The sequence below is a fragment of the Colossoma macropomum genome, unplaced genomic scaffold, assembly GCF_904425465.1.
Source record: "Colossoma macropomum unplaced genomic scaffold, Colossoma_macropomum, whole genome shotgun sequence".
In the NCBI taxonomy this organism is placed as follows: domain Eukaryota; kingdom Metazoa; phylum Chordata; class Actinopteri; order Characiformes; family Serrasalmidae; genus Colossoma; species Colossoma macropomum.
This window is the reverse complement of record NW_023494792.1, coordinates 49498212-49786569: the sequence shown is the minus strand read 5'-3', so window position 1 is coordinate 49786569 and position 288358 is coordinate 49498212. Positions and strand designations below refer to the sequence as shown.

Genomic DNA, 288358 nt, shown 5'->3' with positions numbered 1-288358 from the left:
CTGTAGCGGCTGTGCTGTTGTGTGTGTTTGGTCACCTTTCACTGCTCCCCAGAGTGAGACACACTTACCTGTCTGTCAAATTCCAGCCATTGTAATGCAGGTCCACACGTTCTTAATCTATCTGAGAAATTAAACAATGTTTACTTTGGCTTAAAACACTAACTGGGTAATTTTCATTTTCCATTCATTAGGGGTGGCAATTTCTTTTGCTGAGGCGCGGGAGAGGGACTTGATTGAATTTCGAATTAAAAATGAATGGTACACACACAAAAAAAAAGAAAAAGAAAAAAACAGAACAAGTGAACAGTCCATTTATTCAGCCGATAAAGGCATGTGTTTTTTTAAACATGGGTGACAATTCTAGCAGTCAATAAATACCGACAAAATTAAAACCATTTTACATGTAGGTTTCTATTAATTTTACCTTAAAGCCCCCAGCAGGAATTGCCAAAACAGTTTCCAGGCCCCCTGAGGCTTTTTGTCTTTTGAAAGCCTTTGTTGTTGCAGTATTAAAACACCAGTTCTGACAATCAGTTTCTGTTGTGCATCTAATACAGGAACTGAGATTGATGTATTCAATTTTCCATTTAAGCGAAAGTCAATCTTCTTGTCTGTGATTATCCATCTTTTGAACTTAACTATGTGCATGCTCTGCTGGATAGTGTACTGTTTATCAGGCAGTCATTGAGCCTGCAATGTACAATGTCTTATAGATGAGAAATGTTACTTTTATTTTGCTATGCTGTCCAAATGTAATTATATGATAATTACTTTTTAAGTACAGTACAGAAGTGAATAGTGAGTTATGCAAGGGATTACATTTACATTACACTTTGTATTGACAGGTTCAGGTCAATACTAGTTGACTGTGGTGTCAGTTCTTTAACCAGCATTTTATTGTTTCTATCTCTGAAGCAATTACCAACAACATTTAGGCATGATGGAACATTAGCAAGACTTCTGGCAGTAATATTTTATTATTTATTATTGTTAACTTCAGACATCTCTCACTGGTTAACGTTGGTTATCATACCTGTTTTTCTTTTTAAAGATAATCCACTTATCTTCCTGTGATTTTAGCATTCTATGTGGAGAGCAGGGTTTCCAGGTCCCTTAAAAATCTTCAACCCAAACTTTGCCTAAAATCCGCCCACCAGAAGCTAAAACTTTGAGTTTTCTCCCATGACAGCATTTTCAAACTAACCCACTTTGGCAGAAAAAAAACACAAACCTGGTAGCGGCAGGTGCACATACTGTACCAAACACTCCACAGCATAACCAATGAAAAGCTAGAGTGCAAGATTCTATGTAATTATCTCTGTACATATGTGTGCTCTGCTCTGATCAAAGCTCGTTTGTGTTGCATGAAAAACTCCCATAGTGTGCAAATCTCATATATGGATGGAAAGAAAGTCTTGATAACAGAAATCTTACATAATATTACATTAATCTAAAGGGAATAGAAAGAGGAATGTTTTTTGTCTTTTGACCTGGGGATTGTTATTACCTCATATTCCCCTTTAAATCAAGCCCTGGATAACAATGAATATTAAAGCATTAGGTGTAGAAAACAAGATTTGAACTTTACCAGAAGCTTTATATAATCAGTTATACTTACTAGCTCTGTTTTTAAATGTAGAACATCTTCAAACATGTTGTTTATATTTACATTTAGTCTTGTAGCAGATGTTCTGATCCAGAACGACTTACAAATTATGCAAACAGTGGAAGCCAAAGTGATACAAGGTACCTGAAGATACTGTAAGAATCTATAACTTAAGAGATAAAAGTTCTATTAAAGATCATCTAGATAGATAAATAAATGAATAGACAGTGGGGTCAATATCAACATCATAGGCCATTTGTGTCCCCAGCAGTCATTTAAATTTCATACCACTGTTGTGAAACAGTTTTTCAAATTGTACTCACTTTTTATACCATTTTCTTTCATGTGGAGATTTTGACATGTACAAGGTGCTGCATGGGTGAGTTGAATGACCTTTTTAAGTACATAAATAACAACTTTTTCAAAATTTCTACCCTTTCTTAAAGATTTAAAGAGGTTTGTTAGTAATTTAGGCATTTTGATCATTCATTTTGCCATTTTCATAAAAATATCAAGCTATTTAAACATGTCCAAGAGTTGCTGTCCACCCTGTCATCTTGGGATAACTGCCCCTTTAAGAAAGAGGTTACCTTTGACATCAGTGACATCACAACCTTCATATTGTTTTATCATCAGTGCTGAAGACATCTGCTGCATGTTTAGTAACTGGGTAAGTTAATTTAATATTTCTCACAATGTCTCAGTCCTGTTTTTAAGGGGTTAAGCTGAGGTCGAGCTTAAGCCCTTAAAATCCCAGACTTATTACATACTGAGGCTTATTATTCAGTAACTACAGGGCCTTCAATGCAAAATGGTTGAGCTATTTTTAGGTTATAGAAGTGTGTAATAAAACTTTCGGCCTTCTGGCAGGCCATGTAGGGGTTTAACATGTCCACTCTGTTGTGGTGAAATATTGAGTTAATTAAAATAATTTGTGAATATCAAAATATATCTTTGATATCAAACAAGGTCATCTCAACATCTCAACATATCAACATGTCTGTAACTGTAGGTCAATCATATGTTCATCAAAGGCTAACTTTAGCTCAAACTGTCCACCTTCTCACTGTCCACCTCTGCCTTGCCATGACAGAGTGGAAGCATGAACAGTTGGTTGGACATAATGCCTTTTCAATGCCTTTTCTTTGTTTTTTTGTTTTTTTTTATAAATTAGTAGATCCTATTAACTGATGGACTATTGATGTTAAAGAGGCCATTTGTTTTTACAGGATTTTAAAACCGATTCATTTTACCTTCTGTCACTCATTACCCTGCAACAAGGGCACGTAAACAGTAAGCATGACCAAAACACAAGCCCATTCAGTCACCCACTCGCACACCCAGAGCCACTCTCCACTGTCAAATATAAGATTAGCTGTTCATTAGGGACACACTGTTAAAGAAACCACTGCCTTTTTGTGTAAATATGAAATGTTCTTGCCCACTCTGTTGTATCCTTGTCCACTCAGTCTTCTTTATGTTTTAGTAAAATAAATCAGTAATTCATTTCAAGTAAATAAACTACAGTGATTTATTGTATAAAAGTGGGTCAGGTTTTTTTTTCTTTTTTTTGTTCGAATATGTTTACTGTTGCTATCGTTTGGGGGGAAAAAAGGAAGTCTGATGTGGATACGGTGGCAAAAGAAACTTATTTTATGACAAAATCCGTAACTCCAAAAGATTTTGAGGGGCTATAAAAATGACTGTTGAAAAGGGGGCACAATTCCTCTCTGAAAATGACTCAATAGTTTCTACACTACTTCAGAAACAATTCATATATGTTGTGTTTGTCCATGACAGGGTGGACACCATTTGTGGTTATGACATGTGGATATATCTGTGGTATAAATAACAACTTTTTCCAAATTTCTATGTTTTCTTATAGATTTGAAGAGGTTTGTTAATAATTTAGGCATTTTGATGATTCATTTTGCCATTTTCATAAAAATATCAAGCTATTTCATATGTCATAACCATTTGTGGTTATGACATAAAATGTTGGCATGCCATTGCAAAATAAAAGTGTTCAAGCTTGACACAGATGTTTTCTGGCTTGTCTATAGTCTTATAAATATGATGAATATTCAAAGGAATTAAAAATGCAAAGTCATGAGGTCCCAAAGGCGCAGTTTACTGATAATGACCCACTGAGTAAAATGAATTAAGTGCAGCTTTTTTAAGTTAGTGGACAATAAAACACAGATGTAAAATGCAGCAAATTGAAAAGAAGTGACGCTCTTAACAATAAACATCCCTGTAAGCTTCTTTCTTGGATTGGATGTACAGTTCTAGCAAAAATCTTTAATTGATACAGAACATTTACATTATGTGGAGGTTCTTTAAACTTTAAAATAGTTCTTTACTCTCATCCATCATATTTACACCCCTATTTTTCCCTAAAGATTACTTGGTTTAAATTGTTATGGGTATTAGCATATCTGTGGTGAGGTTTGTCTCTGGAGAACACCAGGACATCATGACATTTGTGGAGCTCCTTTCTAGAGTGATGAATGATCTCTCACCACGTCAAGCCTTTAGAAGAATGTGACTCATTGTCTCACTGATGTGTCATGTCTGTTCTAACAGAGTCAGAGTAATTATGTGCTCTGGAGAATGTAATATATCAGGAATGGGAGTTTTGATTTAGAGGGGGGCACAAATGCACTTCTGCGTATCGAATGCATATTTCTGGATGTCAGGCCTGGAGAGCCCTGAGTAAATATTTAAGACAGGACTCAAAATTATGTGCTGCAGCTGATTAATGCAAAAGGAATGGCTGAGTGTGGGACTGGGTGGCAAGCTAATTAGAGCGGGTGCATTGGGGTCAAAGTCTACATTTATAGGAGATGCTAAAAGCGTTTTTGTCCAAGACCTGCTCTCCCTTCATTGCTCCCTTGAGATTTAAATGAGATTTAACACTGCTTCCTTTCATCTCGGCCCTACAGTTTATTTTTGAAAAATAGAGGGAATTTCATATCTTAGTGGTATATGTCTAAGATTAGATTAGCTATATTGTTAGAAATAAAAGTGTGATGCCATAGAAGAGCCTCTTTTGGACCCTCAAAGAACCTTTCAGTGGATAAAGTAAATGAGATGTGAGATGAACTTAAAGTTTAAAGAACCTCTGCATAATCTAAAGATTTTATACCAACCATTAATTTAAGCTGAGAACCATATAAGGAACCTTTCCTTATATGTGAATATGTGAGATGTGAATCTCTCCTAACACATATACATAAAGATTCTACTCAAGTTATCATCACCTCTTGTTTTTCAAGACTTTAAAAAGAAAAAAGTACATTATGATCCCAGCCAAAAGCCCCCTAAGGTAGAGTTGTTTTCAGTGGAACGTCCAAGCAGGCTCATGGGCAGTTAGGTCTCAACCGGCCATTGGAAAAGCCATTAGGAGAAGCACTTAATCAGTGCAACCTCATTCTGCCCCCCTCATAAAGGTTGTGTCAGATAGGACTCAGAGGGTTGGCCACTTTGTGGCCAGTGATGGCCTGCCTGAAGCCATAGTCTCTCTGAAATGCAGCTGGAAAGGTGGTCTTTGAACCTAGAATCTATGGAGGCCCAGTCTTTAAGCATCCCTCAGGAAGACCCACTGCAAAAGCCCTGAAAAGGGTAATGATGGTTCATTCCAAAGCCTCATACAGCAGCATTACTCACCTGTGGCGGCCTGCTTTCAGGACTGGCAATTCATTTTACTTAAATGATTTTAATTAGCCCTGCTGACGTGTGGTTAATTGGTAGCGGATTCTTAGTAAGAAGCATTCGGTGCCTTGGGCGAGGTGCTTGGACTTTAAGACTGAATGATGGACACTTCGTTATTATAAATCTTGTTTAAGTAATAAGCATTTGCAAAGGGCAAATGTAGCAATCAAAGCAAGGTATGTGGTCTGTGACCTTTCAAAGGCGGCCGTGAAAACATGGAAATGGCACAACGAAGTGTGTCTTTGCAACCATGCACCACTAATCTCACACCTGTGTCTTTGGTATTGTATGAATTCACACAAAGCTAGATTTAGATCTTTTTTATGGTGGGTACAGAACCTAAATAAGGAATGAATAAAAAATAAAGCTAGTGATCAGATGTGAGGCGCCTTGACAGTTTTTTGAAAGGAAGTCATTTGCTAGCATCTTATCAGAAACTGTCACTTCAGATCTATTGCGTGACTTTATCTGTGACATATTACACACAAACACACACACACACACATAGACACACATAGAACATGCGTGGGAGTGTAACGGAGGGGCGGTCTCACACTTTTTCTGACAAACTTGACGGCCTCAATCACTGCGTACTGTGCACTCTCACGCGGAGCCGCTGGCATGTTTGCGTGACAACGGGGCTGTCTTACACTCCCACTGTACAGACAGACCTGACTGCTTCAGTCATGTACAGTACACATCAACAGACACAGCAGATACACCTTAGGGATTCTATCACATGGGGGAATGTCGCTAGCTTGCCAGGTTTGTGTGGAAACATAGCAGCACTACTAAATTTCCTTTGCCATAACACTTCAAGCCATTACTCATGACCCCGCATTCAGATTAACAGCACTGCTCTAGAAAAGCACCATGCAAAACCTCCCTGCTATAACACAGCTTGCTAAAATCAGCCGGGATATCCATCCTCAATGTCCAAACGCAAGCAGACTAGCTTTCCAACCTAACTATGTAAAAATATGTACATCAAAATCAATGTGATTAGTGAAAAGATGTTTGTCAAATGTGGCAAATTTAGGTTTGACCACAAACTCAATTTCAAAAAAGTTTGTGACAGCATGTGAAAAACAGAAAATAACAACTCATAAATCTACTTTGACCTGTATTTGAACAAAAATAGCGCAAAGACAACTTTCTGAAGTTGGGATGGAATACTTTGAAAAACTGTTGTCAATAAACCCTGTCCATCACTGCATCCACAAATGCAAGGTAAGATTGTGCTATGTACAGTGGAAGCTGTATGTCAACACTATCCAGAAACGCCGCCAACTTCTCTGGGCTTGAGCTCATCTGAATTGGACTGATGCACAGTGGAAACGTGTTTTGTGGAATAAAAAGTCAGCCTTTAAAACTGTTCATAGAAATACTGGATGTCATGCTTTCCAGGCTGAAGAAAAGAAGGACCAACCAGATTGTTACCAGAGTAAAGTTCAAAAGAAAGGGTCTGAATGATATGTGAGTGTATTAGTGGGTAACTTGCACATTAATACACTGTGTTAACACCCCTAACAACACCCAAGCCACATCCTGCATAGGCTAAAACAGCTTGGCTGCATAATCAGACAATGCAGGTGCTAGACTGGAAATGTCTCCCATTGTTGGGCAAGGTTGCGCAGCTGAAGATTTGTATAACAGAAGAATGGCAAAAAATCTGCTTTCAAAACTGAATCAGTTTGTGTCTTCAGCCCTTAAATGATTAATTGTTGTTAAAAGGAAAAGTGAAGTAACATAGTGGTAAACATGATCCAGACATGTTTCAGGCATCAAATTTGGAATGAGCATAAATTTACAAAAAACAATGAAATTCATATGGTAAAACATAAAATATTGTATTTTTGTATAATTGTCAATTTTGTAAAAATTTACTTATCACTGTTTTCTGTTTTCATTGGCTTTTCACATGCTGTCCCAACTTTTTTGGAACTGGGTTTGTAGTAGAGCTAATATCAGTGCAATAAAATCAGTGCAATAAAACTGAAATACATTTTATTAACATGACATCCATAGTAAAGTTTTGATGAATCTACTCAGTAATTGGCAAAAAAAGTTACTTTTATTGTGTCTTTAGTGTGAATTTTGAGAAATATCAGCCAGATTGCTGTCAGAGTTCACAGATGATGTTGTTCTGTGAATACAAGAGCATGACTAAAGGCATGTTCTGCTCGAACCTGTTTAACTATATAAAATATCCATGTTACATTTGACTCTGCATTAGTTTGTGCCCCTTTCTCCTGTACAGGGAGTTACACATTTCAAACCAACAAAGTTACTGTTGGGGCCTGTATTTTGCACTGTATGAATAAATGCAGTGTCTAATTACAGTATTAGACAAGGGATGTCTAATTATAGTATGAGACAAGGGAAAAACCTTTTCTATATTTAAAAACATTTGAATCTACCATCCCCAGTAATGTAAATATAGGGGAAAGGGTTTTTAGAGCCCATATGTAGAAATTTTAAAGGAAGCAGTAGAGGTTTCTCTCATAATTGACTGTTCTCCAATCTCTTCATTCTACTTTCTTGTGTTCTATTTCTGTTAAATATTTCCCAGTTACATGTAATTATTTTAGAACAGTGCTTTTGTAAATCTACAACATATACATTAGAAATACTATGCATTAAAGCCTGTTACAAATGTCAATGTTACAAAATGTGTTCATGCTAGAGCTTTGAATAAATTGCATAAAATGTAAATATACACTACCGCTAGCCTGGTCTTATCATAATTGGGAAAGTCATAAAATGTGAATGTACGCCACCACTAGCTTGGTGTTAATGTAACAGGGAATCTCATAGGAAGCATGGAAATTAGCATTATGCTAGCAATGGTAATTTGCTAAAAAGAGATAGTCATGAAGCCAATTGTGAGGTTATGGCATTAAATATAGCTATTTAATGACATGTGACCGTAATGACGTGTGAGCAAAATTATTTGGTTCTCACTGAAAACAAAATTAAAGAAACGAAAAACATACTTCAAGCTCTTTGCTCAAACCAAATTGCAGCACTGACCATTCGCCTTGATGTTTAAATGTTTAACAGTTCAATTTGGAAAGAGTACCCTACTTAATAAGGTAGTACACATCAACAATATGCACCTACAATAACTACTGTTTCACTTAAGCACTAGAATATGTCTTAATGAACAAAATCACCCAAGTAATCATAAAAACATTGTTTGCAGAAAAACTACTTTAGCAATTACTTTAAGTGATGTTTAGTTATGTTACTATTACAGAAAGAAGGTGCAAGGCTCAAAGCTAGCTCCAAAAAGAAGCTGCAATGACCATTAGCATATACATTATAGCTCTATAGCTATAGTTTTTGTTATTCTAAAACATTAAAAATAAAACAGGAAAAGAAGGAGTAGCAATTTAACTAAGATTAGTTAGCCAGCTATTTGAAACCAAAAGCCAGATTTGAACATGTCAATGTCTTGAGCTGTTTTTTACAATAGTGTTGGTCAGCTTGTTCTCATTAATGGGATCATGAACTCAGAAGACATTTTGGATGCAAACCTTTAGAGATCTGCAAAGAAGCTGCTTGAACAATAATGATAACGGTCTTAAACACAGCAGCCACCTGTTGAAACAACACTGCCAAGAAGGAAATGTTTTTTGGCAAGTAGGTTTGACAATTTCCTACAACAGTAAACCGAATACATTGGCTGAGTCTCAAATGGCTCCCTACTCCCTACATAGTGCACTGCATAGGTCATGAAACTTTGACATATAATGCACCCTTTGGGTGTAGAAGCCATTATTTTATGACCTACACAATGCACTACAAAATATAGCTTAATGAGAGTAGCTGCAATTCGTTACTTCCCACCTCTGGGTATCATGTCTGCGTGAAGCAACATTTACATAAGAATTTCACTGGTAGTATTTTAAAGGAAAGCAGCATCTGAAATTGGCAGATGTCCTTGGCATTTGATCTGCCATGTGTCAAAACAAGACCATGGCTGGGAGAATGGTGAGGATCTCTGGCTTTGTGGCTGTTTCCCCTCTTGCGAAGGCCAGCAAAACGGCAGGCAGAGTAAATTGAACTGATCTGTGTTGATTAAGAATGGACTGCGGGCAGAAGAGGGGGGATGTTAAGGTCATCCTCCTTATCTTCTATCGCATCCCAGTGCTTGGCTGCTGGTGGTGCTTCAGCCACTATTAATTGCTCATTATTCATGGGTCAGTCCCAGAGAGAGACACGGAACAGTTGTCCACCGAGCAGTAGCGTTTTCAGTAAAGTGAAAGGGTCGCTCCGTCAGCTGGACACTTCATGCTGTGAAGCTTTTCCCATTGACTCGGGGCCATTCCGGTTCACTGAGGTAAAGCGAGGCTGCGGTGTTCAGCCTGCTTAATCAGTGGTCGGCAGCAGCCAGTTATTTAACTTTAAATGCAGCCTCCACTCAAGGTCTCACATTCAACCAGTGGCCTTTCGCTATGTGAAAGTGATTGCTGCTGAATCTCAAATGGGCCTTGTGGTTTTAGGGGATCCCTGGCCTGTTAAAAGAATTTCTGTCTGCCAGCAGTGTCAGAAATTCTGACCTCGCTCTTACGCTTGTGTATTCTGAGCCATTATTGATCAAAAGAGGATTCCAAGCCTAAAAGAGTCCATGGGGAGCTGGAGATCAAAGTAGGGAGAGATATTTTGCTCAAAAAATTGTAGGCTAAGAGCTCACGATTCATTCAAGGCAGCACTAATAATCACTAGATCTGACAACTAATCAATTGCAGAGAGCCTTAGATTTTAGCTGTATGGCCTTTAAGATGGGGGGAGGGGTTAGAGAAAATATTGAAAAAAGCTTCTGTTCTGTTCTGTCTTTTCTTGCTTTTTGCTTTGGTTATCTCTTTTCTTGCGCTTGCATAATGAGTGTTATCATTGTATCAGTCCTCTGAATGCTTGTCTTGTTTAGAGGAGGGGGAAAGAGTTCCTTGAATGGGCTTTTAATCTGTGCGAAAATGGCCCCAAGGACATTCCTGTCTGCTGAAGTGATTTCATCAGTATGCAATCTCTTTAGCAAGCCATCTCTCCCCTATTAAACATGACAATCACATTACACAAATAGCAATAAGGACAAACCCAGCCAACTCAATGAATATCACACTCTTTAAAATGGCGAATGGAGAACGAATACAAATGGCGCACAAAGAACAATGAATGTTACCCTCCAGAATCGTTGGAATGCCTTGAAAAGATGAGCAAAAACATTTTTGTTGTTTATTAGCTGGATCCTACATGGAAAATGTCAGTGATCTAACCTGTCAGAGAAGTCAAATTATTGAATATGATTCAATGAGTATGTCACAATTATTCACACCCAACATTTTGTACATATACAGTTGTCTGAGCCAACCCTTCAAGCATAGTCTGGTAATGCTTTCGTGCATTAAACCAGTAAGACGGAGGGACAAACTCCAAAGTACTGTGTAGCTATTTTGATTAATAAGGAGTAAGTCATGATAGTCTAACTGAATTATGTTGAAATACCTAACAGGATCTAGCTGTTGAGCAGACAAAGAGCATAAGAAATAAGAAAATAGTGTAATAATGGTATAATAACATGAACAAGTACAAACACATCCAACTATCTTCCAAGCCGCTTATCCTTCTGGGTCACGGAAAGTGCTAGAGCCTGTCCCAGCATTCATCAGGTAGGAGGGTTGAAACACCCTGGACAGGTCGCCAGTCCATCACAGGGCAGACAAGTACAAACACACTGATACTAAATTTTACTGTAATGTTACATGTTTAAGCAAAATTAACTGGGAGAATCTCTTAGTAAATGATAAAGACCCAGTAAAGTACAAACTATTAATCATTGCTTTCTTTCACACATTTGCTTTCATTTCTAGGTAATACAGGGGTACATACTTCAGAAGACTCTTATGTGTTACTTCCACCTTTTATTCCATATCACTACCTGCTACTTGGAGGTGTTTGTGTTGAACTTTCCTGGTTAAACATGCAACTTTACACTGAAAAGTGTCAGGTTGTTTGCATGTGCCACCATGCTCCTCTGAGTATGTATCCAATTATTAGACATTTTGCCATGACTTTTATATCTTTAATAGCTAAAATGTAGTTACTAAGCATAACATAACTTTGCAAAATTATTTTGGTACTTACCTTCATAATTACACAGCACTTTGGAGTTTGTACAAGCACTTACCCAGTTAACACTTACAATCTATTAGGCATTTAGGTATAATTTAGCTAGACTCTCTTGGAACTTTTTTACCCAGAATAATTACCTAGAACTTTGAGGTTTGAACCTCACATTTACCTGGTTAGCACCTAGAAGTTAAAAGACCATAAAAGAAAACATTACTCACACAACACCATTACTTTCATTACATCTCTCCAAATCTTCGGTCCTCGCTTGATAGATGCTCACCTTCAGTTCACCCCACAGGTTTTCAACAAGGCTTAGGTTAGAGGACAGGTATGGTCACTGCTTGAAAAATAACATGATTCTGTGGTCAGAAAACTTATATTTGTTTAGATATTGATCCAACAACATCCAAACAAGATCTTGATACAAAAGCAAGATTTTCATGATCTTTAGACATAAACAGACTCCCAACATCACAGATCCACCACCATGCGTCACAGTGGAGAGATCTGTCCTGTAAATGACCTTGACTCTTTTAATGCCTGAACCATCTCTGGTGTTTGTTGCCAAAAAGCTCATTTTTTTATTTGTCTGACCATAGAACCCTCTGCTCAAAGCTTCAGTGATGTTTGTGGTTTGATTATAGCAGAGACTTTCTTCTGATGAACCTTCCAAACGTGGAGCTGATATCTAATATACCTAATACCTAATATTTGTCTAATGTCTAATAATATAATATTTCTACCCCAGTGAAACAAGAAGTCATGGACAGCCATTTAACAATTCCTAAAGACTCAGTTAAACGTTGAAAAAGTCTATATGTCCATATTTTGTAGACATTCATTCTAATAGTGAACTCAGCTACTTTTAGGTGGACCCATTGCTGACACAGTAGTTCAACTGCACACACCTTGCACATAGTTTATATAATCTTCATAGACAAGCACTGACAATAAAATGGGATGCTCTGGAGAAAATGTACATGGGTCACCACACCCAATGCCAAGTACAAAACCCCTCCGCATTAGGCTGTGGAGCAGAGGAACCATGTTCTCTGGAGTGATGGAGCATCATGTAGTACTGTTGGGATGAGTTGGAGTGGAGTTTGTGATCCAGAACTAATCATCCAACATGGTGCATGATGTGCCTGACCTCACTAATGCTCTTGTGGCTGAATGCAATCAAATTCTCACGGTTATGTTGCTTGATTTCAGAAGAAATGATGGATTTTCAAAACTTTCAGGTTGCAAACTTCTAGACATATAATATACATGAACAGAAATATGTCAGTTAAATTTGATAAGAATTGCAAGAGCTTTTTCATTTTTTTTGAAAGCTTCGAAAAGCTTTTGAAAGCTTAGATTTCTCTTATTTTTTTTATTTTATCTCTTATTATTGATTTACAGTGCAAGGTCAAGCTGATGTAGAGCAAATGTTTTTTTTTTTTCTTTTTTTTGTCTTTTTTTGCAGATGTCTATCAAAGGTTTTAATAATTCTGGAAGGTGCTGTAATTGGCAAATACATAATAGAAAGTCTTTTTTTGTGAATTGTTTGGTTTCCGTCTTGTTATAATTTATCTTATTTAATATCCATGCTTCATAAATTTATCTGAAGAAAGCACGCTATGAAAATGAAGTTCACTGAAATTACTCTGATGTTTAAATGAAACTCAGATGTGCTGTTTTAGAAGCTGAGCTGTTTGGCATAAGAAGATCTTTTTTTTTAGAGATTATTATTGTTATAGAGATGTGTGTACTGCAGGCAGGTATGATTTGATAAGAATCCTAATCATCATTCTAATGAAGAACGGAGTATGAACCCGGATTCCTGGCACTCCTTCACTCTCCTCTGAGAACAGATGTAGTGGGCATCTGATGAAGAGAGACCAAAAACAGAGGGAGATGAAAGGGCCTGTAAAGATGCACATCTGTGCGATAAAAAAGTTAAGGCTTGTGCTCCTCAAACGCGTTTCTTTTGGCACCATGGACTCAGCTGTGGAGCCAAAACAGTCATTCTGAATGAAAAATTGTCCCGACTCAGCTCTCTGACTTTTATTGGACCTGCTGGTAGGTGCTAGTATGTCATACTTCTCTCATTCTAAGGCGCATTATTTACTGAGGTAAAATAAGTGCATAGAAGCTTTAAAAAGTAGAATGGCCATAAACATACAAATGGGTTAAATCTCTGGAAATGCAACATGTTTAACTGCAGTCATCACTGGACAGGCATTGCAGAAACAAATCTGCATATCACTGTTGTTTCATGACTGGCTATGTGATGAGTCTGTGAAATGGAAGCAGTAGGACAGAACTCCATTTGCATGAGTACCTAACAGGGCATACGACTTTTGTCGCTGTCATAGGCAAACCTCATATCTCCAAAATGGTCACTTTACAGGAGAAGGAAAAAAAACTTTGATTGGCAGTTCATGGAACAATATTTTTGTTAAGCAATTATGGACTATTTCTATTTATGAATTCATCATGAAATTTTCACACATTTTGAAGGGCAACTGGCATTTAATTCTTCTAAATCGTCAGCGGCTATATAGTATCTTTGGAAGAATACTATATAAGAACCACTTTTCATTGCAAGTATTATTATGTAGTATTATTTTTCCCCACTCGTTGGTACACAGTGAGGTAAGGACATTTTAGAAAATTGGGGCACATGCTTCCTCCGGGTCACATGAAGCACCACTGCATTTTCTGAACAGCTGCTAACACAATGTCCTTGGACACTTCAGCATGCTTGGAGGAGAACACTAACTGCTAATTCTATCAGCTAACAGATGCTCACATTGGTTAGTGATGGGAGGCATGAAAAATGGCACAGTGAAAAATATTCAACACCTATCTTTTAATACACAACATACCTTGCACATATATATGTAAGAAAATATATGTACATATGTTTTCCTGGGCAATTATGCTCTCTTGGACTCCCGGCCAGTGGCATTTCTGGGTCTTTTCATTTTTTGACGTAGAAGTCACTTTTTCAAACCCCAGTACGAGGGCCTTCACAGACCAAGACAACTGTCAGTCAGGCCATTGAAGAGCATCAATGACTGACCATCACCCGTAGTTTGTGCAACGTGTCCAGTGCCGATAGCTCAAGTTGGCTCTTGTCAACTCTGGCTGACTAAGCATTGTGAATCAGCACACGAGAAGAGAAACAAAAGAAAGCAAAGCAAGCAAATTGTGCTCTCAAGAGAACCCAGAAATTAGTCTGATTTTTCCTGGAATAGGCTCCAGAGACTGGAGGCAGCTCCTGCTATAGGGAATTGTCCCCTTCACACAGGGGCAGATTGTACACGCGTGTCAGCCATCAGCTGTAATTTTTATGGCAGTGATCTCCAACCCTGGTCCTGTAGAGCTACCTTCCTGCAGAGTTTAGTTCCAACCTGTACCCAGTTAAGCCACCCTGCCCCTTACTTAACTTAATACATCTGATCCAGCCAATCAGGGACCTGGGAAGAGGTTGATTAGCTGGAGCAGATGTGGCAAATTGTGGTTGTTGTGCAGAAAGGTAGCTCTCCGGGACCAGGGCTGGAGACCACTGCTTAACGGTGTGTTCAAGTGCAGATTTTTACAGGGAACTGGAGGCGATTGTGACCCGACGGAAGGCAATCAGCTGGCAATAGTTCTTCTTCATTGGCTTGGTGCAAAGCTGCTTTACTAGCCTTGAGATGGCTCACGTGATGAAGCACTCCGCAAAAGATGTTTTTCCTGCACTCACCCATTTGCTCTTAGATCATGTTGATTTGGTGATGCATTAGCAGATATAGTGCTTTTACCCTTTCTTCTGGCCTCTTTTATGTGAGCACACATTTCCCAGTAAATCCTGGGCCTCTCTGAACAGCTGTGGTTTGCACCATCTATAATGACTCCAGGTATAGAAAATAGTTGAAGGACCAATCTTGGATTAGGCTTCCTCTGAGACGAAAAAGGGATTTTGTTTTTCAACCGTGTGCTGAACCAATTTAGCCACAGTTAATTCCTAACTAACAAAGTTAAGACCTAAACTTTTTTAAGTCCTTTTTGACACCTCTGTTGTGTACCTTGTACTCACTCTGACACATAAATACTTCTCAACTTGCAGCCTCTGATCTTGCAGATTGCACAATAAAATAAAATAAAAAACTCAACCTATGCATGCATCTCTGCACATATTGTGGCCTCGGCAGAAGCAGAAAGACACAGTGGTGGCTATGAACTGCTGCAAGAAAGTGCTCTTCAATGATACACCATCAGAAAAGGCACATACAGATCACTTTATTAGCAGGGAGGTCACTTCTGCTCCTGTCTCCTGTCTCCTGTACACTCCTACTACACCAACCCCACACCCTGACACATTATAACACAAACACGTACACATGACTTAAACTAACAAAAAACAATAAACAACACAAATATTCTCTTTGTCAGAGGGTCTGCACATACTATGAACTTAAGTGCATGGCCGTCTGCATAGCCATACCCCCGAGTCTCTCAGAGCCAGTGCCAGCCAGTAGCAAGTCACTACAAGTAGTTGTTGTTTTGGTTCTGTACTGCAGCACACTGGGTTTGGAAAAAAACAATCACTATAAGGTAAAAGTGCAGAATGTCAGGTTTAACTCTATACTGGGTCGACCATAACCATAACAATTCTACACATAGTACATCCATTCCAATTCATTTTAAGCAATTCACGCTAAGTTAACTTGGTAGCAAGTCCTTTGCATTCAGTGGCTTCAATTCTAAACTGCATGAACATCACCAAATGCTTGGTATCTTTTACAATGGAACAGAACCAAGGCTGATGCTAATTATGATTGATAAACTTTGATATAGTGACATTTACTGTCACTACAGCACTGTTTACCAATCATAATTTGCACCAGTCTTGATTGTATGGCAATAAAGATTCTACTCTATTGTAAATCAGCCCAAATGTACATAAACAAAAACCAAGATAATGTGATGGTACACAACTGTTATGCTGTTAAGCTGAACTGACCATAATTTCCACAGGTCTATATTATATTATACTATATTATACTATACTATACTATACTATACTATACTATTTTACTCTATCCTATTCTATTCTGTTCTATTCTACTGTTCTCTGGTGGTTTTCTACCAAGCTTGTAAAACAGTCATACACTGCAAAAAAATGATATATTTTCATATTAAATCGTCTTAAATCTTGTCAGCATATCCATTATTTCTCATTACGCACTCTTAAAAAATGATGGTTCTTCAACAGTTTTTTAGCGAAGAAAAAATGATTAAAGGGTTCTTTGCATGGTGAAAGGGTTCGTCAGATTGATGGAGAATGTGTTGTAAATGGTTCTATATTAAACCTTTTTGTAAAAGGTTCTATACAACACCAAAAATGGTTCTGCTATTGTTACAATGCCAAGCTTGCAACAATAAAAAAAACCTTTTTGGTGCTGTATAGAACTCTTTTCAAAAAGGTTCTATATAGAACCATCTACAGCACATTCTCCATCAATCTGCATAATCTTTTCACCATGTAAGGAACCCTTTAATCATGCAAAGCATTCTTTGATTGTTGATAGTTCTACATGGAACCATTTTCTTTACTAAAGTACCCTTGAAGAACCATTATTTTTAAGTGTGGGATTGTTGTAAGAATATTATACAACAGAGATGGTGACCTGAGACAGCAACTCGGGTTGTACTCATGTTGTCTGCCCTGTGATTTGGACTCGAAACTTGTGAAATTTCAGCGGTTTCTAGACATTTTCAGTTAAAGAGTCTGTCAATATATAAAAACCTCCCATCTAAATAGAACAAAGCACTATGTGCAGTAAATGTAATGTTTAAAAGCTAACATAGTTTGGATAGCATGTATGCTTGGTAGCGCCATAGCTAGTTTAACTGAAGTTGTCAGCAAATCTAGCTGCAGCTTTAATAAGTTACAGATCAACTTTAAAACTTAATGAAACTTCAGCTGGGCTAGTTATTACACTAGCTAGCTGGCATACTTGCTAATACAAACTGCACATAATTAACTTTCCTTTCAACACTGCTTATAGGGCTTGAGTTCTGTCCTTCAGACTGTATTGAGAGGCTTGTTGTTTGAAGCTGTGTTAAACCTGACAGGTTTTTAGTAACAATTTTCTTTTGAACAATGCAGTGCCTGCAGCTAAAAACAAAACCAACTAAAATTCTCTATTTAAGGCTTAAATCTCGACTCAGACTCACATGAAGTGGCTTGTTAACATCTGTGTTATACAGTTATTCAGCTTTTTTCTAGACATTTGTACTTGTAAGCAATGTAAGGAAAAATTCTTATTCTATTGGCAGATGTCTGCAACTAGACATAATGTTTTGCAGTGTATAGGCTATATTTTTAGCCACATGATGATTACATGTTCAATCTATCTGGTAGATGTAAATGGATGTGAGATCTCTGGCCATTATGTCAGGTCTTTGATCAGTGGAGACTGAAGAGATGTGCTGCAAAGCCAAATATAGTGTCCCTTCTGCTGTGTCATGATAAATTGTAGTCTTTAAAAATTGTAGTTAAATACGATTCAAACATTGTGATATTGGTTTGTTTTGTTTGCATGTTTTCATGTCATCTGTCAGTTCATTCTGGTTTGCTTGAATAGACTTATTCCTGTTTGTTGTCCCCAAAAAGGGACATGAACCATCAAGTTCCCGTATTTGTCACAGTGGTCTGTTCCTCGCACTAATGCTCTAATATCAGAGCAGAGCACAGCATGCAGCTCCAACACAAACTGTATTCTGCTGTCGCTCATCAGTGTGCCGAGTGCAAAGCAGGGCTTGAACCTCTAGTAAGACCCTGAGTTGTCCCATGAATCATAAGAAATGGCTTATCATCTGAAATCATCAAATTTACAAGAGAAGCCAGCACCTTCTGTCCAGTCTTCTGTCAAAACTTTGCTTTGAATGGAATGTGTACATGGGGCCTCCCTGCTCTGTAATAAAGCAGAGTTTAAAGCTTGTGCTCTGACACATTCAGGCTGACAAATGAGGAGTCTCCTGACTCAACTGAAGCCCAGGAGGGTGGCAGCTAAGCAGGCAGACCAGCGGAGGCCGCAGTGCAGCCCCCACTAATGATCACACTCCTCCATGACTGGCATCTGCCGCCTAGCTCTTTATTAGTATATCATCATGAGCTGTAGCCCAGAGAGAAAAGCCCACAGCACCAGTCTGAGGCTGTGCTATACTGTTATGCCTAACTATACCTGCTGGGTATGGCTGAGTCTGTGCTTCTCCCAGGTAGAATAAGCTTCAAACAGCCTTATTTCAGCCAAATGGAACTGGTGCATTTGGTCTGATAAGGTCCAGACCTAGCTGTTTTTATGTCATGTTGCGTTTTACCATCTTTATACTAAATGCATTTGGCCTTTCACTTTATCTGCCTGATCAGTGAAGACAAAAAGCAATTTATTCAGGGTTAAAAGCTAATTACCCCATGCATTTTGTTCCCTCTCTTACGGAAATAATTTTAGCATTGTACTTTTTTTTCTTTTTTGTTTTATCAGCTTTTGTGTACGAGGTCTGAGATGGAGTGAGCTTGAATAATGAATCTTGTCACAACATGCCCTCAAAACCTAATCTCATTTAACAAAACGAAACTTTTTTTTTTTCTTAGAGCAATGTACTGCTTCATTTCACTTAATATCCATTTTGGCTGAATTAAGCATCAAATACCTTTAGGTAACCCCAAGCCTGGGTTCTTTGGGTTCAATATTAAGAATTAGAGCTTTAGGATGACATAAAATGGTGAATCATACACCTAATGCACTGAATTTGCTTGATTCAAAGGTGTACATCATTTCTATGTGAATAAATAGCATTGCTACTGTAGAAAATCTCTCTTAAATAGCAATGAAGTATAAAACATTGTTAAATTGTAATGTGAGTTTGTAACATTTAATGTAAGTAATGTAATTTAATAAGATTAATAAGAAGTAGTGAGGTTATGGACCTTTATTCTGGGCTATTTGAAATTCATATAATGTAAAGGATAATTTCAATCTAAAATAAACATATTATTTCCACTTTGTATACATTAGCATTCTGCACTGCTACATGGAGGAACACCATCAGAAACTGTATTCTTCATTCATAATGTTAATTTAATGTTTTGTCATCATGATAGCTTTTCGAGTTGAATTTTACAGATGAAAAAAGCAGATGTGATTTTTAACGCACTGCAACTTTCACTCTGTGTTTTTTATTAATCACGAGATGATGGATTTATTGAGCAGTAATGGGGGTGAAGTTATGATATTTCTTTTACTCAGTGTGACTAAAAGACGCAGACACTGGGTAACAGCCCATTCTGCTAAAAAACTCCTCATTGACTCTTTGTGATGGGAGTCTGGGGCTCTTTTTCAGCTCAGACCTCTGAGCATTAAAAGGAGCAAACAAACTACAGCAACCAAGATGAGTACTAATGTTAAAAAACAACTCCTAAAACATGGATTTGGTGTGAAAAGGCCTTGGGCTTTGTTACCCCCACTCTGGTGCAAACAGGAACTACCCTAGATATACTAAATATGTCACTGTAAAATACACATGGTTTCAAATGATAAAATTATACAATTTGTCCTAGGCGTCAACCTGCAGGGACAGCAATCTTTATATTCTATATATTTATATAGAATATGGTTCTAAATAACCTTTATATAGAACATGTCTAGCTTCAGTTTTATTAGCAGCAGTTTATCCAGTTTCGATTTTCTTTACTGTGATATTTTTCTCTGATAATCACACTTATTACTTCATACAAGATCAGAAATGGTATTTTTACCGTACTTCAAAGTAAAACAGCTTAGCAATCTCTCTCATAGTTAAATACACATACAAGCAGTATCAAAGCAGTCAGACAATCAAGCTGTGTTCTGTAATGAGCTGACAGAATAAACATCTCTTACTTTTTGTAGCATAATCTGCAAGGTGAGATTGAGGGGCAAATGTTTCTAATGGGCAAATTTTTGCTAATGCGTCTTCATGTGTTGGTCATTGTGCTTTGTGCTCAAGTGTGTATATTTAAGGGACACAGAAAGTACATTTTTGTACCTCTAAAGATGACCTGAGTGTTAAAACATACTTTTTTCAGTTTTAGCCTGTGAGTCTTGTTTCTCATGTGTGTTGACATCTGTTGTTTTGTCTGTGTACAGTGTGCCTACGACAGCGTATCACATAACGCCATACATCCATATTGTGAGCACTTCACTAAGACTAACAAATCTGAATGTGACAGAATTGCTGATGTTAACTGGTTTATGAGGAAAACTGTAGTAGGCTAGATTTCCTGTATCATAAATACAAACCTCCAGAATTCAGAGACAAATGTGTTTTATATGGGTAAAACCTTTGCGATTTTACTGTTTCTTTTTAATTCCTTATGCCACCAACCCTAGTTTTGAGCGACAGCTTTTGAAATGACAGAGACAACATATCATCACACACATCAACACAGTTATTGCCTAAAGTAAGTCAAATCAAAGACAAACTTGTCAATGTAGTGTACCTTACTTATCTGCAAACAATGTACACAGATGCAAAGTGTGTATTCTTTATTTCAGTGTATAACAATGAACAGCTTATTTGTCTAAATACTTCTTCTTCATTCTCTCCACATTCCTAATCTCTGTCAGTATCTCTTTATTCCTCCTGCCGCTGCGTGGTTGGTATGTGTTGTGGGAGGTGGTAGTCGTGTTGTGGGAGTCAGGTGGAGTGTGATGGGCCGTCTGCGGAGCGGCTGCCCCTTGGCGACCCCGTCCACGCTGAGGCGTCTGCGGCGCAGCGGAGCATCTCCCGGCCGTCTCACGCTCCATCAATCCCAATGACAGGACACAGGGGTGGAGCGGACGCGCAGGGCCCAAGGAGGCAGCTCTGGGTTATTTTATCTGGATGACCTCTCCTTCCCAGAGTCACTTCAGGGTCAGGAAAGGGATCATATGGAGCCAGAATCTGACTTCTGTGGTCTCCAGAGGACGTACAGTACCACGCGAAAGTTTGGACACACCTACAGGATGGAGCTTCCACATTTTAAAATAAAAGTGAAGGCATCAAACTATGAAATGACTCATATGGAACTATACAGGAAAACTGTACATAAAAATAAAACTTTATATTTTGGATTGTTTGAAGTAGCCCCTTTTTTCTTGATGAAACCTCACACTCTAGGCATTCTCACCAACAGCTTCATGGAACGCTTGTCCAACAGGTCAAAAGATTTTGGCTTTGTTGACTACTGAGGACTTCTTGTGGGGGGCTTGTTTTAACAGTATGGTTTGTGTTGGAAATAAATTTCCAAATAGTACATAAACAAAAAACAATACAGAGCAATAAAGAGTATCATAAAATATACAAAATTTTAAAATCACCGTTCATTGAAATAATTAGAATCGGTATTTCAATAATAAAAAAAACCTGTTTTAAATGCAGATATGCATATAAAAGGATTCTAAAATTTCTGTCTCAAATAATTAGAATAATTACACTAATGAATGAAGCTGTAGGTGATTTTAAACTGACTAAGAAAGCTATATTTCTGGGAAGAATGAGTCATGCTATCATCTATAATGATAATAACTTACTGTGCTGTATAATATTTCTGTAATAATCTATAATGTTTGTGCCTATTTCAGTATAACTGCAACAGCTTCTTTAATAGAGGCTGTAATTTTCTCTACCAGACACCATGACTTTGTTTACATCTTAAAGGGCCCATATTCTACATTTTGCTTGTATTTTATCACCTTTCCTGAGGTCCACTAATAAAGTATGCATGATTATTTGTGCATAAATCAGTCATAATTCATTTTCACATGAGAATTTTTAAATCTCTCTTTATCCTTTAGAAGTAAACACACTGTTTTAGCTCCTGTGTCTTTAAGACATATGTATAAATAAGCTCAGTTCTGATTGGCTGCCCTGTATTGTGATTTAAAATGGAAAATGAAATACTCCTTATAACTTCAGTGTAAAAGGGTGGGGCCAAACTGCCATAGGCTGAATAGGGGTATGTAAGGAAAATATTGGTTTTCATTAAACAATACATTTTGAAAGCTGTTTACATAATACAAGAATGTCTTTTATGTAAAAAAGTGAAGAAAATTTGTTTTTCCATAATACAGGCCACCTTAACAACTGAATTATGCAAATATTTAGAAAAAGTCTGTGAAATGTGCTTTACATTAAAAATGATAACACATCCAGAATGCCACATAAGTCAGACCTCACTATTCCCAGTATTTAAGCATACTGTAGCAACCTGCTACTGACTGGTGCTGGCCTCAAGACGCTGGTGAGGTATGTCCATGCTGATGGCCTTGCCAGGAGGCTCATGGGAGGCACGCACCCTACGGAAAAGGGACTTACATGTTGTTTTTGTTGTTCGTCGGTTAAAAGTGGCAGGTGGTATGTGTTTATTGTGTTGTTCTGTGTAGGGGAGTGGGTTTAATTAGTGTGGGTTGGTGGTCATCATGAGGGAGATGTGCTCTTTATTAAACACCATGGTAGAAAGACACATACACAGCATTGACCTTCCCCACAACTTCACTGCTCTGTATCTGCCCTTCTGCCATAGAGTTTAATAAAGAGAACTTCTCTTGGTGGAATCTTGGCCTCCCCTGTGTTTTACTGTACTCCACACTATAGTAGCCTACATTTTTTAATTCAAAAGTTTTGAATATTATGAAAAACATTCAATCAGCTGTGTCCACTTTTGACCGTTGCTGTATAGGAGAGAGTTCATAAATATGATCTGCTCAGGATCAGTGACTTCATGCTTTTCTGAAGAAAGCATGTATGAGGAGCTGGTGCGCCAAAGTACAGATTAGTGTTAGCCTATAGCCCGTGTGCTGCTTTGTTACAGCCTGGGCAGACGTTTCCTGTGACACTCATTGTTTATTTTAAAGCTTGGGGCTGCGAAAGAAGCATCCCACTATAACTGCGCAAGTGTCAGCCCCCGCCAGTCATGTCAGTAAAGCCTCCCTCACCCGCCTAGTGCCGTGGAAAACAGGTGTCAATCCACCCACAGCGTCTGGCTTAAGCCTGTGAATAGCGGCGCAGTGACAAGGCAGCGGCCTCTTTCTGTTGCCATAGAAATTCAAGCTAACGGACCGTATGCAAGCAAGGGCCAACAGTGCTGGAGAAAAACCCTCCTTTCAGTCGGTGCAACTATTTTTACCAGCAGACAGGACATGCGAGTCAGCTGCTATCTAATGCAGCCCAAATCTGTTTCTGCTCTGATCTTTTTTTCCTCCTTGTAAATGAAGCAGGGACATCTTGGACATTGGTGTCATCTACCTACCCTTATGTAGCACACCTAGAAATGGTTTACAGGCGGAAAGCTCATTGCTAATCATTGCACCACTGACGTTTCCTATGTTTGCTGCTGTCCAAAGTACTCTGTAAATACATTAGGCCCTGCCCCCTAGTGGACAACAGTCAAAGTGCATCCTCTGTCTCCCGAGGAGAAGAAGCAGTGGCCAGAGCAAAGAAACACATTCATATCTGTACATGAGATAAGGTCACAGGGTCAATCTGTACAAGGCGTGGGGCTGCACTGTGACAATTTATCTTCAGCACTCAAGGACTGAGCATTATGGGTGTTTTTTTCAGAGTACTCTGTGCAGTGTGCAGTGTAAGTGTGCACACTGGAGAAATGCCTTACGCTGTGGCTGCTCGGGGTGTGGGCTCATTGGTTTTCTTTTCTACCACCCACGCCTCCGGTGCTATTCGCACTCAGCGTGTGGGCAGATAGTGACTGGGTGTCAGAGGGATTTCATTATTTCAGCCCAAGAAAGTCAAGGCTTTCCACGTCTCAAGCCTTTCAGAAGTTTTCAATGTGTGTTGGTGTCTATGAGAAGAAAACATTACTCCTCTGCGCCTGGTCCACATTTTCCCCTATCAGAGAACCTAAAGGTGTCCACGGATGGACCACAGAAGGCTTTCTGAATACCACTCCATTTTTTTCTTTTCTGCTATGCATGACCTTAAAGGGGAATTCCACTGATATTTCAAAATTCCTATATAATTGTATGGTTAAGATGTAAACAAAATCATGCATTGGTTTGATGTGAAATGGTCCATTTTAGAGTCAATTGTTCAGGGTAGTGGTGATAGAAACCAGACTTCAGAAGCACGTAAAGCCCCCTCACAGAAAGTTATTACATGAAATAGTTATGAATACACTGCCTGATGTCTGATGATATTGTTTTACGATAGTTTGGAGCCTAAAAACACATTTTTTTAATGGTGGAGAGATACTTGTACTGCAAAAAATAGTATCTTGTCAAGTAAAATTATCATAAATCCAGTTGATATATCCAATATTTCTCCTGTTGAGATTGTTGTAAGCTTATTTTAAGATCACTTAATTTATTTCCAAACATTTTTTACTTGTTTTAAGGAAAATGATCTAATTATATTGGCAGATAGTTTTGTTTAAAAAATGTGCTTGAAACAAGTTAAATTGTCTGCCAGTATAGTGAAATAATTTTACTTAATAAAATTACTTGAAACAGGTAAAACATGTCTAGAAATAATCGAAATAATCTTATAATAAGTGCATAACCATCTCAAAATAAGAAATATTAGATATATCGACTAGAACTAAGATAATTTCACTTGATAAGATGCTGTTTTTTGCAGTGTGCAGGGCACTGTAAGGCAAAATAGTACTGAAAGAAAATATATTTTTAGATTTGCCACTACATTATAAATAAAACCTCAGAAGACATGTGTAGGTTCTTTTGTGGTGTTGAATATATTGCATTGTAGACATCACAACCCCTGGTTCCTGTCACCACCCGTGTAAGGAAATCTGAGTTTCTCTACAATAAACCATTTGACATCAAACCACTCTGGATGAATTTATTTACATCTCAATCACTGAATTGTGCAGAAAATTTGAAAATCAAGTGGAATTCTCCTTTAATGTGATGACCAAGTGTTTCTTTTGTTAAATATTTGATAGCCAGGCCTTTTGACTGTATGTATATAGACTTACATGCACATGAGTATTTGTGGTCCTGTCCTAGTGAAAATACTTTGAAGTCAGACAGAGACTACTCCAGTTTCAAAAAAAAAGTAAGAAAGAAAAAAAAGGCTGCCGCTCAGTAGCAGACATGATAGGTTATGAGATCACTAGAAATTGCCCTAGCTCAAAGAAACACTGCTTGTAAGCCAGGAAGGGATGGTAGGGGGAAAAAAGCATGTAAAAAAAAAGCACGACAAGCCCTTTGCCTCTGTCTCTATTCCCGAAAAGGCCGCTCTCTCATCCGTGTTAAACAGTCGGCTCCCTCCTGGGAGTGCAGCGGACAGAGAAAGGGAGAACGTGCCCCACAGGCTAACCGCTCTCTACATGCCGCACTCCACCCAGCAGAGTACACTGTAGCACATAACACCGCAAACCGTACAGTAACACCACCGTCTCAGATCTGCTGCAATCTGTAAGGCCACTCTATTAAAAATAAAGGTGCCAAAAAGGGTTCTTTAGAGAAATGCCATAGAAGAACCATTTTTGTTCCCCTAAATAACTTTTCAATGGAGAGTTCTTTAAAGAGCCATTGTGCATGAGATGTGCATGTGTGAAGAATATTTTTTAAGTTTTTATAAGTTACAAGTAAAGTTTCTATATTTTGGTACTTTTTTGGTACTGTTTTTTCATTAATGAGTACGACCAAGCCAAGAGCCTTTTAGTGACCTTTATTGTTGAGTGTGCATACTGTGGCCTGGATGAACCCTCTCTACCCTCAGAATCTCTTTAGTGGTCAAATACAGTTGCCCAAGGAATTTGTCTGGATAAAATTGGCACTTAAATAAATGGAACATATGCAATATGCATAGGTTTACAAAATATATGGTACAGTTCAAAGTTGGAATCATAAATATGAAAGCAGGGTGTTTGCAGATAAACGAATAAAATGATTCTTATATGCTAGTCTTGTTTAATTTCACATTTCAAATGATTAGTATTAAGTTAAAGGGACATTTCGGCCTAAAACTAGAGTATACACCATTATTTTGTTATGTTATGCAGTTTTCTGTAGCACAGCATTATATCTTATAGACTCTTCATTTTAACAGAATTCATGCTTTTATGCATTATCACAGCATCATCACAGCATTATATACCACAGCGTCTTCATTTTACCAGATTTCACAATTTTATGTAGTTTTCATGTTTTTACTCTTTAGTGTTCTCTCTCTCTACAGAACCACAAATACGTCACACAACCATTAGGAATCCCTGTGATGTCAACCAATCCTGACTGCTAGCCTACCCACAGAGCTATTGGCTAATGAATTCAACAAGCCAGTATTAGTGTTAATCTTACCTCAAACAAACTAATAAAATAAACAGTGATTGTTTTTATTCTGCACAAAATGAACAATAGAGTCATTTTTTACCTTTTAACACAGCTATCTGCACCAGCTATTGAAAAAAACATTCACCAGCTATTGAAAAAAAAATCTAAATAGCCCGTCCCTTAAAATCCACCCTAAAGCTTTTCAAAATTTCATCCTTGCTTCAAGATACATCATCACAAGGGGGATTTCCTTGTCTTGAAACTGGAACATCTCACACTAGAGATCACTGTGCCAACCCAGAAGGCAAGTAGGCATGTTTATAAGAAGATGGAGCGATAAGAAGTAGACATGTTTATAAGAAGATGAAGCGATTATTATGAAGCGACACTATTTAAGATTTGGGGATCTGGAGACCTCTCTGGTGGAAATATGTAATAGCGCACAATGTGCAGAAGAACATTTTGTAACGTGGGTAGTACTTCAGACCTCCACAAGCAGATCTATCTGACTTTTGTTCACTGAAAGAGTATTCAAAGAGAACTTGGTGAAGGACGTGTCTTCAGAGCATGTGAGTGAATTATCTACTATTGTCATCATATCTTCATCAGTATAATCTTATGTGTGCATTTGAGACCTAAACATCGAGTCTGACCTTCTTTTTGAGCCTGTGCGCGTGACGTCAATACATAAAGCAGTATGACGTGATCCAAAATACTCCCCTCAAATCTATCCCAGTACCTCTGACTTTTAAATGAGTATTTCAGGCTTTACAGGGCGACTCACAGCAGTGCACATGCACCATATTTTAGTGTGTTCTTTTCTCTCCATACTCAGTAATGCTGCTTCTTTCAGTTTTAACAAGAACTATTACATAGTGCTGCTTTAAGAAGGCACTGGATATTAAGAAATAAGAATCCAGTATAATTTACAGAGCTAGACTGTAAACTGACTGAGAAAACTTTATAACATCAAGAATGAAGTTAGAATAACATTGATATTCAGGATACCTCATATTTCAAAAATGCTGAGCAAATCCTGAGGCAGATAACAGATAATTAAATTATCATTTAATACCTTCTTGTTGTTCCCACAATAAATTAATATATTTTGGTGCTGTTTCAGTGATATTTAAATCTAGACTGTATAAGTTAATATTGTATTTAAAATTGCAAAACATATTAATATGAGAAGTGATTCCAAACTTTTGAACGGCCGTGTGTGAACTGAATGTACTGGCTATTTACAACAGCCACAACACACAGCTCTGCACAGCACTTTGCAAAGCAAACAGTCCAGTGTTGAATGATGGCGCAGGGTGCCATCTCCTTGGCTGCGTGCCCAGGCCGGGTTTTGATATGCAAGGCTGCTGACTGAATCATAGCTGACAGAGCATCTCACCTTGCATGACTTATGAGCTATTCATGACATTGCGGTGATTTGTCACGACACATATTTTAGTTGTTAATTCCCCTGGGGTTCAGCAAAGAACCTTTATAATTTCGTAGAGCAGTTTTGAGAGTGAAAGCAATGCAGCCGATTCAGCAGAGGGGGCATTTCCAGCAGGATTTCCCAGTAAGCTTGATAATTCAGCATTTTCCAAGCTAATCTCAAGGTTAAAACAACCCACTGGTTTCTATTATAAATAATTTTCATGTCAACAGATTTACGTGTCACAGGGAGACGTGTCAAAACTGTTGTTTGTGGTATTTGACCATGTGCTCCAGATGCAGCAGAGAGAGATTAGGTTGAAAAATGGAGGAGCATTTCAAAAGTAAAGGTTGTCCAGTGCCCCTGATCTCTTCTCCTTTCGGACAGGCTTGAGCCTGGACTTATGCAGGTAAGAGCCTCAAGTTATGCAGATAAGATAACAGATCTTGCTGTGTGAAACAGCTTCCCAGGTCCCCACAGTTTCTAATCTAACCCATCTTGCTTACTAGTAATTAAAGACTACATTACCCATGGGCACTCTGTCATTTTCAGCTAGCCCTCACTCAGTGTGTGTGGCTGTGTTGCCCACGGCTATGTTGTACTTTACAGAGAGTGACGTCAGGCCCAACACTAATGAGGTGGGCATAGGAGACCAATTCCCCCTATCTGGACAGGGCCGCCTGGGACCCACTTAATGGGAAATCGTTATGCAAATCCAACGTAATTAGAATTAGAGCCAAACAACTCAAATCCTGGGTATGTGTGCCTGTATCTGGGTGCGTTAATGTACATCATTAGGTCTGCAAATTAGCAGGGGCTATTATTAGCAGTTGATTAGTGTTTTATTTTATGTCCATTATGTGGAATAGGGTGCTGGAGAAAAGCAATGAAAATTCCAATACATTTAGACTGGAACTTTCTGTGCTCACTACTTTGCTTGTGTTTAACTATCCACACGTGGCCCTGGCACATCATTAGTGGCATTCCCTGAACTGCTTAAAACAGCAGGACCATTATTGCCATCATGCTGTAAAAGCGTCTAAAATCGCCTTGGTTTGTTGTACTAAGGGACTCTGGAGCATGACTCTGCTCCAGACTCAATCAGTGTGGTATTATAAAAGAGAGCTCTGGCAATAAAATCTTATTGGTCGAGCCATATTAGAAAGTCACTGTAAAATACTTAATATACTTACACATATGACCTCATACATCAATTGTATTAAAGTAAAAATATTAAAGGACCGTTGTCATGGAAATGCCAATTTTCAGCCTTTTTTGTTAATACAAGATTTTAAAATAGTATAAAAGTAGCTAAATTCTTTATCAGCCCATACTGCTCCATACTCCAATTAACCTGCAAAAACAGGCTGTTTGGAATGTGTGATGTCACAAAATCCAATTTACATTTATATATATCCACCTTCTCAGCCTACTGCAGTTTAGATAAGGCACAATTCACAACAGCCAATCAGAACAGAGATCATTTACATATATCAGTCTTAAAGAAACACGAACAAAAACAGCCTGTTTAATTTAAAGAGATAAAGAAAAGATGGAAAATGATCACGTAAAAACGAATTATGTATGTTCTAAGTACATAAACCCACTCATATCATACTGGATTTTGTCCATTCTTAAAATTTGTTGATAGCTCCTTAAACTCATGTAAATTTGCCACCAAAGGAGTTACAGCATGTGCACGTTAAGGTTGGGCAGAGTAAAATAGATCAGTATGTAGCTTCTTCTTTTGGGTTTCTCCTGGTTTTGTGCAACCATGTTTTCTATCACTGTAGCAAATATGCATGAGGCTTTCTTTATAGCTAAGATGTATTGTGATTCTTTTCAAGTTACCAAGCATATCTATTCTGAATGCAATTCGAGTCAGAATTGAGTTTATTATTGTTTTGTTTAATCACAATGAATAAAAAGTGACTGATGTGCGACTTATATTCCTATTCATGTGTTTTGTTGTTCAAAACTACAAACGCAGAGCTCTGGGCTTCTCTTCAACTTCATCTGAAATGGACTGATGCACAGTGGAAATGTGTATTGTGGTCTGATGAGCCAACCTCTCAGATTGTTTATAGAAATAATGTATATCTTTACTTCTTCTGGGCTAAAGAAGTAAAGGACCATCCAAATTGTTACCAGTGTAAAGTTCAAAAGGCAGGGTCTGTCATGGTATGGGGGTGCACTGGTGTCCATGGTATAGGTAACCATTAATACTGAAATATATATACATACATATATATATATATATATATATATATATATATATATATATATATATATATATATATATATATACACATCTCAGAGCAACAAACCTTTTAGACACCGTTTTTAAGGGACATCCATGCCTATTTCAACATGACAATGCCAAGAAACATTCTGCATGTGTTACAAGAGCGTGGCTGCATAATCTGAGAGTTTGGGTGCTGTACTGACTTGCCTGTCTCCTATTGAAAACATGTTATGCATTATGAAGTGCAAACTACATCAACGAAGGAGCCGTGTAGTTGTGCGGCTGAAGAATAGCAAAACATTCTTCTGTTCATATCTTTTTGTAATTAGGTTTGGTTTCATTGAGACAACGTAAAAAAAATCCGGAACAACAACACTAAGAATTCATGTTATTAAAGGAGAAAAGCAGATTTACTGGAGGAAAACATCTACATTTTTGCATCAGTGATTTTACTATGAGTAATGGATATCATTCAACATCAAACTGGAGAGGTTAAAAGCATTTTAAAAAAGCTAATGAAAGTCAGGCATTAATTAATGACCTTTAGCAGTAGAGAATGTCCTCAAAAACAACAGAGTCACCCTTTCTGTCCTGCTTGAAAAGCATGAGCCGTATGGTCTACCTGCAGTGCTCAGTGCGAGTTTACACTAATAAAACTGGAGGGTATGACAGCTTGCTCCGCCATTAATAGAGAGTGACCTCTAGAATGAGGCATGTGATACAGGGCACGCACAGAGGTTTCCACCTTCACCCGAACGCCTGCTGGACTGAGTGAGAATGCATCCTGGGGTGGCTTCAATTACTCTACATCACTGGAGCTGCTGACAGCTGCCGCATTCATTTTGGTTCTCTGCATGTGGCCGAAGGCGGGTCCTCATCTCCGCTTGTGCAAGAGAGAGAGCTTTGAATACCAGGCCAAACAATAGCAGTGTTCTAAGAGTGGACAGTACACTCGAGAAAGAATCCTGGTTAATGTAAACCTGTCAGACCACCAGTACTCAGTACAGTTAAACTAGTTTTTTGTAGACTGGAAGATACACTGTATACTGGCTAGTACGACGAGGGGTAGTGTAAAACTACATGATCAGTCCTCCAGGACTCTTTTTATGGACAGGTGCAAACCAATTTTGGCCACTACAGCCACACATTTAGGACTGTAATGTATAGCAAATCATTGAAGGCATTTCCATTAGTATTTTCACGCTTAAGAAATGCTAAAATATTGATATGTCACTGTGACATATCAATATTTTAAGAAACAAGATGCCTAGAAATTGATCCAAAAATGTAGAAGAGAAATCTTTGTAAATTCACAGCTGGTGTTTGGCAGTCAATAATATGGTAACACTTCACTTGAACCCTGCTACATAATATTGACATAACCATGTCATCAACATGTCATAGCAGATATCATATATTGTCATTTCATCTGCTGTCATGACAGATTTTCTCCAGTAATATAACCAGTAATATAACAGTATCATGTTAAAGATAATTTTCTTTTAAACTATCTTTAAAATAAACACCATCAATGCTTATTTATTTTAATAGCAGCACACAATGTGTATAGACATCCTCTAAAGAGGAACTTACCAGCTTCTTTGCAAACACTCAAGTTCCCGCTAAAGCCTGAGTATACTGATAAACCAGTGTGATGGTCAGTTAATAATCTCAGTGTTACCTAAGTTACCAAGCCAGTAGTGGCTGTGTGATATCATGAGTGATAAGCTTAGCATCAGTGTTGTACTGAACTCTTGCATGCGTTTCACGGGTTGCACACATGTAATTAACTAAAAATCACAGCTAACCACATTATAGTCAAATTTGTAGAATTTTGTTATTGAAATATACAAAGTGTTGCCATGTCCAGCAGAGGCAAAAACCCCAGACTCTGAAACTTTGTTATTTTTCTCCTGCAACTGCATTTTCAAAATGTGATATGTGATAAAATGCGATAGATAAACAGCTAAACTGGCAACCCTAAAAAAACAGTGGGCACATCTACACTTCAAAGCAGAGCTAATGGTTCTACATAACCACCTCTTCTGTAGGTGTGCATATGCTCCACCCTGATCAAACCTTGTTTAATATAAGAACCAACCATACTTAAGAAGAAATTTCTTTTAAAACACACGCAGTTTTCACAAAGATTATGACATTCATCAATGTTTTCTTATTTGGTATTTGTACTTAAGTAAGAAAAGAATCTACACACACTCAAGAGCACAAAGGTACAACTCATTCTGTGGTTTAAGAGCACTTTTTCTCAGGACTCTTCTCAAAAACAAATTTAAGAAAAAAATATGGAAGATACTGGTGAATGAGGTACATAGTGTGTAAATCTCACATATGGATGGAATAAAAATATTGATAGTCAGAATCAGAATCTTTATTCGCCAAGTGATATCACATTAGTCCATGGATGGAAAGGGGAATAGCTTTTTTTTATGAGAGAGATGTTCTTTTGGCTACATTCACATTACCAGGCTGAAGTGGACACACAAATCCGGTCTTTTCAAAGTCACTTTTCCAGTGTGGTCCGAGATCAGATACAAATCTGATTCTTGGCCATGCGACCTTTATGAGAATGCTCAGATCAGAATTCATCTTTTGTTTTTTATCAATCACTGTTAATGTGGTAGCAGCACCGAACCTGAAGCTGGAGCCAGTAAATGGTGTAAAACCAAAGCACCTGACCATGTCTCACCTTCATTCTGCTCTAATAATGAATAGCTGAGAGCTGCTCAGAGTGAATTATCTGTAGGAAAAAGATCTGTTCTGCTGGTTAGTATGTTTGTCATGCACGATTGTTGGTTAATTCAGTGATGTCCCTGATTGGGTTATTTCAGGACACAGTTTCATTTACATTAATGACAGATTTGAGTCACTTACATGGTCACCTACATGTCACCTAGAATAAGTGTGAACCATCAGGTTAGAAAGTTTGGATCTGAGCAAAAATTCAGAATTAAGCAATGAGACTTATAATGTAAACCTTGCCAAACTGGCTCAGGTCTGATATGAGAAGAACAGATTTTTGTGTCTACACAGCTCTGAAAAAAAAACAGATCTTTGTCACATTAAGGCAAAATATTGGATTTGTGCCACTTCAGCCTGGTAATGTAAATGTGGCCTTTTGTCTTATTTTTTTGCACCTTCTCACATGCCCACTTAAATTGAACCCTGGGTACCCCACCATGACATGTGAGGGTCATAGATGCATTTGTTAGCATAGAGCATGTTTTTTTTAAGGCATGGATTCAAACAAGGATTTATGTGCATATGTTAAATAGTCCTAACATAACCACAGTGTGAGCCATGCCTGGTGAAGTAAGCTTTCATCATGAACAAAATTGGGAACACACCAAGTAACGTTGTGCCTTGTTTGAAATCTTTAACTTTAAGCACCTTTAAAAAGGCACTGAATCATCTTATTCAGTAGTCAGGTGAATCTGACATGCCTCGGAAAGGACGGCCTAAAAGCATCATCCTTTAATATCCATCAGTGTTAATAAATATATTAGAACGTCTAAATGCTTAGCTACCTTGTTAAGGTCTTATTTTTGGACAGCTGTAAAGATTGAGTGGGGCTTTGAGTCAGTTGGATAACATGCATTAGATAGGACAGCCTCAAAATCATCCTATATGATGCATTGTCATTAAGAGATATATTAGAATTACTCTCTTAGCTTTGTTGTGAGTGCTAAATGCTTAGCTAGCTCACAACAGTGGATTAAAGGCTGGACATGGCTTTCTGATGACAGACAAGCTATGGAGGCCATCATCTCCAAGCAGATATCTCTGTGTTCCATTCCAAAGAAAAAGCTTCCAGTATCCAGACATCCAGAAAGAAGTGAAAGTATCTTTTGTCTGAGGCTGTGGTAGAGAGTACTGAGCTAGCCTACTTCTAACTTACATCTTGTTTGCTAGATTAGCCTGTTGTTAGTCCAGCAAACAAAAAGTCTTATCTGAGATTAGTGCAACACTGAACAACCCTTTTACTGTACCTCTTCTCTGTGGGTTAACTATTTATCGATTCAGCAAGAAATGGGCTCTGTTTCCAAGGCGAAATAGAGACGCGTGCTTCTGTAGACTGGCCCCCTCTTCACTGTGAAATGTAGCTAAGAGCAGTGCGGGTGATATTCACCTGTAATTAAAGCCTTGCTTGGTTGAATTCAGGGCTCTACTTTTGAAAGCAGACTCCTGAGTGCTGCTGAATTATAGTGTCACACTGCACCATAAAATGCTCTATTAAACAATTATGTGCTGCCTATATGTCTGCAGCACCTGACTGCAAAGACTCTGACGCTTTGTTGTCTTTGGAGTGGCCATGGGAGAACTAGACGTGATTATAAGATTAAATTAATGGAAAATTGCCTCATTTCCTTTAAAAACCTTTTTCTGGTTGAGGTATGTTTTTGTGTGTGCTTGCATGTATGTGTGTGTATGTGTGCGTGTGTGTGTGTGTGTGTGTGTGTGCCCTTATATTAAGCCTTTTGTATTTCGTTACTTGGCAATACTTAAGTATTATTTTGGAAAATTTGTACTACATGTTTTAAAAAGTACCACTTACATTTAAATTTAGACCTTCAAAGTACTCCATACAATCTGAAAGACCATGAATTTCTCCACTTTTTTCTCCTGTCAATCATTTCCCATGCATTTAAATTAAATGAAAACAAATGAAAAACAATTAACATGAAAAATAAATTCATATCATTGTAAAATAAAACATCACTAAATAAAACTTTCTATTTGTGCTAAAATATTTAGTTTTTCTATATGTTTATGTTTAAATTTCAGTAGTCTGTTTAAATGTTGATACTTTTTTACTTTCATTACAGTATAATTTAGGCTCTCCATTTCTAAAATAGTTCTCAAAATCTTCACTTAATTTGTCAAAATCATGTTATTACATTTTAAGAGAAAATGATGATGAAAATGTCATATCTAGACACTAAGTCAATATTTAAAAAAATGTTATTAACTAGAAAAAATATTTTCATTATTTGAAGATACTAAATCAATATTCTGAGAAAATAAGTCATCCTTTAAAGACATTCAGTCAATATTTTGTGAAAATAAGTCATAATTTAAGATATTCAGTCGAAACTTTGAAAATGTCATTATTTTGAGATACTAAGTCATTGTTTCAAAAGAAATAAGTTGTTGTAAGATATTCAGTCAGTATGTTGAGAAAATCAGTTATTGTTTTGAGATACCAAGTCATTGTTTCAAAAAATAAGTAATTGTTTTAAGATACCAAGTCAGTATTTTGAGAAAATTGCATTGTTTAAAGAAATTCAGTCAATGTTTTGAGATAACAAGTCAAAGATATTCTGTGAATATTTTGAGAAAGTCATTATTTAAAGATACTAAGTCAATATTTTGAGAAAATTGCATTAATTAAAGATATTCAGTCAATATTCTGAGATAACAAGTCAAAGATATTCAATATTTTGAGAAAGTAAGTCATTATTTGAAGATAATAAGTTGATATTTTGGGAAAATGTCATTATTTAAAGATACTAAGTCAATATTTTGAGGATATTGCATTAATTAAAGATATTCCGTCAATATTTTGAGATAACAAGTCAAAGATATTCAATATTTTGAGAAAGTAAGTCATTATTTGCAGACAATAAGTCAATATTTTGGGAAAATGTCATTATTTAAAGATACTAAGTCAATATTTTGAAAAAATAAGTCATTATTTAAGGATATTCAGTCAATATGTTGAGAAAATAAGTAATTTAAAGATATTCAGTCAACACTTTGAGAAAATGTAATTTGAGATACTAAGTCAAATTTCCTCTGACACGCTGCTGTCAGAAACAGAAATGGAGAAAAAGAAGGCATTTTTGTCTCCTCTATCAGGTGGGAATTGGCCTCAATACTCCCTCACACAATGAAAAACATGAAACTCGTAACTCTGGAATTCACTACCATTTAATCACACACAGTCTCCATACAGACTTTCTTACTTCAGTACAAAATGCAGCAGCAATAATGCTGACATAGTTTCAGTCAGTAAGTCAAACAGCCCCCTCGGCTCAGTTTCTGAGTGTGGTTTCTGGGAGGAAAATGCTTCTATTTGAAAAGTGAAGAAATTGCTTCTGTTTTCTCAGAAATTGCTTCCATTTTCCTGCCGTTAATTGCTTCCTAATATCTGCTATTCACTGTTACCCACTTCAGCATGTTTGCCTGAGCTGTTTGTTTGAATGTGGGCAGAGCGTTATTTATCTACAGTAATACAGGAGTGAATGGAAATGACTCACAACGACAGGAATACAGACTCACATGTGCGTGATTGTGTGGACATGCACATGTGAGGGGAAAAACCTGTAGCTGTCCTCACGTCTGGCGTGTGGTTGCAGCAGGTCTAGGGCGGTGTAGGTCAGAAAGGTACTGGACTGTACAGCAGGAGGCGTAACTGGGGAGCTATTTTAGTGAGCCATTCACATGTGGGAGGAGAGGGCATAAATCAGTCATCAAAAATCCACTACACTGTCTTCCTCTGCCCCATTCCTCTGATCTTCTGATCACTCGCCACCACTTCTCTGTACAGGTAAGAGCACTGTGTCATTGCCTGTTTATTTTAGCTAACAGACCAGAAGTGCAGATTAAGTCAGAGAGTGAAGAGTGACTGGAGTGAACATTTTTCATCTCACTAAAAAAGTCCTTTTTATCACTTTTTGCTTTAGAACGAATTTACTTATTCTGTAACAACATGAAGGTCAAAAGGTTATGTAAGCTATAACTAAAGTATTTTAAGGGAAGACATTGCATTTAAAAGCATGAAGGGAATGAAATTCTTCACAGCGCTGGTCATAAACATATCACTGCTGTCGTAACAAGACCTCATAACCCTGAACTGGCATTTTTACAGGAGGTGGAAAAAAAGGTTAATTTTTACTGCTAGTTAATATAACAAGATTTTATTCCTAGTCATTTTGGTCCTTTAGTCTCACAGATATGAGGTTATGAGGTCTTGATATGACAGCGATGATATGATATTTCAGGTGCTGCTAGTTCACTGTCCCATCTCTGTCTGTCTGGGCGGTACTGAAGACCCTGTTGTTTAATGCTAAGCACATTCTGTATCATGCTTATTTACAAAGTGGATTTCTTGCAATAAAAGGCACTGGGTGTTTTATTGGAGCTGTTGAACTCTGTCGTAAAGCAGGGCAGCACTTGGCCTTCACTCACTAGAGTTTCCTGGCAAGAGAGACAACAGCAGGGTGAGGGAGGGAGGTAGGGGAGAGAGAGCAATAGATAGAGATGAATACATGGGGAGGCATGAGTGACAGGTGTGCGAGTGCAAGCACTTCTGCAGTACTGGTGTTGATCTTTTTTTTGGCTCTAACTGGGATGCAGATCTCATGCATCATAAAGAACATTAAACTTAAACTGCTGATCTCATAACAAGAAGAACGCATGTCTGGGGACAGCTTGTTAGACTTTTGCGCCACAAATAAGGGTACACTCCCAGTAAAACCCCCCTCGAAATTCATGTAGCCCGCTCTCTTTAAATATTCGCAATACAACTGATAATGCTAGCGAAACACACTAGCTAGCAGCATGTATCTTTAGCTAACGGTTTATTTGTATTACATTCTCCACACATGCGACACACATCAACATGTGCATTTGAAGTTTTTTGGAGGAACTTTTCAGCCATGCTAACTTGCATTACATCCATGGGCCAACAACAGGCTTGCTGTTCATTGAACAGTATTAACAAGCACACCATCGCCCTCTACCTTGTGCTCTGCCTTCATAAAGCATTGGAAATTTCAAACTCAGATTGTTTTCCACCCACATTTAACCAAAAAATTCTTATGGTTGTCCCCAGACATCTTCGTTATAAGATTATGTCGGGACTAAAACACTATATAAAATACCCCACATCACCATTCACTCACAGTGGTGCTTCAATGTGGGTATGAAGGTCAGCAGTTAGGTTTCCATCCATCTATTGTTATGCATATTTTGACATACCGAATGAAAAAGGCTTGAAGGAAACGGCAAATATTGAACAAAATGATCAAACTTTGCATAAAAGTTTGTACACTAGCTGCAGATTTTGAGTCATTATTTTCCAGTATGTTTTGTCTCCATGCTCATACTGTGTGAAATTCAGCAATAACATGAAGCAAAATGGCAATGAGAACCTGCTCAACATTAAAGATTTGTCTCTAAGATGTCTCCATAAATATGACTGATTATCTCGTAAAGAGCTGATGGAAAATTAGCATTTTTTGTACCTTTTATTTCTGCAACATTTCAGTTATACATTTGCATTTAACTCAACAACTGGATGGAAATGTGGCTACTGACTTCATCAGCACTTAAGTCATATCAGAAACCTCAAAGACCTAATAAGAGTCTCTGCAGGCCATTTTTTAGAAATGCAACAACAGAGACTTTGAAACAACTGTAGTCACCGAAATCTGCAGTACATGTTTGCTTTTCTGACAAATTAGTTTGGTAATGCAAATTTGTTAAGTGTGGTAATGCGATAATTAGCTTTAGTTAATTAGTTCTCTCAGTTTTTAGTCTCGACTGAATCCTTGAGTAACTTTTTACAAACTGCAAGTTTGTAAAAGGTTATGGTGGCTTTTACCTTCTATAGACTGAACTGCAGAAATAACCCAAGCTTAAAATTCCATAAGCATAAAAATTCCATCATATCCTGTGTTAAAGGAGTTTTTGCATTGTTGTTTAGTGTGGAGACATTTACGTGTATTCTCTGTGGCCTAAATCAAGCTGACATCTACTGGTCTACCGCTAGTGTACAATGGCGAACATCAAAACCTATAATACATCAGGAAATTTCCTGGGAATTTTTGCTAATTGGCTCTAAACCCCCTAGCTAATGACAGTGCTAACTGTATGACACATTGCATTTGCTAAAGGCAACTAGCTAAATGGTTAAGATGAGAACATAAGAATATGTTTTCTTCTTGTGAATAGCAGAAGCTATTACACATTCAAGGTTTCAGGTAAAACGTAAATTGCATAAACAAATGCTAAAGTCGATTAGACAATCGCTCTCAAAATACATCAATTAATGTGTTATTTTTTAGTTAACCATTTAATCCACTCAGTTCTGTTGATCATGTAATTGCTCAGTGCTGTTACAATGATTTTATATGTAAAGAATGTGACCTAACAATAAGGGAAATCCAAGATTTGTTTTAGTTTGTCTCACAAAGTACCCTTTTGAACAAGGAACCACATATGTGTCACACATCAGTCATGTTTTCATCATTACCTTTATTAAACTAGTCAATAATAAGCACTTTTCGATCTGAACTGAGCTCTGAATGAGCTTGAATGATCACGCAGAAAAACAGCACAGTGCTTCCAGCTATGAATGAAGTCTCATGCATATTTTAGACAGTGATAGAAAACACAGTAGTTCACAGTATGTTGTGATTGTCCACACAATACATTTTACTAGGACCAACATGAAAACGCACATACTGTAACTCCTCTGGCTGTAGATTTTCATAAGTTTATGGGGCCAAATTCTAAGAATGGATTGCAAGTGAGATGCTTATTGTTACAACATATTTTGTGCTACTTTTAACACACATTTAATACAGTATGTGTCAAAATGTAGAGGTTCCAAAAAGTATCTTAACACTTTAATCAGTTGAAGTGTTTTAGGTTAACTAAATGATATTTATTTTAGAGAAAAACACTTTTAGCACAACATGAAAAGACTCTTTTTGTGGTAAAATCCTGAAGCAGAATTCCGACCAGATTGTACTAAGGCTACTGTAAAGTACAGAGGAGGAAACATTAAAGTCTGGGGCTGTTTTTCTAAACTATAGTTTTGGTTATTTTTATTGATGGGATCATGAATTCAAGGACAAAGAGAAGAGTACAAATAGTACATAGACATTTTTGAATATGAACCTGCAGAACATTGAAAAAAACTGCTCAAACCATAAAGATCTTAAACACATCAGCCATCTTTTGAAGGTATACTTTGCCTGAAAAAGACAGGCTTGGACAGTCATGGTCTGTTTTAAATAAATGATACTTGGGTTGACATTTTTTCCAACACAATGAACTCTTGAACATTTTATGTATAGTACAAATGTGCACATACTTTTTGGGCCCACTGTAGATGCTCTTTTTTTGTTTTGAGAGGGCTCCAATATAAATGTTTTTAACAAACCTTATACATGCAACTTGGTTATAAATATCAAATATGTCCTCTGGTAACACTGCATTATGTACATATGTCCAGATAGTACTTCTGCTCTAGGCAGATGTTTAGAGGGGACCCCTAGGCATATATCTAGGCAGATAAGACTGCTAGGACCTTTTTGTACACAGAGAGTTGGATAGACTCAACTTTACCAGCCTTTTACCACTAACACCCCAGCAGCCCTGACGGTCACATGGCAGACGCTGCTCGTTTCACATAACCCTCTCTGACACTGGCCTATCTCACAATCTCCCACTGCACGATTGACCCACACTAGGATGCTCTGAGATGCGCAGAGACTTTTTCTCTCGATTTCTCTGTCCTCTTGTATTTCATCGCCTCATTTCAGCCAAAGACCCCATTAACCCCTGCTGTGAGACAGCAGTCCCCTCTGCTCTGAAGAGAAGAAGGGGTGAGTTCTTGCTGTCTGGGGCCACAGTGCCAAAACTGTGACCTCTACACCACTCACTGTAATGGATCATTTCTTTTGGATTCCAGGAGAACACAGCAGACTGTGTGTGATGCAGACAGATGTCATTGTTCATTTACTTTCTCTTAGAAAATTAAGGCCAAGCATAGTTCTTTGGAGGAATGCCACAGAAGAACCACTTTTGCTCCTTAAAGAACCTCTCATTGAATAATTCTTTGAAGAATCATTTTTGCAAATGATATACACAAGTGTAACGAGCCTTTTTAAAGTTAAAAGAAACGTATATAATGAAAGGGCAGAATAACTGACCTATCCATGCCCTGCCCTAAAAATACATCCTTTCATAGCTAGCGTTGCAAGGTTGGAAAAGCTAGAATTCTGGCAAAATCTCATTCGACTCGATGAGAAATGAGAAATGTTGGTAAAGATCAGGTGTAGTTTTAGTCCAGGTGGCAAATTTGTTTATTTCCAAACTGTCTAGTTTAAACAGAGACATTATAAAGGAGGAGGAGACTGTTCACTGGTTGAAAAATGAATGGGAAAGCTTGCAATGCTCAAAATAGCAGTTTATTTATGGGAAAGGTCCTACCCTTCAATGAAAACAGCCAATTAACTGGCTGGTAAAGCTGCAAGCGGGAAAAAGAGTTCCATCATTGTGGAGATATGCATATGTGCAGTGGCCAGAACAAACTGAAAAAATGTGTGTATTTGTGCATCATTTAAGCCAAACACTACAAACAATTTATGCCATTTTGTCAGATTTTACCAGTGACTGCAAATATGTTTTTGAAACATTAATTTGGCTTTCATATCTCTCCTTATTTAAAGAAATAGAAAACTGGTCTTGTATGAGTGGCCGGTGTTGCCAAGATGGCTGCCGAGTGCACAGAATTTTCTATAGACCAGGCATATCAAACTGGGGACCTTCCATACCAAAGTGCTATGGTTTACATTTACCCTCATCTAATTCAGTTCATGAAGGCCTTGGTACATAGCTGATGAGCTGAATCAGGTGTGTTAAATGAGGCAGTGTGCTGAAGTGTTTTGGCCTGCGAGGACTGGAACTTGACACATGAGCTATAGACCAAATCAATTCAATAAATTCAAATGTAACAGACAAAACATTGACAATACTGGTAAAATCTTGTTGTGTTAAGGCTGTAATGTCAAATGTAACCAAGCATGAAATGGATTTTACGTACGTTTTCACATGTTCCAGCTTGCAAACACACGTAGTGCTGCTATCCCAGTGAGGGATCCTCTGTCTTTGATAGCACTTGCAGCTGAAGCCAATGGCAATGTAGTAAATCCTCTATTGTTCCAGATGAAGATAACTAGGATAGTAGCTAATTTTAGAGTCATTACTATGTAGAGAGTTGGATATAAAGTGACATAAGATATAAGAAGATAATATTATTAGCATTTTTGCTAGTGGCTACAGAATGAGGATTTTGCTCATATTTTCACCCTCAACAGAGATGAATTGAAGCTTAAGTTGATGCTGTTGATTGTTAGAAACAGTTCCAGTTATCTCTTAGGCAGTTGGAAAATAAACAAATTTTGAACCATATGTTCAGTTGGATCATGTTTGGGTCAGTTTTGTTTATGAGTGTGTTTGAATAAGTTCTTTGTTGTTGTGACATAATGCTGATTTGTCTTATAAGGACTTTGGTTCAAATCTACTGCAATATCGTAGTCCAGCTCAGTAGTGAAGCGTTTTAGACTGAAAACTATACGATATGTAGAGAATCTAAAGTCCATCCGTAATGCATTAGGCTGAACAAGTTTTGTGCCATCATTTCATAAAGCTCATCCGACCTAGCAATAGCTCCTATAAAAGAACACATTTGTGGGCAGAGCAGGGATAGGTCAGTTAAAGGTTTTTCCAAGAACCATTCATTGAAGCCAAGAACCATTACTTCCTTTTATTTTTAAATGTCTATATCTGAGTCATTGTGAGGCCTAGTCTAAAAGTGATTCATGCTTGTTCTCCTCTGGGTCCTTCAGGGCCCACCTGTCTCACGTGTATTAACACATGTTATCTTTTGATCCCTTCCAGTGCAGAGCTTTGTTTAATGCATTGTAGTGCTTTCGTCAGTGTGATCTCTCTTTCCATGGCGTCTTCAGATAATCCGTGGCAGAAGAGGCTGGCATTTGACTGACTATGTGATGTTGCACGATATGAATGTGCTGCCTCGCACGCTGCTGAAATCTGACCACAAACACTTTGGCTTTTTTTCAGGACACGTAGCACAGGGTGACCATGTCTGAAGGGTAAGGGTCATCTCACCTGGCATAATGACTCTATCAACACCACATTCACTCAACACATCTGATTTACAGCGAGTGATGATGAATGTGTCAGTAACATGTTTGTTCATTGTGTTCATTGTGCATGTTTACATGTGACTCCATCCTTCAACAGCCCGGTAAGAAAGTATTTTGTCAAACTCATAACCAATTTTTTTCTGTTTTATGATCCCCTATTTTAATGCACATTAAAGGGCCCGTGTCATCTTTCCTTTTTAATTAAAGGGTTTGAATCAGTATGTAAACATCGTTCAAGTTTCAAAACATGTCATTGACAAAACATGCCATTCACTTCCCAGTCCGTACACTCCATATATATAAAACTAAGCTGTAAAAATAGCCAGTTTTTGAATTCATTGTTTTTTTGATGTCACAAGAAGCAACACATAAATATATCTGCTTTTTTCAGTGTACAACAGTTTAGCCCATTCATGTTAAATTTATATGGAGTGTTTTAATCTATACTGCTTTCAAATAGAGCAGCCAATCACAACAGAGCTCATTTACATATACCAGTCTTAAAGGCACAGTAACAAAAACAGCCTGTTTAATTAAAGTTAGAAAATGGTCCTGTAAAAATGGATTGCATTTTTGGTACATTATCCCACATAAATGTCATATGTGGCTTCTTACATATGAAATGTGTAAGATATGAAGAAAGACATGAAGAAAAATGTAAGATATGGGCCCTTTAAATCTAGGGACATTTTTCCCTTCTTCTATAAAGTTTGCATTTCTGAGATACAAGGTTTTGTTACAGCAGCAGTGCCTTGTCTTCTAAAGCTCCCATTACATTCAAGTGCTAAAGCATTGAAATATCCCATGAAAAGAAGCTTTTTGTCTTCCCTCTAATGATCCTACAAATTGTTTGCATGCAAAACCCATTGATTGGAATTTGGCTGACATTTACCGAGCTCTCATATTTGACAGTGAGCAATTAGCACGAATATCAGGAGAACTCAGTGAGTTGAATTGAATCACTTGGGCTAATCCAGCGGTAAATGGTCTTGTCTTATAGAATTTTGTATGAGGACATGCGGCAGCATGCTGTAAAGAAAGCTCCTCTGTAGGTTTGCTGTGCTCCACTTAGACCCGTGTTGGGTGACTGAGTCTTCACGTTGGAAATTCCGGCAGTAATCAGCTCAGGCAGTTAATGCATGCTCCATGGCGTCTGCAGATTAGGCAGTGTTCAAGTCCTAATGTGACTGCAGATTGGAATGAGAATGACTCAACTCTTTTCTCGCAGAGAAAGTCCAGATCCAGGTCTAAGCCCAAGTCCAATTATTCAGCAACACGCAGGCTGATGCTGAAGGTAGGTAGGAACACACAGATACAGACAAATCATCATATATATCCATTAGGCTGTCATTCCTGTAATACTTACAAACTAGATTAGTTGGCCTGTTTAGGTCCTCCATCAGTTTCATAGCTCATGTTTCATTTTCTAATGGTATGCTTATTGAGTAACAGTGTTATGGATGTGCTGTGAAGGAGCTGGGTCTCAGAGTGCCTGTGAACAACAACAACAAACCCCTTTAACCCTATAAAGTTCATAGTAACAACAACCTGGGGTGTGTTTCCCAAAGCGTTGTTGAACAACTACTATAGTAGAGTAATATTATATAATAGAGTCTATCATTTTGAACACTCTGTCTCAATGGTTTCTATAGTGGTTGCTCAACAGCGCCTTTGGGAAGCACAGTCCTGATTGGATAGATTGTGAACATTGGGTGAAAAAATGTTAATATGTATAAATTACGTTCACAAGCACTCCATAATCCGATCACAATTGCAGTTATCTGATTATTTAAAAGGTCATGTAAACAGCGTACTCCAATTTCTTAAAGGTCTAGAAATCCAATTACGAAATCTGATAAAGAGAGCTGGATTGTAGCTCAGTAATCAGATTTCTCATTGCACGTAAACTGTTACTCTGATTTCTTTCACATTTCTCAGTTTGCGCATGTGCAAAAACAGACCACAGTACCAGAAATAAGCAAAATGCCAGCAAAACACTTTTGGAACAACACTGGAACCAAATACATACTTGAAATGAAGGATTTAAATTTGCTTCATCTTATAGATGATGTATGTTCATATTTTCAAGTGGCGCGATGTTTATGTAAACGCATTGATCAGATTATTGCCAAAGTCTGATTTTCTGTAGTTACTGTTAAGTGCATGTAAATGCACTCATTGTTTGCAGCCAAGATGATCAGCTGCCATTTCGTTTTGGTGGAAATTTATTTGGTTGATTTCTGTGGACTGCCATTTACTGCTATGAGAGCATAGCAGCTGTCTACAAATTTCATCACCAATAGCAATGATTGGGGTCCAAGCATCTTGCTCTATACACATATATATGTGTGTGGGTGTGTGTATGTGTGTGTAAAACTGCATTTTATTCATTTCATCTTCATTACATGTTTTTTGGTTATTGGTTTAAGTGAAAATAGGTTAACACATCCTCTATAGGGAACAAACTTAAAGATGGCATTTTTCTGCAAATTTTAGTGCAACATTTCTATTTTTGGGTGAGTTTACATAAAATATAAAATATAAAATGTGCTGTAACATTGTAACATTTTTTGCAAATATTTTTTTCCCCAATATGTTAAATTCAGCAAATGAACAATGCATTAAAATGTGCAAACGTGTTCTCTGTAGAAGGTGTTTTAATTTATTATCACTTAGACAATAAAAAAACCATAGAACTTGACCAGGGGTGGTCAAACTTTTGCAAACGACTGTATGTCATGATATCATATATATATATATACCATGTCACCCACTCTTACTTTCACAGACCAAACTTCTGAGGAAGGCAGAGAGCTTGCTGGAGAAGGAGAAAGAGCAGAAGCGAATAGAGCGAGAGAACACTCTGAACGAGAGAGCGCCTCCTCTAAAGCTCTCTGGTCTCTCAGTACAGGAGCTGCAGGTACTGCTGATTAGAATTACAATTAGCAGCGGTCATTGCCAAACACATTGCTACACTTCACTTTAAAAGCTCCAGTACTTTGCCTGCTAATGCTTATGTTAGGGTTGTACAATATATTATTTGTTAAGCATAATCTCAGTGTTGGCCTTTGTATTACTGACAGACAAGAAGGCTACATTACACAGCTGTAAGTGTGTGATATGAATATCTTGCCCAGCACGGTTCACAGTTCCAGATGAGTGTCTCTGGGGGTGTTTTCAGTGAATGAAGATATTCATATAATTCAATACAATTAAATTGTTTTGGTCAAAATAATGAAGGCTAATCATTAATGAGTTGTCGACATATTGGCAGCAATGTTGCAATCACAATATGTAACGGTATAATCATTATACCAGTACAGTCCTGCACTCATAGCAAAAGCTTTCTATATAGTACCACAAATATGTTCTATGACACTAACTGAGCACTTTGTTAGGAACACCTGTACACCTACTCATTCATGCAATTATCTAATCGGCCAATCATGTGGCAGCAGTGCAGATATGGGCCAGCAGCTTCAGATAATGTTCAGATCAGCCATCAGAAGGGCAATAAGTATGATCTCAGTGATTTTGGCTGTGACATGATTGTTGCTTCTAAACAGGCTGGTTTGAGTATTTCTATTGGTCTCCTGGGATTTTCTCGCAAAACAGTCTCTAGAGTTTATTTAGACTGGTACAGTAAAGGAAAACATCCAGTGGGCAGCAGATCTGAGGACAGAAATAGCCCGTTGATGAGAGAGGTCAACAGAGAATGGCCAGATTTGGTTTGAGCTGATAGACAGGCTATGGTGACTCACAAAACCACTCTGTACAACTGTGGTGAGCAGAAAACCATGCTGGAGGTGGTGTAATGGTGTGGGGAACTTTTTCTTTGCACACTTTGGGGCCATTAATATCAATCAATCATTGCTTAAATTCCACAACCCATTTGAGTATTGTTGCTGACCATGTGCATCCCTTCAAGCTTAGCCTCTCCTAATGGCTACTTCCAGCATGATAATGTAACATGTCACAAAGCAAAAATCTCAAACTGGTTTCATGAACATAACAATGAGTTCAGTGTTCTTCAGAGGCCTTCCCAGCCACAGGATCTGAATCCAATAGAATACCTTTGGGATGTGGTAGATCAGGAGATTCTCAGTGTGAAAGTGCATCTGAAACATTTGCAGGAAATGTGTGATGCAGTCATGTCAACATGGACTAGAATCTGTCCTCAAAGGAATCTCAAAGAAATGTTTCCAACATTTTATGGAATCCATGCCACAAAGAACTGGCAAGGCCTGTATTAGTACAGTGTTCCTAATAAAGTGCTCAGTAAGCGTATATTTGTAAAAAGAAGAGGTTTGAAAAGAATAATAGCTGATGTTTAACGTACTTTGTCCAAAAATACTCTAATAAAAGTTGTGTTAATTATAATATACATATACCATGAAAAAAGAAAAATTAAAGTTCATAGTAGCATTTCAGAACAAAAGCCTTCATATATAACCATTACTTTTACTGAAGAACCATCAAAGAGCCCCATTTTAAGGCTGTAGCTTATGTGATAAACCACCTTAATTTCATAAAGAACCTTTCAATGGATGGTTCTTCAGAGAACTATTTTTTGTAAAAGAGATGTGTGAATATGAAGAACCTTCTAAACCTTTTTAATGTTTAGATGAGCATCCACATAAAGGTTCCATGAAGAACTCTTAAATTGCTATAGAACTTTTACATCCTTTAAACATTCTGTAAACCTTAAAAGGATTTTTGAGATCACAGATCTCTTTTAAGCAGTGTTCTTTCAGGAACCAAAGATGGTACAGTTTGGGCGTTCAACTATGAGTAATGTCTTAAATTTCTATTGCAGGAACTTTGTAAAGATTTGCACCACAAGATCGACATTGTGGATGAGGCACGTTATGACCTTTCAATAAAAGTGGCCAGAAATGATATGGAGGTATTATTTTCTATATTCAGATATTTGTTATTAATTTATCAAGGCTTAAGACAGTTTAGCACAGAATATTTTTTGATACATTGTATTTTTTGCTGCAGCTCCTCGAAACAGCACAACATAATGTGCTGACTCTCATAGTGATTATGTAGAAATGCTACAAATATTATTGCGTTTCTGTTATAAATCTTGAGGAAAAGAATTTTGCCATATTGCATCTAACGACGGCAGTCCATGATTGCCTCATAATTGTTAGATTTGTTTCACACACATGGCAGCATATGGTCTAAAGCTGAACATTTTTTGCGTCAGATTCAGTCACTGCACCAGAAAATCTACGAGCTGAAGGGAAAAATGAAGAGACCCAAACTGAAGAGAGTGAAGAAGTCGGCGGATGACGTGTTGGGAGCAATGACGGACAACAAACTCATGAAGACTGACTTCAAAGCCAACCTCAAGACTGTGAAAAAGGAGGAAGAAAAGGTGACGTAAATGCCAGCAAAGCAGTGCTTCATCTCTTTCCTACTGAAGTTACAGCAGCCTCTGTACAGTCTCCTATCAAACCTTTACTTCATTTACTCAGGCTGTTGCAGAATGTGTTTTTTGAGCATTTAGTACACCAGTTTTATAAATGAGATGTGATTATGAAGACCATTTTTAAAGTTTGACAAACCTCCCCGTACACACACGTATTCTTTCACACATGTTCTTTCACAGCAAGCTTACAGAACAAAGATAATTCAGATTAATCAAGAATGAACCATTTGACCAATGTGAAGTCCCACCTCCCTTAGTTATTGTTACAATGTCTGCTAAACTTTCAGGCCATCTGGTAGCATCTGAAGCACTTAAGCTAACAGACAACAGTTCAGTGCTACAAAGAAGCAGACAGAGAAGTGTCTCTGAAAATGTTCCACCACCAGCACACTTGATATAGCATGATGAAGTACTGATTAGCCAAACTAGCTATTGGTATATATATATATATATATATATAATATATATATATATATATATATATATATATACTATCACGCTTACTTATTGTATTAATATTATTTGTATTTGGTCTAATCATAGTGTTTTAGTGTTTTTCTGAGCAAACAAATGCTTATTGACCAAGTAAATAGCTTTTTAATCCTATTTTTTTAAGGTGCCTAAAGCTTTTTGCACTACACTGTATATATTTGAGTATAGACTGAGAAAATATGAATGTAAGCCAGTTTAAGTCATGATAAAGGATTCTAAGAACCATGTTTACATAAATCAAATCAGGAAAATCCTGTACTTTTTCATGTCTAATAAGAAGCTAATGAGCTAACACAAGAGTTAATGCTAAAGCTAACTGTGGTGCTAAGAAGACTCATCTAAACATTGTTCTTAATTTTATTTGAACATTATTTATTTTTAAATATTATGTTGATGTGTGTATTAGCAAGTACAGTTTTGACACTGAGCAGTGAGTGTGGTCTTCCCAGGAGTGGCACCAGAATTAAATCAAAGAATCATGGAGGGTCCAGGGGTGAAGTGAAATACAACTGCTACAGAGTTATGAATTCAAACCCTTTTGTGTTAATCTATGCAGCATTTTATATTGAATGCAGTTGCAGCACGCATAACGTTTACTTTATTTTTTGCTGCCTGCCACTTCAGAAACGTGCAAAATTTTGTGTTTAGTGGGGCACAATGATTGGATGGTGGAGCATTGCCCCACTAAACGACCGCTTGACACCAGCCTACTACAAAGATTATTCTAAAACCTTGTCAGCTGCAGGAATGTAATAAAAACACCAACCTCCCATTTATCATGATGAATTACATGTTTCTCTGTAACACCTCTTCATATTTAATGATTCTGATAAATTTACTGCTACCACTGTTCTCACTACAGATTTGTTCTGCATAGTTGTGTTTTGGCTGTAACTGTCTGAGACGTGTGTCAATCATTATTTTGCAAACAGTCAATTGTGGTGCACAACTGTGTGTGTTTATGCATTAAAATAAAGAAATTTAGAATGCATAATCTCAAACAGTCACAGTGTGAGGATCACGTTACATCAGGTGTAGTTTTTATGTCATGTAATTGAGCGAACACTAGCATGATAGCGAATTTGCTGTTTCCAGCCTGTCTAGTTTTGATTAACTACAACAACATATACACAAATAAAGGTGCCAGTAAGGGTTTTTGGACTGATGCTGTAGAAGAACCACATTTGATTCCCTAAGGAACCTTTCAGTGGGTAGTTCTTAAAGATTCATTGTTGTAAATGAGATGTGTGAGTGTGGCAAACCTTTTTAAAGCTTAAAGCACCTCCACATAATGTAAAGGTTCTATACAACCAAGAAAGTCCAAACCAAGAACTATTTATGTGGACTATGGTATAGTCCAGCTGTGTAGCATAGCGGATTTAAATGGAAACTCTTGAACGTTGATGTGAGAGCTATATGCTGCCTGTCTCTGGCATATTCACACAAACAATCCACTGCCATTAGGGATAATTGTACACTCAGGCTATAGCTCCATTTTTGCTGCTCTCCTGCTGTTTGTGTCTTAGTCCTGCTGAAAGTGCTTCTGTCTGTCTCTCTCGCCACAGAAAGAGGAGGTGACAGACTGGAGGAAGAATGTGGAAGCCATGTCTGGGATGGAGGGCAGAAAGAAGATATTTGACGCTGGCCAGTGAACCAGAGACAAAGCCATTTATAGGCTTTTTAAAAAAGAACAAGATGGTTTTGCAGAAAGGATAGGTTTGACTGGTCAGTTATTTCTGCAGCAAGGACAGTTTAAGGACAACAAGGGGCTACCTTGATATGAAGGCATTTTACTGTTTGGGTTTTTATGCTTGTTTGTTTTTGTCGTGTGATTGTTTGAACTTTCCAGAAACGTTAACAGATCAGCCATACATATTTTCTAACACAACACTGACTCGCTTAGAATATTGACTCCCGATTTGCTGCTGAAATATGTGTGCGTACTGTCAGGAGAGAAGGATTAGTCAGCCGAACAACCTAATATCCCTATCATGCCAACTGTGTAAATATTTAAATCATATTCTGTGTGATTAAGATGAATAAATTTACTCTGTATCCTGACACAAAATGTGCCGGTTTTATCATCTGCCTGCATCTTTGAAAACAGGATATCTGAATTAAAAGTGACACTAAGCGCAACGAGAAGTTTGAGTTTGTTCAGAATTTGAAGTTTGGTTTGACCATCTGATGTGAAGTTCAGGACAGTTTGAGGCTGTAGCTTCTATATTTAGCTAGTTTTCTTCTAAAGTACCATCACTCTTTCAAACATGCTTCAGAAATGATGTTCCAAGCTGGATTACTTCCTTATTCAAGAAAATTACAAAATAGCTAGAGAAGATATTTAATTTATAACTCCAACTCAAATTTCCAGTTGCGAGGGCAAATTGACCCTATTTCAGTTTCCTTTCCTTTTCTCCTCCAACCACAGATGGTTTCTTCAGAGGTGAACACAAGAAAAACCTCAGCGTTAAACTGATTCTGCAGTGTTCGTTTTTCATTTAAACCCACTCTGCACAGCACCTAATGCAAATAGACACAGGAATTTTTCAATCACTTCAGTAGGTTTATTTGCTTCTGTCAACGCATGGCGCAAAAGTAGGAGACCACCCTTCATTTTATTTCATTTCCAGTCAAAACTGCCATCAGATATTCATATTTTAGCATATTTGTCAGAGGGGAAAAAAGGCAGAAAAACATACATTTAACAGAACATTTCACAGAAGCCACAACAAATAAAAATGAGGTGACACTTCATTTTAAGTGGTCCTTTTTTAGATGAAACAAATGCTCAACGGACTTACAGTAGCATGTCAAAAACTTATGAGGGTTAGGTTTTGGGTTGAGGTTGAGTAAGGTTAGGTTTTGTGTAATGAAGTTAACAATGTAATGTATCAACAGTACATCTACAAGATATTTACTTCAACGTATTCAGATGCTTCACAACTGCTACTTCACTGATATGTTGTTGATGTGTTACTGATAATTTGTTAAGAGTTTGTTAATCATCTACAAAGGACCATTCCAAATAATGTGTTACCAAAAATAGTTTTCTGTATTTAGTGTGTCCACCTTTTAGCTTTATTACATTACTACACTGTTTGTCTTCCATTATTTTCATGAGCGTCAGTTTTATGTAAGTGGAATATCTTCTGTTTAATCTCCTCTGAAATATGTCCTGAAAAATAAGTTGTAATAGCTGTTTTGACTGCAAATTCAACGTCCTCTGAATTTTTCAAAGCACTGTATATATATCACACACTATATACCAGATTACATCACCTCTCCAAATAATATTATTTCAACATGTAGTGGTATTTTATGTTTATTATTCTATTACAGGGTATTGCAGTAATATACATATATTATGTATACATATATCTCAGAATGCATCACCTCTCCCAAAAGTGTAAAATTTCAACTTATACACTATGCACTATAATGAAGGAGCTTTCTTTCTTTCTTTTTCTTTCTTTCTTTCTTTCTTTCTTATTGACTGATTCGTTCATTCATTTTTAGCAGCAGATCAATAGTTATGACATATTGTATGGACTGTGTTAAGTGTAATATCTCTCCTTCCCTGATTAGTGAGAGTTTACAGCCACTCACAGTAGGTCATGGGTTCAATCCAGCTGATGGCTACTGCAGCTGTGCCCTCAAGTAAGGCCTTTGACCCCAGCTGCACCTAGGGGCCTGATCTTAGGCTTGACTTATGCATGTACTTTTTAGATGTGCTACAATGTCACAAAACAGCTGACCCAAGCAGGAAAATTAGGGTCAGGACCTGCCTGTTTTTGCTCTGTGGTAAAGAATTTTATAGTAGTAGCAGTTCTGTTGTACTAGAGTATAGCCATACATGAACCCATACAAAGCGAATGATTTAACAGTCTCAGGGGAAAAGACGTCTCAAAGAAAACGCTCAATAAGTATTATGTATTATAATTTTTGTGGTGCATTTCACTTCTAAGGCTTAAATTCCCGTAACACGTTTTGGTTCATCTGCATATTTGCATAATATGGAGCTTTTTACTCATTTAATTTAGTCCAAAAGCTACTCAAGCGCCAGAAGCACACAATGCAAGCGAATAAATAAACACTTCTTTTAAAGAACTCTGCTTCTGATTAAAAAAAAGGAAAAAGCAATTTATTGAAAGTTTATGGGCAACATAACCTCTTTTGAGCCTTACAGCACAAATAAACATGTCCCAAACCATTTTATAATGCACTTGAACTGAAAAGTGGTGCTGACCTATTGATCCCAATATATATATATATATATATATATATATATATATTATATGTATATATTATATATATATATATATGTGTGTGTGTGTGTGTGTGTATATATATATATATAATATATATATATACACACACACACACACACATACATATACTTAATTCAATATGAAACATCCTGTAAGCAAAAGGTTAATCCAGGATGAGTGTTACTTTCATCTGCAGATGGTGCTCTAGCTACATCTGTTCTGTTGTACTTTATCTTCTTCACCAGTAGGAGGCGACAAAGCTTTGCTTTCAGTCTTGGTCTGCCCTATGCTTCTTGATGGCTTTTTTACACAGGCTCACGACCAGCTCCAGCTTTATAGATCTCTATCTTGAGCCTTATAATAGAAAGTTCTGGATTAGCGTAGATAAATTCCACTGAACGTGTACATACCCCACAGATGCAGAAGATACTTCTGGTACATGACCATTCCTGTTTATCTGCCTTTGTACATGAACAGGCTGCAGCACTGTTTTTTGAGAGAATAAAGAGACAATTTCAGTATCACTGGTGATTGAATGAGCTAGCCCAAGGGTCCACAAAGGGCCAGTGTGGCTGCAGGATAACAGTTCAACCAAGCAAAAGCACCCTTGATTAAACTTATTTAATCAGCTGGTCTCAGTCGTCAAACAGTTACATGAGGTGTGCTCCTGCTTGACCAGAATGAAAATCTGCAGCCACATAGGCCCTTTATGGATAAGATTGGTGATCTGTTGAGCTCTGCTTTGCTGCTGACCATAGCAAAGGGCATAGCAGAAACAATATGAGGCTAAGGTAAAAAAAAAAACAGATGCAATAGAACTTCTTAGTAATCCAGCATCTATCAGCACTGGAACTCAAGGTGCTATTCTTCTCTTATTGGTTTAAAATAAAATGCTAAATCTTTAAAAAGATAGGTGTGAGGAACAGCAAAGCAATCCAGGAGCTGAACCAACAGAAGAGAATGAAATAAAACCGAAAACAGTTAGTAAGTGCTGATGGCTAAAGTAGAACTGAGTTGAAAATAGGTAGCAGAGATGACACGATACCATGTTTTTTGATACCAATACCAATATTAAAACTTTGAATATCATCCACTACCGATCTGGATCCAATCCTTTTTTTTCTTAAAAACTGCTAAACTTTAAAACGAGCCATTATTAATTGAGGTACTTCACTTAAGATGAACATGTGAAAGTAGACTATGGGGCTCAAACTATACAATTACCCCGCTACCCAACAGGAAGAACTACAACAGCTAACAACAGCTTATTTATTCCTGATATTCCTGATATATTTGTTTTCCCTCTGATATCCAATCCATTACTGCTGATATTGGCCCAATGCCTGGTCTTCCAGGCTGTATGTAAACTTTTTCAGCATTTAGCACTGGTGCTATCAAGATTGCAAGTGTTGTAACACAAATGAATTATTTTTAGCTCTTAGCTCTTAGTATTAACCCCTTAAAAGGCCAGGGTCTGCCTATAACCTGAGAAAAGCTCAACCAGTTTGCAGTGGAGTGCTTGTAGTTACTAAACAATAAGCCTCAGTATGTAGTAAGCTTGAGATTTTAAGGGGTTAATCTCAGGAAGTAGAACTTCTATGGAAAAACAGAAGCAGCATGAAAAATGTTTGAAATTTAATGTTCATACTTTGAAGCATACAGATAGTTCTTTTTCTTCATAATAATTCATGTTCCCCAGAAGGGGTCGCTATTAGCACTCAAGTAGCATTTTTCTGCATCTTTTAGTGCGAGGACACCCACACCAGCAGCGCTACTTGTATGTTTGAAATCAAAATGTTATTTAATGTGTTTTCTTTTAGTCAGTTGATTTAAAAAAGGCTAAGATAGTATATAGGCTAAAGATAGATTTATTGTTTTTCAGCTGGCAAACAGTAAAATCTTAAATCAATGCAAGCTTTAAGTACAACATTACAGCTCCAAACTAAACAACTTCTGGGGATTCTGTACTTCGCAGAGGCCCTTTGTTTACAAACATCTGGATTTGTTCTCCTGTGTTCACATTAACTGATGAAATACGACTATTTTAACCTGCGTCGCAGGCCTTACGACTGCGCTCGAGGAGATGACAGTTGGGAAATGTTGTTGAATATTGCATGCACCACATAGTGAGAATAGTTCACGAGTTAACTAGGAAAAACTGACCACAACTTCCAGTGCATGTGAGTAAGTACATGTAAGTACTTAAAGCCACCTCTGCCAGAGACTTTGTGATGTGTTGTCTTATAGAGGAAACAGAAGGTGGGTAAAGGAAGGGAGTCAGAGCGGTACGGTATCCTCTGTGAGTCGGCTCGTGCAGATGGCCTGCAAACACACAGATGGGCGTCATCATCACTGACATGTGCGCCAGGCCCTGTCTGTGCCAGAAAGGTGAATTTAACTTAAGTGCCATGCAAACAGAGCGAGTGAATCAAATGGGTGAGGCCTACATAAAGATATATGTATGTGATTACTACATGCGACCCGCATTTGGCCTCTGCTGTTATTACATTGACCAGTCATGGGCAGCATTATAGGATAAGTCCTCATTATCTTGGTATTTGGCCTCCTACGTGTGCCACATCTTCCTGTGGCCCCTTCTTTTAAAAGACCATGCTATTAATCCAGATTTTGCATTTTTATGATGAGCAGATGGTTCGGTTTTGATTGGACGCAGATGCAGTCTCTGTGGTAACGTTAAACATCCCACACATTGTTCTGTGTGACCTTTGCTGAGAAGCTGCTTCCAAAGGTTTATTGTCTCTTGCTGAACTGTTCTGCATGTCAGAGCAGTTTAGACTGAGGGGGCTCACGAAATGAAGGGGGGATCAGATCAAATCATAAGAAGACTGTGTCGCGGTCAGCGGGAACTATCTATGTCAGCAAGGTTCATACGCTATAGCCGTTGCATGTCTACCTCTATGGGAACTGCTGCTGAGCTTTAAGCTTGCATTTTGCGATTGTGCTGAATCAGCGAGATCACAATTGCAGAAGCTCAGTAGGTGTTTCGATTATGTCTTAAAACTTATTTAGTATTCTCTGCTGGGCTTAATCTGTCTGTTTCCTATAATTATTTAACCTGTTTCTCCTCCTATTCTTCATGGGACCTTTTAAAGGGGAATTCCACCATTTTTTCAGAAATTCAACATAATTCAACAGGTGAGATGTGAAGAAAGTCATCCAGAGTGTTTTGATGTCAAATGGTTCATTTTAGAGAAACTTACCAACTCAGATTTCTTTACAGTGGTGGTGATAGGAACCAGGTGTCACAATGTGTACAACATAAATATAACCAATTTCTTTACTATCCAAGTGAGTACTGGACCTACACATGCCTTCTGAGTTTTTAATGTATAATGTTGATGATGGAAAAATACTGGTAATCTGAAAAAATACGTTTTCTTTCGGCGCTGTTTTGCCTTACACCCTGCTTATACCTTTCCACATGAATGGGTTTTAAAAACTATGTTTTAATCGATAACCTTATTGCAAAACTCTCGTAAAACAAGCATTCCGACATCAGGCACTATTCATAACCATTTTATGCAATAACTTTCTGTGATGTAGCTTTAAAGGCATTAAATGCTTCATATGTCTGGCTTCCATCATAACCACTGTGAACAATTCTGACTGGTCAAATTTCTCTAGAATGGAGCACTCTGAATAACTTTGTTTACATCTTAATGATTTAATCATGTGGAGAGTTTTTGAATTTTGATGATAATGAGGATGATATTGGAGTTGTAAAAATCTATCAATGCATCGTGATGTATTGAACTGTAGGTGGTGATTCAACTGCATTAATTCTGGTATGTTAGAAATGCATATAATCGATTATAATAATATTATATTATAATATTATATAAAAATAATATATAAATTTGCATATTCAGTGTAATATATTTTTTCAAATAATTCTGAATTGTGTCAAATTGTATCAGAATCTTTGTTCTAAGTATGTGTTGACACAAATTCAAATAAAAATATTGGTGCCACTTTACAATAAGACTACCCTTACAAAGGATTTATTCATGGTTTGAAATTAGTTTTGTTAATGGCTATTTATTCAAAAACTCTCAATCATGAACGTAACAATAAGTGGTTATAACACATAAATAAAAAGATCAACAGTGACCTACTGCTTGCCAAATACTGAGCGCACATACATCTACACTGTTGAACCTCAGATCTTGCTGGTTACTTATCTTACTTTGCATTATACACCTATCAGCTTCATCAGATATTCATATCCATTAGATATAACAATTCAGTGTTGCCCTTTTTACTCATGTTATAACTGCTTATTAATGAGTTTTGAAGTGTTTATGACCTAATTAATGACCATCAGTAAACTAATTTTAAACCATAAACCCTTCATAAGAGTAGTCCTATTGTAAAGTAGTACAAAAATATTCATGATTGATTGAATAATTTCCTAAAAAATCATAAACAAATTGAATCACAGTGAGGTCAGAGGTTTACACCCCTATCGAGTAAGCGTAGGGGCATCCTGTCTTAAAACTACCATGTAATATGTTATTTGTCATGTTATGTAATATTCCGCAGTGTTTGCATCCCTCAGACTCATCAGTTTGACAGGATTCATGATTTTGTGTCCTTTTTTGTGTTTTCATCCATCAAAGTCCTCTCACTACGATACCCAGCATGCATTAAGCAAATGGAGACTGCTAGCATAGCCTCTGATGTTGAAGCTAACAAATATAGAAGTCAAATTTAGCTTCCTAGCAGTACCATTAATGATCTGGCATCCTTCTGTATTAGCCAGAAATAAACGGCTCAAGTAGTTCCTCCTACCTTCAAGATACGTCATCAAAAGGGGGTTTTCCAATCATTAAACTGGAAAATCCCGCTCCTAAAAGATTCCTGTGGCACTACTGTGGGAGGAGAGTAGGCTTGTTTACAACAGATGTAGTAATACTTGCATTTTCCATTTTGGCCAGAGTGCCCCTTTAACACTGTCCTCTTCTAGTACAGTTTGATGAGAGCATTTGTGAAAGATTTGTGCTTAGAGAAGATGAATAGGAAAGGCCTCAAAGCCACTCTGACATGTTAAGAGACAAGATCCAGCTCAGACGAGACTCTGCTAGGCTCCTCCAGTGGCCTTTGCAGTGCATTATAGGCAACTGATCATAATAAATCAGTTTCCATGATGGCAGAAGGAAATTAGCCATGGAGAAGCTGGTAGGGACAAGCACAGGGGAAAGTTCAAGTCCTCAGTCATCTCTCATGGAGCTTCAAAACCCAAGTTTCCACACGAGAGTGTAGTGTTTCAGCACAGCAAGATTTATTCCAGCCTCTAAGGCAGGCCATGCAGAAATGAAATAACCACATGGCACTGCTCTCCTTTTATTGCCAGCTCCCATTCTGGCCACTGTCTTACAATGGAGCGCATGCAGGAAGTCGGTAGATATGAGCATCTGGTCCATTTGCTTTATCACATAGTCAGACTATGACATGCGCTTGTACATTAGTAGCGCAGCATACTCAGTAGAGTTCATCACTCAGTGTTCAGATCGAGCTGAATTTATCCCCTCAGCAGACTATATGAGATCACATCCTCTTTGTTAATGGTATCTTTGTCTGCAGGATGGTCATGATCCGCGCTTTAACCCTGAGAAGTTGCGGTCAATGCCAGCGATAACAAAGGCAGGGTGTAATTTGATATTGTTTATTTCTCGTAACTCTTTGGAACAAGCAGAGAAATGTTCAAAAACAAATATGAATCCATAAGCAGAAGAAGAGACATTGTTTTATGATTTGAATGTAATGAAAACATATTTTTGTGGTTATGCTTATTACACATTTTTATCAGTGCGAAACAGTGACACAAATAGAAACAGCTGCAAGCACAGACTCAGAGCTATAGATACAGAATGTAAGTAAATGTAAATGTAACTAACAATGTCATTACTTATTGTTGTCCGAGATGCAAACCTTTCATCTTAAACTTTTAAATAAATGTAAACAATTTGGCCTGGAAAACCAAATTTCTATATTTCATGACTTTTTCCAATATTTTTATGATGGCACAAACCCAGGAAATATGAGATTTTAGGTTAAAATTGAATCCTAAGGACCTGGTGCCTATGAATGTTGTAGCTACTAAGGCAGCTCTCTCCTAAATGAACCTGATAACTTTGTAACCTGTATAAAAATAGGCAGATGTCTTGAACCCACAACAGTGAGTGTAAATGTGTGTGTGAGAGGATAAACCTGAAGGTGAATAGGGTGTCCACGTCAAGCTGAGACAGAAGCTCAGCCTTGGATTTGGGGTAGGACAGCCAGTAATGCACCATCTCAAATGCAGGCACCACCAGAGCCTCTGTATTGTTTGACATGTCCAGCTGCACCTCTGACTTCCTGCAAGATAGACATCATATATGTTTCAGGCACTAATAGAGACCAATAATTTAGCCAGTCAATAGCAAAAGGCAAAGCAAAAGGCTCTGAGAAGAGCATGCCACATGTCTACTATAAGACATATGATGAGCAGGAAATTAAAGAAAAAGGAAGTTAAATACCACAGAGAACAGAATCTTTTATTATGTGTTCCAATTATGCTGTAATTCTGTCAAATTATGCTAAAATGTAAAAATATTTTTCAACTGTGTGCTTTTAAGGTTACATCATATCATTGCTTTGCAAAATAAAACCTCTCCAAAACGGTAAATTTACAATCGAAGGAAAAAACATTCTTAACTTGTAATGAAAGTTAATGTAACAAGATTTCTTTCTATTTTATTCATTTTGGTCCATTTCTATTGGTTCATCATGATATCTTAACAGAATGCAAAGCTTATCTTGAGCAAAAATATTATGCAAAGATAAAAAAAGATAAAAACTGAGATACAAAGAAATACAGCAGCAACAATATGCTAGTCATAAACTAGCCTTGGCATGATAAAAGAATCTGTTATTTTTATCTCAAAAAACTGTTTTAATGTCATTTCCACCACAGAATGAATGGTGGTACTGACAGAATGTAGTGAAATTGGCAAAAAAGCTCATTTAAGCTTTAATGAACCAATTTGGAAAAGTGATAGCAGATTAAATTTAGCTAATCTAATTAAGTTGGATCAGCAAAATTGACTTATTTTGAATGAAGGCCATTTATTTGTGTAAAATACTTTCCATAAGTCAAGTACGTTGAGTTAAAGAATGATTCTTTGAGTGTAGTAATAATTATTTCATTCTAAAAACTTTAGCTGTGTTTGAGTGCACTTGACTGATTTGTGGTAATGCCAATTAGTTCCAACTCAGCGAAATCCTGAGAAAGAGACAGTGTTGTGAATTTACTATACTCCTGCTGGTGTTAAGATAGAAGACGACAAGTCTTTGAAACTGGGCCTGCTTTAATCTCTTAGTGTCCACAGCTTTGAGGTCAGTGTTGAGTGGACCATGTCCAGGCAGCTGGGCTGCTGGCCTGAGCTGGGTTTACAGCTGGCTGTGACCCCTACACACTGTAATGAGAAAGGGGGCCTCTTTGATGTTCAGTGCTAACTGGAAGGAGCTATTTTTCCTTCTGGCTCAGAATTGCTACTGTCTGCTTTCGGGAGACCTCACACCTAAATACTCGAAGAAGGATCAACGTCATCCAAAATGACCAAAAGCAGGAGCTGCCCTGACACTAGACACTCAAAAAAATGAACCAAATGAGCTTATTTGATTTACAAAGTTAAAAGATGTTGATATTAAATAAATCACATTTTAGAATACCATGCAAATGTCTTCATTTGTTTTAGAGACCACTCTTCATTTGTTTAATTTCCTGCAGCCATTTAATACAAGTTATTCATTTGTCAGGAGACATTTCTGAGAAGATTAGATACAAGACTGCATAGGGAAAGGCAAAGTCAAATATAATAGGTGAAGTTTTTAAATATACAGAAAAATCGGGGCTCCTACCATGCAGGACCTGGTAGACCAACAAAACTGTCGCCATCAGATGAACAGTAGAGAGAAAAGAGAAAATCAAGCTCCACTCTTTCTTCAGACCTGAAAAAATACACAGGTGTTTCTGACCGTCCTACCCAGGGACGGATCTAGGGGAAGGGCCATGGGGCACTGACCCCAGAAGAAATCTGATTGGACCCATAAGTGCCCCTTACTGACACTCGCCACCTTCAGTCACGTCATTGACAAACTTATTGCCCTTCAGGAAAATCCCTTTCTTTGAATGGTGAATATGCTACTTACATGAATTGTGTTGATTGAAAGAGTTTCAGAAGCTGCTGAATAATATTAATGCTAGCTAAAGTTACTGGAAGTAAGTGGTTTAATGGTGCTGCTAAATTAAACCTCTTCTGTGCAACAGAAGTTTCTTGAGCAGTTGGTTTCATTTTCACAAATATGATATCTCTCAACAATAGCATTAGAATGGTGAGTGCAAAGAAGGCTAGTAAGAGTAAATGATCATTGTTTGCAACCAAGACAGTCAGGTACCACTTCGTTTTTGTCTGAAATTGATGTGGAACACATTGATTTCTGGGGACTGTACTGTCTTTGAAAGCTAAGCCACCGTCTGCAAATTACATCGCAAGTGACGACCATAGGGGTCCAAGCACCTCGGGCCTTTTGGCGCCAGTATAGGCCTTTAAGCAGATAGAACACAAATGAAGTGAACTTTTAGAATGACCTCTATTTATAATAACTGTTGAGGAGGGATCTTAAAAGGAGATGTTTACCCAATCCTGGTCCTGGAGATCTATGTGAGAAGATCATTTCTACGCTATGAGTCTGAAAGGATGTGTAGCTGGCAAGAAGCTGTCACTGAGAAAAGGAGACAATGAAAAATATATTTGCAAATCAAACAAAGAAGGTGCTGGTGTTCTCAGAACAATGGACTGACCATCCCAGAGTCCAGACCTCAACAGCACTGAATGTGTTAGGAATTACTTGGATCAAGAGAAGCAGGAAATGACTTCTGAGACTGAACTTTGGAGGTGTGGAAAAATATTCCAGCAGATTTCTCTGTAAAACTGAAAGCAAGTCGCCTGAAAAGAATGGCAGCTGTGGTCTCTTACTTTTGCACAATACTGCATATTAAAGTACACAAGTAGTGACACTACTTTATTTGACTAAATGGAAATATGGAATAATTAAAAGTATGTTTTTTAATGGTTGCTCTTAGTTGATATGTTGTGAAAATGCTTTTGCAGTAGAGACTGGTGACAGGTGCCATTTTTCTCAAGAACTCCGGCCTGTCCAGAAACATTGATGAATGCAGGCTGTTGAACAGTGCCAACAAAGTAATTGGGCTCAGTTTACGTCTTGTGTGTGTTATGCGTGCAACACAGCATTGTTTAAAAGTACCTACCATCACAAAGCCATTTGTGATTGACGATCATGTGAAAACCCGCCTGGCAAGAAATAAAATAAGGCCTTGTGCTTTGGGCAAAGAGAGATGTTGGCATGCCACAGCCCTCGCTGTTAATGCCTCTGTGATGTCGAACTCTTCATGATTCAAACGATGTGTTTAAAAACAAGCTCATACACAGACAGTCTGGATAGAAGCATTCTTGTTGCAATGCTGAGCACAAAGAATAACTTCTTTGGAAGCTTAGCCAATTGCCTAATATGTCCAAAACCCCATATTGATCACTGAACACACATGAGGTCATACTTAGATTGAGTTGCTATAAACGTCAGCTTATTTCTGAGGTAAACGTGGAGTCATGGAGGTAAATATAGACCAAGCAAAAGCTCAAGGGACTATAAAATGCTTGGCAGTATCTCCCTTGTTACCAAATTATGGATAAGTAGAGAGATTTTTAACTGTTTACTGCTTCCAAACTGTGGGAAAATACTCCATTTTATCTTTACTTTGTGACAAAGTATGGTACGGCTCCTACTTCATCAAAGGCGTTTGAGCAAAGCAAATAAATTATGATTTCCCTTCAGTGGCGTTCGCTTGATTTATTCGCAACAGTTTGAATATTGGGTGTTTCTCCATTCTTTCTAATGCTGCCAAGACACACACACACACACACACACATTCCCACACACACACACACACACACTGGAGAGAATAACTCCATACGATTAACACCCAAATACACATGCACATAGACTCCCCTCCCAATCCCACTAACACTCTTATCTCTTTGAGAAACTAGGCTGGGGATTTCTGTCTGAAAAGATGGAGAGATTGAATTCTTTGAAGGCCCATATCATGGAAATCTGACTTTTCATTTTCCTTTTAAAAAAAAAAACATTTTCTATGTAAACACTGCTAAAGTTTCCATAGTCCATAAACAAAATGTAAGCCACAAACACAGCCCATTTTGAATTCATTGTTTTTGTGATGTCACAAAATCCAGTTAATCTACATGCAAACTCCTATGAGGTCCACAGCCGTTTAGCCCCACCCATTAATGCTGAAATTATAAGGAGTGCTTCAGCTCAGACGCACAATACAGGTGGCCAATCAGAAGTGAACTTTACAAAGGCGCAGTAACAAAAGGCAGCCTGTTTAATTCTAAGGGGATAAAGAGAGGTTGTAAAGTTATTTATGGCTGTATTTCTTTCATAAACCCAGACAAGTGTTATAAGTGGACCTCAGTGGGAAATATAAGATGCAAGGAAAATGTAGGATATGGGCTCTTCAAATGATGTGTGATGTTTGGAAAGTGGCCTACATGATCCAGCACTTTAAACTGTTCAAGCCTGAAGCAAGCCCTGACAACCAAAACAAGAAAGGCCAGAATTAGGAAGAGTACTGAATGAGTGTGTATTTTTGGTTTATAATTACAGAACCACTTTGGACAAACTGGTTTTCAAGATCATTCCAGACTTATTACACCCTAAGCCTTGTTATTAAGTAACTACATGGACTTCAATGTGAACTGACTAAGTAATTCTTAAGTCTAGATCAAAATAAGGGCCATTTAAGGGGTTAAATCTAACGAGTTACTTCAAAAAGCTTAGCTCAGCATCTAATGTGTCTCATGCTGGATTATTATATGAGACCAAGCTCATCAGAGTGACTTACTACTGAGCCCCTAAAGCACCACTGCAACAAAATATACATTTTGCAAACAACATTGCATTCCCTTGCGAACTTTTGGCATTTCCTCTCAAACATTTTGCATTCCCTCACAAATACAATGGATTTTGCAAGGGAATGCAAAATCATTGCAAGGAATGAAAAATTATTGAAAGTGAACACAAAATTATTGTGAGAGAATGCAATATCATTGCGGGGAATGCAAAATTATTGCAAGTGAACACAAAATCATTGTGAGTGAACGCAAAGTCATTGCGAGTGAATTCAAAATCGTTGCAAAGGAATGCAAAATCATTACGAAGGAATGCAAAATTATTGTGAAGGAATGCAAAATTATTGCAAGTGAACAAAAGTTATTGTGAGGGAACACAAAATCATTGTGAGAGAACGCAAAATTATTGCGAGGGAATGCAATATTATTGCGGGGAATGCAAAATTTTTGCAGGTGAACACAAAATCATTGAGAGTCAACGCAAAGTAATTGCGAGTGAATGCAAAATCATTGAGAGTGAACACAAAATCATTGCTAGCAAGCGCAAAATCATTGCAAGGGCATGCATTGCCATTACCTTTTATTTTTAAAGCATGGCCCCTGAGAGGCTCCGTAGCTTCCAGTGTGATCAGTTAGGTGGGCAGTTTTAGGGCACTTTGTTTGATTTCTAAATCCATCGTGAATCAGAAAAGGTGCAGAGTTCCCATTTATTTCCCAAAAGATATTATAGTGTTTAAAGTGCTTAACCAGACCGCCGACCTCCTTTTCTCTCCAAGACTAACATTTTCTATGATCACTACTGACAGTGTGGCCTTTTCTTTCTGAGGCCTCATGAAGAATAACCAAAAAAGGGCATTCAGCAAGTCAGCCTGGCTGCTTCCTACAGCTCCCCAAAGCTTTTAATGCGTTGGTATTTGAACTTTTTCTCTATTTTCTGTGCCAGCCTGACGCATTGGTACTTTAATTGCTCCCAAAAAAATTCTGGCCTGTTTTTTCCTTCGGCAAAAAAGAGGTGAGCCCACCGAAATCTTAGCGTCGTGAAGCCAGCTGCGTGTGAACGGTGCTGTAAACACAAGAGATGGAGCAGTTCGAGTGGGAGGAGCTTGTGTTGAAGGCTGAACACTGAAGACTCGTTTCCAGCGAAGAGCCAGTCCAAGTCCAAATCTGAGCCGAGTCCACTCGGAAACTCTGGCGATTTCCAGCCCGTCCACACTTCCACGCTAAGTGCAGGTAAGTGTCCAGCCTAACGTGTGAGCAGCTTCACGGTTTTCGCCACCCAGTGTGTAAAACTGGCTGACCGGCAGGCATCGTTAGGCTGCTAAAGTTCCCTCCTCAGCTTTGAACGGCTCCGTATGTCGCAGGCTGTTAATGAGTGTGTTTACGTTACGGTCAGTTTTATGAGCTTTAGGTGCTGCTGCTCAGTCTGTGATGCTGAAGTGAGCAGCCTTCTGTGCGGCGAGCCACTTTGTTAAGTAGTGCTACAGTTCGGCTTTATTTTGAACCTGAACGAAATGAAAGCGTCTTTTTCTGTTCTTTTTTTCTTTTTCACCCAGCTAGTCGTTTTCTGAAATGCTCGAATGGAAGTGAATGGTTCTGTTATGGTTTTCCCCTTAGAGAGCTGTAGTTGTGTTTATGAACGAGGCAGCAACTTGAAGATTTCACAAAACCCCCTCAGAAGCCGAACTAAACAGTAATTTCTGTCCCAGGCCAAAATAAGTCATTTTTAAGTTTTTTTTTTTTCTGCTCAAATACAGTATGTTTGATATGCCTTCGGACCCACAGTCTTTATGCTGGTTCTGTCAGTTTTTTCTCTTTGTCATATAGGTGCAGCTAACATGCCACGTTGTGGTGGATTTTAATAGCCTTTGTTTTTATCTCTCTAGTTAAACTCTTATCCCCATGGATGCTGCAACACTTAGTAAGAATCTCGGTAGCATCGTCTATGGTGTTTTTACTGGCTGCCTGGCTCTCTTCTTTCTCTTCCCAAAATATTTGTGGTGTGCTGTTGCCAGTCACGAACATTCTTGCATTGTTTCATCTGTTTCTGTTGTGGGATTGTGGACAGGCAGGGGGTGGAAGACAGAGGGGGGTTGCTTTGCTAAATGAATTCTCTCTCTACTGAACAGAGGAACCAGTGGATTTCAGTAAGATCACTGACCGTCCCAGGATGTGCCATAAGTGTTGGCCTTTGTCCAGACCATAAAGCAGTATAGTCACCAGGTGCATGGTATTGTCCCTTTCTTGAACTGTCTGTGCTTTTTGCCATCTCTTTTAAACCACTTGGTGAAGAGCAAGGTCAGCATGAATCGATGCACAGCGCTGATGACATCCGTTTGAATCACTATAATGTTCAGAAGGCCCTTAAGTTTTTGATCTTGCAGTGGTTTTGCTGTTTTGCCCAGTGATGGTTTTTGCCCCAGGCTTGGCCAGTCTCAGCTGGCCCCAGAACATGTTGATGTAGTATGAAGGTAGCTGTACAGGCTTTAGAGCTTTGAGCAATGAGGCAGGCCGGTAATTGGCCACGAAACTGGATCTGATAACAGTGTGGTGTTTGGAAAATATGAGGGGAATGCCCTCGCCTTATAAGGAACAGATTGAACCTGGTGACAGACGATTGGAATAGCCTCTGGAATGCATAACAGCACCATTTTCTTTCTCTTTGACCCTTTCTCTCTAGCTCTCTCTCTCTTGCTCTCTCTCGCTCGTTCGCGGTCACTCGCTGTAATGTGAGGGCGAGTGGAGCCCAGAGGAATCTGGAGGTAATTCTGCACAGTGATAACAAGGCTTTGGCATGGGCCTGACCAGAGCAGGATGTAGAGAACACTGCCCTGCGTTTCCGGAGCGCAGCGGCCCCTGTGCCCGGACTGGAAAACAGGCCTGCAGCACTAAGATTGACCTAGGAGCAGAGCAGAGGGGTGGACTTCACCATGCTGATGGATAGATTGTTTGCCTGACAGCTGGGCCAGTCCCAGAACCAGCCCATGCTATTCTCCTCTGCCTGATCTGGTTTAGTTTGCTTTAACAAATATTTCCAACTGTGCAGAATCTATTGGAGTGTTATGTTTGCCGCAACTCCGTTTTGATTCTGTAAATACCTTAAAACATGTAATTACAGTGTCGGTCAATGACAGTGTAATAAGCGAGTTCATATTAGATAGGTTCTCATTAAATGTGCAAAACACTTTTCCTAATTTCAGGCTCTCGCACAGAGCTGGAACTCTGCATGGTGATCTTGAAAATATCCTTGAAAGGGAGACCCAGATGTATGCATATGAGAAGAGCCCAAATGCACAAGCTAAACTGCCCTTATATATTATTGGCTTGCATTTCCTGAGCCCAAGACAGCATTTTCAAATGTATCCTTGTAAAATAAGACTGAAAAAATGTTTACTTTGGACGAGTGTCGTGAAATGTTCAATTAACTTTCAGTTACAGTGATTGACGGAGGGGAGAAACCTCAAGAGATGCGGCCCTGCGACTCAGAACCACATCATGTTCCAAACCAGCCCTCCTCCGCTTTGAATCTGATAGCATGTAATTTGAATGCGCTAGGCCCAGAACCACACGGCCAGTTGTGTAACCCAGTGAATTTTCAGCTGCTTTCAAGACTTGAGATACGTTTAACTCCTAACCAGTTGTGACGATTGGAGAAAAAGCGACAAAACAGGGACATTCCTCGATTGTGAGGTCAGAGCCATCTGAAACTTTAGTCCGTGTTTATTTAGGTCCTTGCAAATATGCAATAAGTGCCTTGCAGATGTTTTGGTAGTAATATATAAATCTGACTCGCCCCCATTTGAAATCCGTCCTCGCATGGCAGGCCTTTCTCTTTTTTTGCAGAAATTTGATGTTGCGGTCCGTTTGTTGTTCTTCGTCGCGGTGGCAGATTTCAGTGGAAAAGTTGGATCCTGGAAGCCAGAGTTGGACCCAGGTTGCATAGCTCCTAAAAGGGGAGGCTTGCAGAGGGCCGGGGCTGCTGATGTGTGAGGATTTCTCTGGGGTGATGGATATCGCTGACGGATGCGTTCTCCTCGCTCCATTGCCCAAGGGCGCAGGCATGTTAGATCAGCTACTGAAATAAATCCTGTCTGCAATGGACGAACCATCGAAGCTCAAGTTTTAACCATCTTTTTCATCTGCACGCTGGCATTATTCATTCTTTTCTGTAGCCTCAGAATGTTGGTAGTTCACTTGTGAAGAAAAATGTTGGATTCCTTTAATGCATTCCCCTCGGTCCCCTGAGACCCATATGGTCAAACCTGACACTCCTGTCGTTATGTTAACATTTATAAGCCAATATAATGGCTGCCCTTCTAAGATTTGTCCAGAAACCTTATAGCATGTCTTCGCCCAGAGATGCTTGATGTCAGGTTCCCAAATTGACTGACCGATAAAGTAACATACCACTGAGGAACAGTACTTTTTTCCCCCTCTTGTAGGCTTCTTCTCATCTGATAAAACAAGCACAGGAAATATCTGAGTTGAGTCCATTTTCCCTGGTCTCTCTGTTCCAGCCTCTTCCCCATGGGGATCACATGCTCAGCCCAAGGGCTCTCTGCTTCACACACCACCCCTCTCCGAGCCCAAACTAAACAAACACGCCTAATCAAGACATGACCAACATGTCCGCTTGCCCAGCCAGTGGAAATCACATTAAAGGTCTCATTTGAATAGCGTGATTTGAGGAATTAAGGGACACATATAGATTGAGTTATGATGTAAGACTAAAAGCATGCTTGAAAAACGTAATCAAATGCAGTGTGAGATCATTCAATTCAGTTTAATATAGTTTTATGAGTGCTTTTTACAACAGGGGCAAGTCTACACTTAAAATGAACCTTTTCAACTCCTTGGGACTACCGGTGGTTCCAGAACGCACTTCGTCATATTCTTCATAACTTTCATATTTCATAAGCTACATTCAAAAGGTGGGTGTCATATGAGAGCTGTAACTGTCTTCTTTCCAGTTAAATAGAGGGGTAATGTAATTTTAAACCCTTATAATAGAAGAAGCTGAAAGCTTTTTTTGTCTACTGAAAGTTGACCCATTTTTCCACAAATCTGGGCTATAAACTATAAACAGATGGTGTCTCTTCAGTGATATACTCTGTAAAAATTATTTTTATAAAGTAATACAAAGAGCGTTTAAGATTTTTGGCTTTCAGCAGTAAATTGTAAGCATGTAGCAATATGTGTATGATCATAAAAAACATGTTCTGTTAATCTGAGGGGAGCTTTTAAAAAAAAAAAAAAATTACATTTATTTCATGCAGTTACTGAACAATTTGGTCATGTAAATTCAGATGGAAAAACCAAAATATACCCTGGTCAATAAAGGGTTAAAGGTGCTAAAAAGGGTTCTTGGAGCGATCCCTTAAAAGAAACACTTTCAGTTCCTTAAAGAAATGTTCAGTGGATGGTTCTTAAAGGAGAGATTTCCAAAGACCTGGCCATGGAGCAGTACTGGGCCAAGGATTGCTTGATATTGGGCCATAACAAAGAAGCTGTAAACAAAGGGAGTTATAGTCTAACTGCTGAAATTCAAAATACAAATTGAAAATTCTATTACTATAGTTAATGTATTTAGTTTTATTATAGTAGGTTTTTATTATCCAAGGCTTAATTGTTACTATTAAAACGTTCATAATCTGATTTTATGTCATTTTAAAGATGTACATGTCCATGTCTGTCTGCGTTATTTGTTGCTTTTACCTGATGGCTCCCCTCAGAAAAAGCATTGAATCTAGAGACTGAAGGTATGAAGCCGTCCAGTTTCTTTGCCAAAACATTCTTCAAAAATGGCAAAACATAGGCTAATCATATGTACTAACAGCATCACCCCTGTCTTGGAGGGGTTTGTCAAAAGCATTATGGGCTGTAGTTCAGTCTGTGCTGTCAAAATAACCACTTTGGTAAATGAGATGTGTGCATGTGATGTGCATGTAGAAAATCTATTAAAATTGAAAGTTTTACCTAAAACTGAACAGTCAGGCCGGGAACAACCTAGGAACCTTTTATTATTAAGACTATAGGGTGATAGTACCAAGAAAAAACTCATTAAGAACATGAGTCAAGTACCAAGACTCAAAAAGGGGAGCCCAGTCCTTATTTTGTTGGAGCAGCAATGCAGGGAACAGAGAATTTAGTCTATGCTAGTGTGTATATATGTGTGTGTGTCTGGTAAGTGTTTTAATTTGAAGCGTTATTATGCCACACAGTTTGGCATGTAACTTTAGCTCTTCCAGTGTGTGCACAATTGCTTTAATAGAGCCAGTCTGGCTCAGGCAGCCTGCAGTCTGCTAATGGGGAGCAGTAGTAATTGTTTAGGAGTGACTTTATGAAGTGAACTCGCTCCTCCTAATCAGAAGCATATTTATGCGTTAATATATGAGCCTCGGAGGACTCTTCAGAAATGTGCTGTAGGCACAGCACATATGCCCCCCACCCCACCTCACCTCACCCCCATTCCACTTCACATGTCATTGCTCCATTTGGAACAAGGCAGTTAAATTTGATCAAGATCGAAGTCTAGCATGGCAAGTCACACAGGATTCCCCCATAACCTGTGTCTGTTGTGTGTTAAATATGTCGTGATGCCCTTATATAAGTGCTGTTCAACATAGCTTTTTAGGCTTGTGACTTGTAAACACAGTAAATCTGGCAGCTTGTATTTGCATCATTGATACAGGATACAAAGTAATTTATTGCTATATAGCAAGCTGCATACAAACGAAGTGACAGACTGTGGAAAAAAAATGGAGCACTGTTTGGTTGGGATTTGGGATTTACATAGGGGAATGGGGTAATGTAATTGTATCACAGGACATCTTTAAAGTTAATGACCAGTTCATATAGGATAAAAATATTGGTGCAAATTAGAGAGATGGGAATGGCTACTTGATTTATGTCAACCCAAAAAAGTTTCGTACACAATATGTCCAGCTGCCCACAAGTAGAAAACACAGCCAGACATTTAGACATTTAGCAATGACATTAGCTTGGGAATTTACCGCCACAGTCAGGATTGCATTTTAAAATCAGCCTTTTTCTGTCATTTTAGGTGCTCAGAGTCATACATTTGATGTAGGATAACACATATGAGCTTGAGTGTCTCCGTACTTAAGAAAAAACACAAAAACTTATTTTCCCAGAACATGGTGGAATATTTATCAACACAACAATTTGCACAGGATTAATATAACCTGGGTTTACTTCTACAGTTTGTTTAATAGTAGGCAAAAGCCGTGGGAATGTTTACTGATTTGGGAGATTCGGACAAGACTAAAATAACTAAAACAGTGGTAATAATTACATTACCCCAGCTCCCCATGTTAAATTAATCTTGCCTAAGTAGTACTTTTAGACAGGAGCAGCAGATGCAAAGCAAGGTGAACATCGTTTACAATTTACAATTTACAATGACATACAAAGACAATCCCAACTCACCTATCCATCCTCTGTCCAAAGAGGTTGGAGTAGTTTTACAGAATGTTAGTCAAAATTTCTTTGGAAATTTTTTCTAGGAAAATTCATTGTCATTTCCAGCTTGCCTAGTTTTGATTAACTACAATAGTGAAGACCAGCTCAGTAGCACAGCATTGTAAACAGGAAACTCAATGTCATGCAGCAAATCTGAACTCCAACCTGCATTTATTAGGTTGGATAAGATTCTTCTTCTGGAAAACTTGTCTGAACAGTTGCTATGGAAGAAAGCATTTGTGGGCGGAGCATAGATAGACCAAGTACTAACTGTCTGCAAAGATGAGTTATAAAAATTGTCGCTGTAGGGAACAAAACCTTGTATCTATACAATGTTAACTTTACAGAAGAAGAAACAACATTCTTTACTTTTAATGTAAGTCAATGTAACAAAGTAATTTTGGACAATTTCTGTTGATCCGTTCTTCATGAAATTTTGACGCAATGCAAAGAGCAGCTGGCATTTTCAAGTTATTAAAAAAAAGGACAAAAATAACGATATGTTATGTACTTGTTGGTCCTACAATGGAAATTTATCATTTTGTTGCCTAACTATGCCCAATCTGGGAGCAGCACAGCATCGCCAGCAGAGCAGCGCCACCTGGGGCAGTGGGGGGTGTTAAGTGCCTTGCCCAAGGGCACAACCAGGTATATCTAGTCAGTCATGGGATTTGAACACGGAACCTTCCGTTTGATGGCTCACCTTCCCTACCACTAGGCTACCAGCCAAGGTCTTGTTTTAACACTGACAATGTATATCTAGGCACTGTAATTCATCAGTTTGTGTTTTCCTATGCAGTTCCAGGCAGCTAGCAGAAAATCAGTGGTAGAAATGGATTCTCTGAGCGTGCTGTGTAATCAGGAGAGCTCTTCTGGGAGAACGACTGGCATAGAGAGCTTCTTACCTCATAAGAAACGTGCTAGAAATGACTCTGTTACAATCACTCAGGCTGTTATTAAACAGCTCAGGTCTGGCTTTCTTAAAGGGGATTTTATTGGCCTTCAGCTGCAGTTCAAACACAGGCTGACTCAGGCTGCTCACTACACATCACAGGCGCAACCACTCACAAGTAGCAAGCAGCTATTCAGGGTATTTATTTTGCTACTGATGCCATCAGTCAGCGAAGACATTCATGGGCTAAACTGAATCTGCTCCTCAGTCGTACTTAAGCTGACAGAATGAGGATAATCAGACGGCAGATTTTCAGCTTTTTCAGCCGGTTACAAGATTACCTCACAAATATGCAGGCGCTAGAATTGTGTCAACGGCTGAGTAGAACCCAGAAGCCGCTTTGCTGACGCATGGATCAAAACAATAGCGAGGTCATCATGGCCTCTGTTTGTTTATCCTGGTCTTGGCATGGTAAACAGCAATTTGGCTAATGGAGACAGAATTCACTCTATGTTCTTATTAATGACTGAAGCACTTGCGTGCCATCAAGAGATGGCAAAGACCAGTAGAATGTGTGTCTTTATGGAGAAATGGTGTGAATATATGTGTGTGTGTGTCAGTGTTTGTTTTCTTATGTTTTCGGGACATTTTCTTGACTTTGAATTAGGAGAACCAGAGAAATGTGGGACTTACCTTGATCTTGACTTTGTAAACTGTGCTGATCATGATTTTTTATGGCCAGTTCTGGTGTCTCTAGAGCTGGGTAGCATCATGCTCAGAGATTGGGATGAAGAAAGCACCATCGTGCCCATTCATAGAGAGCAAAGATAGTGAAGTTCTGTGGCATCACAGTGATGGTTTGGTATAGGTGTAGTAGCAGCATTCAAATACAGAGTACACTTATCTAACTCCTGTTATTTGTGTCATAAAATTGCATCACTGATTGGCCATAATCAACATTATGAATTGGCAATTCCAATTTGCATGATTGGAGCAAAAATCTGCTGACGAAGTCGTTCATTCCTAGTTTTTTTCTGCTTTTTTAGAAAAACTACATATTTACAGATAAATTAAGGGTTGGACTTTGAAATCTATACATATGGAGTTTTTATTACATATTGGTATTTACATAATCTGTCACATAAAAACCTTGGATCTAAATTGTTCTACTTTTTTGCATAATTTGGAAGCCGATATCTGATATTTTTCATGCACGTATCTTTATAAAATGCAGAAATTGGGACTAGGTACACCAGCATTAGCATATTCATATATATATGTAGAAATTTTAGCACTGTAGGTCAGTGTCGTCTAAACATTCTGCAAATCTAGACATCTCTTTTGATTTTATTTCTCAGCAAATATCTGCTGATACTGATATATATCAGTCACATTATTATGACATATATATTTACACTTATATAAAAATATATATTGATGTATGACCATAAATCCTAACACTGTAGAAAAACAAACCTAATGTCTGTGTGTGTGTGTGAGGAGGGGGGGCTATGTCGCGCAGCCTGGCTGGCCTCATTAAAGTCTGATTTAATGAATATAGCAGCGCCATAGAGAACAATGGACTCTTGTTACAATAACGTCTGCTGTGCTGCTCTGTGTGTATATGAGAGAGAGAGAGAGACAGAGTGAGAAACGGTGAGAGAGAGAGTGCCGTGCCACTCAAGCCTATGACACATGTCTTCGAGACCACCTTGGATAATAATAGCCTTCCATTAGTTCAGGTTCAACTTAATGATCAGTAATAGCGTCCCAGCCGCCCAGACCTGCCTGAAATGCAATAGTCAGTCAGTCAAGCTCTCTGTCAACAGAGCCACACACAGCACTTTAAATGGCTGATTGTGTGTGTGTGTGTGTCTGTGTGTGTGTGTGTGTGTGTGTGTGTGTGTAGGTGTGTATATCAGGGGGGAGGAGCAGGTGTATAACTGGAAGGAAGATGGTGGGGTAAATGGCAGACAGCAGAAAGCAGTGTGGCTTTCATGATGCTCCCCTGGTAGTGGGTTTCATATACTAAACTCAGTTCCAGTTTGGCCATTAACTGTAATCAGAGAAATGTATACATATACTCAGCCGATATTAAATTAGCGTACAGTTTCATGCTTGTCTGAGGATTATGTTATTTTAGTCAGACTAAGGATTACATAATATTAGGATCCTTTATGAAATTCATAAGAAACATTCTTGCTGGCTTTTTTTCTTAGTAAATGATTATATTGCATGAATGGTAAATTTAAAAGGATTAGATTTAAAGGAATGCATAGAAAAACTGTTCAAGTAAAGCAAGAGACCCAAAATTAATCCATCGTAGGAAGAGCATCCAGTGCATAATAAGTGTGTATGTGTGTGTGTGTGTGTGAGAGAGAGAGAGGGAGAGAGAAAGACACACAAAGAGGTATTTTTATGGAACCACAGGCAGTCACAGCTCCACTGAAAGAAAGACAGCAAGCTTTCATGAATTACAACCAACCTCACAGCAATACATTGCTAAATAGGCAGTTATTGGGACATAGAACAAGATGCGGAAATTGTTAGTCGTTGTCGGTAGATAATATAAAACTTCTGGGCCATTACTAACATCAGTATGTAATAAAAATAAATATAAAGCAATAAATTTTGGGAGGCTGTGCATTACAGTGATTTTCCTACAGTTAAAGGAAGTTGTATTATTGTACCAATGGATTATTTGTTGATTATTAGTTATGATTATTGGTCATAAAAGTGTAGCAAAACCAAAAATTATAAAGTACATCCTCATGCTTATTATTCAGTAATGACATAGAGTACAGTGCAAACTGCCTGAGTTGTTCTTAAAGGGGAATTCCACCAATTTTTAATTAGTTTAATGTTAAATGGTTCATTGTAGAGAAACTTACTGACTCTTTACAGTGGTAGTGGTAGGAGGTCATGATCTCTGCAACACAAATATAGTCATTTAATTTACCATCTAAAATCACATTCTATTGTCTGGTCAGTGAACATACATGCGTCTTCTGAGTTTAGCATTAAATGCTACAGACATCTGATTCCTATCACCACTACTGTGAACAGTTCTGACTCTGTAGGTTTCTCTAGAATGGAGCACTTCACATCAAACCACACTGAATCACTTCTCTTACATCTTAATGATGGACTGGAATTTTGAAAAAAAATTCCCTTTAAGTTATAGCTATGTCTAGTGCAGGTTTGGTCCTGCAGGTTTGGCAGGATCTGGCCATTTAAGGGGTTAAATCTGTTAATGTTAGAAATAATCACTATAAACAGTTTTTCCACCCAGTGCTGCAACTTATTAACAGTAGACTAAATTGCCAACCAACATCCCACAGATTATATAGTAAACAACACAGTGATTTTAATAGTACATTATTACAGAATTCACTTGATATATGTGTATATTGGTTATTTTACAACAGCTTCTAATGTGGCTTAGCTAATCAGATCTTAGAACTGTAATTGTCTGTTTTGTAATAAACAGTTTATTACATTTAGACATAATGGTGGGTTGATAACAGATCCAACAGTGGCTTTGCTGTGAAAATAAACGTTAGTTTCCCTTTCCAGTTTGTCCCCTGTAGCTACAGGGGTTCAGAACATGGATAAAGTCTAGCTTTATCTTGGGCACATGCTACAATAAAACCACAATGCTGATTTCATAGCAGTTACCAAAGATCCCTATCACCTTTATGTATGTGATGCAGTAAATACAGTATGTACGCCCACATTTCTGCCTCGACAGCAGCCTCCTTTGTGCCTCAGAGGGGGTCACACTGTAAGCAGTGCCCATAAACACTGGCCCACTGCCTTGCTAATAATAATGGCCAGCATAAATATGAGCAAAAGAGCAGGGCTGTGCTAGCATAACGGGAGGAGCGGAGAGAGAGGCACGAGAAAGGGTTTTCCATTTACGCAGGAATGTGTGGTCTGAAGGGCCACACAGCACAGCAGCGCTGCATATCCTCTGCAGCTGACGCACACACGTTTCATGCAGAGGTTTCATGCAAACATTCCTGAACTTGTGAGAGCTTTCCTACATTGTGTACATGCCTTGGAGACATGATTAATGTGAGGCATGTTAGCCGTGTTTGTTTTAGACTACACGATAGAAAACTGGAATGCTTCTTTTGTGGTTCTCCAGAGCCATGCTTGTCCACTTCATGCTAGAATTTGGGAAGGAATAATGGTAGGAAGTGGTCGCGTAGCAGGATGGGGCTCTTAAAAAGCCTCTTTCTGGTCACACTCCCCAGTGCTGTCATCAGTCTGATTGTTTTAAGTTGTTCCGGCCCATCACTGACTGAAGCTGTGAGCGGTGATCCTGATCAGTGGATTTCCCAGCCTGCTTTGAATCATGGTTTGCACTCTTTTTCCACTGTCTGTCACTCAGTAAAGGAAGCTCCTCAGTGGTGTTCCTAAGATAAAACTAGAATCAGGTCACAGTTCAATAGAGGTATTAGCATTGGTAAAAGTGCTGGCATTGCTTATCACAAATGAAAGCTGAGGGCCAGTTTGTACTTCATCATGTCGCATCGTGTCACTGTATTATGACTGGCAGGTTAAATTAGCTTGTGCAGTTTACAAAGTACGTTAGATTGGGACAACCTTTGAATCAAATATTGTACATTCGTAATGTTGAAGGTGCTAATAAACTGAAAATGGAAACATGATCATAATAATGTAAGGCATATTTTTAGCCACTCCTTATTTTTACTATATCAACAAAAATTGTTGAATTGAGACACCACTGTATCATATATTGAACCGAATAATAAATTTTGTGAATCATTACACCCTGACCATTTAGCATGAACTTGTTAGCAGAATGCTAACGGTTAACACTTGTCTAAAGCTAACTACCACTGCTATCTTTCAGTTAGCATTTTGTGAAGGAATAGGCTACTTCCCTGATAAGCAGTTAGCATTTTGTGAAAAGGTACTCATATAACAAGTAGGCTTGTAAAATGCTATCAATCCTTTAGACAGATGTCAGTCAACTCTCATAGACTGTGGTCTGTGTGTTTACTCAGAAAAGAATGACACAGTTTCTTCTCCTGAAGGGTTCGAAAATGTGGTGGCCCAGCGTTCTCCTCCACTCTGCACAATGTCCACACACTGAGGTCATCAAGCTTGAGGCCTAATCTCCTTTTGCCTGTCTCTCCTGGGGAATGTGCTCCCCCTCTTTTCTTCTTAGAGATCTCTTGTCACGTAATACCCTTGAAATCCTCTCGCATGCTTCGACACAAAAACACATTCCATTGTCTGATTTACAGAGCTCTGTTGCACTAAATAGATATGCTGATGATGATTAATATCCATGCTAGAAGAAAAAGGAGGGGGGTGTCACTCAAGAATGAGGTAGCCATGGCATTAATTCTCTTTGGGGAGCAAATGTTTTCTCACAGTTCGGGGTTTTGTGAGGCGTAAACGAAAGATGTGATAGAAGCGTGTGCCTGAGGGCCGGAGTTTCGGAGCACATGCTCCACACATGTGCTGTGGATGTACGAAACGGAGTGGCGGCCATGCTTCTGGCTAGTGTGTTTCCATGTACGGTATGACGGAAGATGCGCACCCTGCTGTGATCCAGAGCGGGGTCTTAAATCACTCTGCCGTTTTTAGCTCCATCTTTCGCTGTTCGATTATTGCTGCTTGGAGGCCATGTATGTATGGTGTAGCTAAAGGATGCCTGTCAGAGGTAGGCCTATTAATCAGGCCCATTTTACAGGGCATCAGGAACTTCTCAGGTTTATGTTGAAAACATTTTTATGTGCCATTAAATGTTCCAGCAGGGGATGTCATATATAGCATGCACTGCTGGCTAATGTTAATTACGAGAGAGGGAAATCGAGCAGCTGAAAGAGGGACTGCTGAGCTCACTCTGTCTGGACTGAATGAGACTCTGTTCAGATGCTAGACTTCAAACTGCATGTGAAAGAAGTGGAAATTCTTAAGAACTGCTGGGTTTCTGAAATCGTAGGCCAACTGTTGTGTGTATAGTCTTAAGTGGTTATTTCTATAATCAATTAATCTATCAACTATTATTTGGTGAATCAGCTAATACCCGCGTTGCCTGGTGAAACGTTAATGCAGCAAGTTACAGGTTGCAAGTTGAAGCAATTTAAAAATGATCAAAGTTGCATGCAACACATTCTATTGTTCCACTAGTTAATTATATGAGAGAAAAGAGAGAAAAATGAATAACCTAGCTTGCTAGAACACAAGCAGCAATTTATAGATAAACTAATTCATTTCTAGCAAATAAGCCACATTATTCCAAGAAACTATTCTTCGTTGTGTATAATTGTCTGTGATGTATCGATTGAAACCAATCAGTAGAAATTATATTGTTCAATATAATCACATAATATATTATCATTAATTCCGCACTTGTTTATGCTACTGGTCACCCAACATGGCCATGCTGGTTGGCCAGCATGCCAGCATGCAAACCAGCATTTGGCTTGGCTGCTTCATGCAGTTGAGACTTTTTTTTTTAGTTTCAGGTGAGTTGCAGAAGGCTTTACATTGTAAACTCATAAATTTTGCTTCGTATTAGTTTTGAGCACCTGAAGTTGCATGAAAATCTCACAGTGTAAAGCCAGCTTTATTTAGCTCTGCTTCCTTTGCCCCGTCACTGCATTGTTACTTAATGTTCTGTGCTACAAGTGACTTTTTCTTTTTAATGGGGCAACAAAACAGTACAAGCTATATCGCCCCCAATATTTACTGTAGTGTACTGCAATCTGTCAAAATGACTGCATATGTCATGTAAACATTACACTGCATGGTAGTGTGTTTTCTTCATTTAAACATTAAAAAAATACACATTAGGATTGATAGAATGATTTTACCAACTTTGTTAACTAATTGTTGCAGTATGGAGGAACTACATCTGAATAATTACCAAAAGAACTCAGCGCCACAATCCTGTCCTCAGTGAATTGGTTTCACTGCTGTAAGTATCTGTAAATACTAAAGTGAAAGTGAACATGTTATGAAAGGTCAGTACATGTGTTTTCATGTCATGATTAGCCTGCTGCTTCAGTGCCTTCTCGCCTCATCTGTCACCAGTAAGCATGCTGAGTAGGCCCATTGATCAGATAGCTGGTGCCTGCAAGGTTGCGCGGTTGTTAGTTTCCCCTCAAGGCCATGCTGCCTGACAGGTTGAATATTTGGACAAGTGTGTCTTTTTTCCTTGAGTGTTTTTCAGTTGCATAATAGACCGAAGTAGCTGAAAGCTAAAACCACTCCATCTTGAGCAAAAATGTCGGGAGGGAGAAAAAAGTGGCTTTTTTCTGTTTTTCCAAAGATCTCATATTTCTCTTGGTGTGGAGAGCATATTTCGAATGGTAGAGTGAAGGCTTTTTGCTCAGTTTGGGACGACTAGGACACAGTGTGCTCTTTATGTGTGCCATTGTGACAGTGCTGTCGTTTGCCCAATGGGCTGCAGATAGAGCCTTCCCTCTCCCACTCGCTGTGGTCAGTGTGTTTGAGTGTGAGGGCTCTATCTTTCTGCACAGCATGTTATAAACCCTCTTTTTTTTCTGAACTTACGGGAAAGGGAGCTTTTTTTCTTACCATATTTGGTCATGTGGAGCGACGCCAATAGGCAGCAGACGTTTGATGCCGTACTCGCATCATTTTTTTTTCTCCTCCTCGTTCCTTTTTGCGAGGATCTTGCATGCCAGTACTGGCTGATAGAGGTGCAATCTCTGGAAGCGCATGAGAGGACCATTTAAAACAAGTGTTTGAAAAAAAGCACATAGCGTAAGCCTCATTACATTCGGAGCACTTACACCAACGGCAGGCTTGCAAAGGAATGCACAGATCATGCCTTATGTATCTATTTTTGTCACGAAGAAGGGGAATATGAGAAACATACAAAAAAAGTACATTCTTCACTGGCGTTCTGCTCCAGGGAATTATGTGGCTTCAGATCATTTTTTATCTTGTGTGGCAGATTCAGCAGCTCAAATTTTCAGAACAACTGTAGAATAGGCTTTTAGTGTTGTTTGTTTGGTAGTTTCCAGATTAGCAGCCCTCTAATCTTCCTAGGGCAGCAAAATACCATACTGTAATAGTATTACTACATGTTGTTGTTGGTATATGCAGTATATTAAAAATACCTTGATATAACGGGGTAAGATTGGCCTGAAACTATTTTTAACTATAAAAGTACTGCAAAGTATTAAAAAAATTCTCTGTTATTCTATTAATGGGCGGTTTATCACGGTATAACTAACCTTTGTGATGGTTTTGGTATATATCACAGTGTAGTGTAATTATATGTATTTTTTAATAAAACCATTTTAGATGCTTAAGAAAGCCTGCTTTTGTAGGCTAACAGTGATGTATTATTCTGGGATATCACTTCACTTTTAATAAGAACCACTTTAAATACTAGAATCAAATTTGAATTCTTTTTATTTTCCAGAAAGCAGGAACTGAACATTAGATTTATAATGCAATAGCTTCTCTGGACCTGGCAAAATTTTGGCCCACTCTTCTTTGCAGAATCTTTTTAATGTCCTATACGTTGGAGAGTTTTTTCAATCCAGAACTGCCCATTTAAGATCTTGCAACAACATCTCAATGTGATTCAAGTCAGGACTTTAACTCAGCCACTCCAAAACCTTAATTTTGTTTCTTTTGAGCCATTCAGAGGTGGACTTGCTTGGGTGCTTCAGATCTTTGTCCTGCACTTGAGGTTTAGGTCACAAACTGACAGGCGGACATTTTCCTTCAGGATTTTCTGATTGAGAGCAGAACTCATGGTTCCATTTGTTATGACAAGTTGTCCAGGTCCTGCAGCGGCAAAGCAGCCCCAAACCATCATACTACCACCACCATGTTTGAGTGTTGGTATGATGTTCTTTTGGTGGAATGCATTGTTAGCTTTACACCCAATGTAATGGGACCCATTTCTTCCAAAACGTTCCACCTTTGATTCATCAGTCCACAGAATTATCCCAAAAGTCTTGGGGTCCTCTAGATGTTTTTTGGCAAATGCGAGACAAGCCTTTGTGTTCTTTTTGGTCAGCAGTGGTTTGCGCCTTGCAACTCTCCCAGAGCTGCCATTTTTGCCCAGTGTCTTTCTTATTGTGGAATCATGTACATTGACCTTAACTGAGGCAAGTGAGGCCTGTAGTTCTTCAGATGTTCATCTGAGTTGTTGATGCACTCTTGGTGAAATTTTGGTAGGCAGGCCAATGCTGTGAAGCTTCACCACTGTTCCAAGTTTTTTCCTTTTATGGATAATTGCTCTCACTGTGGTTCACTGGACTCCCAGAGCCTTGGCAATGGCTTTATAACCTTTTTCAGGCTGGTAAATTTAGTGACTTTGTTTCACATCTGTATTTGAATCTCTTTAGAAACATTTACTTGTGACAAATATGCAAAAGAGAAGAAGAAATTGGGAAATACTTTTTCACACCACTGTATCTCGCACTAATATGTCATTTAGTACCAATTTTTAGTAGTCGGTCTTGCTGTGAGCCAATAAGAATGCTTGTACCAAAATCTAGAGTTTGGATTGGCTTGTATAAATTACATTCTGGGTGCGTTTTATCAGCACTGCATCTCTTGATTAGTCTGCTATCATTTACAGACAGTAAATGTATCCACTTCCAGTAATTTGTTTAAGCCACACCCACTTCAGGTCTGTGATTAAAAAGAAAGGTTAAAAAAAATAAAAATTCAGGAATCGGTAACAAAATCAAGATAATGTTATCAAAAAAACATTTACAGCACGCTATCGAGTTTTTATAATTTACAAAAAGCTTGTTTGTATCAATCTTTTTGCAATATCATGATCAAAACTGCGATAACAGTTAACAAACGCACAGCTCTAAATCTTACTAATGAATTGAGTTCAAACAACTGCTTCTTTTAACATTGTATCATCAGGTACTCTATCCATTCTGGAATGCCAGAGGTCTGGAAACTCATGACACGATTACTTACTTATTACAGTGTCCAGATTGTTGCAGTTGCAGGACATTTTGCATACTGAAACATCTGAGGCTTATTTGATGTGCATGCAGGTAACAGTCAGAAAGTGATTCACTGGAAGAGCCTGTGCGGTGAGGAATGTGATCCATTGTCTGGGAATGCGGGAGTCTAAATTTTCACTCTCAGAAGGAAACGCAATGGCCACGACTCTTTGAATTTCCTCCATTCAGTAAACTTGTGGTTTGGATTAAGGTAAAGAACTGATTAATGGTATTGATTTATCTGTTGATGCTGTTGACAGGTATGCCCATTCTAAAGACAGTTGAATAATAATGATGATGAATTATGGTGTTATCATCTTAATGTTTTTATTTCAAGCAAGTTTACATGTCCAAAGATTGTGCAATTATGACATAACAAAACACTCAGTGAGCCTGAAGGCCTGTCATGGTGAAATAGAGATTTGTTTCCATGTGAATATACTTGGAAAGAAAAGCTAGACAGCTGGAGTCATTTTAGGACTTTGTAAAAAAAACTGACTGCTTGATCATGTGTTACTATCTGAAAGACATTTCTTATCCAAATTTCTTAGTTCATAAAATGCACAGTAAACGGTTCAACAAAATTCATTTTTCTGATTGAACAAACTCATTTTAATTTGTGAATTACTCAAGATCAAAATCTCATTCAGAAAAACAAAGCAGTGAAGCAAACAGACTTGGCAGTTCCTTTCCTCCTTTCCCTTCCACTCTTCTCTTTTTCTCTTTGCTCTACTCCTCTCCTCTTCTCCTTTCTTCTACTCTACGCTTCTCCTCTTCTCTCCTGTGCTGCTTTGTGGAGCCAATTTGTTCAGTGACACCAGTGGAAAGCAGTCACTGCTCTGCCTGCCAAAAACTCCACTGGATTTATGGCTGTACATCCTGCTCTCTTTCTCTGTCTCTCTCTCTCTCGCTTTTCCCCTCTCTTGCTCTACTCTGATGCCCCAGGGCTGTAAATGTGCTGATGCATCATCAGTGGGAGCAGCGCATGAGCCGAGCTGTCTCTTGTGTGGAATCATATGAGTCTCCGGCCAAATGACCACCGCCAAACAAATCCCTCTGTAATGACAGATGGTACAGCCCTCCTCATTATCAGCAGGCATGACATGAAGGGTGAGATGACCAGATATAGGGGTTGCCATCAGACACGTTATCAAAGTAGGAGACATGTGACGTATTATGTCTTGTATGACTGAAATTATCTATACTGAGATGTTACCAGAATAGCTGTAAGAATTTTGGTTCCGATTTAACCAAACCAAATTGCCAAGCAGCTGTAACATGCATCAGCGCTGGTGGATGCAGGGTGTCTCTCTCCCCTCTTTTTTATGTCTCTGCTGCTCCAATAAGCCTTTGAGACTCAGCAGGTCCCATTACGTCCTGCATATAAACACAGCTGGGAGATAATGATGGCTGTAGGCCTGTCACACGCTGTGTAGTTTTACTGCTCATGGACCAGGCCTTTGCATTGGAGCTCTGCCACCGCCACTGCCGAGACGCCACTGGCCTGAGATCTGCGTTACTGGCTCTCTTAAATCTTTCATCCAAGCTGATAAAAAAAACACGCCAAGGCAGCTGTTCTGAGTTCAGCCTCAATGAAGTGCTAAATGGCTCACAAAGCATCTCACCTATATCTATAATATTGCATTCGCGTTACAAGCCTTACTGCTCAGTTCTGATTTCTTTGCTCAGATCTCTCTGTCTGTTCACATAATCTGTCATTAGTAAGAACAGACCGCTGCGCTGAGAAGATGTGCAATTCTGACTATTTTCATCACAGTCACATGGCCATGAATCTGATCTAGGACCACTTATGAAGATGACTCAAATCTGATATGAAAAGGTCAGATTTTTGTGTTCACACAACAAGAAATCAAATCTGTCACATTTAGGCAAAAAATTGGATTAGTGCCACTTCAGCCCTGTAATGTAAACGCTGATGTGAGCAGTGACACAGCTCTGAAGTAGAGCTTGAAATATTTGTCTGACATCACTTCTCAAATATTTGCCGGACTTGGGACGGGTTCCAATTCCATTGGACGGGTTCCAGTTTTATACCTTGAACAGATTTTGGCCCATGCGTATTCCTGCTTTAGTTTGTTTCTCTGCTTTACTCTTCCTCCCTGCTTTTATTACTTTAATCCCTTGAACCCTAGACTTATTTGAGCAGTTATTAATCTTAAAACTTAATAAATAGTAACTAAAATATGTAAGTTATGAGAGTGTGGGCTTCTGAATTTAAAGGGTTAAATAGTATTTAATCTGGCATGCTAGAGTCACTTGTGTTGTCAACACTGAGACCTATGAGGCCAGTGCTCAGGAAAGAATGCTGTGAATAAAACAGCAGGATAAGGTCAGGTTCAGGCAAACTTTAGTTGGGCTGCGGTCAGGTTTGGATGCTAGGGATGTACATTCCAACTAATTCTGATATTTAAGTATCTGTTAATTGGCTAAGAAAAAAAAGAACAAAACAAATAGACTTTGGCTGAAATTAATGTAGGGCTGCAGGCTTAATGAATTAGGTAAAAACACTGGTGTTGCACGAAGTAGCCAAGGGAAATCAGTAAGTTTCATGTAAGATGAGTAACCGAGGCTTCCACTTCGGATGAGCTAATGCAGGCATGTCATTCTGGGGACATTCCAGGCCAAAGTGCTGTGGAGATCAGCGTTTACCCTATTCTAATGCTCTGAATTCAGTTTATGACGGGCTTGTTAATTAGCTGATGAGCTGAATCAGTGTGCTTACTGAGGCAGTGGGCTGAAGTCTGCAGTGTTTTGGTCTGCAAGGACTGGAACCTGGCACATGGGAGCTAATGAGTTAAAATTACAGCTATCTAATAAAACACTGGATGCTAATGAGGACTTGTTGTCTGCTTACAGGTGAAGTGTGCCAACATGAAAATTTGTTTCTGGACCAAGCCAACATTAGAGTAGTTAGCCTACACTATAGAAAATGGTTAAAAAAAAACATTAAAAAAATCTGACAGTGGTGCCAGGCAAAACCCATTAATACAGTAAAAGTGTTTTCCCAATGATAGTAAAATCAGCAAAATTTCAATCATTTAATTTCTTAGAAATACTGCCTTTTACTCTAATTTCAGCAGTTTCACTAGCTTAGCTAGTTGATCTGACATGCAGCATTTTAGCATATAAACAATAAAGGCAAATGTCTGTGAAGTAAAGGTGATAATTTGTTTTAGTGGATTTACGTTCTGTTTCTGTAAATTGACAACAACAGTGTTCAAATACAGTACATGTACATGTTTTTACATACATTTTTCTTTTTCAAAAAAATTTTAAAGTATTACATTTAACAATACTTCGATGGTGAAAATACTGACGTGACTGAATTGTTGGTTTGTGTATTTGCATGTTTCTCCATCTTTCTGTGATGAAATGCAACAAATGCATGAGTAGTAATTTCAGTATTCAAATAATGACATCTCAGACAGTTAGCCAAAAACTTCCTGTGCACATGCCTCATGGATTCTCATGTGCTGTGGATCAGATTGGGAATGTTCTCAGGCTGTATTTGGGTTCAGATCAGAATTTCAGGTCTGGTTCATTTGCTGCTCTGAAGCAGGCTGAGTTGTGGGCTGTGCAGTGCTTTGACCCAGTGGATGTGCTAGACTGTGCAGCAGAGTGGATTTCACTAGCTTGGCTCAGGCTCAGCCCTGAGGGAGCCCCGTTCCCAGCTTCGGCTCTTTGATCTCTTTATTTCATTGGAGTTCATTGAGCGAATAGCACTCAGGGGGAAAGCTTTAGTCTGAGATGCTCTTCCCCCTGCCTGATTGACAGGCCACTGTGCTCTCTGACTCGCTCTGCAGGTGAGACCGCGCCTCCGCTTCCTTCCCTCAGGGCTTGGCTCTTCATCCCCATATGGCCCTATGTCAGCGTCGGCTTGATTCATGAACACTGATACGCTGCACCCGCCGTGGGCAGCTGCGAGGGCTACTGTATCCACCTCCAGAGCTTGTGCTTGATGGATGTGTGTGCTGCTTTGTGGAAGTGGAGAAAGGAAACTTCTTCAGTCTTCAGGGGTTAATGAAAGCTTTGATTGGCAGGCCTATTGAGTGATGGGTGATGGTGAGTGATTGAAATCCAGAGAAAGGACAAAGTCTGCATAGCTGGCGTAGCTGCTGCATTTTGAGCTAGTGGTTGAGCAAAGTGAGGTGTGTGTGTGTGTGTGTGTGTGTGTGTGTGTGTGTGTTTGAGGCCTTGTTAGGCTGCTGACAGTGCAGATTGTTGGGATGCTTTCTGCACCTGGCTGGCAGCACACCTGCTCATGCAGGCTTGAAGACACTGTAGTATCAACTCTGTTGAGCTGTACAAGATGTACGTGTGGTTCCAGAGAAAGCAGATTCCTTTAAAAAAAGTATGCTAGACATATTTTGTCCAATGAAATGTTATATTGCACGTTCATAGCTACTTTGATGGTCCACTGTAGACTAAATATTTATTTAAATTCACCTGAGAAGAGTACTTCAGCGTTTTTCAACCTAATCTTAATCTGTCACATCTGTAGCATACAGTCCAGTCCCATGCACAGCCATTTTGAGGCGTTTTCCTGTACTTAGTAAAAGAATAGCAAACCCGTTGACTCAGCACACTTATAATAGAAACCACTGGACACAATGGTTTCAGCATGTGTTCCTTAAATTTTTCCATTACCTTAAAACTAAACCTAACCCTAACCATAGTCCAAATCCGGACATTAACACTGTTGATAGTTAGCTGATGTTCACCAGATAGTTTGGCATTTATATAGTTGAGTTAGCAACTGTAGCATTTGGAGATATACAGGGGACCACAAAATAAAATGTGACCTGGTTTTCAACCTGTGGTGTGTTTGAAAATCTGAAAATCTGGGATTATTTTTGTTTAAACCTGGATAACAATGACTTTTGAAGAACTTTAAATACTTTAAAACAAATAAAATGAAGAAATATTAGATGCATGAAAAATGAGAGTCTTATCCCTTTTGATCCCCTATTGAAGCTTGTGTTAAGATAACTCTCAGGTGGGTTTGATCTACTCATCAGAGGATATTGCACCAATTAGCTCAAGTGCATGCTATCTTAAAAGGGAGCTTACCAAATACTATGAAAATCTGAAATATAAATATTTTAAAATTCTACTTTTCACTCAAATAGTTATGTTGATAGTTTAATTTGTAATAAAAAACTTTGTATGAAATTAGAAAAGCATGCAAAATAGAAACATTTTCACTAGTCGTCTCAGACTTCTGGACTGTATAAGGCTGTGAAATCCACTGAGTTGCATGGCTTTGCATTTATGGCTGTTTCATTTTGGCCATTTCTGTTTAGACTGAATAACATTCAGCGAGACACAGTTACAGTACCGTGAAATTTACATTACAGCAAAACGGCTTTTAATGCTGCGCCCCTCTGTTTCATGGCCATTTATGAACTCCTTGGCGAGAGATAAAGCAGGCCAATAACACGCCTGATGCCAGACGCCCTGCTGCATGTGCAGAGAGAGCGTTAGCTACGTCTCCGATAGCGAAGCCGTTTGGTGTTAATGGACCTTTATTGACAGACATGCAAATAAGGGCAGCGGTTTATGTTGGCAGTGCTGCGCTTTTTTCTGGGGAAGTAAATTTAGCCTCTTGCTCGAGTGGTCCAGAAAGTCCTCGCTCCAGAAAGCAGTGGGTGGTAGGTCCAAACATTTAGTTATTTAATCTGTTTGGCGGTAGGGGTTGTGTATCACATCAGACTTGGCTGTGTCTGTGGAGAGTACTTCTGCCTCACTATCCGTCTCAGCAGGCTGCAGACAAATTGCTAATGGCTAATTGTGCAGACTGAGTTTGTTGACATTAACATTTCCAATTATCTAATGGGTATGAGGAAATGTTCCCCGCACGAAGGCTGCTTTTTGTTCTGCAGGGAGGCAAGGAAATCTCACCTCAATGTCACTGCACTGCGACCACGGCTGGAGCGAAGCCACATTCTTTAAATAGTTGAGGATGCATGCCCTAGAGATAAATGTGTTTAGCTAACTGTGTGGTAGGACTGCTTGATATAGGCAAAATACCAGTATTATGTTGCAGCATATTGCGACATCCTTCGCAATCTTGTATAAAGACATTGGTAAATCAGCAGTGACACAGTGAAAGATTGGCCTACATGACTTTGATCAGAATAATTAACTTTTGTTGGGTTACATGAGCATATTGATTGATAGAAACATGCCTAAAACATATAATAAAAGACATTGTGATTGGTTGGGGGGCCCATTTGCATGTTGTCTGTGTGTCTTATAAGGGTGCAAAATATGTATTGTGATAAATAACATCACAATATACTTCTCTGAGCGTATCTTGGATACTTTCACTACTTAAAGAACATTGATGGACTGCATTTTGTTATTAAAAAGGGAGCATAATTAGTCCTGTTTAATTGGATTTGGTGCAGCTCACTGTGCGAAACACTGAACAAAATTCATTGTACTCATGTAATAGTTAATCATAGGAGCATATGATAATACGTTTTAAACATGGCACTACAGGTGGTACATTCTGTCTGTTTCTTATCAAACCTCAGAAAAGCTATCATGATTCATATCATGTATCAGGTGTCTTCAAGTATTGTGATGTTGTATTTTTGCAATATCGCCCACCCTTAGATCATTATTGAAAAGGCCAATATCATGACAATAATAACAAACAGTATGTTATACAGCCATACTGTTAGGTGAACATACTTGTATGCATGTGTGGGACACATAACCGCAGCTCAGGAAGTGCCCCGACTGTGTGGCTTAAAACAGCCATCAGTTTAATCCTGTCTAGACTTGAACTGCTTTGCTGTTTGCAAGCACATTTGACAAACACACAGTTTCTCGCCCCTTGGTGCATTAGTTATGATTTCTTGCAGCGAAGAGCAAGGGCCTAGTTGTTAAGTGCGGTTCTTCTGAGGTTAACATCACACCGTTGCAGTTCAAATTTGTGACCTAGAATGGCACAGACAGATGCAAGCTTTCTTTATGATAGCCTTGTCATGAGTCGTGCTGCAGAGGGCTTAAGAACGGGTTGAGTGGAGTGCTCCTGACGGAGGTAGTAATTTGCTAGGTAAATGTGTGATTACGGCCATTCTAATCCTCGCTCTCTGGAGGAACGGTGGCGGTCGGCACGTCGAGGCCAGCAGCAGAAGGTGGCCGCCCCCATTAACAAACACCCTTCAAGAGCGGTGCGGAGAGATGTAATTCTAGGAAATTCTAGGCCTTCCATTATCCTGCTGCATGTATGCTAGCTCAGGCTGCATATGGGTGGTCCAGTGGAGGAAGAGGCACAACAGTTCTATTTCTACTTTCTTTTTTTCCCTCTCTCTTTCTTTTTTCTTTTCTTGATTGAAGGCTGAGGAAGGAATGTTTGGAAAGGGACGTGGCCTCATACAGAGAGCACTGCCTCATACAGAGAACACAGTGACACATAAGCCAAGACACTACAAGGCATCAGGACACTTAAATACACTAAGACCAGGGGTGTGAAACTCAACCACTAAAAGGGCCATATTAAAAAAATCTCAGCAAATCCGTGGGTTAACTTTGATTTAATTTCATTTTTACTCAATATTTTGCCATGACCCAAATGGGCCATTGTTTATTCAAAATATGCCAAAACTGCAACAGCAAAATAGGTACTGAATACTTATTTAATTAATTCTAATTCTAAATAAAAATAAATAGTTTTAGGTAGTTTTTTTTTAAAACTGCCTCTTTGCTTGAACTAGACACCAGGCATCTTTTCTTTTTGTGCAACCGCTGGCCCATAGATTGTTGTTGGGGGAAGGGGGTGAGAACGCTCACTGTGTTGCAGTGCATGCTGGGGACTGTAGTGCGTCTCAGGGGGAAAGGGGCCAATAAGAATAGAAAATTAGAGTAATTTTGCGGGTTGAATAGGAGTGTGTCACAGGCCTGACTTGTGTTTGACACATGGGACTTAGACCATCTAACTAGTGTTGCATGATGTAAAATTCAATGCTTTTTTCCAAAACTACAGCAACAATTCAGTAATCTAACCTTATATACTTTCCATTCATTACCTAAATAAGCTAACGCCAAATTAACATTGCCCTGGCAATACAAACAACTCCAAGTCTATGTTTTGTTTTTAAGCTTTTATTTTCTGACAGAGGTCGAATTTTGAATCTGTGTAGAAAGTCAAATTAAAGGTAAAGATAAACTTTTGTACAACTGGGGAAGACTAGGAATGTGAACAGTTATTCAAACGGCATTAGCATTTGCTAAAATATATTACTATCGCTATGTGGCTGCAGTAGGTGACATCATTCAAGCAACACAAGCATTTGTCGGCACTTGATATGGGACTCAAAGTCAAGATGGTATTGTGACAACCGTAACTCTAACAGTCCCATTTCATCATTTCTAACACTGACACTCATAGACACTCACAGAGCTACAAATTACTAACAAAATATGTTAAGCAGTGCATGGTGGTACTCTGTTGTTGATTTAACAACTGTCGTCTGCATCAACAGTGTGATTTGATTAAGCCGTTTATGGAACGTGACAATTTTATAGAGCTGAGTGAGTGGTGTTTGCGCAGCAGTGACACTAAGGGTCCAAATATGAGGCTCAGTCATGCTGCAAAACAGCCGATCTGGCCAAAGATAGGAAGGAATTCCTGCGGTGTGTGAATGCGGGTCCAGATGAGCCAGCGGTTCAGAGCGATATGGAAGCTTCTCTCTCTCTCTTTCTTTCTTTCTGCAGCAGTGGAGAGCAGTCCAGACAGGCCTTCACAATGCTGAACAGGAAACCCTGAGCAAGAGTTTTGCATTTTAAATACACATTACGTCCAGGCTGAGGCCCGGCTAACCCAGGACAGCTCTGTAAACACAAAATAGAGAGAGAGGAAGAGGCAGAGAGAGAGAGAGGGAGAGGGAAAGAGAGAGAGAGAGAGAGAAACAGACAGCAATAGAGAAAATCAGAGAGAGACAGGGAGAGTGTGTGAGAGAGCAACAAAAAAAGAGAGTGAGGGAAGAGGACGAATGAAAGGGAAGGAGAGCAGGAGGCATAGGAAGAAGAGAAAGCAAGAGAGAGAAAGAGCAAGAGAGAAAAAAGAAGACTGAAAAAGAGTGAGAGACGACAGAGTAAGAGAGAGCAGAGAGTAAGAAGAGCGAGAAAGAGAGTGAGAGAGAGAGAACAGAGAAAGAGAGCAAGAAGTAGAGAGAGAGAACAGAGAGAAAGAGAGAGAGACAAAGACAAAGAGAGCAGGAGGTAGAGAGAGAATAGACAGAAAGAGAGCGACAGACAGAGACCCATACAATATATTATATTTATGTATTGGAATATACTGACAACACATTCAAATATATTTCACTTTCACAGGGGCAGAAAGGGACAGCACAAAGCCTCGGGGAATCGCAAAAGGAAAGAGAGAGAGAGAGAAATGGAAGGAGAATAAGCGGGGAAGGGAGGAGTGAAGGGAGAATTAGAGAGCGAGAAAAAGAAGGAAAGGGAGGGTTAGAAGGGAGGCCCGTACTGTCTGCGCCCAGAGAGGGAGGGATAGAGAAAGAGAGAGAGAGAGAGAGAGAGAGAGATAAAGAGAGGAAGAGAGGGAGGGCGAACGGAGGGGAACGGAAGAGGCTGGCTTTTTTGCCTTTTCTGGTGGAGCTGCAGCTGGAGAGAAAGGCTGAGCCAGAGGAGCTCTTTGTGTTGGAGTGGTGCTGAGACAGAAAGCATAGTGCAGAGGGAAAGAAAAGGAATGGTGTGAGAGCAAAGCAAACCGGACCGCTCCAAGGCTTTTTCGTCGCTATTGCTAAGGTATGGCAGCCTCTACACACACCGACTGCAGCCCCTCAGGACCAAAAGCCCACTCCAGAAGCTCTTGGGTGGTCCAGCGCTTTGGTCACGTACCCAGAAGTATATTTAGTGAGGGTCTTTCTGCCTGGCTGAGTGAACATCCTGTGCTAACATCCTCTCCTTAGCCTTTCTCACTTTCTCTCTAGCTCTAGCGCTCTCGCTCTCTTTTCTCTCCTTCTTTCTTCCCCCGCCTCCCCAGTTTTCCATTTTAAAGCACTAGTGTGAAAATAAACTGTGATCTGTTTGATGTCAAGCCAGCAAGAAAAAGTGGCTGGAAATGTCTTGCATATGTGAATGTGTGACTCTGTTAAAGGGGTTAAGCTAATACGTTCACTGGGAGGGAAGCTGCGGAATGCAGAAGCCTCCTTCAGCACCATATGGCAAAATGTGTGGCATAATATGTGGTTTTGACATAATCGAGCACGGTCGTGTTTGCATCATTGTCTACGGTAAGCTGACAGACCGTTGCTGTTTTCGCAGGGCCGCACCTCTAGGACTGAACCATGGATGACGACTTTGAGCGGCGCAGGGAGCTGAGGAGGCAGAAGCGAGAGGAGATGCGGCTGGAAGCAGAGAGGTAACATCATTTTTGCCCAGGCTAGCCGCATCACCCTTTCACACTGCTGCCACAGTAGAGCCAGAACAAGCATTTTTGGAACATCTTGTGCTTTATGCAGCACTGATTCAGCCATAAGACAGCATAGTTACATGGTTTCGTTAACATAAAACTAGTACTTTGGGCTGTTTCTGGATGTTTGAGGGGACCTAATCGACATCCTACTTTGGGGATCTTCATCCATACAAATATACAAAATATAGATAAAATAGGGCTGGGCAGTATGACAATAGATATTGTTATCGTGATATGTCACAATACAATACAGTATGCTTTTCTGAACATATTGTGGATATAGTCAACTGGATTTAACTGGATTTAGTGCAACACTGTATGCGGAATATTGAATAAAAATCATTGCATTTGCAGTTTTTGATAGTATTTTTAAAATGTAACACTCCTGTTTTTTCTCATTTCAACTGATAAGATGCCTGAAAAAATATATATTGTGAGAAACTGTGCATCGTAAAAAATTCTTGAAGCATCGCAATATTTTTTCCATTTGCCAGCCTCTAAGATAAAATTCACATCCCAATGTATGATCAAATGATGCATGAATTATGTGAAGAGTTATGCAAGAAACAGCCCCACTTTGATTATATTTTGAGTCTTCATTTAGAGGCTTCATGTTCTCCAAAGCGTCTCCTTACTGTGGTTAAAAGCAAAGATGAAAATGTACTCTTTTGCTTTGAACACCTGAAAGGCTTGAGTGCCGATGAGCGCTAGACATCAGTAGTGCCAATGCAGCACTGTCACATATATTTTCACAAATATTTTATTGTTTTCCTCAAAATAAACCTGAGTAGTCTTTCATATCTTCAAGGAGCATACAAAAACTCATTGTACTGTACTGTACTGACATAGTATGGATATGAAGTTTTACAATGTACCATTCACTCTCCAATCCATACTGTCCATATAAGGAAACCATGATGGAAAAACATCCTGTTTTTAATACACTGTTTTCATGATGTCACAAAGACATATACATGCCTCCTGTGGTTTAGTCCCACCCATTCACAGTGAAGTTGTAAGAAGTGTTTCAGCCTGGACTGCTTTTTGATTGAGTCACAATGTAGAGTAGCCAAACAGAACAGAGTTCATTTACATATGTCAGGCATAATAACGGCAACAGCCTATTTAATTCTGAGAGATACAGAGGTTTGAAAATGGTCATGTTAAAATGAGGTATGACTGTTTCTGGTTCATAAGTTCACACAAACGTCATAAGTGGACCTCAGGGAGAAAAATCAAATATAAGAAAAATGTAGGATATGGGCCCTTTAAGTTATTGCGAACTGACCAAAACATGCTCATTTGTATTAAAACCATTTTGAAAAGCTAGGTGTCCCACAGACAGTGACTTGCTGTTGAAGCCTGATCACTTTAAGCTTTCCTTTACTGCATTCCAGATGAGACCTTTAAACAGACATTCATGCCATCAAAGCTAACAGTTATGCCAGATTTGTTCCGTGCATGTTCACTGTTTGATCTAGCATATGTTTAATACAAAAGCCCATATTCACATTTCTTCAGTTATGATGGTATGTAAATTCTGCATGTTCATGTATAATCTTTACATGTCTCCCTTTGCTGGGTGGGCTGTGTTCACAGATGTTAGCCTTTTGTTTTTTTCTCTCAGCTCTAACATTGTTACTGTACATCTGGTGGCCTTTACAACCCAGCCCATTCTTAAAACGCTGGAAACAGCCCTCATGAGTTCTACTTTATGCAGCACAGGTTTTGTGTGTCATAGGCTTTTCATGAAGTCATTTCATGCTTGTTGCACTTGACTGTGTGCGGTTTGGTATTTTGCCCCTATTGAAGTAATACTTACTATACTGATATATAAACGCGTGTTCATAGTATAGGTGTCATGCATCTGTTAATGTTTCTTATGGAGGAATGATACACTGGCTTTGTCAGTGACGAGTCAAATGATAAAAGTCGGTCTGTATTTAAGGTGTCCATTTGGTTTTGGATATTAAATAGTAAAGGGCTAAAGGGCTGTCAAGATTAATGGATTCAAGGGCCCATATCTTTTTTTGATTTTTCTTACATGGCTTACATGTAAGGTCCACTTATATGTACGGGCTTCTGTACCAAACATAGCCCTAATTAATTTGTATATGACCATTGTTGACCTCTTTTTATCCCATAGAATTAAACAGGCTGTTTTTGTTACTGTATGTTTAAGACTTATGTATATAAATGACCTCTTTTTTGATTGGCTGCCCTGTTTTGTGCCTCATTCAACAAGTAATCTGGGTTGAAATACTCCTTATAACTTTAGCATGAAAGGGTGGGGGTAAACTGCAATAGGCAAATATATTTAAATGTGCTGGTTTTATGACATCACAAAAACAATGAATTTGGACTAATTTTGCAGCTTTATTTTTTATGTCTGGGGAATGAAGCATACATTTTGAAACGGTGTTTACATCAATACATCAAACTCTTTTATTTAAAAAAGCAGGGAAACAAAATATATGGTTTTTAATTAAAAATAACTCTTTGAAAGTATATGTAATTATTTACTTGCTATGTCATAATTCAGTTGAATTGTTTGACCTTTTTTTAAAACTCTGGTCCCTCAAAAAAATCCTTGAAATAGTCAGTAGATAGTAGATTGCTAATATGATCAGTGTCAGCCCCAGACTGCAGCTAAGCACAAATCTAGCAAAACAAGGCTTCATTGTAATGAGTGCTGATACTTGGACAGACATTTTTTCAGAAAGAAATTTTGTATTTATTCGGTTAACCTGACATTTTATTATGGCTCATGTGCAGCAGTTAACTATGTAACTGACAGATGTTCATAAACTGTGCAAATGTAGTGAAACAGCCACCCATACAGTTCTGTTTAATGTCTCTACTGTAATACCTGTTTCTTTACTGACACCATCATATATTGTAATACTTGATCAGTAAGAGACAGTTTAGAGCCGGTTTTTCAGCTGCACTGAATATGAGTACAATATTCGAGGGGCCTTTACGAGCTTATAGCCGCCTGCTGTTGACAGCTGCTTTTGCTCCTGTTCTCAGCTCGTTCTTGACAGGCTTTAGATCCCGTGGAGTTAGTCAGTGGGATAGCTTACTCTGCTCGGAGACGGCAGTGTGTGGGAAGCGCTCTGAACTCCAGCTCTCTCTGCAGCCTTGTGCCCATTTAAGGAAAAGAGGCACTCCCATAAACACTGATGGCAGGAACTCAAATAGCGATTTTGCATCAGCGTTCCTCATTGAATGCTGCATTTTTTAAACCGTTTCACAAACATGGACAGCAGCTGCTGAGGAGTGATTGATGCGGCTGTCACAAAGCACCATGGGTAATGAATAAGCAAGCCCGACTCGCTGCTATTCCCAGCATATTCACTGCTATAAGTCCTGCGTATTCTTTTCAATAGCTAACGCCCATGTTATCATTGGCCAGAATACTGGACCTTGGTTAATTGTGTGCATTGTTAGGGTTACATGTCAGGTTCCTGCCCGGTATGTATTTTCTTTTTTTTCCTGAAAGTGGGTGCCATGCAGAAAAGAAGTCGGTTTACAGTACATGGTATTATTTCCCAAAATCCTGGGCCTGTGTTTGATGAAATAATTAGGCACCATTTTATTATGTTAATGTAGCATAAGCCTACAACAGTTTTGCTGCATGTTTTTACAAGAGGAACTATGTTTTTCTGCCAAGTGTCACATTTATCAGAAACTTTAATATAAATTAAATCTATTATGTTTTTACACAATAAAAACTTCAGGAGCAATTTCGTGTACTGCTTCGGTTCTGCCTTTGATCGTTGAGGAAATCACAATCTGACCATGGGAAATTGCTTATTTTATGCAAACACTGTTTTAATTCATATTTGTGTTCATAATCGAGCTAGTCAAACCACACACCGTTTCATTAGCCACCTCCATTCAACCATCAACATGGAGAGAGGGTATGAAATATGTACCCAAACCTGAGTTTTGAGGATATGTAATAAGTGTTGTCCTTTGGCCAAGTGCTTCTACATGACTAGTGCTTGCTGGCACTGCTGCTGCGTCTCGGCGGAAGTGCTGGAGTGGGTGTCTGGAACAGCAGACAGGCAGATGTTGGCGTTGCTTGGGTCGCTAGTGCAGAGAGGTTAGTGAGAGAGGAACGATAAGGCCTGTGCATGCAGGAGCGACTTGGCACCCGAGCCTGGCTGGAACTCCATCAGGCGATGAAGGTTTGACGAGTGCCATTTCACTCCTCCATCTCAGCCAGCCAAGATTAACTCCACTTTAGAGCGAGCAAGCAAGAGAGAGAGACTGATCCTGTGTTCTGTCTTATGTCAGTCTGGTTGGCTAGTCTGGTTGGGCTCTCTGACTGAGCATTTGATACCTACTCGTATATAGCCTTATTTACTGTAGTAGTAGTATTGTGCTGCAGATTATTGCATGAATGTCTATAAATAGGGCTGTAATGATACACTTAGCCCACAATTTGATTTGGTTCATAATGCTGAATCAAATATTTTCTCATGATATTTTGAATAAAAACAATGAGAAATGATGACTGTGATCATGTTTCTAAGGACACTACAGCTGGGAGGCAGGAGGAGGGTTGGAGTGGGGTGTTGATTGGTGCTGGTTGTTGCAAACAATGCAGCTGCATTAGACAGCATAATTAACAGACTGTCCATTCTCCACAATGCCTATTGTTTTGCATTGTTATATCATGATGTCATAATGTCACAATGCATAGGTACACCCATAACTCTAAATGATTATATCAACCACTTATATTAGTCCTCTTATTACTAAGGTTTCTCTCTCCCTCTCTCCTGTCTTCCTCTCTCTCTCTCTCTCTCTCTCTCTCTCTCTCTCTCTCCTTGCTATTCTCTCCCTCACTCATTTTCTCTCTTCTTTGTCCCTTTCTAACTGCTTCTCTGCTTCTTTCTGTCCTGTCCTCTTTCTTATTCTGTCTTTCTCTCTTTTGCATCTATCCTTCTCTCTCCCTATAATTATTTTTCCCTTCATTCTTCTCTCTTTCTCGCCATTCTTCTGTCTCTCTCCCTTTTGTCCTTTTTTTGTGTCTGCATCTATACCTCTCACCTCTCTTTGCCTCTCCCTATCTCTCCCATTACATTTCTTGTTTTTCTCTCTTCCTTTCCCTTTTTCTGTCTTGCCCCTTTCTCTCTCTCTGTCTCTTGCTTTTTCTTTTTTTTTTTACTGGAAACCTCTTTCATTCTTTTTTTATCGCCCACTCTCTCTTATCCTATCTGTCTTTCTCAATTTTTTCCTTTTCTCTCTATCTCTCTCCCTCTCTCCCTTTCTCTCTCTCTCTCTCTCTCTCTCTCTCTCTCTCTGTGTCTGTGTTTCTCTGCTCTGTGAGCGTCGTGGCCTTTCCCGTGATAGAGCAGTGTGATCCAGAGTGGACTTGGGTCAGCGACACTCAACATACACACACTCTGGAATGTTTTGACTGCTGTTTCTGCATCTCCGCTGACTGTTCTAATGGAATGTTCTGGACAGTTTTAGAGCGTCTGAAAGACGACGTGTTCTGTTCAGTTCAGTTCTGAGAATTTTACCAGTTTAGTCTTTATTGCTCATAACTCCATCACTGCGTTTAGGTGTGAAGATGGTTTGATGTCTTGTGCAGTTCCTGCTGTAGTTCAAGTGTAACTCCATCTCTCACCCTGCAACCATTTTGGCACCACACATCTGTGCTGTGTTCCCATGAGAGGTCAGGAAGAGCTCAGGAAATAACACCCATCCTCAGTGAATGGGCCGTTCCAAACCCACTCTGCACTCCGTAGCCACCATTACAGCCAGGCTTATATGAGAGAGAGGGGGGGGGAGAGAGAGTGAGAGAGAGAGTTGGGAGTAAAGAAAAGAAAGAGGAGAGAATAGAGAAAAGAAGAGAGAATGGATAAAAAGGAGGAGAGAGAGTAGAAAAAGGAGGAGAGAAGGTAGAGAGGAGAGAAAAAGAGAAGAGTGAGAGTAAAGAGGATAGAAAGAGTAGAGAAAAAGGAGGCAAGATTAAAGAAAAGGGGAGAAAGTAGAGAAAAGAGAGAAGAGACAGAGGAGAAAGGAGTAGACAAAAAAGGAGAAAGTGTATGGAAAGAGCAGAGAGGAGAGAGAACAGAGAAAAAGGAGAGAATAGAGAAAGAAGAGAGAGTAGAGAAAATAGGAGGAGAGAGTACAGAAAAAGGAGAAGGGAGAGGAGAGAGTAGAGAAAAAGGAAGAGAGAGACGAGAGAGTACTGTAAAAGGGGAGAGGTAGTAGAGAAAAAAGAGGAGACAGAGAGAGAGAGAGAGAAAAGAGAAGAGAGAAAAAAGGAAAAAAGAGAAGAAAGACAGTAGAGGAAAGAGAAACTAGAGAAAAGAGAAGAGAGAGTCATGGAAAGAGAGAGTAAGGTGGAGAGAAAGAGAGAGAGTAGAAAGAAGAGAAAAGATATTGTAGAGAAAAGAGTGTGAGAAAGCATAAAAATGAGACAGAGAGACAGTAGAGAAAAGAGAGGAGATAACAAAAAAACAACATAATTACACAGTCATGTAATGAATTATATTTACATTCAGTTTAAATTCTGTTAAAAAAAAAAAAATGTAATTTTTTTTCATAATCCTCTTCTACATATAAACACAGTGTTGCCTATTAACAGTTTAGAATCCACACTTCCAGCAGAATCTCTGTTGTGGCTCTGGCTTTGTGTCAATAAGATATGAGCAAGAAATAATTAAACAAGGTGTAAGAAGAAGTGTTTCAAGGCATGTAGGCCATAGGAGGTTCTTTGTTTATACATACAACTTAGGCAGCTAAACAAATAGTTTACAACCGTGTAGTTTAGCAGTATGTGTGTTTATAACTACAGATTAAATACAATAAATAAATACAATAAAAAGTAAAAAGAATTTCTTGTTTTCAAAAAGTGTGAGATGTAAGCTAGTCCGAAGATTCCAGATTTCCAGATTTCTCACTTGAGTCAACTTAATGAAGCATTGATTAGCCAAGCTAGCTATTGGATGGCAGCTAATGGTTAATACTAGGCTTCCAAAAGGTTAGAAACAGTTAGACGAATACATTGACAGACATAAAATCACCACTTATTGTATTAATATTATTTGTAATTTTTCTAATATTAGTGATCTTCTGAGCAAATAAACATGTACTGCCAAATTATATAGCTTTTTAAAGGTCCCATTTTTAAAATAAAAGAGTTTGATGAGTATGTAAACACTGTTTCAAAATATACTGTTTGCTCCCTGGTCCAAACAGTCCAATTACGGAAAACAAGCTGTAAAAACAGGCCACTATTTTTGTGAGGTTACAAAAACCAGCATATTTACATATATCTCCCTTTTCAGCCTGCAGGAATTTTAGCCCCAACCATTTAGACTGACGTTAAAGGAGTGTTTAACTCTAGACCAGTGTTTGAAGGTAGCACAATACAGAGCAATTCAGAAAAGAGCTCATATACATATATGAGTCTTAAAGGCACAGTAACAGAAATAGTCTGTTTAGCTGTAAGGGATAAAGAGAGGTTGGAAAATGGACATGTAGAAATGAAATATTGAAAAATATAAAGAAAATTTCATAGAATACATAAACTAATGCATAAAACTGCCATAACTGGACAAACTTTGCTTTTTGGACGACCAGAAATGTGTATAATGTTAAATATGGCCACACACACACACAAACACACACATCATCTAAACCACTTATCCTTCTGGGTTGCGGTGGGGTGCTGGAGCCTATCCCAGCTGTCATTGGGCGGAAGGCAGGATACACCCTGGACAGGTCGCCAGTCCATCGCAGGGCAGACAGACAGACATACACACACAATCACACACACATTCATACCTAGGGGCAATTTAGCATGTCCAATTGACCTGGCATGTCTTTGGACTATGGGAGGAAACCGGAGTACCCAGAGGAAACTCACGCAGACACGGGGAGAACATGCAAACTCCACACAGAAAGGACCCTGGTCACCCGGCCGGGAATCAAACCCAGGCCCTCCTTGCTGTGAGGCGACAGCGCTACCTTTGTACAGTACTGTATATACATACAAGACTCAGATCAACCTTCAGTCTTAAAAGAATCTTAAAATGATCACTTAAATACATTATGTTCAGGTATAGTACAGCAATGGAAGCAAAAAAGGATAAGCAAATAATAGAGGAGTGTTGTGTCAGCGGGTGTGAGGGAGGAGGAGGGTGGAAGGGTGGGTGAGTGTGGGAATAGGGCAGCCTTGTAGCAGAGTTTGTCCCTCTCTCTCTCTCTCTCTCTCTCTCTCTCTCTTTCTCAGTGTCAGACCCTGCTCTCAGGGGTCTTTCCCAAACTGTTTTCAGTGACATTTCTGAGATGTTTGGACGAAAGGAAAGTATTTGGGAGCACTAATGTGTTGGCTGTTTGGATGTGTCCGTATGTTCCCTCCATGTTGCTGTTCACACTGTTGCTTAATGAAGTGCAAAATCAGCTTCATATCAGCATCATCTCCCACACCAGAGCCATTTCTCCCTCCACAGATTTTATGAATTCAATAAAACAAGCCTCCTACTGTCTGGCGTTCACCACAGAAGCTATTTAACAATTAATGTTATACTCAACCACATGATGTGTTCCATATGGAATACATGCTTGGCTAACCTAAATAACTATGTGTGCTGAAGACATGCGGGGATCCGCGAAGCTCCAAAAAGGCGTCGGCCGCACGGCTTAGACAAACTACCGAACATGTTTCAGGCAGAGACCCACCTGAAAGCTATTGCAGCGTCCAGGCGGTGTTGTTTCTGTCTGGTGGAGATTTATTATTGTGGCGGTGAAGCCGAGGGAGCCGAGCGTTGCTGGACACCTGGAGACGGGCAGTGTGCTGCGGAGAGGATATTAGATTGGGCTTGGTGGAACTGTGGGTCCAGAAGAAAGCTGGGGATGGATGGCCAGGAATGTTCCCTCAGAATTGTGTTCTGATACCATCTTTATGTTTGGAATTTACAGACCCTCCCAAACGCAGGCAGCGCATTGTAAACACAGAAGCTTTTTCATTATTTTTGCTGTCTTCCATAGAAGTGACAATGATATTCTTCAAAGTGGCCTCCTTTGCCTTAATTCTTTGTGTTTTAAAGTAAGTTTATACATAAGCATTAAATGCACTATTTATATTAAGCATTTTAGCATAAGCCTTTAGATCAAATCATCTTTAAGATTATGAAAATGATATATTGTTTCTTTTGACTGTACATGCAATAAAGAGAGAGAAAGGGAGGCAGAACAAAGAACTTATATAAAGGGAGAAGCGAGTTCTCTAATGATGTCACTCTCCCTCTGGCCTTCCTTGGGCGTTAGCACTGTGCTGTTGTTCTGCAGTTACAGCAGAATTCTTGACCACAGCAGGGTCCAACAACAGTGTGGACTGCAGTTCTCGAGGCACGCACAGTCCTCATACACTGACATTGCATTTTGAATGTTTGTAATGATCTGTCATGTGTGTTTTCCTGGCGAATTTGAATTAAATTACCGTCTCTGTGAAACACTTAGCATATACAGCTACCAGTTAAGGCTACTGTTAATCTAAATTAGCAACTGTTTTCTTGCTAATACTAAAGCTTCAGCCTTAAGGCACTTATGGACATTGTATGTAAAATCTGAATATGCTTTGGGTTCTATAATTTATTTTTATTTTTAAATATGAACTGAATATTCCTTCATTTTAATTATAATGTAATTCAGTTTTCAAAAATGATAAGCACAGAGATGTGGTATTATCAGAATCATATTAGTATCGACAGACAGATGTTTAGATTTGATTGGTATTTCAGATTGATGTTTGATGATACTGTACTTGAATGTTTACCCAATGCTAAATTATTGTGTTAAAATGTCTGCAATTCTTTAATTTTATTGCATTTGTAATCCTATAGATGTTTTATGTGTAATGTTAACTTTTTCCCAAACTTGCCTGATCGGGGGGGAGTTGCATCTCTGTATTGAATTGAATTGTACCTACAAATTAAAATTACCACCGTGAAATATATATTGGATATCAGATATTGGCCACTATTCCCATATCAATGCACCCCTATTGATTCCGCAAGAATGTTGATCATATGTCTTGGGTACCAAAATGCATGCCTGTGTGTGGATCACTGGACAAGGGGATGATCATAACCAGAAAAATAGTGAAGAGAAAGAGAGAGAGAGAGAAAAATCAAAAGCTTGTTCAAGTTACACAGAAGAAAAGTCTTCCTCCATAAGCTCTGAATGTGTTCTGTCTAAGTTGTATGGGCTCTTAGCCACACTGGTGTCCAGCTCCTCTCATCACCTGCCAAGCTTCCTCTGCACACACACACACACACAGCTGACATCCAGCGACCGCTCACCCCCAATAGCAGCAGCAGTAATAACAGTGATGGCTGTGAGGAACATGCTGTCTGCCAGCAAGACTTCAGCCCTGGCTCCTACCTTCTCTCACTAGAGTCATATGACTGTCACTGAGGGTGTGTGTTTGTGTGTGTGTTTCCAGGATGGCCTATCGGCGGAATGAAGAGGATGAGGAGGAGGCAGCTCGTGAACGCAGACGAAGAGCGCGTCAGGAGCGTATGCGCAGCAAAGAGAGCGAGGATGCACCAAACCCGCCCGAGAGTGTGGAGCTAAACAACAGCCACAGGTATCTTAGACATGCACAGTCATATGCAAAAGTTTATATACATTGTCAGAACAAGGAGTTATATATATAGTTTTATATATATATATATATATATATATATATATATATATATATATATATGAAATATTTATGATCCACATTACTTAAGAAGTTTGAAATCCCTGTTCAGAAGTTTTTTTGATAGTCAATTTTATTACATACTGTACTAAACATACTGTATAAAGTAATTCTAATATGCTAATCCTACACAACTTTACATTTCAAGTTGTGAAGAAAATGAAGAAATTTTGCTTCCAGAATGATGAAAGACATCTAGATATTTCTAAAATAGCTGAGAAGGCTGTATAGCTTTGAAAATAAATTTAGAGTAAACTAATATGTAGTTATATAAGTAATATCCAGAATATTTCAAAAGTGACAAAATGAGACAGAACATTAGAAAAAAAAATTTTGTAGATAGATAAGTACAGTATGAGATTTATCATCTGCTGTTCATATATATTTATTTGTTTCTGTAGCCTTTTTAGAAAAAGCTGTTGAGGTAATGCTGTTTCTCAGCCTTTCTGTACACAAAAAATGTGCTTGCAGTTCTGATGTAAGCACCTGTTGGTGTTTCGTTTCAGCCCTTTCAGTTTTAAAAACATGTACACTTGATATATTGTGGTTGGGATGAAAATGGTGCCATAAATCCATCTATGGCCTTAATGCACAGGCCAGGCAGAACACACTCTGGAACGAATCTAGGGGTGAACCTGAACACTAGGGGTCACTCGATGTCCTCCATGGAGTGCCAAACTTTCCCCAAGTGCTGCTACAGTGGGATGACTGAGAGAATTAGGATTGGTAATTGGTTACAAATACACTGAGTGAAAGGGAAAAAGATCAAAAAATTGTAGGTGTTTTCTGTTTTTCGGCATTTCTCTGCAGCAGGGATCGATTACTGACTGGGCAAGTTAGGCCACTGCCCAGGGCCTCTGACCTCCAGGGGTTTCAGGGGCCCTCAGACCACAAGGCCCGGGGTGGCTCAAAGACTGTCCACTGCAGATGCAAAAATTCGATGAACGAATAACCCTTGCATATGTGATGACTTTACAAATGAAATAAAGGCCTCTCAGCCCGTAAACTGCCACTATATTCAAAATAAATAACCTTCTAATGCCAAAGATGTGCACAAATATAACTGGGCAGGAAATAATATGCCATTGTAAATGATCTCCAAAGATGCTTGTGTCCAGGGAGTCCGTGAGTCCGTGATCTGCCCCTGTTCTGCAGCTGTGTGTGTCCAAATGTGACCCACAAACAGGTGGACTCTGGGTCCTCTGCATATTTCAGAACTCTCTCTTAATAATGCATGTGTGAAACTCTAGCTTTCTTTGATACACGTGCACACTGAAACAGTCAGTATGTGTGTAAATCTCCTCTCTGTCTCTTAGTCTAACCCTCAGCCCTGCTCTGTGTGAGTTATAAATAACTTCCTGTAGCAGGTCAGTGATGTGGAAGCAGTGGGTCGTACTGACGTACACTGACACTGTGCCATTGTAGTCCAGAATGCTTTCGCACACAAGAGAGTCTATCGCAGCAGCCTGCAAGTATCCCCTCCGTGTGAGCGGGTGTAGCTGCCTCTATTGTGAATTGTGCTGATGCTGGGGGAAACCTGTGCCAAGTGGTGCGCTCAGACTACATTAACCTACAGTGGCATGCATGTGGCAGCCAGGCTGGGACTGCGACAGTCCAGTGAGGGCCAGTTAGGCTGCCTAACAAAGGTAGGGGGGAAGAGGAAAGAGCGGGCCTGTTCCAAATCGCTAGCAGACTCTTCACTAAGCAAAGGGACTCAATGGTCTATTGTGTGTGTGAAGTAGAAGACTGCAATAATATGGAATAAATTGGCTGGTACAGAGATTTCAGTGTACTGCTACATATGCACAAAATACACAGATGTAGGTTTTTATACCTACATATATATGTCCACAGGTTAAATTGTACATATATAGCAATAGTAATAATAATAATAATATTGCTGCAATAATAGTAGCTGTAATAATAATAACAACACTTTTTTGTCTTACACTTTTGAGGCAGTTCCTAACACTGAAGTAGGCAAGGAACCAAACACATTGTGATCGTGTGAGTTGGAGCTTAATCTTTGACAAATAAAAGAACATAATAAAAGCACTGTTCAGCAAAACTGTTTTAGTATATTTTCATCTTTAAATTGTCCACAAAACTGTAATCTAGTAAGAAAAGATGTATTTGTGAATGTCACGCAAACTTTATCATCTGAGAGCTTAACCTGATGCCACATTCTCTGAAGCCATTTCGCTTGAAGTCGTTTCACCTGATAAACGAGAGCTGAGACATTTTATACTCGTGTTTGTCCCGAGACCGAACTCATTTTCTGGTGTGTTAAACTCAGCTCAGTGGTCTGAGGATGACTTAAAATGTACACCGCACTATATATGTAATTTTTTAGGTATAATTTTGGCTTGCTGCACCAAGCACATTTCATCTGTGCTAGGTATAATAAATGTGTTGTAAATGTAGAATATCATATCTACCAACATGTTTAGAAGTTATGTTATGTTCACTTGTGGGAATACTAGTGTCTTCTTATTATTTGATGAACTGAATCCATGAATGAACAGAGCTTTTCAAATTGACAGTAAATTAGATTTTACTGTCACTAGGGACTGTTTATAGTCTTGCTTCTGTGATTGTTGGTACTTGCTTTGCTGGTTTCTGGTAATGTTAGCATTTATTATTAGCTATTAACCAAAAACACTAGAAGCAGCTACCTTGAAGCCTGAATGTTGCCTGTACTTTTATAGATAGCAGTATGTCATATAGTGTCAGAAACTACATAAGCAAGTCTATTTGAGATTGAGACTTAACAACTCAACATGGTTTGGGGCAAGGATGCTATGATTCAGGCATGCAGTGCTTATTAGTGTACGTAAGCTTCCATTACTTGTTAGCTGCAATAGCCTCATAGCTTCAGTGCAGGACTAAATAAGCAAGCTTTAGATCCCAAACATGTGCAACATGATTCTTGCAAATGATCTACTATGTTTGCAGTGAGGAGAGAGCTGGGTAAATTTGATTTTTCTCTGAACTTTCACTGTAGTATGCGTTTCATCTCCATATCTCCTTTAATCTCCCTGTTTCTGTTTCTGTCTCGCTCTCAGTGTGACTGTCACGGAGACAGTGTCCAGCTCAGTGGTCAGCTCAAGCCAGGCTGGTGAAGGAGACGATGAGGAGCAGGCCCTGCTGGAGCGTCTGGCCAAGCGGGAAGAGCGCAGGCAGAAGAGGATGAAAGAGGCGCTAGACAGACAGAAGGAGCTGGAGTCCACTGACTCCTCCCACTACAGCATTGAGGAGCACTCCAGCACCCGCCACACCCTCCACCACGGCCTGGAGGAGGAGCCAGCACTCAACAGCAAGGAGCAGGAGAAAGAGAAGGCGAAGGAGGAGGAGGAGGAGGAGGAGGAGGCTGCACAAGAGGAGGAGGAAGAGCAGAAAGAAGAGGAGGTGGTGGAGGAGAAGCCACGGAGGTCTTACCTGAGGGAGCAGGTGTATTTTTTTTTCGTCATTCCCTCTCAGGGTTTCATCTGTGTGGTTTAATGCAGTCTTTTGCTGCCATACGTTTGGTTTACTTTTGATGAACGTTGTTCACTTTTAGGAATCCACTGAGGAAAAACCTAAAATAGAAGATGAGGTATGGCTACCCTGAGTTCCTCTGGTTTTCGCTCACTTAAAGCAATAGTATGGTGAAAAATCAAATTCACACAATTTGGTTCTTACTTCAAATGTAGTTTATCAGCCAAGACATGTTTAGTGTTTGCAGTTTGCATAATTTTGTTTTTAAAGGACAGGGATGCTTGTAATGCAGCTAGCTAGCTGACCTGCTAGTGTAATTAGTAATGTAAAACTTCTTAGGCTCCATCATGCTGAATAGTCACATTTGCTTATTAAACTGTTATCAAGTAGCACTGGTCAGAAAGAAAATGTGTTAGATATTCGTTACATTCCATTAAAGGAAGACAAAGTAAATATACAGACCAAAAGTTCAGTAAAAAGCTGATTTTGTGTTTTAACTGAGCTGTAATATGTGGTAGTTTTGCTTGTATTTGCGAAAAAGAATGTTATGTTATACTTTGCTACTACTAGAGGTAGCGTGGTTTTCATTGCAAAATAGGCTAGGCTGATGTAAGATCTAGAAACAGTTCAAATTTATTTCTGTGACAAACTAAAAAGTTGACACTTGATCCACTGAAGATGGAAAAAACACCTGTAGAAGACAACGAGACTCCATCTATTCATCTACGAACATTTATGGATACTCAAAATTAGTCAGAATGCACCTCCTTGAATTTAGCTACTGGCGTATGGTAGGGCTATGCGATGTGGACATAAAATGTGTTATTCGACAAAGCTGTTAAATATCATGTGTGGGCTCCTGAGTGGCGCAACCGTCTAAGCGTTGGCGAGTTCGATCCCTGGTGATGCTACAGCCAACCGTAGCCGGGAGTCCGAGAGAGCACAATTGGCCTCGCTCTCTCTGGGTGGGTGGGATGGCTAGATAATGACAGAACAGTCATACAGTGTCAGAAGCTACATAAACAAATTTGTAGATTATTTAACAACTCAACACATTTCAAGCAAGAATGCAGTGACTTAGCCATGTAGGTTACATGATACTGACTGGTGTGCATAAGTTTCCATTCTTTAACTACATTAAACTCTTTGAGATTACTCAACAATTCAACATGGTTTGATGATTTAGACATGTAGTTTGCACAGTGCTAACTAGTGACTGTAAGCTTCCATTACAAAGTGATTAACTAAAGACACCAAACATGTCTTGACTGATCAACTAGATTTGGGTTAAGGAAACATTTGTGTACATTTGATCATCAAACTATCGCTGTAATTCTATGCAACATAAACCATGTGCATCCCAATTCCTTTCATAGGGCAGTACTGAGCAGGACGCTGTAAGTGAAAAGTTTGAGACTTTAAATGAAGACACAACTGATTCCACAGTCATTTCAAAGCAAGAAGTGGAGGAGGACACTGCAAAAGTCATAGAGGATGTAGAGGAAACAGAGGAGAATGAGTTAGAGGCGCTTACGCAGAACGCAGCTGATGAAATGCAGACAGCTGACTCTGAGAAACCAGAGAGAGAGTTTGCAAACAATGATTTAGGTTTGGTAAGCATCCAGATGCTCATAGAAGATGGATAATTAAAGCCTTGGGGGTTTAGTCCCAGAGAACAACTGATTGCGCTTAAATATTTAGAGGATGAGTTCTCTGACTTCAAAGTTAATTGAAAATATGTTGTAAATCATTTTGATTCTCCCTCTTAATGTGAAACCATCAGACCAACTGGGGCTGCACAGTATGAACAAAATGTCTTAGTTATACTGAGATTGATTTGTCTTGCAATTTATTCAATTATATGCATTGAAAATATAGTAAAACCATATTGGATGACCATTAATGTGACATGGTTGAAGACCGACCAGCATTATTTTTACCAAAATTATTTACACATGTGAAATGACTTGATTCATCAAAGCACCCTCATAATCTTATCTGGAACATGTGACTGTGATGCTTACAGTAAACATTTAGTAAGTATTTAAGGGAAATGTATGTCAGCAATTAACTACGTTCTTGCGTTTGGGATTATTTGGATCAAATGAAGCAGAATATGCAACCAACTTCTAAAACTGGACCTCAGAGGTGTGGAAAAATATACCTGCAAATTTCTTTGAAAAACTAAAAGCAAAATGGCCATCTTGCCTGGAAATTAAATAAATGGTAGGTGTTCTCTGAATATGTATATATCATGAAAACATATATCTGAATATGTATATATCATGAAAACATATATATGAATATGTATATATCATGAAAACATATATCTGAATATGTATATATCACAAAAACAAATAATTTATTGTGCAGCCCAACACTAACCCTTTCTAAAGGAGAATACAGTGTTTATGGAAAGCTAGAGGCTTTGCCCCCAAACCTGAGTTATCCAGACACCAGTCTGAGCACAGTGTGAGTGCAGTGACCCCACTGACGTGTACACTACATACCTTCCTTGATCTTCCCACAGTGTTCAGTAAGGTCATGATCTCTGTGGTCATCTCACTTGTGAAATGTGGTTTAGCACACACTGTTTTTGCATGACAAGAGAGTGTGTGTTCTCGCCTGCTCTTTGTCTCTGAGTGCTGTTCTGCCTACTGTTTCACCCTCTTTCCCTCATTCTCTTCCTGAGTGATTCGCCTGCCCCTGCTGTAAGTGATGTAATAGTGCCTTATTTTCAGTTCTGTTCACTCTCCACTGACAGATGGAGGATGAAGATGTGGGAAGGAAGAGCAAGCAGCAGAACGGAGGGGTGTATGAAGACAGCAAGCACAAGAAGGTGGAGAGAACCCAGAGGTGTGAGAAATAAGATAATAATAATTCACGCACCACACAGTTAACGACTGTGCTCGGCAGGTTTAATATTGACCGCCATACCATTGATTAAAACTTAAGCCATGCACAGGGAACAGTTTAAATGTAAGTCCTACAGTTAAGGAACAGAGAAAAGAAAGCATGACTTTTCGCTGTATATCTTAATATGAGTGATTTGACCCCTTAAACTGCAGACTTAAGTGGTATTTGAACTGGATTAGATGTACTAGAGGATTCTGTGATGTAATCTGTAAGGAATTTGACTAGCCGATTCGTATAGGATAAAGTATATGTGTAATTTCCTCGCAGATCGTAATCCACATGTACATGTCAGCATTATGCATGAGACACCACATTTCACTCAAAATGATTACTTGTCACTAGAGATGGCGCAGTGGCACTCCTTTTCTGATACTGATAGCGATATTGAAACCTTGAGCATTGGCTGATACAATCCAATGTTTTCTCTTCAAAAACGACTAAGATTTCAAAAGAGCTATTTTTAGTTGAAGCACTTCACTTCAGATGAGCATTTAAAAGTAGGCTATCACGCTTAAACTGCTCAAACACTGTACTACCCCACAGAAAGAAATACACAGCTAACAACACAATGTAAGTGTGATATTTTAGGATCAGTTGAGTAAGACTCATTCTTTTTTTCCCTCCGATGGCCCACCCAGCATTTTCTGCTGCTATATTTTCTGAAACTGAAACCCATATACAGTCTCTGCTTATCATATAGTAAAGACATTTCAGAATTGTACTTGATTACAATCCCAGGTCTCAACAGTAATCACTTCAATCACAGTACCAACAAATAAATATGACATCAGATTCAGTATTTAGTGCGTGCACCCTTTGCCTTTATTACAGCCTCTATTCTCTTCTTTAGACTTGCTTTCAGTTTTTCAAGGAAATATGCAGGGAGGTTTTTTCCACACCTCCAGTGTTCAGTCTTAGAAGTTGGTTGCATTTTCTGCTTCTTACAGTCAAAGTACCCACCATATTCTATCAATGTACCCTAACATATTCAATAATGTTGAGGCCTGGGCTCTGGTGTGACAAGTCTATTGTTGTGAGGGCACCCGGATCTCTCAAAGATGAAAGCTTTAAGTGATGTTTATCTGATGGTGATAGTTTTGGTGGCCTACTAGGTCCTGCACAGTTGTTAGGAGACCTGTATTCTTAACAAATTTAAATAATTTTTTTGGAAACACCTTATTTTTTATTATATTCCTTTGACTCTCCCCTTCTTTATGCAAGTGGATTATTTTATATCTAATCTGAAAAATTAATTAATTTCAGTTAATGGTTTTGACTGAGAATTAAATAAATGAAGGGCAGTCTGTGACTTTTGCACAGTACAGTAACCATGTAGTGAAGAACTGAAATGTGTGCCCACATACAGGCCCTTGTAAGTTAAACATAGGGTATTCAAGCAAATGTGTCAACTGCAAAGAATATTAGTAGTTTACTAGTTCTGTGTGATTGACACTCACACATAAAGCAGTTTTTTTCATGTATTATGAAGCTGTATTTGACCCCAGTTATCTAATCCTAGCTGTGCTGAGTCCTGATCACTGTAACTGGAGACTCACTCTGTCACCTTAGACAGGAGCGAGCTGATTCCCAGAGTGTGTGTGTGTGTGTCTCTAAAACCATGTTATGTGTGTGTTTGTGTCTATATGAATCTTCTTGCCTTTTTAATCTGTGTTAATGCGGGTGTATCTCTACATGTTTTCCATTTGTGTGCCTCAGCCGTGGCAGCTTGCGCTCTCCCGAAGTTCCAGCAGCGGAGGATCTGGACGGTGAGGGAGCGCGTCTGGAGGCCGAGAGGAAGCTTGAGGAGCTGAAGAGGAGGAGAGACGAGACAGAGAGTGAGGAGTTTGAGAGGATGAGGCAGAAGCAGCAGGAAGCTGAGGCTGAGCTGGAGGAGCTGAAGAGGAAGAGGGAGGAAAGGAGGAAGATACTGGAGGAAGAGGAGAAGCAGAAGAAGCAAGAGGAGGCTGAGAGGAAGGCTAGAGAGGAGGTACGTTAGCTCAGTTTTACTCATGTCGTTCATTCTGCAACACTGTTTGGTAGATTTCCACCCAAGATGATGCTTTTTATACATTGGCCCCAAAAAGTGCTTGGACATTTGTGCCATACTTAATGTGTTATGTTCATTTTGTTAGGAAACAAAATGTCAAACCAAGCAGCATTTGTTTAAAACAGACCATCTTTTTTTTTAAAGTATTTTTTGAAAGGCGGTTGGTGTGTTTCAGTTTGAGCAGTTTTCTTTGCAAGTTTCTGTATGTCTGAAACCAAAATGCCTTAGTACACTTCTGAGTTCATGATCCCAGTGAACACAAGCTCACCAACACCACTGTAGGAAAAACAGCTTACTGACATTTCCACCTCTGTGCTTTACAGAACCCTTAGGGCAGTCTAGTTGGAATTCTTCTCAAATTTTTCTCTGCACAAAAAATCTCTATCAGTTTGATGTCATGTCCAAAGTGTTTTTTTCTGAAAAAATATCATTTTGTTCAGTGTTTTATGACAAAGCCTAAAAAACCTGGTTGAAGTATCCAAATACTTTTGGGGCTAATGTATTTAAATGAGTAGTTTGGCAAAAAAAATACAATCACAGTTGACGCCTTGCCACAAATGTAGCCAATCAGCCAATGTTTGGTGTCTGAATTTTACTTTGCTAATGTAACTAATCAGTAACAGGAGCTTGTATGTCAGCAATCAGCATTCTGCTGAATCCCTAAATCATCTTGCATTCACCTCTAACCAAGTTGATAAGTCATCTCAAATAGACTTTGTTCTGACAATGTATGACATACTGTTATCTATAAATGGACAAAACCACATTGCATAGCTAAAAATAGCAATAGTAGCCATCTTGAAGCCTGGACGCCAAATATGACTTGGCTGACCATCTACATTAGGGACTTTTTTGTTGAACTTTCGCTTTAATCATTCAGAATGTTTTTCTACAGCACATCGGTATTTGTATATCTTATTTTCCTGGCTTGGACTCTGACAGAAATACTCTGCTATATTTGTTTGAGAATGTAACCTTTGTGAAAGAGGAAGACATTCTCTGCATATTTTATTGCTCCAAGCTTCAGTGTCCTTAAGTTCTCTATTTTCCCAGCCATGTGTTGATAAGATGTCGTTTGTCAGGAGGCTGTGTCTTACACAGAATATATGAGGACGTGTGAGTCAAGTTCCTTTTTGAATGTGTCTTATGTGACTGTGATGACTGTGTATTACAGGGTCATAACTCCCCTTTATTACATGCTATCACCGTCAGTAGGCTGCCATGTGAACCTGAGTCCAAATTCAAATGAATGTCTCCATTGTGTGCGCTTCAGATTACGGTACAACATCATTTAAATGTTCACCCCACACGCGATAGCCAGGCCGTATTTCTCAATGGCATTATGCAAATTTCCCACCGCTTTACATGGGCTATCAGCGTTGAGCAGGCTTTCCCTGAGCCTGGGCCACGCTCGCCGGTCAGCTCGCCTCGTCCAGTGCTGTTCCGCCATTGTGATGCTAATGCCTTCCTTGTTCCCAATTAAAAGGCAGAATAAATTTAAAAAGGGACTAATTAGATGGTACAAGGTCCCGTGCTGATGGCAGAGAGGCTTGCCAAGAGCTGTTGTGGGCTCAAAAAAGGCATTTTGGTGATTCCCCAGCTGAGAAGGCACTCACATTAGCATGTTGGTGTCAGGCCATTTTGTCAGTGTGAATACATGACTGTTGATAAGTCTAGAATTATTTGTAATGTTGTCAATTTTTGTTATTGAATTAATCAGTAAACAATGTAGATTGAAATATTGAACTCTGAGTATTAATTTTATTAAAACTTTCTTTTTTGATGCTCTTTAGCTTTCTCTGTTATAATGTAGTTATCTACAGCTCTGTTTATTGTCCTGGACACCTCTAAATGTCCTAATTTTTTACAGACCTCCAGGTTATGTGAAACATATGAAATAGCTGAGTACTATCATCACATACAGTCATATGAAAAAGTTTGAACACCCCTGGTCAAATTACATGTTTTGTTGATTTTCTAAGTAGAAAAAGTGACACATCCTCTACAGAGAACACACTTAAACATGGCTTTTTTGTCTTTATAATATCTATATTTATTTGTGGAGTTTTAACAAAAAAAAATCAAACATAAAATATAGAACTGATTTATTTGATTGAAAATAGTGTTTCCAAAGTTCTAAATGCAGTGATGGAGGGTGATGGATGTATTGCTGCTTGTGCAGGAGGAGAAGAGGAGGATGAAGGAGGAGATAGAGAGGAGGAGAGCAGAGGCGGCAGAGCGGAGGCACAAGGTTGAGGAGGGCGTGGATGGAGACACCAGGAAGCCCTTTGTGTGTGTGAGCCCCAGAGGATCCTCCCTGAAGGTCAGTCCCACCTGGTTTTAGGGGAGGTCAGTCAGCTGAATGTAGATAACTTAACATTAGATAGAAATTTGTTTAGATCTTGCTATTTTTCTTTGGCAACAAAAGGAAAACTGACAAAAAGCTCTACCTTGCGAAAAATGACATATGCGGCGACGTCAGTACTCTTCAGCTATTCAAACCTTTTTGACTTTAGGACAAAAGATGTTCAATATGTCATTTTAAAAATAGTCTGGGAAACCATTATTTAGGCAAGAACTTCAAAGTCCTCATAGTTTTTTCACTGTAAATAAAGAAAAAATAGTGAATTTTTTCTTGTATTAGGAATTTTAACTAATGACTTGTTACCAAATTGAGACTTCTGGTAACATAATCTACTAAATTAAATGTTTTAAGACTATTTTCTCCAAAATGACTGAATAATCAGGGATGGAACCTGGGTGGCGTGGTTGAAGCAAGTAACAGGGTTGAACACAGAGATTCCCATTCCCCATATTCCCCATTAAGTTGATATTAATGCAGTAAAAAACATATGAAGTACACAACATTAAGCAGAGAGGAAAGCTAAAAAAAAGTAATTAAAGTCTTTGTTTCACACCATGTTCAGTGAGGTGGAACAGCCCCAAAATCACCATTTTAAAGGTAGATACAGATATTTTGTATGTTTTTGTGATCACTGAAATAATTTTATTTTAACAGAAATAAAAAGGCACAATTTTTTTTTTAAAAGCTAACCGGACATAAGTTTAAATCTATTCATGGAAAGTTCCAAAAATCAAACATTTCTCTGAAGATTTTAAAAGAAGACAAGCTGTCTCCGAACTTCTAATGACCAGTGTGCTACGCTTCATACATTTAGTTCATGAACTCCCTAATTCAAAGAGATTTAGGAGAATCTCTTTTGTATGTTTGCGTGTGTCTGTTTCAGGCCATTTGTGGTGGATGTGTTTGCTCCAGTGTGGTAATCTTGTTATAGGTTATGTTGTGGTCAGTGTCTGGGCTGGTTTTCCACAAACAGAGAGCAATTGAATTACAGTTAGCGTGTGTTTAGCGAACCGCATCTCCTCTCCAATCTTCCACACTCTCGCTAGCGTGACAATTCCACGTGTTGTTTGGTCTGAGAGGGTTTGTGATTTTGGTAAATGCTAACAGTGTCTCTGTTCTGTCCACAGCTTTACTTTGTCATCATGTTCACTGTATGTAATGCATGCTGTGTGATCTTTATGTGTGCAGTTTGATTTCTTTTCATAATGCTAATAGATCTCATTTATAACTGCCCTTTACCGGATTCAGGCTCTTTCAGATATTCTATTGTTCCATGTTCAGAGCATACCTAATTCCTATTATCTCATTTGACGTTTTTGCATGCTTGGGCTGCACAGTTCCATTTGTTATCGTTTGATATTGACCTTTGCAGTATTGATAGAGAAGACTGCCATATGCAAATGAGATTTCTAACAAATTACATTTTTTTGTGATATGAACTTTCTGAACAACCACATTTGTTCCAGTGCTTGGATCCAGAGCTCTGTCAGCTTGGATCAAACTAAGCATTGTAGAGATTCAGTATTTTTTTTATATTCCATATATTTTAGCATTCAGAGGTTTGGAATTACAGTTTAAAAGTTTGGGATTATTATTGTATTTAGATGATGCTACTTTACAATGTTACAGATTTCACCTAATGAGTATAACTCTTCGAAAAATGAAGAAATATTAGATGCATCCAGAGTGATGAACAAAAGTTATAATAAAATTGACATCCACAATGCCTCATATTTTAAACATGGTGATCAAATCTCAGGCAAATAACTTGTCAAGAAATTAATCTAAAGAAATAACTGCAGTATATTATTAATTAGTTAATAAAAATTTGTTGATGTTCCCCAAAGAAATGTAAAAATTTGATTAAACATATTGAAATACCTTTTGGCATCTAACTTACAGAAGTTTAATCAACACTCTAACAACTTATGAATTCTACTGTATATAGTTTTGTTCAAAAGTAATAGATCTTTAACCATTTCAATATGTAACAGTATAATAGCAGTGTGATGTTTTGTTCATATTGTGCAGCCCTATGGTTTGCCCTTCTGTTTTTCTGATTAAGATGCCCATGGTTTGCCTGTGTCTTGCTTTTAGAACTCAGTGTTCCAAAAGTACCGAATAAGATAAAATGGAGTTGCTCCCTTCAGAGTGTGGGCTCGGAGAGAATGCAGGAAGGCCATTAGCCTAATAGGATTACTGTAACCACATTCGAAAGGAGCTGTTTCAAACATGCCAGAGAATGGGGAATTTCCTGAACAGAGTATTTTAGGAACTCCCACATTCAGTAGCGTTGGGGGTAGGGAGGGTAGATGGGGTTGGAGGGTCTGAGGAAGAGTGGGGGGAATGGTTGTGTGTGTATATGTGTGTGTTTGTGTTTTTTTTTGTTGCGTCGCGGGAACACTTGCCCCCCTCTTAGCCCTGTTGTCGTATATCATAAACACAGGCCGCGTTCCCACAGAGCTCTCGGCCTGAAAAAGGCCCTGCTTTTCCTGGCCCACTGACAGCTTCAGCCTGAGCAGAACAGACTAGTCTCTTGGCCACTCAGAATAGCCAACTCCAACAGCAAGCTAGTGCGTACATGTGTGCTTGTGTACTTCCACATGACCAACGCAATAACCTGTCTTAAGTCTGTCTAATACAGTCTGATCTGTCTTCCCAGATTGGTGAAAGGGCAGAATTTCTCAACAAGTCAGCACAGAAGAGGTACCTTTTCTACTTTTTTGTCCTTGCAGACTTCACTTGAAAGCACATGACTCCATTTATTGCACATTTCCATTCAAATTATATTACTTTGTCAGTACAACTTTATTCAAATTGTGTGGTATGTGGTATTTTTTTCATACATGCATCACTGATAAAGATTCAGGGTATGGTTTAAACTAACTTTTGTGTATGTTTGCCTTCCTGTGGTGCCAGTGCTGTCAAGACATCTCACTCTCCCGTGGTGTCAAAGATCGATAATCGATTGGAGCAGTACACCAGTGCTGTGCAGGTCAGGTCTAACCTGCATTTCACTGACAGCTTTCAGAAACTATACAGAGCAACAGGAGTAGCCAAAAAAGCATTTTAATATGCTGTATGTAAAAATTATATAATATTTAATATAATACAACATATTTGTATTATATTAAATATTATATTATTTAATATATATAATATATATATAATATATTATATTATATATTTAATATAATACAACAACTGCATTTTGCACTAATACATATTTTGTCATTTTGACATATTGCATTGCTCTCTTTTTAAAGCAACAATGAAAAGAAAATTACACTCACATACAGTACTGTGCAAATGTCTGTGCATAAGAGACTACCTTTCATTTATTTAATTTGCTATCAAAGTGGCCTTTAAGACCAAGTGGAAGAAGGAAGCAAAAAAAAAAACATATATTTAACAGAAAATGTCACAAGAGCCCCTACACTAAGTATAATATCAATTCCATTCATATTAAATTTGTCCACTCTTTAGTTTTGTGCACCCACTGCTGCTTTAACTCCTCCATTTTTCCTGTCTTAAAACCAGTTAGAGTTGCCAGAGTTAACGCTGTCCTCCCAGCAAAAGCTAATCCCAATGGAGTTTATGTTCATTATATTCCCCTTCAAAGAAACACTAACATTCACACAAGCAACTACTCAAACTCACCTCAGCTGCCTTGCAGACTTCTCATGTATATGTAAAATGGCTAAAGGAGATATTTATGAGGAGATTAGATATGAACATAATGAAGAGGAAAATAAATGACAAAACTGAAGTCAATTTTTTAAAAAAGGTATAGACTTCTAACAACCATGCAAGACCTGGTAGACCATTAGATAAATCGTATCTAAAGCTTTTTTTATAAGAGAAGAGAATTTGCTCTATGACTGAATCCAGATATCTGTGATGTGCAGTAAGCTTTTATGAGAAACATAAATCATGAGGATCATGAGAAACAGATAGATATATAGCTGTTGAGTTAGTTGCTTTATAAATGAGCAAATGAAGGGGTGGTCTCTGACTTTTACACATCACTGTACTTTGTTCTTTTTTATTTAGAAAAAAATGTGCCATACAATGTCAGAAACCACATAAACAAATGTGTTTGAGATTTCTTAACAACCCAACATAGTTAAGACAAGTGTTTGATGACTATTGGCACAATACTTATTCATGGTCGTAATGTTTCATTATTTGTTGGCTACATTAGCCTCATAGCTCCAGAAACAAACTTCAGACACTGAAAATATCTTGGCTGATCAGCTACATTTGGGGTAAGGGGAAAACTGTTTTCATTTGTCTCCAAACCATGGCTTTAATTCTGTCCCTTCTGTTTTTTTCCTCTGCCTTTTTCCAGACTAATAAGGATGCACGTTCGCCGCGGTCAGCTGCCATAGACCTGCCCACGGTTTCTGATGGCATTCGGAACATTAAAAGTATGTGGGAGAAGGGCAATGTCTTCAGCTCCGGCACCAGCACACCTTCCAGCAACAAGGTCAGTAACATCCATTCACATATCTGGGCAGGAGGACCACTTTTCCTCTCACACCAACTTCCTGTCCAGCCTGGCACTTTGACTTTTGACTTTCTGTTCTCTTCTGCACAGGATGCAGCTGGGATAAAGGTGGGCGTGGCTGGCCGCATCAACGATTGGCTGAATAAAACTCCGGAGACAGGCAAAACATCGGGAGGGAGACCTGCGGTAGGCCCCAAGCACTGTCACACCCTACCCCCTTTCAACATGATTCAGCACTTCATGACCTCATTGCACTGTTCACTAGATTAGGGCAGGAGCAGACACCCCTGTTACGACAGGCTGTCTAGCTGGTGCCATCTAGTGGTATTGGTTTGACCCTCAAAGTAATATAAAGGTTAGATTATTTTTATAAACAAGATATTTGTGTGTGTGTGAGAGAGATATAGTTCGACTCTACAATAAACGCTCTTAAAAATAAAGTTACCAAAAGGGTTTTTGGAGTGATGCCAGAGAATAACCACTTTTAGTATTCTAAAAACCTTTTGAGTAGTTTCAATAAAGTAAAACCATCAAATTGAAAGGTTTTATGGATTAAAAAATGTTTTTTCTATGATGTCACTCCAAAGAATCCTTTATTTTTAAGAATTTAGCATTTCTTCATACTCCATCACTCTCACTCCACCCCTATAGGTCACTTTAGACTTTCTGTTTACTTTAAATCTCTGGCCCTGAGCTTCCATCAGGTGCACAACAAAAGGGCAACAAGATATAAAGAGAAACTTCTGATATACAGCAAGGACATGTCCAGTGGCTATAGATCACAGCGACACTGTGGTGTAGTTTGACCATCAGAAGGCAGTCACTGTATTAGTGTCCAGTCCTATCCATCAAGGGCCGGCGTGGCTCCAGGTTTTAATTCCAACCAAGCAGGAGCATACCTGATAAACTTTTTGAAGACAGAGGTCAGTTGATTACAGAAGTAGAATCAGGTGTGCTTCTGCTCAGTTAGAATGACCCTTTGTGGGTAAGACCAGATACTCCTGCTCTAGAGAAGCTCAGAAGAGAAGCTTGAAGTTTTGTTTCTGGAGCTGGCATATGTACATGATTTTTTCTGTGTAGCTGTCTTCAGTGAAAGCAGTTAAAGCCTACATTACACTGCTGGACAAGAAATGTTCATGTTGTACTGTAGGTTTGTGTGTTATGTCCTACTGGTAGGACTGAACAATTTAGAGTGAAAATCTATTTGATCTAACTAAAATTGCAATTGCAATTTAAATGCATTTATTTTCTTTAAGCTGCAGTGGTCACTTGCATAAAACACCTTAAGTTTTGGCTTTAAGTTTCCTCTTTACCTTAAGTGAACTAGGTAAAGTCTCTTCAGGAAAATGTTGAAGTGGAAAGTAATTAGACCCTAAGTTTAAGTTTCAGCACTTCAGTTTTTGATTGCGGCAAAGTTTAGAAATGTAAATTTATAGCTTTAAGTTTATCCCTTAAGGTGCTTTAGGCAAGTGGCCACAGGCCTTTTTTCCACCAAAAAGACCAGCACATTGATTTTTTGGGGCTTGAGACTTGAATACTGAATATAATGTGACGATTGACAGTTCACAAGCTCTGCATTATTGGTTGCATTTCTACATTTAAACTTATTGAAACAACTGTGAATAAAGTAGGATATAGTTAAAATTGCAACTCTTGCCATTTGAAAATTGCACTCTTTCGAATTTGCAGTTTCAATATAGAAATGATTGATCGTTCAGGCCTACCTATTAGTGTACATTGTAACCAAAGTTCAGTTTTCCTCTAGTGTTACGCATCCACCATATCTTCAGTGCACTACAAAAATTGCACAGTGACCACCTCTGCTGGACACTTTGAACTTTGCTGGCATAACAAAGAGAAGTTCCTTTTTGTATGTTCGTTTTTGTAGGTCGCATTTTTGATGCGTGACTAAAGATTGTATGCTCTAAATCATAGTTCATTTGCATGTAGTGTCAGATTATGCAACCATTTTCTTTTTTTTAACAAATTGAGCACAAGAGAAACACTGATATCTGACCTGCAATTGTCAGGAAGCCTTCTCAAGACTGCACTCTGGTGGTCAGCAGTGGGCACTGAATATACATTTGAGCAAAAAAGATGACTTCTAATAGGGATGAAATTAATCAAACAAACAACTCCACTGTGATTGTAGCCTCTCACTCTTATGTTGCTATTTAACTTTCCACTTTTCTGTTGATTTTTTTTGTTTGCTTTTTGATGATTCATCCAGAGTTGTCCTCTGAACACTGTTCAGCACACTGTCTGCTGAAGGCGTTTTTAAATGCTAATGTTACTGATATTTCTGGTGTTGGCAGAATCTGCGCTATATATTGCTTGTGAATGGTACTTTAAACTCGACATACTTCAGTGATAAACAAATTCACCATAGCAATAGCTTTTATCAAGAGCACCATCTATGAAACTTCTTGCCTTTTAAAGGCTGCATTTGACTGAGAGGGCTACAGTCGTGTGGTCATTCACAGCAACATACAGTGCATGAGCAGCTGGGATTCAGGCTGGAACAACAGATTGTTCAAAATGTCAAAGTAGGAAAATACATTAGCAGTGTTTAAAACCAGTGGTGGTAATAATTTATTGCATCAAGGTATTATCAGTGTATTAACTTGTACAATATATGGCCAAATGTATGTGGACATTTGACCATCTCACCTAAATGAGCTTGTGGGACATCCCATACCAAAACCATGAGCATTAATAAGGAGCTGGTCTACCCTTATATCAGTCTGTGGGAATTTGCACCCATTCAGTTAAAAGAGCATTTGCAAACAACATTTGTTTGCAACATTGATTTTATATACCTGTTAGCAATGGGTGTGGCTGAAACACCTGAGCTCAATAAGTAGGAGGTGTGTCCAGATACTTTGGGCCATATACTATCGATAAAACTATAGCAGCGCATCTTGAGAACACAAAAGCAATAAACATGCATATAACAAGCTGTCAGTAATTATAAATGTTATCATGATCAGACAGTCATCCATAGAAACTTGTTTGTTTCACGAAGGAAGATGCTTTGATCTACAATGTTCTGAGTGCTTTCTCTGTGTCCTCTTTCTTGTGCTAGCTAAGCTTCCCCCTTGTCGCATAGAGCAACATCTTAGCATTGCTTTCCTCAGGCTGTTCTTCTGTCCGTTCTTCTTCTCTGTCTATGCTGAGTAGCAGGTAGGAGTAAATGTCTGTACGCTTCTCGCCCTCTCAGCATGCCTCCTTACACTTCTGGCTGTTCATGTATGTCTATCTTTGTGCATGTTTGGTGCTTGGCCCCCTCAAATTTGACATTCCTTCTTCTCTCCTTTCTCCAGGACCTGAAACCTGGCGATGTGACCAGCAAACGCAGTCTATGGGAAAACAAAGGCTCCTCTGCTACCAAGGTAACCAGCCTTAAAACCATAGCATTCATCATCACTTTCGTTGAGATGTTTTTTGTACTCAAAACCTCTTTTCACATCCCCCAAGAGACGAATTATAAAGTGTTTCTTTATCCTAAAAACAGCTGGCATGTTTTCATAACCCTCTAGGTATGCCATTAAGGGACTATGTGCACTTTGTTAAAGTTATCATGTCAGTCGATATGTCTGCAGTATTCCAAGATAAAGAGAGATAAGCGAGCAAGCATTGCCAGCGAGCTGAGCAGTTAACACTGTGTGTTTCTGTTTAAAGCCCTCTCCCTGCTAGTTGTCTTCAGATTTGGGCTCCATGAGGAGGTAAATGTTGCTCTATCACAAAAGGGGGGCACAGTGATGATAATATCCACTTCATGCACTTATCACAAAACAGCTTCACTCTGTGTGTGTGCTGTAATAGCTTTGACTCTTACTTTGTTCTTCCTCTGTCTCACCCTCGTTGCGTGTTTCTCTTGCTCTCTTGCCCACAGCAATGGAAAAGGGGGGTTTATGGAATGCTAGATGTTTGATAGTCACTAAAAGGGGCTGCGAGCACTTTCCAAAGCCTCCTGCTTGTTTAATGTGCCATGTGTAGTGCTTGGCGATATTCATAAAATACAATATCACAATGTCTTCCAAATATATCTCAGTATCAGATGATACTGATTAAGTTGGCATCATGGACAGATAGATGTAGTTGGCATCATGGAAAGATAGATGTTCTTTAGATAGATAGATAGATCTAAATGCAGCCACAGTTTTACACACTCCTTTTATAAACATTTAGCCACCTTCTCTGTTAAAGGGGGATTCCCCAGATTTTTCAAAATTTCAGCATAAGTCAGTCCTTGAGGTGTAAACAAAATCATTCTGTGTTTTGATGTGAAATGGTGCATTGTAGAGAAACCTTCTGATAAATCTTTATTTACTATCCTAAATGACCAGTGAAGCCACACATGCCTTCTGAGTTTTTATGTGTAATGTTGATAATGGTAAAATAGTGGTAAATCTAAAAAAAAATTCTTTGGAAACTGTTTTGCTTTACAAGGTCTTGCTTGTAGCTCTCCACCATGAATGGATTAAAAACTCTTTAAATGTTCCTGTCGCCAACACTGTAAACAATTTTGACTCTGAGTATGTTTGTCCTCAAAGGAGCATTTCACATCAAACCCCTCTGAATGGCTTTGTTTACATCTTAATTATGCAGTTTTTAAAATTAAATCAGGTTTAGATACTCCAGCTATCAGGAATACCTGTGCGTCACATGAAAGTGTAACATTTATCATGAAACGCCAGTCACGTAACCATAAGGAAGAGTGGAGTGGCTTATTTCTCAAAGACGGAAAAAGAAATCATACCATGTAAACATGTAAAATAAAGCCTTTAAAATAGTAAAAGAAATGCTGTTTGCACTGACGCTGTGTTAGTGCTTATTGGAGTAATAATTTCCTCATATTCTTATATCTATGTAGTATGATTTCATTTCTGTTGAAGAGCAATGTTTTTCACATTATTGATGCCACAAACTTGCTAAAGAAAAAAGATGACCTGAGAAGGATCTCTATCAGTCCCTGACTGGTCAGAAGTTGACAGTGATTGGTCAGAGAGCTGTTTATGATCCAAAATCCCAAACTTAAACTGCCCTGGAGCAGCATAGATAGGCAGCATAAGTTGCCGTGGTAATGTAGTCTTTTAAAAAAGTGATCCACTATCCTGAGACAGAATATCCAGGGTCATATCCAGCTAAGTTTACAGTTTGCTGGCTAAGCAATATATATTCTACTTCATGAGACAGGCCCCAGATCATAAAGTAAACATCATATTTATTTAACTCAATGCTTTACTTTTAAACAATCTAAAGCACCCTGCAAATCATGTACACTGAAGCACCACTGTTCAAGAGTTGGGAATCTAAAGCCAGTTTTGTTCCAGATACATATAGCAAAATGATTCTGTGATGCAAATATTCTTTAGGTTATAAACAAACTCTAAGGAAGCTCTAAAACTATTCTTCCGTGTTGAACAGAGCTGTAGATGATTCTAAATTGTATAGCATTGAGAATGAACTTGCCATAAAATATCCAGAATGACTGATATTTGAAAAGCAGTGACCAAATTGATTGCTGATCAAATAGGTAATCACAGTAATTGTATGTCATGAAATTACTTTAAATAGATGAACAGTTAATGTTCTGCTCAACCATTTGGTAGAGCACATTTTGAGTCACTATATATGTTCTAATTTTGCCACAAAGTGCCATCTCGACAGTTTGGTAGACGTGAATATTTTAAAAACTGTGGGGTCAAAAAAACAAAAAAAAAATCCATTGCTTTTTTCTTGGTGAGAACATTAAAGGGTTAAGGGCCATATCATGGAAAATCATGGATTTTAAATAGAAGTATCTGGTACAACTTCTGATATGAAGTTTCAAAACCTTAGTCCACACAGTCTATATTTGGAACCGAAACTGCAAAAACAGCTTGTTTTGAATCCATCGTTTTTGTGATGTCACAAAAAATGACACTTTTACATATCAGTCTACATCAGTTTAGCTCCACCCATTCACCCTGACACTATAAAGAGTGTAAAGACAGAAGAGTTTTATTCTGGTCTGCTTTTGAATGAGGCACAGTACAGGACAGCCACTCAGAACAGAGGTCATCTACGTAACAGTCTTAAAGGGGCAGTAACAAAAGCAACCTTTTTCATTCTAAGGGAGAAAGAGAGGTTGGAAAATGGTCATGTAAAATGAACTATGACTGTTTTTGATACATAAAGCCACACAGATGTCATAAGAGGACGTTAGAGAAAAAAATACAAGAAAAATATAGGATATAGGCCCTACTCTTTTTTGTCATGTCATTCATGTTTTTCTGAAAATAATGTATATTATAATAAATACAAATTCTTCATATTAGGTAAACAGTTTATGTTTTGTTGTCTAGTTCATAACATATTAATCTATATTGTGGAAGCTATTACTGAATAACAATTTTTATATGACAAGTGATTCCAAACTTTTCAATGCTATTGCACTGTTCAGACAGAAAATCCATATATCGCCCAGCACTGGCCATGCAGGACTTTATGGTTACATACAATCACTAGAAGCGCTTGAGTTTCTTTTGCTCTTTTATTTTCTGCTGTTCTCCTCTCTCTCTTACACACACACATGTACACACTACAAAATATGTGCAGATTATTCTGTGAACATGTATTTTAACACAGCCAGTTGCAGTTGGCTTCCATGCAAACATTTTCACACATATTCTAAGCAGCAGCCGATCCAGCAGCTATCATCAGCCTCTATCCGTTGTGCTGAAGCTGAAAAGGCATGCCTCAAAGCACTGAGTCTCCAGTGTGAAGCCACATGTTTGTTCAGGGTTGTTGTTGCTCTGATAAAGCAAGACAGCAGTGATATTTATCTGGACAGCTCTATCTTTGGCAGTCTGCAGGCTAGTGAGAAGCAGCGCTGGCATGCAGCGGCCATGTTAAGGCAAGGCCAAGGCCGTGGTTAGCCACACGCTGCTCTCATGGCCAGAGCCATTTGAGCTGTGGTTAATGCTGACGTAATGAGGGGCTGATGAAGGGAAAGCCATAGTTATGGCCACACTTAAGGTAAAAAAAAAACAAGACCAGCTACATGGAGGGGTGAGCGGTCAGGAGAGTGTTTGAGAATGGAAAATAAGATTGTACATGAACCCTATTCTGTGGTCTTGCTTATTGGGGTTTTGCCAAGCCACCAGGTCCACTTCAGTCTGTTAGAGTATGTCGATTTACATTAATGTTTACTTTTGTATTTGCTTTTAATCATCCAGCATGAGTATGAATAATAAATAGAATATATAATGGAATGTATATAGAAGTAAAGGAAGCCTTTAGGATGGTACTGTGGATTTTTACTGGACTTTAGTCATTGCCAATCCCCATCCCCACTAGGACTCTGTTTTAAAGGGCACTATTTGTTAAGAATCCTTTTCTTCCCTCTGAGCCTTACTCTCTCTCTCTGTCTCTCTCTGTCACTTTCTCTCTGTCTTTCTCATCCAGGTGACAAGCAGAGGAGAGACCAAATCTGTTGCCAATGGTAAGTGAATTTGTCTGCCGGAAAGGCCCTCAGAGTTCAAGGTCTGAACCATATACAGTACTGTGCAAAAGTCAGAGACCACCCTTCAAAACGGCTGTTAAGTACTAAAGTTATTTGGAAAGAAACAGGAAACTTATGTAACTGAAAATTGCACAGAAGCCTTAACAAGTATAAATATAATGTCATTTTTAGTGTGTAGTGTCCACACTTTGTCTTTATTACAGCTTCCATTCTTTTTGGGAGACTTGCTTTAAGTTTTTCCAAGAAATCTGCCGGGCTATTTTTCCACACCTCCAAAGTTCAGTCTTAGAAGTTGGTTGCATTTTCTGTTTCTCAAGATCCAAGTAAGCTCAAACACATTCAGTGATGTTAAGGCTGTTCTGAGAACACAAGTGCCTTCTTTTTTTGCTTTGCAGATGTTCCTCTGTTGTCTATTTCTGTTTCTTAGTGACAGCTTCTTGGCAGCTACACATTCTTTCAGACTCATAGTGTTGAGTTGTCCTCTCACAGTGGAAGGATGAACAGAAACACCTGTGGATTTTTTCAGGTCTGAAGCGAAAGTGGAGCTTTATTTTCTCCTCTCTCAAATATGAAAGATTTCAGTACTGTTTATCTGATGGTGAGAGTTTTGCTTCAGTTTGGAACAGTTTTGGGCAGTTTGTACCAGGTCTTACATGATTGTTAGGAGTTCCAGTTCTGTATCTTTTATTAATTTTTAATAACTTCAGTTTTGGAAACTCTTGTTTTTTGACTTTTCCTTTATCTGCTGAAAAAATAGTGCTTAATTGACATTTTGACTGGAAATAAATGAGTGGTGGTCTCAGACGTTTGCACAGTACTGTATGTGTATGTAGATGTGTTTTCACCTGTCTCCTATTTTATAAAGAGTGTGTGCCCATGTACCGGTGTAAGTGTCAGGTCAGGTTAAAATTTAAAATCATGCTATTGTTAATGCTAAAAGGCAGGCTGTGTTTTGTGGGTCTGAACCTTGTCACCCACTTCCCACAACTCCACGCCTGCACCTTGGCTGCTGGGTCCCCTCCAACCATAAATCATCACTTCTGGCTCTTCGTTCATCGGTCACGACGTTTTAACATGCCTTTGTGGCATAGTGTTCTATTTCAAAAGCACACCTTTTATTCCACTAGAAGAGGACGCTGTGGCCTTCAGGCATGCCGGACATGGTTGGGTAATGGACAAAGAGTGCCTATGAACCCCCTTTACACACACACACACACGCCCTGCTCCTGCCCCCTCATTTCTTCTCATTGCATTCTAGACTCAGTCAGAGGCAGCAGCTGCCTGTTTGTCACATTACTGAGCAGGGTGGCAAAAGATTAGCATGCTAGCACGTCACACAAGCAAGTATAGGAGAGCAGCTGAGGGAAGAATTTAACTGCCCCGTCCACTGCCTCACAGCAATGATGGATGGTTCACCTGAGTTCAAAATCAGCACAGCACCAAATAATGGAACTTCTGTTGACCCTCTGTGGAATAAAAGAAAACACACAGATGTACAACGAAGCATTCTAGCCTGATGGTGACAGTCTGTCCATGCTCCACCTGCATATGCGTTCTTTTGTAGCGACTACTATGTGATTGAACAAATCTTACTGAGCATAGCTAGAAATTCTAATCAGGCTAATGAAAATTTGTAGTGCACAACTCAAAATACCAAAATTTAGAGCACATTGTTCATTTAAAATATTTGTTTTATATATATGTGTGAAAGGTGACACTGTTAGAATTGATCTCATGTACTTTTTTTGTCATGTAACTGAACTAACGTTAACATGGTGGGATAATTATTGTTGTTTTCAACCTTTTATTAGCCACAACAGCAGCTTGATAGAGTATCATTTTAAACTGTCAACAAATTGAACTGTAACAAAGCAAACTATAAAAGATGTTCCCTACAGTTTCTCATTAGATGAAGTTGGATTTGTATTAGCTACAAAAGAACCCATCTGTGGGCGGAGCATGGACAGGTCATTTCTTTGTGAAGGGCAAATGAAAACCTGGCAAGCATTAGTCATTTAAAGAAGTGCAAAGGCCAAAACTTTTCGAGCATTCGACACCCTATAGCTACTCAGTGCACTTCAGTCAGTGCTATTAAATACAAATAAACACTCTGGTTGAGAGGCCTGCTTAGCGCCGCTTATCCGTCTGATTGAAAAAGAATTAACACCCAATCAATATGATCCATGAGGAAACATTGACAGATTTGGGGGCTTTTTGTAATGACCTACACTTCCAATAGTGTGATATATTCGTTTTCTAACATTGTTTTTTTGTCTCAACAGGAACGGGCCACTAACTTTTAAAGAAGCCACAGCACCAGGGACCAAGAGAAAGCACCGTCTTCCTGTTTTTTTTTATGTGCATTTACTCATACCAAAAATAATCTTCTGCATTTCTCACTGCCCAGACATCTCAGAAAAGAGAGAAAAAGAAACAACAGGGTTTTATTTTTACCACTGCATGTTGCATAGTTCTAATTACAGCATAGCGCTTAGCATAAAGCCTTTTTTTATACTAGAAACTAGTCTGCAGTGTGGGCATTTAGAAAGACCTGCATACGGAGAAAACAGTTATCAAAAGACCCAAAGTTGTTTTTTAAGATAAGAATAGATTAAATAGAGCAACCTATTTAAATGGCCCCTGTTATTTCATGTCATGTTAAACGGTTTTTTTTTTTTGGTTTTGTTTTTCTTTAAAATTCTTCTCTGCTAGTCACCCTTCACACTTTTTAATTTATAATTAAAGCAAAGCTTCACGTATTGGTATTTTATTCATGTTCACCAGTCCAGGGCAGAATATGAGCACCCATAGAGTAGAGTATTTTTTACGTTTGTCATAATGACACATTTTTAATAGTGAAACTATGGTCTTAATAATATATGTTAGCACATAGTGTATGTTTTTTGTAATTAACTATATATTTTATATGTTGCCGCTTTATACGAGATGATGTCCTTGCTTTTGCTCTCAATATCATATGTTCAATCAAGTTTAAACTCATTATAGACATTCCATGATTATTATTCCATTTTTTTCTCATTCACTGATGTTTCGAGCGCTTTTTCAATCAGTGTAGTCATGATATTATCTGATTTCTAATGGACGTAAAGGCTTCGCTCTGCACTGAATAAAGGGAACATACACTTCTTGACCAAAATGAAAAACTGAAAAAAAAAGACCTGTGGCTTTCACAAGCATTTCTTTGCATTTAATGCTTATTCTATTACAAACCTTCAGTTGCCATTATCGTTATCAAAAAGCAATTATGCTCAATATGTTAGAGGACAGGAGGGTGGCTTAGAGCCATTACTGAGGACCAATGTTGTTTCTGTTGTCTGCTTGTTTTGTTTTTATGTTTACTCAGCACCAACTCATTTAGACTATAACACTATTCGACTTTGGCAACTACACAGTGGGACAGGCTGGCGGGCTGGTAGTCAGTGGCCTGTTGGATCAGCAGTTTTCACAAGTCATGTGACCGACAGCCAGTGTATTTCTGGCTTTTTTGGAAGAAAACCAGTATGTTCTCCCCAGATCAGTAATGTGATGATGATGTGTTTTAAAATGTGAACAGTTCTGTGTTCTGGTCTTAATTTTGACAATCATTGACACAATGTGGATAAGTTATCTATCGCAACTGGTATTTTTCCATGTTGAATTATTGACTCATAAACAATTCTGTTTAGAATCGGGGTAACTCTATGCAAACCACACCTATAATTCCATTACCTTGTCAAAACTTTGACCATGTTTATTGTAGCCTGTAGTGTCATATGGAACAACTTTTTACATGTTATAGCATTGACTCCACAACTGCAATAAAGAGATCAATGTAAAAAAAACTCATGTCTGCTCTGAGTGCTTGTTAAACTGTTTTCACTGATACAGATTAGCCTAACCTAGTGTAGCTGTCTCATCTAGCACAAGCAAATAATTTAGTGTAACTAAATTACAATGTCAGCGGAGCTTCTCTATGAAAATCCTTTTTAGTCTAGGCTCAGTTTGTGTCCAGGAAATGGATGCCATGACTCTTGATTGTCATCATATCTGCACCACCCCCCCAAACACTAACAATAGAGCCAGTGACACTAGTGACACTGTCCAATAAGAGAGGAGCACAGGGGTCACATGGGCCCACAGGTCTCTATTAGGTGAGCTGTATTTGAGTTTGCTGGAAACTGTCTGCGTCCTAGGCCCTCGAGAATAAGACTCCATCCTTCTCCTTGTGGACATCTCAGGTAAGAGGCCAGGGGACGTCTTCCTTTTTCATTTTTTTTTTTTTAAAGTAATTCTCCACTGGCCTTAAGTGGGTTTGTCTCACAGTAACTGATACTCACTTCAGCTGCATGCTCGTTGGCTTGTGTTCAACATTTATGATGTATCCCTTCACCAAAGTTTCCCAAAAAGTGAGAGGCGAGAAGCCTGAGGTTTAGCCCCTCTGTACCAGGGACACAGACTGTGCTCTGCTGTCCAAGGGGACTGGCGGTTTGCATGCTTTGGGGTTTTTGCTTAATGCTGCTTAATGCAGTGACTATCGTCAGTCACATTCCTGCTGCTGGCAGGGCTGTGTTATTCCAGCCTTTCCGCCAGGGCAGAAGTAGCTGCACTTATTAAAGTAAAACTTTGGTAATACCTCAGAGAGACAGCTAATCTACTGCAAAGACTGGCTGGATTTGGCTAGAGTGGCTCTGAGGCAGCGTTTGTAGACTTCTGGCCTCTGCATCTTCACACTCAGTGAAGTGCTTTATTGGCTTTGGAATATACCTTTAAGCCAAGTTTATCTCAATGCAGAGCAAAGAGAGTGTGTCCAAAGTGATTTGGCCTATGTATTACATAGTTGTAAGGCATCATGAACTTGAAAGTCCAGTAGGAGACCTTTTACTCGATGGCCTGAGCAGTATTCAGGGGCTTTTTGAAAATGTTTCCTAGTAGAAAAAATTAAACTATGCAGCATAGCACGTAGAATAGTACAGTATAGTATAACATGGTAGATATTATGTGTAGTATGATACAGCATGCAGTATGTAGTAAATATAGTATGCACAGTGACATATAATATGGGATCTATTGTGTAATATTACATATGTGGAATGATACAGCATATAGTGTACCTCCATACTATATTTCTACATACAGACATCCATAGACTACAACAGCATATGCTACAATAAAACAAAGAGACAATAGGAGTGCTGGGCATGGAACATTGACCTGACCAAACAGTGCTTGTTTCAAAAATAGATGACAAGGACACAGGCACTCTTGATTTACTCTGCAAATGAATGGCAGGCTTGCATGAGATCAGCCAAGTTCATTGTTTGCAAGAGCATGTGGCACCTGTTCCAAACCATAGTTTATTATTCTTAAAAATAACCCTTCACCCCCCCCAACCTACATCACTTGCACCAGCTCTTTTATGATCCATTGATTTATTTTCTGATTTATTGTTTAAGTAATGCCATCCAAGGTTTCAGTCTTCAGACCTACACGCATTCTCATTTGGAGGTTCATTAAAGTTAGAGATGGGGAATAAATGAATACCTTTTTTAGTCTCCACATCCAGATATCAGAGCTGTGAGTGTTAATCAAACAATAAAAATAGCACGTCTCTAGATGAAAGAAGGGGTCATGTCCACAGGAAATAGTTCTATGGTATTTGAACAATGACACTGGCCAAATAAATCACATGACCTCTGGCCAAAAGTTTGGAGTATTAAAAAAAAGGTTATAGGTTCCTCAGTGGTTCTTGGCTTGGATGTACAGTTCCAGGAAAAACCTTTAATTGGTGTAGAACCTTTACATTATGTATTTTTTTGGGTAACACTTTAGTATGTGGGGACATTAAAGTGTCCCTATAATGCGCTTACCCTGTAAACTTAAATTAGTTGACTTTAAAAATCATGCATACCTATTGCCTCGAAAAAGTAAAATGAATAGGCTCAAGGTTAAATAACATTATATACTGTCAGTGCAGTTGTCATGTTTTACACCATATTAAGCATTAACAAGGCAGTAGTTGGTAGTTACCAGGCTAATCATTAGCCTGTGGTATTTAGTGGTAACGAGGGTAAATAAACCAGAAGTATTAAGCTGTTGTTACTGCTGTAATAATGCTGTAATAAGCAGCCAGTTAGTAGAAGTTATTGTTATTGGCTTAAAAAGTTAGTTACCTACTATTGGCTTGATTAGGCAAATATGGGAATAACAGATATCTAACATGTGCAAAAAGTTATTATATATAAAACAAACAAAAGTACTCTAGAATGTGGAGATATAGTAATAAGGAGCTTTAACATTACAGGGGCAAGGTAATGTCCCCCTATATTCAGGTGTTACTCAAAAAGGTTACAAAAGATGGTTCTTTGAAAAACCACCTATTGAAAGGTTCTTTAGGGAGCCCTAAAGGAACCTTTGGCACCCTTTTTAAAAAGTGTAGTGTAGAGGAACAAAATATGAGATATAATATAGAGCCCAAAATCTAAACCTACATCCGATGGTGAGGTCATCAACTTTCTCTGATGTGTAGTGAACAAGTCAAGTTTTGAAAGTGCTCCTGTAACAGATGTGTCTCTTGTTGCTCTCAGGAACCGTGTAGTCATGTCTGATACAGAGGAAGTGGTGGAGGAGGAGATGCAGTAAGTATGACTAATTAACGCTACATTGCACCACTATTTATCTCTTTGGTACATAATTTGATCTCCATAATATTAAACTTTTCCTCAATACCAAACTATTTAACTCATTATTGTGTCCTCTTTATTCTCTTCCTGTCTCTCTTCACACGCTGCTCACACAGGGAAGAAGGTAAGGTCACTAGAACACAGAGTTTGTTATTAGTAGGTCATTAATTAATTCATGTTATTGCTATAAAGAAATGGAATCAGTCCATAAAGAAAGCAAAACTAGCACAGCTACAGATTTGCTGAAGATCTGTAATTACATGATTTAGATGTCAAAGACGTAACACTTCAGATACACCGATCAGGCATAACATTATGAGCACTGCTGTCTGATTCACTCAGACCAGCGCAACACACACTAACAAACCACCACCACATCAGTGTTACTGCAGTGCTGAGAATGATCCACCACCCGAATAGTACCTGCTCTATGAGGGTCCATGGGGGTCCTGACCACTAAAGAACAGGGTAAAAGGGGGCTAACAAAGTATGCAGAGAAACAGATGGACTGCAGTCTGTAATTGTAGAACTACAAAGTGCACCTATATAGTAAGTGGAGCTGATAAAATGGACAATGAGCGTAGAAACAAGGAGGTGGTCAATATGTTAAGCCTGATCGGTGTAATTGTCTAAGACTACAAACAACAGAAAAACTGGGCATCATCCAGAGGGTGCATGTGTGTCATGTGTCACTCTGTTTATATGTGGTATGGATATCAATCAGGTCTATAAGTTATATTCAATAAATCTAAAGAACTGTGCAAAATTTAGAGACCACCCTTTTATTTATTAAATGGCCAGTCACAATGGTGATTAAGCACAAATTAAGTACAATTTTAGTAAAAGTCATTTTTGCTGGCAGGAAAAAAAAAGCATAACATTGTTGTCCAAAAATACAAGCATCTCCATTTTTTTAATGTTTTATTTTTCTACGTCTTTGAGTTTAGCCGCTGTCCCTTACACTGTGTAAACAGGTTGTAATGATTCGACCAAAAGAAATTATCTTAAAGTTTTTGGAATAAAACTTCTTTACATTAACTTGCATTAAAAGTAAAGACAAGTTTTGCCTTCTCCTGTAAACATGCCATTTTGGAGATACTTGTTTTTTTTTGTTTTTTTGGACAGCAAGGATATATTAAGCAACAAATATAAATTAATAGCAAATCTATCAATATTTAATCTGTTTGTAGTTGTCAAAGGAAAAGAAGTGAAAAACATGATGAAAATATACAGACAAAAGGGACTCCTAACAAACATGCAAGACCTGGTAGACCAGCAAAACTGTCACCATCAGATAAACAGCACTTAAAGCTTTCATCTTTGAGAGGGAGGAGAAAATCAAGCTCCACTCTTGATTCAGATCTGAAAAAATCTACAGGTGTTTCTGTCCATTTTTCCACTGTGAGAAGACAACTCAACACTATGAGTCTAAAGGATGTGTACACACTTAAAAAAGATGGTTCATCAAGGGTTCTTTAGTAAAGGTGATGATTCTAACCATGAGTTATATATAGAAATATTTCATGCAGGGTTCTTGCATGATGAAATCGTTCTTCAGATCAATGGAGAATGTGCTATAGATGGTTCTATATACAGCCTTTTTGAAAATGGTTCTAAATATTACCAAAAAGAGTTCTGCTATTGTTAAAAGCTTGACATGGTAACAATAGAAGAACACTTTTTGGTGCTACATAGCACCTTTTTCAAAAAGATTCTATACAGAACCATAAACAACACACTCTCCATCAATCTGAAGAACCATTTTGCAATGCAGAGAACCCTTTAATCATGCAAAGGGTTCTTTGAGTGTCCATGGTTCTATATAGAACTATTTTCTTTACTAAAAAAACATCTTTTCAAGAGTGTCGAGCATAAGGTCCTAAAATCTAAAGAACCATTGCTTTCACTAAAAAGCCTTGAAGAACCATCTTTTTGAAGTGTGTATCTGTCAAGAAGGTCATCCTGAGAAAAGGAAACAGACAAAAAAAGAACATCACTCAACATCACTGAATGTGTGTGGGAAAGAAAATGCAGACTGAAGACCAAAAATGAAGGTGTGAAAGGTGGAGGTGTGAAGAAACATCCCTGCAGGTTTGTTTGAAAAACTGAAAGCAAGTGGAAAAGGAATCTGTAATAAAGTCAAAGAGTTGACCCAATAAATGCTGAAATATTTTATATTATACTTAATTGTTGAGGCATCTGTGTAATTGTCTGTTAAATATGTACTTAATGGCCATTTTTCTCTGGAAATTAAATCAGTGAAAAGGTGGTCTCTGACTTTTGCACAGGACTGTATATTACAGAGTCTCATTTTCAGCCTCAGTGAAAGTGGTGTGTGTGCACCATATGAAAAACATCTGCTAGTTTCCTTTATTCTTACAAAGAAAACCATGAAACTGATAAACTGCTGCGCTGTAATGTTCTCTCCTGCCATATTATTCAGAGGTATAAGTATGATTTCAGTCCAGATCTTCTAATCATCTATTGTGTGGATCTCAATGTTCTGACAAAGGTGATAACTGAACGTGCTTATTGGTGAAAATTTGGAATAATCATCTAATTTAAACCCCTTAAATTCCCAGGATTATTACATCCTAAGGCTTATTATTAAGTAGCTAAAAGAAAAGCAATGCAATTCAACAGAACAGAAGCATGGTCCTACCAGCAGGTCCTGGACATTTAAGGGGTCTGTCATGACAGTACAACACTCTTTACACTTAAATTCTAAAACTGGCCTGAGAAATTTCATTTGGACAAAGTTGTACTTTTATAGAATGAACATGTGCTTTTTCTGCTTTTGGCTGTATTTGTCTACTAATCACCATTATGTCCACTCAGTTGAGGAGGAGGTCACAGAAGAAGGTAAAGCATGGCTTCCATGTTGACTTGCTGTTACTGCATGTTGACGTCCACACATTTAACAGCAGTGGTTTATTCATCCTCTATAATGTTAAGGTAACATTGGTCAATAGCGTGACTGGTCAGTACCCTCATGTCTTTGTGGTTTGTTGAGTACCCACAACACATCCTGTTAGACACCCTTCTTAGAAACATCCTCTCTGTGCTCCCATTCACTTTTTTAGTCCTAGCTAAAACACTGGCAGTTGCTTTAAGAGTGCTATTGTGCAGTTTACTAATGTTCACGTTACTCCAGTAATGCAGTGTTCATTGTTTAACAGAGCTGCGCTGTACTGATGTCAAGATTGCAAATTGCATGTATTGCAATTGCAACTTGACGTGTAGAACAATAAAACACGTATTTCTACACAACATAGAGCTTCATTATTTTCACAGAAAACTTTTCAGATTTTTTTCAAAAATTCTGTGATTGATGGAAACTCATTTGCATATTCTGGCCATTTGTAGTACTATATTGCAATGACCAGAAGGCTTATTATTCATATCTACAGGGACTTCAATGCGCACTGGTTGAGCTGTTCTTAAGTTATGAAAGTGTGTAATAAAACTTTGAACACTGGTCATTTAAGGGGTTAACTAAGCCTCTGTCATATACAGTTGTATGAGATAATGGATACAGCTGATGTATAATGAAAAACATTTTTATTAAGCTAATCTAGGTGGTACTGATCGTAATATAGTGCTGATATGTCCTGTATGTGTAAAGCCCACTCCCAAGAACGTATATCATGAAAAACAGCCTTCCTGAAAGTGGTCTATAATGTTTTTTGGAAAGAAACACTTTAAATACTTAGTATTGCTCTTTGAAAATCATTATGTAGTGCTTATGCATGCATCATGAAGCCTCTATGTATGTATGTATGTTTGTATGTATGTATGTAGGCAGGCCTCAAATAAAGTTTTACTTTGAGTAGGGTAGCAGTGGTCAGTTTAAATAGCCATTAAACACACTGATTATAGCTTATGCAGCATTTTCTGAAACTTTTTTCCCTCATTTCACTGTTTCAAGCTATTTTTTGCTGGATGTTCCTTTACTGTAACCTTTATTTATTAATCAATCGATCAATCTTATCTTCTGGTCGTAGTGCCCGCCCCTGAAGTGGAAGGTAAAGCTTACGCTTTTTATATGCATGCAGTTCACTCACTCACTCACTCGTTCAGTCAGTCACTCACTCATTCATTCATTCATTCATTCATTCATTCATTCAATCATTCAGTGAGGATTTGAGTGATTTAGATGACTAATATAGCACTTTCTGGTATTAGTCAAGAGCTGCTTATATTTCTTTGTATTTTCATCTATGCTGTTTTCAAAAAAACATCAACAACAACAACAACAACAATAATAATAATAATAATAATAATAATGAAATCACCATTGCATCTTTCAAATATCATCAGTGTGTTCTTTTTAATAGCCTCATGGTACAGTTATGAATGTACAATATATTGTATTTACAGTAAATATTTTACAGTATTTTACTGTATATTAAATTGGAAACTGTAAATTACTGTAAATTGCATTGTCTGGTATGTTACTGTAAAATGCTGTAAATGCCTAATCTTTTACAGTATCATCCTAGAAAATAACAAACCAGTATTTTGTAAGACAAATACTTTAAATGTACAGTATTTTTACAGGGTAGTTTTTTCTGCTTTTTGTACTCCTTACATCTAAATTCTTAAACTTGATCTTGTATCTTCAAATACTATATTTTCATATCAGAACCAGAAGATGAAGTAGAAGGTAACCCCATGATCATGCACACACTTCCATTCTCAATTTATTACATGTCTATCCTGTTTATGGCACTTCTTTTTTACCAGTTACACTTACGTTTCATATGTTTAACCTAATCCTATTTCTTGATTTCTTTTTACTCTTCACTTTTACCTAAAATCTTGTGTCTTCAAACATTTTTGATTTTCCATGTCAGAAACAGAAGTAGAAACAGCTGAAGTAGAAGGTAACCCCACAACTCTTCTCTCACCTTGTGTTCTCATTTTCATTTTACAATGACTATAATGTTCATCATGAATATGAGAATCGTTCACTACAGCACAGTACATACCACCTTCTTCAGACTGGACACAGTTGCATTTTGGGTCTTGGTACTGAGGCATGTTGAACTGCTGCATGTATGTCAAGGATTCACAACAAATGTCTGTCCATAAGTCTTGCATCTCAAAATGCTCAGTATCGTCAGTGCTGGAGTTGATGGAGAATGGCATCGCCAGTCAGAACATTGGGTTATCACTGATCAGAAAGCAAAAACTTCCGATTATGGCTGTAAAAACGTGTTATGTGATTTGTCAGTACACATTGGTTTAATTATATCTGAATGAATCATTTCTCTTCTGTGTGTTTAAATGAATGATTTCTTCTAAATATCAGCTCCTGCTGAGGAGGAGGCTACAGGTAATACTTATTCTTTTATATTGTCTACTGATACTACATGTAGATAATACAGATTTTACTCAGCTCATGATTAAGTTTATTTTCACTGCAAGTAACCCAAACAAAATGCTTCCTACAAAATGGCGTCTGTGAATGTGTTCATAAAATGACAAAATGCCAAAATCACATTTTTTCAGCTTGTAACATTTGCAACCAGCTATCTGTGGAATGGAAAAGTTTATGTTCAATCTGTCTACTTTATGCTAAAGCTAATGATCATCTGATCTCTTGTTTTAGATGAGACGAAACCAAAGCCAAAGTAAGTGCTTCCTTCAGTTAAGCTAGCCTCATTTCACACACATAAGCACATTTTCATGAGTTAAAGAAAAAAAATGAAGTATATGAATGAAATAATTTAAATTAATTAAATGAATACAATCATTTTCAGGATGTTCATGCCAAATATTGCAGCTCCAAAGATTCCTGAGGGAGAAAAAGTGGACTTTGATGTAAGTTTTTTTGCTTTAGTTTGGATTTGGAATCCACATGCCTGCATCTAGGGGTCCAAAAATCTGAGAGCACTAGTGAAAAAGCTTCTATTTTGTTTTCTTTTCTAATTTAATACAAAGTGTTTTCATTACAAATGACATTAGCAGCATTAAATGTGAGTGAAAAGTAGACTCTTTGAAGTATTTTCATGAATTTCAGAATTCTGTAGTATTTAGTACTGTATGCCCCTTTTCCTTTAATGACAGCGTGCACTTGACTCCACAAGTTTGTGCAAAAGTCTCTGATGAGGAGACCAAATCTACCTGAGACTCATCAGAGCTCGAGCTTCAATGGAAGATATGAGACTTTTTGGACAAAGGCCTTCACCTGATCAATCTCACAAATTAGCTTCAGTGTGAATAGTGATCTAGAAATAGTGCAGAAGCTCAAATATCATGAATTATACTATTTTTTTCAACTTTCTGTTGAATATTTCCATTTTTCAATTGAAAAAAAAACTCCCAGATTTTCAATGTGGTTTCACTTTTGGACCCCGCTGTATGCGTCAATGTGTACTCTTATAGGTATACTAGTGATGACCAATAATCTCTCAGGTACAATACTTTTCAAGTATGAAACCACTTTTGTCTCACCTAAATAAAAAGATATAAAATGTATTCAATCTACAAAATACTAGTTTCATAGTTTTTCAAATATTTAGGAGGAAGTTAAGAAGCGGTTGAAAATTGTAGATGTGTCCAGGCAGTTCCAAAATGATTGAAAGAGCTGTAGAGCATGAAGAATAGAGTTATAATAAAATGAACATTCACAATGCTTTGAATTTGAAAAGTGGCGATCAAATCTTGAGGTAGATAGGTTTACAAAAACATATTGTAAATAGATAATTACAGTATATAATTTACAGTATATAATTAATCAATATCCTTGAAATGTTTTAGAAAACATCCTGATATATAGTTTATAAGATTTCAAGTTTGTTAAAATGGCATTGTATGACACGTAAGTGCATGAAATAATGTTTATACACTGAGCCAAACTAGTAAGAAATTTAAGTATCAGACAATACAGTACAAATTCAGTCATATTAAAAAGTCTAGGTGCCCCCTGGTTAAAGCTGTGCTTTGTACGGTTTTTGTTTGTTTGTTTGTTTGTTTTTGTTTTGTTTTTTTTACTGAAAGAAGTAGCATTACTGCATCAGGAGAAAAAATACATTAAAATATGATTTGTATGCGCTGCTACCAAGTCAACCTGTAAAGCCTCAAATGGTAATTTAAAAGTCAGTGTGTTGGGATGGATTTGGCAGTAGTTTTTCAAACCATGCCACACATCTATACATATTAACCTCACATTCACAGGCTCAGAAAGATGGTCCCTCTTAATGTTTAGTCTCAAATCATTCATCTACTTTATACTGATGAAGATACACAATGGTAGATAGTTCACTTACACAAGACACATTGTTCACCAAGCTTTGACTGAGTTGTCTTTGAATACTCTTTGAAAGTGCTCGAAATCATCAGATTCATCAGCTCATGATGATCCGAAGTACAACTGATAGTACAAAATGTTTCTCTGCACATTGCACACATTTCCACCAGAGAGGCCACCAAATCCCCAAATGTTACATAGTGCTGCTTTAAATGATGTGTTTTGTTGATTTTCTAAGTGAAAAGACGTTAACACACCCTCTACAGGAAACTCACGTCTGCTCATTTTAATGCACAATTACTGTTTATTTGCTGAATTTAACATATTGGAAAAAAATAAAATGGGGAATGTGCAAAAGTTATCACACATTTTATATTGTATCATTTTTTTTTCTCCCAAATATGTTAAACTCAGCAATTAAGTAGAATTTGTACACTACAATTTGCAGAAAATGCCAAATTTAACTTCGTTCTATGTAGAGGATGTGTTTAAACTTATTTACACTTAGAAAAGTGTGTCAGTGGTGTTTCAATATATACATTTCAAGTAAATATGGTTAACATGTTAAAATATATAGAAAAACAAATGTATAATCTACATTTACAAGTTTAAATCTATATTGAGTTATATTTAGTTATATCTAAACTATAGTTACTTAATATATTAATAAGTAATAAATGTATATAAAACAACACAGATTATTACTATGACGAGTGATTCCACGCTTTTGAGCATTAATGTATAAAAAAACGAACTGAAAGAGCATTACCCCTAAGGTTTAGGTTTAGGTTTAGGTTTAGGTTTAGTTTAAGGTTAAGGTTAATGTTAAGGTTGTTACAGTGTCATTTATCACAGGTGCAGTAATTTGTGTATGTGTGTGCAACAGGACATCCACAGGAAGCGTCAGGAGAAGGATTTGGCTGAACTGCAGTCGCTCATCGAAGCTCATTTCATCCAGAGGAAGAAGGACGAGGAGGAGCTTATTGCTCTGGTCAATAGGATTGTAAGTGCTGTTTATATACAGGAGTCCCACAGCAGTTAAGTCTTGGTCTATCAGAGCTAACTAGCAACTGACCACTCCTTTCATCTGGAACTGTGTGCAGGAGAAGCGTCGTGCAGAGAGGGCAGAACAGCAGAGGATCCGCACAGAGAAAGAAAAGGAAAGGCAAGCCCGTCTGGCGGTGAGTGACATATCTTTCCTGGCCAATCACATCCAGCCATACAAAAACCAGTACACATCCATGAGGAAAAGAACTGAGTAAACAAAGAAGTATTTCCCTTTGACTCTCCACAGGAGGAGAAGGAGAGAAGAGAGCAAGAGGAACAGAGGAAGAAGCAGGATGAGGATGCCAAGAAGAAGAAAGCTCTTACCAACATGACGCACCAGTATGGTGGAATCCAGCAGAAGGTCAGACTTTTAGATTATACACTGATAAAACATAAAGAAGTGAAAGAAGCAGAGCTCTCAGTGTTAACAAGAGTGTCTAGCACTAGAAGGCTACTGAGCTTTCTAGTGTGATCTTCTTTTGGCCTCTGCATAAAAGCTAATTCTGTAGGATTCTGCTGACAAACACTCAATCAAGTCTGTTTTTTTATACCACCAAGACACATCAGCATGTTAGAGGGGACTATCTGGAGCATGAGCGCTCTTTTCCTTAGAGAACAGGCTATGTGAGATCTTTTTCCTTTTTCCTTAGGCTATGTGAGATCACTGAAGGCCTCCTGGCTGACCAGTAAATAATGAGCAAAATTTTAGGCTTGTATCTTCACTAGTTCCTGAGATATAGAGACTTTAAAAAGTGGACATGGCCTTAATTTTTGCTGAATTTCCTCATGTTTTGAAATAAAAGTGTTTGATATAGAATATAAACATTGCTGAAATATTTGAACATAACACTCACACCCCAGTCTATACAGTCCCAACATAAATACTAAGCTACAAAAGCAGCCTATTTTAAATTCATTGTTTCTGTGACGTCATGAAAATCAGTGCATTTCCATATTTCATATTTAATCTAATGAACATACAGCAGTTTAGCTTCACTCACTAACACTGACGTTATAAGGAGTGTTTCAGCCTGGATGGCTTTTGAAATGAGGCACAATACAGGACAGCCAATCAGAACAGAGCTCATTTACATATATTTACATACAGCAATACATGTTAGCCATTTTATGACTTGCTGAAAATATAATAACAATAAATTTTTGCACGGTGGGCAAACTTAATGACTTATTAAGTAGAAAGAATGATTCATATTCCCTAATATCTTGGAATAATGATCTATTATGTCATATGTTATTTACTTTCAACATTTTGATTTAATATTTCAAAATAATGGCTTGCTATGTTGAAATAATGATTACATATTAAGAAAGTAAGTATTGTTCACTGTTTATTTTTAGACAGTAAGGCATCATTTTGAGATAAAAAGTCATAATGTTGAGAAAATAAGTCATTATTTTGAGATACTAATCATAATTTTGACATACTGCAACCAGAAACAGAGAAGGAAATATTTGTTTTTTTCTTCTGTACTGGGCAGGAATGAGCTTCTGTATCTCCACAATGAGGGACATCAGCTTTTTCTTAATGTGCTTCATTGTGGAAATACTGAGACCCACATTTGCTCAAATGCACATAAATAAATAAACAAAAATCTCATTTTAATGACATTTGTTTAATGATTTGAGCTTTTTGGTTTTGTTGCTGTATTTTTCTTGAATTTGGACCTTTGATACATTTCACTGTCAGATCTTCTGTTCTTTGTTTAAACTTAGTCCACACATCTTACTCTGAGGTCTCTCCCTGACAGATGGAGGGTCGTAAAGGAGCAAAGAAACAGACTGAGAGGGAGAAAAAGAGGAAGATCCTGGCTGAAAGGAGAAAGCCACTCAACATCGACCATCTGTCTGAGGACAAACTGAAGTGAGCCATTGCCCTTTGACACGCAGCACAGCACAGCATTCATTCCTGTACAAAACCAGCTCCCTCTGGCACGTCACTGCTCACTCACTGGGGCCGAGAGCTTCCAGATCTAGTTGTGGTTTTGAAAATGTCAAAGTGACCAAATGTCGGACTTGACTCTGCAGGGAGAAGGCCAACGAGCTGTGGCAGTGGATGATGGAGCTGGAGGCTGAGAAGTTCGACCTCAGCGAGAAACTTAAGAAACAGAAATATGATGTAAGTGTACTACAGTTTCTTGTGGTTTATCCTAAAGTTCAAAAAAGAATAGTTGAACTCTTGTGATGAAGACATTACATAATATTTGAACTCTTGTTACTGAGATGTTATGTAACTATGAGATGTTACATAATTTGGTCCAGTACATTGTGGTATCATTGGAACAGAATCCATGGATGTGTCTGGATCAATTAAGAATTTAACCCCTTAAATCCTGAACGTATTGTTCTGTTCTTAATTGTAGGACCTATTATTCAAGCAAATACTATGAATTATTTAGTAACTACTATGAAACTGAAGTGTAACATATGTACTTACGAGAGCGAAGAACCCACACATAAGCCCGCATGGTTTAAGGCATGCATGTTAAACTGGTGACTTTCCAGGCCAAAGTGCTGCGGAGATTAGCATTCACCCTCATCTAACGCTCTGAATTCAGTTCATGAAGGCCTTGCTAATTGGCTGATGAGCTGAATCAGGTGTGTTTAATGAGGTAGCATGCTGAAGTCTGCAGTGTTTTGGCCTGCCAGGACTGGAGCTTGAAGCATTTGGTTTAAGGGGTTAATACCAATCAGAAAAGTGTGAAAATAAATGCTAGTAAAATGGACATTTGAAGGAATACACCAGCGTTTTTCAGCCAAATGTCTATCTGATAAATCTGTAACATATGGTTCGTTACCATGGATGATCATTTTAACACAATTTCCTGTACTTCGTAAACAAACAGAAAACTACTAACTCGAAATGTACTTATAACAGATGTGGATGGCCAGGTGCTAAGGTGACCCATAACTATTTGTGTTAGGCTTTCAGCTTAGTTCTGTCTAAACTTGGTCAAACACACCTCAGTGACTAATTTTCCCCTATGGGATTCTAGTAGTGTGTTAACGCTAAACTAATGGCAATTCACATGAACATTTTTTGTCCGTTTTGGAATTAATTACAGACATTTGAAGCTTATAAAATGCATTGCATGTTTTATTTGAAGCTTAACAGATATTATCATATATTATACCTTGTAGCAGTTTTACAGTGGCTCTTTCAGTAAAGATCCCTGATACAAAGCTGTAACATCTGACTGAAATGCACTGATCAGGCTACCGCTCATATTCACAGTCAGCGACGTATTTAGGGCTAGAGTGATGTGTTTTCTCACAAAATTGTTCCCATCTATTGTAAGCCGGATGTGATTCCTATTTATGTTAGTGCTTATTCTGACACATTAGGCCTTCAGTTCAGCTCTTGAAGTCCTGACCAATTGTGGAGCTAGCTTGGCTGTATCTACCTAGATGGCACAGAGAAAAAATCCTGATCGGACAGTTTTCTTTTGTGTTTCAAGAATTCAACCCTTTTGTCTCCGATCAAATAATTTAACTATTTTCTTTCCAATCAAAATGTAACAATTAAATAAGAGCAGAACTACAGCACTTGCCCAGTTTGCACACAACAAGCATGATGCTAATGTTAAATAAAAACAAACTAAAATTACACACTTTTTTATTTCACATAAATCATTAGGCCTTCTCTGAAGGTTTAGAAGGTTCTGGGGGTTCACTACTGATTTGAGTCAGTGGGCTTTCTGATCATTTATAAATACAGGGATATGACTGTCCTTGCAGTATTAACGGTATGGCACAGATGTGGTAGATAAAGGTTGAAAAACACTGTATTCCTTCAACGTTTTCTTGCCTCTCTATCCACTCTATCACCAGTCAAATAGCTGAAGGACAGCTATTAAAACTGTGACTTGCTTGCAGATGACTCTTCTCCAGTCCAGAATCAATGAACAGCAAAAGTTGTAAGTAACTGGTTGTGAGGACGGTGACCTCACTGTTGTGAAGCCTGGTGTCAGTAACTGTGGTTAGACTTACCTCGGGTCTGGGGTCTCGCTCGGTTGCGGCTGCAGGTGAAATTCAGGTGACTAGCAGGGTTCGGTCAGGTGCTGGTTCTCATGTGGACATCCTCGGATCTCTCAGGTTCCCTCTTTGCTGCTCTTGCCGATATGTCTTGTCTTTTGGTGCTTAGCAAGGCTTCCGTATGTGTTCCATCTTACAGATCACTCAGCTTCTGGCTCGAGTCAGGGATCACCAGAGGTAAGTACCATCGAACCACCCTGGTCACATTCCCCCCAGTGTTAAAGGGTTCTGGGCTGGCAAACTGAGGCACTCCTGTCATTCAGAAATAAACTACTCAGTGATGCGCATATGATCAGCTGACTTTGGGTTTAATCTGACTGGCAGGAGTGCAAAATGAACATTAACTCTAGGGCTGCACAATATCACCTGTTAATTATTATCGCACTTTTGGCCTTGCAATAACGCAGAAGGCTGCAATATGCAAATGAGCCCTCTAACCAATGACAGTGGTGTTTACTGTTTGAAATTAGCATCATAAACAATCATAGATCCACAGTTCTTTTTTTTTCAATGGGCTCATGTAATTCAACAAAAGTACACTGTGATCAAAATGTATGAATATATAAACATATCAATCTATCATAGATAGATAGATACCCTATATAAGCATAGGGTATGTTCAATATTTTAAACTCCACGAAAAATCAAATTATGCACTAATATTTACAAAAATTAAATTATCTGTTTACATTTACTCCCTGTATATGTTGTGTTTACTTATTTTCATAAAACTGTTTTTTTGTCTGTACTGCAGCCCTGACAAACAGTAGTTGTCTGAACTGAAAGCCTAATAGCCCACCAGACCTTTTGATACCACAAGATGCCCAGAGGAGTGAGCTCAGAGCATGTGGTCAGGCTCAATCCCACAAGCTAGCTGGCATTGAGGGGGTGAAACTTTAGGATTCTTTAAATGATCCTAAAAAGACCAGGTTCTGTGGCTCCTCCACTTCCTCCCTTTCTGTCCTCCCTAAAACATTCAAGCAAATATAAAGCCTAAACTAAAAAACATCACAGTATAGGGAGAAATTTTAAAGTAGTGAATGTCTAATTGATAGCCTTCAGATATTCTCATGAACTCTAGCTAGATAACAGTCATTAGGGCATTTCCACTGCATTTGCTCTTTGGGCAGAGGTGAGGATGCTTCAGCAGGAACGGTAAGTTTGGAGTAAATATCTAATCTGCCTTTGGTAAGTTGATTAAAGGACATGATCACTTTGGTGCTTTATTCCTCTGTGTCTTTAAGAGGTGGTGTGCGTTCTCGTTTAACCCCTTAAAAGTGCCAGGGGTCCACTGGTGGACCAAAACTTTTCTTACACACTTCTATAACCTAAGAAAAGCTCAGTGGGTTTAAGGGGTTAGAGCAATGCTGTGTTTGCATGTTATGCATATGGTTTTGTTTTGGGGTTTGTGCTGTGAGTGCCAGCTAATCATAACATTTGTGTCTTGTGTTTTATTTCTTAATGTATTTCTGAATTCTACATTTTCTGAAGCTTATGGTCTAGCTGTCAAGACCTAATACTTTGACACTGTAGCAACCTTTGATTGTGATTACTGAGCTATAGGTTGCTTATTCATTTGAATAGAAACCTTGAAGAGTAGAAAGAGGTAGGACAGCACTCGTATAATTTACCAATTACTGTTTATTAGGCTCAGAAAAAAAGCACAGACGCATTTCGACACACCGCCTTCCTCAAAGTGATCATGATTTTGTAGCTACCACTCCATTAAATAGTACTACTAATTGCATAAAGAGGGCCATATGTGATGTCACTGGAAAGACTCACAATTACCAACAAGGCCAATAACAGTGTCATTAGCACAATGAGGAAGGCTTTTTTCAGTACAAGTTTTTTTTTCACAAGGAGGGTAACTTTTTATGACTTTTTGTTGTTTGTCAATATAAACCTTTCTGGCTTTTGCACCTTTGACTAAAGCTATTTTACATTATTACAAATCTGTTTTCCAGATTAATATAGTTTTACTTCATAACATATATCTTTATTTAAAGAAAGATTCAGAATGTTACTTTTCCAGTGAAAATTAGTCACCATACGACAAAACTGTTGAAAAAAACAAAATCTTAATATTATTCTTTCTAGCTCACAGCCAGGCGATACACTGTTTTATTACAAAAGGTTGACAGTAGATTGAACAAAACAAGTAATGCTTTGTTTTATTATTTCGCAGTGCCAAAGGCCGTGGCAAGGGCAAGATGGGCGGCAGGCTGAGGTAAACATGCAGCAACCCGAGGTGTACCAGGAACTCAGAAGACTGAATTTGTGTCATTCAAAGATGGACAGCAGTCACTCCATACCACTGTACTGTTTAACTGTACATGTAGCACATATAGAGACAGTAAAGACATCTTTTGTTGTATTGACACTCTCCTCTTCTCTTTTTTTCATTTAATCCAATAGTGTCAGTTTCACTGGAAATGCAGCATCAAATATGACTATTAAAAAGTCACCACTTTAGTTTAGTTGATGATTTTGATTATCTTCAATAGTGATTAATTCTTAAGTCATAAGCATCAAATAATTCCCCATCACTCTTTACTTTTCAGTCATAAAAAGATCTGATGATGAGGAGAAAATATTGTGGTGTTTTGATATTTTAAAACAAAACAGTTGCCCTCACCTTACCCCCAAGTTCACAGAAGACAAGGGGGTATGAAATTATCCTGAGACACTACAAGACATGACGTTGATTATAATAGTATAACTCAGAAAGTGCATCCCAGTAAAATGTCAGTCTATTCCTCATCACTCGCTCATGCATTACATTGAATGAGCCACTTGAGGGTGCTATGTCACCCAGGACTGACCAAACCAGCATCGATCAGACTTTTCCCTCTACTGCCAATAGGAGAGAACTGTACACTGGGTTTGTGAATCAGACACCTCAGCCATTTGAAAAGCATTAGTTGTACTGGTAAATGGAATAAATCTAACTCCTCTGGAAAAATGGTCTACAACAGTGAGAATGATAGTATATTCTTTAGACGTGGAGAGATCAGTAACAAAGTCAATAACGATATGAGACCAGGGACGACAGCATCAAGTAGTGATGCTGTCTCGGGAATTGTCCAGGTACGTATTTTTTGTTTGGGGGACACTGTTCAGGGACCTCCATAGTTTCTACCTGATCTATATCCTCATCCACCTCCCAACGGATGGGGGCTGCAATAATTTCAGAAGGTAAAACAGTCTCTGGTGTAGCAACTGCCTGATTCTCCTCATTAAAAGCACTGGATAAAGCGTCTGCCTTGGTATTATGAGTACTGGGCCTATATGTGATAGTGAATTTGAACCTACTGAAGAAGAGTGACCAACAAGCCTGGTGGGGACTGAGTCTTTTAGCTGACCAATAGTATTCTAAATTTTTGTGGTCTGTTAGCACGAGGAATGGATGTTCAGCACCCTCTAACCAATGATGCCACTCTTCAAAGGCAAGCTTCATGGCTAGCAGTTCCCTATCCCCAGTGCCATAATTATATCAGTTGAGGTGAGTTTATGGGAGTAAAATGCTACCAGGTGTAATATAGGCGGTGAACCCACATGCTGAGAAAGAACAGCTCCTACACCAACATCAGAGGCATCACCCTCCAACCACAAAAGGCTGGGTAGCATCAGGGCATTTTAAAACAGGAGCAGACATGAAAGCAGACTTTAACAAGTTAAAAGCTTTCTCAGCTTGGGGGTTTCAGACTAGCTGCTTGGCGTTACCCTTCAAAAGTGCTGTCAATGGGGCCGCTATAGAGCTATACCCACGAATAAATCTGCAGTAAAAGTTGGCGAATCCAAGAAAACGCAGTAAACCCTTAATAGAAGTGGATATGGGTCAATTCAGTACCACATCAACCTTAGAGTCATCCATGGTGACTCCCTCGGAACTGATTATGTATCCCAGAATGGATGTAGACCGCAAATAGAATTCCCATTTCTCCCCTTTTACGTACAATTGATTATCTAGTAACCGGGCCAAGACTGGTGTGGGAAGATCTAGGGAGTAAATCAAGATATCATCGATATAGGCGATGACAAATTTGCCCAGCATGCCTCTCAGCACATCGTTAATAAAGGCCTGGAAGACGGAACGTGCGTTAGAAAGGCCAAAAGGCATACCTAAGTATTCATAGTGCCCCCTGGTGGTGATAAACACAATCTTCCATTCGTCACCCTTTTTATTTCTGACAAGGTCGCAGGCACTACGCAGGTCTAACTTGGAAAAAACAGTGGCTCCTCTAAGCTGTTCCAAAGCTACTGGTATGAGTGGCAAAGGATAAGGACAACTCTTGGTAATTTGGTTAAGTCCTCAATAGTCAATGCATGGTCTTAGTCCTCCGTCCTTCTTCTTCACAAAAAAGAACCCAGCCGCTGTGGGTGAAGTGGAAGGACGGATGAATTATCCTCCTCCTGAGTAAGGGGGTAAACTTTAGATTTTGTGGGAACAGCACCCTCAATGAGATCAATAGAACAGTCATATTCACAATGAGGTGGAAGTTCAGTGGCTTTGTTCTTGCTAAAAACTGCTTTTAAGTCATCATATTCTGGGTGAATGGTTAAGGGTTGGTCAGAATTTGGACTTTCGATGGATGTGGAGTTTAATGCCAGTCTGGGAAGTTCGAGACATTGTTCCTGACAAAAGGGGGACCAACTACGGATCTCACATTCGGACCAGGAAATGTTTGCGTTGTGTTTGTGCAGCCAGGGTAAACCTAAAATCATTGAATAGGCCGAAGTGTTCAAGACAAAAAAGCTGATTTCCTCTCTGTGAAGAGCGCTGGTATACATAGTAACAGGTCTTGTGAGTGTATTGATGACACCTTCTCCAACTGGGTCTCCAGCCACCGCTGACAACCGAAGAGATGCTTAAAGAATCTCAACAGGAAGCTGGAGTTGCTCTACAAGGGATTTGTGGATGAAGTTTCCCTCTGCACTGAACTCCCTCAGTGGTGAGTTGCAGCAGTAGGGCTTGAGGATTTCAGCTGATCTAACCGAATAGCCAAAGTTATAAGTCGTTCTAACAAAAGATCATCATCTTTGCACGCCGGTTCTGCTAGAATGTCTGAGTTAAGTCCATTACGAAACGCGATGATAAGAGCTGGCTCATTCCATCCACTGCCAGCGGCTAACGTACAAATTTCCAGTGCATAAGCAGCGACGGAACAGTGCTGTTCCCTGCCATCACAGTTACGTATGTTGAATTTGTAGAATATGAACTGCGAATTTTTTTCACAAATCAGTCTGGTCAGTCTGAGCCTGGTTTCATTCATCTGAGAGCTCAGCTTTTGAAATGATATGCTTTAGAAAACAAAACCCCGATGAGTAATATTGGCGGATTTTGGTGTGGAACATGACGTCACCTGAATTCACAAATCAGGACTAACAAAACGCACCAGTGTTTGTGAATGCACCTTACTGCAATCTGGAGTTATAGCCAATAGAAACCCGAATTGCTAACCACAAGCCAACTTCACTGCGGTATAATAAGAATAGCCAAACACAGAGTCGAAAAAACAGGTGAGGGTTGTAACCAGAGAAGGCACATACACAAAACAACAAAGCCAAAACGGGAGCAAGAATTGGAAATGGGAAGAAACAAAGCAAGGTCAAACACGGAACAGCAATCAGATAATCAAACAGCTTGGTATGTACTGACGGAACAATGGCAATACTTCACAAAGACATGAACAAAACAGACTAGTATATGTACAGAGTTCAACAGGTGGTGGAGATTAGAATTCAGGTGACTGTGATCTCCCGGGTGGTTTGTGATTGGTTGAAGAAGTCTCATGACTGACAAAGGGATTCTGGGAAATGGAGTCCTTGATGGTATGAGTGTCCGACTGAGAACGAGGAAGCGTGACAAGAACTAATAGGAGGTAAGTCAGTACAATTCAAGTGAAGCTGTAAACTAGCCTACAAGGTTTACTCAGAATCATAAAACTGTTTGTTGCCTGCAACAATAAAATATGTTGTTCTGAAGGTGTTTAAAAACACTAAATCTAAAACCTGGTGGGAGGATTGAGATTTGGGTAGAATTAAACACATAGACTCTGCAGTGTGTTCTTGCAGTGGTAAGTCCAGGATTTTATACATGAGGTGGTACGGGGGGAGGGATGTGACAATCCAAAATTAATGAAACTCCTGTTATGCACTACTCACCTACATTTAAGAACAAACATCTACAGACTGAATCAGGTCCTGCATCAGGGTGAGGCAATGTCCCACCAGCCAATCATGTCCCACTAAGTGTGGGGGGAAGAGAGTGGGGGACTGGCAGAGAAAGTCTGAAGAATGTCTTTTGTGCATTCAAATCTGCAGCAGAACCATTTAAGGTTGTTGGTAAGTTGGCAAGAAGGGAAGTTTTTAGCACCAATTTTCACCAACATGTTCAACAAATCACTAGAATTTCGCTCTGTTCCCGCATGCTTTTAAACACCCACCATCATTCCAGTCCCCAAAAAATAATATTACTAGTAGCCAGTAGCCCTGACCTCTGTAGTCATGAAGGTCTTTAAACACCTGGTCCTGGCCCACCTGAAGGCCATTATAAACCATCTGCTGGATCCCTTGTAGTCTGCGTACAGAACTAACAGGTCTGTTGATGATGTGGTCAGCTTGGCCATGCACTTCATGCTACAGCATCTCGACAGTCCTGGAACCTATGCTGGAGTTCTGTTTGTGGACATCAGCTCAGCTTTCAACACCACAGAGCTGCTGCAGGCCAAACTTTCCCAGATGTCTGTGCCAGATCCCATCTGCCGGTGGATGATGGACTTCCTGACAAACAGGACAGAGCAGGTGTGGATAGAAGAACAAACGTCAGACCCCCAGACCCTCAGGACTGGTATACCATAAGGTTATGTGCTCTGACCCATTCTCTTCTGTCTCTCTACCAATGTTTGTGTCTCTAAAGAACCAGCTATGAAGATCCTGAAGTTTGCAGATAACACCACTGTGGTGGGCCTTGTAGCCAAAGAGAATAAGTCTGCCTACAGAAAGGACATCGTGCAGCTGGTCTCCTGCTGCAGAAGCAATCATCTGCTGCTCAACACACAATAGACTGTAGAGATGGTGGTGGGCTTCAGGCACAACACTCCCTCCCTACTACAACCTCCCTGCTCACCCCCCCAACAACAAAGGCTCTGTGGTTTATAGTTATGGTGGTGCCCGGAAACTTGAGCAAATCCACCATAACCAGGGACCTGAAGTAGGAGAGAAACACTCTCTACTATCACTACTATATACAACTACTAAGTCAGTTTAATACTGTTTTATCTTTTCATTGGGTTTAAACATTTGCTGCTGCAGGATATTACAGGATAATGATGCAAGATGTAACTGACCCTCAGGTAAGAACCATTCATATGAACAGATTCATTAAATGGCATGTATTCAACACTTTAACTAGTTTCTTTTGGACATATATTTCAAATATTCTGATTAAGACCTGCTGTATGACTTCAGTATGATTTATTCTGCTGTTCTCCAGAGCTACACAAGTCTACATTGGACTCATAGATTATATCTGTTTCAGGATTTTTAACAAATGCTTAAGTTTACATATGAAACATCATGATGTATAATCATGTTGAAAATATCTTGACAATGATTTTTGCTTATTCCTGCCAAGAAAAAAATGATATATCTCATTACTGTAAGATAGTACTATGTTTATTGATAAGTATGTTCTTACTATCTCTCTCTCTCTCTCTCTCTCTCTCTCTCTCTCTCTATCTATATATATATATATATATATATATATATATATATAGTGTGTGTGTGTATATTGTGTGTGTATATATATATATATATATATATATATGAAAGTTTCTCAATAAGAACTTTTTTTCAATACAGTGAGAAAGCTTCTCAAAGTAATATCTGAAAATAATGACTTAGTATCTCAAAATAATGAGATAATATCTGTCATGGTTTCCTTCTTGTTCCAGAGTGTGTCTGTTTCTTCCCCTCTATTGTACCCATGTGCCTTTCGTTTTCTTGTGCCATGTGTTTTTGTTGTTGTTTTGTTGTTTCTCCTTCCTGGTCCTGTCTCCTTGTTATCTGCTCCACATGCCTGGAGCTCCACCCCTCATTTGTCCCAGGTGTTTGTTTCCCCTCAGTGTGTGTTTGTTCAGTATCCTGGTCTTCCATTGTGGATGTTACCCTGTTGCTTGTTTTCTTTGATCCTGTTGTTTGGTTTTGTTTCATTATGGACTTTTTTCAAACCAAAGCAACCCAGTTTTTGGACTCTATTAATTCTGATTTGAATAAAAAAGCAACTCACACTTGCATCCCACCTCCTCACCTCCAATGTTACAATGTCTCAAAATAACGAGATATTATTACAGAATACTAAGTTAGCATCACAAAAAAATGCAACAGAAACTTCCTTAATAATGAAAAAAATAATAATTAGGTGCTAGATTTTTTTTAAGTTGTGAAATTTGGCTTCCATACTTTTCTATAATCGACTTACGGCAACTCAAGGGCAATGATTAAGTAAATTAATAAGCGCACACTTGTGGACACTGGATTTATGCAGGTCACTAATGAATATGAAGATTTATACAAGCACCCAAAATTCTCACAAATTAAAATTGAGAGAATTAAAGATATAACTGTCTGAAATGTTGGACAAGAACAGATCAGGTGAGGCGGAGTTCAACGTGATGAAGGTTTGTGTTATTAGTCATCACTCATAACTTCAAAAACAAGAAAGCAGAAATGAGACAGACATGTTGTAATTTATCTAATTTATATAAATTTATTTCATTGAAAAATTATTACTGATTAATTTATATAGTAAACATGGTTGTATAAAGGTTACACCTACAGATTAGTCAAGTAAAGGTTAATTTATGTAGCGCTTTCTACAAAAGACATTATCGCAAAGTAGCTTTACAGAAAAATCCAGATCCATGAGCAAGCCAATGACGACAGTGGCAGGGAAAAACTCCCAAAAAGGAAGAAACCTTGACAGGAACCTAGAATCAAAAGGGGAACCCATCCTCCTCTGGTCGACACCGGATTGAAAAATTAAACATAAATATTTATATGAATATTTCAAATATATTAATTTACATTTTTCCTAAAGCTTCAAAATAAAATCTATGAAATTGAATAGTTCTATTAGCATTATTTTAGAATCACTGTAGTGAGTGAGTGAGTTAATAAGTTAGTGAGTGAGCCACTGAGTGGAAGAGTGAGTGAACGAGCTAGTGAGCGAGTGAGTTAATGAATGCGTGCGTAAGTGCGTGAGAATGACTGAGTAAAGAGTGAGCGAGAGAGGAGACAGAGAGTAAAGAGTGAGTGGGTGAGGTAGTCAGAGACTGAGTTTGTAAGTCAGGGAGCGAGTGAATTAACAAATGAGTGAGTTAGGCAGTTAGTGAGTTAGAAGGTTTTTTTATATTATTCTCAGTATCTACAACTCTTTCCATCAATTCGAACACATCTAAAATTTTACAATATGAATTATATATATTTTTTAAATTATATTACTTTACAATTTTTAAAAGCTACAATTATCAATCTTTAAGAAGTTGCAGAGGTCTATTAGCGTAGAGTAAGAGGGTTAATGTGTTAGGGAGCAGGTGAGTTAGTAATGAGTTACTGAATGAGTTCATTTGAAGCCGGGTCCATGAGGTCCTTTGCATCTAAAAAACAAACAGGAAAACAATAGTTAGTATCAATCAGTGCATCACTATCAAATACTAAAAGTATGTGTTCCCTCCTCAATGTCAGACCCAGTAAGCCTCTATATCTTTCTTTTCCTATAAAATAAGTATCTGTAATAAATCAATAATAGTAATTATAATAATACACACGTGTTTTCAAATAGTGACCTAAGTATACTTAAATTTATTTAAATTTAAATTTACTTAAAATAACCCAACTAAACTTAACTTAGCCTAGTCTAACTTAAAAACAAGACTTAACAAAAAGCAGATAGTAAAGAAGGGATGGTAAAGAAGGTATAAAGGTTGGAGGAACATAAAGGGAAGGAAGAAATGGAGGAGCAAGGGATATATGAGTCCTGTGCTGTTAGATGGCCTCGAGTCTGTCCATGAGCTGCTCGATGTGGTACAGAACAAAGTCCCACACAGCTGTGGCCAGCGATCCAGGAGCTGCATACACTCTCTCCTCTATAGAAAAGATGTCCTGCAGGAGGAGTATCATCCTTTTCTGAAAAACGGAGAAAGAGACTATCAGGCAAACTAAAACGAAAAAGAAATTCACATCATTTCTGCTGTGAAAAGCTACAAGGCGATTTTGATGTTCACATTTGTTGATAGATAATTATTGTTACTTTGAGAATATGCAGATGTTCAGCAGCCCTCTGCTCGCTGGAAGTGGAGAATGAGGAAATCATGACCATCAGGTGGTCAAGAAAATCTCCTGCCACCTGGAACAATATGTGGAATAGAAAAGGTGAATGCCATTTAGCTGCTCTGCATTCATATACCTCTATCTTAACCTATTTTTTTTAACTTAAACACCTAAATGAAAATGACCAAAAAGCTAATTTATCTGTTTTTTTAATGTATAGGTCCTGTTCTCTACAACACAACATATATTATGTTACTGCAGAAACTGGAAAGCGATCTTACTGAACAGATCTGAGGCCTTGCTTCACCTAGAACTCCAAGCACCACCACCTCAAAGACAATGTCCATGAAGTTAAAATGCTGAATCTGAGTAAGAAGAAAGATTAATATCATGAGTCACAGCACAATCCATTTTCATACAGTGGTGCAAAGGTTTTGAAAAAAGCCTAGTTAGTCAAACCCACCCCAATCTGCGCCAGCTCCAACTGAATCCCTTCATGAGATGAAGGTTCCTGAGCAACAGCCAGGAGCTGGTCGTACACCTGCTGGAAGTCAGTCTGATTCTGCAAGAAGAAGAGAGATGTTCAGAATGTCATATTATAAAGACTTTAGATAAGAACATTCATGTTATGCATGTGTTTTAGATTATAATAATTTTGTTACCGTACCGTTTAGAGTGGCCAGTGTACCAAGAATCATCCAGCCAGCCACAGAGAGGTGGTTGCAATTTTCTGTGTTGCTCAGAATGATCTGCAGAAATGGAGAGAGGGGTCTTAGAAAAAGGAGGCAAAAAGGACAAAAGAGAAACTTCAAGACATTCGATGTGAAACAGTAGTTTTAGCTGGTGCCACTTACAGTAAAAGCTTGGCGCAGTGAATCCAGTTTATGGGGAAAGTTGGTAATCCCCATCAACTGTGAGAAGGTGCTGTGGGAAAGGAGTACAGCCCACATATGTACATTTATCAGAATAATAATTCAAAATTAAAATGAACACAAACACCTTGGCTCCATTTATAATGTAAAGGGTTAAAGTTGCCACTGTACTTACTGCAAAGCGGTCACGTCCCTAGCTTCAGCACTGGTTCCAGCTGCCTGTAACACCAAGCATTCACTATAGAGAACTCATGAACTTCTGATAAAACAGTATTGCGTTTAGTTTTACCTCAGGAAAAGTGCTGGGCTGAGGAGAAGAAGGGAAGCCGAGCTCAGACTCAGAACATGAGTCAGACTCAGAGTCGGATGCTGACTCAGGGGGGACCTCTTTGGCCGCGGAGTGCACTGAAAAAGTCCACCCATCATGATGACAGAGGCCCGACAGGTGTGGACCAACTCTGTCACCTGTAGAAGAACACAGACTCCGTAAACAGCATCTTGTGCTCAGAAGCAGTATAGCGTATTAGTGAAATGTGTCTGTGTCTGCTACAATGTGCTTAGCCTACCTGAACACCACCAGACGTCGCCTCGTCGTAGTACTCAGTGAACATGTAGGAGCCCACGCGAGCCAGGTGACCTTCAATGTGCTGAAAATACACAACAAAAGCTCAGTTGTAACAGCATGAGTCAAAACCGGGCTTCAGTCAATCTAAGCATTGCTGACATTTCTTACCTCGGCAAACCAGGTGGGGCACTGAAAGAGAGGTTAGGGTCTTCATATGGATCAAACTCACAAATAATAGTCAAAGAATAGACTGCAATGGGAATGTTTTCTACCTCAGTAGATGATAAGAAGTAGTCGTTGGAAATAATCCACCACAACTGAGTGACAGCCCCCCTCATCAAGAGCACGTAGTGCCGCCTGACACAGATCCTCTGGAGCAAACACAGGCAAATAAGTCACCTCAAAGCTACAGATAGAGTGAAATAGATAATGCTGACTGTAGAATGAAGTGCATACCACTGAGTCTCGGTTGTGCCAGTGGTAGCAGGAGAAGCGCAGAGTCCCAGTTGAACTCTGCAGTCCTCCAAGGCCAAGATGTAGGAGCAGCCGCTCCAAGAAGAGCCTGGGATACTGCAGTGGCATAACAGTAGTAAGAGTGCTATTACATACAGGTTAAAATCACATATTTTCACACACACACACACACACATACACATCATCTAAACCGCTTATCCTTCTGGGTCGCGGTGGGGTGCTGGAGCCTATCCCAGCTGTCGTTGGGCGGAAGGCAGGATACACCCTGGACAGGTCGCCAGTCCATCACAGGGCACATATTTTCATGGTCTTTGTAATTCTACACTTACTGACTGTAGTCCATCTGTTTCTCAGCATACTTTGTCAGCCCCTTTCACCCTATTCTTTAATGGTCAGGTACAACAGGACCACCACAGAGCAGGTGTTATTTGGGTGGATGTCATTCCTGGGTCCTGTGTTTGTGGCATGTTAGTGTGTGTTGAGCTGGTACAAGTGGATCAGATATAGCAGTGCTGCTGGTGTTTTTAAACTCACTGTCCACTCTATAAGACACACCTCCTTTCTTGGTCCACCTTGTAGAGCTGCTGCTGCACAGTTTGTGTTAGTAATCCCTAGTTCTTCATCAGTGGTCACAGGACAATGTTGGCTGGATATTTTTGTTTGGTGGACTATTCTCAGTCCAGCAGTGACACTGAGGTGTTTAAAAACTAAAACAGCACTGCTGTGTCTGATCCACTCGTACCAGCTCAACACAAACTAACACACCACTACTAAATAATACCTGCTCTGTGGTTGTCCTGTGGGGGTCCTGACCATTGAAGAACAGGGTAAGTGGGGCTAATAAAGTATACAGTGAAGCAAGTGGACAACAGTCTGTATTTCTAGGACTACATTGAGCAACTATATGGTATGTGAAACAGATAAAATGGACAATGAGTGTAGATACAAGGAGAAGTACTTAATAAAGTGGCCAGTCAGTGTATATTTGAGTACACAGTCCAGTCCAGACCAGTGATTCCCTACCCAGTACTTTAGGTCCACCAAATGATTCCACAACATTGTTCTAACTTAGTGTGTAGGGAACTGGGATATAACGAAAAAAGTGGAACCATCAGGTGGACCCTAAAGACTGAGTTGAGAAAAACTGCTACAGACAATCTAAATCATGGGGTCCAACCTAATCCACAAATGTCCTCTGAGGCTGCAGTTTTTCATTTCAAAGAAGCAGCAGTACATCTGATTTCAGTCAAACAGCTGATTATGTGAATGCCTGCTTGCATGGAATGAAAACCTGCAGCCACAGTGACCCTTAGATCACTGGTCACCTGTGATCTAAATGTGCAAACATATCCATGATATTAAAGCAACACTATCGATTCACATACCTGATACGTAATCAGTGCTCCACAGTCCTGGGGGCTAAATGTAAGCCTCCCATCCTCATCAGTGACCAACTATAAGAAAGAGAGAATTAGGGGGCCGCTAGTTAGAAGTTAATTTATATACACATAAAGGGACACAGAAATAAACTACTTTCAGAAGCGTCAGGTTATGTGAGAGAGGCTGGATAACTACCTCAGTTTGGTCAACACGTTCGGTGTAGTTTCTGAAGATGGCAGACAGCACTCTGGGCTCGATCAAGTAAAACGCTGCCCGGAGTCTCTGAACTGGATCTGAAAATAAATGGAAGAACATCCCTGAAGTCAGTGTGTCACACTCTGTAATCTGTTTTGAATATCAAAGTGTACAAATTTCATCTGCAGCATTTGGCAGAAACTCTAATCAAGAGTGATTTAAAGTTTAATTGGCTTTTTTAAACATGACTGCTGTTTTAGAGCTCTTGCCCGAGGACTTGAATTGATATAGTGTTGTGTGAATCCAACCCCAGTTTACCACATAAAGGGCAAAACTCTAGAAAGCATTGTTATGGATGGCTAATTTACAGCTGTAGCTAACTAATCATAATTAAGTTTGGTTTCAGTTCGACTTTAAATAAATGTTAATGGATTTCTACATTTTCAAATGCTATATTTTAATTTGCTGTCTCAGCTCCATTTAATCACTCACACTGAGCTCCTCATTCCCTTTTTCAGGCCTAATTTAATTACTTTCTGTTGTAGCTTGTGGACTGTTTTACTGTTCCTCTGGCGCTCAAACCTCTTACTTTCGTGCTTTTCCATTTGGTTTTATGCCAAAATGATTCCAAACCAAGAAGAATAACACCTAACAAACTTCAGTTCCTGTGCTGAAAGGTGCTGGATGTATTCAGAAGCTTTGCTTGAAGCAGATCTATAGAGCATTCAGTACTTGAATAATTTTTGGACCTGATACTATTTTTACTGTTACTAAAGATGTTTTTGGTCGCATAGCAACAATACCATACTCTAAAGGAACTATATTTCTTGGCGGAATACTTGTTTATGTGGATTATCATGAATAGTAACTTAATTTATTTACTGACAAATTGTGTATTTTATCATATTATCAATTTATCATTTATCATTTTATCAAATATGTTCATTGTCTGTCTTTTTATAAAAGCAATAAGCCACGAGAGGCCGTGTGTCGGTCCCATGATATTACATTTTTATTATGTAAATTAAGTTTAGGTCCACAAAGAAATAACCTTATCCTCTCGCTATGTTCCGACCTCTCTGACCAATGCATGACGTTTTCTAAATCCGAATACATTAGATTTTACCTGGTCTAATAGGAATTTATCCTCAAGATCCAGGATTGACTTTTTCTTAGTTTCCACCTCAGCCTTGCATTTTGTTAATGTATCGCACTCATTTGCTCCTTGTTGAGTTTTTTCTCAAGCTTCGGGTTTAAAATTGAACAAGGCCAAATGTGAAATAATGTCTCTTCATGATGGTGCTGACACCTCGATATGCAATATTCCAGTTAAAAATACTATTAAGTACCTTGGCATTTATATAACAAAACCTCTTTCAGCCAGACAACATTTGAACTTATCTGGTGGAATGAAAAAAATTAAAAATATTTTTAACCTCTGGTTCCAGAGGGATTTATCTTCAAATGGTAGAGTTCTGTTATCTAAAGCTGAGGGATTGTCTCGTTTTGTATACTCCTCACTGTCTGTCTTTACTAGTGAGTCATTTGCTTATGAGATCAGTAAAAAATTTTTGGACATTATCTGGAAAAATAAATCACACAAGCTTAAAAAAATGTGATTTCCAATAGTAGAGAAGAAGGTGGTTTGGAAGTATTAGATTTCATTGATACTATTAATACCCTTAGAATTAACTGGCTCCGAAGGTGTCTCCTAAATCCTAATTCAGTGTGGTTTTTCATCCCCAATCATATTTTAAACAAGATTGTAGGCTTATCTTTTCTTTTGAAATGTAATTATTTGCCAAATAAGCTCCCAGTTTCTCTCTCTAAGTTTCTTCAGTGGCTCTTCTTGCTTGGAAGTTGTGCTTTGTGCACAGTTTCTCCCTACATAGAACCCTTTTTATGGAACAACTCTGAAATAACTATTAGGAATAAGTACTTGTTCTTTTCCAAATGGTTTCAAAGAAATATTAGTAATATTATTGCTTTATTTGACAATTCTGGAAATGTGCTCTCTTATGATCAATTCATGGCTACACATGACTTCCCAGTCCCCTTTAAAGAATATAACTCCTTGATTAGAGCTATTCCTGATTGCCTCATTCATCTTGTAAAAAGTAATTTAAGTTTTAGTAATACCTCATTGCTTTTGGGTGGTATAAATATACTTGAAAAAAATGTGATAATAAACATATTTAATATAATCTTCAACAAAGAAACAAAATTTCCCCTAGGGGTAAGTTCTATTGGATGTCCTTTATTGAGGATATCAATTGGAAAAGGGTGTGGCTTTTGCCTCATAAATACTGTATGTCCAATAAGATCAAAGAAGTTCACTTTAAAATTTTACATAAAATATACCCTGTGAATTGTATTATTTCCAAATTTGTTGACATTAATAGTTTTTTCTCCTTGTGTGGATCTACTGATGAAACTTTGACTCACCTATTCTTTCAGTGTGAGAGAACAAATGACTTCTGGTCCAACTTTTGCGCTCACATTTTTAACACTGTCAAAATGACTTATTCCTTTAGTCTCAAACATATTATTTGTCACTACAATAACTTTACTAACAAGCCTCTTGAGTATATTGTTAATTGCCACATAGCAAAACATTTATTTAAATGGAAACGGTGGTGTGTTGAACAGTCTGTTGTGTTACACAAGTGTTGCAACTATGACAGCTGAGAAGACCATTCTTGTCATCTTTTGGGCTTATTCTATTAAAAAACACCCTACAATAAAATACTTATGACAAACATGTCTTCTAATGTTTTCAGTTGTTGTGTACGACGTGTCACAGCAGCAGCATTTGTAGATGACTTTATTACAATCCGTTGTGTGCACTGCCTTTTTAAGTATGGCAAGGTTTATATACACGTCACTTCTGATTGGGTAACACCTCTGACACACCTATCAAATGAGAGAAAATGTAAGCCTGTTGCACACTGTTTCAACGAAACATGACGTTCAAAGTGGAAAAGTGGGTACTTATCCCCACTTTCCACAATAAGAGCCCACAGCAAAATCAGTAAACGTTCTAGATCACATAACCTAAAACTAACAATATGCATTTCTTGAACAAGCTACAATAAGTTGTGTTTTGGATGCAGATATGCTGGTCAACCAGCATGACCTGTGTTTCTACCTTCCTGCCAAAGGAAATCAGCACAAAGGATTTGGCCTGTGTGGTGTGGAGCTTGTTAAGGTTTCAAAATAAAAAACACAGAAATGACAGGAATGCTGCTTTGACCTTTGAATAATAGTATTATTCAGTCACTAATGTCTCTCCTCCGAGTTCACACGCTGTAACTGAGGGCCTGAGAGTAAGCATCACAATGAACGTTAGGATGGTCTTAACTACAAGATGCTTTTAGGAAACTGGGCTCTGATTGGTCAGCACAAAAAAGGCTTGTGATGCAAACTCTTGAACTGCATCTAGTTATACTTTATTATATTTATAGAGGCTACCTTTTTTAAGCAAGTGTTACAAAAAGCAGATTTTGTGCACAAAAACTACAAGCATAATTTGTCTTTCCCACCAAAAACAAAACAGTCTTATGTTTTATCAATGGCACTGAATTCTAATATATTTTTACTGAGTACATTCCACTTGTGGCAATAGGTAGCCTCTATAATGATAATAAAGTAAAAGCATTGTTAAAGAACAAACCCAGGACATACATTAGCCTGTGAAGTGGCAGGATTGGATGTTCTTACAGAGGTAATCAGAGCTGATCAACTTTCTGACTTTTAATTTTGTTTTGTATTCACTGACGACTCAGAGATTCATTTTACGCTATTTTTAGAAGCACCAGAATTCTTTTCCCATTGACCACCAGTCCAGTATTGAAGGTTCTCCTGCTAGAAAAACAAGCACAGACCAGCACAGATCAGCATAGCTGATCATCAGCAAAGTCAGCGTATCGCTGTTGTCAGAAGAAAACCTCATATCTCCAAAATGGTAACCTACAAGAGAGGAAAAAACCAACTTTACTTTTAATGTGCATCAACGGAACCAGACTTTTTTCCAAGTCTTTCTTTTGGTCCATTCATCATGTCATTTGCACACAATGTAAAGTCCAACAGGCATTTTCAAATTATGATAACAACTGAAAAACAACAAAAATGGAAATGCATGGTTTTCTTCCGACGGCAGCGATATTTTACGTCTTGGATGCCGGTATGCTGGTCAACCAGTATGACCATGCTCAGGGACCTGCTAAACCAGCACCAGAGTAGCATGGAATGCATGCTGGCCTATGCTGTTTTTCTGATCAGGGTCCAGTTTTATGGGGTTTTTTTATGTCCCACTTTGGGCTGTTTGCATTGACCCTTTGCAAAATTATGATTGACACACTTCTCAGCCAATTACAGTCTCTCTAAAGGTTTCTTCCTCCATCAGACAGAACAAGAACAAACCTGCAGTGAGAAAGGGGCTGGCAATAAATTAGTCAGAATCTTTAGACTAACAAATATGAAAGTATTACTGAGGAAGGTATAATGCCTGACCTATGCTGTGCTGTTTGTCTGGAGGATGGTCCTGTTTTTTTTTTCATTCCTGAAGAAGAAAAGTTTTGGATCAGTCTATGTGAAAGACTGTATTTACAGAATGGATGATGATGGACTGAAAAACAGTCACCATGATGATCACTGGAAAGCTTCTATTCAACCAATGATATCCACCTGCGACAACATGGAAGCATGTTCACTCCCTGTCATATGCCCTGAAACCCACTGCGTACTATAATTCCGTTCTTCCTCTGCCTTTATCCTGCAGTCAGACAGCAGCTAGTAAGTCTGAAAATAATTTTATCAATGGTTGTTCATTCCATGTTATTTGATCAGCTTATTAATGTTTTTTTTTCCTGTAGATTTTTATTTTGATTTGATGTTTTTAAGATTTTTTTTACATATACTTGATTCATGAGGAAGAGAGAGGCAGAAATGCATTTATGTACTTAGCAAGTTTCTTTTAGACACTGGCCACTCAAAAACAATTTTCACAAGGTGGTAGAGGCAAGAGGTATTTCTTCTGGATCAAGTGGGGCATTCCTGAGCCTTCCTGATGATTCCATGGACAGGGCTGGTCTTCAGATGTGTGGTCCTGAAATCAGTTCATCACCTCAGCTCATCTGTCCATAAGTTTAGTCTCATCTCCCACTGAATAGACATATTTAGCTTTCTCCTTCCATGCTCCAAATCCTGCCTGGGATTCTAAAAGTAATGTCTTACTGGAGGGAACCCTGTGAATTTTATGTGATGAGTGTGCCAGTTCTAGGGCATCGCCAGGGCTTTTGGCAGGTATGGGTGAAGTGGTGACTCAACCCCGAATGTTCTCTTAGCCTCAGCTCTGGTATCATGTACAGGTCCCTGGTTCACCAGCACCAGCCCTTTGTTTGGCACAATATTTGGCACCCTGAGTGAGGTTGTCTGGATCTTGGGGAGCTTTATTGGCTGCTTGTTCTTTGTCGTGTGTCAACCAATCAGAACTCAGCTGCCCAAAATCCGCTTGCTGTAGAAAAAAAGAAACGTACAGGTAAGTTTTCTTTGCTTTTTAGTGAAATACATCCTTCTACTTTCTAAAATTAAGGTAAAGTTCTGGGCAAGTGATTACAAAAGTATTTTATTTTTTGTTTTGAACCGTTTAACTTCATTTCACCCCCGCCCATTGAGGACTTGCTCACGGGCGCCCTCTGGCGTTTTCAGTCCTGTTTTTGACATAGCGGCGGTGATAGGAAGAGGCCAGGCTCCTCATAAACTGGCTCTGGCCTTAGTTCGCAGGCCAAGGTAAACGCTAGCCAAATTTAATCAAATATTATTAAAAAATTTTAAATCAGATAGATATTTATGTACATTATTTTTTTTTAGTTTCCAACTTACTGTGGACTTTTGCTTGTGCAAAAGATCCACACGGTTTTATAGGAACGTGATCTTTGGTAAGTTTCCTAAATTTGCATGTTGAAGCTAAAGTTAATTGCTAGCCTTTCATATGTATGAGGTGAATTCACAGCTGTATTTCGCTATTTTTTCCTGTAAGATAAATGCCTTTGTTTTTTTTTACTAAACATTTGCTTGTTTCCCTTCAATTAAGGAGAGACTAATAGTTTCCCCTTAATTGAAAGGAATCATACAAATGTTGTGATTCATTCAAGATGAGTCGTTTAAGAGGAGCCTTGCCACTTTTTATTCCTCCTGTTATATTAAAAACCCCAGAGGGCGCCCACAAGCGAGTCCTCAATGAAAGGGGTGAAATTTAAAATAACTTCTAATCACTTGTCCAGAACTTTCCTTTAATTTCAGAAAGTAGAAGGATGTATTTCACTAAAAAGCAAAGAAAACTTACCTGTATATTTACTTTTTTCTACAACAAACAGGTTTGGGGCAGTAGGACGCTAACGTTACTGCTACTGAGTTCTGATTGGTTGGTATTACTTTTACTGAGTGCTGATTGGTTGACAAGCGGAGCAGCTTATTGGCCGTTCAAGCTTACTGGCCTCATGATCTTTACGTTTTAAAGTTCAAAAGCACTTAAAAATACAACAGCGGTGTAAAAAGGTTTATGTTGTTCTGTGATCAGGAAATGAATACATTCTTTTATGTAAATATATTTAAGCATTTACAAACTGTGATTTTGCTCAAATGCTCCTTATTACCCTATTCATTTCGGACTCTCTCGGGAGCGCCATGCAGTGTTTGACAAACCCGGAACGTACTGAATGGCAGTTCTCCTCACTACAGATTCTCTGGTAGCGCTGCTGGAGTCCGAGTCTGCGCAGATCGGTGGCAATGCTACGACACTCAAATGCGCCGTGGCTTGACACGTCATTAAGAACTTCGAAGACGGAAGCCGTCGTCAGCTGCGCACACGACTGAGCTTTTCCATTCAGATAAACGGAGAAACGGAGTTTGCGTTAAAATGGGTGAGTTTTACTGACTGCGTTTAATACTACAGCTAAATCATGAAATGTTCCTCAAGTTCGCGATGTTCTGCTCGCAGTCGGAGCCCACTGTGGTTTATTTGAACGCTGATTTGCTGTACAGCCAACAAGCTAGCTTAGTTACCGTAGTGTTGTAATGCGAGGCTGTTCGCTGATCCCCTTTAGCTCTGATTGACCTCTTACTTGGATCAGTTCTCTCTCGTAGAGCGCAGAGCACACGGTATTCAACAAACACGGTTAGTAAAATTAGCGAAGATATGAAGTCCTAAAGCAGTGATGTTAAAAATGTAGTTATGCCTGTTGTTTGTTAGCTCAGTTAGCTTAGCTCTTGTTCTGTGTAGGCGGGTTGATCTCCCTGCCCGTTTAACACTGAAGATGAATTGCAGTAATGAACATGTCTGGTGAAACACAGTTTAGCTGCTTGTGCAGATTTAGCTAGCGAGCTGATGTAGAGGTGTGTTCCTAAACGTGGGATATGCTTGTGGTATCAGTCACATTTTCTACAAGGCAAAGGCAAATGCTGCCTCCTCCCCTCACACACATAGCAGATCACCCAGATTTCTACTGGGCTGTTTTGAAGTTGTAGTTGTGGGTTAGTGATGGATCATTCTTCGCTCCAGTCACAGATCAGGTTAGTTCTGTGTTTCATTTCACACTGTAGGTCTGTTTCCTCGACCTGGATCGTTTTTAAATGGAAAACGCGATTTGACACAGTGCAGTTTCCAAATCGCAAGAGCTGCATTTCATAAGTTTTTAATTATAGCCTTCATTATCAAAAAACGTCATAAACCTTGTAACACAGGCTGTCTGTAGATAAGTTAGACCAGTCGGATCCAGCCAAACCTCTGTGTTGTGACATCACAACCACAACTTGTTGGAAGTTTTGCTCACTACATTTAGGGCTCAAGTCACAAGCCAGAAAAGATGGGTAATCTGACCTCCTTGGCCAAAAATGAAACAGGCCTGAACCTTAATTTATAGAAAATAATTACAATGTTAGTAAGAAAAATCACATTTAGATAGTTTTCCTAAATCGTTCAGCCGTAGGACCAGCCTTAGTCCCTGTCCAGGAACCGTATCCTGCGTGTCCAAAAGTTTGTAGATACTTGCTCGTCCAGTGTTTGTTTTGAAACCTCATGTATTATAATAGGTAGTCAGTGCCCCCTTTGCTTTTCTGAGAAGGTTATACATTAGATGTTGGTTGGAACATGGCTGTAAGGATTTCATTGCATTCAGACACAAGAGCATTAGTGAGGTCAGCTATTGATGATGGATGATTATCTATTCCAGCTCATCCCAAGAGTGTGTGTGGAGCTCCAGTTCCACTGTTCCACAGTCCAGTGCTGGGGGGCTTGGTGACCTTAGATTCATGTGGCTGCTCCAGAGTGTCCCCCACTATTAGCAATACTTTTCTATGATGCAAGTCGTGTGTGTGTGCAATTGAACACCTGTGTCAGTGATCAGTGCACCTTAAAGTAGAAGAAGCAGAGGTGTCTGCAAACGTTCGGCCCAGTACTATACTTGTAGCCAACAAAGCAAAAGATGCCTGAAAACTGATTCTACATGCAGGGATGAGAAGCTGGGATTACGCTTGATGCTAATGTTAATTGCACAGAGGTGAGGCAGTCTTCTTTGGCAGGTTTTATTAGACTGACTGGTTTGTTGAGAATGCCTGCTTCCTTTGTGATGTTCAGAGGTTTACTTTGATCGTGGGTTCTTACAGGAGGAAATGCCTTATGTTTGTAAAGTGACAAAAAATGGAGACCCGGACACACAGGGTGAAAACTTGCCTGTCCAGATGAAAACCGGACCGATGGGAATGCCATTGTGTCACTGTGTAAACATGTGCACTGTGGTTACTTATTATCTTGCACTTGTCCAGACGTGGGCAGAGTAGCCTCAACCTATATTCCAGTAAAAGCAGTGTAACTTTGATTGAAATGATGATTAAGTAGAAGTACCTTTAGCAAAACTTGAGTAGAAGTACCGAAGAACTGGGTTAACAAACTACCTAAGCAGAGTTCCCTGTAGAAGTGATCAATGCAGTACAAATGTAACAGTGAATGTAAACCCAAAAAGGGAATAACTTAATAATTGTTAATGACAAATCTAAGTACAAGTAGATTCCTTTCCTCACAAATATACTTGATTGGGAATAATTGAAAACACTCTGAAAAGTACAAATCCGTCAAGTTTTAAAGTACATGTAGCCAAGTAAACTAGTTACTACCCACTTCTGTGCCTCACTAAAATAGTGTGACTGAGTTGTTTTAATAGTGTAGCTGATAAAGTCATTTCTATTTCTACAGGGGGATTCTTCTCCAGCTTGTTTTCAGGCCTTTTTGGCACAAGAGAGATGAGAATTCTCATCTTGGGTCTGGACGGCGCTGGGAAAACTACCATACTCTACAGACTGCAAGTTGGAGAAGTTGTCACTACAATCCCCAGTATGGTTTTGCACAACGTTCTTTCTTATCAAATAAATGTTATTAAATAGATCTTGTTTGCTAAATTATTAAACTTTAAATTACTCTCTCCAAACATACAGCCATCGGTTTTAACGTTGAAACAGTGACTTACAAGAACCTGAAGTTCCAAGTATGGGATCTTGGTGGACAGACCAGTATCCGGTAAGGAAACTGTTTAGTTCTGTTTATTTGTTGTGATGGCCATAACGTTAGTATGTAGTTGGTTTATGCTTTCATTCTGACAAACTTGTTCAATTTGTCTTCCCCAGGCCATACTGGCGTTGCTACTACTCCAACACAGATGCTGTGATTTATGTTGTGGACAGCAGTGACCGTGATAGAATGGGTATTTCAAAGTCTGAGCTGGTGGCTATGTTGGAGGTAGGTCTAGTAGCTGCTGTTACTTCAAGAGCAGGCATATGTTGCTTTTTATGCAGCTGTGACATTGAACTCTTCCAATAGGAGGAAGAGTTGAAGAAGGCCATCTTGGTGGTGTTTGCAAACAAACAGGACATGGAGCAAGCAATGACACCCACTGAGGTGGCCAACTCCCTAGGCTTACCTGCACTTAAAGACAGAAAGTGGCAGATCTTCAAAACATCTGCTACTAAAGGAACAGGTCTGGATGAGGCCATGGAATGGTAAGGATCTACATCACTTATGGATATTGTTCACCTTTTCCTATCTGTGTTGGATCCTTTGCTTACACTGTTTTTCTATACAGGCTGGTGGAGTCCCTGAAGAGCAGGCAGTAATTGCACACACCACTCTCTGTAAATAGTCCTGTCTTCTGAGCCCCCATTGAAAGACTTCCCGAGTGCCATTTGGACCAGTGACTGCATTCCTCCCCACTATGTGAAGGTTATAGTTCTTTCCTGGCCCCTCCAGCTGAGAGGAGATACTGCAGTAATGGAACAGTTGGACGGCTACATAGCCAAAACTGAATGTCAAAACGTTCCCAGTTCAAATGGACACAAGCTCCAGAAAATAGGTTTTGCTGATTTGTTTATACTGACGCTTGTTGGACCTGTTTTTCCCCCCCTTGTAAGACATATCCACTACATCAGTGTCTTGTAATTTTGCTTCTTGTATTTTCCCCTTTTTAGGCCTGGTACCTGACTGTGGTCAGGACACTTCACTCCTGCCTTATGGTCGCTTCTTCCCCTTTGAATACTTAATCAGTCTTGCAGCTTTCGTATCTAACTTTGGAATTTTAGTGGTTTGTTATTTAAGACTAATGGTCATTTGTATGCGATGGATTTGTCATTGCGTATTTATATAAAAGCATGTACAGTGGACACTACCATCGAGACAAGGTTGTGTTAACACAAATCTATCGTCAATAAATTGCTTCTTGAATGATCCATATTTGTACTGTACCACATTATTGCAGATCCTAAGTAAGACATCCATATGCATTTTTTTATTGAAAAAAATGTACATTAAACTGCACAAATCCACAGTAGAGATGGTACGTGGTCAGACACTGACCGTGGAATATTGTAATGCACAAGCAAGCTTGCCAGAAACAGACCTCAAATTAGCACTTGAACATCAGCCAGTGCTTTTCAAGTCCATCTATATAGTCAGATACATGGCAATCTAAGCCTGATGGCCATTAATTACCCATTTCCAGAAGTTAAAAGGTTTCCAAGCAACAGGGCATAGATCATTGCACCATAGCCAAGTCCCTCAGCGAGGTGGTTTTGCGCTTCTTTGATTTGTATCCTGGCCGCAAAAATTCTATTTTTCTCTTCTTAGCCTCATTTTTCTTTTGGTGCTTCTTGATCTTTTTTCTAGCAGCAATGTCAGGATTGGCAACAGCCTGAGAAAGAGAAATAAAATTTGAACAATCACCATTAACCCAAAAATAAAGCCCACGGTATGGCAAGGTTTTCTATTAGATAAACTGATCATTCAGATGATTGATATACTTCCTTTGAGAAACACTCACCTGCAGGGCCTTGTGTTTCTTACGCAAGGCTCGTCTCTGTGTGGCCTCCTTCTGCACAGCAGCAAAGGCAAGTGAGAACTTCTCCAGACCCACCAACTTCTTCAGTAGCTCGATGAGCTCCTGTGCCAGGTTCTTCAGTGTGGGGTCTGATAATTAAGCCAGATTAGAACATTTAGGTAGTTAACTGATATAAACCTAAGCATACTCAATAAGAATGTACTTCTTACCACTATCAGTCACTGAGTATTAAGTATGATTGTTTCCGAAACATTAAGAGACTGAAGACGTAGGGAGTTACCTTGGTCTGCATATGTGCTGTCCAGTTCTCTGTACAGTGGAGCAATGATGATGGTCAGGTAAGGACCAAGACGCTCTTTTCCCAAGTCAACAGCCAAGGCCCCCAAGAACTTGAACACACAGGTTCTCTGAGAAAAAATGAAAGGAAAATGAAGTCGAGAAATCTTTTGCTTCTTACTGACACCCCGTCACCTCCCAGAGCTTTCTTTATAGCGACATGTTCCATGAAACTAGGTTAGTTAATCGCTTCAGTCAAAAGCAACATGGACAATTGACAGAAGCGGCGTCGGGCAATTTTCAAAACCATTAACAGACCTTTAAATAACTTGTAGACACTATTATTGTTCCTAATAGCAAAAGGAGACAGTAAAGAAAATAACACTAAATGTAGCAAGTTATAGGCCATAGTTTAAGTTATCATTTTTAAATTTGGCAACCCTGGTTCCAGTAGGACCTATGGCATGCACACCTGTAAAGGCAAACATTTTTACATTTTTTTTATTATTTTTATTAAAAATAAACTATTTGTCCTGCAACAAATCTCAGAATTCTGTTTGTGCATTCCTTCCATCTCAAACTCTCAATTTTATACTTCACGCTTCTGGCAAACACTCCAATAATGGGTGGCTGTATATGAATGCAATTAAGTGGCAAAGTTGTCAATTACTGTCTCAGCACAAATATAATACAACTGCTCAAGACCGTTTAAAGGAATTCCACCAACTACTCAAAATGGATGCATAATTAAATCAGTAATATGTAAACATGAAATGCACCAGTCTAAAGAAAATTACCAACTCCTTTCTTTACCGTGGCGGTGACAGAACAAGATGTATACAGCATTTAATGCTGAAAGCTAGCTCACAGAAAGCTATTACACAGAATGAACATGATGTCTGACGTCTGACACATTATTTTATAATAGTCTTGGCCTAAACATATTTTTTAAAAACCCATTAATTGCACAGATATGCAGGGCATCCCTAAATAAAATATAGTTTTTCGAATTATTATTTTACCATTATAGACTTTAAAAACTCGTGTAGGACGTGTAGGTTCACTAGTGGTTTTGCACAGTAAATAAAATGGCTATATCTACCTCGTAGACATTGAGACCCCTGGTTCCCATCACCACCACTGTGAGGATTCAATGACTGATGTAAACAAAGTCATTCAGAGTGGTTTGATGTGAAATGGTTAATTGCAGAGAAACTTTGTTTGCACCTCAATTATGCAGATATTTTGAAAAGTCGGTAGAGTTCCCCTTTAACATCATGAGGTTATCAAATTACACAAGTCTAGCCAGAAGAAAGAAGACTGAGTTTAGACTATTACTTCTTAAACCTGCTCTTGGTGACACAGTACTCCACAGTTTCAAGTATTTCTTGACTCAAAAGCTCATCAACTGATTATCGAGCCCTTCATAAGCTGGATCAGGTATGTTGGGGAAGCCAATAGTTGACACTGTGCAGAGCTGTGGCTCGCCAAGAGTAGCATTATGCAAACAGTGATTTGGAATATTAAGAGAGCTATGGAAGAAAACAGTGTGTGGATTTAATAATGCACCTTTAGTGGCACTTTGGGTGTATCAGCTGCTTCTCTTTTAGCCAACAGCGACAGCTTCTTTATCACCCACAGTACAGATGGTGGCCGTTTCTTATCCTGCTCCTGCTCTTTTTCATCTTCCTCCTCCTCTCCCTCATTCTCTTCTTCTTTTTTGTCCTCTGTTTCTCCATCCTCTACTTCCACTTCTTTCTCATTCTCTACTGAGTGAGACTCAGGTGAGATAAGATAGATCACCTTGGCTACGAAGAGTAGGTTCTTTATTACCTGTTGACAGGATCACATTATAAAACATCATAACAGCCCCTTTTATTGCATTGCATTACATTTCAGTTGATAGTTTCTATTTGTGGTTGATTTGGATTGGTTACATTCCTTACCTGCTCACCAGCAGCGATGTCCAGGAACTTTGACTGTAGCTGGTGCAGGAACGACAAGACCAGCTCTCTCATCTGAGAAAGGTGGAGAGAGAAAACAAAAAAGAAAGAGTTCAGAAGCCTCCTAATACTGTTCAGTGTGGCTCAGGCTAATTGCCATGTATCAGCAATGTATCCAATTCTAGGACCACATATTGAAGACTTTGCTCAAACAGGCAGCTCAAATCTGATGTTTCAGCATGTCTAATTTAAGCAGGACATATTTTCTGCAGTCAGAACGGCACAAGGCCACATGAAATCCAATTTTTTTTTTGATCGGATTCAAGGCACATTTGTCAAATTAAGTGGTATGACCTGACCATGATCATCTGGGGCGTGGCATTGGTGCACACTCACATATTCTCTTACATTCTTGCATGAGCTTTTAACGAACACTAAGGTGACATATTATATGTTGTAATTTTACGGCTTCAGTAAGGGTGTAAACGTGTTTCTGAATATTACTGGTAGAACAACCTATTAGCATGTTAGCCATGATCTGCTGACCAGGTCATACTACTCTAATGTTATGTTCTGTTCGTGTTCTAGTTGCTAAAAAGTGCAATTCTGTTGTGAAATTTAGAGTGATTGTTCTGTTAACATTTTACTTCATCAAATGTGACCAGTTTCCTACAACACCCTGTAAGCGTTTGGAACTGAGGAGACTAATTGCTGTAGTTTGCTGTAAAAGGAAATTGTTTTCCCATTCTTCACAGTTCAGGGTCTACTTAGTCATATTTCATAATCTAGCCAATGGATTTTCAAAGGGTGACAGGTCTGGACTGCAGGAAGGCCACTTTAGCACCCAGACACTTTTACTATGGAGCTATGCTGTTGTAATATGTGCAGTGTGTTTTTTGGCATTGTCTTGCTGGAATAAGCAAGGCCTCCCCTGATAAAGAGGTTGTCTGGATGGCAGCATATGTTGCTGCAAAACATGTATATATGATTCAGCATTAATGGTGCCTTCAAGTCACCCATGCTACGTGAACTAATGCACCCCCATACCAGCATCACGAATGCTGGCTTTTGAACTATGCGCCAATATATGGTCCCTTTTCTCTCAAGCCTGGAGGATGCGGCATCCACAATTTCCAAAAAGAATTTAAAATTTTGATATGTTGGACCACAGAACACTTTTCCACTTAGCCTCAGTCCATCTTAAATAAGCTAAGGCCCAGAGAAGGCACTGTGACCTAAGGGCTCAAAGATCACAGCCAGCCAGTGCTGGTTTTCAGCCTCTTGCCTTGTACACAGGGCTTTCTCTGAATTCTCTGCATTTTTAAAATTATGTACCATAGACAATGAAAAGTTCTTTGCCATTTTACGTTGAGAAACGTTATTCTTGAATTGCTGCACTATATGCCTACACAGTCTTTCACAGAGTGGTAAACCCCTCTCATCTCTATTTCTGAAAGACTCCAACTCTCTGGGATGCTTCTTTTTTTTATACTTAATCATCTTACTAACCTGTTGCCAATTAATCTAATTAGTCATGAGATGTTCTACCAAATGTTTAAGCATTACACAACCTTACCAGTCTTTTGTTGCTCTTGTCCCAACTTTTTTAAAACATGTTGCTGGCATCAAATTCAAAATGGGCATAAATTTTTCATAAAACAATAAAGTTTCTCAGTTTTGACACCTGATATGTTGTCTTTGTACTATTGTACTACCTTTGTACATTACTGCATTCTGTTTTTATTTACATTTTTCAGTGTCCCAATGTTTTTTGAAAACCTGGTTGTATTAAACAAACCATAGAAATAATCCCAGAGTATATTAATCCAGTGCAAACTGCTATGTTAGTAAATATTCTGTTAGTTTTCACAGGTTTTGTAAGTATAGAGACACTTGTATTACCTATGGCCCAAATCAAGGCAATACTGTCCTACTTCAGCATATGATTCCGAACATTAAACATGTAAAAAGACAGGAAAATGTCTGATTTTATGTGGCGATGGTGTGATGTGACGTAAATCAAGTAGCCATTCTCATCTCTGTAACTTATACTGAGATTTCTTATCCAGTGTGAATCATAAACATTCCAGACACAATGCAGTAAAATTACATTACCCCATCCTATGTAAAATTAATCATGAATAGTATGGCTTGTAAATTTTTACCTTCTTGTCCAGGTTGGTTGCCAGAAAAGAGGAGGCCACAGACTGGCCAGTTTTGGGGTTTTTCTCTATAGAGTGCCACAGAGACAGCAGCTCCTCAGGTTTGTGGGCAGCAAACAGCAGGCCAAAGACCTGAGAAGCAGTTAGCCACACCCAGGAGTGAGGGTAGCGCAGGTGAGCTTCTATGTGACCTGGTAGAAAAATATGGGGTCAACAACAGTAGATATGAATTAAAAGACAAATGAGTGTCATAATGTTTGTGTGTCTACGTGTGGACTTACCCCAGATGTTAGACAGCATGTCAGCAGGTTTGTGGAGCTCCAAAAAGCCACAGTCTTTGATGAGTTTGGTGATGAGAGTGAGATAACAGAAGAGTAACCTGTCTGCAGATTTCTCATCTTCTTCTTCCTCAATCTAAAAGAGATATTGCCATCGTAACAATGAACTCTCCAGAATCCATCAATGCCCTTGCAATTACTTTACGCATTACAGGTCAACTTTACACACACCTACAAGTACCATGTATTTTCTTCTGTACCTTATTCTTAATTTATATTTTAGTAATTTTGTTTAAGATATTATTTTTGCTTAAACCATCAGAAAGCCAACAAATAATTTATTATTAACAAAAAACTAATTATTTAAAAATTAAACACACCTACTAACAATTGTTTTAAAATGAGAGAGACAAATTTTAGGCACCACATGAAGATGTCTTTTGTGTCTTTTTAGTGTTTTTTTCTGTGCTGACCAATAAGATAAATGGTACGGTGGGCCTTCTGTGGCTTATAATGAAGGGTGAATTCAGTTAATAATTATGACTTACACAATTAATCATGACTAAATCTACTACATTAACTTGTAGCTTGGCTTGTTTTTACTAGCATACCACTTTTTTCTAGCTAACTTTGATATTCGAGCGTCCACAAGAGTTTGTGAACGATTACCAGGTAAACTATAGACAAGGAAAAAACATCAAAAAAGAAAAAAGGGGCTTTGGCAGAAACTAATGTATAGCTAATGTTAATTTCAGTTAATGTGACAGCACTGATGTTGCTCAAAAATTTAGCATTACACAGAGGAACACATTTCAAAACGTTTTATTATTCAGTCCCGATGGAGACGACAAGTGTTTTTTACTGTTTCTGGACCTAATTTCAGCCTAGCTTGTTTTGCAATAAAAGTGACACGCTCACTGACTTCTCAGTTGCATCCTTAACAACACCTCCCTGGCAACGTGTCAACATTAAGGCATTCTCATTTCTGAGTTGTGAAGTATAATCAAATTCTTTGCAATGCTGCAGTTATTTCTAGTCAAACAAAACCAGACTCCTATTTCTTTGAATGGAGAGAGACCTAAAAACGCAAAACTAAAGGCCAAATTAATGTTTCAAAAACATTTGAACTCAATAGCAAAATCTGACAAAAATCTGACCAAAAACGCACAAAAACATGTTTTTTCAAGTTGTTCTGTCTACTGTGCTGCCACAGATCTCCACCAATAAGCCCAAGTAGAGAAAGGCTCTTTTATTGGAGGGTGGCACTTTCTCTGTAAAAATAACGTCACATTGAGCGTTGCAAGCTTTCCCATTAATTTTTCAACAAGTAACATGCCTCCTCCTTTAAAACGCCGCTGGTATACCTTAAAATACTTACTTGCAATCACGAGCAAAACTTTTACTTTTTACAGCTGTATTAAAACATAAAACTACTGCTGAACTGAATTGGTGGCCTGTGTATTTGCTGTCTTCCCATAATGAAATGTAACAAATACTTGAATAGTGATTTCAGTATTCAAATACTGACACCTCAAGGTTAATTGAACACTTGAGTAATCATACACATCCCTGGAGTGATCAGCAACTAGAAACACTTACGGGTGAGTTTAGGCTTGCTTGCATATTCTGAGTCTCACTGCATCAATACAGACATTCTTCTCTGAAACTTTACCAGTAAAGGGAACCACTCAAAACAATGTTACACAACTGCCTCTCGCACAGTACTCACATCTTCAAAGTTGTCAGCGTGGATTTCTTTCTCTATAAGAGGCAGCAGAGAATCCAGCCTGCGATTAAATTTCTCTCCTTCCACTTCCACAAACAGCCCACACACCTGAGCCCCCAGTCTCCGCAGAGCCATCTACACATACACAAACACAATATATGTCAGAAGTAGAAACTGATCCATCTTTACATTCACAAACAAGAAAGTCAAAACCTTTGTGACCATGAATATTTATTTCCCCACTCACTTTCTCTCCAGTCAACCAGCTGTTGACCAAGGTGAACATGGCATTCTGATTGTTCACGTCTAGCTGACCCAACAGTGATTTGATAGCGAGAGAGGCCATTTTCTTACAACGCGCCGAGTCATCATTGACCATGACCAACGACAGAGGCACAAAGAACAGACCACAGTGCTCCAGTAGAAGAGGCTGTAAAACACATCAGCAAAATAAGTCCACACACAGCAGCTTTGTCTTGAAAAAAACAACACTGTTAGGAACTCAGTAATTCAGATACCTGAGGGAATGTTTGGAAAATGAAGGCCATCATCTCGAGGGCAGACTGTCTCCCAGTGTCATATTCATACCTGCAGAAATTAGAAAAGTCTTTCAGATTCATAGTGTCAGCAAGTTTACTCCCCAAGTATGAAACAATCTTTGAAGCTCCACGCTTAAATTGTGCTGAGAGAAACGTACGTGAGCTGAGCAACAATGAAGTCAAAATGGTTCCTCAGCTTCTTCCCCAGTGGATAGTCCATGAGATACTTCAAGTAGATCTAGGAGAATTAAAACAGGGAGAAATTTCACTAAATAAGCTTCCAAAGCAGTTCATAATGAAGGAGGCAGTAATAACCTTAACTTTATTAATATCAACTATAAACCAGACTTTGTTTTAATTTTTAGTCGTATGGATACAGACTTTGCTTTTTTTTTTTGTTCTAAGTGCACCATATCAAATTTCTAACAACTTTGTGGTTGATCTGGCAATAAATGCGGTATTAAGTACTAAACATGACATACCTGTCTGCAGCGAACACGCACTTGCTCATTCGATCCATTAATAGACAGTTTGGCCACTTTCTTCATCACCTCTTCCATCTCTGGCACCACCAGCTTCCTGAACAAGATCGCCTAAAATCGAACCACATGCATTAAACTAGTAAAAAGAAGTCAAGACACTGGTGTTCATTCCACACTATTAAAGTGATTGTGACAGAAATCTCCTATTCTTTACAAAAGGAGCTCAATTTAGAGCCTTGGATCATTTTTAAAGTACAGAGATAGCACAGGCTGCAAGTTGGAAGCTATCAAGCTCAGTAAGGCACCATAATAAATATGGTTACAGTTAAATAACCAAAGCTATTCATGAATAAACATCAATATGAATCAGTGGGTGAATTTACCCTAAGCAGTCCAAATGCAGTGGCTTGACGAGAGTTATCATAGATGTCCTCCTCCGCATAACCCAGCAGCACTTGCAGCTGCGTATCAGATATGCGGTGTTTCGTCACACTCTTCACTAGGACAGTTATGGCCTACAAGATGAGGAAAAAAAATGCCACTGAGAAACAACATTTTCACAAAGCTAACAATGCATTCAAAAATGATTTCAGTCCACAACTATTAAATATTTTATAAAAAATATCTTGAAAATGTAAATATTCTACAAGGATAAGAAAAGCTGAAGACATATTTCAATCTAATGATTTAATAAAAGAAAATTTAGCAGCAAAATACAAATCATATGTTCTTCTGTCAGGTAATGCAATTTTGGTCAACTTGTCAGTGAACAGGAATGTTACTATATCAAAGCAGCAGTGAGCAGGTACTTTAACCCACAGCACTACTCTATTGCAACAGGCCATTTATTTGAATGTTTCCCCAGCAGCCTCTGAACTGTCACTATTCTGTTTACCGCTTACAGGATGAGTGTTTTGAAACATAGACTGAGGGCAGTTTTACCTATTGGCAGGTTTAGGTTTAGGTTCTGTGAGCAATGATTCTTTTTAACACCTGCTAAACTCAGCAGTATCTGTCTTAACATCTAGCACGATCCAGAAGTCTCTTACTGCTCCTGACAACTAGCTAGCCGGCACTCTCAGAAATAAATGCAACCAAGTGCATGCTAGCAACTAGCTAGCAGCCTCTAGCAGTCGGAAACTTGTCTGAATTGCATTTGAATGATTACTATTTTTAAATATTTTAGTTACCAAATTTAATCAAATATTCATTTAAGCCCTAAATTTAATCTGGGAGACGTATGTCTTCACTGTTGGAACAGCTTTTCGCACAGCTTCAAAATGCTAGCTGTCCTTTACACTCTGGTAAAATTTCATGATAAATGAAAATAACTTGGGGGAAAAATCAAATTTTATTAACTTCCATTCAAAGTACAGAACGTTTGTATCCTTCTTCTGTAAAGTTACCATTTGGTGATAGCAACATGATATTAGGAGCGCCTGCAGGTCCACATACCTTGAAGCAGTTCTGGACGAGCTCAAAGTTCTCCCCTCGGCCGGCGCCCGCTTTAGCGTAATCCTTTAGCAGGACAAAGAGCTGCTTGGTGAGGTTATCGGCTGTCTGCTCCAAGGCAGGCAGAGGAAACTTCAAGATCCAGATAAACGTCTGCAGACCCTCAGTGATCACCTATGCAGACAAATGGACACCGCTTACATTCAAATGTAGTCTGATTACACATAACATGGAATCACAATGCTTGTGCATGTGTCTAATTGTAAGCAGTTTCATGAACTGTAGTGGCATTACATGCAACACAAACACTGTTGAACGAACATCCAAATGTAGAGCCACTCTGTCTAGTAGACAAACCTTCACATGCATGGAGTTGAGACAATCCAGCAGCAGGGAGACAAATGGGTCCAACATCTCCCGTATTGATGGCACTGAGGAGTTGATCTTAGAACTTTTCAAACTAGAGTGGAGCAGCTGGAGGTAAAAGGTCAAACAATGTAAGTCACAAACCTGACATTGCAACTATTTATGACCTGAAAATGTCATAAACTAACACAGAAACCATCAAATTGCAAGTTCATGCAAACTTGACTAATCTTCAGTCTTCTGAAAATCATCGTGTATAAGGTTGATAAGGTTATGTTCTGTATTCTTACACTCAGCCCAGCGTTCACTAGGATGTGCATGTTGGTCTTGCTGCTGACAGCCGCTTTCTCGCCTCCTCTCTTTGGGGTGGGGGGTAACAGCAAGCAGCTGGGAGGAGGCAGACGGGGGTCCGGAGGAGGAGCAGGCTTCTTTCTGTACCGCAAGTGGGCATATAATGTTATTCAGATGTTACTGAACTCTACAAGACACTGCTTTCTTGTGTTTGTATGTAACATACTTGCTCTTGCTGGTGATGAGGGGCAGGCTCTGACTGACCAGGCCATGGCACAGCAGTAGAATGGACTGAGGGGTCAGGCTCTGGTTCAACAGAAGCCCAGCCACTACTCTCCTTAAAACACTGTTCACTCGTCTGGACACCTTCAGACTGGTTGTATTTTCCAACACCTAGCAGACAGAAAAACACAGCCAAAGAGAAGAGGGACAGTCTTTAGTCCCTTCCTCAATTGTTGCAGCTCAAACATATCATGAAGTTGAATATGTCCTGCACCTGATTAGGTTTACATGCCAAACTTTTGACTAGAGATTCTTAATAAGTCAACATGGCCAAGAATCGCCTACCAGAGCATGAGTAGAGTGGAGCAGCAGACATTTCTGCTCAACATGTTTCTGTACTCTCTTCTCACTCCGCTCCGGGTTTTCTAATTTCTGCACCTCGCTTGCTCCTCGCTCACAGGCCAGAGAAACCCAGTGCCATGTTCGCACCATATGATCTACTCTTACGATCTTTATTTTATGTCTTAAACATATGGACAAGACACGACACACTTCATTTCATTTATTATTTCATTTATGTCTGCAATTAAGTGAAAAACTAGTTCCGTGCATTCTGTGTTACACAGGCTTTTTTCGGTAGGTATAGGCTTGAAGCGACAGTCCAATCACAACCTAAAAATCTGCCAAGGGTAAACAGATGCACATGCACGTGCTTTTAACACCACCTTCTTTATCATTTGTGCAGCGAAACAGACGGCGTGAGACTAACTCTGTAATATCTGTAGAACTTTGTTGAGATCATGAGAATTTCCAGTACGTAGCTCCACTGACAGTTCCACAGCGCAGACGCTGTATATGAATGGTCACTGCTGCATCACTGCGGAAAAAAGGACCGTCTGGCTTGCAGGATGGAGCGATATTGGAGCAATTTCAAAGAGAAAGAGAAAACTGATGCTCAGACTTTGTGAAAAGCTGCTCCGAGCAAAAATCACGTCGCTCCATTCCCACTCCACACCACCCACATGCTCTGCTGCCTACTTTGACCATTAGGGGATATTTGGCTGATATGCAAAATGATCAGCCACAGACCCGCCAAAGTGGTGCTACGACACACAAAGACCTGTGTGAAACACAGTGTTATGTGATGGATCAGCAGCCACTGGGAAATTTGGTGTTGGTAACACCCAAGAACATGTTAAAAAATGTGGTCAGAAATTCAAGTACAGACTCATGCAGAACAAATACAGACTATGTTAGACATAACTCAGCAAAAATACCATAACATGCAGCGGCACTAATAAACAAACGTGTTCAGTCAGACTGATAAAGAACTGTGTTTACATGGAAGCACAGTAGCCAGTGGAAGTGCAACTGGCATGATTCAGACAGTTGTTGCGATCTTAGTATACAGCTGAGGGAATGCTCAGGGCCTTCTAGGCTTTCAGAGAGGACCTAATAATTTCTGTGGAATAGAAAAATACACGTGATATTAAGTTAATTTTAATTTAGCAGAATATTTATGCTTGAAACGTTACCTCCTCCACTGGTTAGACCAGCTTCTGAAGGCCTAACAACCAGATTAATCAACCAATCCTGTTTTGATATGTAAGAAGTGGGACCGATTTTGTAAAGAAAAAAGGGGTCACTTTAGGGCTTCTGGAAGTCCTAGGTACATTCCTGACTATGAATATGCCCAGCAGTCTAACTGGATTTCAGTCAGTTGTTAGAAATGGAAAACTAGGACAGCAGCTCTTTGCCAGGGTTCTTGACTCAGAGCATCACTGTAAAACTGATACATCCAAGGTAAAATATTAATCTCTGTTCAAACAAAGCACAGAATGTCTTTTACAAGCTTCAAATGATCATGTTTAATCCAGAACAGGCAAAAATAATGTTCATGTGAATCGCTGTTAGCTTAGCACTAACATAGTAGTGCTAGCAGAAATTAGCATTGTAGTGGAGGTGCCATAGAGGTGTTGTTATGACCCAAATTGAAGGCCTAGCTTTAAGTCAGTTTGCCACTGATCTACAACATACATAAGACAATCCATGTAACCTCGCAGACGGAGCGTGTGAGGTAGAGACTAGCACCCGATTGGCTGCTTACCTCTTTGAGTGGCAAGATCAGTTGAGTGACTCGCTCCTGGCTACAAAACTGGGCCAACAGCTCATACGAGTCCGAGCTCTTGCTGTGACGGGCCTCCATCACCTTAGAAACGATGCCTTTGACCTCTTTCTCTTCAGCAAGCGACCCAAACAGCTCATTGTTAAAGATCTGTGGAGGTTTCTCAACATTAGCCAACTCATAATACTTATTCACAGTCAATGCAAATATATATATATTACATATATTACAATACAGTATAGTTCACCTCTACAAGCATGTCCAAACAAGGGTCAAGGTCTCCTGCTTGCAAGGATGGTTTCAGGATTGTGAGCAGGTGGTACACAGTGAAGGTCAGCACATGTATCTGTAGAACAAAATAAATGACTACACATCCCAGCAGTACGTGCAACTCTGTTTAGTCACAGAATAAAAATCAGAATCAGGCCTTATTGGCCAAGTATGTTTGCACATACAAATAATTTGTCTTGGGTTAAAATCAAAATAAAAGGAATAAAATAAAAAAGCTTGAGTCCAAGAAAAGTGTGTGCAGTAGTTGTTCATGTAGCACAAAGATGAGTCTGGTGGTTTAAATGCATAAAAAACAGAAGTTTTGTATTTTTTTTGTTTACCTGGTAGCCCTTCACAAGGACACCCTGCATCTCTCTGAGAAGGTACTGTAGGTAGCGATGTCCCAAAGCTTCAATAATCTTGATCAGAGTGCTTCGCGCTACATCACGGATCTCCTGGAATTTGCTCTTGAGGTGGACACACACTTTGAGAAGCACCCTGTATATTCAAACATCATGGAGGTTAGCTGTGACCTCAAAGAATCAAATGGAATAAATATAAATTTTGATTCTAAAACACAAAGAATAAACAAAAAACCTCTACATAATCATGTTGCAACTGCCTTTTTTTAAATCTTGTTTAATCATTATTCTTATGCTTTTATTACTAAGCACTATTAAATGCCGTTGAAGTCACTTATTATTTGTTACAACTGTAGTTTCCTGGTTGTATACTGGCTGCTAGGAACTGTTAGCAAAGCAGTTTTCTGGTATGCCTGCAATACTCTGTAGGAATTTATTTTTGGATTCTGATATATAGACACACCCAGGCAAGTTGGATTCCATGACTTCCTGTGGAAAAGACTGCATGAGTCGGACCATAGCAAAGGCAATGGGCACTCTTGCCACTTCTTCTTCCTTCACATCCTTTGACTTCACAGTCTTATGTTCCTCATCTCTCTTCACCTGAACATAAAAGGGAACAATTGCAATTGCATTTATAAATCCTTGCACCATGTCTTGCTGACAGGCAAGCATGAAACCCAAAGGGCCCACATATCTGTCCACAACGCAGTTCCTCGCTCTCATAACTACATAACTTGCATATTAGTTTCATAATTAGCAAATAAAACGACTTTAGATTAACAACTTAATACAAAGTCTTATTGAGTCTGTTTAAATTAATTAATTAATAATTAGATTTCTGCAATTATCTGATTATAAATGGTCATGTAAAGAGCATACTCTGATTTATTAGATCTAAGTAAGGTCTATACATTCTATTAAGAATTCTGATAAAGAGAACTGGATTTTGGGTCAGTAATCAGATTTCTCAGTGCATGTGTACTAGATTTCTCAGTCTGAGCATGTGCGAAACAGGCGGTGGTACCGGAAAAAAGCGAGCAGCGTTGCCGTGAGATGCAGCAAAACACTTTTGGAGCGATCCTGAAACGAACTACATTCTTGATCAAATTAAGGATTTAAATATTCTTCACCTTCTAGATGATGTATGTTCATATTTTCAGGCAAAGTGGTGCGGTGTTTTCAAAAAAAGCCACAGCATGAAGTTTGAGTTTTACATTACATTTACATCACGTCTTCCGTGAGTGGAAAAATCTGATTACTGCCCGACTCATGCAGACCCGAAATGTTGAATAAAAATCATTGTATTTATAGTTTTTGATAGCAGTTTTTAACTGCGACAGACAGTATTAAGCATCAGAAAAACAAAATATTGTGATAAACAACATTCATTGTGAAAATGTCTCATAATATTATATTTATGCCATATCTCACACTGTTAAGCCTAAAGTTCTTGGGGTTAAGGCAGTCAATAATAATTGCTTACGCAGATGGTTCAGATGGATTACTCAAACAAACGACTGAGCACTGACCTTGGCTGTAAGGCACTTGTGTAGCCTGGGCAGGATGCTCTGAGAGACAGTGCTATGAATGGAGGAGATGAGAGCCTCCAGCTCCTCTTTGCTCTGCGGAAGGCCGCTGCTTACAACAGGGGCTGCGCTGTTCAACTGACTGTCACTGCCTTCTTTTGGCTTGGCAGAATCACTGACTTCTGTATCCATGGCAACGGTCGCAGTGTTAACAGCTCCAGCATCATTGGTCCCCATGTCACTCTCAGCATCACTCTCATCCATGGCTTCTGCTTGGTTGTCTTCATCTGTCCCTCCATCCACAGGGTCTGGCTCTAAAAAAAAATAAGCAAATATGATAACTACAAGGCATAGGCTATAAGCAATATGGGTGTGAGCCACAACTCTACTAACTCAAACATATATATATATTTGTACACATATGCAACAAAATCTTCAGAACGGTAACTTTTCAGGAGAATGATAAAACATTCTTAACTCTGAATGGAAATTAACAGAACAAGAACTTTTTTCCAAGTTATTTTCATGCATACTGTTGCTCCATTTAACATAAAATTAATACAATGTAAATGGTTGCTTGCATATTCAAATTCTATAAATAAAATGAAATGAAAAACAACAAAATTGATTTTTTTTTAACAACAGTGACAATATATACACAGCAGTGTTTAAAGCTATTTATCTTGGCAGTAAGTCAGCTTTAGCTTGTAAAATCACCATATAACGTTGGAAAAAATGCAAATAAACATTAACACAGTAAAAAGTAACAGACTGTTGACATCTTGTGAGCTAGTTGGAAGAACAAAGTTTGATTTGAGAGGTCTTCTCAATACCCCAATTATTACAGAGATTTATGAAATTCCACCAGCACTCCTGATTAAACATAACGAAGCACTGATTTAGCCAAAAATAGATATTGAATGATAACTACAATTACAGCGACATACAACAACTACTTATTGTATTAATAGCCATTTTATCTATTGTAACATTATTGTTAAAGAGTTTTATTTTCTCAGGTGCCTAAAACTTTTGCACATTACTGCATGTATAAAACACATTTTACTGATATTGCACTATTCGCTATGTTTACCTCCTTCACTGTTAGCAATGGTGTACTTTGACACTTGTAAACACTGTTTCGTCCTGTACTTCAAATTTTTTTGTACAACACAAAGAAAGTGCTGAGTGCCTGAACTGCAATGAGGTCATCATCCAGGCTGAGTCCAGATCTACTGGTAATGGTAACTAGATGGTAGCAGGGTGGCATCTTGTGATTTCACAGACTCACCATCTGCCTTTTTATTCTTGGCTGCCTCGACTTCTTTGCTCAGAGTCTCGTGGTCAAAGTGGAAGGCTTCCAGAACTGTCACCAGCAAACTGTACAGTGAAAAAAATCCAGCAAAGTTAGTTTAACATTCAGATCAAACTCATCAGACTCAAAGACGTGAAAGAGACACACACCTCACAGCCAGTTTCTGCTCAGCCAGTCCCACATGTAGCACATGGATAAAGTGCTTGAGGTAGTAGAGGTACTTGGACCAGGTAAGGCGCTTGCACACTGCTCCAACAACTTCAACTGCAGCGGACGTCATAGCTTCATGCTAACACAAATTATTTCACTATTAATACCAGACAACATATACAAACCATCGCTATACACACAGAAACAACTGACAATAATGCATACATCTGAACATAAATGGTTCTCACAGCTACCTTGAGCAGTTTCTCATCAAACAGAGCGATCACGGCATAGGGCATGATGTAATTCTGCAAAGACTGGGAGGTAATCGCTACTGTGCCTTCATTCAGCTGCTTAGCAAGCTTCCGGAGCGCTCGTCCTCTCCGGTGGATCTGCACTCCACAGAGAAAGAGACAGACAAACAAAGAACACAGTTTGCACAATTTAATGATTTTGCTGTTGTAACACACTGAAGCCGTATCGTTATCTAATTATCAAGTCTTTGCTGAGGTGAACTGCATGTGTTACGTGAGGGACAACTGTACAGTGTAGGTATTTTTTCCTGCATATAATATAGCTTTGTCTGCCATCTAACCCCGTCACTTGAGCTAATAAGTTAATCAAAAGGCCCTTAGGTTGGCGCTGGGAATGAAGGGTTCAAGTGGATGAGTGCTTATAAAAACAAGTATTGAAATGGGCAGCATTCACCTCCTCCTCCCACCACCCCACCTATCAAGCTAGCTCAGAGACACTTCCTAATACCATGTTTACCAAAGTGCTTACAGGGGGGTCTGTGAACTCTACAACAAGCTTTTTATTTGAGTGTGGAAAGACCTAAAACTCAGAATTGAAAGTCACATTAACATAACTGAAAACACTGGTACAAGCTGACAAAAATATGCATAAAAGTTAGATTTTTAGAGTTGTTCTGGCTTTTACAAACGTGCTTATCTCCTGCACATCCTTTTCAAACAAGGCGACTGACTCTTTTTGTTGAAGGGTGGAGCTTTTTTTAATACTTCTGATTCCCTCAGAAATAATTCATAGCACAGAAGGTAGGAAAAGGTGCTACAATTTCCAGTTTACGCTTTAAAACTAATAGGAATAGGATATTTGTGCCTCTACCTGAATGTGCTTCATGTGCTCGAAGAAGTCAGATTCCGGGTCGGTGTAATTGGTGAGCTGCACCAGATCCCTGAACTCTGAGCGGTTAGGGAAGGTTTTAACCAGGCAGGCCAGAACCGTGGTGTAATCGTTCCTCACACTCTGCAAGAAAACAGAAAAGAGTTAGTCAAGTTGTGTTTTGCTTTTATCTCACTGTTGAACAAGACCGCATGCCTTGAAGTACAGAAATGAGTTTCCATGGCTCCCATTTTTTAAGTTATTGCCATTGGACATAATAAAATAAAGGTTTCTAAATACAGGAAACCTTTGAACCCTTATCTATACACATGCTTCCTCAGACACTCAAAACCCCCTTTGGTAGCACTCCACTATTTTTTTTTTTAGCAGGCCTAGGCACCTTGTGATAATGATGTGTATGTGTATGTGTGAGTACCTCTGTCTTGCTGTTCAGCCCCCTCTTCAGTGCATCCAGCACAGTGCATTGCACAATGTCCTTATACTCCTCCTCAGGGCAGCCCACTACACCCAGCTGGGTAATTACAGCTGAAAGACACAGGGTGGCGCTGTCCGCCAGAGACATGTCTCCAATCTAGCGCACATAAAAATAAAGAAGCAGAATGGGGATAAATTTAGAAATAAAAATAAAACCTACTATGTCTAACATCAGACATGAAAACTAATTAGCATTGAAATAAGTTCAAAAACCAATACACTGCTGCTGGGTCCAGCAGCATCGATCCTAGGACAAAAATTTAATGATTTAAACATGAACATTCTAGTGGATTCTGATGCACTCTGAGACTACAACACAGGGGTAATTACCATTGAATTATTTAGTTCAAGTTGAACAACTATCCAAAAATTGTACCGTTTTCTACATATTTTGACTTATTAAAAATCTGTTGCTTCCCATACTAAAGTCAACAGGTAATGTCTAGACATTTTGCACACATCGTTTCTGAGACCCAATATCTATTATAAAGGCTACTTTGCTTATAATTTGTGTTCTGCTGGCTCCAAAATGCCACTTCATGCTTGGACCCCAATAATTGCCATTTGCAATGTAGTTTGTAAACAGCCGCTAAGCCCTCATAGTGGTTATAACTGTCCACAGAAATCAATAAAATTAATTTCATACAAAAATGAAGGGTTAGCTGATCATCTAGGCTGCAAACAACGATAACAGAAGTTAACCTTTTTTGTCCACCATAAAGTTATTTAAGCAAGCTAATAAAGAAAGCTATTGAAGAAAGCTACATGAATGTGCAAAAATGAACACAACTTTATCACCCATGAGATAAGGCTCCCTTTTCACATTTCCATCAGGTTATCTTAGCTCTGATTAATCTTTAAAAAAAATGAAGCACTACATCTGTGGGCTGGCTGAATAACCTGCTGTTATTAATGAATAATGAAATGCTGCTGTGCTGTGTTTGGGAGACAGGAGAGATTCTCCCTCAAAGCTCTTTTAGCAGTAAAATTAAAAACTCATCAAATCTACGTGATTGACATGAACGGCATATTTGTAAGTAAAACCAGTGAATTTCCCAGAAAGGTGACAAGTTTGCATGTAAGAACATACATGAGGGAACAGGCAGTGAAATTCATTCTGTTCTATAATATTACCCAACACTGTGAAATTAACACGGCAGAACTTAACCCAAAAACACACACATAATCAAACACACACACACACACACACACACACACACACACACACACACACACACACACACACACACACCGCTCCCACTAACCTCAAAGGAGTGGAAGCAGTTGTGCATGACAGCGGTGAGGTATTTCATGTCCAGGACACTCATCTCACTGATGTGTTTAATGGCCTTCTGGAAAGCCATCAGGCGCACGTCAAAGTGGATCTCCTCCAGATGGCGCCTGTCAAAAGCATTGAGCTGGAGCAGAGCAGGAGAGAGAGAAGAGAGAGGAAAAGGAAGGGTGATGAGACAAGAAAATGTAGGAGAGGAAGAGGAGAGTAGGTGGTTAAAGACAGACATAAAACAGCCTTAGTGAGAGTAAAGCAAGTACGCTTCAGATTTTGCCTGTAACAGTATTCCTTCACTTGACCAATCTCTTTTCACCACCTCATACCTTTCTTAAACACAACAATACTGAGTTAACAATTACAAAATAAATAAACATTACAACCCCCAGGTAAAAAAAGTCTTACAAAAAGTAAATCACAGATGTACCTGTTTTTTCCCTCCCATTGCACATCCTTTATATTACTCACAGAGTGCTTATCCGCTGTCTACATACATCTTTTCTATATTTTGTATGCTGTAGTTTTACAGTTAACAGCTTCATTAAACATTTCTACTTAAAGTCTCATTCTGTATATTACTGAATTAGCCTGTTAGCTGGTTAGAATCTCCTAAGCTGGCTGTTTAAAAAAGCCATGCTAAATAGGACAAGTTTATTACGGTTTTGGACTTTTGCTACATATACACAAATTTTTTTATCAATTTGTGGCAGCAGACATGCATGCATTGGGGAGTTCTGGCATTTGTTTTCCCTCATAAGCTGAGCTGTGCCAAACATCCAATGTCTCTGCATGTTAATTTACAGTAGGACAATCACAGAGCCCTATATAAAAAGCTGATTATCTAAGAATCAATCTTTTACCCCACTCCTAGTGCGTGTTCTGTAAGCCACAGTACTAGGATCACCACTGATGATGATGATGATGATAAGACTCATTATGTGGGAATAGAAATTTGGTATCAAATTACAGAATTCTCTGTGGCATCAACGCAAGTCATCATTTGATACCGTAAAAGAATCAATTTTTAATATTCAGCCTATAGGGAGAGGAACATCATTCTCTGTGCTTTTTAATGGCCTCTTACCTCCACAACAACATCAGTAATGTATTTCAATTCACCGTCCAGCTCCGACAGAGTCTGTAAAGCGAGAGAATCAGATGGAGTCAGTCAGTTAGTAGACGTTTTATAATACACGGTGGGCAAAGAAAGCTCTGAAATTAGCTGAAGAGTCAGTAGCTGACCTGGAAGATCTCACACAGCACCTGGCGGGACACCTTGCTATGGATGACTGACAAGAGCTTACTCAGAGGCTTCAGGAAGACACTGGGCTCTGAGCACTGCTTCAACAAGTTGTGCACTGTACCCAGAATGTCCAACTCAGTCTCCTGAAGCAGAGAAGAAAACACACATTTAAGAAATCTATCAAATAATATAATATATCTCTTCCCTGATGCTGTTATGCATAATGATTATACCTGAGCAATCTTCGGCTTGTGGAGGTACGGAAGCAGCAGACTGATGAGTGTTGAGCTCTGTTTCTTGTCACTGACAAACCTGCTGATCCTGGAACAGAACACTATGACTTGAGCCTGTACATCACCTATAGAAGAACTAACCATACGTGAGACAGCAAAGCTGAGCGTACTTGGAGAGGATGTTAAGCTCCTTGCTGACTTGAGCTTGGAACTTCTTCTTTTTGATGCGATCTGAGTTGAGCACGACTTCGCTGAGGTACTGCAGCACAGTAGGGATGTGAGGTAAGAGCAGCCTTGAACCTACAGTCAGAGAGTCTGAGCAGAGAAGGGGAGAGAGATTATTACTTGGAACTCAGCCTTGGTAACAATATCATAATATCAGCCTTGGTATAACAATAATCATAAAAAAAACATTATTTCAATATGAATAATACACATTTTCAATAAAATGATCATGCTTTTTTCCTCAACCCACTATAAGAAGTAAAGGCTTAAAATCTGAACAACTGCTGTTTCAGTACACCAGGTGGCAGTGTGCTCCTTTCACTCAACTACTCACTAAATGGGGATGGAGAAGTCGTCTAGCAATTTACACACTACAGCATAAACCAGATTAGTCTAGCCACTTCCTATTCCTCCCCTCACACCAATGCTAGAGCGCACACAATGAATTGGGATGAATGGAGCCAAACGGCTTTAAAATAATGATATGTCTTTTCTAGTCTTTCACACAGGAACTTCCACTGTGCTTAGTAAAAGAACAGATTATATTAAAAAATTAAGTGAAAATTTGCCAGTTTTCACTTTTTGTTTTTCAACAGCAAATAGGCATTGGGTAGTAGTCTGCTAGCATTCCTGTTACTGAATAGAGATTGTTTAGCACTGGATTAGTTCACTGGCTGAGTGGCACATCATGAATGTACATAAAGTCAGAAAGTCCTATAACTGGAGCTGAAAAGCATTGAAAATATAACAGTGGTGTTATATTTTATGCTGTTCTGTATTAAGAAAACAAGTGTTTTTTTCTGCATTTGTATAAAAACGACCCCGAAAAAGTCAAAAGCTTAGTTTACTCTGATGGAACGTTCTAATCTAGACAGTGTTCAAAGCATCACATTATGTTGTGGTTTTTGTGCATTCTGAAATTTGCAGCACAGTTAAGGGGGGGAGGGGAGACTTTGGCAATGGACTAGACTGCAATGTATTAAATGTATAAATAGTGATATGATTAATCAAATTAGGCCATTACTACCCGATAAATTAAAATTTCATAGTTTTCAGGAAAGCTTATGTCTCTTTCTGGAAAGCTAAGCTTCCCTGGACCCCCCATATGACAACTGGTCCTGCTCCGTACCTGTGCTGATGTCAGAGTTTTGGGCAGGCTCGGGGATCACACAGTCGTTGACTGTCAGCTCTGTGTCAGTTTCAGAGGGTTCAAAGTCTGGTGTGTTCAGCAAGCTCTCGCAGATGTCCATCACCATGACTGTTGTGCTGACAGAGATGTTCTTGGAGGACAGCAGGGCAAAGACATTGAGCAAAATGTCACACTCTGGGTGGTCAGGTCTCTGCTTAGCCAGCAAAGGGAAATACCTGACAGAGAGAAGAAAAAGATCACACAGCATAATTTAATATATTGCTAACCGTACACAAAGTCAAAGGTGCTGCTTATTTGTCTACAGCATCCATTAGTCTTTGTGACTATGTTTTGTTTGTTTAAGATTTATTTACCTTGAAAACAAGACTATGTAGTGATGTAAGCTAATCAGTGGTTTATCCTGAAAAACAAAAAACTGTAGGGCGAATTGTTTAAGTTTGTGTGTGCTAAAGTCACCTGGAGTTCTTGCTCCAGACATGGATGAGCTTAAGGAGCTGTGTGGGAGCATACGGGCTCTCTTTGGCCAAACGGCACACCTAAAGAACAGCAAGACAGATATAAGCAACTGAACTTTTACACTGAGTGTACAACATGAAAGATAGAAGCATCCCATATACCTGAGGCCAGATCGTAGCCTGGAATGTAGCATCCAGTTCATCTGCAGTGAAGCTATAGAAATCGAAGCTGTCAAAGAAGTCCTGAACGCGCAGAAGACCCAGTCGCCTCAGGTTCCTCAAAGGTTTGATACAGCCAGCCTTCAGCTACACACACACACACACACACACACACACACACACAGCCCAAAGCTGTCAGCTCTACATGTATTCCAGCTGTGTCAAATCATATTGAGCTGTGATTTTTGAGACCAAAAAACATTCATTTTGACAAGGTGGATGAATTATAAGGATACAGCACTGCGCAAAAGTCTCAACAACTAATATACTTTTAAGTATTGAGGGTGTCCACTCTTCACATTTATTACAGTTCCCATTCTTTTTAGGATGCTTTCAGTTTTTCAAAAATCACAGTAAGGTCATTTAATAAAGCTGAGACACTTGCCATCTCATGGATACAGGGACCTAATTTATAATCTGATAAATATTCACTGTAGCTATCTCATCTTCTCCAAACAGCTGCAGCTCACCTGCTCTCTGTGCTCCAGCAGGCAGGCTACAGATGCAGTCATACACAACACAATCTGCAGCATCTTGGGCAGGTAGGAGTGGATCCGGTGGCCCAGTTTGTTGAGCACCATATCTATAACATTGAGCAGGCCGTGCTGTTGACCCAGAGGAAGAACGGCAGAGGGGACGGTCTCAGCTACAGCCCTCTCCACTGCTGCCAGACATACTCCTGCAGGGTAATACAGGATAAAAGGCTGACTGAAAACACATTCAATCAATGTAATTTATCTGTAATTCTGCAACATTAATAATGCATGTATTGCATTGCGTATTACTGAATGATAATGGCAACTGTTCAAAAACTGTTAAAAAATAGTAATATTAGAACAAATACGCGTTAATACACAAACTAACATTATGATTTTTTTTTACTTTTGCTTTAATTATGCTTATCTGTATTTATTCTAGTGTTGTGTTTTGCTAGTGTTTGGGCTACCACAGTACAAAGTAATGCATCATGGTAATGTCATACTTCTTTGTTACAGAAAAGTAATAACACATTACAGTTTCATTACTAGTGTTACTCATATGCTTCTAAGAGAGCAATATTAATTACACACAAGCAACAGGATAAACCCGATTTCCATTCTGAACCAGACCTGTATGCTCCAAACTAAAAACCAAAGAAAAGGAATTTTATATTTAATTTGAGAATGTATTTTTTATTTATGTTTTTGTATCAATGTAATTGCAATGGCTTGTTAGGAAAACACCTTGTGTTTTTGTTTTATATGTAAAGCACATAGATGTGGCTTTGGAACTCTCGCCTAGCAGTCTGAAGATTCTTCAGCAGGGGGTGCTATTAGGATGCAAGTCACTACAGTGTTCATCATTTAGAGAAGCAACAGGCATAAACCTCAGCAGGATCTAACAAACACACATATTTACAGTAATAACTTTCAAAACGAGAAATAAAGTTTATTATCAAATAATTCTGAGTTACTCAGTATTATTTATGTGATTTCCACTAAAATCTTCATTAATGTTAATACTAAAAGCATGTATGTTAAAGCTGCAGTGTCCCATGTTTGTGTGTTTCACTGTTTATCTGCTCCTCAAAATGTTTGAATGCACCTTCATTATAAGTCAATTTATTTGTTAAGTGCTTCGTTTTGACACTTCATTGTAACTCGATTCTTAGACGCATCGCGATGCAGACGTGAACGATTCTGAATAGATTCATAAATGTCATTAATTTATAATGTAATGTCAACGGAATGCAAAAGGCGGAACTGGAAGTGGGTAAGTGCAGCGCCCGGACAGTCTGTGGCGGCACATAACAGAAACACAATTGGATGAGTGAGAAATCCGACCGGCTCCCTCTGCATTAAAGTCAGGTTAGATCAGGAGTCACAACCCAAATGTTCAGAAGAGCCATTTTGCCTTTCAACAAAGTCAAACCACCTCGGGAGCCGCAACATTTAATGTCCAGTATGTGTTAATGTTGTAGTATGGGCTAAAAATATAAACGAGAGCGCAGATTTACTCTGCTCTACTTTAAGCTTTAGCTTTAGCCGCTTTCCTCCCATCTCCGCCAGAAAACTTTTCTTCAAAACTAGAAGAGTTTCTTGTAAAATGTCTCAGCGTCCGGCTGTTTTACGAGGCTGAAGTCGCTTCTCATTCGCCAGCTTCTCGTTCAAATTTTCCCGTTTCACCTTAAATTCTGCCTTAGGCGCCGAATGTAACTGCTGCACCATTTAAGGTGGAACGGGAAAATTCGAAAGAGAAGCGAGTTCATTTTCGCAACTTCTTAGAGAAAGACAGTCTCTCAGCAGATTTAACCAACCGCGCTGCTTATAAATGCGAATAAGTCCTCCCAATGTTCGTCTGTTTTTTCGTTCGCTACTGGCGAGGCCAGACCTCGGTGCTATGTGACCTGCTATCTGCTGTCTGTTCTCAGTCGTTGAGAACCAGGGCTTTCGCGCTATGCTGCACACTTTGGAGCCGAGATTCAACGTCCAGTCTCAAAAATATCCCCCCTCCCCACACACACACACACACACACCCACCCACACACACACACACACACACACACCCACACACACACACACTCTCTACAACGAATCACTAAAGAAAACGGGAAGGACGGCTGTAACGTGCTGCGTGGACACTCATTGCCACTGGATCTTATTTCAGGGTAACAGCGCATTTTATCGCAGATGAGTTGCAGCAGCGTCTCTGAATGAGAGCCTTCTTGTTCACTTGCCACATCACTTCCATTAGATTTATTAATAAAAGATATTTTAGATATTTAAAGCAAAGTATTTGTAATGATCCATAATGCATTTACATTATGAATCATTACAAATACTTTGCTTTAAAACTACCAAGTCCTCAGACAGTAGGAAGATAGAAATCCTGTATAGAGAAAAAAGATGCATCGAGATGCATCGATAATCGTTTTATAATCACATCACAGCCCTCTGAATCGTAATTGAATCAATTCGTGAGGTGCCTAAAGATTCCCACCCCTAATATATGTATGTACCTTGGCTGTGGTGGCCAACAGGTTCTAGCAACAGGTCCATGAACATGGCTAACTCCTCAGGTTGGCAGCCTGCAAGGAAGCGCAAAACGATGGAGGATCTCGAGGCAGCCATAGCTTTACCTTGGAACTTATTACCAGCCTTAGTGCGCATCCGTCCATACAAGATCCTACACAAAAAGACAACCCACAGCTTCCATTAATAATACATACACATACACAACTCAACAACCAGCTGAGTAAAATGTAAACACCATACGCACCTCATGAGAACGGGGATGAGCTTGGGGCGGTGTGAGGCCAGCACCACGGCTCCCTCCTCAGATATGTTGAAATGAACAATCTCATCTTTAAAATACTTGTCATCCAGCAGCCTTTCCAGATTCTCTCTGAAAAGAATAAATAAAACATTAACCATGTGTGTGGAAACAGTTAAAGACACTATTTCTGTTTAATAAGTAGCAAAGGATGCCAAATTGCATGACACAGTTTACAGATCAGTTACTAACAGCAGCAAAGCATGTTGTAAGCATAAAAGTAATTCACTACTCATCTATGCAATTAATTATGTAACTACATTTAAATTATTATGTGATGTAAATCAAAGCAAAATGACAATCTAAACCTCTAAGGGTTAAACAGAAAAGGGACAGACAAGATGCCTTTATAAAAATCATATCTTTGATAAAAGCATGGAAAGTAGGTCAGGGATATGCCTGCTCGTGTATTTCCTAGTGCTTGGGGATGTGAAACAGATCCTTTAATGGGGTAACGGTGGGTAACAGTAAGGCTTTTTCAACTATCAGACTTTTGGAGCAATATGCACATTCCACCTTCTTCAAAGTGTACAGAAACATGAGCCATACTAGTAGATATCATCAGCATCCGCTCTGGATATAAAGAGCTTTCTTCATATGCCTCACTACAGTATGTTACCTTATCACAGTGTCATTTGTGTGTCAATGGAAAAGGGAAAAAAGCAGCAGTGGAAAAAGTGATGAAGGGCAAGTAGACAGCTGAAACAGTGTACTTACTTGTAAGGGAGGATGTTTGGGTCTTTGTATGTCATCATGCAGTCCAGAGCTACTTTCTGGATTTGCTGATCCTTGTGGCACAGTAACTGAAGAGGAGGAATGGTGGTGTCAGGTGTTTGTAATATGGATTAAATGAGCTGGAATGCAGGGAAAATAAGAAACTCACCTGTGTGTAAAGCTCATGTAGGTCAGGCTCCAGGTACAAAGATTTGGGATTGGTGAATTTGGAGAAGACCTTCAGATGTGCAATAAGATGCCTGAGAAATAGCAAAAAATGAATGAATGAATAAATAAATACTGTATTAACATCTTTGTATAATTTTTACATGTTGAAAATGTATGTATTATGTTTCAATTAAGCTTAGTTCTAACATAGATAACCAACATTACTATCTATCAGAACTTCAGGATGGATCTTACGTGGCTGCAGCTCTTCTTGGCATTTTTCTCTCTGGCTGTTTGGATTTTTCTTTTTCTTCTTCCTCCTCTTCGTCTTCCTCTGTCATGTTCACATCCTCCTTTTCAGCCACAGACTTGTCCTGTTGTGATGAAGAGGAGCTCTTCTTCAGATTCTGAGTGGGAGCCACCAGCAGGTCCACTGGATAGAACTCATTCCTGTCAATCAATTCAAGGACAAATATGTCAGCCAATCAGGAGAAAATAAGACGGTTGAGCATGTTGATTGGTTACAGTATAAAATTAACCACTCAAGATGAAACAAAAAAAGCATGAACCACAACACACATACACACACCCCTGTGCGATAAATGACCGCAAGCAATGCTTTTTTTCCAAATGGATATATCAGCTTCCTATGATGACTGACAGATTTCACACTCAAATCCTGGTACATTACCAGCACACTTCAACCAGGGCCTTTACTTCATTCATACCTGCGACCCTTAAACGGCATTTTACCAGGACGCACACATTCACATTTGCCATGAAAGACCTCCACACCAACTCCTTCATTTCTCAAAACACTCCTGCAAGATTTGTCTCTGAAAACTGAAAACTGGACTATAAAAAAACCAAAGCTTAAGACAACCCACCACTTTGCCAGCCTAGTGCCGGTCAGTGAGCTTACCAACTAGACATGCAAACTTTGTAAAGGAAATCATTAATAATAATGAAGTTGCATCGGCAGTCATGTATAGCAGATTATGTATAACGGAGGAGTCATGTATAACGGATTATATATAACAGAGCAGTTTGCTACCTTAAATCCAGCGAGAACATAGCACATTACATGTTATGGATTCGTAATATAAAGCATTTTAAAGCAGTCTTATTGCTCTGACTTACGAACAGTTGTGTCCATCAAAAGTGGACTAGGGTATTTTAAAGCTGGTATCAAAACGGGTGTCAAGCTGAAAAAATAAAGCAAATAAGCATTGAAAAAAATGTTCTACTTTGTTGTCTGTAATGAAAACAGCACTGTCTTTCCCAATAATGTAGCGGGTTCTGTTCACACAAGCACTCTTAGTAACTTCCTGATAATGGTACTTGGTCTTGTGCAGATAAATTATTGCTGACTAGAGTTTCAATTCTGGCTTCCATTCACATTTAACTCTGTCCTATTTAATTACCAATTACCAAATTTTACTGTAAAGCACATATGTGAAAGGAGTTTGAGATAGAATAGTATGTAATAATACATTTTGCCCACTGGTTAGCGTTTAGCTTTATGCAATCCGCTGATGTGATTGCACTACAAGTCTGCACACATAGCCAAGACTGCCAAAAACTAGAACACAAACACAGCCATAGACACACACCTGATAAAACGCAGCAGCAGGGGGCTGAGCTCTCGGCTGCGTGGTTCCACTCTGTCGGGGAACTGAGCCATGGCTTTCCACAGCAGGCTGCGGAAGTTGGTGAAGTCTGTGCGGTCGCTAGAACTATCCGCCAGCTCCAGCTCCTCTAGAAACAAAACTCCTACATCTCCACTGTCTATGACATCCGTGCCTCGGCCTCGCGCCCGTCCTGAGCCTTCAACCTGATTACCACCACCATCATCATCATCCTCCTCCTCCTGGAGTTCGTTCTCTGAGAAATACAGTATTTGGGTCATTTGCAACATTAAAAGTGTTTTACATACATTCATTAGTGTGTAGTGTAAACAAGAAGACTGAAAACCCACCAGCCAGACCAGCGACCATCTCTAAATGTTCATAGTAGATCTTCCAGAAATCCTTGTTGTTCATGTCTCTGGCATGTGACCTGAACAAAAATAAAAGCTCATTAAGTACAAAGTATAACCCAAAACAGAACATAAAACACAGGTAGAGAACGGTTATAGTGCACACTGTTCCACTGTTCTGGACTTACGCGAGCAAATCAATGACAGCATCCCACAAAGGTCTGAAATTAACAAACAGCATTGCGATGAGATACCGCAGCGGGACCTGCCAAACACAGAAAATGATCAGGATGGTTATTCCCAAAAGTATGCTGTTTTGTTGGAGTAGTCAAGTGGGAAACTTTTCTGATAGTTCACTGTAGATGCTTTGCAGATGCTTCATTTACAGATTACATTTATCTATCTAAATATCTTTTAGTATCATACTGAAATACCATTACCTTAAAGGTCAGTGCATACCAGATGTGTTTGTGATGCATCTTTTATTCATCAATTTTATTTAAGGTTTTGGTTCATGTCGGCTGCACTAGACACGTCTTACGTCCAGCCAGCTGCATTTCTGCACGGAGTCTGTTTTTTCTACTAGCACGTGTCTGTGAAGCATAAACTCCATAGAGATGCAGTCAAATCACACATCTTACACTTTTGGAAGCTTATAAATTACATACCAAAAAAATGCTTGCATACATGTTCAAGGCATTACAAACTACATGGATTCTAATGCAACTTATCAATAAGCAGAAGAGGAGACGAAAAAATAAGCAGCTGCTTTCGTCTCTGATGTGATGACACAGTTGATCAGGCATTTCTATGTTACTGTCATGGACACACTGGGGCGTTTTAACATTCACACTACAAATGTTTGGTGGTTACATTTGTCTCTGACCACCTCCGAAAGTGGTTGCAGGGATCACACCACCTTGAGTTGACTGCATTCTCACAGTGCTTTTCACTAATGATCCAATAATCCTGGACATATGCTAATGCCAGGTGTAAACAGGGTCCTACACTATGCTTACTCAGGGGTTAATGTAAAACTAATCCTAATGCTATTGATAATCCCCGGAGTTGATCAATTGAGCATCTCCAGATCATCTACAGAAACTAGTGGGGTAAAATATTCTATACCTCACAGAAGGGTCCTTGTGGAAGGCAGGGTTGCACCAGGTCATGGCGCAGTTTGCGCAGGTACAGCAGTTTCTCTCTGTAGTCCTGCACTGTAGCTGGAATCTGCTCAGCCTGCAGGCAGATGGCAAATACAGTCTGCATGCGTGAGCTGTCCTCCCCCTGTGGTGAAAAGAACGAAGAACAGTTCAAGAGCTATTCTATGTTCTAACTAACTACCATGAAATGATTACAGCTAATGAGTAAATATCTTAGAAGCAAACAGTTGCAAAAATTAAAATGATACCTCGACTGGCTTGGGAAGCTCCACCTCAAAGTGGGACATAATTCTCAAGGTCAGAAGGCGAATCTGAGGAAGAACCAAAAAAAAGAAACATTTCATGGCATTCAGATATATTTACAATTAAAGGTGATTACTACTGATTTCTCAAAATTTCCACATAATTAAGCAGTTAAGATCTAAACAGAGTAATTCAGCGTGGTTTTTATAGAATTTTACAGTGTCAGATTTGTTCACAGTGGTGGTGATAGGAACCAGACGTCTGAAGAATTTAATGCCTCTAAAAGCTCCCTCATAGAAAGTTATTACATAAAATAATTACAAATAAGCTGCCTCACACAAGGCATTGTTTAGAATAGTTCAGAAATATGCTTTTGGACTAAAAAGTCATTTTTAAAATCTATTCATTTTGGAGGAGTGCATGTAGGTACGTACAGTACCCAAAGGATAGTAAATAAAACGGATGTATTTGTGACATATATTGGACCTCATTCACCAACCGTTCTTAAGAAGAAAAACCCATTTACGAGGTTTTCACAAAGATTCTGACTTTCACCAATGTTTTCTTATGTGGGATTTGTTCTTCAGTATGAACAGAATCTACACACACTCAAGAGCACAAAGGTGTGAACAGTCATGAATCTGACATAGACTTTTTCTTAGGACCTTTCTCAGGAACAAATTTAAGAAAAAACGTAGGAAGGTATTGGTGAATGAAGCCCATTAACCGCTGTTCCCATCACCACTATCAAGAAACTGGACAGCGTTTTTTGGTTTCTCTTCAAATCAACATTTCACATCAAAATAATCTGTTATGCACAAATTTTGGAAAATCTATGAAATTCCCCTTTTATAGGAGCTAAAACAGCATTGAGTATTCTATGGGGTTGGCATCAATGACCAAAAACCATACCTTGGAGATGTTGGAAGAAAAATTGGAGTGCAAAATATGATACAGTTCTAGCAGGGAACTGTGTGATAGCTGGGTGGAGCAGCCATTGAGTGACAATCGAGTGTAGTACAGGTCAGCCAGCAACAGCGCAGAGAGATCAGTAGGGAATTTCCTAAACACACAAAAACACAATATCACACTCTGCAGCTCTTATCAACACCAGAGCATCCCAAGCTGGAGCACTGTGTTACATGAACAGTCATCTTTAGCACTTACTCTATGACACGCCGGACAAGCTCATCTGGGAGCAGAGACAGTACCAGGGAAGTTTCCTTAAAGCTTAGTAGGGTTGTTAGGGCTTGCCTGGCCACAAACAGCCCTCCTGAAGGGCAAAATAAGGGCATGAGAAAATATCTACACCCACTGAAAGGCATGAAATAAAGGCACAAAGACAAAGTGGCAAAAAAGAGATAAAACAAATAAAAACACTTAGAAAACAGTTGGCAAGCACAGCACTGACCTCCACCAAGTGTTTCACTGAGCACCTCATGTAACAGTCTGTTAAGCAGAGCAGTGAGAGGAGGAATCACACTAGCTGAGTCCAGGGGCCTGAAAAACAACATTCACTTTATCATTACACAAAACACATGATAGTGACAGCAGTAGCGTATAAAAAAAGTGGTGCATCAGTCGGCAAACATGCAACATTCATTCATTGTTTTCATGCAACATTCATTTATTGTTTTCTAATGGGTTCGAACAAAACTCTGGAAGGACTTCATAAACCAGAATAGTATTAACTCTTTTTGGTCCATCCCTCTGTGAAAGACTCACTGTGGTGCTACTAGCATGAAACTTGATAAAGTAATTTGTTTTCCAACGGACTGATAAAACTACTGCAAGGAAACACAGATAGCCTTGACTGACCAGATTCTTTTAACAATGTGTATGTGTGTATGGAGGAGGGGGGGTGATTTTAGTGGGCAGTTTACATAAGAGGGTCCATCTGTTTCTGTGGGTTGTCGGAGCCTGAGATTAACTAAACCACAACAAAACTAAAACAAAACTTTCATTAAAAACACAAAACAATCTCTTCTGCTGCGCATATTCACCTCAAAATGCAGCATCTGCACTAGCTCCTCGCAGCAAGCTACTAACTTTTCACTGACGCCCAGAAAAGTCACTTCATTTTTTTAAAACTATGATATGACAAGGACAGTGAATTTTTGACTTGACAAACAAATCAATGCACAATTTACTGGTTTCCAATTTGATTCACTTTGGCAATTTAAGCTTGCTGAAAATATTATGTATATTTTTATGTAATCTCAAAAATATTAGCTGATCACAATGATCTGACCAAAGGATCAGGTCCTGAAGAGCTTTTGTCCTGCACAGGTGATTTTCCTGCTCAAACATACTTATCAGATAGTCTTCCCATTTAGTAGCTGTGTTATAACAGGGAGAACAGTAAAATGTGCTGGACTCCAGCTCTCCAGGACTGAACTGGACACTCTTGATGCAAAGTCACTTCTTTGGGCTGGGCTGTTGCTCTTGCCTGATGTGGGGCAGCAGCACCAAGGCTGCCCAGGGCTGCGAGAGATCCGAGAGGGGTTGCTCCTCAGGGATGTCTATGAGCGAAAGGATGAGCTGAGGAACAGATCCTGGCTGGGCCTTCTCAACACCACTCAACCTGGACAAACAAGAAACAAAATGAATAGTCCATATACATGCTTACATGATACACTACAGTTTCAAACAAACGAAACAGGATAATTTAACGAAAACATTCTGACGTGTGCTTCAAGGATCTACAAGCCATGTCCTCACCCTACAGACTGTCCTGTGAAGAGCAGTGGGTACTTCTCAAAGGCCATGGAGCCATCGGTGGGCGGCTGGGCTTTAGCCAGGATCAGCCTGACCAGCAACTCCAGAGCGCGCAGTCTGCTAACAGAGTCCTCACTGCAGAAGAGCTGCTCCACAAATTGGAGCAGACTGGGCAGAAAGAGCTGCAGAGACAAGGTGCACTTTAAAACGATGATTTCTAGGCACAATACCAAGTATTTTTGATATGGGAAAAACAAATCATATTGAAAACTCCAGCTGCCCTTTATATTGCATGAACATTTTGTGATGAATCGATGGTTTATTTGGATAGTCCACTGAAGATGCTGTGCAGACGCTTGCCATTAATTTGCATCAAAATTAAATATCTATTAAATTCACATTATTATCATTAACCCTAAATCTAACACCTCACTCTAACCCCAAATTTAACCCTGATCTTAAACATAACCCTCATACTGTTGAGTGTCAATAGTTTCTCAATAATTTAAACATCTGTATCAAGTGGGAGCTATCCAAATAAAGTGTGACTGAATGGACCAATAGAAATTCAGTTTTTTCAGATAGGCACATGTTTCCTTCTCTTTAACTGTTTGAGATATACAGGTTTTCCTAAGACAATGAAAGATTAATCCTAACACGCACTAACCTGCTCAAATTGTTTCATATCAAACATCTCCTTGGTAAATGCTAGAATGAGATCCCGATCCATCCCACTGGAGAAGACCTAAGAAAATCATCAGTAATGATAACGAGTCATCAAAACAATTCCATACATATGCACAAAGGAACAGATACACAGATGTTTACACACACCTTTTTCACCAGTTCCTGAGTAAAGCTGGTTGGTAAAGACACATTCTCTCCCAGCAGAAAAGACGAGACCACCTGTAAAAGTAGTTGGCAGCAAGAGTAGGACATGCCTGAAGTCTGGACCAGTTGGACCAGCATCTGCAAGAGACAGCATGTGAGACACCATGTCAAGTAAGAAAATGGGATAAATAAGACCAAATAGACAAACTCAAATGCATGCATACCTCACAGACAGACTGTGGTTTGGTGATCCTGGCTCCTTTTCGATGCTCCACCAGTGTGTGGTAAATGAACAAAATCCTTTCCATGTGCTCACTAACTTGGTTAGGGTCACCTGCCACCAGCCTCGGCAACAAGTCTTTAACACAACCCTTAGAAAATGACAGAAAAAAAATGAAACAAATCAACAACATGTGCCCCAGTGCTCATCATAGATTAAAGGAGAATTTTTCAAAATGTCAGCATAATTAAATCAACGTGTAAAGAGTGGTTTGACATGAAAAGTTTCTAGAGAAACTTAGAGTTAGAATTTTTCACAGCAGTGGTGATAGGAACCATATGTCAAAGTTGAAATCTCCCTCACAGAAAGTTACTACTAAAAGTGTTTATGAATACGCTGCCTGGCGCCTGAGACACTTTAACGACAACACATTATATGAGACTTCTGTGCCTGTTCTCTTTATTTTGCAAGAACAGAGAAAAGGTGTCCACCTGTAACGAATCCCAAAAGACCAAGACGTTCTCCTTCACAACATAATTTGCTGAAGACTCTGCCATTTGATCCAGAGCCTCTTTAACAGCATCCCAGGGTAGAACAGCACCCCCATCTTCAGCTGGACCAAGCTTTCGCAGAACCACTGGCAAAGCCTGAGTAAAACAGAAACAGACATACAATTAGAGAAATACTCCAGTCTAAGTATTCATGGAAGTCAGAGACATATAGTTTGCTGCTGAAATGCGAGTGATAATATCATATCAAAAATGTGGATCGACTTAGTCTGCAGTCAGTGGAATGACAAAAGTAATATTTGGATGGGATTAATTTTTAACCATCTAATTATCATCACAGGATGTCTGTTTATGACCAATTTATACAAGACAAGAAATCTCAGTCTGAATAATACCGATAAGAGTGGCTACTCGGTTTAACATTGCCGTCACACCAAAAATTCTTGAGAAAAAAAGCATGGCTTTGATCTACCTAATAAGTGACATAAGCAGCTGCTAAGCGGTCCCCTAACAACTTCTGGGTTATTACAATACCATTATACTGTCCAAATGCTTGAGTGAGAAGGAGAAAAAGAAAAAAAAAAGTACTACTTATTTATGTCTCAAAATAGAATGTAAAGATCTGTCGAAAAACGGAAAAGAGAAAGAGAAGTTGAAGAAGATAAAGGTTTTTTTTGTGGTGTTAATGCTACGTCATTTGTTTTGGCTTGTAGTTGGACAAATAGTAGCAGATCTGGGGAACTAACATATCAAGTTCAACACAGACAGGCTTTCTGACTCTTCGCAACACCTAACAAACAGACGTAACTCATTTTACAACAGCAGTTAAAAACGTTCTGTGTTAATCCAGGTTTAAAAATTCTGGATTTAGCCTGTGATTAATCTAGGTTTAAATATTCAGAGTGTGATTAATCCTTGTGCACATGCACATAAAAGTGTGGAGTTTATGACGAACATATAAGTCATTGCCAAAGAAAGAAAAAAAATAAATACTTTTATACTTTCATACAACAGTAAAAAATAGTTATCAGTTATCCTCTAATTTTACAGTACATCAGCAGCAAGATGGAGGCCCCCAAAATCCTGCTTAGAGCCCCTAAAAGGCTAGAGCCAGCCCTGATAACTACTATAAATAATTTAGTAACTGCTTAAAAATGCATGTGCAAGTTATGTAGTTATGAAGACCAGGAACTGAAATGCAAGCTCGCACACTGGCCCCCGCAATATAAGGGGTTATTAACCCATGTTTAGTAAACTACGCCAAGGAAAAGTAATTTCTGTGTCCAAAAAGATGTAAGAAAACATGGGCTTACAGTGCTGGCGCAGGAGTGGAACATGTTGCGGACTCCTTTGCACATCTCAAAAATGAGCTGCCCCACTCCTTGGGCTTTCTGAGGGTGCTTCTCCAGGTCCATGAACATCATAGTGAACAAAGCATCGTAATCTGGAACCTGACCAACAAGATCGAGACACAAATTTACTGACCAACTTCAAAAGCACTGCTGAAGATGCTACAAAGGGCCAAACATTTGGATCTCACCTTTCTCATCAAAAACGAGAAACTCTCAGCTGCAAAGTTGCGGATGTGCTCTTTCTTGTGTGTCAGGAGTTTACTGTAAAGACTGAAGAAGGACATGAAACAAGAAATGTTATACTGACCCAAGGAACAGCATCTGAAACACGAGCATCTCCAGTCATAATGACATGCTGCCTTTTTAAAAGCACAGAAATGTCAAAAATCTATTACAATTTAATTCACATGTCTGCAGTGCTTTTTGACATCAGTTTCATTCTCATCTGCTTCTTACCTATATACTCGGTCTATATCTTTGACCATTAGCCTCCAAAGGTACTTATACAGGTAGGAAAGGCAGGTAAAGGACCACTCCAGCACTTCTGTGTCCTGTGTCTCCAGCAATGAGGTGATGATCACGAAGAAGTCAGGAAAGTGGGGATAAAAGTCCGTCTGGAGGTCTCGTGCAAGTTGGACCACAAGACTATGGACGCAATAAGAGGCAATGCGTTTATGCTCTAATAACAATTAACATATTTGTCACTGTTTGCTTTGACATCTTTAGCACTGTCTCAACAAAACCGTCCATCTCCAAAATGTTAATTTTATAAGGGCCCACATCCATTTTTCTTGTATTTTATTTTTTTTTAACACTTATTACATTTGTGTTGTTTTATTTACCAAAAATATTGATAGAATTAATTCATTCTTACATGACCATTTTCCAGCCTCTCTTTATCCTTCAGAACCAAACAGGTTGTTTTTGTTACTGTGCCTTTAAGACTGACATATGCAAACAAGCTCTGTCCTGATTGGCTGTCCTGTATTGTGCCTCATTTAAAAAGCAGTCTGGGTTGAAACACTCCTTATAACTTCAGTGTAAATGGGCAGAGTTAAAGGCTGAATAAGTGGACGTATGTAAATGAACTGGTCACAACAGTAAAATCAAAACATGCTGTTTTTGCAGCTTAGTTTCCATATATGCACTGTGGAGTGAATGGTACACTTTGAACCTTAACAATATTTACATTACACACCAAATTATTTTATTTGAAAAAGTGAGGAAACTCAGTCTTATCGAGAGGGGGTTTAGTCCCAAAGTGGCATCTGGCAGCAGGAAGTGGCAACTCCGCCATCCGGAAATGGCACGTACTGGCATGTGCCACTTAGCTAATGGCACCTGACACCGACAACTGGTAACGAGTGGCACATCAGTTAGTGGCACTCGCCAGTGGCACCTGCCACACAGAAACGACGTGTGCCTCTCAAAACAGGCACATACCAACAGCTCCTGTGAGTAAAGCAAAGACTCTCTACTACTCGGCTCGGCTAACTAGCAGCACATCATAGCTCCACCAAAGTCATGGAGGAATGTTGACCTAAAGACTCTGTGCAGATAGTCTGTCATTTTGGGCTTTTGTTGTGGCACGGAGAGCTGAAGAAAGCAGCTCGTGTTACAGATGTACTCGAACTAATTACTAAATTCATTGTGATGTTATACATGCTACTCTTGAGTACTCCTCATGCTTACCCTCAGTAAATGGCTAGTGCCACTCCTGAAAAAATAATAAATAACGTTAAAACCAAGAACACAAGCCTGCGTTCCTCTTGTCCTGTTTAATAAATACGCTGATAGTCTACACATACTTTAGATTTAGCATGAACAACACCACAATGAATTCAGTAATTAGTTCGAGTAACACGAGCTGCTTTCTTCAGCTCTCCGTGCCACAACAAAAGCCCAAAAATGACAGACTATCTGCACAGAGTCTTTAGGTCAACATTCCTCCATGACTTTTCCCAGGTTCTGATGGCCGATGGTGGAGCTATGATGTGCTGCTAGTTAGCCGAGCCGAGTAGCCGCTGTCCAGAGTCTTTGCTTTACTCCCAGGAGCTGTTGGTATGTGCCTGTTTTGAGAGGCACACGCCGTTTCTGTGTGGCAGGTGCCCCTGGCGAGTGCCACTAACCGAGTGGCTCGAGCGGCATGTGCCACTCGTTACCAGTTGTCAGTGTCAGGTGCCATTAGCTAAGTGGCACATGCCAGTATGTGCCACTCATATATGATCTACTGTTCCATTAGTCATGAAATGACTAACCACAGACTGTACAGGGCAGCTGGCATTTTCAAATAAGGTACAAATAATTTGAAAAATAGTATAAAATACATTTTGAAACATCAGGTCCAAATTGTAGAAACATAAAGCAAAATGTTAATCTCTGATATGGTCATCCCTATTTTATAGGTTGAAAAAAGAAACTCACTCCAGAAGAGGTTGGTAAGCTAAGCTGTTCTTCACTGACAGATGAGTCTTTAAACTCTCCACTACAGTCTTCTGGTGAAACACCAGCATGTTGAAGGACTGACTCTTGTGCCTCACCTCCCTCAGGAAGGTTGCTGTGGAGCAAATAGATGCATTAGACTGTGTGCACAGGCAGTAATAACGAAAGCATAAAACATTTTTAATGAATTCTAGCGATAATGAAAGACCACTGATCTGTCTGGACAAAAAAAATGTTACTTACTGAAGTGTTCTGTCAGATTCAGGTCCCTCCATTTTGTCAACCCTTCATAAAAGTAGGTGTCTACCTCCTAATAGGGGAACAAGTCAAAATAAGAAGCATTAGGTACAGATGAGCAGCTGGGTGCACACAAAGGCTGGATTCACTGCACGGTGTTCTAAACGGCTCGGTTTAGTCTTCATAAAGAGACGATGCTTAAGTTGGCTACATAATCGCTAACTCTCGTTCGAATCTCCGAATCAGATCTGAGCCACTTTAATTAATCATGTTGATCATTCTAGTTTAACCCACCTCAGAGTAACTTCCCGTCCGATCAATACGATGGATGACATCTATGTTCACACTTGCGAGTCGCTCGGAAAATGTAAGAAACTGTAAGACACAATAAAGAAGATTAAAACATGCGCATATTAAACAGCTTCATTCAATAACCGGCAAGATAACGCATTACATTTATAATATACAAATACATGACGCTTTACATTTTGCACATCACAACTAATAACAAGTGCGCAGACTGTATGATGATAATAATAATAATAATAGAAATTGTTTTAAAAACCCTTATGTTTAATGTAGCACTTTATTTTCTGCTTGTTCTGAACTCTTAGCTGCTTACACTGTAAACTTACCCGGTAAGTGTTTTCCGATTTATGAGACAGAGGCTTGACCTTTAACTTCATTTTCTGCTGTTTTGTGTGAGTCCCAGACAGCAGTTTAACAAATGCAGTACTTTACAAAAACAACACTGTAAAATTTCAATGGAGTTGAATTGTTGATACGCATGCCGTCTCAGGAGGCCGCCATTTTGAACTGAGCATTGGTGTTGGGGTTGTGGACAACATTTTCAAAATAAAAGTTCTTGTTACGGTTTTACAGCCCTGTATTTTTTTTTTTCAAAGTAAAGGTTGTTTCCTGTATACATGTTTTGTTCGGTTATTAAGTGAAAAAGAAGCTACATATATACATTTTAATGATCTATAATAACTGTTTACTTGCCTGGCTTAACACACGTGGGAAAAATAAAACATAAAAAGTGTCTTGTGCCAAATTATGGCACATATTATATTTTATGTTTGTATTTTTTTGTCCTCATTTAGTATAAAGGGGTACTGTAAATGTAATTTTTATTCTAGATCTTCCAGCTAGTCTGTAGTTAATAATAGTTTGCACATGATCATTTTTTCTACACATGGCTGCTTTGAATATAACATTGAGAGTTACTGTAAATAAGCAAGACTTTATTTTTTTATACAAAGGCATTGAATAAAGCACTGAACAACAAATCAGAGAAATACTCATGAAATTAACACAATACCATAAGCATAAAAATTGGTCCCATGTTTGTCTCAAGTGGACATTTTTATACTATGTACAACTTATGAATTTTTGAATTATTTTCCATTTTTTTTTCATCGTTTATTGTATTTTAGTAACGTAACTGTCTGCTTTATATGTATATTATATTGTTGACCTTTGGTCCACCATAAACATTGCACGTTGTCCCCAAAGACACAAAGACAAAGTGTTGTTACCTGGAAGTATTGCTGCGTAGATAATGATTTCATTAAATTCACATTTAAGCTATACAGTTTATTTGTTAAGCTGACACAGTGGAAACCCAGGCAATTAGTGCTGTGCAAAAGCACGAGTTATGCATGGAATGCCAAGCACTGAGTTGAGTAAAGGGAGGTCTGATGGCGAGCTCTTTACCCCACAGTCCAGAAAACAATTTGAGCTCTCAGGCTGGTGAAGAGATGTGTTACCTGTCAGGGGCATTTTTTGACTCTCAGTAAGACAAAGGGGTCCTCAGAAGTCTTCACTGGCTCCTCTTACATGGTCACTGTTTGAACTGAATAAATGGTCATTATTATCAGAGCTTCATGTACAGACTGACTCTAGCTTCTAAAACCTCTTGTGAAATATCTTTCTATATCCTTTAAACATTAAAAAAAGGAACAGATCAAAATGGAGAACCTGGAGAACCCAGCAAATGCAGCATCCTTCACTGCACGGGATTATGTGGTTTTCACTCTGATGCTGGTCATCTCAGCAGCTATTGGGGTGTATTACGCCTTCGCTCAGAGGGGTCAGCGCAACTCCACGGATTTTCTGGTGGGCGGCCGGAGCATGACAGCGGTGCCGGTGGCTCTAAGCCTAACTGCCAGCTTCATGTCGGCCATCACCGTGCTGGGCACCCCAGTGGAAGTCTACTGCTATGGGGCAAGTTTTGTCCTCACCTGCCTTTCATTCATCCTAATGGTGGGGATCAGCTCTGAGCTTTTTCTGCCGATCTTCTACAGACTGGGAGTAACCAGCACCTATGAGGTGAGATGCTACATCCACCAAATTTACTTGATTCAAAGTACTGGTATAGTGTAGTGGGTAACACCTCTGCCTTCCTGGGTAAATATCCTACACTATACCAATAAACGTTCTTGGGTAAGTAACTCATAACTACTACCTTTACCTTCCGCTGTAAAAAAATGTCTAAACTGAAAGACTGAGCTGTGCTGATACACCTTATTCGTGTTGAAATGAGCTATACATTTCAATCAAGTAAATTCAATGCCTTACCTTTTTTCAGTGTGGCTCAGTGTGACGTACATGCATATAATATCATACAGTAAACACATATGAATGGTTTAGTGGTGTACAATGATTCACAATAGCAAGGACTAGAATTAACTAATGACATGTACAGTACTGTGCAAAAGTCAGAAACACCCTTTCATTTATTTAATTTCTAGTCTATACAGCCATTAGGTTTTTATTTTCAGCATCAGGGAAAAAGTAGAAAACATATTTAACAGAAAACATTTTCAGTATTTAGCATCCACTCTTTGTGTTTATTACAGGTTCTGTTTGTTTTATTACAATTTTCAGGAGACTTGCATCTAGTTTTTCTGGGAGATCTGCAGGGATATTTTTCCAAGTGGAGTGGAGCTTGATTTTCTCCTCTCTCTCAAAGATGAAAGCTTTAAGTACTGTTTATCTGATAGTGACAGTTTTGACGGTCTACCAGGTCTTGCATGGTTGTTACGAGTCCCGTTTCACCTCTATCTTTTTATAATTTTTTGATCTCCAGATCCCCAGTTCTGAAATTCTCTTTTTTTCTTTCATTCTTTCATTTCATTACTTTCCTTTGACTTTCCTCTTCTTTGTGCAAGTGGAAGGGAATTCTCCTGAAAAAATGTATAACTAGTTCTTACTAAGCATTTTGACTGGAAACTAAATCAATGAAGGGTGGTCTTTGACTTTTGCATGGTAGTGTACTTTGACATTTTGGTTGTGAAAGTATCAGAGGTACTCCATCACCAAAACAAAAATTAACAAACGTCAGTGCTACCTGCTAAATTTCTATGACATATGTATGTTTAGTGAGCCTTATGTGCTAAAGCTTAATGTTTAAAAATCTGTATTATATTTTACCTTTTAAAACCACTGTGCAGGTGAGAACATTTAACACTGTAGTTTGTCTTTGTACATCAAAACAGCATAATATAATATAGAGCTGAATACTATTTACCTTATCATTTCCTCAATACGATAGCATGTGATATGACATACATCACAAATGTACTGACCATAATTGTTATACTGAAAAAGGCATTTAATTCACTGAATTCAAATGTGTGCATCATTTCTACATGAATAAAAGCATTAATGTACGTGTTGATGTAATATATTTTGTTCATTATATTTAGAATCATAAATATTCAGTGAATTCTATACTTTTTCTATACGAATTCTATACGTTTATTGTTTGTAGTCTAGATTTGAGCTAAAAAAATTATAAAAATATAGTCTATAGTCAGCTAAAAGGTCATATGTCGCAATGTTATGTAATTGATACTGTTTATTTGCAGTACTTGGAGATGCGGTTCAACAAAGCAACTCGGCTGTTTGGGACAATGTTGTTTATCATTCAAACAGTAAGCACTCTCGGTGGCAGTAATTCTTATGTTTATTTCTAACTGGGAACTGATCTTTGGCTTAATTGAGTCAGTATTATTGATTTTCCTCATTTCTCAGTTGCTGTACACTGGACTGGTCATCTATGCCCCAGCTTTGGCTTTAAACCAAGGTGAGACATCAGGGTTTAACATCATTGACAACATTACCTACCTTACCCCTATATAGAAAACATTCAAATAGCTATTGTTTGTATTAATTAATTATTATTTATGCGTCAGTTCCATTAAAGGCCTACATGCACTGAATACAAATATCTGAGTGGGGTATTAAACATCTTTATGAAAGAGTGGACAAAAGATGCCCTCTTTAATAACTCAGTGAGTTAAGGCCACAGAAGTGGGATACTGCGTGAGTTCAGCCCAACCACGGCAACTCTACACTGATAAGAAAATATGCTAAATCATTATTAGCAAATAATTCAAATACGTAATACTTGTTTGCATAAATAAATTCAACATCTTCCTTTCTAAAGCGTCATATTTAATCTTAAGCGATTTCAAACAGAATCAGAGCTTGACATTCAGGTGCATTGAACATGGCGCACTGAGTGCACTTGAAAGTTTACGGTGAACTCAGGTCAAGTGAACTTGTCTCTTGTTTGTTCATGCCTTAGTCACTGGCATAGATCTCTGGGGTGCCGTGATCTCAACTGGAGTGGTCTGTACCTTCTACTGCACCTTGGTAAGTTCACTTAAAGCAGAGGAAGTGACTTGTCTTCACAAAAGCCACTTATCCCAGATGTAGTTGGTCAGCCAAGGCATGTGAGCCTCATAGCTCCAGCCCTGAACAAAAGAAGCAGAATTTGGAAATTGTTTTGGATAAGGATAAACATTTAGGATTAGCATTATACTGGATCCTACACATTGCCTTTACTGTTTCCATTCAGTTTCACCCATCCGGCTGTTGCTGTAAAGTTCCACTGGCACATCTTTTATGTAACAGCTACAAATTGTCTTAATCAGTAAATAGTGATTTTAATTTTAACCCCTTAAATGGCCAGGGCCTATCGATGAGCCCAAAGTTTCATTATATACTTTTATAACCTAAGAATAGCTCAGCCAGTTTGCACTGAAGTTCCTGTAGTTACTGAATAAAAAGTCTTAGTATGTAATAAGCCTTTAAGGGTTTTTTAGGGGGTTAATGTATATTTATCAATATGCCATTGTTGTACTTATTTATCGCTGCTGAAGAAAACCTCGTTTTTCAGTTTTTGACATAATCTGAAAATACCTGTTGGCCTTTACATTGTGAGTAAATTTCATGATAAAAGAATGGACCAAAAGAAACAGCTCAAAATGACTTGGAAATAAGTCTGGTTGCATTGACTTACATTAAAAGTAAAGTAGGTTTTTTCCTTCTCCTGTAAAGTTACCATTTTGGAGATACAAGGTTTTCTTCCGACAACAGAGATATGTAAGATGTTGTATCTAATGCAGCACATCAAAGACAAATTTCTATTGTGAAATGATAGATAATAAAGGTTTGAATCTGAATCTAAAGTAGAACATTGTGCAAATCAGATTTTTTGCCAAACCATTCCCGTAAGGTAATATTGCCTGGTCATCCTGCCCTGAGGGAGTTCATGTTGATGGGGCTGAGCACACTAGTGATTGTTGAGAAGTGGGGATCTGGGCAGGGAGGGAAGTTTTTCATGTTGGTTCTTGGCTGAGGAGTGAGAGGGAGTAAAAGAGACATTGTGTTTCAGCTTATTTTGTTTTGGCATGGGCTATGGCCTCACAATAGCTCAATACACTAAATCCGAAACACACTTTAGTTTCTGTGCCTCTTCCTTGAATGACGATGCGAGAATGTTTGTTGTGGTTACATATCAGAAATAACAGCATAACATCTAGTCTAGTTGATAGTCTAGCAGCAGAAATTATCCATTAAACATCTAATTGCACGTGATGAAACCTTGATTAGATTACCTTCTTTCGTTTTTAGTTTCGTTTCTATCTTCTGTTACCTGTTAGTTACACTTGGCAGTCAAAACTGAAGAAACAAACTTCAGAAATCAAACACGTCTTGGCTAATCAGCAAGAGAAAAATAGGGGTAAAATTGATTTTTGTAACAAAAACGAGTATTTCATAACGTATCTGCTTCCATGCTCTGGTAGGGTGGTCTGAAGGCAGTGGTGTGGACCGACGTGTTCCAGGTGCTCATCATGCTGACTGGGTTCCTGGCTGTCATCATCCAGGCTGTGCTGGTGCAGGGTGGGGTCTCTGTTATAATCAGCGACTCCGCCCAGGGTGGCCGAATCAACCTGTGGGAGTGAGTTACGATACAACAGAAAGCTGTCTGAACACCATAACTTCTGATGGAGTCTTAGCCCTTTTTACTTCTCCTTCTCAGCTTTGATCCTAACCCACTGAGGAGGCACACATTCTGGACCCTCCTAATCGGAGGTACATTCATCTGGACCAGCGCTTATGGTATTAACCAAGCTCAGGTGCAAAGATATGTGTCCTGCAGGTCCTTGTTTCATGCCAAAATGTGAGTACTGCACATTCTTTTTGCAAAAGTCTGCAATTGTCATGGGAACAAAACAGATGCACCTTAAATTAACAATGTCTATATTTCCTTCTAGGTCTCTGTATGTGAACTTGCTGTCTCTCTGGGCTATTAATCTGTGTTCAGTGTTTTGTGGACTGTGTTTGTACTCAGTTTATAAGAACTGTGATCCATGGATGGCTAAAAAGGTGTCTGCCCAAGACCAGGTAAGATGTTTGCGAAAAGGTTTGCAAAGTTCCACAATTACTGTATAATTATTGTCCGGCAAGGTCATATTTGATATGATGGACTATGATTAATGGTCTCGTAACTGTCTCTGAGTGGATGTAATACACCATGCATACCCTTACTTTTCCATTAACTATTCATTTTTGGTTTGAAGCTGATGCCATACCTGGTGCTGGATATCTTGAGGGATTACCCAGGTCTTCCTGGCTTGTTTGTGGCTGCGGCCTACAGTGGCACTTTGAGGTCAGATCTTAATAAGCTCTTTTCGGTCTATGCAATTAGACCAGCACCTTTAAAAAATTCAACAGTGTTACTGATATGCATTTGCTATTATTTGTTCCACTGAATGCTACAGCACAGTGTCCTCCAGCGTGAATGCATTAGCAGCAGTGACGGTTGCAGACCTGATAAGGCCATACTTCAGCTTGTCAGAGCAACAGCTCTCCTGGGCATCAAAGGGACTGAGTGAGTGTGAACAAAATAGCTATAAGAAAGTGTCATGGAGCTTGTGTTAGACAACACCTATTTGTAATGTCGTATATCTGATCCCAGGTATTTTCTATGGAGCAGTGTGCATTGGGATGGCTGGCCTTGCATCACTGATGGGAGGGTTGCTACAGGTTGGTCACTTTCAGTCAGACGCAAATGCTATAATCTAGTTTGGATTTGGAGTTTTTCTGATCGCTGTATGTCCACTTAATGTTGAAACAAATAAGCAAATAACTGTTATTTGTGTGTGTCTTTCTTTATAGGCAGCTATCAGTATTGTTGGCACCATTGGTGGACCACTTCTTGGCCTCTTCACTTTAGGCATCCTGTTCCCCTGCGCTAATTCCAAGGTCAGTTGGATAAATATTGTCTCACTCATATGTTGGATGCTCTTATATTTACATTTAGCAAACAGGAACTTTCTAGCAAAGTGGATTCCTGGAGGTCACCAATGTTAGTGTGCCGGGGTCTGAATTCTGCCCTTTGAGGCTCAAAAAGCACATATTAGAGTTTTATATTTGCTGCTACATAGAGCCAAGGATTTGAGAGAGAGGTTTTAGACCAGGAGAAGAGTAGCTTTCTGGACATATGAAGACCAGCGAGGTGTCATTATTTATATTCAGTTTAATTGCAGGGAGGATTGGCTGGCCTGGTCACTGGGCTAGCCATGTCACTCTGGGTGTGTATTGGATCCCAGATCTATCACCCTCTCCCTGAAAGTACCAGACCACTTGCTCTGGAAACACATGACTGCAACTTCAGCATGGCTGAGAATGCCTTACTGAACTGGACTTACTCTACACAGACAGACCACATCGCCTCTGACCAGCAGGAACAATCCCTGGACAGGTGGTTCCTTAATAAAGATTTGCTTTGACTGTAACTTCTGTCAGAATCTTTTCTGATGACACTGACACCTACATTTTTTTTTTTTGCTTTCGCAGGCCATTCCTGGCTGATAATTGGTACTCCCTGTCTTACCTGTATTTCTGTCCTATGGGGACATTAGTTGCCATAGTTGTGGGGCTGATTGTAAGTTTGCTCTCAGGTAAAAATTACTTTTATTTTTTTACGTAACCAGACAGAGCAAGTTTTTCTTTTAGTATTTAGAAAATAGTCTAGCATTTTTTTCTTTTTTGCATTCATAGGAGGCAGGCCACTAAAACTGGAACCAGGACTGACTGTAATAAAGGAGGATTTAACCTGCTACAAGCTTTACAAGATACTAAAGCGAAGGGTAAGTGTGTTTTTGAATGTTCTAAAATAATCTTTCTTTTAAAAAATTGTGCATAATATGTCTTTGCTTTCAGGCCAATGCAGATAAACTGGACCTGGTTGGGGAAAAAGAGAAGAAATCTGGTGAAACCAACCTGGCATTCTGTGATGTTGAACTAGATATCACAAAAATTCAGGCCCACAGAGCTCTTGCATAGAATTCTCCAGTTTACTGAAGTGAACCAAGCTCATCTTTCTTTCATTCAGTCTATCATGCTGATGTAAATCTGCCATTCCCAAGTGTGTTTCCAAGTGTGCCTCATTAGCTCTTCTGATTTCTGACTTTTATCTCCCTTTGTTGATGACTGATTGATGGATGTGCTGCCTTTTTCATCCAGTTAAACAACATCTGACTTATTTTATTTTTTTGAGTAACAAACATAATGCAACTTTTGGTAATTAGAAGGCGGACTAAGGTTTTACTGAAAATTAACTGATAGATAATATCATTGCCTTGGCTAAAAACTGACAATACTACTGAATTAAGAGCTGGCTCTTATTGATGATCTGAGCCAAGAGCCAAAGTCACTACCAAACAAACAAGTTTACTGCCCCTTTTAAGTGCTAAGCTACAGCTCTAACTCTCCTGTGTGGTAAAGATTCTGGGTGCAGAAAAAGGGTCAGATGTGCTTGAAAGTGTTTGTGGTAAAAATGATGCCTTTTGGTGTTTGATCAGTTCTGACATATTGTTATATGATAAACATTTAAACACTTTAATTAATTAATATTCTTAGTCTGAGCAAGCAATTCAATTGAATGGATAAGAAAAATATTAATATTTTTATTGTTTAAATAAAAAAATAAAACTATAAGTTTTGTGATATTGATTATCTCTACATTGTGCCTTTGTACTGCCTGACAATTACCACTGGAGTCAACACTGGAGATCCACGGGGCACAACCTGGGTATTAACCTGGGTTGCATGCAAAACAATCTTTACCATTTGCACACTGTGCGAAAGACTGAACAGATACAGTATACATACTGTAATATTCTTGTGTTTTTTCCTCTTTTTGGAATTCAGCAACTTTTATATTACAAGAGGTGCAATTTCCTATGAATTCCTCAGATGAAAAGAATATAGTAATATAGTATAAGATATATACATACATATATACACAAATCTTCTATCTGGTCTATGTAGAACCTGTGAAGTCTTGCTTAGATATGTGCTGATATTCTTTCTCCGGCAGTTGTGCGCTCAAGAATGGACTACAATAAATTAGATTGCAATAATCCAGACATGAGTGAGTGGAAACATCATGGTATGATGTAGTATGTAATTTAGTTCAGGGCACCTGTTGGAGTTTGAACCGCTGTATGATCTGATAAGTTTATCTGGTGGCTGTTCTAGTGGTCGTCACAATGACAGGGTTCCTGGCCATTATTGTCCATTTTGTGCTCTTGCTGTGTGAGTGGGTAGCTGACTTAACCCATGGGAGACTATAAGATGAATTTACCACAAATCTCTGTTCCATGCCAAAATATAAATTGCATCCCTTACAATTCCAAGGTCTTCAGTACATGAACTTGATACCTCTGGGCTATTTTTCTGTGTTCAGTATTTTCTTGATTCTGTTAAAAAGAATGGCGGTTGCTAAAGACAAGATAAGACACACTATAAGCTCAAAAGAATCCAGTCACCCCCCTTTAATGAATGAATTCAGCTAGTTGAAGGTTAAATACTACTTGAATTCAGCACCCACTGCTGGCACAGCTGTTCAACTGTGCACATGCAGCTTGTAGAGTCTCTATAGAAAAGCACTGGCAGAAACGGGACACTGAAAGGTTGAGCATAGGTGACTATGCTCAATGCCAAGCATTAGCAGTAAAAAGCCCCCCCAATGTTGTGCTGTGGAACAGTGGAACTGCGTTCTCTGGTGTGATGGAGCATCTAATACCATTGAAATGAGTTGGAGTGGTGTCTGTGGTCCAGTACTAATCTACTATATATATATATATATATATATATATGATGCCCATTCATATATATTGTTTTTTTCAGCCTGCCTAGTATTTATTATTCTGTATATTTATTGTCGTTGTCATGTATCTGGTCTTTATATGGTCTTTGTAAAGAGCTGCTATTATGTGCTACACCATGGGACCTAAAGAAAGATTTCATTCCTGTGCAAACAAGATATATTAAGGAATCACAATAAAGAGCACATGACGTGATGGAATATGCATAAGGTATATTAGCAGTCACATAATGCATTTAATACACCACACATTCATTCACATTTCCTACATTCATTTTGTGCCTGAAGACAGATTTAACCATCTACAAGATCTGCAGTATAATAAAGCAAAATGTAAGTGTAAATTTGTAATGCACTTGTTTTGTTTTTTTACTGAAACTAACCCATCATTATGTAATAAATGACACTGTTTTCACTATTTCAGCTGAGACTTGGCTGAAACAGCTCTGTAATGATAACAAAATGCCTTGCACATTCAACTGGACAAGAGATATTACTAAAATATGCTTTTATTTCTGTATGTATGCTGTCCAACATCAACCACAGGTACATGTCAGTTATTTACAAGACAGATAGCATAGCTAACAAAACAGCAGCCAGCTGGAGTAAAATAGCAATATGTCAGATTGTAACATCTGTTTTGACAGTGATGTGCATTAAAATGGTGCCAACAAATGATATGGATCACTGAAATTTTATTTGGCTTACCACCCAAAATATAACAAGACTTGATCGGCCACTTCTATACAATAGAAACACACACTACATGTCACACTGTACATAACATAAAAATACAATCAGAACTGTAACACTGGCACATTAATGCTGCACCGTCCCCCCTGGATTCCATTCTTCTTCAGAATGGAAAAATGGCCAGTCACAGCGTCTTAAGGAAGTGTGTTTTTCTCATTCATCCCATTTGCTGGACGTGTAGGTATAAGGGCATCAGTGCTCTGGGTCATAATAGCGTTTCTTCATGGCTCTGTACTTTCTAAGAAAATAGAGGGCCTCGAGTTCTTTAATGACAAATTCCCCTCGATCAATCAGCTTTTGGATCTTCTCAGGGTCTGTAACATCTTTGTTCTTCATAAAAGCCACTTTTAAGCGCTCTCTGAAGTATACAGTGCCTTTTGGATATTCTCTTCCAAGATAGAGAAGCTTTGAAGTACAAAACAATGTGAACCTATTAATGTTGCTTATAACAACATTGCATTTTTTACTGTATTACTGTATTACTATATATATATATATATATATGTATGTATATGCCATGCACATAAAAATGAAGAACAGTAAAAGCAAGTTTTCTCACATTTTTGTACAATCTGACAACTTCTCCCCTCAGTGGGTTGCTCATCTTCTTTCCACTTTTCCTAGACACTAACTGGTCTTCTGGTTATCTTAAGGAATTAAGACAAAACCCAACAAAAAACAAATCATTCTCTTGGCATCCTTGCTTCACAGTTTATTACACACTCGGCCTGGTTGGTGATCTTCCTACGTAGGGGAATTTGTGCCAAAGTGAAAAGCAATCACTACAGTGTAAACATGTGAAATGCAATGCACATGACATTACTTTTCCATAGTCACATGCAGAATATGCACCAAAATGAAAAACAACCCCTCTATTACATTGTTTTTACGTTGACTGATATCTTTACTGAAAAACACTGCATGAGGATTTGGATTTTAAAATCAAAATGCTAAATTCATTCAGATTTGAATACAATCCGCCTTCAAATGTGACGAAGGTGTGGCTGTATTGCTTTCCACTGTGCAGTACTTAAAACAATGTTAAGTCAATGTAATGGATATTTTATTTTTCATTTGAGCAATTTTGTTTTTCTGCATGTTACTGTTCAAAAGCCATCTTATGTGTGCGTTGCATTTCACTGTTTTGGTTGCATTTCAACGAGGCAAACACATTTGAAGGACAAAAAACCGTGAAAACAATGCAACAGAGGGTTTGTTTTTCTTTTTGGCATGTATTCTCTATGTCACATGTGGAAAAGCAATGTCATGTGTGCACTGTTTAGTGTTATGACTGCATTTCAATGAGGATGATCCGTTTAAAGTACTGCGCTGTTGGAAAGCAATATAATATACATAAAACGTGGGACTGTATTCAATACTGACATGAATTCAGCGTTTCGTTTTTAAAATCCAAATTCTCAAGTAGTGTTTTTAGTAAAGAGATAAAGTGACATTAAAACGATGTAACAGACGGTTTGTTTTTCAGTTTGGCTCGAATTCTCCATGTCAGTGTTTTTCCACTGTAGTGACTGATTTTTGAATTTGGCACGAATTCGTCTCCAAACCGTCCGCTGTGTTTTAGGTTAGCCTACCAGAAACGCTGTGGATAAACCGACTGAAATGAAATGTAGTGGATTTATGTGTCTAAAATAACAGTAATCTGGTCAGAAACGCTGTGGATAAACCGACTGAAATGAAATGTAGTGGATTTATGTGTCTAAAATAACAGTAATCTGGTCAGAAACGCTCCTTACGCACCGCGAAGCCTCTCGGCAGGTCATAAACACTCACCTTCTGTCGCAGTTGGTGGTCAGTTCCGGGAGGGCGGGGTTTTCTCACAATCACGTGACCACAATTGAACGTGTAGTTCGGCCACATTTCAACGCAAAAGTTTCAGAGAGCAGAGCAGAAAAATAAAAGGCCCGAAACGTGTTTTAGCTAGAAGGATGCCTTTGCTGCCTACGTCCGAATCGGATATTTTTTGGGGGGTTCTGGTGATTTTGTCTGATATGGCTTCACTAAATACATCAGTAGAGCTGACTAGCATGTGGAGCCACATGGCTATCAATCAAGCAAAATGACTGGTCACGTAGGCGTACTGTAAAACAGTTCATGTAACACTTACACATTGTAATAATACGTTAATTGAATCATTTTTTAAAACACATACTCATTGTGTCGCCGCCTACACAATACTGCATTACCATTTTGCACTCTGTGAATGCAACTGAACAGATACGGTATCTATACTGTGATAAATTTACCTCATTTTTTCCTTTTTTTCGTGACACAGTAATATACATTTTATTCTGCTTTTTTCTTTGTTGCTATTCACGAACACACCTGTAAGTAAAGGGAGAAGACAAAATAAAACAAAAGTTGCACTGGGGGGAGGGAACTAACATGATGCACAAATAAACAGATAACGTGATAACTTAAGATAACGTGATAACTTAAGATAAACTTCTTAAAATAGTACACTCAATAGCTGCTGCATAAGCCCTGACATACCAAGCAGAGAAGGCACAATTAATCACACAATGTGTTTCAGAAAACCTGTGTGAGACCAGAATGAGGTTTGAACAAGATCAGAGATGTATAAGGACACTTTGCTACTCAAAGCGTTCCTTTAAATTCTGCTGTCTGGTAAATAGAAAGTCAGAAACTTTGCTTAGATATGGCAAATATGTACTGACATTATTTTCCTGTTGGTCACAATGTTCTGGAGGAGTTATACTTAATTGGTGTGAAGTGTGCCTATGTCTCTAGCAGGATCACAAAGAAGTATTTTTCACAATCTGCGATTTTGTGAACTAAGAAAATAAGAGAAGTATTAAACTTTCGTCCCAGTTTAGTGATTAAATCATTAGAGAGTAATTCAAAGAATGGTTGAATGCAAACATGTAATTTCTAAGTTTTACAGTCGCTTTTTGTCGTCTTGACTGCAGTTTAGGAAGGACAGATTACCAATTTTAAAATCAGATTTTGCCGTAATATCGACAGGCCTTTTCTGGACACATTCTAAGGCAAGATCTTATTTTTTGTACAACCCACAAATAACACACCAGCATATTCCAAACATGGCCTAATCAGTGTGGAGTAAATTGTGAGCGGGTCTTCCTGTGGAACCTTGTTTCTGGCCCTTACAGTGATGCAGACGTTTGTAAGCTTTTCTCACAGACTGGTTAATATATGCAAAAGTCATTTCTGTCTGTTGAGATTTGGCTGTGACTTCCTCATTGCAGTCTTTTCAATATGAGAGTATCTTTCGAGAGGAAAGATGAAAAACATCTGTAGGATGCCAGAAATCAACTGATATGAAGCATGTCTTAACACATAGCAAGTTTCTTGTATTTAGTGTCTTCACAGTGGATAATGGCTTTGGCTAAACAGATAAATATGAACTGTCAGCAGACCATTAGTACTTTTTTTAGAACTTCTGTTTGGTGTACAAACAAGTAATATTTTACTGACATCAATTCAGATTAAGACATAAGTATAATACTAACAGATACTGTAGAAAGAACCAGAGAAACTCGTGTTAAAGAACACACAGCTCCATGCCCTCATTAAAGTAACAACTTAAACCAAAAATGATGATTTATAAACGGGAATGTGCCTGACCTCCACTGCAGCTGTTTCCTTTTGCTTATATGGCTACCTGAGAGTCCTGCTGTTGTGAGACAGCCTAATAAGACATTTATTTTGAAAAGAAATAAAAAGACGCTGTTGCAGCTAGTGTCCGTTCTGCGCATGCGCCATGGTCTTCTAAGTTCACGCTGCTCAGTTTGGCGCCTTGATGAAGCCTGAACTTCTCATTGTGAGCTAAAAGTATGTTTTCCTGCTCTCTTCGTGTTCCTGCAGGAGTCTTTCTGAACTGTCTGCAGAACTGTTAGCTTTAAAAAAAACACCGTGTATGTTTTCAGTTTAAAGTTTTTCATTAATACTCAGGGAGATAACGTTAGCATAAGCTAGCTAGGTTAGCAGGCTAAGGAAGGTAAGTAAAGGTGGCATATTTAAATATTAGCTGATGAACCTGTCCGGGAAGCTTCGTGAGAGAAAAACATTTATCTTACAAAACTGTTGGTCCAACATTATCGTTAACTTTGACATGCATCAGTGAAATTTAGTTGTAACTAAATGTGTGTCGCTTGATAGAATTGGTTTGGCTCATAGAGCATCAGGAACGAAGTGGCAAACGTTAAAGGAATGCTTCACCCAAAAATCATATTTACACAGTTTTCCCTTTAGTCGTAGTAGTGGATCAAGCAAAACATGTTTGGTGCTTGAAGTTTGTTTCTTAAGTTTTGCACCGCAGCCACAAGGCTATTGTAGCTAAAAAGTAATGAAGTCTGTGTCGGCTTTTGTGCCATGTACTGCCCTGTCAATCACTACAGAATCGCCTAATTGCGGTTATTTGCGATTATAGCAATTATTTAAGTTGACTACAGTCATTTGTCGTTAGATTTCAGTCATATTATACTGCAACAAACACAGTGCGAATGGTTTGAGTTTGGGCAAATAAACGTAAATTAATGAAAGTAGTAAATGCATTCACTAAGACATTATGTGACTTATGAAGACCCAAAAAAAATCAAACTTGGTGCTCTAACATGTTTAGAGGGCAGCGCTGAGTAATATTGGTTTATTTGTTAGATATGTAGGTAATTCTAATGTTTTTAGCATGTATGCTGGCAGAATGAGTGTTTTCCTTTTTTCACCCTTGTGAAGGACATGATTCTGTGTAGCTGTAGATTTTTGTAAGTGTGAGTGCAGTATTGACCAGTACAACAAGTGTTAGTCACTAAGTTAAAGCTAAAATTTAACAGTTGTCACAGCCCGTATCTTTCATTCTATCATATCAGCATTGTAACATTTCATGGGAAAACTACAGAAATAAACACCATACACCAAACATGTCTTTGCTGCTTGACTACATTTGATGTAAGAGGATTTTTTTCTGTGAACTATTTCTGTAAGTCTTAAAGCGTGTTAAGTATAGATGGGATATCCTCTTATTGAATCTTCTCACTGTATGACTTCTGGCAGGCATGACACCGAGCAGAGAAGCCATGCCTTCTCTCATCGACAAGACGATGAGGATGAGGAGGGAAGAGCAGGAGCGGCAGGTTGTCCTTGCTTGGGCAGTTCTGAATGTGTCTCTTGCTGGGATGATTTACACAGAAATGTAAGAGAATGTCATAGATCTTATGTAAGCAATAAATAATAAATAATGTGATATGTTGGGGATGTTTGTCAACAAAATCATATTTTTCAGGTCAGGAAAGCTGCTCAGTAGATATTACAACATAACATACTGGCCAATCTGGTACATTGGTAAGTAAATATTAAGATTGTCTCACTCTTTTAGATTTGACAGGACTCACACTGTTACTAGCTTAGCAGCAGTTTAGTCTCAGTTTAACACAGGTTTGGCTAAACCGGGAACTTCAGAGGTTCAATACGCACCTGATTGAATACGCATTTACCTGATAAAACCACTAAACTCTGACCACTAAATCGGATGTACTGTCAAATTAAATCATGATCAACTGATCATTCCACTCCCATTTAAAGGAGCCACAAGCGCTCTGCTGCACTGTTTGCTTGCCTCGCCATCAGGCTGCAGACCAGAGGGCAAACAACATAAAAATAATGAAGACATTGCAGGCAATGCACTCTGGTTAGCATCGAAAAATCATTTTAAATTGGCCAGTGCATTTTTTTCTTTTCTTCCTTCTTTCTTTCTTGTGTGTGGGGTGGGGAAATGAGAAATAAATGTTTGGTCTGATTAAATTTCCCTTCTAAGTCAATAATAAGGATAGCCTAAACACAGGTAATATTTAGTGTTTTTGAACAATACATTGTGAAAATCCTAATCAAGATTGCAATGATTAACACTTCCTGTAGTTGAGTGTCGAACCTCAGTATGTGTTTATTTAAACGTTACAGTGTTAAAACATGCCATGAAGTCCGCAAAACATTATGATGGAAAATATATGGGCTTTATATGGACTATTAAAATATCTGAGCTGAAGATGTGCTTCATGTATAATAATCTTTCTTTAAATCTCAATAAAACCATATCTTTAGCAGTTTAAAGATAAAGCTTAGTTAAACCCGATGTGCAGCACTGTCTAGTGGCAGATGTGTAATGTTCTTTTAAATGACAGCCGTCGGGTTTAGTTTAAACTGCAGGTGTGCTTTAAACTGCAGCTTCCATGGATGCAGCAATAGAGTTTGAGAACCCATGTCAGTCTTTCAGGTTTAAACTCAGGTTGAACTCTAAACCACGGCTAAGCTAATGACAGTGCAATATCCCCAACATGTTGTCTATGTTTCTTCTTCTAACTACAGCTTTATTTGACAGAACTGACATGTTATCTGTTTCTTCTTTTAACTGCAACTGTATTTGACAGAACTTGCCCTGGGCTCCTTGTTCAGCCTTAATGCAATCTTTGATTTTTGGAAGTACTTCAAGTACACCATGGCACCTTCAACCATCGCTGTCACTCCAGAGCAGCATCATCTTCTTGGTCTCCGCAACTCCGGTGATTGTGATTGACCGACATACACACTTTTACGTCAGGGATGTTCGTCTCTGGTCCCAGTGGGCCGGTCTACTCCGGTTTGGTGTTTTTCCTGCTCAAACACTCATGATTCAACTAAACTGTTAATTGACGGGTGTAGTGGGTTTGTTTAAATAGGGGAATTACCAAACTGAGCTGATCACTGGTCCTTCAGCACTGGAATTATATACCGCTCCATAAGTAAATAGATTAAAGGACCCATAATGTGGAATTGGATTTTCTTTGCTTTTTTGTAAGAAAGGAGTTTGATGATGTATGTGGATGCACAATTTACTCCTCATTCCAGATGATATATATGACATATATAGAAACTGTGTGCAAACAGTCCAGTTTGAATTTGCTCTTTTTTTTGATGTCAAGAAAACCAACCCATTTACATATATCAACCTATTCAGTGTACACTACGTTATTCCTGTTTGCTTATTTTGATGTCATAAGAACCTTATATGTTTCAGGCTGGACTGCTTTTTGAGTGAGGCACACTACAAGGCAGCCAATCAGTAGATGGTCATTTACTTACACTTCTTAATGGCACAGTAACAAAAACAGCCCATTTAATTCTAAGGGATATAATAAGTTTGGAAAATGGTAGTGAAAAACACATTGACTATATTAAGCCATGCAAACATTATGAGCAGATGTTAAGCAAAGACAGATATAAGAAAAATGTATGACATAGACCCTTTAAACATTGCACTCTTTTCGGACTACAGAAAATTGAGCTTGTCATGTTGTTGTGTGCAGGAATTCAGGCCTCCCCACCCCAGAAGCCAGAGAAGAAAGAACCTCCAGTACCTCCCCAGTCATCTCCCCTGCAGGGACAGAATGTGCTTAGTTTTAGTCCAGCACGGCCCCCCAGCTCGAGCCCAAAGTTCTCCCCCAGCTGTGTGTCTGGATACAGCCCGCCTCTGAGCAACCCCTCCTCACCAGGCAGTGGGGGACCCTTTTCTCCAGCCATGGCCTTTGGCAAAGTGTGTGCACATGAAAATTATGTTGATTTCTCTGATTTATTCAGAAATATTATCATTGGGCTGGAATTTGTATTGAAATACATACATGCACCTTTGTCTCTTTAGGTACTGAACTACAGTCCATCTACCAGCTCCTCTCCTTATCCCAGTAGCCTGGGTCCAGTGGAGGGCACCAGCCTGCGGGCACGCTACCGGACCTCCCCCTCTGTTTTCAGTTCTCCAGGAGGGAAGGAAGATTACATGGATGACCTTAAAAGCTTGGAGAAGTTTCTTCGCTCAGAAGAGGAGAAGAGCCATCGGAGTCAACTTGGTAAAAGCCCCAGTTGTGTCAGACACTCTGTAATGGATAGCTTTCAGTTAAAGAAATGCTTTGTAAAAAAGAAAAAAGTCAAGACGTTTAATTTTCTAAGTCTATAAAATTTCTTTTATAGTTTTACGCTGAAGCTACAAGGCCAGTGTAGCTAACAAGTAATAGAAACTTTGCACAGTGTAAACTACCTGCTTAAATCTTCAAACACTTGCCTCAAACTGTGTTTGCTTGTTAATTAATATCAAATGCAATTTGCTTGTGTGGTTTATGACAGTAGCTATCCGAATGGACAAAAATATGAGCAAATATTAGGCTTCAAGACAGCTGTGCCGTGTACTTGCATTTTTGTAGATAACAATATGTCGTGTTATCAGAAACAACATAAATAATACTGTTTCTTTAACTGTCTGACCTGATGCTACCAATGTTAAAGCTAATTTTGGAGATATGTGTTTGACTCTTCATCAGGGAGTCCTGAGTCGGCATCTCCATCACATAGTCCAACGTTCTGGAATTACAACCGTTCAGTGGGAGACTATGCCCAGAGCTTGCGTAAGTTTCAGTACCAGCCGGCCTGTCGCTCCCAGGCTCCCTCTGCTCACAAAGATGAAACTGAGCTGGGTTCTAAACAAGCTGCTGAGGAGGTAAGCTGAGCATTTTTTAATCTCACTTTTCCCACAGCCTGCACAGGTGTGTTTTGATTGATAAGCACTCATACATACAGTACTGTGTAAAAGTCTTAGGTGGACATAAAACTTGTTTAAAGCTGTTTATCTCCACAGTTAGTACGATTTTTACTTAAACACTGGAGAGTTTTGGAAATGGTTAAGTTAATGTTTATTTGTATTTATTCTAACTTCAGTGTTTTTTTTAACAAATAAGCTACTATGTAAAGCTGTTTATCTGGCAAGCAAGCATTTATCAGATTTGAATGTACAGACATTTATACTCAAAGCATTTGTTTTCTTAAAGGGGCATTTCATCATGATAGTTCAGTTGGTGATGTATTGAGTGATTTGATGTGAAATGGTTCATTGTAGAGAAACTTATCAACTCAGATTTCTTTACAGTGGTAGTGAAAGGAAGCTGCAAGGTTGCAATGTCTACTATGCAAATATAGCCATTTTATTTACTATCCGAAATGACCAGTGAACCTACAGATGTCTACACAAGTTTTTACGGTGTAATGTTTATGGTAAAATTGTGGTAAATCTGGAAAAGTATGTTTTTGTGTGGATTACTTTGTCTTAAAACAGCTTATACGTTTGTCCCCGCTGTGAAAATATTTGTTAGGCCAAACCTTCTCAGAACTATCAGAGAAGTTTCTCAGGCATCAGCTAGTGCCTGAGTGGTTATTTACCACCATTTTTGTAATAACTTTCTGTGAGCTTCTGTGTAGCTTTTAAAGGCTTTAAATTCTTCAGACATGTGGTTCTCATCACTACCAGTGTAAATAATTCTCGATATGTTTCTCTAGAATGGTGCATTTCACATCAGACCATTGTTTACATCTTAGGGGATCAAATATGCAAAGTTCTTTTTTTTTTAAATATTGGAGTTCCCCATTATACCGGTTGTTATACTGAAATACTATTCTTAAAAACTAAATGCGGATATAAACACACCAGAAATGCCCATACCTAATGTATACTACAGCCAGGACAGCCAGTGTGTGTCTAGTCTAAAAAGCATTTTAATTGTTAGATGCAGTTCATATTAGCCTAACTAGCCTGTGCTGACTCACAGGTATGTTTTCGATACAATGTTGTATCTTTGTCAGTTTTTAAGGCTTTGTCAGTTTTTAAGGCTAGTGAGTTCAGCCTGTCTTCATTTAGGTGTGTGTGTGTGTGTGTGTGTGTGTGTGTGTGTGTGTGTGTGTGTGTGTCTGTATGTCAAACTGAAATCGTAGTTGTTGTCTTGTTATTCAGGTCTGGGCGCGCATCACAACCAGTCGCGTGGTTACTGACAGCATTGACAGCTGGACTGCCAAACTAAGAAATGTGAGTTTGATTTCTGCAAGTTTCTGCACCTTTTATTGTTTGCATTTGGTAATGTATTGCTATGAATTTTCCAAATGGAGTACCTTTTCACATTGAACATCTAAGTCAATTGTGCTTTTCTCCCACGTAACAGTGGATAAATGACACCATTCTGGTGCATCTAGTGAAGGAGGTAGAATCTACCAATAGCCAGCTGAGGAGAATGGGCTGTCCTGAACTCCAGATAGGAGGTAATGTTCTCACACAACACAGTTATTTTCCATAGCTTTTTTTTATTGGTTTTTAAAATTTACTGTTTATTTTTTTTTCTCTGTTTTCAGAGGCCAGTATTAGCAGTCTCAAACAGGCTGCTGTAGTCAAAGCTTCTGCGATCCCCACTCTTAATGCCATTGTGCAGTACCTGGACATCACACCCAACCAAGAGTATCTGGTAGAGAGGATAAAGGGTGATTATCTTTAGATCTCAGCACCTAATGTGTTGTAATGAGTTTCGGTGGGTTGCTTGTAACCACCATTTTTATAAAATACCTGTCTGAGAAGGTTTTATGTTTGTAGGATAGTATCCAAAGGATTTTAGTGAAAAGCATTTTAATGCCTTAGAGGTTTTGTCGATGTAGGCTATGGACATGGAAATTGTCTGTGACATTTTTATCAATGTCAACAAGCCGAAAAAAAATGTTTATTGATATCTGAGTTGCAAAATTGTACATTTTTCAGAAAGAAAATTATGCATTTATATAATACTATACTGTATAAATAATATAGGAGTCACAATATTTCAAGGCAATTTCGCAATGCACAATATGTATCATGATATTCTGACACAGATACAAGACGCTTACCACATTTAAAAACAGCCATCAAAAACCACGAATACAGTGATTTTTATTCAGTGTTCTACGTACTCCACTGCACTTAATCTAGTTATACAGGGCTAAAGATGCTCTCTTTGTAAGGAAACATGCAGTTGGTCAGTGGTTGGTCAAACACAACTTACATATACTTCAGAATTGTCAATGTCCTTCTGTTCCAGAACTGGCCCACAGTGGCTGCATGAGCTCCTTTCGCTGGAATGGAGGTGGGAACCTGAAGAACCGGAAGTGGGACACAGACCTCCCAACTGACTCAGCTGTGAGTTTCATAATCCTTTTTGGATGAAGAATGTTCTTGTTTTTTTTCCTTTCGTATCTGTGTACTGTGTGTGCCAGGCAAGAAGGATTAAGTGGAAGAGTCTTGGGAGACATTTCACTAGGGATGCCCGACATGATAGATACATTATTCGCTGATGAACTGGAAATTTAATTGTTTTTGGACAGATATGGGAATCACAGATGATAATTACAGCAAGTTACTGTGAGCCCCATTTTTGCTCGCCCTAAAGCTTGTCAGACTCCTGTTCTGATGAGCCACAGCACTGCGGACTTCAGTGTTCTGCCTCATTAAACTCACCTGATTCAACTTATCAACTCATTAGCTCAGCCCCGGTGAACTCAATTCAGAGCATTAGATGAGGGAAAACTTTAATCTCGCAGAGTTATGGCCCAGAAAGAAGCCAGTTTGACATGCCTGCCCAAACGCCAAGGTTACCAGATTGCTTCTAAAGTTTCCAGCCAAAAAATGTTCAAAACCCACCTAAATACATGAAAACCATCCAAACTAGTGCATATTAAAACAGTCATTTTAAACATGATATGAAATAAGACAACATTAAACCAACATGCCATCAATAATAAGCTTCTGGGTATGCTAACCGCTAATGTCTTACCTTTGAAAATTTTACAGGTAAGTATTTGTCACTACGTACCACTGTTGGCCTTTAAAACAAATGTTTATTACTCCTAAGAAAACCAAAAGCTTTTTACATATTTTTGGTAACCTGGACAAAGAAACCTATAAATAATTTAAATACAGTGATTATATTTGATATATATCTTATTTCCATAACTTGCAGAGCTTACACAAACTCATCGGTGTTTTTGGAGTATATGAAGGAATGTGGAGTCAACCTGATAATCTATTCCTTGTTAGGCCCAAAAGCACATCCGTTACATCAAAAATACATAGGATACGTTGTCCGCTGATGTCATCTGCAAGCGATAAAATGGGGCCAACAGCCTCTTCTCAACAGGAGTAACTTCTCAGCAGGAGTGACTCTTCCTAACAGGAGTTTTGATAACTGATTGGATATGGGGAGATGTTAGGCCTATTCAAATTTCAACTACATTATTAAGAAATGCAGTTTATTAATTTTGTATACTTTTTTTAAAACCTGAAGCCAAAATAATGCTAAATAAGCTATAATTTGGTCCACCTGTCAAAGCACTTTCTCCCCAGCAAAATCCAACCAAAATCCACCAAATGTGGCAGGAACTCGTCCAATCTGGCAATGCTGCCTGACACGTGCATAGTCAGTAGTTAGTCAGTAGTAAGCGTGTAAAAGCAGTCAGTGATTAATTTTTGGAATTTTTGCCTGTCTTATGCTCAACGCACCTCATATTTGAATTGGAATTGTAGTGTGAACTTTAGGCTGTTTTCACACCTCATTCATTTATTGAAGTCTGCACCAAAGTTTGTGACATCATTTTCATTTGGTTTGGTTCACAAACAAATAGTAACAAAAATAAACCCTGCTTGAGCTCTACTTCTTTATGATTGAATTCAAACTGATGCATGATTAAACCAGTCAGTCAGATCACTGATGACCTTTCAAAAGTACTTTCTGCAGTCCATGTGATAAAATCCAATGTGTGCTGCAAAAACGATATGAGCATCTGTAAAGAGTCAAATGTTAATTTAAGAATAAGAATTTTTGCGAACCATAGTTCATTTGTTTGTCAACAGCTGTCAAAACTGGCGAAACTAAATGATCCCTTTTCTTTTCGCAGATCCTTATGCATATTCTGTGTACATACCTGGACTCCAGGCTTCCTCCCCATCCAAAGTACCCAGATGGGAAAACCTTTACATCTCAGCATTTTATCCAGACACCACACAAACCAGGTAAGGCCATACACAGTCTTATAGTACATCATTACTTAGTGTTACATTATTTTTAAGCCCAAGATGTCCATGTGTGCATGTGGTTCAAACAGATCTTTCCAACGAGAACCTCTTCTGCATCCATCAAAGCAGCACCAACCCACCTCACTATCAGCTTATCTATCAGGGCCATATCTACAGCCTGCCCAAGGTATAGTGTGTTCTCACTGCACCTCTCCCTGTGCCTAAAATTGCAGCCATGGATTATTACCTGAATTATTCTGACTCATACTTGGCATGGTGGTGTTCACAGGGCAGAAATAACTTGTTCCACACGGTCCTTATGTTCCTTTTCATCATCAAAACCAAGGAGTCTGGGATGCTGGGGTGAGTGCTAATTTAAATTTTTCTCAGCAGTTGATATGACTTGAGTAATTTTCTCAGTGCTCAAAATTGTGAAGTTCCTTGAACTAAATGGTTTGTTTTTGGCTTTGAACTAAATGATTACAGTTCACAAGGCTGGACAAGAAAATGAATGGAATTTTTATTTTTCTCTACAGGAGAGTCAATCTGGGGCTTTCGGGAGTGAACATTCTTTGGATATTTGGGGATTGATATCGCCATGTTACTACAAAGTAAATCAAACACTGAAATGGTCACTTGAAGAGCAATACATTGCACAAGTCTGTATGTCATTACTAATTTGATATTAGATATTTTTGCTCTTAGAATTTGCAGTGATGTTGCATGCTTCAGAGAAACATGCACAGTGCTTTGGTTCCTTAACCAGGAACTTTAACTGTAGCCCAGCATGAGGCACTGAAACTATTTTCTGTAAAGAATGTTTTTAAGCTACGACACACAGGAAACTGTTAACAGCTTAGATTACAGTGTGAGTCAACACACAGTGTGGCTCTTTTCTGCCTTTGTACATAATCTGCATGTTGTTTGGCTTTGTTTGATACAAAGCTATAGACCTTTTTGGTTATGAATGTGTGTAAAGTGGTGTACTGTTTTAATATATATACATATAAAATGCTTATTCAGGCTTTAGCTAGTTGTGTGTTGTGGGTTCCATGCTCTAAGCAAGCATTTTCCCAAAATTTTTTTTTGCTTTTTCCGGTCTACATTTCTGCCCGTATCCTTAACACAAACCTCATATTACATAAATGGAAACCACTGAATACACAACACCCAACAGTAACCAAAATCATTAATTTATTGTGGAAACATAGGTAATCCTCAATGCCTTCACTGGTTGCTGGTTATACTACCATCAGCAGTGACAAGAGAGCAGCTCTTTTTGCTGTAAGTGATCAGTCTCGTACACCAGCATTGAAAATCTTTGGTCTGATCAGGATTTGATTGTTTACCAAAGTATTCAACTGGCTAACCACAGTTTTGCTTAGAGTAGAGGTTGTCAGAGGGGGCAATTATTTTAATCACCCTGAAGATCCTTTTGCTGTGTATATAATTGAGACTTGCAAGGGTGTTTTTTTAAATAGTTTTTTAGTTTTAGTTACAGAATACAAATGCAATAGTTAATACATGTTTTACATTTTAAAACAGTGCCAAATGATGCATTTTGATACCAATAAGACCTTTATCATGTTACCCCTTTAAGGGCCCATGTACTGCTTTTTTTCTCCTTCATTTTCCATTGCCTTATTCAAAAAGTAGTCTGGGCTGAAATACTCCTTGTAACTCCAATGTGAAAAGGTGGAACTAAATTTCTATATGCTGAATAGGAAGATGGATGTAAATGATTTGGTTTTTCTTAACGCACAAACACTGAATTTAAAACAGGTTGATCTCGCAGCTTAGTTTCCATATATTGACTGAGGAGATGATACTTTAAAATGTTTACATACTGAATCGACTTTATTACGAAAGAGTGAGGAAAATTTTCTATTGTGTGGGCCCTTTAAAGGGATGACATGTTCTACACACCTCTTCTTGTGTTTGTTGAAGTACCTTTTACTGCTTGATTGTTACTTACACTCTTCTGTGTTCTCACCTTCAGTAAGGGGCTTCTGTAAACTCTTGCAGGGCTGCCAACACCTTTTTGGATTTCAATTGCCAGAAAGACACATTTTGTATAATCTTCAGTTCTTCTTTGGAGAAGGGACAGGAACATTTTTGTCTGAAATGAACTGTAATAAATGAAACAAACTTTTCAGAATTTTCTGTTTTGTCCACTTTTATTCTGCTTGTCCAGTCTGGATGGTGTGTTTAACAGTCGTAAAAGGTTTTTCTGTATAGCTGAAGCTGCATTACTGTGTTTTACCACTTGGTGGCAGTATAGTATTCAAATTTTAAAGCTTGCTGTATGGACATTTGTTATTTGTACTGGGTAACATTTAATGATTGTAAATGTTTGTTACGATGGATGTAACTAAAGGATTTTTGTTAATAGATAATTGTGTTAGATTTTTGTGCTACTTTATCAATCCTTTTGTCTAAATAGGATATAAAGTAACTGATGATAAATGCAATTATAAGTGTCACTTGTCAGGATAATTTGTGTAATTATATAGTAGGTGTGTATAAAGTTATTGAGATTAACTTTCTTTCAGAAGCATACAGTTTAAGGTATGTTACCTTATAAAAGTGAAGGAATGGTTTGAAGACCATTTCAGGTACTTTTTTTTCAAAAGTTATCAGGTTTTGACTTTTGAGTTGGAATGAATCCCAGAAACAGCAATATTTTAGGATGTAATCCTATCCAGAAGCCAAAAGCCAAACAAAAAAGCCTGTACTGCGTGCATGTTGGCCCCAGTGTAACCCCTCTAAATCTCCATTGTTCCAAATGTAAGAAACAGTGCTTACCTGGTTTGTGCAATTATGTTTTGCAAATCTGTTTTTTTTTCCTTAGAGGGCCTGTATCATGGAAAACTGAATATGTAAAATTGGAAAAAATAATTATGACAGTTTTTGGTGCATCAAACCACACAAATGTCATAAGCTGAACCTTGATGGAAAATGTGTAGGATATAGGCCCTATAATACTATTATTGCAAACATGGGAAACAAAACTTTTCATGTGAATCATGTCGACCTACTTGCTCATGAGAAGGTTGTATGAGCAATCTTTCAGTTGAGGGACTGTTTTCTAGAACAAATAAAATAGTAGTTTATATTTGTTATATATTTATAATATTACACGTGTTGTTTGACAAAATATAATTGTGAACAATCTGTATCAGGGTTTTTTCTTGTGGTTGTACTTATTTATATTGCCCTTAGTTTTGAAGACTACATGTACCACAATCCTCTGCGGTTAATCGTTCAGCCAGTCGTATCCGTTTGTGTCGCTCTCGCTTGTATTGGGTGAAAACGAACTGGATTGCAGCGATGTCAGTTCAGGTTGTGGCAGCGAAAATGGCCGAGGTCGAATTAAAAGACGTTCCTAATAAAGAACTGTCCGCCGTGTCGCCAGTGGCACCCAAATCGGACGAGAAAGGCTTGTCCAACACTGACCTTAACGCCTCGGCTACGTCTCCGACAGTGGAGCCCGCGGTGAAGGGAGACCCGAGTCCGCTGAGCTCGGCGCCGAACACCGCGAAGATCCCCCAGGCGTCCGCGATGAAGCGGCCGGATCCGCAGCAGAACGGCGGCGAAGCGTTCGTTAATCGCGATGGCACGGTCGCGGAGGCTCCGAGAATGAAAAAGGTAAGGTCGAGACCATGAACCCCCGCCCTGGAGGAATTTTACAGGAGTCGCTTGAGTGAACTCTGAAAACAGCCGTGCGTGTTAGCCGAGCTAGCAGGTCATTGTGTGAGGAGACTCGGAACTCTTCTCAGCTTAGCTTAGCAGCGTAGCAGCGAGGTTTAGCTCACTTGACTTGTCTTTCAGCTAACGTTGTGTGGCAGCAGCGGTTTCTCGGGTAATACTGAAGAGCTGTCACAGTGTCAGTATTCTGATTCATGTCTTTTAGTGTGTGTGGACTTGGCAAGGTTATCGGTAGCTGACTGAGAGGAAATGTTTTGTTGGCTTTCATTAATTTAATGGACCTAGCCAGCTTGCTAACTTGTCCGCAGTGCGTTGCCGCGGCGCTGCGTGTACAGTTATACTGTATAAGATTGGGTTGAAACTGTTTTGTTTTCGATACAGACAAAATTATATAATTTCTTAGTGGCAGAGCTTTGGCTTCCGTCTGTTTAGGTGTGTAACTATGATGGTTGTCAAGCTGTAGTTCGTGATACCGCTGTTGAACACGCGAGGAGATATGAGGAGTAAGTTAACCTAAGTGAGTAACGAGTAACGAAATCTGCATCGATCTGACCGGTGTTATATAGATTTAATTAACCCTACGTTAGTTGTGTTGTGGTATGGCTGATATCGTGAGCCTGATGCAGTGTTTATAGTCCGTTTACACGTGTGGTTGTCGGTGATTTACGTCATTTGCCCCGTGTGAGATGGGATGTGCAGGGTACTTATGGTTTTATATAATATGGCAACGTTATGTTTGTACATTCCCAACTGATGTGTCAGGTTTACTTACCGTCACTGATCATTCCCTGAATCACAGCGTTCGTGCTTCTTCATGGTAACCAGCGATACCCGCATCTAATGTCAACGATAAATACATACACAAGTGCACCCTATGTCTGTTAAGGCAGCGTATTAGGTAAATTATAGCAGTAAGCACACGTTTCAAAAAACCCAATCCTGTCTACTTAGCATGCAGGGCATCTAGTGGCATCTGCACGTTGCATGGCTTCCCGTGGGGGTCTCTTCAGCATCGGCCTACACACTGTTACAGCAAGGTCATTCAGATCGTTATGGGGGACTCCTGGAGCAGCCAGATTACTCATCATTTTGTGAAAACCGGAGAGAGAGTGAGAAATGGAGACGTGATCCCAAGCTTTTCATCAAAGTACACTTTGTGAAATTTTCACTCCAGGCACCGCAGCATTCATCCCTCTGATCTGTGTGAAGGAAATTGTGTTTTGCAAAGCATTTCAGTTATTTTAGTGTTAAAAAGCTCACAACAAATCAGTTTTGCTCCACCATTTTGTGTCAGTGATGCTGAGTCATTTCTAGCCAGTGACCACCAGCCTTCCATAAAGCACAGCAGGGGCAAACGTAAGCTGTGACCCAGCTACATTTGTCACCTCTCGCTTTCATAAGCTTTAAGTAGCCAGGGAAAGATTAGGTGCTTAAGAGAATTTTCACCCTGCTTGGCTTTCCCTGCTGGACTGCTCTAGGGTCTGTCTGTGACGGGGATGTGACGTGAGTTCAGATGTGCAACGGTAGAGATATTTTACTGTTATTAGTCTTCCTTGAATTGGTTATGCTGCTTAAGTCATTTGTGAGAAAGCTAGCATGAAAAAAGGTTGATTTATCATGAGGGTTTGCAAACCAAGACCAATTTGGAATGAATACCCACTTGACATGATGAAAGATGAATTATTTTATAAAGAAATCACAGTTTAACTTCTCTAGCTGATGTTAGATAGGTCCAGAAACAGTGAAAATATTTTGCTATGACAAACATGTTGGCACATCGTCAACCGAGGAGAAAAGACATCGAGTAGAAGGCAGCAAGCCCTCATCAGCGTCCAGCATTACACTTGTTAGCTCTGTTAGCTCACTTGAAGAGACCACCTCTGTTAACAAATAAACACAGCTACCGATATGCCAAGCCTGTTTTTGATTAACAAAATGTATTCAAGTGTATTCTTCTGCATGCTGTTATATTTTTGTGCAGAGAGAGAGAGAGAGAGAGAGAGAGAGATGAATATCTGCTAATAAATCAGACATTATTGTGCATCCCTACCAGTCACTGTTCAGATCTGATACAGGGTCTGTAGTTCAAGGATACAGAAGGGCTGTTAATCACACCCATAATCAGTGCTTAAGATTTATAGCTGATAATTGATTAAGGTTATTTGTTTGATAGTGTACACGCGGTCAGAACCAAACATTAAGGGAGGACAGAAGAGTTTGCTTAACTTTATCTTTTAATGCATGGCACTAAAATTGATTAATTTTCCAACTGCAGGAAGATGGCAGATGGTGGAGACACCTAGTTTGAGCTGTGTCCCGTCATAGGTAGAGGGCTTGGCAGTGTTAGACTTGGACACCAGTGTGAGAGGAAGCTGTTACGTCTAGCTGCTGGATTTTCTGAGGGGGTACTGGCGACATCCCAAAAATCCTCTTAACACTTACTCAGTTATCATCGTTTAGCTCAGTATGCACTGTATCAGAGCCTTTCAGAACTGTGACCAGCACAGCCTTTTTCAGAGAAACTAAGCTTTGATAGCTGGCCTATGTTCTTGTCTGTAAAAGCAGGCTTGCAGCTCTTCTAGAATAGCCAGTTTGCTAAATGTTTGTTATGTCACAGAGCTGTTGATCCTCTGGTGCGGACAAGGCGGTGTACTTGTGTATTACATGGGTGGATGCCTCTAATCCATGCCAACCCATGTCACCGCAGCATAGATTAAGCTGCCCTCCCCTCTTACAGCAGGTAGGTATGCAGTGGCTCAAGTTTACAAGAAGTGATGATTATGATATTAACCCAGGATGTCCCAACATTGTCATGAACGTCCCACACCTGGAGTTCAGCGAGTGTATGTGTGGGAGATGGAGTGATAATAGCCATGTGCTTATTCTTTGCTTCCAGTGATAGCAGCTAGCACTGAACTGGTATTACAATGTCGACTGGCATAGCGCTGCCATAGTGTCTGGCTAGGGCGCACCATAAAATGTAATATCATGATTAGGAATGCACTGTTATGGAAACTGCACATATACAATATTATTTATGTACGTATCTGCCAGTGCTGATACAAACATAGTAGTGGGCAGCATACCAGTGGAAATTCTCATTCAGGTATGAGCATTGTCATAACTGTTACACTGGTATGCCTCAAATGGGCGCAGATAACACTAATGTTATTCCCTTTAGCAATGTGGCTGAGTCAGGGGCGTTTCAGCCGCAGACTCTTGACTCTCCACTTTGTTTCTGAGGCAGTGAACATAAAGGAATGGTCTAACTTTTGAGGTTAGCCTTACCTTAACATGGACACCAGCGATTGCCTTGCTTCTTTCGTCTCATACTGCCTGAAGAGCCACCTGACTCTGTCAGCTGTATCAGACCATGTTGAGGTCTCGGGGCCTTATGTGGGAGCAAGCTGTGGATGAGCTGGTAAAATGACAGCAGTGTCTGATAGTCTGAGACGCGAGTGTGTTGGACACATGTATGGGACAAATGACTTGGGACATTTGGTGAAGCTGAAACTAGCTCCAGTTTTTTTTGCATAAAAACACAAACAATTGGAAAAGTGCAAGTGTTTCTGTGTGTGTGTGTGTGTGTGTGTGTGTGTGTGTGTGTGTGTGTGTGTGTGTGTATATGCATGTGTATATGCATATACACACACACACACACACACACACTCATTTATATTCTTTTTTTCAGACTGAGTACATATTTTTTAATATTTGCTGATACGGAGTTCGATACTGTACTGAGTAATCTATTTAGAATATTAAATCGTTGTTAGTGTAAATGTGTAAAATGTGTGTGTTAGCTAATTATGCTGTAATATTTAACTTTACCTTTGATTAAGTAGTGCTGCGGTGGAGAAGAGTGGGCTTTTTTCCACATCAGAAAAGCACTTTTGTACAGCTGTAAGTAAAGCATGTTTCATAGTTTTGATCCTCATTTGTGTCAGACTCTATAGCTTAGTGACAAAAGGAATCACGTCCGAGGCTAAAGCATCTGAGTAGGTCACATGGACGTGTGTGTGTGTGTATGTATGTGTGTATATATATATATATATACATATACACACACACACACACATTTCACTGTGGGGATCACAGTCAGGGTGAAGCTGGTGGCTAGAGGTGACCTCCCCCTCAAGTTTGGTGTCCTGTATGTATTCCTTTCTGTGGGTGTGTTCAATAAAGGGCACTTGTTGCAGCAGAATCATGGTCAGCCCTGTGTTCTTATTGAAATATGAAGACTTCTCAGAATAGTAAGCCACTGTTAACCTACAAAAGTAGGTTTACGTAAGCATCTAAAACGGTTTTATTTGGAAAAAATATATGTATACCATGATATATACCAAAACTATCGGATATAAAATTTATAAAATAGCCACATTTTAGCATAGTCGCCTAGTGTCACCTAAACATTCTGCTTTTTCAGAGTAATCAGTCAATCTGATCTTTAAATTTTTATTTGAAATATTGGTCAAATCTGTCCGATGTTGTTTTTTTTTTTTCTTTTAAAGCAAATATCTGTTAATACCAGTGTCATTGTGTATACCTCATCAAGATACTTGTAGACATTTACGTGATACATCTCACAATATTTTGTTTTTCTGAGGCTTTTGAACAGGTAGGAACAAATATTTTTATGATGCATACAGTTGCTCAGTGTTTTAGAGGTGCTGTTGATACCCATGGTGTACTCATCTGTATATCATGCCCAAAAAACTTCAGATATTTAAAGCATATCATAAAAGCATTTATCATGATAGCGGTAATATCCTGGTATCTGAAGATGTAGCCTACTTGTTTCTTCAGCTTCTTGTAAGGTTATGTTTTTAAGCCGTAGTTCCCAGGATGGTTAACAGGCTTATAGTGTGATGTCAACAGTGTGAAGGGAAAGCCCTGCAAAAGGATTGCAGGTGGGTAAAAATAGGTACATACTTCCATTATTAGACTAGGACTTTCTATAGAGTACATGTTCCATAGATATGAAGCTTGAAACTGGGTGTAATTTGTGGTTATTTGAAGTTGTGAAGCAGGCTTGTGATAAAGTAAAGGAGCCAGTCCAGCCTGTGAATAAGTTTTCATAGAAAGTAGGATATTCATGTTTACCATATATAGCTTAGTGGTCAAAGCCAGTATCAAAGAAATGTAGGACATCTTGGGTCGTCCCTCAGGCTGAGAGAACATCTTAGTCTGTATTTTGCTGTGGTCCTGGTTTTCTATCTCGTGAAGCAAGGGGATCGGACTCAGCTTCGTGACGTAAGGGAGCGTGCTCTGTCCTGCAGTAGTGAAACGTGTCGGATTCCCATGACTCACTGTGTTCGTGCTGGTCAGCAGCAGCTACCCCGCAGGGGCCTCCCATGAGTCAAAGCCTCTGTGACACCAGCACCTCCTCCATCATCTCAACAGCCAGAACTTCCATCATTCGTTGCTGGAGGTGTAAAAATGCGAGTTTAACTGCATTGATTTTGGAACATTAAAGTTGATTATAGGTGATCATTTTTGGGCCAAAATAATACTTGGACTACTTTGAAACATAAAAGTAAAATTACAAAAACGCCTGGTATATTGTATCTCCACCCACATGTATCTTTAAAATAACTCTAGATCTCACAGTAATTAAGTAGTTTGAGATTTTGTGAATTTAACAAAGAATTATAATCGAATTGTAAAGTCAGGGTTATATTGTACACAGTATTTGATGGTCAAGCTAACAAATCAGGAGTTTTTAAAAAGCAAAATAATGTAAAATAACAGAAATAATTATTAACATCTTGTTAACTTTATTAACGTCTTGTTACTGTAACAAAAAATGTGTAGATTAGCAGCATAGCTCTTCTTGCTGCTGCATCCTTGAACAGCTTCAGCATTGTAATGTGCTAGTCTGATGGTGTTTTTATTTCACTAGATGAACTCGGAACAGGTTTACAGCAGAGCTGATGGTATTTTTTTTCACATGAAAACTATGTTTACAAAACTAGTAGTATTTTAGGCTAATTAACTAGTTTAACATTGCTAAAATACGTAAGTTAAATACTTCTGATTAACAGAACCAACACAACATAGAATGTTGACTAGTGTGGGTAACATAATATGTTAAACTTTAGTGATTAGGGTAATGTTAGCTTATTCTGACAAATCATTTACAGTGTGAACTGCTCATCCTACGGGGAGTAAATGGGTTTGTCAGAACACCAGTGTGGGTGGAAAACTACCTTTGACTGACTGTAATTAGGCTCCAGTCTGTGCTTGTGAAATCCAGCATCCTCAACAAGAACAGTTGGTCATTCAAGGCAATGAATTCCATATTTTTTGGTTAGTTATACTTTGCACTTTTGCTCCGTCATGTGTTAATTTTTCTTTGTCATTTCAAAAACTGAGGTTGCATATGGAGTTAGTGTGGTGGCAGAGGGGTTCCTGTCTGCTTCTGTTGTTTTCTGTATTCTGCGTATTGAGCAGGGTGTGTTTTAACATGTAGTGCAGAGGTTCTTGGGCATTGTACACTGTCTTGATATTTGGCAGGATCAGAGGTTATAAAGTTCTTGTGTAACATTCCATGTAGAAATTGTGAAGTAGTTCCATGCGGCGACCTTCTTCCACCCCATCCTCCCCCGTTTACAGCCCTTGTTTACAGCCCTGTTCATTGCTCAAGAAATAAAAGTCCACACTGCTAAACTCATTCTTCAGAAGTCTTTTGTCAGTGTGTTTCTCCAAGCTGAGGTGCTTTGTTGTTTGCATGCTCCGTGAGATTCTCTGAGATTTGTTCACCCTTTTCTCGGAGAGTGCTCTGTCCACAGGAAATATTTCTCACCATGGTGTGAAGCCTGGCCACTCTGAGGAATGCAGGAACAGAAAGAGCGCAGGAACATAAATTTCATAGCTTTCTGAAAAGCTTTTTCTCTCTGTGAATAAATGTTCATGGCCAATGAATAGCTTGCGTCTGTTGATACATTGACATGTTTCATTCATGTCACACATCACAGGAAATGCTTGAAAGCTGATAACCAAGGGCACATGTGCAACCTGCTGATGGAAACGGAACTAGACACGCTTGGATGAAGCATGGAGAGTTGTACACGTGACCCTGTGTTTATTAATACGGTGACTGGTCAGAGAAAAAGTAATGGTTGCAGCTCTGATGGGGGATGGTTCCCTCATAAGTGCACTGAAGTGTGCAGCCTTTCACTACTGAAGTATAAGGAGAGTCAAATTATGAGCGAGATCTCAAAAATCCTGGAGTCATTACGTCTTTACGTTCCAGCTTCTCTGTGGTTAAATTAGCTCCTCCTCAATGGTGATCGTAGGATTATGATAGTAAGGTGAAAGGGAGACAGAGCAACCAGCTTGTGGGCTAGGTTTTGGGTGTTAAACATAGCCAAAGCATTTAAAAAGATGATTCATGAATTAGCAAGTTACTACATTTTGTATAAACAAGACGGGTGCACACTGCTGTTGTAATGTAATGTAAAGACTCTGTACCAATTTAAGGGCTCTTCCTAGAACCTATACGTTATGCAGAGGTTCTTTAAACGAAGCGTAATCATTGGAGCCTGTTCATTATGAGCAAATATCCATGGAGATGTCAGGTACTTTCACTTTATTGAAATCACAGTCAGTGATGTAAGACCAAACGGATAGACAACAGGATGTCTGCTCTGAAACTTAGCAAGCTGGCAAAGTATGCATCTTAGATAAGGCCGAGATTGCTTGCTTACTACAGGGGCTTGTTTGATTTGTTTGATGGACTCTCTGGGTGCACATGTAGACTTGATGACAGTAGTGATACGAGCCGTCACACCCGGCCAGATACCATTCTTTTCAATTACAAAGTTTAAATTTTCCTCTTGCTATAGTTCCTTGCCGAGCTCCAGGTGTCTGGTTCCAAGACTAATCTCCAACCAAAGGTCCCACTGCTGAACATTTAAGAACACCTGTTGCTTTGTTGGTCGTTGACTTGTGTCTGTTTTATTCTTGTGCTTGGTTGTGCTTTTAAGAATTATTGCAATGAAGTCTAACATAAACGTAGGTCTCAGAGATCATTGGTGATCCACTACTGTCATATTTGGTCATGGACATGGTGTAACTATACAGTTTTCACATCAAGCGTGCCTTTGGTTTGTGGTCTCATTTGACTGGTTACAGGTGCTTTCTCTGCTTTCCTTGAGTTTGTTAGTCAGGACAGTAAAAGCCGCAGTTATATGAACCACCATTTTTCTTGGCTTTTTCACCTCTCTCCATTTTCTTCCTGCATGCATGCAGCATTCACATGGGGTCTTTTCCTGGCTTGCGTACAGCTGAAGACAGCCTTACTGGCAACTGTTTTAGTGTATTTTTTTATAGCTTACCAGCATTGTTGAGTAATCATCCGTTTTTCTTTGTTTCAAAGTTTATTTATTTATTTATTTTGTGTGTGTTTCTCATGTTGACGGATGACAAAGGTATTTCACCTGTTTCACAATACTGTTCACAAGTGAGTAACTTCAAATGGAAATTTATTACAGACTTGCTGATAAAATATATTTTAAATACGTCTCTCCTTCTGTTGCCTTACCACTGTTTTTTTTTGGCTTATAGCTTTGTCTGTGAAACTGTATCTCTGCACATTTATATGTCCATTTCCTGTTACTCTCACAGTTAATTTTGATTTGGTGACCTTGGCAGTGTGCCGTAATGGTGCACTCAGAACATAAACAAGTTATCACTTTTTCTTGTATCTCAGCTGAGATTTTGCTCTCAGCTTAGCTTGTCACCAGGCTGTGATCAGCTTAGACATAAGGCAGAACAATTTGGTGATAAATCTAATTGTGATTTCTATAAGTAATATTGCGATAGTGCTTTCTAAAAATTAAGCTCAGCGCATTTTGTTTTTGCCAAAAATACCAGCATATCCATTTTTTGAGTTTGAGGCTTGAATGCAGTGTGCCAAACGTCCAGTTCACAAGTTCTGCTGTAGTAGTTTACATTTCCCTGTTTAAAACTTATGACAACTTTGAATAAAGATATAATTGAAATTACAAGTCTTGCAGTTCAAAAATTGCCCTCTTTCAAATTGCAATTTCAATATAAAAACAATCGTTCAGCCCTACTTAGTCAAGTTTGGTCAACTAAACTAGCTTCAAAGTACTGGTTCCTGTGTGAGCATTTAGTCTTATTGTACTCTTTTAGGGTGTTAGGCCACTGGCTTAATTGCACTACCAATGTTTTGTACTTTGGGTGATTAGCGAATGTACTTTGTGCTGTTGAATCATATTATATTGTTCCCTCAGTCCAGCAAACCAATGCACGAGGGTTTTTGTCCCCACAGTTGGTCTTGATAAGCCGATAGAGTGCACTGAGTGACATACTTGCCTTTTATCACAAATAAGCTTGAAACTAGAATAGTGAAAAAGGCAAAAATCAAATGAAGCATTGCTGATAGTGTTTCCTGGCTGTATGGCTGAGCTTATTTATGGACAGCAGGAGCACTGGGCCTTCGTTAAGGATGGCAGTTGGCCCTTTCTTCAGCAGGTGTTGTGATCATGTGGTGTTGCCTGCTTAGCTTTGCTCTATCCAGCAGTCGTCACATAGTGAAGTATTGCTTTAATATGTTGCTATGTTTCAACTCAAAGCTCTACAGGCCGTCAGCTGGAGCATATAGGCCCAAATGTGACCACTTTTCATTGCTCTTCAGGTTTTTGTGTTCTGGGATTTGTTACAGCACTTTGTTTCCAATTTTGTTCATATGAAAGTGTTTATGGAAGGGATTCTGTATACTAGCAGTCAGTATTAGTACCAATATATTTGTAATAATGTATAAAAAAAGAAATTACCTCTAGCTTAAACATTGAGAGACCACCTATATGCTACAGTTGAGGTTGTGTAGAGCCAAAGTGTATTGTAGTGTATTGTGTATGTAGAACAGTAGGTTTTGCTCCTGTATATTCATTAACAGGTCTTCCATTTGGCTGTCCAGTCATGATGTTGAAATTATGCTTGGTATTCGAATAGAATGAAACATTAACTAACAGTTACAGTACTGTAAGAAATGGTACAGTGGCTCAGTGTTTGATTTTTCCTTTGTCACATTTTTATTTTAAACAAAACAATTACAGTATAGATAAATTGTAAAGTTGCAGCTTTCATTTTTCACATTTCTCAGGATATGTATGTTCATATTGGGAGAAATGTGTCGAAAAATACTTCCCTTTTTATTCCTGCTCTTCTGCTTTCATGACTGGGATTCCTATGTGATTCACCCATACTGACATAAAACCCCTCATAACTGAAATTCAACATGTTAACCTCATAGTCATTATTTTATTTAAAGTTAAATGTGCTATAATAAATACTGGCCTTTCATAGCTCAATCAGGATTTGGCCAGTTTGTGCCGCTTCTGCTGAAATATCTTTTCAGTTAGAATCCTGTTTACAGGTAGAAGCCTAAGGCTGATGAATGTGTAGCCAGCTTGGTAGACAAAGTATACTGCACACAGTGAACACTCCACAGAGTGAAATGTAGCTTAGACCCCATCATTAGCCATGCACAAAGAGCACTCGTTGTATTCAAAAAGTGCTGTATCACAAAGGACTCTCACAGAAGAGCCATGGTCCTGTCTGGCCTGCTTCCTTTCCCCCCCGAGGACTAAGAGACTAGCCATGGCTGTAGTAATCCAGAGACTATTGCACAGGTCTGGGTGAAGCTGAACATTTCATGCTCATCAGCAGGTTGCTAAATACATGTGTTGCAAATATTGTTGCCTCACATACTAGACATAACTTCATATGCATTTTTTTCCACAATTTATTTGAGGTGTTCTAGACAGCAGCGCGTGATGTGTGACTATAGACTCATAGATGGACCATTCCCACTCTCTATTAAACAAAGTGCTGACCAAAATGAAAAGTTTAAAAATGACTTTTACAGCACAGTGTGTTTAACTTAATTACAGCTTTGGGTGAAAGAAAATGCTATTTTCAACAGGCTGCCCACGGAGACCCATAATTTAACTATAACCTAAGCTCTCCATCCCCAGCTTTGTAGTGGGGACATCATTTTCAGACTGGAGACAACAGAAACGCAGCTACTTTTATTTGGTCTCTCTTGATGGTCACATCTGTACCATCCCTTTCTTTTGAATCCTTTGTAGATCAGATATTATTAAACTTGCTTTGCTTCTTGGTTTACTGTGGATAAACTGAGTTAACTAACTTTAACCTTGTTGTTAGCTTCAGATAGGTTTCTGTCTCTTGCTGATTTTCTTGGTTAACACTACAGCATAAGCTAGCTGACAGTTTGTTGGCAACTTCATTATGTAACTAACCAACTAACATTAGCATTAGCTACGTCAGCTACACAGCTTACTACGAAATACGAAAAATAGCTACCTGTCTAGCAGATATAGAGCAAGGTCAGCATCACACATCATACCCTGCAAATCTCTTGGCTCTCCAGAGCTGGAAAGCAACACCAGTGTTTAATCTCATTTTTCATTTTAATTTCATTTTAATTTCTGTTTCTTTGTATTACTTTACTTGGTTTGTTTGGCCGTGTCTGATATTGGTGGAATTGACAGTTTTGACATTTTTTTCCTCTGACGTTGTTTCTTTAAAGAATTGACTCTCAAATCTGTAGCCAGCTAGGTATGACACTAAGGCTGCAGTATGGTTTTCTGCTATTTGCTGTAAACACACAGTGTAATTGACAGGAAAGTACAGATGGCTTCTTGTCCTAGTTGAATATCGGTGGTTCATATCAAATCATTTTTGTCTAGTTTATAACCTAGTTTTTATAGTAGTGCTGATTGATTGAGTGAATTATTCTTATATTGAAATCACAATTTTAAAGTGCATTTTTCAGTTTGCAAGAGCTGTGAGTTTAGTTGTGTAGTTTTATGAGGGAAAATTCAGGCCAGTAACAACAAATGCGTGAACTGCTTGTAGTTGAGTTTGACCAGTCAGAAGCATCCAAAAAAAACATGCAGTGTTTGACATCATAAACATACAGGGAGAAAGATACATTTGTAATTATGTTTGGTAGACAATTTTGTTTGACAATATGTACACTCCTAATAGAGGACTGGTTGCTCAATTTATAGAAAACGAGCCTAAAAACGCACCTGCAATATTGGGCAGAAAAACACAATTGGATATTTTCACCAAATCGTTCAGCACTACCATTCAGAGTGTCTGGGGTAGACACAGAGACTGGATCTTTTTTTTTTTTATTGTTTCAATTTTTTTTCTTCTGAGCGTATAATTTCTTTATAACTGCCACAATACGAGTAGTATTTTGCCAGATATTACGAAATGTTTTGATTTAAAATTGCTGACCCACCTTCAAGTGGATTTACTAGACAGTAAGTAAGATGGCAGATTAGTGTGATGGGCTTGTCCTGCAATTGTCTCAGCCCTTCCATCTTCACTGACTCAGCTTATAGTTATGGGTTTATTCGAAGTAAATACTAAGCCCTAGCATTTAGATGTTCTTGGTTTCGGGTAAAATATTGTCTTGATGCTCAAAAGAAATGGTTAGCTGAAGCTCCCAACCTCCCTTGTGCATCTGGAGAATCCTGTAATGTCAGTGATTATAGCACGTATGGGTTAGTTCTCTTTACAGGAATGCTTGATTGTGTGCATAAATCAGAATGGAAAGGCTTTGTTTTCTTTATTTCACAGCCAGAGGGGCGAGCAAGCTCTGAATCCCGTCTCATGCCCAGTTAAGTCTATTGACGCTTGTTGGAGCCATTGTGAACAGCTACTGCAAGACGTTTCTACTTGTACTTCTACTCATTCCACAGTGTTTTTGTCATTTGACAGTCTCGTCTCTTCACGTGCTCTTTTAAAAGTTGAACTTGCTTGTTGATCTTAGTCATTTACCCCAAAAACTTTCCATAATCCAACACTGTAGCAGTTTTTGTAGGAAAATATGTGTTCAGTCATAAGTAGAATATATTTGATTGCTCAAACAAGAGATGACAATCCTTCCCATCTTCTCCGGTAGATATTATGGCATTTCAGAACTCAGTAGCTGTATGGGTTACTATTGTCTGAAGTACACCTTCTGCTTTTACCTTAGTTTACACTGAGGAGATGACAAGGCTAGACTGTTCTTATGAATAAGGAATCAGGTACAGACTAGGGTAACAAGATCTCCTCTCTGGCTCTCTTTTGCTTCTGTTTATCCTCCTCACAGAAGATTGTGGTTGTGTGACAGATGCATTGATGATTGCTGAAAGTCTGTCAGCATGTTCAAAGGCCAAAATTAGCATGCTGGAGCTCCTGACATGGAGACAGCCTTACAAGTCAGCTTTATGTGTGTCTGAATGTTGTTAGATGCTGTTTTTTGGAGTTTGTAAGTTTATTTTGAATTTGCACAAGTAGGTGTTAACCCCTAAGTGTGTTTTGAGCCTTGAAATAAAACAAATGTAATTTAATCCATTGTTCATAGGAAGAAGTGCCAGTTATTGTGTCTTCAGTATGAATGTATTTGGATAGGAAAGCCCATTAAATAGATCATAATGAAGCACCTAATCCTTATTATTTCCTTATTATATCCTTATTATTTACAAAATGTGCATGATCCCTAAGGAAATCATTTTCCTTTCAGTCAAAGCGATGGGACTCCAGAAATGTGAGGTAGTGTTTCTTCGTTCTCTGTCAGCATGGTGCTCAATTTGGAATTGGTTGTATTAGTTTTACATGTGAGACATTTAATTCTCATCATCAAAGAACAGAATAGTCAGTAGCACAAATTGTGTGGTTTGGTTTAACTGTATAGCTTATGTAAATCCAGAGTCTAAATCAGCAAAATGTTTTGCCATTAATGTGACATGACAAGGGGCCTGCACATTTACCTGGGAAATGTGTTACATTCAGTGTTGTTACAACAAGGCCAAAACAGTGTCTTTAACATTATTGCTGCAACAGTCAAGGCAGTTGGATAATTAGGTTTGCACTGTAAACAGCTCTCTCCTTATGAGAACAACTTACGAGAATCCTGAGTCAGGATTAAAGATTCCGGTCTCCCAGTGGTGCTTTTGCATGAAGGTGACAATTTTCTTAACACATTAAAGAACACAAAGTAGCAACCAAACATTATGTACCTAGATCTGTTAGGCCACAGAGAAGAGAAAGCCCTCTGCTGGGAATGTAGTCCTGTCAGCAGTTCTGGAATTGGGAGTCTATGGGGAGTGGTTTACTGAGTTCACCTTGCATTAGGGTGCATTTTGATCTGCCTGTAGTTTCCATTATATTTGTCTGTAGTTGGGCCTCTGTGGGAAGAAAAAACAAGGCTAATTCACTTGTGGTGAATGAGAGGTAGTAAAATATGATGATCTGTCGTATTTTTTCATCCTCAATAGCCATGTTTCTGTCCAATCTCTTAGCAAATTGCAAGCAATAAAATAAATGTGCTTTAAAAAATGCGGGTTTGCAGCATGTTTCTATCAGACTGCAAAAAAATGGTTGTTGAAATTTTTGTTTATTGATAAAATGAAGTTGTATTTAACGTTTCCATTTCCAATTTCATGTATGTTGCAACTTGTGTACTTTTGACTTCCCCATAACCTACTAAAGTATAACCTACTAACCAGCTCAATTTCCTTCGGGATCAATAAAGTATCCATCCATCCATCCATCCATTCATCCATTCATCTATCCATCTACTGATGGCGACACTGTGGTGCATTTTTATCATCATTTCTGTTTTTTCCACTTACGCGAGCGAGCGATCTCTGCCGCAAGCGATCTCTGCCGTATAGAACTGTTTGAGCGCTTTCCGTTTAGAAAAGGCGAAGTCTTTCCTTCTCTCTGTAAGTGCTGAAAAGTGGCAACATTCCTTTAAAAAATGCTTTCATCATCTTCAGTCCAGCTCTACCTCTCCACCATGCTATTTGTGTTTCTTCTAAGGGGAGTGTGAGTGAAATCTGTCACATGATGCTAAATTGGTGTAAATGCATTTCCAATGATGTTTTCACAACGTTTTCAAGTATTGATAAATGGTTTGAACGGAAGAAAGTTTTGTTGACATTCATAAAACATTAATGACAGTTTCTGTTTCCATAGCCTACATTGACAAACTTTTTTTCACATTTGCCATGAAGTATTTATTTTTGCCTCAGAACATGCTGCTGTTGAACACTATTCTCATCTCCACGGAAGAACTAGCATAAATTGTGAGAAGACATGTTCAGTGTTGGTACAGGCCCCAATCCAGCCTGGCAGGAACATCACACTCTTGCTGTTCAGTGCTTACTCAGAATCTCAGAGGAACACCATCTGGCACATAAATAGAAGCTTTTATCCACAAACCTCAAGACAATGATTGCTTCTTTGTCACAGTGTTCATCTGTGAAGGAAATTTTCAGAACTGGCTCGCAGGAACAGGTTTACAGTGGCTGAAGTGCACTTAGGGGTTTATTGAAGCAGCCGCCCAGCCAGCCATACTCAAAGGATGGCCTTTGTCCTTTTCCATTGAGTATTAGAAACCAGGGTGGGTGGATTCGTTCGTTTGATTTATACTTTGATGGGCAGCCTTGAACTCATGGACCCTTTGATGAAGTCTCCAAGGTTATTTACCTTTTCAGAAACATCTGTTTTGTCTATGTGGCATTTTTACTTGGTTTTAAGTACCTTTTTTAGTACTGTTTCAATATAGGTATGCTGTGGTCACTTTGTTTTGAGACCCTAAATCAGGAGGCTGTTGAGCAATGAACTGTTAACTTGTTACTGACATTTCTGCCTTTTCCCAACACACAGCTGTAGCTCAGCATCCAGAGGCTCCTCTCTGCAAAAGCAAGAGTGAGTTTGTTTTTGTAATGGCAGGGAATCGTATCAGATGGCTCTTCTTAAAAGTTTTTTAATCGATCCATGTGGCACCCTCCTACCCTGCAGCTGAGCACGGAGTACATTTCACATGGAGAGATAAATGTGTACATAGACACACACTTGCACACATACTTGCACAATGTGAGGAGAACTTAAAGACTTATATTAATCATCCCTTTTTCTTTCTCTCAAAATCGTTTTCCACTGCATGGTGTCCCTTCATTTTACAAAGGCATAGTGTTACACTGTGGTAACTGAAGGATCCTCCGGTGCAAGAAGGAAAAGGGAGAAGGGAAAAGAAAGCTCGTCAGAGTACAGAGAGAAAGAAAAGAAAACGAAATGGAATAACATGCGGCTGAAAAGTGAGAGGTGTAATCACATTCTGTGACTACTCTGCTGTACCATCTGGTGCAGTGACTTTCCACTGCAGCCCTTTGGTCCGCCCTCTGTTTATGAATACTGGGCACACTCATGTGGACTCGTCACAGGACTTCACCTTTGTGCCTGTGGATCACAAAAATGGCATCAAAGTTCATGCCTAGTTCACTGCTTGAGTGCCTTTCAATGCTTCATTGTTGGAAAGGTCAAGCCGGTTACAAAGTCTGCTGATCTTGTATTGTCCTTGGGAGAAGTGTGTTAAGGTGTATATAATCATTGAAAAGGGAACAGGTTGAAATTTAATAATATGGAAAATTTCAGAAGTGGTGTTAGGTAAGTAAAGGCTACTGATGAAAATTAGAAAGCTCCAGGATTTCCTACTGGTCTAGTTCCTCAGGTCTCAGAATAAGGGATCTCTAAAATTCTTGTCTTAAACATTTCTTCCAGTTTCCCTCTTTTAACAAAGCACCATTGTGGATCATATGCCACCATATGTCACCATTGTTTCCGCTAGCTAAGGTGTAAACCTTATTGTCTGAAGGGGCTTTGTGTCTGTTATTGTGACTGTCCAAAGGAGAATCTAAAGATGAGCCCCACCCTGTTCTTTCACCCATCTTTCTGTTGCTGGTCGGCCCAACGTATCTTCTAGCTGGCATCATGTTGCAAATGCTCCACACTCCCCTCAACCAAGTCTTCACTTTTGTGACTGTGAATGATTCGCTATTACTTTTTCAGTCATTTGGTGCGAGACACTGTGGTGGAAGGCTCATCAGAAAGCAAAAAGAAGGGCTGCAGGCTCATTAGCTGTCAGACAGAGGGCAGCAAAACTGATGCCTGTCCATGACTAGTTAATGTCATCCTTAAGCTTCTTTATGTGAGTTTTACAATGAGTACCTTGTGAACACGGGATATGTATTATTCTGAGACAAACAGAATTAATCTAAATTTACATGACCATTGTTTTTGCCATGTTAAAGTCTGACTTAATCATACCTCCATCACCTGAGACCAGCCTCTGTCTTGTCTCAAGCCACTGTCTAAATGGCAGTGTCGGGCAGCTTGATTGGGGGATTGCTGATTGACGCAAACGTCTACTAGGTTTGTCACAATTATTACATTATTGTCTGACCACAATTATGAGAACCACAAATATTTATGCTGACCGCAATTATTTTTCATAGTCCTTAGTCTCATGATCATAATCATATTGTATCACAACAAGCAGAATGTTAAATGGTTTTCATCAGTTGGGTTGAGAGAAAATAAAACTTTTTTTAGGCTTAAGAAAAACATGTAAACTCTGCTCGACTCTGCGCATGATTTTATGTAACTGTAGATACTTGTGGTACAATCATCTTTTGTCAGTGCAGAGTGTGAAGATAGGTATGAAAGCAAAGAAAATGAAATTATCACAATCATCTGTATCTAAAGGAAAAACATAATATAAGTAGACATTTACATGTGGTACATTTGCATGTATTACATAGCAGCATATTCCGCTATAGTATAAAATAAAGTGAGAAAGTTCAGCACCTCAGGCTGATGGTGCGAATGCTGAAGAAATAAAGAAAAGCTATTTGTTCTCCAGATGTAATTCATTGCTGCTGTCTAAGAAGGAGGGGATTCTTTCTATCAGTTTCTTTGATTTCTGTTATTAAATGTGATCCATTAGGCCTGCTGTCAAAGCCTGGATATTGCTGTTCTAGTTCTCCGATGAAAAAGTCAAAGGTTACACGCTTATTTTTGGCATTCCCTTCGGGTTCATCAAGTCTGTTTCTTTTAGTGCGGTATTTAAAACACTGTAGATGGTGATGCTTTGTTTTTCCTGTTCTGGTTCTGGCCAGTTTCCCCACTGGATGCTTTCTCCTGAGAGTCTAGGTTACAGTACTGATCGAATATCTTTCCAAACGTTCAGAGACTCTTATTTCCTTACTGTTATTTCAGACCTGAAGACGGTTATAAAAGTGGCAGTTCTGTGATTGTTGTTTGTGAGGTTCTTGTTATCCTACCGTCGAATTTCCATCACATGTGAACTGTTTATTATTTCTGACTACATTGTGATAGTGGGGGGAGTTGGGGTTAAGCCCTTAACCTTTGGCTCTCTAGTGCAGTTGCACCCTGCAAGGAGTGTATAGGAAGTATTTAGAAATAGAATTGTATTAACAGTTAAACCCAGTGAGGGAATTTGCAAGTCCTGTGCAGCATTTTAGATGGAGAGTGAGGAAAGTTTACATGAGCAACTAAAAATATAAGATTTAACTAGTATTTAATTACTTATCGACAACCAGTTAATCCTGCTTCACTTTTAGTGCATTTAGGTTTTGTCATATGTCTAAAATAGATTTTTGAATAAGGGGGCACAGGATTACTTAATCGTTTATTTGCTTACTGGACTGTGTAACTGGAATTGATACCAAAAATACTGATGCAACTGCTGACTTTGTATTTCTTGGTTCCGGTCTCCGGTAGCTGAGGAGATGAGTCAAATGTATTAGGAGAATGAAAACACTAAATTGTAATATCCATAAGCACCAAAGGGCTCACAGATTTTATGCAAGTTGTATCTAGTAGTGGTATCTAGCACGAGTCCATTGCTCAAGCTACATACTACTACAAAGATAATGCCTCTGAAACTGTTCTCATTAAAAGTTAGCCAGTTAGTCAGTTTTTTCCTTTCCCTCCTGCTGTCTGAACAAAAGGGATATATGATTCCATTCATGCACTTCTTCTTCACTTCAGTGTGAGTGGACACCATATACAAGAAGGTGAATACTTGACAACTTGGAAATTAATGGTCATCGTTGGCGTATTTGCTTGTGTTTGGTCAAAATGCGTGGCAATGGCTCTCATGTCTAAAACGTAAAATATTTTAGCTGGTCAAATTTTTAAAAAATGCCTTTAGAGTTGTATTGCCACGTTGTGAAGTTATTATACTGTACCAGGGCACTCACCCAGCCACCCCTCAAATTCTAAGTAAAGTGTTTGCTTGGCACACTGCCCGTATTCCTCACTGATGTTGTAGCACTCCAAAAGTGGCATTACTTGGCTCTAAGCGAGCCTGCTTCGCTGGCATGCTGTTTGGCTTCTGTCCTGTACCCACACTGTCTGTATGGTTTGAGGTGGTGACAGTGTTTTTTTTTTTTTCCTCAGAGAGCATCTGTTATGTTGGTCTCGGCTTTACAGTTAGGATGCATCTATAACATACTATGTATCTAACATGCACACAAATGAGAGAAATTACTACTTGTGTGAAATGCACAGGTCTGGTACAATACGTTTTAGCACAGAGCCCGTCACGAATCAACCATGCGGCTCAAATGTCCTTGAATAACATAGACAGGTGATTCAGCATTAAATTAACGATGAATCACTTACGCTTCGGTTCACTTGTGTAACACGTGCTCTGTTCACGTCTTTCAGCGTTACCTTAAACATGTGATAACTTAGTTGTGGATGAATGTGACTGACATCAAGGCCCAGGATGTGTGTGTGCGCTTCTGCTCTGCCTGTTATTCATCACGACTCTCGAACAGTTCCACCAATTGGTGCTATTAGAATGCTGCATGTGTATGCATGTGAGTCTGTGTCTCTGTATCTTTTTCTCACACACAAAACCTCTGCATCACCCTCTTACATAAGACATCATTTCGCTTTGATGTTCTCAGGCCTGGGTATGTGCCCCTTTGCAGTAACATATTGCCTCTCTTTTTATTCCCAGAAATGGAGCTTTTCTCCTGTAATCCACAAATCCACCCATATTATCTCTCAGATTAAAATACCTCACCCTCTGCACTTAGTGATCAGTGTCATTCAAAAGGGAAACAAACTGTATGTGCTGAGTTTCAGCTCTTAATTATGTTATCTAAAGCCTTCATCTCTGTTTTTCCAAAATGTTTCTTTTTCTTGCTTTGGTTAGGTCAAGATAGAACAGTCCAGATCAGGCTTACCTTGTTGTATTGAGACAGATGAGAAGCCTGAAGGAGTCCATTTCAAAGCTGTAGTCTTCAGAGTACCTTCAGAGTTCTTAGCACTGAGAGGTGACATGATACACAGTGCAAAACTGTTACAGTGTACATTGTGGAGAATGGACAATCTATTAATTATACCATGTAATGCAGCTGCATTGTTTGAAGTTTGCAAACTATTAGCACCAATCAGTAACTCAGTCCAGCATTTCTCCTGCTTCCCAGCTCTAGTGTTGTTAGTATGTTCTATGATAGTATGATTATTCATCATTTTTCTTAATTCAGATTTTTGTTCAAAATATCATAAGAACACACAATCATAAATTTATTGTCATGAATCAAATCAAATTGTGGGCTGAGGGCATTTTTGTTAAACTTTAAACTGGCATCCAGCAATCCCAGTTTGCAGCATTGTAGGCCTGTGCTGGTAACCGTGTGGGAAAACAACTGTGGTGAATGATCAAATCAGGTCTTTGGGTCTTTTTATTTCCACAGAGTGTTTACATATGCGCTTTTCTGACAATTTTGAGATGATACCTAACACTGAAGCAGACGTGGACCCAAGCCCATTGAGTTGAAGCTTAATCTTTGTCAAAAAAAGAACAATATAATGGCACAGTTCAGAAAAATTGTGGTCGTAGGATATTGTCATTAATTTGATCAAGGGTAATCAATTTTATCTTGTAAGAGAGAATGGGATTTTGTGAATATCACAAACTTTACCATCCATGGCTGAGGTGTCTGTAGCCACTTAGCTTAGCCAGGTGGTTCTGAACATCGGTCCTGGGGAACTCCTGACCTACACAGATTCAACTTTTTCTTGCCCCAACACACCTGATCCACTTAATTATCATGAGCTTCATGGGCTGGATCAGGTATGTTAGAATAATATCAAGAATAGTTGATACTGTGCAGGTCTGGGGGTCCCCTGGACTGGAGTTGAGAACCCTGGCTTATCATCATTGCCTTTATGTCTGAGACGTTTTTGCCTGATGCGAAATTGCATAAGAGCTGATACAAGGGGGCGTTTTTTCCAAGACCCTTGATTTTTTATTTATTTTTTTTTTGTCTGACACTGTGGTTTGAGGATGTCTTAAAATGTACACCATAATATAGGAATCTTTTTGTATAGGCATGATATCTTTGTGCCGTGCTTTCAGAGTGACACCTGGGTTGTCGTGATGCACTAATGGCTTTTAATGCAACAGAATATGCAGCATGATCTTCCACTTCTCACTCATACATCCTACCTTTCTGAGCTTTCACACACACAATGAGCCTATTGTCAGGGCCAGCGGTGGCAGCAGGTATCCTTGGCAAAGTCTACTCTCTTGGGCCTGAAGTACTGTAATCACCTAATAAACCCTCCCTAAAAAAGGCCCAACACACACAAACATGCGCACGGGAACACTGCAGACCACATAATGACCTGGTTAAAACGTTGGTCCAGCCAGGCCACCATTGGCTCTCGATTCAAACAGCTGTATTCATTCCAGGCTCGGAACAATTAACAATTAAAGGAGTGATGGGTGAGGAATTTAAAAAAGGGAACAATTGTGCATTGTGCTTGACGGGCAGCGGGACCAGTCGGGACTGGCCTTGAGTAAAGCGGGTATAAAAAGATCCGACCCAGCACATGGGTCCTTCTTTCTGTGCTACCCTCACACTTCACTTCCATCCCTCCATCATGTTGAAGAAAAAGAAGGATGGAGAGAATGGTGAGCCTTCTACGAGGAAGGTAAGAGGAGCAATTTTCCCAGTGGTCTGTGGAACTTAGGATGCAGGAGGTGCCTCCCTGGGCTGCTTTTTGGGGGACTGTCTGCCGACTAGGGGTTATGATGCACTCAGTTTATGACACTGGGTTTAAAATTTAGTACTTTATGATATTTTAAAAGAAATTATGACTTCATGTCATTGCAAAAATGATTAGTGGGACTAGACATTGATTGTACTAGTATGGTTTAAATAGAATAGTCCCCTACAGTTGATCAGCCAGGACATGTTTTTGTCCGAGGTTTTTTCTTTTAATTTTGCACTGGAGTCATCAGGTTAAAAAAGAATTTCAGTGACATAGGCTTTCATTACTTCTTAGCTACATTAGCCTCTGTGCAAAACTAAAGAAGCACCAAACAACTTGTCTTGGCTAATCAGTTAAATTTGGGGAGAGATTGATTTCAGTGAACCAATTCCTTTTAAGCTAATTGTGACCTTTGGTGTTGAAACTGTGCATTTGCAATACAAGGCATAATTATTAGAATGCAGCTCATGTTGTCAATGCACTTTGTCTCATTTCTCCAAAACAAAGTACAGTCAAGGTGTTACAGCCCTATGACAGACATGTGTGAACAATAAATAGCCCTCAAGTCATCAGCAGTCAACAAGTCTGTGTCCTGCGGCCTGTAGCATGGAGGTCGTCCGTTCTCTCACAGCGCTGCTGACCTCAGTCAGCCCTGACCTGTCAGCACCCTCCACTTTTCATGGCTAACTGCCAGAGTGCCAAATAGAGTGTGTGTTTGCCTGTGTTAGCCTGACGCTGGTGGAGGCCACATTGTGTGTGGAGTTGTGTGCTGATGTGCATTGGATTATATGTGTAAGTGCAGGCTGCAGGCTGTAAAGTGAGAACATACACATTTATTTTGGGTGTGTCTGGCTATTTGAGCATTTTAGAAGCATGCAAGTGCAGTTGTTTGCATTTGTTTTGGCCTATTTGTGGGAAATGTCCACATTTCTCACCCTAATCCTTCATGATTTCACTTGTTTTGTGTATGTGTGGTTTCCTGTCTCTTCTGGAGTCACTATATCCCCTCCTGTGAGTGTGTCACTGAGTGTTGCTTTATCAGCTTCTTGTCTCGGTTTGTTCCTCTGAGGCTGTACAGTACATAGTGTGAGCTTGTGGTACAATAAAAGTTACCACTTCGTAAAACATTGATAATGAGAGGTCAGATACAGGCACTTTGTTTCATGTGGCCCTTCTTTTCCCATATGAGTCAAGGTTTTTTCTGTTTAATCTGAGCTATTGTGTTACAAAACCTCTTCACTCAGTGAGTCGAAACCAATGATTGGGTCCTGTACACAAAAGGCCTTGCGTGATTCAAGGTTTTTTCTGCGTATGTGTGTGAGAGACGGGGAGACTGTGTGTCTGAGTCACGGCTATATCCTCAGTGCGCCGCACCGCATGTGGGCTTCTTTGCATGACTCGGACCTTTGTTCTTAACCAAGGCTGTTCCTGCTCGGCTTAAAAGCACCACTTCCCCTATAGGCTTTAGCAAAAAAGAACACAGGCTTCACTCATATATCGTTTTCACTGATTAAAAATATCGTTTTCTGGACTTATTTGGCTTTTCTGAACTTATCAGCAGTAGAGGAAATGGATTGAGGGTTTTCATTTAGAGTTATAAGGGAAGGTTTAGCACTGCAGTGGCAGGGAGAAGGGAGTGCTCAGAAAGGGCAAATTTTCTGATTACTTGCCACTTTTTTAATTAAACGTTTAAGAACTTCAGGGTATTTGGGAATACTGTTCATTCATCAGTAGTTTAGCAGACTCTGGCTATCTGTGTCACAATCTGTGGGAACAGCATGGAGTCTGAAACTGTATGTGGAAGGGTTTTTAAGACATTCTGTTTTCAAATGTGAGATTTCAAGAACATTACATGAATGAATTGCTGTTGATCTACTGTTGATAGTGTTTCATGATCGTTCAGATGCCACACCTTGAATAAATCCTATAAATTAATAATTGTCATTAATCATCACCTATCATCTTGTACACTAATACTACTTCGGCGTGGTTGTTGATAATGCATGGCCTTACGTAAGAGTGCTGCTTTAAAATCTCTTGATGGAGTAGAGGATTTGAGAGCTGCTGTTCATTCAGATAATACCATCAGCAGAGGCAGGCCACGCTGTAGTTTAATCCTCACACAACTCTGATGGCGTTTCCTTCCCAGCAGCTGCCACGCCACGAATAGTAACTTGAGTTTACCAACATATCTGCTGATTTTTACTGCCAGCTATCTCCCAGTGGCTGCTGTTGCTGCCCCTGGTTTCAATTAAGTAGGGCTGTAAAGTTGCAGACAGGATGATCTCAGAGTGGTTTTAGAAGTTGGTCGTTTTGTTGCAAATTGGTTGTTTTTTAGCCTGTGCCTCAGACATGCTGCCCACGTGTATATGTATATTTATATATTGCATGCTAAGCTGGCCATAGCTATCAGAATGTCATTAGTTACATTCTGATCTGCACATCCATTTGTACATACTTAGGTACATTGGTTTTTAATAGTCTGATGGTGAAGCAAATATATGTTTATGCTGGCTAGCACCAACAGCAGTTTAAGAGCAAGATAGTCACTGGATTGACTGAAATTTTGTGAAGTTCACAACATTTTGTTTTTAAAAGTTACTCAGTATGTGTCATTTGAGGCATTAATGAAATATAACGACTTATTGCCGGCAGACATACCACCCCATCAGGGATATATTTTTCTTGCAGCACAGTTTATGCTAAAAGATGGGTCGCCTTGAATAGTTCCTTCATGTCGAAGTAGGTGGTTTTGGTTACCCTAAGCAACAAAAGCTACCAGACTTTCTGCCCATAGTCAGAAGTCCATCTTGTGAGACTGCATTCCCCCTCACCCACCCCCCAGATACCTGCTTTGGAGATCTTTTGAATGGCTCTAAGACACTGAAACTTCATCTGGCAAATTATTCCTTGTTCCAGAGCTGCATGAGCCTGACACTATTCAAGACTACTCTGTGTTTAAACAAAAAATAAGGAAATTGTAACTACTGGGTTTAGTTTTGTATTGTGTATATGTATTATACTGTAAGTCATGCTGGATAAGGATGTCCTGTTAAATGAGTAAACATAACAAAAATTCAGGGTTTTTTTTTGTTTGTCTTTTAGTTTCTATATTTTATACCAGTTGAAACTGCCAGCTGCCCTTTACATTGAGTAAACATTCCATGACCAAATGACCATTAGGACTTTTGAAAAGCAAACATTTTAAGTGTTTTATGAAGTTGCATTCACGCATGTTAAATTAAGAATGTTCTTTTTCCCTTCTACTGTACTGTTACCATTACTGTTTTGGAGATGCAAGGTTTTCTTATGACAGCATCAAAATGTAAATGTAGCTTAGAGTAAACACCATCTTTACAGATGTTGCATCAATGGCGTGTCCCTTTTCTCTTTCTTCACTCTGCATAGCAGATACAGTTTGCAGACCAGAAGCAGGAGTTCAACAAGCGTCCCACCAAGATAGGCCGCCGATCTCTGTCTCGCTCCATCTCCCAGTCCTCTACAGACAGCTACAGCTCAGGTACGAAAATGCACACACGCCTACACTCTGGTTCAGCACGTGCTATCACCCACACACTCACTGGCTTTTATTTCACGTCGTGTCAAGTGTATTGAGAGCTCCAAGTTTTTATTGTATGTCTGTGTGTAAGAGAGAATGAGTTTTATTGGACCCTTATAGTCCTCTTTAGGAGGATTGGACCAAAACTGATGGAGGAGAACATACTTTTAGAGGGACAAAGGATGTTGTAAGCCATAGTATAGACATTAAGAGGGCACAACACAGACACACAGTCAGTGGAGCTATTAGTAGTGTGAGTGTGGATTTGTTCTCACAGACTGATCTCTGTCTCTCCAGCTGCCTCTTACACTGACAGCTCAGATGATGAAACCTCTCCTCGTGACAAGCAGCAGAAGAACTCCAAGGGCAATGGAGACTTCTGCATCAAAAACATCAAACAGGCTGACTTTGGTCGCAGAGAGATTGAGATTGCTGAACAAGGTAGGCGAACATGGAAAACAACCGTGTATTCATAAAATTCGTGGTGTTTAGGCCCGATCTCAGAGGAGTATACAGGTACACTGTAGACATATGAATAAGTGAGACGTGTTCATGTGAGTAAGGGCTACGTTATTTATACAATACCATAGTGTTATTTGTATTGATTAGGGCTAAAACAGCTATTCAACATTTTTGTTGACGTCAACAATAAAAAAATCGGCTACAAATATTTCCGTTGTTTTTTTGTTTAGATTTTTTCAGAGTGACTTCCAACCTAGAGTGAGTTAACAGCTTAACCTGAAGAGGGCAGCAGTTCACATGCTGTTGTACCTATGTAAGAAAATGTTGAAAGAAAAAGATAAATTATGCTTGAAGATTGAAAAAGAAGTGGGAGCGTTTTCTTAAAATGAAGGATAAAGTAGTCACATACAACGTACACAAATCTGACTTAGCACAGGAAAAAGAAAGCCTTCAGCCACAGGAAAAGAAAACGTCCTAGTGACGATTCTGAAGCTGCAGAACTGTCAGTAAACAGTGGCTTTCCTTCCATGCTGGTGTTCTGATGAACTTAACTGCTCCCTGAGGAGGCACAGTTCGCCCTGTAAGTGATTTTGTCAGAATGAGCTAATGTTCTTACAAACATTACCAAACTTCAAACTCGGCTCGTCTAGTGAACTAGCACATTGAACTGTTAAACCGGTTAAATGATGCTGCAGCCTGAAGAGCTATAACATCAACATATATATTAATAAATTACTTATTTTTTGTTGTTTCATATACTTAATGTAGCTCAAAAATTAAACTGAGGGCAGGCTTAAGCAAAGTTCCACAATTTTTTAATGTGGTTGCGATTTGGTTCTTGATTTGGTCCAGTACCTCAGTCATAACAAAAAAATGTTTGGCTGTGTTACAGCTCTTCACATTTACAGGCCACATTTAAGCCGGTTCATCGTTTATTATTCAGGGGGGTGGACCCTGATGTTGCGGCAAGCAGATATCATGTCTGTACAAAAACTACCTATATTATGTGGATGTTTTAGGACGAGGTTCAGACAAAATACTACGAACACAACTTTTTGTGTTACGTTCTTTTATTTTTTTTGTATGAAGTTGTGCCATCACTGTGTTTACTTCATTGTCTGCATCAGTGTTAGGGACCATCTCAAAATTACTTTTAAGAAAAAGTATGGCAGGGGATGGGGGGTGGGGGGGTGAACTACCTACCTACTTGTTGAAATAAAGACCTTTGTGGATAAGATCAGGTAACCAAGAATATGCGGTCTACCTTGGTAACAGTTAGCATTTGATATTGCGCAGTCTTAAAGTGTCAGTTTATGTTTTATTTTATTTATTTATTTATTTATTTTTGTACAGTGCTGTGAAAACTTATTTGATTGCTTCTTTTTTGCGTATTTGCCACAATTACTTGTTTCATATCTTCAAACAAAAATAATATAAGACAAAGATAACCTGACTAAACACTGTAATTGAAGGAAAAAAGTTATCCTATACCAACTGGCCCTGCATGAAAAAAAATGCTCGTGTTCTTCCTGCTCTACTGAGCGGCCCATATGCTCGCACTGTACTCAGAGACTGCAGGGTGCTGCCTACTTCACCCCCTTAATAACCATCCAACCAAATACTGATTGAGTGCACACACATTTGGACATGCACAACATGTTCTGTTCTGTTCTGTTACTGTTCTGTAACCCTATAGAGCCGTTGTCTTTTCTCTTTTTAGAATTTGGCAATGGCCTCTTAAGCTCATGTAAATCTGCTGCCAGAGGTGTTATGGTGCATGTATGTGCACACTGGCCAGAGTGAAACTCATCAGTGTGTAGAACCAGAGCTTTCTGTGTGTTGATATTTTTTCTGTCAATGTATAATAGATGCACAAGGCTTCCTTTATTGCTGGAAGCTCATTCAGAGCGCAATTCAGATTAATAAGCACTTATTACTGATGTATTTAATCAGAGAAACAAACAAGACTGATGTCTGACTCATATTCTGTTACAGTGTTTTCTTGTTCAAAAAGGTTGTTTGTGACAAAAACTGACTAAACATCAGTTTTCAACATCGCTAGATCACCTTCTTTACAAATCGCATAAATGCGACAGCAGCACTGAGAAATCACAGAAAATAGCCTTGTTTTTGCACTGGGCTGAAAGAAACTGGTGATAAAGGATTTTTAGGCAAAAATGTTTAGGCAAATAAGTCTATTCCTGAATTAATAATATCAGTGTTAATGTTGAGGCAGCTTGGCCAGGTCTGCTGAGATGAGACCTGTAGAAAACGTCCTGTTTCTGAAAACGTGCAGAATGTTCCTTTAATTCAGAATAAACAGAACCGCCTATCATCTTGTTACTGTGTATGAGTGTTAGTCTCAAGGTCATAAACAAGTGTGTGTGCGCGTATGTGTGTACCCACTCTACAGAGATGCCAGCCCTCATGGCTCTGAGGAAGAGAGCTCAGGGAGAGAAGCCCCTGGCTGGAGCTAAAGTGGTGGGCTGCACTCACATCACAGCCCAGACTGCTGTAAGTAGCCTCTAAATGTGATCCCACTTAAATCACACATGTCTCATTGAATTAGCTCACACAAATCATGCCCTTGTCTGACATCAACACTGTTTTTTATGATTGTATGCATCCAGGTGCTGATGGAGACCCTTTCCGCACTGGGGGCTCAGTGCAGGTGGGCTGCCTGTAACATCTACTCCACTCAGAATGAGGTGGCAGCTGCCCTGGCAGAGGGAGGTGAGCCACTTTCATATTCAGTCTCTCTTTTTCTCCCTGTCCCTTTCGCTCTCTTTAACTCTTACATGTCCTCTCTCTGGCAGGTTTCTCTGTATTTGCTTGGAAGGGGGAGTCTGAGGATGATTTCTGGTGGTGCATCGATCGCTGTGTTAACCTGGAGGGCTGGCAACCCAACATGGTGAGAGAGACAGAGAGAGAGAGAGAGAGAGAGAGAAAACTCGCCACCTCGTCTGCCATTTCATAAAAAAACTAATAATAATTAATAGTAATAATACTTATTTTACAGTACGTCTCATAGAAACAAGCAGCTCAAAGCGCTTTACAGAGGCAGAATAATACAAAAATATGTATAAAAGAATATTCATATTTATTTAAGAAAGTAAGACATGTTAGATACAAGACATTAATAAAAGAGCAGATAGTTTTGTGAAATAAGATAAAAAATGAAATACAAGTATTTGCAAGAGACATTAATTCATTAAAAATGACAAGAAGAAACAAGATGGGTAACTAAAAGCTGGAGCGAATAAATCTGGCTTCCTTGAGGTTCCCTATTAAAGTGAAGAGCACTTGCTGAATTTAACTTCCCTGAATTTAAAAAACTATATATAAAAGTTATGGCATTTTGTATTTGTATTTTTTCTCCCATTATGTTCAGCAAATAGAAATTCTGCACTAAAATTTGCAGTGCAATGCCTTGTTCAAATTTGATCTGATGAAGTTCATTATGATTAAATAATAAACTTATTTTCTGCTTAGAAAATCAGCCAAACATATTTGACCAGGGGTGTTTTAAACTTTTGCACGCGACTGTTTATAATAATATAATAAAATAAGTCGTATAATAAAAAGGTAGACTACCAGTCTTCATTAGTCAAATCTTTCTCAGATTCTGGATGATGGCGGGGACCTGACCCACTGGATCTATAAGAAGTACCCAAACATGTTCAAGAAGATTAAAGGCATTGTGGAGGAGAGTGTGACTGGAGTTCACAGGTGAGCAGCGAGCCTCATAAAATCTCATTAACTCATTACAGTCCTGAACCTCTTCAGCGTGTGGTTTTGTGGATCATTATTTTAGCCCAGTAGTTATTATGCTAGCACATGTACATTAGGTGTGTTGTTATATTGTTGTTTATACCTTTACCTTCCCTTTGCTCTTCAGTGTCTCTGAAGTTTCATTCCTGATGATATACCGCCATCTGGTGGTGGTCTATAGATTCCTTCATCTGAATTATGGAACATAGTGTACCATTACTCCAGGGGGTTGACACTGAAGCAAGTTTAAAGTGAAACGCAATAAGATGAGGGGCACTTTTAAAAGGATGTTATTTTTATCGATTTAGTTTTTGTTTAATGGCCAATTACAAAGAATACTATGATCCCATAAATGGTTATATTCATAGCTGTAGACTAATTTGCAGTGTTTTACATTTAATAAAATATCATTCCCTATATGGGCCTTTAATAAAACACCATCCTCTTTAATAGAACACCTTTAAAAAATCTGATTAGGATATGTGGGTTTTGTACTGTGTATGCATATATACAAGCCATGGTTTCTTCTTCTCTTTGTGACTAGATTATACCAACTGTCCAAGGCTGGGAAACTGTGTGTGCCTGCCATGAACGTCAATGACTCTGTCACCAAACAGAAATTTGACAACCTCTACTGCTGCCGGGAGTCCATCCTGGATGGGTAGGTTAAGGGTTATTAATGGATACAATAATATTACTTAATTATATGCATATCTGTCTTTGATATTACACATAATATTATCAAAACCAACCTATTCTCTGAATATTCTAATGTATTTCAGCACTAAAAAGTCTAAAGGACAGCTCATACTTGCCTGTATTGACACAAATGTTACTGGTGTCAAAGGAAATGTTATTATGTATGTTTTTATTTCCATAAATATTACTGGCATCAAAATTAATAATATTTTTTGATGCTGTAAACACATTTTTGTAGTTTGGCCCTTTGTACCATCCAGCGTAAAAGCCAGCTGCTCATGCGCTACTTGTTTCTGTTACTGACTCTGACTGTAGCCCTGTTGTTCAAATACAGCTTTTCAATGGCAAATTCAATTGATGGCTCTTTTGATAAAACCAATCTTACTTCAGCTACTGCAATGCTGTGAATTTGTTTATCACCAGCGTAATTCCAGCCTGAACATCATTTACAAATAAAACCCACTGCTGAACAATGGGTAAATCAGTGAGAGCAAACTAACAAAAGCTGCAGTTCCTCTCAAACAAACCGTGACATAGTGGTAAGAGAGCGAGAGGTTACAGTTGTGGAGCAGTTGGAACCACTGACTGTGTGTATCAAGGTTCACCATTCGTATTCACAGAAGGCTAATGTGTCTGCTGGCTCCTGTTCCAATCATGCACACCTCATAAAACTAATCAGTTGTTTGGCTGAGACCAACTGATTAAATAAGTGGAATAAAGTTTGCTCCTGCTGGAAAAAAAATCTTTGAGAAAATAAACAAATGTGATTAATCATAATTAACTACGTAATAAAATGTGATTAATTACTGTAATTGTTTGACAGCCCTAATAAATACATATGTGTGTGTGTATGTCTGTGTGTAGTCTGAAGAGGACCACTGATGTCATGTTTGGGGGGAAACAAGTGGTGGTGTGTGGATATGGAGAGGTGAGAATGGTATCACACAGTAAAACCCAGCACATAAAAATACAGAACATGGCCACTAGAGGGCACCATGCATTCACAAACCCATACATTTTCAAGATTACATTGCTGCATTTGTGGTACTAGTTTGAATCTTGATAATGAGCAGACTATGACCCAGAGTAAGCCAAAGGCTAGACTAAAATTCTAAATGTGTCTGTGTGTTCAGGTTGGAAAGGGCTGCTGCGCTGCTCTGAAGGCAATGGGCTCCATCGTGTATGTCACAGAGATCGACCCCATCTGTGCCCTGCAGGCCTGGTAAGCCTCCAATCCAGAGGCACGGGGGGGAGGGTGCTTGATACATAGGCACACATGCTTTTGTAGATGAGGGGGAAGGCGAGTGTGTCATCTTACATTATTTAACTCATCTGCATTGACGCAGGATGTGTGCTTTTTATTCTGTGGAATTGGGTCGTGTGAACAGCAGTATTAACACTTTATTGAATGGCAGCATGAAATCTAATGTGTTAAAGTGATGGTTTGCCCAAAAACAAAAATGCTCCCCCTACCCCCAGTGTAGTCATTATTGTCACAGCAAAGACATGTTTAATATCTGAAGTTTGAATAGAGGTCTGCTATACGACCTGAGCCCAACGAGGCTTGACAGAATATCAGGTTTTGAGCCGGGTTCGGGACACTTTTTCACATGCACTGTTGGGCTCGGGTTTGTTTTCTAATGAGTGATTTTTATGTAGTCTCCCGCATTTTCTGTGTTAGGTAGGCTTGTTAAAGTTCACCTCAAGTGTGTTAAGCATTTCAGCAGTAGCAGCACTAGCAAGATGAACTTTAGGACAGTGGGGCTGATGGCGAAGCTCCTATATCATGGAAAACCGAATTTTTATAAATAAGAGTTTGCAATATGTAAACATTGTGAAAGGTTAATAATTTACATATCAGTCTTAAAGGCACAGTAACAAAAACAGGCTGCTTAATTTTGAGGGTTAAAGAGAGGTTGGAAAATGGTCATGTAAAAATAAATTGTAGTGGACCTCGGAGGAGAAATTTACATGTAAGAACAATGTAGGATATAGATTCTGTAAAATATACTGTTCTCAATCGGTGATTCCAAAAGAAAATATCGCTGCTGTCGAAAGAAAACCTTGTATCTCCATTTTTGTTGTTTTCAGTTTTTGACATAATTTGAAAATACCAGTTACCCTTTACATTGTGTGTAAATTTCATGATGAGTGGACTGAAAGAAATGACCTAAAATGACTTGGGGGGGGAAAAAAGTCTGGTTCCATTGACTTACATTAAAAGTAAAGTAGGTTTTTTCCTTTTCCTGTAAAGTTACCATTTGAGATACAAGGTTTTCTTCCGACAACAGCAATATACAGATAATAATTTATTCTTGGTGTATTACAGATGTTTAAATACCACTTTCAGGTCGGAGTTGGGTTTCAAATTAAAATTTCGGACTTGTGGGTGCAGATCTTAGGCTTCAGTTTCATACCCTTGCAGACCTCTGTGTCATCTAAGGAGTTAGATTGTTATATATAAAATTGACATCTTGAAGCCTGAATTTTGCCTGTACTTTTGTATATTTTAATGAATAACAGTTAGAGCTGGGTGATATGGCCAAAAATGTTATCACGATAAACAAAATTCATATCGTTCGATATCGATACATATCGCGATAAATGTCAAATCATTATTTCTTGCAAGTTTGAAGGCTGATTTTTGCTCCTGGGTGGTTAATTGCTGTTTTAAACTATCCTTTATGGTCGGAACACAACAAACACTCACCAAACAGTGGAACATTTCACAAATCTGTCATGGGAGAGTGGTTTTTATCAGCTGGAAAAGCATGGCTATTTTTGTAATAGTCATAATTTAAGAAAGAAAACAGATTATTTTTAGCTGGTGACAAGCGCTCGCCTACCCCGTTACAAATGACAGTATTCAGACACCAGCTAGCAACGACTGGATTTCTCTATTCTATCGTAGTAGTTTTAGGTGAACCTCAGGGGTGAACCTCAATATATCAACACCAGACAGAGTCCTCCTTTTAGGTACGTTTAAACTGAAAGCGGTGCTTTTGTGTCGTGTTTGATCTACAGTATCATCAATTCTCCGTGTTGTGGAGTGACAGAGCACTGCTTCAAGTTAGCCAGCTGCTAAAACAGCTAGCCTGGAAAGTTAACCCAGCGCTCTCCTGCTCTCCAATGCCTCACAGCTTCCTCAGTTTACTTTCGTTTAAATCAGGGCTGTAATTTACATGAACTCACTTCTTTCTTTCACTTACGTTGCTTGGGAATGCACTAATACTAAATTATGACTGTCCGAGCGCTGTAACAGCGCTTTAGTTGTGAAGAGTGTGATTGTGATTTAACGCTGCTAAAGCTGGTTAGGATGTTAGTAAAGAGGTGAGTTCGCTGTAGGACAGTACGGTTACACCACTGACCTCGTCACTCACACTCGGTCACAGTAGAACAGCTCTCCGGTCGCTCCACTCAAACAGGGAATGTGTAACTCCGCGTTTCAACCGTTGCTAAAGACTCATCGTACTCGTGGCCCCCTCCCTCTCTAAATCATGTTGAAAAACTCGGAAGTTCGCCCTCTCCTGGCGACAGCAGAGTAGTGTCGCTTTCCGTGCAGTAGAAAATGCCACCAAGGCTTACGCTAGAACATGGAAGTGTGAGAGTGGTGTATTATATCGAACATTTATCGAACATGTCGTATCGCTCTATCGAGGAGAAGATATATCGCGATAATTATCGTTATCGTTTTATCGCCCAGCCCTAATAACAGTATGTCTTTCTGTGTCAGAATCCACATAAGCAAGTCTGTCTGATATTACTTAACAAGTTGGTGAGGTTTGAGACAAGTGATGATTTAGGTGTACAGTTTGCACAGTGCTAAACATGAGGTTATAAGCTTCCATTACAAGTTAGCTACATACGCCTTGTAGCTCTAGTGCAAAACTAAGGAAATAAACTTAAAAATACCAAACATGTCTTTGCTGATTGGGCTACATTTGGGTTACAAATTTGATCATTGGCCAAACTATTGCATTGCGATATTTTTTTTCTTTATAAACTGATTTCTGTTTCAGGGAGTCTGCTTATGAAGCTGAACTTCTGTTTCCTAAACAGACTGTGATTTCTCTTTACCATTGTCTCTTTACCTCTCAGCATGGACGGCTTCAGACTGGTCAAGCTGAACGAGGTTATCAGACAAGTGGATATTGTCATCACCTGCACAGGTTCGATTTCCTAACTCTGTTACTTACTGACCACACCACCTTCTAGCCCTCTGCCTCTCCTCTTGTTGAACTGAGCTACACCCACTGCCCACATGTGTGTAATTCCATCAGTAAAGTTTGAGAGCAAGGATTGTTTTAGCACACTGACTCTAATTACTGTCAGTTCTGTGCTCTGATTTTGGCCGAGATTACGAGCTAATTGCCACTGAGATACTGCACGCCTCGGGCAATTTCACTGTTCATTAGTTCTCCCGCAGTCAGTATTGCACAGTCATTTAAAGCAGTTACAGAGACTTAAGAGCTAACTGTGAAGAGAGCAAACAGGCAAATTTAAATGATCATGCACAACCTTAGCAATAGATGGATTAATATGAGCAAGACAAGGTTTTCTGTCTATCATATCAGTTTTTAAGCTGCACTGTTGTTCAACAAGAAGTTTTGGTTACTGTATCTTAAACTTTGTAGTATTACTGTAATAATTTTATGCTTAAGTATCTATCTGATACATGTATCACTTTTGTGATCATTTTCTGTGTTTATCTTTTTAATCTAAGGGTCTTCTGGCCAAGTCAGTGATATCTTGGATATGAGTATTTAGTGTTTTGTTGCGTAGAATATAAATACGTTAAAAGATGCAGATGCACGTTGTAGTCTTGCGCCCTGTTTGAGTGTCTTGTACATAGTTCTGAATTGCACTCTGCAGGTTCAGTTGGCCAGCTTGGATTCTGTTGTGGACCAGGCGCTGCACTTCATTTGTAACAGTTATTTGAGTGCATGTGTGTGTCACTTACTAATGATCGGGGTGAAAAATATTTGATTAATTGTACTTTACACACGTTTTAGATCTTCGTGGCCATGAAACCTTTCTCAAACGTTATACGGACAAATACTGTGACATAATGTTAGAGCGAATCCAAGTGACGTAACTAATGTTTGCTAGGTTGTGGGTTAGCAAAATGTCGCTACAGGTGCTGCTGTGAAACTGACCAGTTGCTATCACACACATTCGCAAGCAGGGCAAACCAGTACAGACCTATTGATTCTGTGAAACAGCAAAAATAAGTTAATGTTACCCACATGCCAAGCAGGAGCAACCTCTCTTTTAATGCCTTTCAACACTGGATGAAGCGACTTCTTTTTCACCAGCTTCTTGTTCGAATTTTTTCGCTCCACCTTAAATGGTGTAGGCTGTAATCATATAAAAACTCTGACCATCACAGTCATCTGTCCTGTTGGAGTGACGACAACCAAGATAACAGAGCAGCTGAGCTCCAGCACATAGAACTTCTGTACAAACGATAAAAGAATCAGAATCTCCAAAAACACAAACTGGGCTGCAAACTAAATTATAGCCTGTATGGAAGCGTTCAGTATTTCAGTTTCTGAATGAAGTGATGAAGATCCTCTCGCTCCATTCACTTTTCCAAAATGGGCAGTAGCTCATTGTCACTGTTAGCTCAATCTGTGATGAGCAAGAAAAGTGTTATTGCGCTTGAAGACATTCGGCCTGTTTGTTTTGAGCTTCGTTTAGTGGAGCTGCATCTCCAAAATAAGCTCAAACTCAGCTGAGATCCAGTGTCTGGTTCTATCTTTCTCTTTTGGGGAGGGCAAAACAAAACGTGGGGAGGCCCAACGGGTTCATAGGGTGGTACTAACATGCAGCCGTCCTGGCTATAAAAACAAAAAACAGAGAAGCTCGGATTGCAGCACAAACACAGGGGGTGTCTTCATTCTCTGCTCATTACGCCATTACACCACTATATCTTTACGTAGGAAATGGTTGTTTGCTGCTATATTGAAGTTTAAAATGTCGTATATATCACCTTTAAATTTTACTAAAACTTGCCAGGTCGGAGTTGTTTGCAGTGGTGGTGATAAGAACCAGACCTTCTGAAGAGTTTAATACCTCTCAAAGCTCCCTCACAGAAAGTTATTACATGAAACGGTTACAAATATGTTGCCTGAGGCCTGAGACATTGTTTTGCGATAATGTTGAGAGAAGGATTTTGTCTAAAACATTTTTTAATTCATTCATGGCGGAGACGTACTTCCAGGGCATTCTAAGGCAGAATAGTTCCCAAAGAAAACTTATTTTTTTATGATTTATCGCTATTTTACCATTATCAACATTACATATAACACAGATCACATGCACACCAGCAAAAACTGAAAACTTTTATTAGTATTTACTTTTTACTTTTTTTATACATGAGTGTGTTTAAATGTGTATATATTTTTTTTACTTTCACTAAAGTAGACTGTAGTCTCCATTCTTCAATTTTTAATTGAGTAAGATTTTTACACAGTAGTTAAATTCTTACTTACTTTCACCCAGATATAATTTCTCTCTATATTCCCTCTACTAATAGTAGTAATGAAAGTGCATAGTAATGTCAAATATGTGTTTTGCAAAGTTTGCTGCTGTTGTGGGTTTTCCTTATTCTGTTTGTAAATGTAGTTAACACTTTTGAGTCAATGATCAGGGGAAGAAAAGCAGCAATGTAAACCCTACAGTTGATGTCAATTTGGTGCCTCTATATTGAGGATTGTACTGTTATACTGTGGATGCTTTTATACTTTCTTAGCATACTGAAAAGAGCTCTGCTTTCCTGGAAACAATTATTCTACTTACTCCTGCATATATAATACCTCTGTGAGCAAGACCTGAAGAGAGATTGTGCCAGTCTTTTTAGTGGCGGTTGTAGATCAATATCACTCTCAGGGCTCTCCCCAGCTGTACTGAACGGAATTAGAAATTGACTCAGAGGTGTGCCTATTGGTGTGTGTTGCTCTTAGGTAATAAGAACGTGGTGGTGAGAGAAAACCTGGACCGCATGAAGAATGGCTGCATCGTCTGCAACATGGGCCACTCTAACACGGAGATCGATGTGGTGAGCAGATCTTAATGACCTCAGTCGCTGTTTAGAAGAGATGTGCGCCCACATGCATGTTGAAAATAGTTAAAACGTAGGGGTGTCCCATTCTCCCGGACTTTGCATGCATTCGATTCAATTTGATATGATTCGGTATTGTTTTAAAAAATTCACTCACTGTGACTGGAGCAAACATGTACATTTAGTGAAATATAGATAGTAAAAAAACTGTAAAACGATACAGAAAGTTTTTTGTGTATCTGTATGTTTCAAACTGGCCCAAGAGTTTTATTTATTTTCGAAAGAATATTTAATAGAATGTTATAATACATGTTAAACACAATTTTAACACTATTACAGTTCAACACTACGACTGTATTGTTCTTATATAATATGATGAATTTCAGGCCAGTCTGCGGACCCCTGAGTTGACCTGGGAGCGCGTGAGGTCCCAGGTGGACCATGTCATCTGGCCTGATGGGAAGAGGATAGTGCTTCTTGCAGAGGTGAGGTCATAACTGATGCCATCTCAAATGCTTTTGAAAAAGTAAACATGAGATTTTCACCTTTCACCTTAAAGCAATGAACTATGAGAGAGAGTGCGTTATGGTGAATGTAGTTGACAGGTTAGAAATTTGATGTAGTCCTGCTGTCACACTCTTCTTCAGAATCTGAGCAAACTGGCTGCAGGTCAAATATTGTCTTGCACATGTAAGCAAGCAAGCAAAGTTTATTTATATAGCGCTTTTTACAACAGGTGTTGTCACAAAGCAGCTTTACAGAAAAATCAGCATTACAGGGGGGAAAAAAAAGAGTTTTCTAATGTATGGATTTACTTTTTGTGCTGAAGTAGAAAATTAGTAGTAGTTAGCTGCAGCATAAAGCAAGGTGTTATTTAGCGACTGGTGCTCAGGAGAGTGATACCATTATTGTGAAAAAACAGCACAAGGAGAACACTTCTCAAGCAAACATTGTTTGTCGGAACCGTTTTATAAAGCTCTGTAATCACAGTGTGATGCATTTAATTCAGGTGATCCTGTCTTAAAATAGTCCCTGTCTTAAAATAGTTAAAGCTGCACCATGTTAGTTTTAGGTATTTGCCGAATTACTGGTGAAAATGTGTGATTGCACACGGCCTGAATGAATCTGGATGAATCTGATACTTGTGAGCGTGTTGAAAGAGAATTCAAAGAGAGCTCAAAACTGTGTCTTCCGAGGATGAAGTGAATTATCTACTGTTATCATCATATTTACTTGATTATAATGTTGATTTGGCATTTGAGACCTAAACATCGAGCCAGACCTTATTTTTGAGACTGTGCGTGTGACGCTAAAACATAAAGATGTATGACGTGGTCTGAAAAACTCCCATAAAATCTGGCTTAATACCAATTAATTTTAAATTATTATTTCAGGCTTTACAGCATGACTTGCAGCACAGACACAATATTTTTGCATGTTTTTTCTTCTTCTTCTTCTTCCGACTCAGTAGCACTAGTTCTTTGAGTTTTAACAAAGTAGTTCTTACATAGTGTAGCTTTGAGAGAATTAAATGCATAAAGAGCAGTGATAATGTCTTCATGTGTATGCCTTATTTTATTTATTTATTTAATTATTTTTATGTGTTATTTCCTAAATGTGTATGTAGGGTCGCCTACTCAACCTGAGCTGCTCCACTGTACCCACGTTTGTCCTGTCCATCACAGCCACAACCCAGGTGAGAAAGACCGAGGACAGGATTATTTTTATTTGGGGCACTGAACCCACACATCTTTGCCAACTTTACAAATGAAGTCCTTTAAAAGGGGAATTCCAGTTCTAATTTATTAAAATTTGTGCATAATTCAGCCATTCAGATGTAAACATTTCATGCTGTTATATAATAAAACCATTTTATTTAAACAACCAGTGAACCTACACAGTTTTTTCTTGGTGCTGTTGGCCTTATAACGCCAATTTTAATAATAATTTTTCTAATAATTTTAGGCCAAAACAGGCCATAAAACAGTGTATCAGACATCAGGCAATGTATTTGTATCCATTTCATGTAATAGCTTTCTGTGAGGGAACTTTTAGAGGCTTAAAACACTTCAGCCATCTGGTTCTACTGTGAACAATACTGATACATTAAGTTTACTTGTTACTCTACAATTTACATCAAGCCAATCTGAATGATTCGTTTACATCTGAATTACTGAATTAAGCAGAAATTTTGAAAAATCACCTAAATTCGCTTTTAAGTCAATGACAAATGTAATTACTAGAATTTAAGCTGTAATGCTTTGTTACATGAAAAAGTTATCGTTACTGAAATGCGTTACTTTATTCTGCGTTACCCCCGGTAATGGGGTCATGTTTATGTGTATGTTTACTTAAACATGGCTCTCTCCGCCTGGGTGTTCTGCAGCAGTGTGTTGTCTCCAGGCTGTGTATGTGTGCGAGTGTGTGTTTGTGCGCGCTCAGCCCCGCTGTTGTCATGGTAACCCAGTTTCGGCTCCTTTCTCCCCAGGCCCTAGCTCTGATCGAACTGTACAATGCTCCAGAGGGCCGCTACAAACAGGATGTCTACCTGCTGCCTAAGAAAATGGGTAAGAGACACACGCACATACACATGAGCACAGGCAATGTCATGAAGATAGTTATTGTTGACTCTAAATTGATATTGTTTGCTGTCACTAATGGCGGTAGACGGTTTTTAATAGTAGCTTTTCAGCAGCCTGTGCTATAATGCAAGATTCAGCATGTCTGCAGTCTCCAGTTCAGAGCTTAGCCATGTGGGCCCCAGCATGGGCCCTGCAGAGAGAGGGGAAGAATGAGGGAGCTGAATATAGGTCAGCCTGTCAGAGACTGCTGCTACTGCTCACTGCGCCATTCAATGCAATCTCAGGGTTTTTAATCTGTCAGTTTTCTGTCTTTAGTTCCCCCTTTCCTGCCAATCCTGTACCTCATGAATACCATAAATAAGCGAAGTTTATCTTGGGAGATGGCATGAGCACACAGGTGTTTTGTGTCTGGAAAAGGATGAATATGGGGAAGCTAATTACAGTTGGTAAAGACTGGAAATTAGGCGCTTATCACACATGCTCTCAATGATTGAAGCTGAGAGGTTTCTCTTTTGTCTTAGCTTTCACTTCATTACACATCCAAATTAGGCTTTGCAGCCTGGCACTAGCACATATTCTGTCCAGGTTATGAAAGCATTTCTGCATTCCAAGTCACTTCCTGTATTTCACTCTAATTAAGTACGCTTTTTTCTGTGCTGTGCTTGGACGCCTGTAGCCAGTTGTACAAGCTAAATGCGAGTTCACTTTTGCCTAGTTTGAACGTAAACCACCGCTATGTTTGTGTTTGAGCTCCTAAAATTTAAAGTTTCACAAAGTAAATAGTTTCAGTGTAGCTTTAACTTATACCTTAAAATTGACACCTACATTTTAGTAGGTTCCGGCTCTAGCCTTTTGAGGGCCCTGAACAGGATTTTTGGGCCTTCACTAGGCCCAAAAAATTACTGTAAAATTAGAGGCTAACTCATAACAATGACAACCACAAGCTGTCTAAATTATATACATTTATAACTGGCTAAGTTGTGTATTGCTGAAGATTGGATGCACGTTAGGGGCTCTATTAAATTACAGTTTCATTACAGATAACCTTCTCAGCTTTCTCAATCCAGGAGTCTCACAACACATTATTTTTTGCTGCCTCGGCTAAATTTAAGCCCAGTTTAATGTTACTGTTGAAAATGCTTTACTTTTTACATAATTAGACAGTATGATCTTTTTTTGGGTGGCTCCTCATGTTTCACATAATTAGCTGTAGAATGAGTTGCCAACCTTTACAACGCATAGAATCACAGCCTGAGTATCTAAATCAGGATCAACAGTGAAAGTTGTTAACTGATGTAGTAAAACAAGTTAACTGCATCTGTTTTTGCAACCCTGAAAATTGTTCAGTAAGCCTGTCGAAGTTGGACCTGCTTCATTAGATTAGATCCATGTTCTTGTCATCCAACTACAAGCCAAACTAAGTGGCATAATGTTAATGCTACAAAAAAGTACAACGTACCTCTATATTTAAGATTTGTCACCTCATCATGATTGACCTGTTGCTTTTTTCCCCTCACTTGTGCATCTTAGACAACATACTGCTCATGCTCATGGCTGGTAGATTTGAGCGATTAGAAACCTTAACATTAACCTTCCTTTGTTCAATAAGTTCTAAAGGGAGCCTTTGATTGACATGCACAGCAACCAGCCACAGAAAGGAACAGCCATGTGTCAAAATGGTGCTACAGTAAAACAAATCAGTCGAAAACAGTGGCCCAACGGCTTCAAACAAAACTCTCAAAACATTTGTTTTTTCAAATCAGCGATTATATCTTGCACCAGAAGGCTGAATGTTGTCACAGTGCGCAGAGCAGGAAACTACTTACCAATCACATTTAGTATAAACAGAAGTTAAGATTATTTTTGTAACATTTGCAAAACAGTGATCTTTATTTTTTAACATTCGTCTAATTTACTGTATAAGAAGCCCAGCGCAGTTCCTGTTATTACATTGACGCTGTGAATAGAGCAAAATATCACACTTGTAATCAGTAATCAGTTACCCTTTTTTTGTTTAACTAGGTCAAGTATTCAACTATAAAGTCACTCAGAACGTCTGTCACTAGTTGACTGATTTGACCGGTACGCTTTCCCTGAACTATATGGTAGCACACCATGTGCTACCTCGGGTGGAGGAAGGACGCTGGAGGCAGGGTTGAGGGTTGCAGCAGCTGTTTCGCTTTATTTTCCACACACAAAACACGATCAAAATCGCGCTAAATCAGGTAGCCACCTCTCTGTGGTTACTAGACTCTAGTCTTTTTCTCAAACTTGAGCTTTTCAGCTCTTCAGTATGTTGGTGCTGCTGCCTGTCCCTCTCGTCTCTGTTTGTTCCCTCTCTGCTCCTTTTTAAAGGGGCTCACTCTGCCACCGCCAGATCAGCATCAGCCGGCTCTCATTAACAGCAGCATGAGCTCCTGAGCCAAAAGGGGAAAGAGAGCTCGTTGCCCCACCTCCCCATCACCACCCACCCTCCCACAGCTTGGCCGTTGGGATCGAACGTGAGGCATAGCCGAGCGGCCTCGCTGTGGAACAGGAAGTGGGGCCCGGGAGGCGGGGCTCGGGACTCGTGTGCTGTTTTCATGGCTCTCGTGGCTGTCGACATTCTCCCGCCCTCTCTCATGGCTAAAGTCCTCGTTTCGCTGTCACTCGCAGCTCTTGTCGCGGTGTGAGGTTCCCGCCCTCTCTCGTCGGTGGTGCCTGTGTGTTGGGCGACTGGCGCATATATATGTAAAACTGAAAGATGAATGTTAGTTACCTTACTGTGTTGTGATCATGGCTGTAGTATTTTCTGTATATGTCTGGATACCGATTGGCTGCATACAGTGAGAATCGTCACTGTGTTTTGATTACGATCACTTTACACACTACTAGTGCACCTTAAGTTTCTGTGGTGCAACCAAAATTCTTTATGTTGCTGGGTTTAAACTAAGTACTCCCTATTTGTGGTTTAGGATAGATTTTATTCCCTATATTATAATCAAACTTCCATTCAGTTGATGAAGCTGTCTGCTGTTCTGTAGCTTCTACTTTGTTATTACTGAATGCTGATGTGTTTTTGTGTAGATGAGTACGTGGCCAGCCTTCATCTGCCCACGTTTGATGCCCACCTCACCGAGCTGACTGATGAACAGGCCAAGTATTTGGGCCTGAACAAAAACGGCCCCTTCAAGCCAAATTACTACAGGTAAGTAACTGTTACCAGGTTATAGTGTTTTTCTTCACATTTTCTCTTTTCCTTTTGATTAGTTTAAATTCTCTGTGCTTCAATGTTTTGTGTCACAGGTACTAAACCACCTGGTCTGTGGGAAATTGAAGTTGGCGCGACTCATCAGCCCATACTGTGCAAGGCTGGGGTTCAGCGCCTCTCTTTCAGGGGGAGAGAGAGGCTCTGTGCTGAATGGCTGGAGCCAAGGGTGTGGCTAATGATGCCGCGGCAGTGTTTATTTATTTTCTGCTAGAATAACATAACTCTAATCCTTTTACGAGCTGCTACTGCTAGTGGCCCATCCTAGCACCGTCTTCATGGAGATTTCACTGTTTCATCCTCTTAGCTTCATGTGTCAATCGTACGTAATCCATTTAGAAATCTTCTATTGTTTAACTATGACTAAGCTACTGTTGGGAAAACCTAAAAAAAAAACAAAAAAAAAACAAAAAAACAAAAAACAAAAAAAACAAACAACTAACTAAACAAATGTGCGTTCTTTAACCTTTGATGATTTTGTGACGGACGTGTAATTTGTCCTATTGTCTTTATTTTCTACTTCTGTTTTCTTTTTATGAAATGGTGGGGTGGGACAAGATTATGGTTGGGTCTCCAGAGTCCTAATCATATCTTTTCTTTCCTTTGATCACATTGTTGAAATGTGTTTTTTTTTGTTTTGTTTTTTTTTTCTTTGTTTACTTTTTAAACTTGTATTGATTTTTACTAAAAATTTTAGAATTTTGTTCTCTTGGTTCAGAATTAAAGTAGGCTAGTTAAAATTTTTAACTGGATACTGATAGATGTGGGGCAGGGCCTCTTTCCCCAGCTGTCATTCAAACTGGAAGAAAAAGATTTCATTGGCCAGAGCGTCACCATCTCAATGTGTCTCCCAAATATGAACGCACTGTTTCTGTGTTGTAACAAAGCCAGTATTGATGTTTTAAAATGTTCCCTCTATAAGCATTTCACAAATTCTCTAGGTCTTGATTTCCTTTCCATGTTATTACATTACTGCAGACGCTTATCAGGCTGTATAGTCAATCACAGGGGTGTATATTTAGATATTTATACAGAAATTTAAGATTTTTCTATCTTCTGCCTCCCATTTTTGTTCCCCTGAAATCATCTTCTATGTCATTATAAAGATAAGCAATTAAATGTTATGATATTCTAGTGTAATATTAAATGTACTGAAACCTTCATTTTATATACTGTGAAGTAGAGACTATTTCAATGAGATACCAAATGTACAGTCAAACCGGTACCAAGTTTCTTTGCCAGGTCCTCTGCTGATTTGAGCAACAGCAGAATCGGAGAGCGGGGGATTAACTGAAGCGAAGAGTGACGTAGGTACACATGTCAGTGTCTGGACGGGTGCTCGGCGTGAACCGGTTCGGCTTTTGTTGTTTGCAGGACTGTAAAGTGCAAAGCTGCCTTTGTGACTGGCCTATTCAAATGTAATAAAATCGGGACCTTTATTTTACTACACTTTTGAAAGATCTTCATGGGCAGTTTGTCTGCCTCGTCCTTTGCCACCTCCGTGTGTTTCTCACAAAGAGAATGAATTGCATATACAATTTCTTTGCTGATATGGGCTGGCTTCTCTGTCTTTTGGGTTGTGTCATCGTTGGCCTTCAAAATGCCTCGTGTGAGCTGGCCAGGCCATATTCTCAAACGTCTTTGCAGTTCAAATATAGTTTGTATATTACTTATTAACAGCAGAACAGTGTTAAGCCGACCAGTGGACTGGCTGGTCCACCTTAAGGGTAATTCCACAGATTTTTAAAATTTCTTCACAATTCACTGGTAATTCAGAGTGCTTTGATATGAAATGCTCCAGTCTGGAGAAACGTAGTCAGAATTGTTCACAACAGTGGTGATAAGAACCAGATGTCTTAAGTGTTGAATGTCTCTAAAAACTTCCTAACAAAGTTATTACACAGAATTGATTACAAGTAGGTTACTTCCATCCTGAGACATGAACATGCCTAAAACATATTTTGTTAAACCACTCGTGGCGGGGATGTACATGCAGGGTGTTGCCGGACAAAATGGTCCCCCCCAAGAAGTATTCTTTCAGATTTACCAGAATTTTACCAATATCAGCATTACATAAACAATTAGAAGACCCATGTAGGCTCACTGTTCTGTTTTGATCAGTAAATAAAATAGCTGTTTGCGTCCTCTGGTTCGTATCATCACCACTGTAAAGAAATCAGAGTCAGTAAGTTTCTTTACAAAGAACCTTTCCAGATCAAACCACTCTAAATGACTTTGTTTGCATCTCCATGATTGACTTAGGCAGAAATTTTGACAAATCAGTGGAATACCGGTGGAAAAGGTGTTCCTGAGCATCTCCTCAGCATTTCTGCACTGTCCAAACACCCTTAAATTGCCATATTGCATTCATTATTGTATTTTTTAAATACCTAAGCCGTCACAGCTTTGTGTTTTGTGCCCTGATTATACTTGGTGTTAAAGCTGTACATGTTCTGATGCCCTACACTGTCTTTCCCCATTTGACTGAAATATTTTTAGATTTTAGTCTGTTAGTCTCCTAATCTGTCTGCCTTTAGCACATAACTCTTCTTAATTGGCCTCATGCAAACATTAGAGCAGACCTAGTTGTCTAGATGTGTGTCAAACCCACTGTCTTAATTTTTTCCTTGTTTTTTTTTATCTGTGTGCATGAATATTTGAGGCGGCTTTGTGTGTGTGTGTGTGTGTGTGTGTGTGTGTGTGTGTGTGTGTGTGTACGGGTTTCCTGGAAGGCCAGAACTTTGTTGCTGTGTTGCAGTTGACTCAGGATTCGAGCCTGTGAGGCCAACACGATCAGTGGTCCCATAGCAACATGCACATCAGGTCGTCACCAGCATCTCGTAAGGAGAACGAGTTTAATAGAAACTAAATCAGATCCACTCTACTGTATTTATTGTATTCAGTACAAATAAGAAAATCTTTAATGTTGTCAAAACAATGTTTAAATATTGCAAGTGATAATGGTAGATGAGCAATAATCAATATGTAACCCTAAAGAATAAAAAATGAAACTCAAATATGTATCAGAGGTAATTGTTTCAGGTAATTGCCGACTATGATGCCTTTGCACTGAACTGTGCAACCTGTACTCCCCCCCCCCTTGTCCTCGCTAGTATTTGTAGACTGTGTTGCCTTGTCTGTTTAAGCATACTTCTGCTTAAAACCTCTAAAGCAGGGGTTGTCAAATTTTTCTTGTCGGGGACTAAAGTGCAATGAAAGTTTTTTTCATCAGTCGGTAAAAGTTGTGGGCCTATCAGGAAGATACTGTGAAATATCTCTTATTAGAACGCTATTGGGGCATAGTGTTAAACAGCCTGTATTCTACTTTTTCTTGTTTTGTTTTTTTCCCTCAAAATCCACGCAAAACTGGTTTAATATGCCAAAATATTCTCATTTCGCCTCTGAACAGTTGTTACCGTACCTTTAAGACTAGTATACCTTTAAGACTGTTCTGTTTAACTGACCTATGAGAGTGAAATGAGGCACATCACATTCAGAAAGCAGCCTGGGCTGGCATCCAAACACAGAACAGACTGTTAAGCTTGGACTGAAATCTTCAGGGATGTGGTGAGAAAAATAAACTTCAGCCACTTGCATTTGGATGGTTGATCTTTCAGAAGTCTGCAGTGTGTCTGTCTAACAGTACTCCTGAACGGATGGTCATATGTAAATGTGTTCATGGTTTTGACATCACAACCATGAGGAATTCAAAACAAGCCCCCCACCTAACTACCTCGGCCTATCCACTCAGCCTCCGTTCGTGTGTTCATGTGGCCATATTAAGGGCTTTCTAAAAGTAATTAGTGGGGAGTGGACTGTAACACCCTCTAACAGCGAGTGACAGTTCAGTTGACTTGTGTCCATTATAGCATTAGTTTAAAATTAAAATTTACTATTTATTTTATTGCATTTGCTAATTTATGGTTGTAAGAATTTCAAATTTGTTCCTCTGTAAGCTCTTATAAATGTAATATCTTGTAAATGGTGAGGTGCACATAATGAAAAAAATGTGTGGAGTGTCAATTCATAGCCATGGTGACAGGAGCTTCCTCTTTCAGCTAGAGAATGGCTACAGTGTCCCAAAGTTTACCCATGTATTTATACCCTCTTCATTCTCCCTGGGTTGGGAAAGGCCAACCATGTATAGACCGAGGCTGAATAGTAACTTTGACCTTAAAGTTCTTAAGCTTTCCATGATACAGGCCCATTAAAAAACATTTAAGACAGAATGTTGTAGACTGGAAGTTCAGCCACATGCCAAGCTCAGGTTAACCCTGACTAAGCCCTCTATTCTTAACCACCTCCTAGCAAATTCCTGGCCGCAGAGCCAATAGATAAGGGTTATAATTGGAGTGTGTGCTAACAGCCCATTCTACGGCCACATGACTGTGTGCGAGTGTGGACAAGGGCAGCTGCTGTCGCCACTCACGTACTGGCTTAATCTCTCCACTCTCTCTCGCTGTGTGTATGTGTACAGCCTGAGGCTTTCAGCAAGTCAGCATTGCATGCATATGCATCGAGTTGGGATCGCTGTCTTTTGTGCCAACTCAGACATGACTATCATTGAGTCACAGGTCAGTCACAGGCTGGGCTTGAGGATGACGAAGCCTGTTTGGCTGAAGTATGGGCTGTCCCACTAAAGCCCATTCAGTCTAGACCTGTGGTTAGGTCAAGCACACTCCTCTGTGCACTTAATCTGTGCTTTTAACCAAGCTGGGAGGGTGAAGGCTAGCACATGCTTCCTCAAAGTCACATGAAGTGCCACTGCATTTTTATGTACTTTTGTTAATGCAGTGATCTTCAACCCTGGTCCACAGTTTGCCACACCTGCTCCAGCTGATAAACCTCTTCCCAAGTCCCTGATTGGCTGGATCAGATGTATTAGAGTTAAGTAAGGGCGGTGCAGCTTATTGGATACAGGTTGGAACTAAACTCTGCAGGATGTAATCTCTCCAGGGCCAGGGTTGGAGACCACTGGCTTAATGCAATGTCATTGGTCAGCTCAACATGCTTAGAGGAGAATGTAAATTGCCAATTCTGTTACATCAGCTAACAGACACCCATGTTACATAGTATTGCGCGGAGTCATGGGCGGTGCACCCTACCCAGCCATGTGACTCCCAGTTACAGTTGGCAGTATTATAGAAGTTTGGTCATTGTAATGAATTCAGGCTGGAGTTTAGACTCACTACATAACATTGATATATATATTTTTTTAAATGCTGCACTGCCGAACTGGATTATGTCATTGTAGCTAATCGAAACTAGGCAGGAAGGACACACCAATGAATTTGCCTCCATGCTAACAATAGCCCAATTACATGAGAACAAAATTACAGACAATATATCCTAACTGTGATCTTATATATAACTGTGATCTTTTACACCCTTACAGAATAATTATCATTTGAAATGACTAATCTGCTCAAAACTTTCTATTTTTCTATTTGCTATTTTGACAAAAGCAGGAATGCGCTACGGTTTCTGAGTAGATTGAACTGGATTTTTTCTGTGTTCTGTAAAGATAGGACAACCATATTTTTGGCCTTCAAAGAAAGATGACACCTGGGGCAGCACAGGGCAGACTGTAGAAAGCAATTGTCAACATTAAAGCCAAGCCAAATCTCAAACATTGTGGGCAGTCTAGAAACCCTTTTTTAGGTTCCAAAATGTGGACATATGGTCACTCTAGTAAAACTTGTCCAACAGTTGCTACAATAGAGCGTAGCCTGTTTGTGGGCCTTATCGATGGGAGAGAACAGATGCTGGTGAATATGGAATGCTCAAGTGCAAACTGAAGAGCAGATTTCCCTTTTGAGTGGTTGAATTTGAAGCTGATTTCAGATCAGTTTAAAATCTCAAATTCCCCAGAATTAAGGAACGGCTTCTAGGCCCATTGGCTTCCTCCTCTGTACAGGAACTGATAAATCTGCATAGGAAAATAGGAACCTGTATCAGGTTTCTGTTGTTTCAGATTGAATATAAACACAGTTCCATACATTCATATGGTCAAAGTGCTTCAAGTGTTTTCAAGCACACTGAACTCAAGGGCCAAAGTTTAACATCACCTCAAATGATCCTGTAGCTTCTCCTTTCTAGTTTTTCTTTCCTTATTAATAATCATATGAAGATTATGTATTGAAGACTGACCTTCCCTTAGAATTGACACAACCCCAGGACAAGGTGTCTGTGGGCTCTGACCTTTTTAACACTCTCATTAAACTGTTCACTCCGATCTGATCAAATGTGCTGTAGTGCTCCATTAGTGTAGGCCTGACTGTATACGTCCACACAACACGACCCCACAAACTCACACAGATGTATAAATTGCTTTAAGGTCGTTTGAGGTGTCTGTATAAAATGTGACAGTGGAGCTCTTTATCCCATCACACCCACACTGTGTAACACAGCATTCTCTCAGTTCCCTTCAAAGGTAACAAGCTTCACTTATTGATTTCTGTGACACCCACTGCATCTTTGACTTTTTAACCCCCCTTTTTCACAGTAGCCATGAAACACAATTTCCACCTTTGGAGGTCCCTTAATTAACTATGCATTTTTTCTTTAATAACATTGATAAAAACATATTTTGATGGATATGATTTACAATACTGAAAGTGAGCAAGCAAATCAACATTTATAAAAGTGATTTTATTGTGTTTTAAATTATATTTTGTATTGTGTTGTACAGGATTATTTACTATGTAGAAAGTTGTGTTGTCTTTTTTTCACTTCAGAGGGATAACAGAGTTACAGGGTATTTTATTTGATTATTTTCATTAAAAAAATATGACAATCGATTTCCATTCTGGAAGTGGAATGGCCACTAGGGGGTCTGCAAAATGAGGCAAGGCCAATGTCTCTCCTGGCTCCATTCTTATAGTCCACCTGCTGCGGAGTCAGATTGGTTTAGGGATGGGTATCGTTAGGATTTTATCAACACCGATACTTATCGATACTCTTATTGATACTACTTGTCATAATTTGGTGCAAAAAACAAAGACATGACATGAAAAGATTCAGTAACCTACCTGTAGTACTGTAAGGCTAAGAATTCCATCTTATTTGCCAGCTTCTTGCTCGAATTTTCCCGTTGCAGCAGATATTATTACGGCTAAGGCGCCAGCATGTAGCTGCTGCACCATTTAAGGTGGAATGGGAAAATTTGAACAAGAACCTGACTTCAGCTTCGTAGTTTAAATGCTGGTAGCATATTCAATAAGGCGATTTAAGCCATCAAAACATCCCACGTAGAGGTATGGAGCTACCTATAAATAGACGCTATTGGATACAGGTCACTATAGTAGCACATTTCGACACAGGTAGCACAATTTGTCACAACACCATGAGGCCAAACTGTGGCTGTTGGTACAGCAGCCGCTTTGCTAAAGCAAACACGCTGCACTGCTTTAGATTTATAGCATGTTGTCTTTGTAAGTGCTTGATGTAGATGCTGGTGTTACCCCATTTATATTCAGCTACTGCTTTGCATATATTGTATGTAGCTGCATTATCATTAAATCACATAAAGTGAGCCCACACTATTGAACGTCTGTCAGCCGTCTGACCGGACAGCAGTCAGGAACCAGTACCAATTTAGTCCCTACATTTGGTTGCGGTCGACTTAATGCAGCCCTGCACAGCACTGGCTTAAGATGATTCATGCTGGACTCAGAACACGCTGGTTAAAAATGATGTCCAACTTTCACCGGTGCTGCAGTACGTCACCATGTCACATGACATTAAAATCTCGCAGGAGCATGGCGGTGGCAGTTTCTGAAGTGAGGCACAGCAGTTGCTATCCATCCACTGCACGAGATACAACACGCCTTTGTGACGTCAAAACATCACCCTCGTTGGCTGGAATCTCCAATGATAAACAGGATGTGTGCATCATGTACGTTACTTTTTATTCGAAGAACCTCAGAATGTTATCTGCTATGGTCATCTCTCAAAGCGATTACCTCCTTCTAGCAGTTCATTTTACAAATGGCCACTACACTATAGTTTACACTATAGTTTTTATTTCTGGTTTATGTATATATTTATGGAATATGTATCAAGGAGTGGTGGGGTAGGGCCCGTTTAATGTAGAAACAGCAAAAAAGCTGTAAAAACAGTGGAATTCAGGAGTTTGTTGTTTTAAAAGA

General features: G+C 39.0%; 9 protein-coding genes across 25 annotated transcripts; 7 read left to right on the top strand and 2 right to left on the bottom strand.

The window, feature by feature from the left end:
• The first annotated feature begins 36856 nt into the window (after positions 1 to 36856).
• tnni4a (troponin I4a) lies at positions 36857 to 51444 on the top strand. The gene is made up of 8 exons (XM_036577478.1): positions 36857 to 37011; positions 43341 to 43372; positions 43524 to 43527; positions 44655 to 44720; positions 46215 to 46346; positions 48243 to 48332; positions 48642 to 48812; positions 50924 to 51444. The coding sequence occupies exons 2-8, from the start codon at positions 43362 to 43364 to the stop codon at positions 51008 to 51010; spliced, it is 561 nt and encodes a 186-aa protein (XP_036433371.1). The 5' UTR covers positions 36857 to 37011; positions 43341 to 43361; the 3' UTR covers positions 51011 to 51444.
• A 14288-nt stretch (positions 51445 to 65732) lies between these two features.
• On the top strand, positions 65733 to 130882 carry cald1a (caldesmon 1a). 4 transcript variants are annotated; one of them, XR_005007539.1, is made up of 17 exons: positions 92603 to 92811; positions 93331 to 93427; positions 103956 to 104099; positions 107282 to 107666; positions 107776 to 107811; positions 109070 to 109306; positions 110458 to 110549; positions 112326 to 112596; positions 114839 to 114979; positions 117684 to 117727; positions 117941 to 118016; positions 119373 to 119510; positions 119622 to 119717; positions 122855 to 122923; positions 123213 to 123256; positions 126984 to 127020; positions 129324 to 130882. XR_005007539.1 is itself a non-coding variant. In XM_036577476.1 (16 exons), the coding sequence occupies exons 2-16, from the start codon at positions 93354 to 93356 to the stop codon at positions 129335 to 129337; spliced, it is 1854 nt and encodes a 617-aa protein (XP_036433369.1). In that variant the 5' UTR covers positions 65733 to 65871; positions 93331 to 93353; the 3' UTR covers positions 129338 to 130882. The 4 variants fall into 4 exon arrangements, 3 of the variants coding, with proteins under 3 accessions (XP_036433369.1, XP_036433368.1, XP_036433370.1); XM_036577476.1 differs by lacking the exons at positions 92603 to 92811; positions 123213 to 123256 and adding an exon at positions 65733 to 65871; XM_036577475.1 differs by lacking the exon at positions 123213 to 123256.
• A 279-nt stretch (positions 130883 to 131161) lies between these two features.
• tnnt2e (troponin T2e, cardiac) lies at positions 131162 to 148420 on the top strand. Of its 6 annotated transcripts, none has more exons than XM_036577470.1 (17): positions 131162 to 131279; positions 133626 to 133676; positions 133838 to 133845; positions 136560 to 136583; positions 137726 to 137746; positions 138367 to 138387; positions 138584 to 138607; positions 139036 to 139059; positions 139336 to 139357; positions 139487 to 139547; positions 141863 to 141979; positions 142080 to 142157; positions 142271 to 142384; positions 143793 to 143905; positions 144070 to 144160; positions 145918 to 145958; positions 148265 to 148340. In XM_036577470.1, the coding sequence occupies exons 2-17, from the start codon at positions 133639 to 133641 to the stop codon at positions 148308 to 148310; spliced, it is 843 nt and encodes a 280-aa protein (XP_036433363.1). In that variant the 5' UTR covers positions 131162 to 131279; positions 133626 to 133638; the 3' UTR covers positions 148311 to 148340. The 6 variants fall into 6 exon arrangements, with proteins under 6 accessions (XP_036433363.1, XP_036433362.1, XP_036433361.1 ...); XM_036577469.1 differs by lacking the exon at positions 145918 to 145958 and adding an exon at positions 146216 to 146253 and having other exon boundaries at positions 131163 to 131279; positions 138578 to 138607; positions 148265 to 148420; XM_036577468.1 differs by having other exon boundaries at positions 131163 to 131279; positions 138578 to 138607; positions 148265 to 148420.
• Positions 148421 to 166708: 18288 nt separating this feature from the next.
• arl1 (ADP-ribosylation factor-like 1) lies at positions 166709 to 170670 on the top strand. The gene is made up of 6 exons (XM_036577467.1): positions 166709 to 166820; positions 169148 to 169285; positions 169387 to 169468; positions 169576 to 169687; positions 169769 to 169947; positions 170031 to 170670. The coding sequence occupies exons 1-6, from the start codon at positions 166817 to 166819 to the stop codon at positions 170059 to 170061; spliced, it is 546 nt and encodes a 181-aa protein (XP_036433360.1). The 5' UTR covers positions 166709 to 166816; the 3' UTR covers positions 170062 to 170670.
• Positions 170671 to 170707: 37 nt separating this feature from the next.
• utp20 (UTP20 small subunit processome component) lies at positions 170708 to 209912 on the bottom strand. The gene is made up of 62 exons (XM_036577466.1): positions 209719 to 209912; positions 209378 to 209458; positions 209090 to 209156; positions 208829 to 208961; positions 206861 to 207049; positions 206593 to 206674; positions 206366 to 206503; positions 205035 to 205190; positions 204548 to 204694; positions 204327 to 204461; positions 204160 to 204237; positions 203496 to 203674; positions 203224 to 203358; positions 202186 to 202274; positions 201942 to 202047; positions 201687 to 201837; positions 200780 to 200842; positions 200497 to 200655; positions 199557 to 199633; positions 199369 to 199448; positions 199004 to 199274; positions 197646 to 197840; positions 197392 to 197482; positions 197226 to 197311; positions 196455 to 196580; positions 196195 to 196361; positions 193667 to 193875; positions 193140 to 193283; positions 192979 to 193058; positions 192502 to 192737; positions 191318 to 191462; positions 191148 to 191235; positions 190914 to 191057; positions 190756 to 190809; positions 189649 to 189801; positions 188325 to 188480; positions 187892 to 188032; positions 187021 to 187158; positions 186766 to 186905; positions 186593 to 186681; positions 185305 to 185615; positions 184236 to 184375; positions 183752 to 183908; positions 183388 to 183486; positions 183123 to 183290; positions 181020 to 181186; positions 180793 to 180934; positions 180494 to 180610; positions 180140 to 180310; positions 179068 to 179199; positions 178685 to 178795; positions 178361 to 178440; positions 178182 to 178251; positions 177911 to 178093; positions 177667 to 177798; positions 175941 to 176073; positions 175663 to 175850; positions 173501 to 173572; positions 173124 to 173387; positions 171559 to 171685; positions 171261 to 171406; positions 170708 to 171131 (listed from the first exon to the last, which is right to left on the bottom strand). The coding sequence occupies exons 1-62, from the start codon at positions 209767 to 209769 to the stop codon at positions 170976 to 170978; spliced, it is 8415 nt and encodes a 2804-aa protein (XP_036433359.1). The 5' UTR covers positions 209770 to 209912; the 3' UTR covers positions 170708 to 170975.
• Positions 209913 to 211054: 1142 nt separating this feature from the next.
• On the top strand, positions 211055 to 218485 carry slc5a8 (solute carrier family 5 member 8). Of its 2 annotated transcripts, none has more exons than XM_036575557.1 (15): positions 211055 to 211414; positions 212956 to 213021; positions 213122 to 213173; positions 213678 to 213745; positions 215182 to 215336; positions 215418 to 215558; positions 215653 to 215782; positions 215959 to 216047; positions 216160 to 216269; positions 216357 to 216424; positions 216557 to 216643; positions 216928 to 217142; positions 217238 to 217341; positions 217442 to 217536; positions 217604 to 218485. In XM_036575557.1, the coding sequence occupies exons 1-15, from the start codon at positions 211055 to 211057 to the stop codon at positions 217724 to 217726; spliced, it is 1863 nt and encodes a 620-aa protein (XP_036431450.1). In that variant the 3' UTR covers positions 217727 to 218485. The 2 variants fall into 2 exon arrangements, with proteins under 2 accessions (XP_036431450.1, XP_036431451.1); XM_036575558.1 differs by having other exon boundaries at positions 211109 to 211414; positions 217442 to 217530.
• A 1555-nt stretch (positions 218486 to 220040) lies between these two features.
• Positions 220041 to 222114, bottom strand: lyrm5a (LYR motif containing 5a). Of its 3 annotated transcripts, none has more exons than XR_005007538.1 (3): positions 222063 to 222091; positions 220864 to 220951; positions 220041 to 220709 (listed from the first exon to the last, which is right to left on the bottom strand). XR_005007538.1 is itself a non-coding variant. In XM_036577465.1 (3 exons), exons 2-3 carry the CDS (start codon positions 220906 to 220908, stop codon positions 220497 to 220499), a joined length of 258 nt encoding a protein of 85 aa, XP_036433358.1. In that variant the 5' UTR covers positions 220909 to 220951; positions 222096 to 222114; the 3' UTR covers positions 220041 to 220496. The 3 variants fall into 3 exon arrangements, 2 of the variants coding, with proteins under 2 accessions (XP_036433358.1, XP_036433357.1); XM_036577465.1 differs by lacking the exon at positions 222063 to 222091 and adding an exon at positions 222096 to 222114; XM_036577464.1 differs by having other exon boundaries at positions 220864 to 220960; positions 222063 to 222101.
• Positions 222115 to 224060: 1946 nt separating this feature from the next.
• Positions 224061 to 235317, top strand: tmem209 (transmembrane protein 209). The gene is made up of 15 exons (XM_036577463.1): positions 224061 to 224135; positions 225354 to 225492; positions 225583 to 225641; positions 226724 to 226855; positions 227639 to 227865; positions 227971 to 228175; positions 228644 to 228819; positions 230104 to 230175; positions 230309 to 230405; positions 230496 to 230621; positions 231209 to 231306; positions 233061 to 233175; positions 233268 to 233365; positions 233468 to 233541; positions 233715 to 235317. Exons 2-15 carry the CDS (start codon positions 225356 to 225358, stop codon positions 233767 to 233769), a joined length of 1671 nt encoding a protein of 556 aa, XP_036433356.1. The 5' UTR covers positions 224061 to 224135; positions 225354 to 225355; the 3' UTR covers positions 233770 to 235317.
• A 1145-nt stretch (positions 235318 to 236462) lies between these two features.
• On the top strand, positions 236463 to 281674 carry ahcyl2b (adenosylhomocysteinase like 2b). Of its 6 annotated transcripts, none has more exons than XM_036577457.1 (17): positions 236463 to 236826; positions 262237 to 262345; positions 262682 to 262825; positions 265260 to 265360; positions 265477 to 265579; positions 265663 to 265757; positions 266469 to 266575; positions 267162 to 267278; positions 268181 to 268244; positions 268450 to 268538; positions 271415 to 271485; positions 274282 to 274376; positions 274766 to 274864; positions 276007 to 276075; positions 276868 to 276946; positions 280028 to 280148; positions 280247 to 281674. In XM_036577457.1, the coding sequence occupies exons 1-17, from the start codon at positions 236509 to 236511 to the stop codon at positions 280251 to 280253; spliced, it is 1788 nt and encodes a 595-aa protein (XP_036433350.1). In that variant the 5' UTR covers positions 236463 to 236508; the 3' UTR covers positions 280254 to 281674. The 6 variants fall into 6 exon arrangements, with proteins under 6 accessions (XP_036433350.1, XP_036433349.1, XP_036433352.1 ...); XM_036577456.1 differs by having other exon boundaries at positions 262234 to 262345; XM_036577462.1 differs by lacking the exon at positions 236463 to 236826 and adding an exon at positions 258585 to 258765.
• The last annotated feature ends 6684 nt before the right edge of the window (positions 281675 to 288358 follow it).

Excerpts from the sequence above, each read along its gene's own strand:
- cald1a (XM_036577476.1), top strand. The coding sequence starts at position 93,354 with ATGGATGACGACTTTGAGCGGCGCAGGGAGCTGAGGAGGCAGAAGCGA. Across the intron at positions 107,667-107,775 it reads GGTCTTACCTGAGGGAGCAG|GAATCCACTGAGGAAAAACC; the intron begins GTGTATTTTTTT and ends GTTCACTTTTAG. Across the intron at positions 118,017-119,372 it reads AGTACACCAGTGCTGTGCAG|ACTAATAAGGATGCACGTTC; the intron begins GTCAGGTCTAAC and ends GCCTTTTTCCAG.
- lyrm5a (XM_036577465.1), bottom strand. The coding sequence starts at position 220,908 with ATGAGCAACCCACTGAGGGGAGAAGTTGTCAGATTGTACAAAAAT. Across the intron at positions 220,710-220,863 it reads TTGTCAGATTGTACAAAAAT|CTTCTCTATCTTGGAAGAGA; the intron begins GTGAGAAAACTT and ends TGTACTTCAAAG.
- ahcyl2b (XM_036577456.1), top strand. The coding sequence starts at position 236,509 with ATGTCAGTTCAGGTTGTGGCAGCGAAAATGGCCGAGGTCGAATTAAAA. Across the intron at positions 236,827-262,233 it reads AGGCTCCGAGAATGAAAAAG|CAGATACAGTTTGCAGACCA; the intron begins GTAAGGTCGAGA and ends CACTCTGCATAG. Across the intron at positions 276,076-276,867 it reads CCATCACAGCCACAACCCAG|GCCCTAGCTCTGATCGAACT; the intron begins GTGAGAAAGACC and ends CTTTCTCCCCAG.
- arl1 (XM_036577467.1), top strand. Across the intron at positions 169,286-169,386 it reads AGTTGTCACTACAATCCCCA|CCATCGGTTTTAACGTTGAA; the intron begins GTATGGTTTTGC and ends CCAAACATACAG. Across the intron at positions 169,688-169,768 it reads AGCTGGTGGCTATGTTGGAG|GAGGAAGAGTTGAAGAAGGC; the intron begins GTAGGTCTAGTA and ends CTCTTCCAATAG.
- tmem209 (XM_036577463.1), top strand. The coding sequence starts at position 225,356 with ATGACACCGAGCAGAGAAGCCATGCCTTCTCTCATCGACAAGACGATG. Across the intron at positions 226,856-227,638 it reads TCTTGGTCTCCGCAACTCCG|GAATTCAGGCCTCCCCACCC; the intron begins GTGATTGTGATT and ends TGTTGTGTGCAG. Across the intron at positions 233,176-233,267 it reads CCAGACACCACACAAACCAG|ATCTTTCCAACGAGAACCTC; the intron begins GTAAGGCCATAC and ends TGGTTCAAACAG.
- tnnt2e (XM_036577468.1), top strand. The coding sequence starts at position 133,639 with ATGTCTGATACAGAGGAAGTGGTGGAGGAGGAGATGCA. Across the intron at positions 139,358-139,486 it reads GAGACGAAACCAAAGCCAAA|GATGTTCATGCCAAATATTG; the intron begins GTAAGTGCTTCC and ends AATCATTTTCAG. Across the intron at positions 143,906-144,069 it reads CTGTCTGAGGACAAACTGAA|GGAGAAGGCCAACGAGCTGT; the intron begins GTGAGCCATTGC and ends TTGACTCTGCAG.
- utp20 (XM_036577466.1), bottom strand. The coding sequence starts at position 209,769 with ATGAAGTTAAAGGTCAAGCCTCTGTCTCATAAATCGGAAAACACTTAC. Across the intron at positions 204,238-204,326 it reads CTCAGGAACTGGTGAAAAAG|GTCTTCTCCAGTGGGATGGA; the intron begins GTGTGTGTAAAC and ends TGATTTTCTTAG. Across the intron at positions 200,843-201,686 it reads TTTCTTCCAACATCTCCAAG|ATTCGCCTTCTGACCTTGAG; the intron begins GTATGGTTTTTG and ends GTTCTTCCTCAG.
- slc5a8 (XM_036575557.1), top strand. The coding sequence starts at position 211,055 with ATGGAGAACCTGGAGAACCCAGCAAATGCAGCATCCTTCACTGCACGG. Across the intron at positions 216,425-216,556 it reads TGATGGGAGGGTTGCTACAG|GCAGCTATCAGTATTGTTGG; the intron begins GTTGGTCACTTT and ends CTTTCTTTATAG. Across the intron at positions 216,644-216,927 it reads TCCCCTGCGCTAATTCCAAG|GGAGGATTGGCTGGCCTGGT; the intron begins GTCAGTTGGATA and ends GTTTAATTGCAG.
- tnni4a (XM_036577478.1), top strand. Across the intron at positions 46,347-48,242 it reads TCTCAGTACAGGAGCTGCAG|GAACTTTGTAAAGATTTGCA; the intron begins GTACTGCTGATT and ends TTTCTATTGCAG. Across the intron at positions 48,813-50,923 it reads TGAAAAAGGAGGAAGAAAAG|AAAGAGGAGGTGACAGACTG; the intron begins GTGACGTAAATG and ends CTCTCGCCACAG.